Source organism: Camelus ferus, chromosome 1 (assembly GCF_009834535.1).
Source record: "Camelus ferus isolate YT-003-E chromosome 1, BCGSAC_Cfer_1.0, whole genome shotgun sequence".
In the NCBI taxonomy this organism is placed as follows: Eukaryota; Metazoa; Chordata; class Mammalia; order Artiodactyla; family Camelidae; genus Camelus; species Camelus ferus.
In genome coordinates, this window is record NC_045696.1 from 88,176,876 (window position 1) to 88,449,614 (window position 272,739).

General features: G+C 38.0%; 3 protein-coding genes and 1 pseudogene across 10 annotated transcripts; 2 read left to right on the forward strand and 2 right to left on the reverse strand.

Moving 5' to 3' along the window:
* Positions 1-16,212: 16,212 nt before the first annotated feature.
* On the reverse strand, positions 16,213-55,417 carry OTOL1 (otolin 1). 2 transcript variants are annotated; one of them, XM_032485014.1, is made up of 5 exons: positions 55,291-55,417; positions 25,274-25,624; positions 21,137-21,226; positions 18,113-18,184; positions 16,213-17,458 (listed from the first exon to the last, which is right to left on the reverse strand). In XM_032485014.1, the coding sequence occupies exons 2-5, from the start codon at positions 25,614-25,616 to the stop codon at positions 16,569-16,571; spliced, it is 1,395 nt and encodes a 464-aa protein (XP_032340905.1). In that variant the 5' UTR covers positions 25,617-25,624; positions 55,291-55,417; the 3' UTR covers positions 16,213-16,568. The 2 variants fall into 2 exon arrangements, with proteins under 2 accessions (XP_032340905.1, XP_032340898.1); XM_032485007.1 differs by lacking the exon at positions 55,291-55,417 and adding an exon at positions 40,351-40,488.
* NMD3 (NMD3 ribosome export adaptor) lies at positions 41,208-232,460 on the reverse strand. 6 transcript variants are annotated; one of them, XM_032484984.1, is made up of 28 exons: positions 232,313-232,459; positions 231,708-231,763; positions 230,691-230,825; positions 228,431-228,527; positions 224,606-224,686; positions 223,697-223,825; positions 223,329-223,419; positions 217,037-217,115; positions 216,259-216,355; positions 214,140-214,257; positions 212,985-213,130; positions 207,333-207,445; positions 206,445-206,517; positions 204,995-205,101; positions 204,038-204,108; positions 203,479-203,589; positions 157,900-157,977; positions 88,784-88,851; positions 64,933-64,986; positions 60,350-64,461; positions 59,019-59,093; positions 57,900-57,980; positions 55,868-55,953; positions 55,291-55,453; positions 47,890-48,171; positions 43,222-43,379; positions 42,173-42,307; positions 41,208-41,278 (listed from the first exon to the last, which is right to left on the reverse strand). In XM_032484984.1, the coding sequence occupies exons 2-17, from the start codon at positions 231,749-231,751 to the stop codon at positions 157,913-157,915; spliced, it is 1,557 nt and encodes a 518-aa protein (XP_032340875.1). In that variant the 5' UTR covers positions 231,752-231,763; positions 232,313-232,459; the 3' UTR covers positions 41,208-41,278; positions 42,173-42,307; positions 43,222-43,379; positions 47,890-48,171; positions 55,291-55,453; positions 55,868-55,953; positions 57,900-57,980; positions 59,019-59,093; positions 60,350-64,461; positions 64,933-64,986; positions 88,784-88,851; positions 157,900-157,912. The 6 variants fall into 6 exon arrangements, with proteins under 6 accessions (XP_032340875.1, XP_032340885.1, XP_032340890.1 ...); XM_032484994.1 differs by lacking the exons at positions 41,208-41,278; positions 42,173-42,307; positions 43,222-43,379; ... (7 more) ...; positions 88,784-88,851; positions 157,900-157,977 and adding exons at positions 160,527-160,581; positions 172,058-172,124; XM_032484999.1 differs by lacking the exons at positions 41,208-41,278; positions 42,173-42,307; positions 43,222-43,379; ... (7 more) ...; positions 88,784-88,851; positions 157,900-157,977 and adding an exon at positions 178,072-178,202.
* LOC116664749 lies at positions 85,928-105,050 on the forward strand (annotated as a pseudogene).
* On the forward strand, positions 105,016-132,654 carry LOC102521478 (serine palmitoyltransferase small subunit B). Of its 2 annotated transcripts, none has more exons than XM_006194885.2 (3): positions 105,016-105,538; positions 114,438-114,530; positions 131,092-132,654. In XM_006194885.2, exon 3 carries the CDS (start codon positions 131,124-131,126, stop codon positions 131,352-131,354), a length of 231 nt encoding a protein of 76 aa, XP_006194947.1. In that variant the 5' UTR covers positions 105,016-105,538; positions 114,438-114,530; positions 131,092-131,123; the 3' UTR covers positions 131,355-132,654. The 2 variants fall into 2 exon arrangements, with proteins under 2 accessions (XP_006194947.1, XP_014423364.1); XM_014567878.2 differs by having other exon boundaries at positions 105,021-105,538; positions 114,438-114,534; positions 131,092-132,066.
* Positions 232,461-272,739: the final 40,279 nt, after the last annotated feature.

Here is a 272,739-nt window from a genome sequence, read left to right on the forward strand (position 1 = left end):
ACACAACTAGTCAGTGAAGGAGGCAGGATTTTTACACCCTAAGTTGGATTCTAGAGCCCAGTCTCTTCACCTCTGTGCAGTTAGTGGCTTTCTCAGCATCTGGTCACCCATACCATTTCAGAGAACACCTATGCTATCAGTAATCTACTTCAGTCCTTCACTCCTGTCTTTCATAGTTAGGCACAATTTAAGGCCTTGGTCAGGGGCATGTGACATCCAAGACAGTCGCTCAAAATGGTTTCCAACAGCATAGATGGTGCTGACACTGGGTACAATTGCAAAATTCATCTTTTCTTCTCTCCATCTAGATAACACCCTCCACTTTACTCAGATAGAAGACAGGAGTAGTTAGAATAATAGAAGTTGATTGGTTATTGAGTTCTTCCAATATTTATGCTGTTATTGGACTGACAAATTATTGGAGCTGATTTATTTTATATTCCTGAAGCCCAAAGGAAACAATTCTAATTCTCAGAAGACAAACCAAGCAAGCTTTTCTTAGGTGACAAGATCTAGAGAAACCAGAACATTCCCCATGCCCCTCACGGCAACATCGATCACTCCCTCAACACCCAGATGCAAACAAACATTCATTCACGCAGGAGAATACATGAAAATGAAACATGCTAAATCTGAAACAGCATCCATCCTTTAGGCTATACTTGCCGGTCCAGGCAATCTAAGATGCAGAATGGCCCCAGGATTATATCATGAGTGGACTGAATTAGTCAACTTTTATTTTCTCAGACCACAGATTGTTAGCTCTGCCAATGAGGAGAGACAGGTTTCTAATGGTTATTGTTGGATCAACCACTCCTCACAGCCCCCTGATAGAACTTCCAAAGTGACCCAACCCCTACTGATCCCAGTAGGTCCCTGCTCCAGCCGTGAACACTGATAACCTTAACCAATCATTGTAATCTTGTAATCCCATCCCTCTTGCTAGTGATTGGTTCAGCAACCTAGGTTTAAGCCAATTAAAACACTCCATATCCCTTGGAGATGATCTCTGGCCCAATGTTGAGCATGTGACCTAAAGTAATAAAGCCTGAAGAGTGAACTTTGTTCGGAAAACAAACCTAACTCACAAAAACTTGAAGTAAAACTGACAATTTATTATTCTTTAATATAAAATTCAAGCAGGTAAGGTAGCTGTCTTCCACAAAACTGTCAGATGTCCCAGCTACTTCCACCTTATTGCTCTGCCCTTTCCCATACCAGACCATCTCAAGGACTAAGCCCACCAACGAACACTCATCCCATCAAATAAACATAGAGAGAGATTGGAAGAGAAAGAGTTATTATAGGAATTGGCTCACATGATTATAGAAGCCACGAAGTCCCACGATCTGCTGTCTGCAAGCCAGAGAGCAAGGAAAGCCAATGGTTTAATTCAGTGCAAGTCCGGAGGCCTGAGAACCAGGGGGAGTCGATGGTAAGTCCCATTAGGAGTGCAAAAGCCCAAGAAAAGGGGGCGGAGGCATAACTGCGTAAGTTTTGGTCTGAGTTTTGGACCCAAGAAACAGGAGCACTGATGTTCAAGGGCATCTCAGCTCAGGTAGAGAGCTAATGCACCCCTCCTCCTCCTTTTTATTCTGTTCAGGCCCTCAGCAGATTGAGTGATGCCCAATGCATTGGTGAGGCTGCTCTGCTTTACAGTCTACTGATTCAGATGCTCATCTCTTCTAGCAACATCCTCACAGACACATGTTTGACCAGCTACCTGGGCATCCCTTAGCTAGTCAAGTTGGCACCTAAAATTAACCATCACAAGGAAGACTAGATATTGGGTAACAACTGAGGTGTGTGACATATCGAGGAAGAGTTCTTTTCTTCTGGACATGATCAGGGAAGACTGCTCTGTCAGATGTTGCTGGAACCCACGGGAGAAGCCAGCTTGAGAATAAAGATGATGCAGAGGAAAGGGAAGAGCCAAGCGAACAGGAGAGAAACAGAACAAGCATCTTCATGGCCTCATGCCTGGGGCCCACACCACCTCTTAACCACCTGTTAGGGGAAATGAAGAACTTTATTGGTTGAATCAGGTTTGCAATTAATTGAAGCTGAAAAGAATCTAACTACTACAGTGGCCAAAAAGACAACCAAAAGGAGAAACAGCTGGACTCCAATGACCTCATAATAATTTAATGAGGGCTTTAATTTCTCTCTTTAGCTATAAGATGAAACTTCTTTACTGCTTTTCACTCTGTCCCCTGAGTAAATTCTTAGTTTTCTTCAGGAAAGTTTTACATCATCTGTATTTAAAAAACAGAACTAGATGCAACTGACAGGATGGGCTGCCTTGTGCTGAACTGCAGGTCTCTCTAAGTGTGGTACCCTGTGATACGTGTTCATTAGAGAGCTTCATTGTGATCTCTAAGTCAACTGAAATCGCTCAGTGGCTCTGTTGTTAAGTAGTGCTCAGCAAAGCTGCAGAAGTGTGAATAATAATCTAAAATCATCATCATTAGACACAAAGAACACCACATTTTATCAGCAGAAAGTATAAAAGCACAAGAGGGAATGAAAATGTGATATTTTCATCATGCTATGTAATATCCTACAATCACTTAGATATCCACACAAAATACACTGCATTTAAGCTAAGTTTTAATCCATAATTCTATAACCAAGTTCAATGCCTAAGTTCAAACCTCAGCCAGAATCATATTTACAGTCCCATTGCAAGGACTAACTTATACTTTTCCCACATAGGGAAAATGACTATTTCTGTTACCTGTTAGAGGAGAAATCATGGCAATATACCACTTAGTTTTGCAGGGGAAATTAGTTGTAAGGCATATTTTCAACCAAACAAAACATAAAGTCTGTATCAGTAACACAGCAATTATCTGTTGCTTAATCTACACAATAAAACATTCACCATCTGCCTCACTCTATCCCAAACACCCCCCTAAAAAATATGTCCCTATATTTAAAGACCTGTGGGTCATTCTAGTCCTTCCTGGATGATTGGTATCATCATATCAGTTTTAAGTAAATAACTGCATAGATATTTCTCACAAATGGATATCTCCAAATTACTACAGTCTGAATTTGAATTTCTAACCACAGCAATCTCACCCCAAGTTAAGTAGTTCAGATCATGACTATGTATCCCCTTCAAATAACAACTCTTCTATATAGCATGAAAGAAAATCTTAGAACATTCCCTTTGAACTGCAGTGTTTTCTAACAGCTTCTGATCACAACACTTCTGAGAGACTTTAGTTTATCTGCAGAAGTTGTTTTATTAAAAAAAAAAAAGAACATAAATACATACATGCATACATCATGGTAGAATGTGTTTATCAGCAAACATTGACGCTACCTTCTCACATCCTTCCTCTGCGGAAAGAGAATATGTCTCAGCCCACTTATGGGTTTGGTCTGATGATTTTCTTTGCAAATGGAATTGGAGTGAATATGACATATTGTGTCCAAGCAGAAACTTTTCATGGCATTGCAAGTTTCTGTCATTTGTTGAACTTTAGCCTTGAAGCTCATGAAGGAAACTTTCCCTAGATAAGGGCTTTTCCTTCCACTTAGGTTCCAGAATGAAAAGATATATGAAGCAGACTTGAACCCAGTCCACAGCTTAGAGACCAGCCCAGAAGAGCCAAGCAGAGCTGAGCAAAGCTACAACCAACCTGAAAACACATGAGTGAGAAATAAATACAATAAGCAATTGTAATTTGGGGGATGTTTGCTACTGTAGAAAAAGCTGACTAATGCATACCCAATGTTTCTGAAGGGCATTTAAGAGGATATAATAAATGTAACCCCAAACTGACCCCTTTGAATCTGATACTTAAAAGTGATCTGACCAGAACACAATCAACTGGAAATACAAAGGGCCATTTTTCTTCTTGACACTTCAGTAGGCTTATCCTTTGCTCTGACACTTCACTGTAGAGCTGACTAGCCCCAAACTGCTACACAAGTTTTTGAACACCTGAGGGTAAAGGATGAGAAATCCTTATTAAAAAGTTTAAAATTCTATCCATGTTGATTAGGATAAAATGGAGCCAAATCAAATCCTGAGTCTAGCTCCCTCCATTGTAATATACCACTCAGCTTCTCTCACCTTCCTATCACCGGGATATGACATTCCCACATTCTAAGGATAAGATAGGGACCCTGCCCTATTCATTCTGCACAAATTCCCCCAGTGTTTATCAGTACCATCCACAGAGTAGGCCTTACATAGATAAGATGATAAACAGACAGACAGATAGATGGATCTATCCCAGAGTGTGGCAGATTTTGCCGCAACATTTCTGGAAGAATCTTCTTCACTGGATTCTCTACAAGTGCATTCCACAGGATTTCAGCTACGCCCCACTATTTACAGTTCTCCAAACTCACCAACCTCTTTCCAAACTGTACTTCTACCTATGGGAGCCTGTACTAGGAAAGGCCTCCCTCCCTTCTCACCAGAGAAGTACTTCAAGACACAGTTTAATGTCATCTCCTCTGTCTTTCCCATGAAACTGTCAGCTCCGTGGAAACAAAGACGTCTTCCTTCTTCAAAGACACCATCTAGCATGATGCCTGGTATGAGGTAGATGCTCAGTGAGTATTTATTGTATGGAGAAATAAATTAATTCAAAAGCTCCCCTAATCCTCCCAGACTGCTTTTAACCTCACTTCTGTTCTCCTATTATAATTAATAAGTACCTTAAAAAATTTCCAAAGTTGTATGATGATTATCTATCATGGTACCTGACAGTAAGTGGCCAATAAATATTCAAGGCGTGAAATATTTATGGCAGAAACAGACTAGGATTCTCAAATCCATGCCTGTGGGTTTTTTTAGCCCACATAACTGAGAACTGGTTTTATAGTGACAGATAAATAATCCAGTTCACAGAGGTGGGGCATCTCCAAACCACGTTTTCTTTTCTGGCACAGTCTCAGCTTGAGGATGAACAGAGACTGGCCGGGCACACAAAAATCTCTCTTTTTTTTTTTTAATTTTTCACTCTTTTTGGTCCCTCTTTCTCATCACTTAGATTGCCTTCAATTATATTTCTTATTTTTTTTCTAGCTTTTTCATCCTTGTTTTCAAATCATCTTAAATCATTCTCTTGCCTCTAACATGTTAGACTCCACTTCCCAACATAACACCACTGACTAACTTCATAAGCATGCTTTGTAATCTCTGGCAAGTCATTATTGCAACATTCACATTGGTTTCCTAGACAACAAGCCTCCCTGGAACATGATACCATAAAGTCCCCAGGCTGGCATTAGCCACTGATGGTCAGTCTTTGAAAATAATTCTGAAACCAGTGATCCGCTATACTTCTTAATCCTTTCTTTCTTCAATGAAGCAATCATTTTTGATGACTAAGTTTCCTTTGTCCAATATTTAATACGCCCAAATTCAAGGAAAAGTTTAAGAAATGACTACAGTTTTGGATTTTAGAGTTATAAAAACGTGCCTCTCATTGGCCGTTCTCCCAATCGCCCTCAAAAGAGTTTCTCATCATCTTCCTAATTTCTGAAATTCCACCATCAGATATTCTGTTGAATCACTTCATTCCCTTTTAAAATATAAATATCTAGAGGCTAACAGGATTTTCAGTCACTTACATCTAATCATTAATTTGCTTTGGGGGGAGCAATTTTAGTCCTTGAAAGACAGAGAACCATCAGGGGAGCTTACTTGGAGAATTCTGAAAATGTATGAGGAATGAATGAAAGGAGGAGGGGTCTCAAAAAACAACTGACTTACTTGTATAAAAAGAGAAGTGGATTAAAACTCGAGTCTTGAAGGGGAGGAAGGGATAAACTGGGAATTTGGGACTGGCAGATACAAACTACTATATACAGACTAGATAAACAACAAGGTCATACTGTATAGCACAGGGAACTATATTCAATGGCTTGTAGAAAAAAATATGAAAAATTTATGGGAAAGAATATATATCTGAATCACTATGCTGTACACCGGAAACTAATACAACATCATAAATCAACTATACTTCAATTTTAAAAAAGATGGGGGGAAAAAAACCTTAAGAGTCTTGCATGCAAACAGTCTAAAGAACTCCTATGAATCAATATGAAAAAGACTGATGACCCACTAAAATTTGGCCCCAAAATTGAACAAGCACCTCACAAAAGAAGATACACAAATGGCCAGCCATTATATGAAAAGATGTTCACCATTTTAAGTACTGCTGATACACAGCACAGATGAAGTTCTAGACAGATGCTGAGGAAAGAAGCCAGACAGGAAAGACAATAAACTGTATGATTCCAAATATACGAAGTTCAAGAACAAGCAAAATTAATCTATGGTGGTAGACATTAGCGTAGTGGTCATGTTTGTGGGGTGGGGTGATTTGACTGGAGGTGGGCACAAAGAAGTCTTCCAGGTTCTGGAAATTTTCCATATCATGACATGGTGGTGATGTCATGGGCACAGACAAATATTTAAAGTCATCAAGCCGTCCATTCAACATTTCTGCGCTTTTCTACAGGTATGTCATGTATCAGTATTTTTTTTCTTTTTTAAATCAGAAGTCTTTGGTTGGAATATGAATGCTGCAATCTGTGGGTCCTGGGTCACACGTTTTCAGTTACAGAATCCAGGATTTTAGAGATATAAAAAGATGCCTCTCATTGGCCATTCTTCCAATGAGGAACCAGTGATGAGGCAACTAGCTTCTGCCTCCTTTGGTCCTTGACGTTGCCAGGTCACCTTCTGGTTTCCCCATAGAGCTCTTTAGCCCTCTCCTGCTTGTCAATCCAAAGTCTGAGAAACAAGACTTAGGGGCCCAGTCGGTTAACACCCAAATGTGAAACTGTTGTTTTTGGATTTTTGTTTGTTTGTTTAATATTTTTCTCCTGCTGAGACTAAACCTTTTAAAATAAATTGCTTATCTAATGCTCTATGGGGTAGTTAAATAAGAATATCAATCAACCAACTTGCTGGATTCAGTGTTTTCTCAAGCTTTCATATAATAGCCATGGCATCTAGGTCTTTGGTCATTTCTGAGACAAAAAAGATGGAACAACCATTGTCTTGACTTAGTCGCCTCCTCCCTTCGACTGTGACTTCCTTGAAGACAAGAAATTATTTCATTCATCTTTGTATCCCTGGCATCAAGCCCAGTGCCTGGTACATAGTAGGTGCTCATTAATTTTTCTTGAATTAAAATGAATGAGTAAGACCTTCACAAAACCTTTTGCCAGAGGCAATTTTAACTTGCATTCAACATCCAAGTAGTGTGGGTGTTCTGCTTTGGCAATAGCTCTGACATTGAATAATCTGGATGTTCCAAATTTCTTGTTGCTCATTTATCCTCAGGGAGAAAAAAGGGAAGCAGGGGAGGATGGTGTTTGTGGGCCTAGCAGACACATCTCAGACTCATCACCCTGCGCGACAGATCAGTGGAGGCAGCGGCAAGACCAAGGCCACCTGCCCTGCTGTCTTCTGACTGCTGATGTTGCCTTAATCACTGAGCTGATGCAATTTCCTGCCGCTAACCCTCGCTATGGTCCACTGGGAGGTCTCGTTTGTCACTGTCATTACCTTTCAGATCAGCAAAACATCCGTCTTTACTGGGGCCCTCCTTCAGAGCCTTGCTCAGGAGTATCAGAAGCTCACGGGCAGCACAGTGATCCAAGACAATGGTCCTTGTGCCCCAATATGAAGGTGGATTCATGCACTTTGATATATTCACTCTATTAATAGTGATTTTGAGGAAAGACTGAGCCTCAGTCTCATTTCAGAGTGGCACTTTGTTTTTATGTATCCTTTATCAAACACATGTTTTTGTAATTTTTTAATAACTCACATATTCTACGGAAGGGCCTCGATTAAACATATAGCTCCAATTCAACCAACTCTGTCACCTCTGATAATACACTGAGCCCAAATCAGTCCTCCTTCCTGTCTACTCAGCTGAAAAACGAATACACGCCTGACCCCCAAAAGGAGTCTGAACCATAAGCAAAATGCCCCCTCTACATTTGACTCAAGTAGAGCTGGCTTTCTTATTTAACAAACATCTGTCTAGCATATACTCTGTGCCAGACACAATTCTAAGAATTTTACAAACAGAAACTCATTTATAACACCAAAATCTCACTTGCTGGATGAGGAAACTGAGGCACAGGGAGACTTAGTATCTTGACCCAGGTCACATGGCTGGTAAATGAAACTCTAACCCCTTCCTGAGTCCATGCACCTAATCACAACAGTCAGACAACATACGTTCTTTGGACCTAAATGCCAGGTCCAAAGCTTCCCACAGTGTTCTGACCACATTACTTCGTTACCTAATTAATTCTTTCAACTCTGGCCCAGAACAAATTAGAAGGGTATGTGTGTGTGCGTGAGGGTGGGGACGGAGGTGTGCACATGTGTGAGTGCACAATGAACAAGTGGTCCACAAAATTGTACCTCTTCTGCTGTCTCTCACATTTTACAATTCATGGCCACCAGCTGGGTCTCCAGAAACAGATGTTCAGAGGGAATTTGAGGTGCAAGATGTTTATTATGAATCAGCCCCTGTGAAGGGAAGGGAAAGGTGGCTGAGAGCTCTGGACTGAGTAAGGCCCATGCCGGTGACCACAGAGAGCTGAGCGGCTGGGCCTCTGTCCAGCCACCTTGCCCAGGTGCCAGTTTGGGGCTTGCCCGGGAAGGGCATAACCTCAAGTAGGACAGCTCTGCAGCTGAGGCCGAGCCTGGAGGAGCACACTCCCCTCAGCCGGGCATCCAGTCTTTCCTTGAAGGGGATCTGGGCGGCGCACCTCCATGTCTGCCAAACTCAGAGTAAAAGCCTAGGGCTTTACAAAGCCTCCAAGTCCTACGCAATCTGCGACACTGTCACCTCTCTGTTTTTTTTGTTTGTTTGTTTGCTTGTTTGTTTATTAGTGGAGGTACTGGGGATTGAACCCAGGACCTTGTGCATGCTAGGCATGTGCTCTACCACTAAGTTATACCCTCCCCCCGCCATCACCTCTCTGACCTCACTCACCACTTCCCACCGCCCCCCTGTCTCCTTGCCAGGAAAGCCCCTACCTTAAGGATTTTGTCCTTGTGTTCCCTCTGCGTGCTCCAATGTCCACATGATTTGCTCTTCTGCCTTCTTCATGTCTTGGCTCAAATATTACATCTCAGTGAAGCATTTTCGGAACACAACGTTAAATCCCTCCCACCACCCCTCACCCTACTCGGATACTCCCAGTCCTCCTTCCTGCTTCTCTCCATGCCATTTATCGCCTTCTGACATACCATATAGTTAATGGCTTTTTTTTTTTAATTCTTTCTCTTCATAAGCTCTGTGAAGACGCAGGATTTTTTCCCCTTTTGTGCTCACTCATTTATCTTCAGTACCAAGAACAGTGGCTGGCAGGCACTGAACGACTACCCAGAGTAAAAGAAGGCGGTTTCTGCCTCCTCAGCTCCCTCCACAAGCTCAGGACAAGTAAGAAGCATTTCCTACCTCAGAGGAAGGAACCTTGAATATGCAGATCTCTCATGTCATCTCTATCAGATGCAACGTAATTCTTAGACTTCGACCAACAACAAATATGCTTTAAGTCTATTCCTGGAACAATCAAGCAGTCTTACTAGATTTTTCTGCCAAATGTACATGGATTACCCACTAGGATGATCAGAGCACCCAACTGCAGACTCCCTGGTCAGCAAACCCCATTGGTTCCATCTGCAGTTTTACAGGAGACCCACTCCCGCATCCCCTTGCTGAGGTATCAGTGGTTTCTTGTCCCTCTTCTCAATCCCTTTCACACCTGGGGTGACAAACTGGGCTACCACTGCTCTTTTTCCCATTATACCAGGTTTTACCAGCCAAGCTTTTTAGCAAATTCTGCTTTGCTCCATTAGTTAAGAGTGTGGGTTCAAGTCTTGCCCACCTACACGATGGGTATCCTTTGGCACATTGCCCAATTGCCCCATGCTTCAGTCTCCTCGTGTGATCTGTCTCTTACAGCACTTTGGATACATAAAGCTTGAAGCCTGGCACATTGTTGGGACCTAGGAAAGAGTAGTTATCATGACTCCATAATTCCCACGTCTCTCTCCTGCCTGCCCCACCCATGTTTGTCACTGGCAGCTGCTTTGCTCTCAATTTTTCCTTCTCCCTAAGTCCTCCTTCCAAGTTTTACAGCACTCATTAACCTTTAAGTTTCACAGTCTTCTTGCCTCATTCAAAAATCTGTCTGTAAGTGGGTTTACAGTTATAGAATATAGTAATTCCCAGGACTCAGAATGACCCATTTGGGGCTGGAGTGAGAGATAAAAATGGGTTGCCCCACCCCCCGCCACTGCGAAGAAGCATCCTATCAGGAGGCAACAGGAGATACATGCCCCTTTCAGAGTTGTCAGTTTCTCACAGCCACCCAATGGATCTGCCCAGTAGTCCTCCATCCCAACGAGGGGGAAAAAAGTATAGCTCTTTGAAACACAATAAAACATAAAATATATGGTATTTCAAGAAGCCAGTTTCTTAATTATGAAAGCTAAGTCACCGTGTCATCTACTTTGCACTAGACTATTGGTTTGTCATGGTTTTAAATTAAGATGGAAAACTCAAGGCAAAATAATCTGTGAGCACCACCTTGTGGAGAGATCCACAACCATCATGTCAGTTTGGACCCTATCGGACTTTATTCACTGAACACCTACGTAATGTTCTGGCTCTGGGGTTAGAGCAATAAACAGACAAAAATTCTTGGTCTCCTAGAACTTACTTTCTATTGGGGAGACAAAAAATTAACAAGATCAGCAAGCGAAATACATAACACATTAGATGTGGTGAGTGCTACAGGGAAATGTAAAGCAAGGAAGAGCATCTGGGAATGGGACAGCAATTTAAAATTCCGTGGTCCATACATAGTAAACAAACTTACGGTTACCAGGGAGGAAGAGGGTGGAAAGGGATACATTGCAAGTTCAAGATTTGCAAATGTTAACTACTACATATAAAATAGATTAAAAAAAACAAATTTCTTCCATATAGCACAGGGAACTATATTCAGTATCTTATAGTAACCTATAATGAAAAAGAAAATGAATATGTTTGTGTATGTATGACTGAAACAGTATGCTGTACACCAGAAATTGACACACTGTAACTGACAATACTTCAATTAAAGAAATACAATAAATTTCCCCAGATTTGGCCTTAAAAAACTTTTTTTTTAATAAAAAAATAAAATTCAGTGGTCGAAGAAGGCCTTACTGAAAAGGCGATATTTGAATAAAGGCTTAAGAGAGAGGAAGGGGCCAGAAATGCCTTTACCTGGGATAAGAGCCATTTAGGTAGAATGATACCTGCAAAACCTGAAGTGGAAATACGCTTGGTGGATTTGAAGAATGGCATTGAGAGCAATGTCCCAAGTGAGCGCAGAGGAGATGGCAGGAGATGAAGTTGGAGGGAAAGCAAGGGTCAGATCACATGGGGCCTGTCTGGTCACTGTAAGGATTCACCTTCTACTCAGGATGAGATGGGAGCTTCCAGAGCTTCAAGAGGCTTTGAGTAGAGGAGTAAGATGATCAAACTTCATTTTTTTGTTTGTTTGGGTTTTTTTGTTTGTTGGTTTTTCAAGGAACAGAATTTATTTTAGGATCTACCATTAATTATTGAAATAATTTTCCTACTGATGAACACTTGGACTCTTTTTTCAGAATTCTATTTTTTAAATTTTTTTATTGAAGTAGAGTTGATTTACAGTGTTGTGTTAGTTTCTGGTATAAGCATAGTGATTCAGTCATACATATATACATTGTTTTTCATTATAGATTATTAAAAGCTATTGGATATAGTCCCCTGTGACCTTGTTTGTTTATATTTTATATTTTATAATTAGTATCTACAAATCTTAAACTCCCAGTTTATCCCTTCCCACCCCCTTCCCCCTCATAACCATAAGTTTGTTTTCTACGTCTGTGAGTCTGTTTCTGTTTTGTAAATAAGTTCATGTGAGTCATTTTTTAGATTCCACATGTAGGTGATATCATATATTTGTCTTTCTCTGTCTGACTTACTTCACCTAGTATGATAATCTCTAGGTCCACCCATGTTGCTGCTAATAGCATTATTTCATTTGTTTTAATGGCTGAATAATATACTATTTTTATATACATATATATAATGGAGTATATATATATATACACACACATACATATACATACATACATACCACAACTTCTTTATCCAGTCATCTGTCAATGGACATTTAGGTTGCTTCCATGTCTTGGCTGTTGTAAACAGTGCTGCTGTGAACATTGGGGTGCAAGTATCTTTCAAAAGTCCAATTTCCTTTTTAACAGGATTGCTTTGATTGAAGGAGTCAGGGGCAGAAATAGGCAATACTGCCTTTAGACCCAAGCAAGAGGAGCCCCTGCCCTGGGCCCCAGGTTGGACAGGGCCCTGCATAAAACAAATACACAAGATGTACATTTATGATAATACCTTGAGTATCTTTCTTAGCAGTCAGGCTCAATTCTGGCACAGCCCGTCCTACAGTCTTAAATATGTACTTCTTTGCCTACTACCTTTTAGACCCTTTAGACTCTTCATCACACCTCTTGCCTTATGTGCATCAAACAAAAGGTGATAGCTTTCAGTGCCATCAAGGCTAGGGGGTGCACAGCTGTACACATGGGAGATAGTCACTGCCTAGGAGTGGGGGGAGGATTTGAGCAATGTATGTGCCTAATTAAGAGATGTACAACTTAGCTTATTGACTTCCTCTTGGAGCGCATAAATGCCATAGACAGCAAAGTATTATGTCTCAGTTGTGCTGAGCATTCTTTTCCTGCTTCTCTTTGTATTCCAGTTCATCATTCTTGAGATACTCATAAACTGCCCAGGGTTTGCAACAGGCACATACTTAATGCCTAGAAATATTAAACAATGCATACCTCTCTAAATTTCTATTTATACAGGTCCAAACAGAAAATTCATGCTGGATCTAGATTCTAGAATATTGTTTCAAGAGATGCTGAAAATGGCAATATAAGTAATCATAGTTCATAGGATGAAATTTAAATATTTTGAAATATTGTTTACAACAGTGATGATGTATCATATGCAACCCCAATTACAATATTTGATCATGATATGTAAAAGTCACAGCTCATTTCCAAAACTTATTACTAGTTCAGCTGAGTAAATTTTCTCCAAACTGAACTGAAATGAATTTTTAAAATACAATGATTCAACAAAAGTGGTTTGATTTGATAAAAATGGTCAATAGAACATGACTTACATGGAAATCTTGATTATGAAAATATATATTTTGCTGAAACATCTACAGGATAGACACACAGTAATGCAAAAGTTAAAGTCTTTCTTTGCTCATCCAAATATCACTTACCCATTAATAGAGCAACCAGACACACACAATAGTAATCCAGTCATCTTTGATTTTTGCTTACTGTCAGTCGTATAGAAATCATTAATTTTTTAAAACTTTTTCAACATTAAATTATACATTAAAGTGGAAGGACAGAACATATTTTAAATAACTTTGTTAGTGATTCATAAATTTTAAGTATTTAGATAGTTATTATGTTGGGTTGTAGTTTAGCCCTGAATCCCTTAGGGATCTTAGGGAAATCCAATTTGGAGGTTATGCAATAAAAAAAAAAAAATCCAGGCCATATGATGGTGGTTTGATCAGGGTGATGGTAATGGAGATGTGAAAAGTTGTGAAATTCTGGATACTTTCTGAAACACTAAAAGGATTTCCTGACAGACTGGATTTAAGGGTGAAAGGGAAAAATTAAATGACACAAGGTTTTTGGCCTGAGCAACTCCAGAAAAAAAGTTATTATGTAAGTTAGGGCAGGTTGTGGGAGGAGCAGTTTCGGGAGAATTTCAGAAGCGTGTTTTGTCATTATTAACACTCTTCATTTTGGAGCTTTTAACAAGATGAGAGAGTATAGCTGAAAGAAGGGGAACTGTTGTGCCATTTCTCCACCCTTGTAGCAGAAAGCAGCATAAGGAACCTAGAAGCCACCTCCCAAAACCATCCCAAAGGATAAGAACTTCCTTAGTTTGTATACCCTGAGAAAAATTCATAATTAACCACCAATCCTGGATCCTAATCCTAAACTCTTAACTTCAGACTTTCTATATGTTTACCACAAACATACATGTAAGACCCTGTTTGATATCATAAATCCTCCATGTGAATTGTTCCTCCCTTACTGGTCCTCTGCCCAGCTGCTTGTTACATCATATCCTTTGATGTGGTTTCTCTTCCAACTTCCTAGGTTAATTGGGTCTCAGCCTCCCCAAATCCTTCCAACCCAAAGATGGAGAAGGCATAAATAGAAAAATACGTATCTGTAAGAAAGGACGGGAGGGATAAATTAGGAGTTTGGAACTAGCAGAAACTAACTGCTATATACAAAATAGATAAACAAGGAGGACCTACTGTATAGCACAGGACACTATATTCAATAGCTTGTAATAACCAATAATGAAAAAGAATAAATATGTGCATGTATAACTGAATCACTATGCTGTATACCAGAAACTAATACAACATTGTAAATCAACTATATTTCAATTATATATATATATATATATATATATATATATATATATATATACACAGAGAGCCAAAATTCTTAAGTTCCTGGAATCTCTTCACTATCCCACCCTCAAACTGGAAAAGAGAATTCTAAGTACAAGTATCACTACTTTAATCACTTGCGAATTCTTCTCTCCCTCTGACAAATACAAGCAAGGCAACAATTAAAGTAACATTACAATCTAAATAGAGAAGAATTGCTGAAGGAAGGGGGAAATGTCAAGAGTAAACTTTACCCCAGACTGCTGAGCAATCTTCACATGAGAAACTAAAGCAACATTGCCAAAATTGGCATCTTACAGAGCGCTGCTCCACCGGATGTTGCTTGATGAGTTCTATATTCAAAATAAGCATAGGATCCTTGAATAAAACAAAATTAAACAAATTTCTTTCCTGTGGGAATGTTAAGAGACTACACCAACATGCTTTATGACTCTTCAAGAAGGAGATACAGAACATAGCATTTCCAATATTTGTTTGACACAGAAACCACTTTTTTTGCAGTAGTTCATAATAACAACTTCCAGTAATAGTTTTCCTCTGAACGCAATATATATATTAAATATATACATGAAGATAAAAAATGAATTATGTTTTTCAGAGTTTGCTTATCTGGCAGAGCAAGACCATAAAGTTCCCCATCACTCATTCCCTGATTTGATTCATCAAGATTTGCAAATCTGCATAACTATATGCCTTCATTAAACCAAATTCAATTTGGAGTCAATAAATTCATTTTCTCAAAAAAATGAGGCCGCTGAGTTATTATATATTCACAGTTTTAAATATTCACATTGCAAGTGAATTCCCAAGTAGCCACCTGTTCCAGCAGTGTTATCACTGAATAACCAGAATTAATTATTTTAGAGGTGATGATAATGAAGCCAAAGTATTTATCCAAATTAAATGTCCTTTCATGAAGAAAGGGTAAAAATTTTAGATCAGTGATGATTTAATTTTGCTCTTGAATCTTTCGGGGACATTCAGTTCTTCTTAGCACAATAATTAGATGAATGGCTGGATCTTTGCTAAGATGAAGCACTATCTTTATAAATTTTCTTTTTACCTGTTACCCAACACACAAGTCCATATTGTACAGGTTTTTTTATGTGCCAGTTCTGACACATTGATTAATTTTAAAGATATTTTAGCTAGTCTTATTATTCTTTCTCTGTATTCTCCCTGAATTAAACTAAAATGGGAATAGTTCCATTTTGTTGGAAGGTTACCCTCCCAACAGGGAGGAGTTGGGCTTAACAGATACACACTACTGTATATAAAATAGATAAACAACAAGGACTTACTGTATAGCACAGGGAACTATATTCAATTTCTTGTAATAAGCTGTAATGGAAAAGAATCTGAAGACACGTGCGTATATATATGTGTGTTTTATATATATATATATATATATATATATATATATATATATATATATATATATGTGTGTTTTATATATATATATATATATATATATATATATATATATGTAACTGAATCACTTTGCTGTACACCTAAAACTAACACTGTAAATTAACTACACTTTAATAAAAAATAGAACTTCTGAGAAATGCCTGCCCATTATATGCCAGCTCTTGGCCTCACAGTCACACAGAAAAGATTTACACACATTTTTATGAGATATAGAAACCATTTAGTAGGAATATATTTATTTATTACGAATCTCATTCATATTTTTGCATACAAATGTTATTATTTAAAGGGCAAGAGAAATGCTATTAAATGCTAAATGAAAAAGACCTATGAAATTAATAGACGTGTTCTCAAATACATATAAACACTTTTAAAGATGATGTCTCAAAATAGGAATTATTGACTCTAGGTGATACAGTTTTCCTTATTTTTTTCTGTTCTATTCTTATTATGAAAAAAAAATAGTGAAAATTATTTTTTTTCAATAGCACTACGCTGTCACCTGGCTTACTCCACTAAACCCAAATTACAGTGCTGAAGACACACGTTTACGGTGATATTCCAGGATTTTCCTCTGGGTACAAAAGGAATCCGGTAAAAATGCTATCATCCTCAGCACTGACATACACCCCATTCCAATCTTTGGAAACTTCCAGCCAGACTTGGTCCCCTGCTCTTAATTTCAGGATGATGAGGAGAGACGCCTGGTCTATTTCATGACCGTAGAGTGTTTCTCTGGACCTGAACTGCTTCGTATTCCAGGCCACCAGGCTGATTCGAGCCGGGCGACCCCTCACCGTGACGTGATAGGAAAACACATATGCCCCAGGAATACTGCAGTTAAATTTCCCGGTGACGGGACTATAATTCCCTTGCTCGTTATAGAGAACCTTGTCAAACCTGATAGGGGCGTTGGGAGGAGGGAAAGGCTTGGATAAAGTGGCGCTGAAAGCCGACCGTGGGACTCTGGCCACCTCCCCCTTGGAGCCCTTGAGGCCCCGAGAGCCCTTCTTCCCAATCGACCCTCGGGCCCCTTTGCTCCCAAGCTCGCCCTTTGGCCCCGTAAGTCCCACAAGACCCTGCGGACCTAACTCTCCCTTTTCTCCTTTAACCCCGGGATCACCTCGGGCCCCAGGGGGGCCATGCGGGCCGCTTTTGCCCTCCGTTCCAGTATCTCCTTTGCTACCTTTTTCCCCTTTCTTGCCCTCTTCGCCTTTTTCTCCTTTCCCTCCCCTCTCCCCAGAATCTCCACAGTAGCCCTTATCCCCCTTCTCTCCCTTGGCCCCAGGCTCTCCGTTCAAGCCTGGTGCACCCACGGCCCCTCGGTCCCCTTTATCTCCTTTGGTACCATTGGCACATGCGTCCCCCTTCGAGCCTTTTTGTCCTTTCACTCCCTCCAGTCCAATGCCTCCTCTCTCCCCCTTGGGACCAAGTCCACCTGAAATGGAAAATTAAAATAATGGTTAAGGCTCACAGAGAGGCTGAGTGGTACGCTGTTATCAGAGAACTCACAAAATGAAACAAAAGCGCCCGATCGGTCCTGGAAACCTGGTTCTGGCCTCAGCAATGGCGGTGCCGTGAAGACTCTTACACTGAGCCTTTCATATCAAGCTACTGTCTCCCTAAAAGGGAAGAGTTAATGCTACTGAGAAGCCATAGCTTATATTTCCATCTCATATATCTAGTGCTTTTGCTTGTTAGACTTTTAAGATGATAAGAGTAAGAGAACTAGAGTTGCCGGCTGTGGTCTACCACACGGCGCATTTTGGCCCAACCCACCTTCTCCTAAATCTCCACACTGTCCACTTAAACCTAAAATCTTACAGGCACAGAAACTGCAACCCAGAAAGATTTGGGCATCTTTTCCCCAAGGACAGCTAAAGTGAGACGCAGAGCTCAGATATTTTTCCACCTCCAAACTCCTATACCAGTGCTAGTGACACTCCATCTGATCAGTAACCTGAATGATTAGGAAATTATTAGTAATTTATATCTCCATCTTACCTCCCTGAAAACCTTAACTACAAAGGAAGAAAATTAATGGCTATCCTGCACACGAGACTGTACATAATAGATATGTTTTATACCCTACCTGGTTCTCCAGGTTTTCCTGGGTATCCTGGAACTCCACTTGCTCCTTGGTCCCCACGTTCTCCTTTTAGTCCTAAAATGATACCAAGATGAACTTTTCCCCAGTTGTATTAGCCACGACATAACTAACACCCATTTCACAACCGTGTTACATTCCAGTGCTTCCTTTACCAAAATAGGTAAAGGTAAAACAATACTGAAAAAGAATTTCTTGAGCATCATTAGGAATGTTTTATTTTATTTATTTATAGCCTAACCATGTAAAGGCTATTTGGGGTTAGTGCAGAGAATTCAGTGTTTCCCTTAGCATTCTTGCAGCTTTTCAGATCTCTCACAAAACTCTTGACATTCTGCCTTGTGTTATATATGTATGTGTTTATGGTTCTTCTATTATGAATTCTGAATGACAGTTAAAAAGTCGTCTTTTTCTTAATATTCCCAACAATGCTTGAGAAATAGTGCCAAACACCATAAAAATTGACACACAGAGCAGTGTTTTGCAGTTAGCTAAAATTATTCATTTTTGTTTGTTTTGGGGATGGAGGTAATTCGATTTATTTGTTTATTTTTTAATGGAGGTGCTGGGGATTGAACCAGGACCTCGTGCATGCTAAACACACACTCTACCACTGAGCTATACCCTCCTCCTCAAACTATTCATAATACAAACCCACTGAGGAAAAGAAAAATACTGTCCTTGACACACATAGAGCATCCAGGAAATGCTCATTTTCATTTTGTTCGGAAATTTTTTCACATACTCTTTGGACAAATTATAAAACTGTGGAAATTCATCTTTGAAAACAATAAAAATATACGGGCTTTTAGATATTTGCCATATTGCCACCAAATGGACTTCGATACTGGGCCTGCCTAAAGGCCCATCCTGTTACAGTGCAGCCACTTTAGATTTATTTTAATTGTAAGTAAGAATAGCAAAAATAACAGAAATAGCAATAGCTACCTCTTATTGAACATTTACTTTGCACCATTAATGTTCTGAGCTCTTAACATGATTTTTAATTTAATCAACATTTTTAATTTAATACTAATTCTTATTTGATCTTAAAACAGCCTCTCATATAACAGGGAGGCTCACCTAACAGAGCACTTCTCATCAATTGGAACATTTTTCATTTACATAGTTGGTAGCATCTCCCATCAAGAAAAGTAGAGCAGATATTCTTGTCACCACTTTTACCACAGAAGAAACTGAGGTGTGAAGAAGTTTAGAAATTTGTCCAGAGTCAGTCATGACTGCATATAATACTGGTTGGCATTGATTTGTCACCCATATGATTTATAATATAACTAACTTTTTTTTTGTTTCATTTTTGCCAGGGAAAGGAAATCCTAAGTCAAATTAAAAGTCATGAGAAGAGTCAGCCAAATCTCATAAGACCAGCTGAAGAAATCCCACTGTAAGCCACTCAGCAGAGTTTTCTAAGTAGCTAGCTCCACCATTATCATTCCACATAAAATTTTAAATTTGGAAATTAACCCACAGGCCATCAGGAAAACGTCTGTATGCCTTTGAAGAGAACCCAGTATGAATGGAAGTGAAGGATCAATTCTATTCCCGGTCCTTGTCAATATCCATATACCAACTTTCACTGGTCATTTAAAGAATTTTACTGCTTAGAGTGAATTTACTCAGGTAATGATTAGCCAGAGTGCAGTCATTTGACTCTTTTTTTTTTTTTTAACTTTCAGTCTTTTTTTTTTAACCAAGAGTCCAAGCTAAGTCTGGAAGTAAAAGGAAAGTAGAATTGCCACTTTATAGAGACTGGCTAAATGAATTTCTCTTTTTGATCCTCCATCAAAGCATATTCTTAAGAACCTTATCTTATAATACTTCTCTGTTTTTTTTTTCTTCTTCTACTTCCAGAAGTCTAACTTCCAAAATGTATAAATCACTGAGAAGGTTCATCACTCATCTTTATTTCACAGGGCTTTCTGCTAACATAATTCAGCCACAAAAGGATTAAATGTTTCCGAGAATGAAAATCGCCTAACTGACAAGTGTGAAGTAGCTCTCTCACCCTAGCATCTTTTTTGAGTAATTACTTCACTGACTGTTCTATCAGAAATGAGTTAGGCAGTCCCTGAGCCATGCGGAGGGTGATGTATCGATGATACTAGATCTTTTGACATGTGACACTGAGGCTAAAACATTTAACTTGATGAATAGATGGTATTTCTGCAGGCTGGTGGTATTCACTGAGGAATTTCAAATGTCCCAGTGAATCTGTACCTTGAAGCATTTACAGGACCAGGGATTTCCTAGAGCAGAACACACTCTTTGCTGATACATCTATGGAATTATATAGACTTTCTGAGCTGGAAAAGATCTATGAAAGTACACAAACCTACAAATCTTTGATAGTAAACAGAGTATAAATAAATGGCTCATCTATTCCCCTCAATTTCCAGATGAGGTAAAGTGACTGGTCCAAGGTCACTGGAATAAGCTTAATTTCTTCCATTGTAATTCAGTTCTCTTCCCATCATTGACACTGCCCCTGATTTGAGAGTGGCCAGAGGATATGTCATATTCTCATTAGCAGGTAAGCTATCTGCTCAAATGGAATAATCTAGAGGATTGCCTGTTAGTTTTACCTGGTGTGATATTAATCTGCATCATAAGGAAGAACTCAAACAAGAGAATGTAGGAAAGGACCTTTCCTCAGAGTCTATGCCCTGTGGCTCCCAGTTACTGGGTCAGTCAGGTGGCCTATGAGAAATAGAAAAGATGTGTGAAAGCCTCTGCTGTGTATATGTGTATGTGGGGGAGGGGGGGTGGTGATATATTACCAGGCAAATTTTAAATTTCTCAATTGGCTATTTATAAAGTTAACATTTTTATATCAACTATAGCCCACAATATGCTTTACCAAGTTTTTATATTTAAAAATAAAATTGATCCACCTGCAAGAATCTGGTATTTCCTTAGCAAGGTGCTCTTCTTAAAAATAATGCAGAACATCTCTTTGAGTTTTAACATGAAATGAATAAAATTACCTACCTTTCTCTCCTTTCTGACCTTTTGGACCCTGGGGTCCAATAACTCCTGGTGGCCCTGGGACCCCCATATCACCTGCCTTTCCCTTAAGACCTGGAAATGAGATTCAAAAAACATCAGGGTAGAAACATTTTCTTTTGAAATTCATTAGTTCCCCCACACACACACCAAAAAAAGAAAAAAAGAAAGCAGTCATTTTATTGAGACCAATGACTGTCAGTATCTTAATGATACAATCTGAGTGAGAATAAATCATAACAGAGTGCTCAGGACAGCATTTCTGTCTGATTTGCAATTTTGAACTACCTGAATAGATAAATTGAGCTCATTAGTACTTGTCACTGAATTCATGGCAATGATCAAATGATTCAGAGAAGCAGTGCCATGTCCAACAGTAAGAACAAAATGATTACCTGACTCTTAACCTCATGTGGACCACACTTTCAAATTGGAAGTAAAACCACAATCCCTAGCACTGTTAGTTTTCCACACCTTCACTAACGTACTCATTCAGGAACTACTGCTGAGGCCTCCTGTACACCAAACCATCCTGCTCGGAATCAGAAATCACCCATCAGCATTCCAGCAGGCCCCTCCCTCAGGGAGCTGAGAATCCATGAATGATAAACACCGAACAAATAACCACACAAGTAAATATAACTGGCCACACTGTCATTAGTGATGTAAAGCAAAAGAGGGAGTTCCTATTGATTGTTCCGATATATTGTAGTTTAAAAAAAACTATAATGGAAAAGAAGGATATATATATATATATATATATATATATATATATATATATATATATATATATATATATATATATATATAACTAAATCATTTAGCTATACACGTGAAATTAACACAAATTGTAAATCAACTGTATTTCAATTAGGAATTCAAAAATTGCACCTCTTGGGGAGTGATGGAAATGTTAGCTGTCTTGATTGTGGTAGTGGTTTCATTCATGTATACTTCTATCAAAATTCATCAAAGTGCACATCTGAAATATGTGTAATTTACTGTACAGAAACCATACCACAACAAAGGTGTTAAAAAAACTATACTTCAATTTAAAAAAAGGAAAAATCTAAAATATCAACTTTGAAAAAATAAATAATTTATGGGATCAGAGGAAACATCCCAGAAAAAATGGTGTTAAGCTAAGACCCAATGAACAAATTAGAATTTTCTAAGTCCAAAAAATACATAGATGACTATTTGGGGGAAAATAAGAGTAGAAAAGACCATGGTGTTTTTAAGAAACTGAAAGAAGAGCACTGTGGATGGAGCTAGCAATCAGGGTAAAGGAGACTGAGGGGCAGATGAGGGGAAAATGGTGCAGGGCTCAGACCTCACTAGGGGTCCTTGCTCACCCCAGTGGACCACGTCCTTTCCACTTGGCTGGGCCAGACAGAAACCCAAGCCTAGGATAATTATCCTTCCTGCAACCCCAGCCCTGTTCAAACATAGGAATTGATTCACAACCTCTGATGAGAATAATGTATGGCCAGGTTCTTTGAAAGTTACCCATATAGATAGGTGCACTCAATTAAATTGTAGTATTTCGTCTTCATTACTATAATTAAGGCTAATGGAATGGAGAAAATCATATTCAATCTGTTGAATTTCCTCTTTGAAAGAACACTGTGTTTGTTTGGATGAAAAACTTTCATAAATGACTTGCAGTGGGGATGAAGGCTGAAGGCAAGCTTAAGTAGCCAAAACCTCTGTCTAGAAAAGGAAGGAGAACAGAGATGAAAAGAAGGGAGAATGAAGGGATGGAGGGGAGGCAGAAGCAAGCAAAATGGTCAGTTTCAGTTCACTGCGCATGTCCCACCTTCCTCGTGATCCCCAAATGCCTGATGTTGTTACAAGGGAAATCATAAAGGGCAATGCCCAGCTTGGCACACAGAGCACACATCAACCACCTGCGAGGACACCAGGGGCAGGGAGGCTGCCCCTTACATGTAGGCAAGATGTACATCTTGGTTAGTTCAGTGTAAATACTGGCAGGCTGGACTTCATGGAAGAGCAGCGGCTTAAAGGTGCACAAGTGGAGTTTGACTCCAGGTTCTACCCTCTCAGGTGGTACAACCTCTAGAATTACCTAAAACTCTCCGAAACACAATTAAATCATCCAGTGACATGTAGTAACATTTTTGACATTGTCTATTAAAATTAGAAACAACAAAAGTGCTTAACAGTTCTTGGCACATAGTAGGTAGCTATTATTATAACTGAACTAATGAGAGAAGCTGGAGATAAAATTTCAAAAGGAATTTCACCTTTGTGAGCTATTAGAAATGTCTGCAGACTTCAAAACACTTTTATTTAGAAACGATAAAATTAGGCTTGTGGCTTTTCAAGTCTAGATTTATTCTCTACATTACAATACAAATGTGATGTATGCAATGTGTGTGTGTGTTCATAGGGCCAAAAACTAAAAAATAACAAAGAAAAATTTAAATAGTTTGGTTTGAGCAGGTTCATTTGCATTTTCAAGTTTGTTTAGTGTTGCTCTTATGTTAGCTTTTTAATTTAAAACAGTGCTTTTGAAACACTGGTAAAGCCACACCAAATATCTATGAACCACAGAACCAGGATCCTATCAGCTTCAGAGTATCTCATAAGGTAGGAAAAGACTCCTCCTACAGCCAACAGGAAAAACAAACACAGTTTATTAAGCATTTATCCTCTTCCAGGCACCACACTGAGACCACATATGTGTGATCTCATTCAGCTCTCTTGACAATTCCATGAAGCTGGTTTTATTCTTCTCTCGTTTTACTATTTGGGAAACTTAGACTTAGAGAGGGAATGAAGCTTCCTCAAGGTAGGACCATGATAGACTTGATATTTTGAAGTCTCCAACACTCTGCTCCACAGCAGAACCAGTCAGACTAAGACATAGGAGCGCCCCAGGCAGGCTAACAACTTGGCACATCTTCAAAAATATTAGATTAGAGGCTGAGCTCTGAGAACAGCCCAGCTAGCTCCACCAGCGTGTAAAACAAACGCCCTGATGTCCCAGACCCACAGCCTTGGAAGACAATTTAGCAACCAGTTGTTTACTTGACCGCCTCCCGGTACCCCCAAGCAGCCTGCCAGCCAGACATGATACTAAGAGAAATCCTGGTGCATATAATTGTCTCAGTCTCATTAGATTTCCAAAAATGTTTTGGCAACCATGAAATCTTGGTACTCTTTTACCCTTCAGTTTCACCTCTGCATAAACAGTGATCACATTTCCCAAAAGGTTCCTGCCATGAGATGAAATGAATGAAAAACCTTAATAAGGATGCAGAACTCCTGATTTTATAACTTTAAATTCTTCCAGCAAGACAAATATTTGCGTGTAATTTTTTTTTTCAGGGAAGCGTGGATTTGAAATTCACATTCTGATCTCACTTTTACCTTGAATTCTCTGCTGCAGGACATGTGAAAACTGGAATGTATTACAATAAAAGTGAGAGTGTATTCATTAAAGACATCTGAAATGTTGAAATATTTAACCATGATGTTCAATGGAGAAAATTGCTAGGCAAGGATACAGTGTTACCTCAGAATTTCAATGAGAAGCAAACTGAATCCTGCCTTGATTCTCCACCTCACAGACTTCCCATTTCTTATCCTAACTACAAATTGCACTCCCAAAAATCTATCAGTCAGCACCCACCCTTAACAGATCACAGAATTTTCATTTACCCTTTCTACATTAGCCGTTAATGAAAAGACTGTGGAACTGGAAGACCTGCCAACCAGTGTTGGGCCTGGTCTCTGCTCTAATCAGCACCGTCCTGTAGAACTTTCTGCAATGATATCAATGCTCTGTGTCTGCGCTGCCCCATACGGTAGCCACTGGCCATGCGCGGCTACTGGGCACTTGAACTGTGGCTAATGTGACTGAAGAATTGAATTTTTTAATCTCCTTTAATCTTAATATTTATTAATAGTCACACACATAGCTATGGCTACCACACTGGGCAACAGAGCCCATGTGAGTGTGTCACAATGTTATACACAGCTTGTCCTATTCCGACGACAATGTAGAACCCCTGGGGCAATTCCATCACCAGTTCACCACTTCTCAACTCTAAGGATGTACCAGTGAGAAACAGGGTTTTGTGCATTTTCAAATACCTGGCTTTCCGGTCTCTCCATGTTCTCCTTTCTGCCCTGGTACGGATGAACAACAATCACAGCAATTCAGGAAGAAATCAGCCGTCTCAAGAGTGAGGTTTTCAAGGGGGAAGAGCGTGGCAGCACCAAAGGGCTCCGGGCTTGGTTCTGCCATTTCAGCCACTTCTGTGAAGGGCAGTTCTTCTTCCGGAGGCTTCCCACCGGACGGCTTTGGGCCCTTTGGCATCTCTTTTCCCTCGGATTTCTTCGTAAATCTGGTATACGGGGTGGTCTTTGCTATTGTGTCCATACCAGCAATAGCCAAAATAATTAAAATGACGCAAAGCCAAGAAAACACCCACATGTTTGAGGCTGGAAGAAAGATACAATGGGAATATGTGCACATATTACATGAGAACCAGATGAAAAGACTAAGTGATGCAGATATATACTCAGATGAAAGAAATACATATATCTGTATACATATTCATATGAGTATATATCCTTATATATGATTCATAGATTCATACATAAATGAACCATAAGAATGAACAGTATGCATAATATAAAATGATTTTATGTAGTTTATATGTAAATGTATGCTTGAATCACAATAGAATATTTTATTTACTCAAAGTATTTATCGTAAGGAACTTTCTGCTTCAGTTCTCCTTTGTGGTTGCTTTCCTAGTGCTACATGGACTAAAATATTGTTCTCAGTCATTCGTATTATCTTGCCAAATAGCAAACATGATCTATAATAAATGCAACATGACTTAATAGCTCATATACCCAGTGGAAAGAAATATGTATAAAATCTCAACTGACCTCACTCAGATTTATAGGAATCAAATACATTTGTATTAGAGGGAGATGAAAAATATTGAGCTGAATAGTTTATTTCAGCAAACTCAATTATTTCAAGAAAATAAACTGGTAAATAGTCCTTAAATCTACTCAGGATTATGGTCTTGTTGTGAGGGCAATCTTTTAGAATCTGTCGTAATAAATGGAGGGAGAGAGAGAGAATAAGAAATCATAAATTTAAATATATGCTAGGTCTTTATGGCCTTCACATGTCATTTAACTCTCCAATTCTTTGCTTTACAATTTGAGTTTTCTGAAAACTCACATTTATCTTTGTATTATTTTAATGGGGCAAATAGTGGTTATTCCGATTAAGGCTTTTATCAATGTTCAAAGTGATGGGATATAAGGTTCTCGAAGAAGTAAAAGTTTGATACTTCATAGTATTCCATTCCCCAGCAACTCCCAGCAATCCAGTGGCTGCTAACAGATAATATCTGCTAACAGATGCATGATTTCTGATTGGAAAAGGAAGGAATGATTAGGATAAATAGTGACAGAGTAAAGAGAATGGAAATAAGGAAAGTAATAACACTTACTATTTATAGGGCCCCTTTTATGAGTAGCTGTGTTACATTCATCAATCCGATCTGTTCTCTAAACAGCTCTGCCAGGTAGATGACTCACAATCCCTCACCTTCACAGATGAAACAGGCACCAAGTGGTTACGTGCCTTGCTCAAGATCACACAACCAGTAAGTTATTAATTCAGAACTTAAATCCAGGTCTGTTTAATTTTAAATCCTTAATCCTTTCCCACAAATCATGTGGCATTCATAGGGATGAGATTAAAGAACAATAAATCCAAGGGTAGGATCAGTGGAAGAGCTATGAAGGAGACAGACATAAATCAAAGCAGACAAGAAGGGACAAAGGATGCTATATTTCCAAAATCATATAAAGATCCAAAAACACTAACTTTGCTTCAAGTTGCCTTTGCTACCGTATTCATCCATTCAGTCAATATTTACTGAATATCGACAATGTCACAAGCACTGAGAAATTATATGTGGTGACATCTAATAATATATACTAACCCATGGCCTCTGTCCTCAGGGAGCTGACAATCTAGTAGGAAAGATGAGAAACAACAAAAGCTAAGAGGAAAGTGTGAAGGGCAGGTGATTACGTTGCATCCCCCTAAATACAGATCTCGCACCTCAACTCCCTCTACCCCTGCAAGACTGACCACACAAACAGGGTTACTGTGTATCAGTCAGATGACAGAAATACTCTGTTTAAATATAAAATAATATAGCTTTCATTTGTTCATACAACTGCATTCAATGAAACATTCATTTGTTCCACACATATTTATTTGAGTGTCTAAGAAGTGCCAGGTCTGATGCTGGGTCATAGAATATAAAGACAAGTAAAACCCAGCCCCCTCTCTAAGGATCTTGTTGCAGTAAACATCCAAATATGGCAAATATCCAAAGTGCAAAGTAGTCAAAGTGCAACATCGGTAACTTAAGTTTCTCACCACTCTGCTATGAGAATAATTCAAGGTTGCAGAATGGTGAGTATTAATTCTCTAAGACATTGCTTTGTTCTCTTAAACAAATGAAGTCACATGGGAAAATAATCCTTTTTTCCTTGCTAAAACAAATCTGTGTTATTCTTGTATGCATACAAAGTATTTCTGACCCTGGAAACATGTTATGATAGCCCCTTGGTAAACCATTCCTGAGGTGGCAAATAAGAGAGAGCTGTTGGGAGGAACATGATAGGGGAAGGATATAGGTCAGTGGTGGAGCACGTGCTTAGCATGCACGAGGTCCTGGGTTCAATCCCCAGTACCTCCACTAAATAAATAAATAAATAAACCTAATTACCTCCCTCAAATAAATAAATAAATAAATAAATAAATAAATAAATAAATAAATAAATAAAATTAAAGAACATGACAGCCAGAGGGAGGGTATAGCTTAGTGGTAGACTAGCATGCAGGTACTAATCGTTATTGCAATTACATCACAATATCACACATGAACCATGCCGAACCATGCAAGGTTAGATTTACTATAACCACATAATGTATTATAAAACTGAGGCACAGAGAGGTTAAGTAGCCTGCCCGAGATCACAGGGTTAGTTAAGCAGTGGAGCGGGGATTAAAACCTAAATCCATTTGACTCCAGAGTCAGCCCATGCACCTCGCACTGTGACGTGCTGCCTGGGGATTAACCAGTCATCAGAGATGCTGCAGAACAAACTGAGTTGGACCCTTCAAGGAGCTTGACATTAGGCCCTTCAGTGGAAGAACGTGGTTTCCCACAGACAGGAAATGGGAGCTTAATAGGAGACAGGAGGAAAAGGAGAGATGAGAAGTCTGGCTCTGACAGTGGAACATATTAGTGTGGGGCAAACAAAGTTTCAGAGGGGAACATAGCCCATCTGACAAGAGGCTAAAGGACGACAGAAAGGAATGAGCAGAGTTAACCAATATAGGAAGGTGCTCAGTGTCCCTCTTTGAGGATGTGAGTTGTCCTCATGAATGTTTTCCTTGCATCGTGACTTCCTGCTTCCTGATGTTAAAGGATAAGGTAGTCAGTACTTTAAGACTATGAGGAGGCTCCCCAAGAATTTGTAGTTAAGGAAAACATGATGCCCTTTGAAAAACAATGGAGCAAGAGTTGATGGCAACCTGACCAACGGGGCAGAGACAGTATTTCTTTTTAATGGGAATTTCTTCAAGTTTGTGTAAAAACATAAAACCTAGTCAAACAAAACCTCCACAATGAGTCAAGAAAGTCAAGGCTTCTGACCAAATTTTAAGTCACTAAAACAATCAAACATAAGTCAAATGCTAAGTCTGAAGTTTAACAGGCATAAATCTTAACAGAGGGGTTAAAAGTAAAGATCTAAAAGGAGGCTGAGGTCTCCAATCAAACTAAATGCAGTTAAAGCCCTTTTTCTCATCTTGAAGGTTGCCTGGACTTGTAAATATTTCAAGAGCAGAAAGTTAGGTCTCTTTTGCTTCATTCCTAGTACCTAACATAACATCCCCAATGTGCCTAGCGTAATATGTATCGCATAAATGTTTGCTAATTTGAAATGAAGTAAATGTAGTAAACTGCATTATTATCTCTAATTTTCCACCCTTCCCTGAACGCACACTCTTTGATATATGGGTTTTGCACCGTTTCCCACAAGAGAAATGAGGTCTATGCTCTCCCTTGACTTTGAGTTCAGCCATGTGACTTTGGCCAGTAGAACGAGGTGGAAGAGACAGGGTGCCATTTCCAAGCCTAGGTCTCAAGAGCCCTTGTATGTTTCCACCTCCTCTTTTATACTTTGGACATTTCCATCAGAAAGACATGCATGGCCGATCTTGCTGGTCACAGAAGGAGGGTGTGAGACATATGTGGCAGAGCTGCCCCAAGAAAGATGCCCAACCCTATCACAATCTTGATGAAAGTCCCCAACTGATCCACAGAGACATAAGCGAGCCCAGGTGAGACCAGTTGGGGCCAAAAATCTAGATCAGACAACCCTCACCCATCCCACAGACATGTTCCAATTAGCTATTGCTGTGTAACAAAACACCTCAAACTTAGTGACTTAAAATAACCATTTACCATAGCTCATAATTTCATGGGTCAGGAATTTAAGCCTAGATTATTTAGGTGACTCTTCTGCTTCCTGAGGCATAAGCTAAGGTCACACAGAAGTTTTCAGCTGGTGCATGAGCTGGTCTGGAGAGGCTTCACTACAAATCCAGTGGCTCAGTAAAGGTAGAAAAATGCTGAGCTCATCAAGGACAATAGTTTCCCTAACATGCTAGTCTCAAAAGAATCAAATTTCTTCAGTCATCAGTTTTCTTCAATCACAGTTCCCAAAGAGAGTGCTCCAAGAACATGGAAGCTGTCAATCTATTTAGGCTGTGCCTGAGAACTGACACCACAACACTTTTACTGACTTCTACCAGTTACAGGAGTCACAGAGGCTAGCCAGACTCCAAGGGAAAGGGCATAGACCCCATCTCTCAACGGAAGAAGAGTCAAATAATCTTTGGCCATCTTAAATCCACCACAGACACTCAAACTATAATTTGTAAGTCATGGAGTGAGTTTGGGAAAGATTAGGCAGCAAAAGCTAACTATTACCAACAGTTCCAGCCTTTAGCCTAACACTGTATTTGCTACCATCGAGACAATAATGACTGAGCAGCTTCCAGGCAGCACCATCTTACCTCTACCCAGCAGCAGGCATCCTATGTGCTCCTCCCCCTCATCAATTAGCCCCCATAGTCCTGGGAGTTGCACCCATTGAAAGTTCTTAAGCAGGAGCTGGGCCACCCCTTGTTGAAGTGCTCTTAGAAGGGATCTTGAAGATTCTTCAAACTTGAGTGCCCCTTCTAACCTTGAGAGTCTACGACATGGTTTTATAACAGCAGACATTTTTTCAACGTATGAAAATTAGTTCATACCATAAAATTTCATTCTAAATACAGGAGACATTACATTTCTTTTAATGATATACTCTTCTCTCTCATTAAGACAGTGCCTATGCTTAGGAGGACATTCTTTGAAGATTGGTTAGTTCTTTTCTCAAAATAAGTTAGGTATTTATACCAACTAAACAATGTATATTTGTAAGATGACTGGTATGTTTTATGCTGAGGTTAGGACTATGGATTGTAAAGAAATGTAGTAACTGACTAGCAAGTAATTTAGTATAAGTACTAAAAGCCATTGGCTTTGTAGACAGTGAGTCTTGAATACAAGATTCAGATCTTCTATTTACTAGTTGTTTGATTGGGAGCAAGTTACTGTACCTCTCAGAGTCTTGGTTCCTTTTTTCTAAGATGGAGATAATAATAGTAGATACATCTTATACGGCTATGAAACTTAACGAGATAATGCATGAAAAAATCAGTATTTCAGACTGTAATAAGTGCTATGGAAGAAACAAATAGGGGTATTTGATAGAGTGACAAGGAAAGATTGTTTCAAACAGGTGTCTAGAGAAAGCCTATCTGAGGAAGTAGCACTTAATGTGACAGGAAATAGCACTGACGAATCAGAGGAGCCAGTCTCAGGAAGAGCAAGGAGAAGAGATTTCCAGGAAGCGGGTGTGCCTTTGATACAAGGGAGAGAAGGAAGGTCAGGAGGCCCTGACTATATGGAGTGAGAGACTGGCACAGTCACCCGGGACGCACTTTGTAGGGAGCTGTGGACCATCATAAGGATTGGGGGCTTCTTCAATAAGCTATAAGAAGTCTTCAAAAGCTAAAGCAGGGGAGAGACCCTGGCTGTTGTGTGGAGGATAGTTACAGGTGGGACAAAACAGCAGGCAGTAAAAGCAAATGAGAGCTGCTGTCATCCAGGCAATAAGAGATGAGGGTGGCTTACAACAATGTGTTGACATTAATTCACAGCTAAAAGATCAACCCATTCTGGAAAACATCCGTTACTTTAATTTCTCTCTGAGAAGTGCATCTTCAACCTAGTTAAATTAGAATTTATATTTTGACACGAGGAGGTTTCTTAGAATTGTGGTTTTAACACATTACTTTGAGAAAATGAGGATAAGAAGAAAGCAAAGTATGAATCTCTGGGTGGAAAATTCCTGAAGAATATGATTAATAACTATTTTCCTTCAGAAATACAGGGTGAGATTTAGTTATTAGTCAATGTTTTAGTCTAAAACATACAACAAGGTTTTCGTTTAAAATATATATACTTTAGTTCAGACTACACAAAATTTTCAGAGACAGTTTTGCACTAAGCAGCACATAGACACAGAAATGCTTGCATGGAAATAGTGCTTGTTAAATTTTGTCTCCCTGGGACCAAAGTAATTCATCTCTGGCTTCTCTGAGTGGATTTTACAAGTAAAGTGAGATCTCAGCCCCAACTTCAGATATAATAGCTTGAGTCAGATGAACTGAACTGGCCTGAGGGGCTTCCCTGTGTTGAGGAACAGGAGGAAAAGACGCAGTGTTCTAAGGCACTAGAGCCCCAGGCAAGAAGGATGACTTCGGGGCTTGTTCCCAGGATGTCAGCAGCCCTCTGGGATTTTCCCATTTAAACAAGTAAAAGGAAGTAGAGATGAAAGTTAGAAGCAGCAGCCAAGAGGGACCATTAACGTCATACTCATTTCAGGCACGTCCACCCCAAGGAAGAAGGTCCCACAACAGAGCATAATATATAAGGATGTCAGGAAAAAGAAAACAGGCAGAGAGAGTTGCTGCCACCACTTCCTTCTTCCTCGAGAGCTGCATTCATCAAACAATCCTCTTTTCCTTTTTAAGGTACCTGGTGTTGAGCTCTCAGTGCTATGCACCCACGAGGGTGAATTAGGGAGAATTTCCAAGAAGCTGTCTTCTCCTGCCCTGATGCTTCCAGCTGACCTTCTCCTGCTCAGTGTTAGAGTTTGTTTGCACATATAACCCCATGAAAAGGAAGGAGGAGAAACTCTGTAACTACAGAGTCCGATTTCCCACCTTATTTTTTACGGGCAATTCCAGGGTGGCTGTAATCAGTTCTGATAAGTCTTGCTCATTCCTTCCTTTGATAGAGGCAGCAAAACCATCATCATTTCCATTAGCCAGTGGGAGGCTCTTTCTCCCAGAGTGTTGAAATAAGTGAATCCTTTACAATTTTATGAAGCACCTTGAGTATAACATTGCATTCTACCAAGTTAAATGCTTCTTGTACTTAACAAGTGTGCAGTAAATTAAAAACATATTCTCAGCATTTTTCAGTTAGAGAAGAGGGATTAGCTTGGGTTCAAAGTCTCAGACCATTAAAAACAAAAAGAAGTCCATCGGCAAACATGGACCTTTTTCTCCCTCTCTGCAGGCCACCACTGTCCCAGTCACTCCTCTTCTCCTCCCACTCTGTCTTCAATCCAGGGAGTATGACAGGAAGCAGAATGTTCCAAGTGGCAGGCGAGGCCCATGGCACAGCTTTGGGTGCAGAAAAAGAACTGTACTCAGGAGGGCAGGGAGGCAACACGCTAAGGCAGGCAAAGTCATCATGCAGGTAACTGGGTGATGGAAAAGCAAACTCACCCGCACGGACAAGTAGACCGGGAAAAACGTACATTAAATTTAGGCACGAAAATAAACCCTGGCTCTACATCTCCCAAGCCTCAAAGAAACCTTTAAGGATGGTATTAGGCAAAGGCAAGAACGAGATTATTATAACTCTTTTTAATCTTTTTTTATTCCCTTCACAGGGAGCCCGAATCTCTCTGCTGTAGTGGGGTTTTCTTATATTAGGGAGAGAGAGAGAGGAGGTAGGAAACGCCACAGTGTGAATGACTGGGTGGACAAGGAGCCAGAAGCCAGTTTTGCAGGCTGAAACATCCCACTGATTGTAAAAGGCAGCAGGTAACTGCGTGTGACCAGTGGGGGAGATGCGGTACACGGGAACTCTCTGTACTTTCTGCTCAATTGTCTGTAAAACTGAAACGACTCTAAAAGATAAAGTCCATTTACTAAAAAAAAAGAGAAAAAGCACTGGGGTCTGAATATGATTGATCTGTTCACTCATTTGTTTATTCGTTGGTCCTGGTGGCAGTTCATAATCTATCAAAGTTGCTGCTAAAAATCTGAATTTAAAATTTAACTGATGCCCATAATTCATCTTTGTTAAGTTTCGGCAGGTTAACCAAAATCTATGGTAGAGCTAAACTGGGTTCCATGTGAGAAACGTTTTCCATGAAGAAAAGATTTGAATGAGACTTTTCTACTTCCATGACATAAATTATTTAGACACCCATTAAAATAAGTATAACCAAACTTAAGCAAACCGCTTCACTTTTCTGGAGACCAAGCAGAGTGTCTGTTGTGGGATGGTCCCCAGTAGAAATTATCACAGAAAGAAGTAGGAGCCAACTCACTCCTGCTCCATCAGGTCCACCCAAAAATTAGCCAAAGCTTCCCTGTTGGGGAGGCTCTGGAGAAGCTTCAGGATGCAGAATCTAGCAGATTGGAGGGTTTTAAGGAAAAGGAGTTTATCTTTGAAGCAAAAGGTGTTTTTGGATAACATGATAGATACGGAATTTTCATCACTAGCAGCTTATCTTCTGCTGAGAGCCTTGCTTCTCAGGGTTGAAAGATCTGTGTTGATCCTTTTATCAGCTTACTTACATGCTCAGACAAAGGGAACACAAACATGAAGTAAAGCAACTAAAGACATGGCTTTATTATAAAAATATTTCCAATTACCAAACTTCCATTTGTCTTTCATTTCTGCACTGTTAAAATCTTCTTTAAAAATCCATAGTCCCAAACCTATTCCATTGCTCTGAATGTCTTACAAACAAATATTAGGAAAGTCAGAAGTTTGGAGATGTCAACAGACAGTGCATATATCCCCAAAGACATCATGGAATCTAAACTAGTAGCCAAGCTGGTTAGCATATTTGATCAAGGTTACAGCAGGCCCATAGAAACATTTTAATCAGAAGTTACCAGGAGAAATCAATCTAGGCCTATAGGAACTGGAGTGGGTTCTTACCCTGCCTCTAGTCCTCAAAAAGTTCTTGAAAAACCCTTAATCACTCCTAACCACTCATAAAGCTGTGGTCACTGACCCATACCATTGACCAAAAAAGGCAAGAAACAAAGTAAGATACAGGCCACATTGCATTTTTCTGGGTTGTGCTAACATGCTGATCCTAGCACTTTCCTGCTTTGCTCTGACTCCGTAATTTGTCATTTGTTTCCAAGACTTCATCATGGATCTAGATTCTGGTAACTCCATAAAAGTTTGTCAGGAGCCTGGGTCACCAACAGCTTCAAGAGACTCGGGGCAAGTCAATTTACTATGGGGGCTCGGTGTCCTTATATTAAAAACAATGAGTCTGGCCTAGATGAGCCAGCGATAAACCCTTTTCTAATTCTGAAGTGTTAAGACTGTTTTCTCAATAAATCCTGGCTAATCATACCACCTGAGACTTAAATATCATTACATCCTCATTTTGCCACCTGGTCTGGGGCCTATTCTGGGGCTTCAGAGTCAGGTCATGGAAAGCTCTGCCTGTGGCAGTGGCTCTGGAAGCCCCTTTAGAGGTCCACAGCTCTCTGAGGGAGAGCTGAGAATCCCAGAATAACGGGCATCTCTGATAAGCATCAGGTTAGGTATCAGCCCAGAGAAGAACAGAAGGGAGTCTGTCCCTGAAAAAGTGACCAAGAGGTTAATGCTTCCCCTGAAAACCAGCAGTCACTTCCTCTTTGAGGATAGCTGTGCTATTTAATACCCCAGAAGACCAAGGACAAAGGATGGCATTGTGTAAGCACTGTAACTCAAGCAATTAGCCAGGTAATGGTCTGTGGGGTTCATTACAGCAGAAAGTCAATTAAAACACTTGGAAGGAGATTATGCAAAGCCCTCAGATTTCAAATCTTATAAGCTACCCAGTAAGACTAAATTATAGTAAATGTCCTATCTCTACAGTAGATATCACATAAATGAAAATAAAGTTTCTCTTCTAGTATGGACTCATGCTCAATAGCTCATCAATCCTAGAAATTTAAAAAAGCAGCCAAGTGTCTAGCTTTCATTCAACAATAGAGGATATGGGATAAAGGATGTCATGTTTGAATTGAATATCTTCTTTCCTACCTTTGGTCTAAATAATATTTTGTATTCCTCTAGTTAATAATTGTCTTTTAAAGATTAAAAAATACAGCAATTAATTTCATTTTGAATTTCTGCCAGTGGACTTGAGGAAGAATGAATGAAATGTGAATTTCAGAAGGAAAATTATTTCTTAGAAAGATCTTTAGATAAGATTTCTTCTGTTTAATGACTTGTGCCTGACTTCATTCTCACAGAAGCATAGTGTTTCCTTTTTTCTATAATGCAGATATGTTATTTTAAAACTAGACTTCTTTAAACTAGAAAATAAATGAGAGTTCTTTATGAAATTTCAAAAATTCAAATACCATTTAGCATCCAAATAGATGGCCATAATGATTTGCCCTAAACACTGGTAGAAATATAAAAATTAGTTCCTGTCCTAAAAGCCCTCAAGTCAAGTTTAAGCCAGTGGTTAAGTTTTATTCATGAATTATAAATCCCTTACAGAAGGGAGTAAAAATAAAATGACCAATAGATCTAGAAATGTAATGTTCCACTAATTCTATCATAAGAAGCTAAATGCATATTAAACTTTTATTATTATTCATAATTGTTCTGTAAAATACCACAGGCATAACATATTTTTAAAAGCAAAATCTTTTCTCCTTACCAGATAATTATGATAGAAACCACATTTTTGATACCACTACCTAATTCATCTTAACTGAACATATACCTCAGTATTATAATCTAAACAAAACTTGATTGTTAAGACCTTCATCTCTGAAAAGGGGTTAAATATTATGCAGAACCAAAACACATAGCTCTACCCCCGTAATGTCAATCTATTTTAATCTCCCGTTAGAATTTATTTATTCTACTTATCTCACAGATATTCACAAACTTAGTGACTTTTAAATTAAGAATGATTCTATACTTCATCCCACAACCTTTCATATTTCAAAAATCGATTCAAAAAATAGATTTCACACAACAAAGACAGCATTCTCTCAATTGCACACTTGTATCATGTCTATTATATTCTTATTTCCTTGAGGCAAATTATAGCAACACAACTTTTTTAAGCCTAGGATCTTATTGCAAAAGGTCTGATGAAAGATTAAAAAAATCAATATTTGCAATCATCACCTACCTTATGGATATCTCCCTATCAGTAATCCCTCCCTGGATGGCACATTGGAAAATTCAGTCTCCTTCACCATTAGACAGGGGTCTGTTTTATTCCTTTTGAGATTTGCCCCACCCAATGAGAGGTGAGTACCCTATGATGAGGGGAGTGGTGACTTTCTGACTCTGAAGAAAGGCTCTGAAATCTGATGAAATGCAAATATCTTGGGAATATTCAAGTCTTAGCCCTTCACTGTCCTGACCATGTCTGCCATTCCCCTTGGCTCACAGGATTATCTTTCATCCTAATACTTTAAGGCCATGGCACCAATGTGGCATATAACTCCCCTGTTTGGTAAATGCCACAGTTCTCTGGAGGATCTCCACTGGAATCTGTTATTTGGGCAGCATTTGGGTGTTTAGAGGCATCTGCTTCCACTGTTGAGTGAGTCCTCACTGCAGGAAAACGATCACTTGGGTGACATTTCTGAACAAACCCATCCTCCCCACCAACCTTCCTCTTTACTGCATGAGCCTGACACCCACTGAGGATTGTAGACTTGCAGATTCCTGGCCAGGTTCATTTCTAAGAAGATAACTTTGTCATATTATTTGGGACTGCAATAAGATGTTCTCAAGAACTCATAAATTACAAAAGCACTATTGGTCTCTTGATAGAGAATTCATTCAGCAAACAAGCAAGCAAGCTTTCTTGAGAACCTATCAAATGCCAGACCATGTTCTAGATGCTGGGAATAGAACAGGAGAAAGATTGACAAGGTCACTACTTTCATGGAGTTTGTATCCTAATGGAAGAAACAATCAAAAATTAAAACACAAAGATGTAGATAAACAACAAGTTTCTACTATATAGCACAGGCATCTATCGTCAATATCTTGCAGTAACCTAATGAAAAGGAATATATGTATTTACATGTATAACTGAAATATTATGCTGTACACCAGAAATTGATACAACATTGTAAATTGACCATACTTCAATAAAAAAATAATAAAACATAAAGATGTAAACAGTAAATATCATATATTAATAAGCCAGTAAGCATTATGCACAAACTAAAGCAAAGTGAAATGATGGAGAATGAGTGGCTTTTTAGATCGGGGGCTCAGGGAAGGCCTTTCTAACAAGCTGACATTTAAGCTGTTGCAATTTGAATGACCAAGGAACCATGGAGAAGGAGGAAATCAGAGGATAATGCAAGAGAATCCCAAGTGCAGAAACTGAATGAAAACAAGCATTCGACTATAAGTGCAATGCAAAATAGATCAGAACAGAGCTACAAAAGAAAACAAATTAAATCCCAGCAAAATGGTGATATGAGTGAAGATATTAACATATCTGAGACAGCAGCTATAGAAGAAAACCAACAGAAAATAGAAAAAGGAGCCTGTGAGGCACAAACAGAATTAGAACCCATCCAGACAGGCTCAGGGAGCCTCAGCCAATGAAGACTGCAACATTCCAGTCCCATTGGTAACCTGATCCCCATTAAGAGCTGATACAGCCGATTAGCTTAACCAGAAACCATGAAATATTTGATTAATGTAAATCCTCTCCTTCTGATTCCACACTCACCAAGCACTTCCTCATTCTGCCCTCAGGGAGAATGTGCTGATCCTAAGACTTCAAATAATTCCACCTAGTGACTGCTCATGGTAAGTTACAAAGTGGATTTCCAATTATTATTTGGCTTCCCCTGTAGCTTGCTGGCCTGGAGAAAATGTTGTTGCCAGGCTGATACAAATACAGCAGCCCATGTGGTTATATTTCTCATTATAAATTAATTCTGAGAGATACCTGTCTCTTCCTCATTTTAGTGTTTCTGGAGTCCTGCTCACTGCTGAACATTGACAAATGCAAGTTTAATCAAGCCAGCACCTAGAGAATCCCAGCCCAGTGCCAGCTGGCCTTTCCTTGGCAGCCACAGCCTCCTGATGCTGAGGCTGTATGTATCTATGGCTACCACATCTTCACCTAAAATGCCTGATGAGTTCACCTGGACCTGGTAAAGAAAGTGACTGCCCTGAAACAAGCAAACAAGCATGCTGAAGTCCACCTTTGGGTTTACCATGCTATCTGAGATCCTTGGCAAGCAAGTATCAGTTTTCAGTCTATAAAATGGAGAAGATGGTCTACTCTGGGGCTTTTTCCATAAGTTTTTAATTACACAAGTAATATATAAATACATTTGCCCTTAAATGCACAAAAACATTACAGGAAACAACACCCCAACTGCTGTCTGCTGTTCCTCAGATCCCAAGGTAAGCACTGTTATTACATATGAATCCCTTCCAAAAAGCATTTACATCCTATGTCTCCATACATAAACCTCCCCATAAAATATAGTATTGTTTGCTTTATGTCTAATAAATAGTTCCACATGAGTATATCTTGCTCTGTAACTTGCTTTCAATAAGCAATATATCTTGGGATTTGACTCATCTCCATAGGCAGTGTGTGAATAACAGTGGAAGATGGCTTACAGCTGAAGTAATGGTTCCATGACTTCCACAAAGGTCGTTTCTTGGGTTACTTACATATCTTTTACTCTCTAAATACCTAAAACTATAATACTGCTTGGAGTTTAAAACACCTTTACCTAGCAAAACTGTAACAGTTATGTTTAGATCTCCTATATAGAAACGGAAGTAGGTATTTTCCTCACAAATGTAATGCAAGTAAATGTAAACCTAGATTTTTCAACATCAGAACACATAGCTCTCCCTTAGTCTCTATAATTATTGCATAACATTCCATTATATGAATACACCACGCATTTGTACTCTATTCATCAATTGGGAGCTACTTAGACTTACTCCAATTTTTAACTCTACAAAATGTTGCAATAAGTATACACATACATTCTTTTTTTTTTCTGATAGAGGTACTGGGGACTGAACCCAGAACTTCATGCATGCTAAGCATGTGCTCTACCACTGAGCTATACCCTCCCCCTATTTTTCACTGTGCACGTAAAAGAGAATTTCTCTAGAATAGCTCCAGGAAATAGAACTACCAAATGACAGCATCTAAGTCTAGGCTCAAGTTATAGTCTGTAGACGCACAGGAGTGTTTATTTAAAATAAAGAAATACATCAGAAGACTCAAAATTTAAAAAGAAACACATAAGAAGAAAGAAGAAGGAAGCTTTCATGGTTCCACCTCAGATCTTCTGAGCCAGAATCCATAGAAGTAGGAGCCAGGACCTATGTTTTATGCAAACACTTTAGGTGGTTTTCACAGTGAAGTTGGAGAACGACTAGACTAGGTGGCTCTCAGGTGCTGTCTGTCTCTAAAAATGCCCTAAAATATCCATCTAGCAACCACTTCCATGAGCAAGGCCCTGCCTTAGGAGCTTCACACAAGCTCCCTGTTGAGTCATAGCTCCCATACCAGGACCAGAGCTGAATTTCAATCCAGATTTTTGTCTACTGATATATATGAGGGCCCTTGGACACAGAGCTTCACTCCCAAGTGCACCCCCAGAAGAGTCATCTTTCACCCTCCTCCATCCCACCTCTGTGACCATCCTCTCCACCCACCTCTGTTTCCATGGATGTGGCTCTGATGAGTCTGGCTCCCTAATACGTGCTGCCTCCTGCCGGACTGGGACTGGCCTGCTGCTCTGTCTGGGTTTTGGTTTTGTTTTTTTTTCCTTTGTTATCACCAAATCTTCCTGAACAGCCTTTCTCTGTAGAGAGCAGGAGAAGAAGAGAAGGGAAGTAAACAAAGACCCATGTCCATTGTGGTTAGAAGTTTACAGAGAAAGCTGTAAATATTAACATATTCATAACTGTATTTAATTAATAATTGACTAGTAAATTTTATAGATGAGAAAACTGAGCACAGAGAAGTTAAGAAATTTGCCCAAGAAAACTAGCCAGGGAGAGGCAGACCCAGCATTCAAACCCAGGTTTCTCTGGTGCCAAAGCCCAGCTCGTAAGTCTGTTTTATACTACTTTCCATTTCTAGCGCAAGTCTAGTACCTGTGAATTTTATCCTCCCTCTCTTCTAGGCATTTATGCAGGATTTTATAGTTGAAGTGCAAGAAACAACCTTGAGCATGAAGTTAAAGGAATATGGGCCATGGAAATCTTCATCAATTCGTTTGAAAGTGTTCAGCAGGCATCACGCATTATGCTGAGTCACATTAGGAATTCATGCCAGCCTGTAACTCTTTACACTCTCTGGCATGCTGGCTCCGGATGGATTTATGTACCACTAAACTTAGATAGCTTAAAACACTTCATTGCCTAAGCCCTCAGTAATGCTGATAAAATATATGTAGCTGCATTTATGAATAATTACATTTACTTACATTTAAAAAATTGAAAATGTTTTCCAAGAAGTTATTGGACAGTTTCAACTCACTCTGGGCTGGCTGTGATTGTTTTTTTTGCACTGTGTCTCTACATTACTATCACCTTTTATGTAGTTACTATGAGCTGAATTATGCTCCTCCACCTCCCCCTAAAAAAAATTCATATATTGAAGGCATATCCCTCAATGTAATGACATTTGGAGACAGGACCTTTGGGGAGTAATTACGCTTAGATGAGGTCACGGGGATGAGGGTCCTCATGATGGGACTAGTGACCGTATAAGAGACACCAGTGAGCTTAGCTCTCTTTCTGCCACATGAAGACACAGCAAGAAGGCAGCTGTTGGCAAACCAGGAAAAGAGCTCTCACCAGAAACCCACCATACTCTGGCACCTGATTCTCAAACTTTCAACCTCCAGAATTGTGAGAAAATTTATTTCTGTTGTTTAAGCTACTCAGCCCATGATATTTTGTTATGACAGCCCAAGCTAAGACAATAGTATTAGATTACTCTGTTTGGGTCATTTTTATGCATTTCTTTTAAAATAAAATTAACAGAATGTTTTTAGTCATTTATAACCTAGTTCAAATTTAGTTGAATGCAAGAATGTCTTTATTCTTAGAGTTCAATGCTAAAATACTTAGCGTTAGTGAATATTATGACGACTACAACTTATTTTTACAACTTATTTTCAATGATCCCCAAAATCTTCTAGAGAGAAAGAGAAAAATGACAGGATGTTAACATTGGTTGAATCTAAGTGAAGAGCATACAGGTACTCATTCTACTCTTCTTTCATTTTTCTGTAGGTCTCAAATTTTGAAAAATAAAAAATTGAAAGTATATTAGATTCGGCTGTGATATTGTTATACAACAAACACCCTTAAAATCTCAGTAGCTTACAACAAAAAACATTTGTTTATTTCTCATTCACAGGTTCACGAATGGGCTAGGCAGCTCTGCTTCAAGCTGCAGGTCAGGTTTATTTCTGTACTACATATCCCTTATCCTGAGACCAGTAGCTACCTAGTATATGCTCACCTCATAGCAGATGGCAGAGTCCAAGAGGGTAAGAGGAATATACAATGTCTCTTCAGACTGGAATCAGTACCACCATTTTGTCCCATATTCCACCAGCCAAAGCAAGACACGTGGTCAAGCCCAACATCAGTAGGTCTGGAAAGCATATTATACCCACAGTGAACACAGCAAGTGTGGAGGGGGAGGAAGAACTGTTGACAAGTAATACAATCTATCACAGGGGAAGCATTTCATAAATATCAAAAGGGTGAATGGGGATAAACACCAGAGCAAGAGGAAAAGAGTATTTATACTCAATGCAACATAAAGTCAGTTTAAGAAATCAAAGGAAGCCTCACTGAGGAAATCATGTTATGAAGCACATCAAGGCATAAAGGTGTATAAACACTTTTTCATTGTGCTTGAGGATGGGGTATGTCAGTGAAGTAAGTGATTTTAACATGAAGGTGCCTCCTTGAATACCCCCAGCTTTCCAGTCATTCAAAGTCCCAGAGAACATGGGCCCCAGACAGCCACCCTCATCCACTGTCCCTGCAGTCGGATGTCCACGAGGATCTCCACAGTAACAGTCAGCCCTGAGCTGTGCCTTTGACTTCTGATGTATTTCACAATAAACTGCACTTTCCCTGTGACTGAGCATCTTAACCTGAGAATTAGCGTTTTTATACTCACACAATCTCCACATACTAACTTTTCTTTAATAGCCATGACAGTCACTCAAAGGAGTCTTTCCGTGTATTAAATTTTGAAGAAGAAAATGTGTCAAGGTGAAATTCAAATTATAAGCAGTAGAACATCAAATATATAAATATAGTTGTATATTATACAGACATACCTATCTTACATATGATATAATGCATTTTTACAATATATGCATTAGAGATAGGTATATATAAACCCAAATGACTTCATAAAATGTATTGTGTTCCTCTTCAGGGTAGCATTTGTACTCAAAATAATTTACTAGGAGGAAAACAATGAAGGCCCAGAATAAAGCTCCTTTTATGAAATAGCTCCATCACCAAGCAGATTATATATCCGACCCTGACCTGAAGGAGCTTGTCAGGTTCCTTTCTTTCCAAGTAAATCGGCCTTGTAGGGCTTCAGTCCAGAAAGCCTCTCTGCTATAGCTCACCGCACCTCTCACGGACCTTTACTCCTCAGATGTGTACCTCTCGTAATAGGTCTGTACACTTGACCCTGACTCCTTTGATCAAACACAAAAGACAGAAGAATTAAAGGCGAAAGCTTCCCTTAGTAAGTTGACAGCAGAAAATCTTCATATTTTAGAGCCTTTGGTTTTTAACAACATAATATCCCCTTAAACTTACCTATTTAAAAACTAAAGTTTCATCAGTAGCATGGAGCTCTGAAAGTCTCAAATAGTTTGAAATTAATTTCACACTTTGTAAGATTTTCACTGCTATAAAGTTTTGTTTCACCCTCCCTCTTATAGAAAATCTCATTGCAAAAATACTCATTTGTTTTCAACTCTGCTAAAATTATAAGCCTTATAGTGGAAAACTTAAATGGCAGAGAGCTTCCTTCTATTTTGTAATTTAATGTGTAAATAAAGTCAAATTTGAACAGCTAGACATTTCACTACACTTGTTCATCATTCAAATTGACTACCAGAAAAAAAAAAAAAAAAGATTATCTTTTTGGTTGCTTCAAACCTTCTTCTAAAACCATTTAGCTTCTTTCTCATTGATTCAAGCAATAAGAGACCTAATGTTCCTTGAACAACTTACATTTGAAAATGTGTTTTGCTTCCTGAAAATATTCAAGTTTTATAACATTGGGATTTTTTTCAATAAAGTGGAGTTCAAGAAGATAGGCAAATCTCTCCACCAGGGACTTCTGAAATATTGCAATATACCAGCAATTCAATTTAAACACTAAAAATAGTTTCTCTGATATCATACATTTTCTTAGTCTGACAGATTTGTACTTCCCTTCATAAAACCAATTAATTTTTGCTAATATGCATCAGTCACTAATATACATTGATATCTAAGTGTGTATTTTAAATACATGGTAAGGTGCCAATGAAAATGAGGCCCTTTTTCAGTTATTTGAATTCCATCAGGGCCGTGACTCTGTGCATATGGCAACAGTCCTGGTTAGCCACAAAACAACCCCAACAATATATCAACGGATCAAAAATGAAATATGTATATAACCTGATTTTTCTCCAGCTTCCAGCCTGCCTAAAAAGTAATTTACTCCTATTTTACTTACTTTTACATCAATATCTTAAGACCCTTCCCTAAGTATTTCTAAGATTCTTCATGGGTGTCTTGCCAGGTGGCCCCACGGGCCCTCCCTGACCCACTGTGCCCCTCCCTCCCCAGGTCTCTACTGGACTCCACCTCTGCTCCTCCTCCAGTGATGCATGGAGCATTGTATGGCCAAGGAGCTACCACTTGAGTACACCCACTTGGATATTTGTGCATTCTCTTGATGTCTTAGAGAGATTTAAGTGCAAAATGGTTTCTGTTTCTCTCTCCTTCTCCACACAGAACTCAAACACGAGACCAAAGAGGGCTTGCCTGGGGAATAAATCTAAGTAACATGGACAGGTTGCATTAGAATCCCCCTTTCTCAGTGGCAACTTGTATCTCAAGAATTAATTCCTCCCCCAGAAGAGTTCTTGGTCCTTACGCTTATTAGCTTTCCATTCCTTCATGGTAAGTCAACATTTTCCACACAACCCCGGAAATATCTGGATCCCACTTTAAATTTAAGACCCCTGGTCCAGGTGATTATCCACATCTAAAACAATATGTAGCTATTACTAAAATATTATCAAAACTATTTCTATTTGCATATTAAAATAAGAGACTCCAACTCTCATAGCTTAACTCTGGAGGTACATCTTGTAGTGGGTATTTGTGGGTTTTCTGACTAATAAGCTTCTCTTTTTTTCTTTCTCTTTTTTTTTTTTTTTTTTGGGAGGGGGCAATTTTTTAAGATTAAGAGACCTGCATCTTCAAGGTAAAACCCAGGAAACTCAGGCACGTGACCTAGACACTACCAATAAGGAGTACTCAGTGAGGCTTCAGTTTGGAAGTGAGTGGCCTAAGGAAGGAAGCTCTGCACACAATCCAACATGCTGGTGAGACTTACAGCAGAACTGCCTGGCTTTCTCAGAGACTTAATCTATGCAGGGATCTATGGCAAAGTGGGACAGAAACAGCTCTGTGCTGTTTGCCTTTATTAGCAGGATTCCAAAGCGCTCCTGGGACTGGCCTCAATGTTATACGAAGCTTTCACTGAAATTGTGCCTCCTAAGTTTCTCACAGCCTTTCTGAATTACATGGGACTCAAACATGAATCCAATGGCGACTACACTCAATGCAGAGTATGTCCTCCTAAGTTTTTTCCACTGGATGTTTTCAGCAAAACTGGTTCATTCTTTCCCAAATAAGATTCCTCAAGCCTCCTTCAAATAGGTGTCTGGTGGGCCCAACACTCAATTTCACTCTAGGTAAATCCCATTTAGAACCCAGCTGGAGTTCCTACTTTATCAATATCATAGATGATTAAATTACTAAAGATGGAGCATGTTTGAACAAATGTAAACATTTTAAGTAAATATTCAAATAATCAAAATGCTCCATTTCAACATTTTAGAGTAACAAAGAAGATCCCTTAATTAATATAAAGGACAAGGTCCTTTAAATATACTTTATATAAGTAGCATAATTCCAAGTCCTATTTGACAATTGCAGGAGGCCCCATCCTTACGCCAGGGGTCTAACCCTGAGATATTCCTAAGGACCTCCAGCACTGTTTACTTAATCTAGGGTTAATTCCCAACTATCTGGGCCTCCTCAGACAGCCCACCACACCCTGCAGTTTCTGCCAGTGGCAGTGGGGCCACCCAGACGAGGGCCCCATCTGCCGTGGCTATTGTAGCTCTCCTGCAGGTGCTGGGCCAGAGAAGTTTGAGCACGAGCCACACGTTGTGCCCCAAAGCAGACTCTCTCACGATGGCTCCAAGCTTGGCCAGACTACACCCTGTTGACTTCCCAGAAGCACAACTAAAAAGCAAGCGCTATGCTCCTGAAGAGACCATCTCAAATTCTAAGTTATTCAATCCTTAACAAACCCAAACAGAGGGCACTAATAGTCCCGATTGAATATCTTTTAGGAAAACTATTTCTGTTCCGTCTTTTAAAAGTAAAATATGTACATCTAATTGACATTACCAAACGGAACACAATGCATGCATTCTCAGATTCGAAGTAACCTCATACTTCTATCTGAAAGCAAGGGGTGGGTATTTTTTTTCTTACAGACCTGGAATGAAAGAGCCTATTCTGAAGCATTTCCTTAACAAGAGTAGTCGATTCCAAAGGTAAGGACATTTGTCCCTCCATAAAACCAAATTGCCAGCCAGCCTGCAATGAACAGTTTCCTAGTAAATCTTTTAAAAGGTAAAGTCCCTGCCGTGTAAGTAGTTTTTTTTTAATCTAAAAACAATTTGTACTTTCTTACCGAAAACATCATTTAAAAGCTTTTCAAATTGAATTTTATATATATATATTTTTGTATAAGTACTACCTGAAGATGGTACAAAATTCAAAGTATGCAAAGCACATCTCTCTGCCACCCCATTCACCTTCCCAGAAACAACCACTCTTAGTGATAATTTTTTATGCTTTCCAGAGATTGCAGAAGAACTGATGCCAGTGTAATGGAGTAAGACATCTTTGGAAGCTTCCTGAGTCAACTTCTCCTCCTTAACTTTCCACGTATTAGGATCCTATTGTGTTCTAGTTTCAGTATTTTCCTCCGTCCCTATAATTGTTCTGATCTTACCGTCCAGTAGCTCTTTCGCATACTCTTTCCCAATGCAAGATGGTGGCTGTTTTGCCCCTTAATAGGAGCTTTGTTCTGCAAAGTAGGGAAGTTGCATTTTTGGTTAGATCCTGCTGACTTGTTTGTTTTCCTTATCCAATTCAGTTGGCTACTTCTTCGGATTTTTTTGAGCTTTTCTGAGAGTAGGCACTTTAGTGCAAAAAGCGTGTAGAGTGTCAAAAACTGTGAAGGGCCTGAGATTTTAACCTACTTGCAAACTAACCCTTAGCCTCCCACCGTCTAATGGATGTTGATAGAGGACCTAAGACTCCTGGGTCAGAGACAAAGGACAGATTATTGCTCGGTGCAACAGTGATAGCCAGAGTACCATCATGTGTGCCAGTTCCCCAAGCCTCAGGTACCACAATGTGACATCCAGATGGTGAAAAGATACCTGCATGAGAAGCACAGTGCATTACAGGAGAGGAACCCTCAACATAAGGATCTCAAATCTTTCACAATGGGAAGTAAACGTGTCTGACTTGTGCTCCAAAAAGGGACATATTTATTACACTGGACAGTATGCAAATCTGCCCATTGCTCTGGAGGGAGACATTACCTTCCAAGGCTCTTTACTATACAAATACCCTCAAGAAGGTAGTTCATAACAAAGGTAGTCAGTTCCTCTGCTCACAAGATATGCAGACGTGAGATTATGGAGAATTATCTCCAGAAATGCAGTGCCTACAATCTGCTGGACACTGGCAGGAATTTCAATACGTTCATTCAGCAAGCTTTTATTGAGCATTTGCTATGTTCCAGGGACCATGACTGGTGTCCATTAAAGGAAATAATGTAAGTGAGGAATTTTTTAACTGTGGAGAGATAAGCGTTAGCTCTTTTCCTATTACCTTAGCTGATATATCTCTTTAGTGTTTGCCATTAGTCGGTGTTGTGTCCACTGTTGTTGCTGGTTATCCTGCAATGTCTATGTTGGTCTTTTCCTTCCACAGCTGGGGTTTAGGGGAAGAGCCGGAGTACTAAAGCCACAGGGCCTGGCTTCCTCTGTACAGAACAAACTGGCTTCTCTTTGCTCGTGGCCAGCTTTCCTGGGGCTTTCAATCTCCTCCATTCACAAAGGGATGAAGGGAGAATCTGATTAGGCTGGAACTCAGAACTGTAAAAATTCTCAGCTGTGAAATCAGACAATATTTAAGTACATTTAAAAATGTTAAGCCAAAGACTGTTCTATTGAGTTGCTTTCTAAGTTGAGTTAATACATTTTACTTACCCAGAATTAGGCATGGTATATGCCTAATTATGGTATGTTATACAATGAATAAAAAGTACTGGTAACTCTGAATATTTTTAACATATATTCATGTAACAAAATCTCTGAAGTGAAAAAAACCAACTGTTTTGTAAATTTATACATAATACAGAAATTGTTTATGTAATTCCAAACAAACAAACAAACAAAAACTTGAGGTAAGAGAATGTAACTTTCTGGGATTGGGGGCTTTTTATCTTATTTTTATTTATTGTTATTATTTTTTTAAAACAATTCATTGAAATATAATCAAAATGCAGCAAACTGCATATATTTAAATTATATAATTCGAGGGGTTTTTACATATGAATATACCCATAAAACGTCACAACATTCAAGATAATAAACATTCACTCCCCAAAGTTTCCTTGTGCCCTTTTGTAATTCCTCCCTCCAGCAGAGTGAAAAGGCAACTTATGGAATGGGAGAAAATATCTGCAAACTATATATCTGATAAGGGGTTAATATCCAAAATGTATGTCTTAAAACTCAATAGCAAAAATAAATAAATAAATAGCCCAATTAAGAAATGAGCAAAAGACTTGAATAAATGTTTCTCCAAAGAAGACATAGAGATGGTCAACAAACATATAAAAAGATGCTCAACTTCACTAATCATCAGATAAATGCAAATCAAAACCGTGATGAAATATCAACTCATATCCGTTATAATGGCCACTATCCAAAAAAAGTCAGAAAATAACAAGTGATGCAGAGGATGTGGAGAAATTGGAACCCTTGTGCACTATGGATGAGAATGTAAAATGGAGAAACCACTAGGGAAAATAGTATGCAGATTCCAAAAAGAAAATTAAAAAATAGAATTACCACATGATCCAGCAATTCTTCTTCTGGGTATTTATCCAAAAGAATTGAAATCAGGATCTCAAAGAGACACAGGCACACGCATGTTCATGAAAGCACTATTCACAATAGCCAAGAGGTGGAAGCAACCTAAATATGCATCAATGAATGAATAAAGAAAATGTGGTACATACATACAATGACATATTATTCAACCATTAAAAAGAAAGAAATCCTGTCCTTGAGGACATCATGCTAAATGAGATGAGTCAATCACAAAAGGACAAATGCTGTATGATTCCACTTCTTTGAGGTATCTAAAGTAGACAAAATCAGAAACAGAAAATAGAATAATGGTTTCCAGGGCTGAAGGGCGGGAGAAATGGGGAGTTGCTGTCCAATGGGTACAGAATGCAGGTCATGTAAGATGGAAAAGTTCTAGAGAGATACTACAACATTGTGCCTACACTTAACAATACTGTGCTGTACATTTAAAGATGTGTGAGGAAGAGAGATTTCATGTTATATGATTTTTTACCACATAAAAAATTCATTTGGGAGCGACAGATAATTATCAAATAACTATCTGAAATGTCAGACAAGGAAATGAAGAATGAAAAAGCAGGGTAAAAGGATAAGGGGAAAAATCCAGTTGTACATGCATGGGTGGATTTATTTCTGTTCTACTGATCTATGTATCTATCCTTATGCCAATATGACACTGTCTTCTTTTTATCCATTTATTGAGGAATGGTTGACATACAAAAATCTATACATATTTCACTTTAAATATCTTATAATTTATCCATTATACCTCAATAAAGTTGGAGGGAAAAACAGTAATTGGAAAATTCAGTGAAAAATTAAAAAGAATGGTGTTTGGGAAAAACCTGTACATATTTAATGTATACAACTTGATGAATCTGGTGATAAGTATATATCCAGGAAACTATCACCACAATCTATGTTATAAACATATCCATCTATAAATAATTTACAAAACATATCCAGCACCCACAAAAGTTTCTTCCCATCCTCTTAATTTTGTGTGTGTGTCTAATAAGAACACTTCACATAAGATCTATCCTCTCAGCAAAGTTTTAAGTATATAATATTGTTAACTATATGAGGAAGCTGAAACAGTCAAACTCATAGAAGCAGAGAATAGATTGGCTGTTGCTAGGGCTTGGAAGGAGGGGGAAACAAGGGGTATTTGTGAAACAATACAAAGTTGCAGTTATGCAAGTTGAATAAATCCTAGAGATCTGGTGTACAACACAGTTTCATCTCTAGAAATTCAGTTTAGGTGTTATTTCATACCTTTCATTTCTCTCTTCATCATGCTCATGCTTTTCTCTACTTTCCTCAACACATGGAGTATATTTATAATAGCCAATTTATTGTCCTTTCCAACTCTATCATCAATGCCATCTTTTTGTTTCTATTAATTTACTTTTGTCTTCATTATGAGTCATATTTTACTGCCTCCTTGTATACCTGGTAATTTTTTATTAGATGCCAGACATTGTGATTTTTACATTGTTGGATACTGGGTTTTTTGTAATCCTTTAAATATTTTTGAATACTGATGCAGAAATTTTCTTAGAAATGGATACTAATTTTTTCCCATTAAATATTTTTAGGCTCTGTTTTAGGATGTGGTTCATTTACTAGGAAATAGATACTTTTGTTTTTAACCTTTACTAAGCAGGTTTAAAACAGCATTTAGTCTAGGGTAGGTCTCAGCAAACTTTTTTGATAAAGGACCAGATAGTTACTACTTAGATTTGCAGGCCATGTATCTGTTGCGTACTCTTCTTTATTTGCTTTCAACAACCCTTTAAAAATGTAAAAACAATTGCTAGCTTGTCAGCTGTTACAAAAAAGGCCAGACTGGACCTGCATGTCATAGTTTTCTCTTCTTCATCCAGGGCCATTTGACTCTCTTCTCAATGTCCTAGGAATAAATAGGCCTTTCCACTCTGGCTGGTAGAAACCCAAACTGCTCCTGACACCACGTGAGCTCCACGGACGATTCCGTCTGATCCTTTCTATATAAACATTCGAGAGCCAGATGTCCAGAACTCTCTGGCTATGCAGCTCTCCTCTCCAGTACCAGTACTCTGCTCTTTCCATTTTAAGTGTCTTGGCTCCCATGAACTCTGCACTCTGTCTCCTCAGCTGGGAGAGACAGCCAGGTTCTGTATGGACTCCCCGACCCTGCACTGAAGCCTGGAAACTCTCTTTAGCCTGTAGCTTGAGTGACTGTGGGCTTCATCTTGTTTGTTCCCTTCTCTCAGAGATCATTTTCATGTACTGTCCGAGGTTCAATATCTGAAAACCATTGTTCCATATATTTTGTCTGGTTATTTACTTGTTTAAGATAAATCCTGTGCCTGTTAATCCATCCTGGACAGAGATGGCAGTAAAGAATACAATTTTGAAATATTTATTTACATAAAATTAAGTATTGATTCAAGCTCAAGCAGAAGCATCACAGTTTACTTTTTCCAATAACGTATGTAAATTGAATTATGCTCATATATTGTATGAACCACAAGAAGAAAATATTTTCTTAGGGAAAACATTTTTGGAAAAGAAATTCCATATGTAAGTAGAAATAAAGAAATATCTATTAATATTGAAAAGACAAATTTTTACTTAATTGTAATATTTCCTGAGAATGAGAAAGTTGTTTAAAAATATCACTAGCTAAAAAGAAGCTATAGAATTTGCCTCACTTAGACGTTGTAACTAAAACATATTCATATCTGTTTAAAGTTTTTGAAATGTGGGACTGGCATCATATTTGGTAAGTAAGCTTTATATTGAGAACAGCAATAGCTATTTTAAGGATTCCAAACAATTTAGTTATTAGAAAAAATAAAAGAGTTTCACTTATTTAAAAACTAGGACAGCAATTTTAGTATTATATATGCGAAGCCTTTAAATGTATAAAGTAAATAAATTCAACTTATACGGGTCTTTTAAGCACTATCAGCTATTGCTCTAAGTACCTCTAATGACTTCTTTCAGACTTTGTTTAGAATGCCAATTATTCCAAATGACATGTTCACTATAATTTTACGTCTTTCTCTATTTCAAAACTATTTCAACTTGTGGTGATATTGCTTTCCAGCAATTAAGCTAAAAATGTGCATTAAGTAGTCAACATTAGAACCTAAATTATATGAGCAAAACATCTCATCCATGAATTTCCAAGAAAAGTTTTTTTTATAATTTAACTGACTAACCATTCTTCTTCCACTAACTGAAAAAACAATAATACTGCTAAGAGAGTTCCATTAAAATGCCACTTTTAACTTGGAATAAATTCTTAGAAAATCAGTCTACCTTCATTAGAAGATATTAAGGTCATTCTGATGCTATAAACAAATAATACAATTTCATATTCTTATCTATCAGTGAAGCGTATCTTTTTTACAGAAATTAACTTAGCTCATGCTAGACCCTTTAGAAAGCAAGGGAGTATAATATACATGCTTCCTGCCTTCATGGAACTGACAATGTTGTTGTAAAACAGGGGTATAAATATAGGAATTAAATAATAATGCAGAAGATACAATAAACAATTTGTGATTTAGTGTAAAAATGATGCCATTTACTGAAAATCTACAGTGATTTTCTAACTCTACCATTCTTTCTGCATCTTTTAGCTGAACTTCTATAAGGAAGAATCTTCCCTCATCAAGTCTTCAGTTACATAAACATATAATTCACACAGATAAGGCAGAGCAAGCAAGGTTCTTTCCCTTTTTCAGTTTTCCAGAGAAATGACTGGAGCTCTGGCAACCTCCAGTGGTGAATGTGGGATATTTTCTTTGTTTTGTCTTGCTGTCTTTACAAACTCACTAGTTTTTACATATGTGCTGTGTTATAACTCAATGCAGCCAGTCTTTTTGATGCTCAAATTATCTGGTGCACTGGGACCTCCTTTCCCCCAGCTGGCTACTCTGCACTGTTGACATGAGTTCATAAGACTTTTTTTAACAGCTTCATTAAGATATAATTCACATACTATACAACTCACCCATTTAATGTATACAATTCAATTGTTTTTAGTTTGTTCACAGAATTGTGCAATCATCACAATGAATTTTAGAACACTTATTCCCCTACAAAGAAACTCCATATCCATCAGTGGTAACTCCCATGTCTCCTACACCTCAATCCATCCTCTGCCCTAGGTAACTACTAACCCACTGTCTGAATCTATAGATTTGCCCATAAAGGACATTTCATATAAACTGATCATACACTATGAAGTCTTTTCTGTCTGCCTTCTTTCACTTTGCATTTCAAGGCTTATCCCTATTGTAGCACACATCAGAACTTTACTCCTTTTAATGGCTGAATAATATTCCATTGTACAGCTATATCACATTTCCTTTGTCCATTCATTAGCTGATGGACATTTGAGTTGATTCCAGTTTTTGGATATTATGAAATAATGCTGTGATCAACATCTGTGTACAAGTTTGTGCATGGACATGTTTTCAACTCTCTTGGGTATCGCTCTTTTCTCTCTCTCCTCTTTTTGTGCTATAATTGTTATACATATTACATCTATATGTGTGACAAACCCAACAGTATGTTGTTTTCATTATTACTTTATATAGTTCTGTCTCTTAAAGAAGTTGAGAGAATAAAGGAGAGCAAGTATATATCTAGAGTTCGTGAATCTCCTTATTTACGATTTTTGGTTCTCTCCCTTTGTTCCCACACATTCAAGTTACCAGCTCGTGTCATTTCCTTAGTCCAGCATAGCTTTGCTCCCAACCACTTCTTCTGTGCTGTTCAAATATGCTGCATTCCTATGTGTTTTAGGACCAATAATTTGTTTATATACATAATTTAATACAATTACTTTTGTAGTTTAGAGAAGAAATATGCACCTTTTATAATTATCTAATTACCTTTACCACTACTTTTTGGGTTTTGAGTGTGCAATTGAATTAAGGTCTGGGGTCACTTGCTTTTAGCCTGAAGAACTCTTTAGTATTTCAGAAAAGGTGATCGTCTAGCAACTGTCTCCATTGTTGCTTATCTGGAAATGTCTTTATTTCACCCTTTTTCCAGAATTTAAGATTCTTAGTCGATAATTTTTTTCTTTCAGTTCTTTGAATATGTCATCCCACTACCTTCAGCCCATGTCATTTCTGATGAGAAGTCATCTATTAATCTTACAGGAGTTTCCTCGTATGTGAAGGGTCTTTTCTTTCACTCCTTTTGAGATTTTCTCTTTGTCTTTGTCTTTCACTCTTTTTACTACAATATGTCTGGGTGTGGACCTCTTTTTGTTTACCCTACTTGGACTATGTGAGTGGTTTTCTAGGGCACATATATAAATCTGTCCTTAGATACATTCCACTAGGAAGGAACAGTCAAAACACTGCTTTGCTATTACTTTAAATAATTCATTTATGTGTGTGATTATGCTACCAAATTGATACACAGCTAGATTTGCTTATTTCCATTAGCCTTTTTTTTTAATTGAAGTATAGTCAGTTTACAATGTTGTGTCAATCTCTGGTGTACAGCATAATAGTTCAATCATACATATACATACATGTATTCAGGTTTTTTGTTTTTTGTTTTTTAGTGGAGGTACTGGGGATTGAACCCAGGACTTCACACATGCTAAGCATGTACCCTACCAGTGACCTGTACCCTCCCCTCTTTCCAGTAGTCTTTAATGTTTAATAGTTCCTTAGCTATTCTTTCATTTTGTTTTTAATTATGTAAACCAAAGAACCAAAGTCAAGAAATACAACAAGGTATACCCACAAAAGCCTCGCATGAGTCCTATCTCCTCCTCCTTGATCCAGGACTCCCTCTTTAAGTAACCATACTTGTTTATTTTGGTTAGTCACCCCATTGTTTCCTTCTGAAAATAGAAGCACTGGTGTATATATACTCACATTCCCCTTTTCTTATACAAAAGATTGCCCACGAAAACACCATCAACCACCTAGATCTTTTTTTCCCTTTTTACAACTACAAAGGACTCCCTTGTGTGAATATACCATAGTCTATTCAATCTGTCCCGTATTGATGGACATTTTGGTAGTATTTTGTTTGTCAGTGTATTGGTTTTCTAATACTGCATCACAAATTACCGCAAATTTAGTAACTTAAAACAGCACAAATGGATTACCTCACAGTTTCTGTGGGTCAGGAATCTGCACAAGGTTGTCTGGGTCCTCTCTTCAGCATCCCACCAGGCTGAAATCAAAGTTTTGGCCAAGGCTGTGATCTCACGTGCAACTCAGAGTCCTCTTCCAAGTCCGCTAGTGTTGGCAGAATTCAGTTCCTTATCACTGTAAAGAGAAATCCCCAGTTTTTGGCTAGCTGTCATCTGGGATGACTCTCACAACCCAGAAGCCTTCCTCGGGTCCTAACCACAGAACCCCCTCCAGAGGTCCCCTCACATGTGGTAGCCTACTTCTCCAGATCCATCAAGAGAATCTCTGCTTCAAGGACTCATCTGATTAGGTCAGGCCTACTCAGTAGAATCCCCCTTTGATTAACTCAAAGTGAACTGGTTAGGGGCCTGAATTTTACCTGAAAAAGTCCTTTACCTTTGTCATGTAATGTAGCCTACTCCTGAGAGTAAAACCCTATCGTGTTCACAGATTCCGCCTGCGCTCAAGAGGAAGGGGCCATACAAGGCATATGTCGCAGGGGGAAAGGATGGCTCAGAAGGGGTGGGTCTATCTTAGAATTCTACTTACCACACTGAGCATTACAAATAATGCCGCAATGAAAAGCTCTGTGCACATGTTTGTATTTTTTGCCAGTGCATCTTTGAGATGGAGTCCTAGAAGAAAGATTATGCATATATAATTTTGCTCCATATTGCCAAAGCTTCCTCTACAGAGTCAGACAATTTCACATACCCATCAGCAGTGTAAGAAACAGCCAGTTTCCCAAAAGCTTCACTAACAGAATATGATGTCAAACTTTTTGGTTTTTGCCAATGTAACTGGTAATAAATGGTATCTTACTGTCACCTAAATTTGTACTTTTCTTATTATGAGAGAATTTAAGCATCTTTCACATGTTCAAGGGACATTCTGAGCTTTGAGTGTGATGCAGTCAAACTCTCTAGATGAAGATGAGAAAGGAAATTTGGCATTGGGGAAAGAATATGAAGATGGTAAGTTTTTGAAAAGTTTATGTAACCTATGCATCTACTCCCCCCCAAAATTATATCTACAAACACTCATGGGTAATTTTTGTTTTGTTTTTTAATTTTGTTTTTTACTGAAGTGTAGTTGATTTACAATATTAGTTCCAGGTGTACAGCAAAGCAATTCAGTTATACATATATATACATACATATTTTTTTCAGATTCTTTTCCATTATAGCTTATTATAAGAAATTGAATACAATTCCCTGTGCTGTACAGTAGGTCCATGTTGTTTATCTATTTCATATATAGTAATGTGTACTTGTTAATCCCAACTCCTAATTTAGCCCTCCTCCACCCACCATGGACATTTTTATATACATTTTATATTATTGCTTTGAATGTTTATTGCTTTCACATAGGCAACATTAAAAAATTTTTATTTTAAAAATTCTCCCAAAATTGTAAATGACATCATTTCTATCTTTCATTTAACCTCCCTTGTTAGCCTCATTCACTGTTCAAGCTTACTTGCCACCACAAGAGTCACAAAGCCTAGATGCTTGTTCCCTGGCTCCCTGACATTTAGGGCATGGACTACCAGCAAGACTGGGCCAGTTCAATACACCAGCCTGGCATTCTCAATTTGGCCAGAGAGGCAGGAACAGCACAAAATCCATTACAGTGGCCCAGCCAGCAGCAGCTGGGTGCTATGTTTGTGTCTTCGGCAGCAGTGGTGAAACAGGCATCCAGGACCCTTTAGAGGTGGCAAGGTGCCTCCCTGAATTCGGTTCTGTGATGCGATGCTGGCCACGGCTCTGGCTACCTGGTCCACCACTGTTCCTGCTGACTTCACAAGGCTGGTCAGCCAGCTCTCCCGGAAACTCTGGGAGCAGACCCATACTCTCTCATTAAAACCCTTTTCTGCTTTATCGGCCCTGACTGGTACATTTTCTTTCTTTCTTTCTTTTTTTTTTTTTCCCTTGCAGAAATTAGTGGCAACTTCCTGAAAATGTGAAATCAATCCAATTGTTCACATGAAATGAAAATTGGCTTGATGATTGCTTAGAAATGAGAATTCTGAAGTTATCCGGCAAGAATAAGAAGTTAAAATTGCAGAGATCTTTGACATAACACACTTGTCAGCTTTAATAGCCAATTCATTTCCATTTCTGGTTTCTAATAAGCACTTAATCACAAAGATGTGAATCATTATAACCTTCAAGACAGCTGGAGGCCTCGCTGCCCCCTTGATTTTTAGGTAAAATCTCCTTGTACTCAATAATTTCATGGCTCATGAAATGCAAAGCTCCGCCTCAAGGTTTCCACTAATTCTGCACCAACTGGCCTCGGTCTGGCCTCATCTCTAAGCTTTGATGTCCTTACCTCTAGCCTTCCCCTACCCAGCACTAATTCCATCTTAGCCCCTTCTTACACACAAGCTTTTGTGACAATAATAGATTTGATTGAATTTTTTTACTTTTTGGTGAAGAGCACAGACAGGTCGCGTCAAGTAACATTGTACCATTTTACCGACTCCAAATTTTTCTTTCTATTAGACAAAGCAATCGTGTTCACTCTCTGAAGCCTAGGGGCTCACTGACATCCAGACACTGAAAGGGCTCCCCCTTACCTAGTGATGATCTTGTTCCTATTGTCCCTGTACCATTCTTTGTCCTGACCCTCGCCAGTCTACAGGAGGCAGCCACATAGCCTTGAAAAGGATGAGAATTTTAAAAGCAGGCATACAAGAAACAAAAAGCATCACGTAGGGTTTTGGAGGGTTTTGTGGGATTTCTGGTTTTTGTTCAACTTTTGATTCCTGTTTTACATCTACAGTGGGCTGTTAAGTGGGAAACAGGGTGTGGAATTTAATCATAATTCATTTGAAAGAAAAGTGAAGGAGAAGCCAACAATGCCACCCTCAAATCTCCATGGGAACTCAGTGAGGTTTATCTGGGGAAAGACGTGACAGGGAGGAGAGCGGGTACCAGAGCATCACTGAGAGGAGGTCAGAGGAGGAGCTGAATCACAAAGTGGGGTGGGGAGGGGCAGCAAGTGAAAGAACAGAGTCACCATCTCTGCAGGGAGCCTGATGGAAGCTGTACCCATACCAAGCCACCACCCATGGCCATCCCACTGAGGGTCACAGGCAGCTCAGGAACTACACTCAGGGGCTGTGTTGACTTTCCATTGCAGATGCGGGGGGCTTGCCACTCATGGGTCATCCACCACAGGGACATTTATCTGGACTCACTACACCCAAAACTGGTCATATAAACATTTCATTTTTCAAAAGCCCAGGATCTGCACAAGTGCCTCAAAGTGGGAGTTGGAGGTATGGAGGGGCAAATCACCAGTTCTAGCACTTGAGCAAAATCCATCCCAGTTACACACTTGTCAGAGAATAACTTTCAACAAAGATAGTCCTCTCAAAGAGGAATTTGGGGGCTAGTTCTTAAGGTTACAATAATTCTCTGCAGTAAATGAAATAAAAACTACTATCATTTGATTTGCCAGATTAAAATAATCTTGTGTCCAGACACACTAGGGTTCTCCAGGTCTCTGAATTGACTGTAAGTCAAGTCATCTCTTGTGCCCTTACATCAATGATGGTATCTGTAATAGTCAGGGTTCTCCAGAGAATAGACCAAAAGGATATGAATATAGATACAGATAAACATAGAAATAGATATAGATATAGAAATAGATATAGATATCTCTATATAGAGATAATAAGAAATTGACTCACGTGATTATGGAGCCTGGCAAGTCCCAGGAGATCCAATGGTGTAGTTTCACAGTCCAAAGGCTGGCAGTTTGAGACCTAGGAAGCAACAGTGTTTCAATTTGAGTTCAAAGTCAGGAAAAACACCAATATCTCAGTTCCAAGACAGTTAGGCAAGAAGAATTCTGTCTTACTCAGAAGAGGGTCAGCCTTTGTGTTCTATTCAGGCCAACTGATAAGATGAGGCCCACCCACATTAGGGAGGACAATCTGCTTTACTCAGTCTATCCATTTAAATGTTAATTACACCCAACAACACCCTCCTAGAAATACCCAGAATATTTGACCAAATATCTGAGTACCCCATGGTCTAATCAAGTTGGTACAGAAAATTAACCATCACAGTATCTTCAGCAAAGTCTGAATTATTGGTGCTCTTTGTCAGCAAGGAAGGAGTATCAAATCCAAAGTCCTATTTTATCTGAGCAAAATAATTTTCAAACAAATGCTACCACATTGCCAGGGGTCTATATACAATGCTATCTTCTCAGCATCCCCATTTCCAGGCTACAAAAGTATATCCTCATCCGAAAATTCACATACTTGGCCACCTCCAGTAGCAGCCTGATCAAAGGGCTTGTAATTTTTCAATGACACCCATAATTTCACTGCAGAAGCTTGAATCAAAAGATTTACTCAAGTATGTGACCAAAAATATTTGTCAGATAAGTCAGGCCATGAATGAGCTATTCCCATGCCCAAACTGAGTAGATTCATTTTCTTTTTCTCTCAGAAAATGGAAATCTCCATCTGACATCCAACCACTTGTTTCAAGATTTGCTCTTAGGAAACCAGTAAACTGTGTAATAGAGAGGAACTTCGTATCTGGCCCATTTCTTGACAAAACTTCTTGAAAGTTTCTGGTTATGAATTTAACACTTCACATAGCAGTAAGCATGACTTCTTTCAGGACTTTTGACAGGGTTTTGATGTCAACACGCGCTTATATCAAAAACGTGAATTACTCTAACATGCCACCAGGCAGGAAAGCCAAGCACAATGCCAAGTATCCAGGGACCCCATCTGTACACAGGGTAGCACGATTTTTCTTTCAGGCAAAGTTTTGCTTGGCTAAGATACACTGCACCATTCTGAAGCTGCTGACAACCTTTCCAGTTTCCAAAAGAGAAGCTGGACTTTTTCTTTGATGGCATCAGCATGCACATAACAGACGGAAAACAGGAGCTGCCTGTGCTAAAAAACATCATTCAGTTTGTTGGAGAAACTAGTGGCGGTAGCTCCATGATCAGCTGTGAAATATCAGGAGAAATGTCAACAGTTACATAGTGAGTTACCTCATTTAGGACAGATGCTCCTTCAATTATCCTCCCCTGCTCCAAGCTCCTCCCAACTTAACCATTCCCAGGGCACATGGTTTCATCAAGTCTCTGGATATATGCAGCTTCTCTCCTTCTCTGGTGCAATCAGCATTCTAGCAGGATGCAAGGTTCTTGTTTGAGGTCAAATCCAAGTGTATATAAAATCTTAACTTTTTCAAATCAAGACTTTTCCCTGAGATGTTCCAATGAGTTTCAGAATGGACAGGCATGAAGTGTCCCCTGGTTTTGCTGCATTTAGGATCTCATTGGCAAGAATTCAGCCACCTAAGAAGCACACCAGCTTTTGTGTTGGAAATGCAAGGGAAATTTACATCTCATCCTTTTACCCATGTGACCATCTCAGTGACAAAACATGGGCCTCTCCTTCTGACTCCAGCTTGGCCGACGGAGTGAGTCAAATTTTCTGTTATGGAGCAGGTTTCCCTCACAGCGGCTAGAGCAGCACATGTGTCCACCTCCCCATGCACTTTGTGGGGCACCATCCATTCCCCTTCCTCCTCCTTCCTACACGGAGGGGAAGAGAATTAAGGGTTGGTCAGCACTTGATCACACATTTGATCAACAGATGTGGCTTTTTTTTTTTCATGTTAATGATTTTCTGTTTTATTAGCAAACTTGAATCACTATGTTGTATACCTGAAACTAATATAATTTGGAAGTCAACTATACCTCAATTTTAAAAAATCATCATAATGCATGAGAAAGAGCCAGTTCTGAAAAAAAGAAAAAGAAAAAGAAAAAAAGCCAGGGGAAGAGTGTTTGTAGCAGAGAAAACAGCCTGAGCAAAGAAAATTGCATTAGGAAAATTGTAGGAACTGACAGAAGGCCTAGGTGACTGCAGCCTACTTTGTGAGAAAAGATTAATGTAAAAATCTAAATTACTAAAACAATTACCACCATTTCCTTTAAGAATCCTTTGTTTCCATTTATAAAATACTAACAGTTTGATCATCAGTAGCAGATGAAATGTTGATCTTTCTAAAGATTTTCAGAAGACTATGGTTGTGCATAGTCCTGGTCTCTCATGCACTGTCTCACCCTCTTCCCTACTAAAGCTATACAAGAGTTTGCAGTGCCCCTCTGCCCCTCTGGATGTCACTGGGGTTACCAGAAAGTTTGTAGTTAATGACATCGCACATCATCCTCTCCAGATTTCTCCTCCAGCATCATGGGAGGGTCTACCACTGCCTGCTGCAGCTTTAGGATGGGCTCTCCCTAGTTCTTGAAATTCCCTCATCCACGCCCACAAAACTCTGACACAATCCCATTGAAAGGTTGCAGCCCTCACTTCCCTGGAGACTGGGAAGGGTTGGAAGGACAGGCTTCCCTTCTTCTTCACCACTATTAAGTGACCCAGGACTAGTTTAAGGCAGTGCAGGCATGTTCAGACCCTTTTCAGAAAGGGATCACTACCTGGGAGGGGACATGTTACCATCCAGCTGGTATACAGCTTCTTCAAGCCCCTTCATTCTAAAAATCTTCCTTTTCACTGGAAGAATTCTCATCTCCTGGGTCCTCCCCCTGTCTCCTCTTACAAGGTCCCAAGTCAGGGTTTCATAGTCTTAAGTAACTTCTACCTCAGCAAAGAAGATTATTGTGCATGTCACCTCCCAAGATCTTAGAAGAGGATGATGAGATTCAGTGCAGAAGGTAAGAGTATCCATCTTCTAACTCAAGGTCTCTTTTTAAGTCTCACCAGTGAGAGCTGCAGTCCTGCTGGTCCCTTTCAGAGTTGACCTGTTAGGTAGACTGCCCTTTGACTTCTGGCAAGACTGTCATTAAGTACCCTGAGACTTGCTCAGTCCGTATCTAAATACCCCTTAGTGCAGCCTTGCTTCCAGCATACTCATGAGCCTTCCAGTGAAATGTGTGGACTTTGGACTTCCTGGGGCAATGGGAACCATGGTAGAATATCCTTGTTATAGGGCTCTAAGAGGCCACAAATGGAAAAAAGAAAAGGTGTGCTTCATAAAACCCTTCTCAGATGCCTCTTGATAGGTACATAATTCATTTGTATTTAAAAGAAGACAGCATGCCTAGGTGGGGAAATCCATGTGGTTTAGTTATCGATCTTCTTAGAAAAATCACTACAAATTCTATAAAAATTAATCCCTAAATGTACTCCACTCAATATCTTTATGGAATAAACTTGGGGGAAATGATGTGATAATCCCTGTCAACAGAAAACAAAAATGAGATGGATTTTTTTTTTTAAACAACAGAAATTTTTTTCCCCGTAAATCTGGAGGCTAGAAGTCCAAGATCAAGGGGTCAACAGAGTTGGTTTCTTCTGAGGTCTTTCTTGTTGGCTTTTAGATGACTGTCGACTCAGAGGGAAGACCATGTGAAAAGATGATGGATTCTTTTTCAGTAACCCCATGGTGCCTTTTCTCCTGTAGAGGTTGAAGCCTCCCATTAAAAAGATACTGGACTTACCTTCTTTGGCACAGAGGATTCTTTGAGTTAGTTTACCAAAAAACTGTGTTCATGTTCAAGGCTCCTCGGCATAGCTTTTATCTTTAGAAGTAAGAAATTAAGAAATATTTCATAGAGTTAATTTAATCATTTTTACCCCGGTTTTTATTTTTATTGAAGTACACAATTCAGTAATAGCAATCTGCTTTAGTTAAGAAAATTGGGATTTAGGCAATGAATGACAACCATTTAAAGAGAGAACAATCTCGACACTGGTCTCCTCCTGGCTTCTCCGTGTTTTCAGACGCAGCGCAGTTTGGGAAGGCCTGTAAAACACAAGCCGCTTGATAGCCCAATGCCATGCCTTTGTTGGAACCAGTGAGTTGAATCATTAGAAAACAGATTTCTTCTGTTCTATTTCATGTTTCTCTGAAATGGTGCCCCGTCTGTGGTGGTAAATTGTTTTTAAATGATTGGTTCTCTGTGACCAAGAATGCAGGAAAGAATCCTCCCCTTGAAGATTGCTATTATTTTCCACTCCATCAATCTCACTGTGGAAAATGGTGGCAGTGGTGGAAGTTACAGCCGGCTGGGAACACTGGTGACACCCGGCCATCTGCGCTTGGATCGGTTTCAGAGCTCTTTTAAAGCAAGCCTGGATGAACAGAGGAGGTTTGTTTAAAATGCTCTGCGGCACTGCAAGGCCAATAACTTGTTGGGCAGTGCCGAAGTTGGGAACAGGGTTATAGGCCCCTAGACAGCTCATCAGAGAACTTGTGTTAGTGAATCGGAAACCACACACCTGAAAAAAAACAGGGCAGTAAATGCTATTGTAAAAGTGATTTAAAGAAACTCTTTCCTCCCCAAAGAGAAGGCTTTTAATGGCTTCTGATATTTATTCACATATGCTGTTATGTAACAGAAATAAAGGGAAAAAAAAGAAGAAGAAAATAATGCTCAGAAGTCAGGTCTTTGGGGCCAGAATACTTTATAAATCTTTCAAAATAGGTGAAAGACTGTAAGTAAATATACCCTGTTGTGGGGTGTTAACACACAGCAAATTTGCCAGACTGTAATTAATGCAGAAATGACAATTTTTAATGAAGTAACTACCCACAAATAAGGAAAAGGGGCTGATGGGTTGCAAAATTAAATTAGAAAGTATAACAGAAGATGAAAGCAAATGAGATTTCATTTTGTATTTTAAATAACAATGTTTTGCATTTAAATGAAACTCTACCTTAAAATACAGCATATGTTAGAAGAAGAAAAGCAAGTTTTCTCCTATCTTCTAGAAGGGGGCAGATGCGCTCAGATGGAGAACTATTTATTCTACTGCTCAAGACGTTCACTAAGTATTATAATGTATATTTCATTTTCTCACAGTCAAATGTCATATATGGATTCAATTAAATTATAAATTTTAACATTATGTAAGAATTTTGTAAGAAACTGTAGGGTTTCGATTGAATGGCTGTCCTAAAAATTTTAGAAATTTCAAGTAAACTAAAGATTTTGTACAACAAGTGAATGGAAGAGAAAATGATATTTCTTACCCAGGAAGTCTGGACAATTGATAATAAGTTGATTTCAGGTACAAAATCACCAGATGCCACTGAAGCTGTCCTACAGTAGAACTCCGCGCCCCCATCCTTAAAATGATGGAAAATACATTAAACATTTTTGGCCATAGTCTTCAGTCTCATAGAAAACATCAGTTTTGCTTTGTTTTGTTTTGTTTTTAAATGTAGATACTGGGGATTGAACCCAGGATCTCATGCATGCGCTCTATGAGCTACACCCTCCCCCCAACAACATCAGTTTTATTAGGGTCACTTCTCCCTGTTACCACAAGCTCAGACTACCACCATCTACTCTACACACACACACACACACACACACACACACACACAATCTGTAGCCCCTTTGTTGAGGTTCTAGAGACTGGACCACCATTCAACCTGTCCTCAGTGCCATCTTCACCACTCCACATTTTATCTAAAACAATGGGTAAATCCTGCATACTTAACAAAGGTTGGAATAAGCATTTCAAAATTATAGTACATGAACTTACAGTCTAGCAATTCTGAATGCTGGGTCCAAATCTTGAATTCATGACTTACCACTTCTGCTGCCTTGTGATCATCACTTGTTCCTCTGAGGCTCGGTTTCCTTCTCTGCAAAGCAGAAAGAATTACATTAACTTTGCATAGTTGCGAGATTAAAGATAATCTAAGTGAAGACCCCAGCACCAGTTACAGCCCCAGCTGCCCAGTCAGTTACACCTGTTAAGCTCTTGATGCTTTGGGAACTGGATTCTCTCATTTTTGCTGTTTGCACAGTCTTCTTTTACTATTGAAAAAAAAAAGTTATAAATTTTTAAAAGGCCACTCTAGACTGGTCTGCCTTCTCTTTTCCAGGATTATTTTGCTGCTTGGTTTCATTTGGATTAGGTGGTATATTTGTTTGCTAGCGTGGCTTAAACAGAACTTCCTGTTTCCCCAGAACTCACAATTCTGGACGCTAGAAGTTCAAGATCAAGGTGTCGGTGGGGTTCGTTCCTTCCAAGGGCTGGGAGGAAGAATCTGCTTCTTGCCTCTCCCTAGCTTCTGGTGTTTTGCTAGCAATCTTTGGCATTCCTTGGACTGCAGAACCATCACCCCAATCTCTGCAATTATCTTCACATGGTGTTCTTCCTGTGCACATGTCTGTGTCCAATTTCCCCATTTTTATAAGGATACTAGTATTGGGTTAAAGCCCACTCTATTGCAGTATGATCTCATCTAACTAATTACATCTGCAAGGACATGTTTTCCAAATAAGGTCACATTGTTGGAGGTGGGGGATGGTTAGGACTTCAACATATGAATTGGGGCAAAAAGGGTGATCAATTCAACCCATAATAGGCGGTAAGACTCTCACCATTTCCATGAGCCTTCTGGACTTCAAACTCCAAAGGAAACAAGAAGGACCTAATTATAACTGATTGTCAGCCTTTTTATATTACAAGCCATCTGCCCTGGAGCATGAAATGTGTAACTTTATGTGTATAAGAGAAAGGCTCTTATCTTCCCACAGAACAGTGAATCTTTACAGGATTTTATCTAAATTATTTTTTAAAATAGAAACCCCACCATCAATGTCTTAAATGTATTATTTACTTTCATCTATTACATTATTTCATCTATTAATCATTCAGCTTAAAATCATTTAATTGATCAGACGAGATTTCAGAAACCCTGCGACAGGGAATTTTTAAAATGGCACCACTTGACCAAAAGCCTAAGGATGGGTTTCAACTAACTACATAAACATTTTTATGTTGCTCAAAGCAACGGAGCCAAACTCTGAGGCCTGGGAGCATTTTTGCTGTGACAAAATTTTCTTTGGACAGATTTTTTTATTGTGGTTTTCTGTTTCTGTAATTTGATAGTGAACTGTAGGTGGAATTTTTTTTTAATGGTGGAGACCAAGATGCACAAAACTTCACCATAAAAATAAAATCTCCCTCTGTACCTCCAGCCACTCACTTCCCATCCCTGGAGGCTGCCAGGGTTGTTGGTCTCCACAATCAAAAACAAAGACACATGTAAACTCACACCAAATAGCAGGACTGTCCAGCTCCTGCCCTTTTCTTTTCTCTTTACCTTGTGTCTTGAAGATCCTGCCCTATTAGTAGCTGTTTCATTCGTTGTAACTGCTGCACTCACTGTGTTCCAGAGTCACAATTCCTCTTTAGGAGGAATATTATCTCTATAAGCAATGCACTGTTTTCACAATACTATTATGTGCACCCTGCCCACCCCCACCTCTGCTGAGGATCAAGAAGGCAGGTTTCTGCCTAAAACACAATATCAAATCGAAAGAAGGACTTAATCAAGGCTTTCAATGGTGCCATTGTACTGGAGAAATTCTGTTTGGTGACTAGCGTTTAAAAAACTAAAAATCAGGTTCAGGAATTGTTCCTTCCCTTCCCAGCTTGCCTCACTAGTTCCCTTACTAATAAAATTAACTAGTGAGAGAATCACTAATTCTATAGCTAGATTGCTAATAGCCATAGTGACCCCCTCCTAGGGCTGGAAGGTGATTAATTTGAAACTTCCCAATATAGAGCATTTAGGTGGTTTGCAGCTTGAAATGTTACAACAATGATGGAATGAACATACCCGAGAACTTTTTTTTGGCACAGATTGCCAATTCCCGCCCCCAACGCAACCCCAGAAATAATTCAAACGTGTTAACATTTGGGAGTGTGGGCTTTGAGAATCTAATGGAAATTTCACCTCTCCTCAGAAAAAAAGACAAATAGACACAAAGATCTTTATACAATTTTAGGGAACCTCTCCTCAAAAAAGGGATTCCAGATTAAGAACCCAGTAACAATCATGCTCCTACCAACAATGTAAATACCTCTTTGCTCACACCTTCACTTTCCTTTTCAAACTTTTTACTGACTTGATGATAAAAAGGTATACCTCTCTTAATCTATGTTTTTTTGATTGCTTAATATGAACAATTTTTTAAAAAAGTTAATTGGTCATGTATGTTTTTTGCACATTGCTTATTCGAGTCTATTATATAATTAAGATTTTAAATATTAAATTAAAATTTTTAACTCAACACTATAAAAGCAAGTGATAAATTGGAAGTATTCAATCCCTAGACATACCCCGGACTAGAATAATAGTCTTTTATGAGCATCAGATTCCACCATTGCATGTCTCATATTTTCCACTAGAGGGCAACATTAGCTCATCTAATATTCTCTGGCTTCTGCAGCACAGAGACTGCTCAATTTGTGTTCCCTAGGAAGTATTTTTCTGAAAAATACTTGCAAGGAGTAAAGAGTTATAAATACTTCAGTATGTAAAAAACACATTATTATATTAAAATAACTATTTAAAATTGTTCTATGTAATTTGTTTCAACACAAAAAAACGTACAAATGGAATTTCCGTCATCATTACCATAATCAGTACTTCACACAAAATCTATCCCTTTATTAGCGTTCATTATTACATAGATTTACTGAAACTAGCATTACTATAGATTTGTGTTTACAGTATGGTTCATAATTGAAACTTCATAAACCGCTTGTATAAATTGAGGAAAAGCAATTGACTCCTGCAAAGCTTCTTGAAAGGCAACTAGATTAATTCATGATTCCAAATATTTTATCTTATTGGCTGATTGTGTACTAAATGATAAAGCATGATTTTTTTCATTCAATAAATATTTGTTGATCACCTGTATTTGCAGAGCATTCTTCTGGGGCCTACAAATACAGTAATGAAGAAAATACAGATCCCTGACCTCAAGGAGATTACACAGTGGAGAGGTGGGGCAAGGAGCATATACCAACACATCTCATGTTATCTATACACATGAGAAGGTTACAGGTGCTGAGAGGAAGATAAGGCTGGGAAGGGAGACAGAACACACTGGGGCCACAGAGATACTATTTTAAATAGTGGCCATTGGAGACCACACACGCTTTAATGTCTGAGCAGAGAGCTTAAGGAGCTCAGAAGCCTGATCAGAGAGCATCACAGAGATAAAACATGATACAGGAGCCAGCAAGTGTAAACAGTTAATTCAAGGAATTTTGATAGAAAGGGGGACCCAGAAAGGAAGCAATAGCTAGAGAATGATATGAGGTCAAGAGAGGGTTTTCAAAAGATAGGAGAAATGATAGATGGAAACCATAAACAAAAGAAAAAGACAATCCATGGAATGGGAGAAAATGTTTACAAATGACACAACCGACAAGGGACTGATTTCTAAAATATACAAACAGCTCATACAGCTTAATATCAAAAACCCCCAAACAACCCAATTAAAAAATGGGCAGAAGACTTAAATAGATATTTCTTCAAAGAAGACATATGGATGGCCAACAGGCACATGAAAAGATGCTCAGTATTGCTAATTATTAGAGAAATGTGAATCAAAACTACAATGAGGTGGGAAGGGATAAATTGTGAGTTCAAGATTTGCAGATACTAACTAATATATACAAAATAGATAAACAAGTTCATACTGTATAGCACAAGGAACTATATTCAATATCTTGTAGTAACTTACAGTGAAAAAGAATGTAAAAAAGAATATATGTATGTTCATTTATGACTGAAGCATTACTGTACACCAGAAATTGACACAACATTGTAAACCGATGATACTTCAATAAATATCTACATACAAAAAACAAAATAAAAATTTAAAAACTACAATGAGATATCACCTCACACCAGTCAGAATGGCCATCATTAAAAAGTCTATAAATAATAGATGCTGGAGAGGGTATGGAAAAAAGGGAACTCTCCTACACTATTGGTGGGAATGTAATTTGGTGCAGCCACTATGGACAACAGTATGAAGTTTCCTTAAAAAACTAAAAATAGAGTTACCTTATCCAGCAATTCCACTCCTGGGCATACATCTGGAGAAAACTGTAATTCAAAAAGACACATGCACCCCAATGTTCACAGCAGCACTATTTACAACAGCCAAGACATGGAAATAACCTAAATGTCCATCGACAGATGACTAGATAAAGATATGTCATATATATACACTGGAATACTACTCAGCCATAAAAAAGAATGAAATAATGCCATTTGCAGCAACATGGATGGACCTAGAGATTATCATATTGAGTGAAATAAGTCAGAAAGAGAAAGACAACTATCATATGATATCACTTATATGTGGAATCTTTTAAAAAATGATACAAATTCTATTTACAAACCAAAAAATAAGCTCATGGACATAGAAAACAAACTATGATTACCAAAGGGGAAAGGGTGGGGAGGAGTAAATCAGGGGTTGGGGATTAACAGACACGCATTACTATACATAAAATACAGAAACGACAAGGGCCTATTGTATAGCACAGGGAACTATACTTAATTTCTCAGAGTAAAACCTAAACCTTTCTAAATGGTATTAGATTCCCGGCATACTTGCTGTCCTCTCTGATCAGGCAGTTTTGTCCTAGATCTCTATGTGACTCACATTTTTACATCATTGTGTCCTTTAATCACACATCACCATCTCAGAGATGTCTTTCCTGAACACAGACTTAACCATGCAGTCTCCACTGTGTCCACCATCCCTTCATTTCCTTTGCTTTGCTGGGATGCCCTCGCCATTTCTGAAAGTCTGTGAGGTATTTCTTTACCTGATTCACTTCTCCTCCAGGAAGCAAACATCCGTTTTGTCACCTCTTCCCCCCAACACCAGGAAAACAGCACACAGAGAAACTGCCCAATCAAGCATATGCTGAGTGAAGGAACTAATGAGAATGAAGACAGAAAAGAAAGAATGAAGCGCCGGAGCTGGCAGGAACCACATGATAATATTTAAGACACCCTTATACTGAAAAAATGCTTGATGTTTATCTGAAATTGGAATTTAACTGGATATCCTGTATTTCATTTGGCAACTCTACCCCTAGACATTTTCATTGTTGGCAACACACACCAAACCATAATACAGTTGTCCCTTGGCATCTATGGGGGGGACCCCTGCTGACACCAAAATCCACAGATGCTCAAGTTCATTATATAAAATAGTGCTAAATTTGCATATACTCTCCTGTATACTTTACACATCCTCCCATATACTTTAAGTCATCTCTAGACTACTTATAATACCTAATACAACATAAATGCTATGTAAATAGTTGCTGGCTCACAGAAAATTCAAGTTTTGCTTTTTGGAACTTTCTGAAAATTTTTTCCCAATATTTTCAATCTGCTGTTGGTTGAATCAATGGATGTAGAACCTGAGGATGCAGAACCAACAGATACAGAGGGCCACTCATACATCCAATGTACACCCTTGCTTAATCAGGGGAGGTGGCATGCCATAGTGGATACAGCGGAATTGGGGTCAGTTGGGTAGCCCTGGGATCACGTGGCTGTTGAGTGTTGGTTTTAGGAAACTTACTTTCTTGTATGCTATGAACATAATTCAATTATTTGTTCAGTAAATACTATGTGCTAAGCACTGAGTTAGCACATAAAAATTATTTCACAATGAGAGAAAAGGGAACCCTCACATACTATTGGTGGGAATGTAATTTCCACTGAGCAAAACAGTATGGAAGTTTCTCAAAAAACTAAAAATGGAAGTACCATATGACTTAATTCCACTCCTGGGTATATATTGGGGGGAAAAAACCACTAATTTGAAAAGATACATTCACCCCAATGTTTATAGCAGCATTATTTATAATTGCCAAGATATGGAAGCAATCTAAGTGTCTATCAACAGATGAACAGATAAAGAAGATGTGGTATGTATTGTGGTATGTATATACAATGGAATATTACTCGGCCATAAAAAAGAATAAAATCTTGCCATTTGTAGCAACATAGATGGACTTGGAGGACATTATGCTAAGTGAAATAAATCAGACAGAGAAAGACAAATACTGTATGATATCACTCATGTGGATTCTAAAAAATACAACACACTAGTAAAGAATATAACAAAAAAGCAGAAGAATCACAGATATAGAGAACAAATTAGTGGTTACCAATGGGGAGACAGAAGGGAGAGGGGCAACATAGGGGCATGGATTAACAGGTACAAGCTATTAGGCATAAACTAACCTACAAGGATAGAGCATACAACATTGAAAATATAGCCAATATTTTATAATAACTATAAACGGAATTAACCTTCAAAAGTTGTGTATCATTATATTGTACACCTGTTATTTATATAATATTGTACGTCAACTATACTTCATTTTTTTAAAATTTCCACATCAACTACAAGAAAAAAAATTTACACAATGGAACAAACTTTCCTACATCTCATTTCTTTATTGACAACATATTATGAATTGATTAACTTCCTCAAAATTTTATCCACTCCTTGTTGCCTCAAATTATGAAAGAAGTCTGTTCTTGAGTTTTTGCTGAAGGACAGATGATTCTATGGGGAGGAATTACTTACACGCAAAATGAGCCTTTCTGTCTAACTGTGCCTGAAGGAATTTCCTCCACCATCTTCATAGCTCCTTCACACTAACTGAAGATCACAGTCTCAAGAACTTGTATTGTTTCTATGTATTCTATTATCTTCATCCACAACATGTATTGTTAAAAAGGCATATTAAAAATATATCCATTTCCACTGCCATCCGGGCCAGCATCAGTGATTCCTCCCACCATGGGTTTTCAAAGGAGCATTTTTCTTTCTATCTAAATCTCTTTTTTGAATCTGTTCAATTAGCAACATTTAGTTAATAAAATGGGTTACTTTGGGCCTACAAACCACCCACTCCACATCATGTGTCTTTCATGGGAAAATAGAAGGGTGTGGCATCTGAGTAGCACAAATTCATGAATAATCTCCTACAAGATTAATATAACTTGAAATTTCCCAATGGAGGTGTGTACGTTCATTCTCATACTTGACAGTGAAGATCAGATTAGTCAAAATCACTTAAAAGGAGGGAGAAGGGATAGTTTCCTAAAAAAACAAGGAACGTTCCTCTCCAGTGCAGCACTGAGGAATAAACTAAAGTGAACAAAACAAAACTGCTTGGTCAGACTTTGATCACCCTATTGCTTTGACTCTTGGGGCAGGCATTAGGGAAGAAATGTACCCTCCTCGTGGGAAGTGGCTTCATGCTCTCATCTGGGGTGGCTACAGTTATCTGAGTGGTAGAAAGTTCATCTGAGAGGTCCTTGGGATCTGGGGTCCCTGGGCCCAATCTGCCCATCTGGCTGTTCCAACCAGGGATAAAGGACCCACTGAATATGAAAGGAGAGAGGAGAGTCAACCTGGAGGTGGACAACAAGAGCATTGCAGAAGAACGAGATGCCAGAATATGAAAAGGAATATATATATATATATGTGTGTGTGTGTGTGTGTGTGTGTGTAACTGAACCACTGTGCTGTATACCAGAAATTAACACAATATTGAAAACCAACTATATTTCAATTAAAAAAAAAAGAAGACAATGCCCATGCAGCCTTCTCCAGCTCATCTTCTCAAGGCTCATGTAGGAAACACCGAACCCCCTAGCCTCCCTTCTCACCACAGGGGGCTGCACTCCCCAAGGTCACAGAGCAGACCTCCTCATAGCAAAAAGCTCAAACACTGCAATCATACCATTATCAAGGTCTTGTCTACTACCCTAAATTTACTGTATAATTTCACAATTAAAAATTCTTGAAGCTCTGTAAATATTCGAGTTATGTAAATTACATGAATAGGCCCCAGGATTTGGAGCCCAGACTGGATGGCAGCCGTGTAAAGTCCACCATCCTGCACCTGGTTGTGCCCAGAAATCCCACTGCTGATTTACGTTCTGTAGTTGTTGACATTGCTTGTAGGCCCCCACCCCTATAAGAGAGAAAAACACAAATGTAATTCAACTGGTAAACACCATTACATAAATAGCGTCTTTGGGTAACTCAGAAGCCTGAGTATATTAAACTCCCTCCCCCTCCCCTGCTCTTCTTCAAGATGGCAGCTCGCGAATGCTGGTGGGGACCCAGACACCTACTCACCATCCCTGCCTTCCATCTCCTGTTCCTGGTCAGGGGAGCCCCATCTGGCGTCTACTGGGCCAGAGGAACTGTCAGGTCTTTCTCAGCTGGGTCTGACGAGGTCTGACCTTCAACTTCCATTCTACCTCCAGCCCAGGGGGGCCACCCTACCTTGCTAGGTGTCCCTTTGCCCCTATCACTTCAACACCCTCCCATTAAGTTCACCACTGGGGCCTTCAGTAATCCAGACAGTTCTCTATAGCATTCATAGAAAATTCTAGAAAGGGATAGTCTGGAGAACCAGGCCCTCACTCCATGACCTGTCCCTGTAGCTGCCCACACGGTAATGGGAAGAATCACTCTGTGACAGCTCCTTGTCTCAAGGAAAGATTGTGGGGAGGGTATAGCTCAAGTGGTAGAGTGCATACTTTAGCATGCACAAGGTCTTGGGTTCAATCCCCAGGACCTCATCTTAAAGTAAATAAAGAGATAAACCTAATTACCTCCCTCCCCCCTGCAAAAATAAATAAATAAAATAAAAAAGAAGAAATGGGCCAAAAGCTAGTTTTCTTCCACCTCTGCCCTCACTCTACCTAAAATGTCTCCACACTCAGCACTTTGGGTCACACAGACACTTTGTCACCAGGTGCTCCCTCTGCCTCTGGTACATCCTTCCTAGCACGAGGATGGGCTCTCCTCTTTATCTTCTGTTCTGACCAGGATACACCTGGTAGAATATCAGCTTAAGGGTGAAAGACAAAACAAAATCCATCTGTTCAATATTTTACAAAATATGACTCCTTGACATCTATTTTCTCAGAAGCAGAATTTTTGAATTCAAGAGTTTCTTCACTAGCTTTTAGCTTCCTAACTTGCCAGTTCACCTTTGTTCCAAAGAGAAATTTTCATTATCTCATTAAACAAAAAACCCACCTAACCAGTTCTCAAAGATTTGACGTCAAGTCCAAAGCAGCTATGAGAATATGGGAGAGAATGACTGCAGGAAAGTCATGTGTGAAGAAGCAAACACAGGATTCCATTTGCAGAGAAATATGACTCATGACATTCGGGGCAAATAAAAGTATTTTTGGAAAAACCAAGGCCAGCTTATTAACAAAGTAGACTTGTTTTATACGGTGATGAATGCACACCCATAATTACTAGTGATCTTAGTAAAATTAAGATTAATGATCAATACTACATGGTGAGGACACACCTGCCAGTTTCAAAAGATAAGCACCGCCCTATGAAACTTACCATCTACAACCAGTTTTCTCTAACTTTATTTTGAAAATTAACCTTCCCGTGTGATTGCCTAATGGAATGAAGCTTTAGTATGATTCAACATCATTTGATTTACTTTAAGAATTCAGTCCAAATACTGATGTAATTTTTGGCACAAAGAGTCATTTGCAAGGTCGTGGGGTATGGGAGGAAAGACTAACTTTCTCATTTCTTGTTATTTCAGATTGTATATGCTCTTTTCAATATTGATTAGTACCCAGAGAAAAGCTGATCACTTCTAGAACCCCATTATTAAAGTCTGAACTAGATGCCAAGTGAAAAAAATTGCAGTGACTATTATAGGCATTATTTTTAAAAAGTCACTCCTAAGCAAGATGAATTTTATTCAATTAAATTGATGAAAAAGTCCATTACAGATTGTTTTTAGTAGGTTCTCTTCAATATTTACATAATATTTTCATTATCTTCCATGTATGACTTAGGTTCCCAATCAAAAGAATAAGTCTCTGCTTTAGTACAATTGTAGTTTTAAGGGAGGGGGGAGAGTTATGGAGAAATGTTTAAAAATATAGCTATGAAAAAATGGGGGGAGGGAACAGGCATAAATAGGAGCAGTAATTTTCTGAGAATATCAGATCTACTTAAGCTCCTTAGTTAAACTTCCCTGAAACTTAACACAATTGCTAACCAGGATATAAAATGTCACTGAGAAAACAACAGTGCTTAAGGAGCTGGAACATCTTCAGTCATTGTTTTCATTTTTTAATTTCAAAATCCACTTTTTAATAACAGAAACACTAAGCACGCATATTTCTCTATAGACTCCTCCAGCTTTTGGTTGATTTGTGTATTAATATACTTACTGTGAACAAACTTCTGCATATACTTATCCACCCCGTCATGCACATACACACACACACACACACACCAGATTATAAACTAGGGCAGAGATTGTTAATCCTAACTTTTTAATCTTTCATAATTCTTATTCCAGTTCTTGCAAACACTAAGTGCTTAGAAAATGTTTGTCTAGTTGAAGTTTGCTTTAATGGTTTAAATTTTTAGCTCATACTTCCTGGAGAGAAACATGGAGCTAATTGATGGTGAACTTGACAGAGGCAAAAGCTTAAAGGAGAGAGAGAATTTCTAAATAATCTATCTAGAAACCTCCATAATGTTATGGTATGCTGCATGGTATGCAGACTAAATTTTATTTTCCATCAGACCTATTGTTATTCCTAGGTTCAGCAGAAATTTTGCTGATAAGTCACTATAAATTTCCAGAGTTTTAGGTTGTCTATTCAAAACCTAAAGTTGTGTTGACAAAAGGTATATCAAAGAGACTGATTGCACGGGCTTCTGATTAAATTAGTACTGGATAAGCTTTACTGCTTTCCTTTTTAATATCTTACCACCAAAGGCTCAGTGCAGGAAGGTTGAATTTAATTGTGTTATATCAGTTTTCAGAAAGTATGGCTGTCCTTCCAGATTCTACTCATTTCTCCCCTCTAGGCCAATTTTCTTTAATTAAAGAGATAAGTGTCTCCCCCCCTTTTTTTTCCTTTGCATCAAGAGGCTCAAAATTAAAGACCTAGAAAAGGCAGTATACACACATGGGATAAAGACAAATGGATGCATCTTCAGTGAAGCAGAGTAACTAGAAAAAGAAGGAAGAAAGGATAAAAGGAGCAAAGAAATGAATGATACTTAAAGGAAAATGAAAAACAAAAATAGATGGAGAAGTAAGTTTTTGTACATTTAAAGATATTACCTGGACAGAGCCAGGACTCAGTCTCTTCTTGACCTGGTTACCCTGAAGCACCTACCACACTGCCTTGTGCTCTGTGCTTCTCAGAGTGTTAGTCATGCTTCTCAAAATTAAGCATGCATATCACACTACTATATATAAAATAGATAAACAACAAGGACTTAGTTTTTAGCACAGGGAACTGTATTCAATTTCTTGTAATGAGTTGTAATGGAAAAGAAATTAAAATTATATATATATATATATCTATCTCACTGAATCACTTTGCTGTACACCTGAAACTAACATTGTAAATCGACTACACTTCAATAAAAAAAAATTTTAAAAAACTAAACATGCATAGAAACCACCTGGGGATCTGATGAAAGTGCAGATTCTAATCCAGTGTGTCTGGAGTAGATCCTGAGAGTCTGTCTTTCTCACAAACTTCCAAGTGATTCTGATGTCATCTGGGGACCACACTTGGAGTAGTAAGATGTTAGTTGACACAGTTAAGCAAGAAACTGGTTTCCTTGTCTTACAATATAGAATGGGGTTTCTCCATCCTGGCACTCTGGACATCTGGGGGTGGATGATTCTTTGTTGTGAGGGGCTGTCCTGTGTATTGTAGGGTGTACAGCAGCATCCCTGTCCTCTACCTAGTAGATGCCAATAGCAAGTCCCCCAATTATGACTATCAAAAATGTCTCCAGATATGGCTCGATGTCCCATGGGAGGCAAAAGCACCCCAGCTGAGACCACTGAAATAGAAGACATGTTGAGGCTACAAGGGCACTGGATACAATGCATGCATCTTTGTAAAAGTAGCCCCATCTCTCTCAGTTCTGTGCCAGCCCTGACCCTTACACAACCATGACCTTCCTTTAGAAACAGTGGCGGAAGCCTTCATGCCAGTACCTCGGATGAAAACATTACAACACAGCCAACTGCAGCCTGGCCTCCCTCCAGAGAAACCTGCCATCCAAGAACCACCCACTCTGTTTGCTGCAGAGCTGGCAAGATCTGAGAATATTCTTAGCATCTAGAAGGAATAAATTTCTCTGTACCTATTCTTAGGGTTTAGATAAATGTTAAACTAGGAGAAATTTTTACTAATTTCAGCAATGTTAAATCACACACAGAAATGTACTTTCAATGTCACCTACACAATGTATCTCAGAGATTCATTCCTTCCTTGTAATTAAGGAAGCAAATAGCAAATATCTTTTAGAGTATTTCGGAAATATAAGGGAAGTTAGTTTGGCCTTCAGAGTGAATTTCAGTTTCTTCTTCATGTCAAAAAGGGTAATACAGTAATTTCTTTTATCCTTTCAACATTGTCATTTTCTTTTTCTTCTCCACTTAACAGTCAAACTACTCAACTTCTGTTTCAAAGCATTTTTCTTTATCTTCTTGATTTATTCTGTGTGGCTCAATTATATTTAATAAATTCAGTTGACTATTTATTGGGCTCTACTGAATTATATACCATGTGGGAGACAAGAATGAGAGAGTGTCTCTAATCTCAATGAAGCTATTTAGTTAAGGTAAAACTAACCCAACTAAAACAACCAGAGAAAGAAACAATCCGAAGACTCCTAACTCTTGAACCACGCCCAGCATGCAGAAGGCTCCCAACTCATCCTTGTGGAGTGAGTAGACGAACTTCTAAGGCTCTGGTTTCCAAAGGTCCCCAAAGCCGCAGATGGAGACCCGCGAGGGCTTCTATTGGTCAGAGAAGGCCTCGTGGTAAGAATTACACTCCAACCTCTGCACGATGAGAAAGCAAACTCTAGCATGAGGCTAGTCCCTGGGAGACCCCAGCCACCCCCCCACCCCCATGAAGATGTCTGCCTGAGAAAACAGATGAGGCTAGGAAAAATTACTATTTTCCTAGCCAACACCTGAGAATAGGCCCCAACCTCCCTTTCTTAGAGTGTTTTCTTAAAAGAGCTTTCCATCGAGATGCCTCCCTCTGTCCCTGTGAGATGCATGCGGGTCTCCTACAGCACAGGAGTGTCTTTCTCAAGATCCCAGAGCCATACCTTTGAAATGTCACCATCAGATAATAGGGCCTCTGTTCCCCACTGTCTGCAGGAGGATAGAATCCCAACGTCAGGCACTGACGGCTCCACTTCTTACCAATCTTCTGATACCCCACTCTTGCCCCTCCCTACTTTCCCTTTAAAATGCCCAGTTGCCTCTACACAAATCAGAATGGAGCTCAGCTCTTTCCCCACCTCTCAGTAGCTACAGAATCAAGTCTGTTTTCACTGCTTTACCTCGCATCTGGCTCTGTTTATTTTCAACAATGGTGAAGTAGAGACTTGGGGACAACAGGCAGAACTTCCATCATCAGTCTCTTCTGTGTGCCTCCCTCCACTCCCTTGTAGACACCAATGAGTGTCCTACCAACCTCCCCGCAACCGCTGTCACTGCCTACCCTCCACTCCCACTTACCTGCCAGGTCTTTCCTCAATGGGTGATACATCTGAGGAGCATGGTCCTAGGGACAGAGTGGTTTGACCCGCCAGGTGGGGGTCTAGTTTCAGAAGTCACCCCCATTGCACCTAACTCCCTTCAGTGCTCAGAAACAGCAGCCACAGCAGGAGCCCTTCCTGGCCAATTAACTGAAATTCCTGCTCCTCCCAGGCATGGTGGAGAGGGAAGGGCCTTCCCAGATGGGAGGAAAGGAAAACACAGGTCTCAGTGTTTCCTCCTTCCTCATTTACCCTGCATCCCTAGGATCAGAGCTATAAGAACTGGAGAGGACCTCGGAACTCCTGCATGACAATCTCCCCGTGTAATAATTGAGGAGACTAGGACCCAGGGGTTACCACTACTCCAACCACTGCTACTACTTTTACTCCTGCACGGAAACTCTGCACCAGGAATTGTTTCAAATGCTTCACAAATGGTGCCATTCTCCCCATTTTACAGAGAAAAACACTGAGGCTCAGGGAAATTAAGAGTCATGATAAGAAGTTATGCAGTCAACAAGGGGCAGAGCTGGCATTCAAACTCACCTTTAGAAAAAAACTTAAACAAATTTCCAAACATTTCATAAATATGAAACTTAAAATAAGCTGTCTTATCCCCACATTTCATAAAATATTAAGACCACCATCCCATTTTGTTAGATACATTTAAAAAAGATGTGTACAGTGGGGAGGGTATAGTTCATTTGTAGAGTACGGGTTTAGCATGCCCAAGGTCCTGGGTTCAGTCCCCGGTACCTCCATCAAATAAATAAATAAACAAACAAGCCTAATTCCATCCCTCTGAAAATCTTAAAAAATTAAAAACAACACAAATTTAAAACAATAAATTTGAAAAGAATTTTTTTTAAAGATGTATACTAAATGATTAGTCCTGAGGATGTGGGGAAAGAGGCTAAGACATATAGTTAGAAATTTTCACAAAATTTTCTGTAGATTTTCCTATTATCACATTTTCCTTAAATCTGGCAAAATTTCGGTAATGGTTGATTTAATATATGAACGTGGTAAGATAACATGCTACCCTGAGAGAAACTAACGCTTGTAAATCGTGTTTTATTTCTCTCAGTCTAATAAAGACTAATTCAGTAAAGAATTTTGCAAATATCAAAAGTTCCATAAGGGGGCAACATGGGGCCATCACATAGATGAGACATTATTTCCAAAAAACCTCTTTAAGCTAAAAAATTTCCAGAGTCACAGCTTACTCCAAAAATAATATTCCAAGAATTAATTTTAAGAATTATTGCCAGGAATTCCAAGTTCTGTGAAACCTTCCCAGTGGTAATCGGAGCTACATATCAGAAGAATTAAGACGTATTAAGAACTGAAGTTACACCCTGGGCAAGTCCCTTGCTCATGTTTGTAAAATGGGGCTAATACCACCTGTACTGCTTACAGAGGGCACGTGCCCATTCCCAGGGAAGCACTGTGCCTGCACATGTAAGATGTGATTAAGAATGTGGACGGTTGTTTCACCTGTTTGTTTGCATCCAAGATCCTCAAGACAGCAATACGCCCAGAAGCATAAAGCAGGAGATAGCCTAGAACAAGAGTCCCCCAAACGCTGATATAAAGGAGATCAAGGCCTCAGGGAAAACCCTTCCTCAAATGCAGGTTTCCCCTGGCAGGGATTAGGGGCCACATGGAGACATTGCTCAGAACCATTGGTGCCTGAGAGGGCAAGCACCATCAGGGATTGGGGTGGGGGAGCTTCCAGTGGGTCTCAATAGCCTATATCCATTCCTAGGGCCAATGACTGGATACATCACAGATTAAATTTATGCACCTAAAAATGCCTCTTGATGTAATTAACTTTTTTTTAAATTCAAAGAGATACATGCACCCCAATGTTCATAGCAGCACTATTTACAATAGCCAAGACATAGAAACAACCTAAATGTCCATCAACAGATGAATGGATAAAGAAGTTGTGGTATATTTCTACAATGGAATACTACTCAGCCATAAAAAAGAATAAAATAATACAATTTGCAGCAACATGGATGGACCTGGAGATTGTCATTCTAAGTGAAGTACGCCAGAAAAAGAAAGAAAAATACCGTAAGATATCACTTATATGTGGAATCTAAAGAAAAAAATACAAACAAACTTATTTACAAAACAGAAACAGACTTACAGACATAGAAAACAAACTTATGGTTGGGGGGTGGGGAAGGGGGTGGGAAGGGATAAATTGGGAGTTTGAAATTTGCAGATACTAACTACTATATGTAAAATAGATGAACAACAAGTTTATACTGTATAGCACAAGAAACTATTCAATCTCTTGTAGTAACTTATGATGAAAAAGATTATGAAAACGAATATATGTATGTTACTTTATGACTGAAGTATTGTGCTCTACACCAGACATTGACACAGCATTTTAAACTGACTATCCTTCAATAAATATATATATAAATTTTTTTAATTTTAAAAAATTATAAAAATCTTTTTGGGGGGTAATTAGGTTTTCTTTATTTACTATTATTTTTTAATGGAGGTACTGGGGATTGAACTCAGGATCTCATGCACACTAAGCACGCATTCTACCACTGAGCTCTACCCTCCCCCTGTAATCAACTTTTTTGAAGATGACCTTATAGACTTTCATGAAATTGAGGTGTCAGATAGGTTGCCTAATGATTTATTGGTCTGCTCTTCACCTCAAAGGTAGAAACTTGAGGTAGTGTTGAATCACGGTACTCTCTGACAATCTTGGTCGATGTTAATGATTCAACCATGAATACCTTGCTTGGCACATCGTACTTAAGAACAGCTACTTTGTATACTGCCTTACAGTTTGTGATTTTATGTAAGTATACTGCTTTACAGTTTAGTTTACATTTATCTCCAAAACTAATTCTGAAAACTTTTTGGAATTCCATCATTCAAGGTTCTTTGCTTATGTGTTTTTCCACCAGTCTCAAAATAATGAGTCAAACAACTTGGGAATTCCCATCAAATCTACTGGTGACCTGGTGGGAGTCATCAGCTGAGGTCACTAAAGAACTGATGGAGTGAGACCAGGTTATTTAGCCTAAACCATTACCTGAATTGTCAAAGGGGGGCCCCTAGAAGATAAAAACCTGTTTAACATTTCCCATAGATGTTATATTTTCTTGAGAAAGCACCCCATGCTAGAAAATACATCAGGTGGCAAGGAAAAAATGTATAACCCTTAGTCAGAGTCATAATAGGCCCAACCCTTGAGAAAAAAAAACAGAGAGAGCATGGGTTCATCCATCTCCTGAGTCAATGTTTGCACATTCAAAACTTGCAGGTATCAAATGTACATATTTGCTTTGAGAAGAATTTTTGGAGCTGGAAAATATTCTATTCCTGGTGATAACCTTTGACATCTCCTGACCTTTGATCTACTGTACAACTTTAAGGGTCCTTACTCTTGTGCTGAAAAATCCATGGCCAGAAACAAAAGAATTCTCTGCCTGTAGGTCCCACCTTCCTCTGCCGAGCTTCACTTTGGATTTGATTCTGAGGGCTGACCCTCTGGCCAAGCGCAAAAAAGAGTTCTCAAGAAGCAATGAGGCAAAGAGAAAGTGTTCTCTTTGTATTTAAGGAAGTTCTCTGACTGTGGTGTTATGATAGAAAAGAGCTACGCTTTCACCACGAGATATAAAGGCAAAGAGTAGAATGAATATGAATGCTATTTTGGGAAGAGTTAAGAGAATAGTTGAAATCAGAGCTGTCCTAAACCCAGGTTTTATCTCTGCAGTTAACAGACCACAGACATAATAAACATACTTATGGTTACTAGGGTATAAGGGAAAGGGGTGGGAAGGGATAAATTGGAAGTTCGAGATTTGCAAATATTAACTACTATATATAAAATAGATTTAAAAAAATGTCATCTGTATCACACAGGGAACTAGAGTCAATATCTTGTAGTAACCTATAATGAAAAAGAATATGAAAACGAATATATGTATCTTTAAGTATGATTGAAACATTATGCTGTACACCAGAAACTGACGTATTGTAACTGACTAGATTTCAATTGAAAAAAGAAAAAGAAAAAATCAGGCCCTTTCACGAGGCTCTTTGGTGTGTCTTAGCACCACCCACAGCCTTCTACCTACACACACACACACACACACGAAAACAATGGCCAGATTTCCTCAAACACTGGGGTATCTTAATGTGTACCAAAATTTTCAGACCAGTTTTTGCTTTGAGATGAGGCCCTCGCTTCCTACAATCTTTGTGTGGAAAGTTGGCCGTCAGCTTGGTTCCTGCATCCCAGCTTTCAGCCTGGGGGCCTGCGTGCTAGTTTTCACTGGGGTCTCCACCCACCTGGGTCCTCTGTATGACATTAGTTGGAACCCTTCGCAGAATGTTTCTTTCTCATCACCTGCCATTCTGCAAGCCTGATATTTCACCACACCAGAGAATGCCAGGATGGCCCACAGTGAGCAAATGCTTCTAGGAAGTTTTAACAGATAAACCACATCTTCTGCACCAGCTATCCCAATCTTGCCCAAAACTTTCAGTCTTTTGCTCCCCTTTTCCCATCTCCTCACCCCGGCCCCAGCATCAGGGACAGCCCTCTGCATCCAAGTCCCATCTGCTGTACTATTCCTGTCATAGGACCCATGGAGAAGCTGAAATTAGCACCTCTGGTGGGCTTCTCCACAGGGGTATTTGCTAAGTTGGGGAATAAATTCAAAGGTGTATAAGACACATCCCCCATCCTCGAGCTGATAACCATCAAGTGTCAAAGGTAACCTCCCACTTGAACAAAATGTTCTCATATCTCATCCTCAGGCATGAGGAAATGTTGTAAAACAACTAGATTGTCAAGAATGTAGGTTTTATGTCAGTGCCCTTGTAGATAAGCCCCAAAAGGTAGGTCAGGTGAGAGCAGGAAGGTTTTCAATGCCCATGAAAGAAGTTCAGCTGGACTTGATGGGGCACAGGCCGTCAATAAAAGCTTTCAGGCCATGGGTAGCATGAATGATGTGTGAGTTAGTAATACTACCCTACAGACAGCCTACCGGAATATTTGGAGGGAGATGTGTCTGAAAGCAGAGAGACCTAGCTGGAAGGCTAGTATCATTCTCCAGCAGGGAAGGCACTGAGGCCTGAGCCAGAGAAAAGCAGGAAAAACTAATAGGAAGGCTTTGCAAAGGAAGAAGCCACAGGACAGGACACAGAATAGATAAATGCAGTAAAGGTGAAATCTGAGCCCCTGGTTCCAGGGAGAGGAGTGGGACCCTGAGCAGAAATCCTCTTTGAATTAATGTAAATCTGTCTCTAAGTCACTGAGAACCTCTGGTTCTCCCAAACAGAAATCACAGTGGCCTCAGATGTGAATCCTCCTTTCCCCAGTTGTTCATTTGACAAGCATTTATTTAGTGTTTCCTATATGCTGGGCATTAAGTAGTCAAAAATAATTAAATGAGGACCAGACTCCCTAGGAGTTCAGTAACCAGTTCCATGACCTACAGGTAATTATTTTGGTTTCCTCAATCTCTAAAACATAGAACTGCCACTCAATTTTCATTCATGATTTCTCCTATAAGCAATTATTATGCCACTATTATTATTTAAATGCATGTTCTCTTTGAGCGACCACTAGCCATTGCGAGGGCATAATAAGATGTGAATAATTTATTATGTTCCCCTTTTTAGCTGCATTGTCAAGGAGAACACACAGCTTAAGGGCCATCATTTCAAATGGGATTTCAGACATGATAGGGAATCAGAGGCAATGGTCCTTCACCGCTTTTAAAAGAAATGTCCTTCTCCACTATTTCTCAGATGGAATTTTATGCACCATTAGGAGGCTGGCCCGTAGTATTCAGAGTCTCAGGTAGCAGGGCACATTATTCTGGAGCATATGTTTTACTTGAAGATTTGGGGTAACTTGTTGATATGAAATAGTTTATACTAAAACACTTAAATTTTGTGCAAGATTTTCATTTTAAACAGGGACTAAACATAAATTTACTGCTGGGCTGTTCTGGAGTATGTGAAAGAGATGGGGGGAGAAGGGAGAGGAAGGTAAAGATATTGAATCTTGAATGTTCTCCTGGGAAAACTTCGGAACCCTGATGGACACATCCAGGCCAGCCTAATGGCTCATATGCCTTAGGATGAAGACAACAACCCGTGAGACCCAAAACTCAGACTTGCTGGGCATCAGTACATTTTTTAAATTCCCTTCCTTTTTCCCTATATTTACTTTCAGTGGAGTTTATATGTGCTTTATAATTCTGAGCCGATGCTACCAGTTATAGACTCAATAACTCTTTGAAATCAAGGGCAAGCTATGAACAGAATGCTGCGTCAGTGCTGACGATGGGAAATATGCAGTGAGAACAGTTGTGAAGACGGACATCATCATCTGCAAAGCATAGCCAGCCCCTGTCACCGTCCACAAACCAGTGGCATGTCCCAATTAAAACATCAGCAGCTCACATTCAAGGTTTGTCCCTAATGTCTGCTTTTGGTTTCCCTCACCATGAAAGATCTTTAAGGAACCCAGTCGCCCAAATTCTTTGTCTCTCTAAAATGTCTATGTAAAACTTAACACAAAAGAAGCCATCTCCATAGTGACCATAGAAAAATCTAAGATGTAAGAGTGGCTTTGTATCTCCTCAACTGAAATGAGAAAATCTGGTTCAAACTGTATGACTTTTTGATGCCAAAAATGATGGATTCAAAAACATAAAAGTATTCAAATCTGTCCTCTGTGGAGTTTAAGTAAAGTGGGCATATGATTTTCCCAGAGTTGGGCAGCTCTTACAACTGATCTCTGGGACATTCTGTGGCTGGCCCAGCTTGGGTGCAACAGCAATGTGTCTTCAGCAGGCAACAGATGAAGAGTCACCCAGCTTAGAAAGACCCTCTTCATGAGGTCCAGGGCCAAGAAGGCCTCCATCCCCTGGGCAGAAGCAGCGGAGGAGAGACGGAAGAGAGCAACAGCCAGCAGGGCCCACACGGGGGAAGAGCAGAGCACTGACAGAAGGAGGGTCTCAGCCGATTGGTCTCCCCAGACCACTGTGCTCCCTCTCACCCCTCCACTCAGAGGCATCATTTGGAGAGGTGTTTCAACTGCCTGGAAATCCTGAGTTAGAGAAGCAAGGTATGGGGAAGGGCGACCTGCTCCCTCGGCTCCCAGGGGACTTTGACCTTCTGAGTCTCATTCAGGAGCCCCAGCCCCAACCCCTGACTCCACCCTGCTCTTCCCCAGCGGATCCTGGCAATTACTCAGGTACTTCTAGGGTGAGATGACTCCCGGGAACATGAGGCTCCTTCAGCTCCAGGAAAGGGACGATGGGTGGGAATGGCCAGCTGACTTAGTTTATAACTTTAAACTAGTTTTGTCTAGACCTTTAAAATATTGAGATATATGGTATATGACCTACTTTCAAACTGCTGAATCTGATCAAGCAGTCATCAATTTCCAAGAAACATCAAGTCAGAAAAACATGTTAAACCAAAGCCCCGTGATACAATCAGCAAAAATCCAGAATGTGGAAACTGGACAGGACAAATAACAAACAAATTGCCAGGGGAGGGAAAAAGGAGGCTGTAGAAACAGAAACTTCAGAAACCATTCAACCAGCTAGACTGTAAAGCCCCTGCTTGGAATGGAGCAAGCTGAATATAACATCACTCATGACACAGTTGGGGTGTCTGGAAGACTGACTGGCTATTCAGCAAATCTAAGGAATTATTGTTAATTTTTTACATATAGTAATACCGTTGAAGTCACATTTTAAAAATAATCTTTATCTTTTAGAAGTAGACTAATGGATGACATGATATGATGTCTGGGATTTGCTTCAAAATAATCTAGTGTCAAGCGAGAGAAAACCAGATTGGATAGAGATAAAACAAGATTGGCCAGGAGCCAATCTATTGAAGGTAGAACACAGGATACAAGAGTTCATGAGACCATCCTCTCTAGTTTTACCCAGGTTTTCCTCCTTCCTTCCTTTTAGCCATATTTATGCACTAGACCAGAAGAAAAATAGAGGAGTATTTTGAGCCAAATGTTTTTCCCATGTGAAACAGGGATATTACTTATATCAAAACATTTACTATATCAAGGCAATGTATGAGGGAAAGCAAGTCTGAATGTCGAATGAGCTTTAATTTAAATCTCACTTTACCTGCTGGGTGACCTTGAGCAAATCATTAAACCTTCCAGAACCTCACTAGCAGTTCTCTCACTTGTCAAGCCACAATAAAACCACTTTGTTTGCTGTGTTGTAAAGATCAGCAAGAATGTTTGAAAAGTGCCAGGAATAGGAGAGGTTCTCAGTACACAGAAGTTACAACAGTTGATTATAGATACCATTATGCCTCTTGCTTCCACGAATACTTAAATTCTTTAAGCAAAATCAGAAGACACATTTCTTGATTTGAAAACTTTCACATTTTACCATTTTAGTAAAGTTCTTGCTGCACTTAATTTTAGGGCAAATTTCTTCCTTTAATCTGAGATAACAGCTGTAGAAAATAGCAAGCAGTTTAAAGTTCCATATTAAAAGCGGGTCTGATAATGAAATCACCTTTGACTATTAAATTTTACTTTATGCTCACATCAGCTTCTGACTGAATATTTTTTGTGTATATATTTATTCAAAAGAATAAACTTGTATCAGTTGGCATAAGCAAACCCCATCAGCTCTTGAGAGTTTAATAATATGAACGTAAAGGAGGAATGTTATCATCAGCATCATATATTCTGCCTTTGCTCCTGGAATATGGGAGAAGCTCCACTCCTCTATTGGAGCCCTGGTCCCCTCCGCTCTTTGCCTCCTCAAGGACATCACTCCAGTGATTCTCTCCTGCATCTTCAGTTTCTCCCCTACTACTAGATCATTCCCTTGAGCATAAAATATACCTTAATATCACCTATTTTAAAAAAAAAATCTCTCCCTTGACCTTATATCCTCATCCAGCTTCACCCCATCCCTTATCTCCTCTTTACAGCAAAATGCTAAAGGATTGACTAATCCTTGCTTTCCATTCTCTCTCCCACTACTCTAATCATCTTTCATCCCCATGGTGTCCATGAAACAACGCTCATCAAGGACCTTCAACCACACCAAACCCAGTGGTCAGTTCTTTGTCCTCATCCAACTGCATGTGGACATAGCTGTCCACATTCATCTTCCCAAAGCACTTTCTTCTCTTAGCATCCATGGTTCCTCACTCCTCGTTCGTCTGTTCCAACTCACTTTGTCTTCTTCTATGCCCAGCTGCTAATTATGGAAGCCCAGGGCTGAGTCTTCAGTTCTCTTCTCTTCCACCCCAAACCCCAGCCCATCAAAGATCTCATCCAGGCCCGTGATTTTCAGTGCCATCTATTCACTGAAGATAATGATATTTTTGTCTCCAGCTCTGACTTCTCCCTTATGCTCTGGCCCCATAAATATTATTATTTAACCAACATCCACATTTGGGTGTCTAATTGGCATCTCAAAGCTAATCTTTCCAAATGGGATTCCAAATTTTCCCTGAATATCTCCACCTCTTGATTATGTTCATGGTGGGGAAAAGATCTAAGGATGCAAGTAGTTTTGCAAAATTCCCTTTAAAGATGTTTGGGTTCTGTAAATCATTCAACAAACATTGTATTAAAGACATGGAACTGAGTGCTTGAGGTACCAAGGTACCAAGAGGGATGAGATGGGACTTTCACCATCAAGAAATTCAATACAGGGTAAAGTTCAATAAAGTATAAAGCCATAGTCAAATGCTCTGTCTTTGACATCTGCTACTTATAATTGCCTAAACTTGACAACTTCTTGCCTTGGTTTCCTCATCTCTGACATAATAATAATGTAATAATAATAATTACACTATTACTACATTATTACTATTATAATACTTTTCTTATATGATCATTATGAGAGTCAAATAAAACAATATATATAAAAGTAATTATTTCAGTGCCTGGCACATAAAAAAGCACTCAATAAATGTTACCTTTTAAAGAAGTGGCTAAAATTGGATGTCCAGTCATCATCTGAAATTCAGTGTCTTTTTCTTTATGCCTAGAAGGGAGACAGATATATAAATAAATCTGGAAATTATGCAAAACACTTGAAAGTAACACATTAAATAATGTAAACTCTGAAAGAAAATGTTTTCCAGCAAAAAGCCCAAACCAAACAATTGTCACATAAACCTCCACTGCATGGGATGTCTTTTTCGCTACCCTACTCTTAGCCCTTGTAACTTATTTCAACTTTGTCTAATGGTCATCTCTTTCCTCTCAAATGTTCTTCACGTAAAGAGCCACCCCACATTTGAGGCATATTCATTCCTTCTTCCTCCTACACATAAGGGATCTGTTCCATTATAAAGCTGAGTCAGCAGAATGACTGTGTTTAAATGTCAATTATGGAAAGCCATAAAGGAAGCCTAGCATTCAGTTTCCTGCATAAAAACTTCGCAAGTGCTCTGACTTCTAGACTACTTGGATTGTTTTCCCCCCTCTAAGCACATGCAGAGCCTGCAGAAGTGTGTCCTATCCTTGGGAACCTGGGAAACATTAGGGTAAATGCTAGGAAGCAAGGCTGGTGTGCAGAGCAGTGAGTGCTCGGTGAGACACTTGCAATCAGCTTTTTTCAATCTCGGTTGAAGACAAGTTCAATAATGTCATGAACCGTTTGACATTTCCTTCCAAAACTCTTAGTAACCAAGGGAATCATCTAACCCTAGGTTCTTGTAAGAGTCCTCCCAATTTTTGCTTTGACCGCAGTTCAATGTGTCCTACTATTAAGTCATCACGTATCAAATCTTCTCAGAGATTGTGAGGTTTTCTTAGACAGCACACTTGACCTCAAACTACATAGTATTCAGTATGTAAATACTATCTTTTAACCAAAACCTTTATATCCCTGTAAATTATTAGAAAACTGAACTCATCCAATTTCACATCCATCCTGAGGTGTGTGTCAGAGTGCTATTTAAGGGTCACAGATGGAAAGACTGAGGCCCAGAGACATTACTAAATCCCTAACAGGGCAGGAATGGGTGATGGGAGCCTGGTAGTAAAATGCTTTCTCCTTTTGTTTTTCCTACAGGCCTTCTTTACTGGGACAGCCCAATCAGCATCCTGAACAAGGAGTATCCTCCTGAAGAGGCTGCATCCTTCTTGAGAAGAGATGAGAAAAGAGTGTCTTCACAGGACACATTTAGCTGTATTCACTTCCCCAGCTCTCAAGGCAAACAAGTCCCTCGGGGCCCCTCCCTTGCTTTATTTTTGTGAGGACTCCATTGACAAATGAACTCTCTTGTCTCTATTCACACTCTAAAAATTATGAATTAGTGTCTTCAGAGACAAAGGGGAGGGCTAGTTTTCCACACAGTGGAAATCCCACAGCAGGTCAACAGCACATTGTCATGCTCCCTGAAGCCCACTCTTAACACAGCACAGAACGAGCAGGTCGGCGTCAGGAACTTCCTCACTGGAATCCAGGAGGGAAGAATTAAACTACCACTTTCCAGAGGGAGAAACAGACTCAAATGGAGAAATCTTCCAGAGGGAGTTGCCTGAGCTCCCACAGCTCATGTGTGGCTGAGATGGGATGTAACAGAAGCCTGTCCTCCGTGTCCATCCTGTTTCCCTTTGCACTCTGGAAGACAAAGCTTCTCTCCTACAGCATCTTCGGAATATCTGAACAGATCTAAAGATATATGATCTAACCCAGTGTCACCCAGATCCCCGCTCTGGTTCACCCTTGGGCCAGCTTCAGAAATCCATTCACTCCACCTGAGAAACCAAGGCTTTACCAAAAGCTACCTCAGAGTAGGGCTGAATTCCTGAATTTTGCTGTTTTGGGTCTTTCTCAATCAAAGAGAAGGCAGAGTTCAATAGAACCCTGGAGTCAGAGAGGGCAGAACTCCTGGTAAAGGCCAGAAACAAAGTGGCCTCGTACGAATGGAAGGAAAACAGAGGCTCTGAAACTAGCAGACCAGATTCTCCTCTCGAATTCATCATTTGCCAGCAGTGGGACCTTCCATTGTCTCATTTCTCTGAGCTCCAGCTTTCAAGTCTGGAAAATGGAGATAATAGAACCTTCTGCTTCTTTTATATCATTACATTGATGATGAAAAGAACTAATGGAAGCAGCCTAGGTGTTCCTCAACAGGAAAGGGGACAAACAGACTGAGACGCATTCATACAATAGAATGGTATTTAGCAACCAAAAAGAACAAACTATATGTGCAACAACTGAGACAACTCTCAAAAACATTATACTAAGGGGAAAAAAGACAGACATAAAAGACTGCATCATTCAATTTATATGAAGTTTTCTAGCAAGAAAAGCTAACCAACAGTGATAGGAAATAGGATAGTGGTTACATGAGGAGCTGACTGAGAAGGGGCATGGGGAAACTTTCTAGGGTGATGGAAATGCTCTATACCTTGACAGAAGTCTACACATTTGTCAAGAATGATTGAATGCACACTTAAGAGCTATACCTTTCACCATATGTAAACTATACCTCAATAGAAAGGATAATAAAATTTAAAAACCCTTGTAAAAGAAGAGCTTTGTACAAATGTAAAATGCCACAGTTGCTTACCAAAATATTACTCCTTTTTATGTCACTGCTTGGTCAGACACCTTATTTTAGTGACTTGTGGTGGCTTAAAAAAAGCACTAAATTGAGGTTACTTTCCTTTATTATCTAAAGTTTATGATTGATCTGAACATAGGGATTTCTGAGAAAAGCAAATAGCATACAAATAAAGCAACACTAAGTTTAGAAATAATGAGTCATATTCTAATAGCAAAGTGGCATATGGGACATTCCACAGCATATACACATTTCGTCTAAATCAGACTCCCTGGATTTCCATAGGAAAGGGAAGTTGCTATTTAAAATTCAGTTTGAAAAAAGCAAGCAGCAATAAAAAGAATGATACCATTTTGTATTGAGTATACCAGCCTCTTCCAAAACGTTCTTGTTTCTGCTCCCAACTGCCCTGTAAAGCAGAAAGCACTATCTCCATCTTACAGATAAGAAAATCGAGGCTCAGGAGTGGCTAAATTACTTGCCATAAGATGCACGCAAAGAAATCAAACCTGTGTGTGTCTCACTCTTTAGTTTGTCTCTATCTGACAGATTATATATATTTCCCAGTCTCACTTATTGTTCTAATAAGTTATCTTCACAGCTGTAGTCATACAACTACACAATATGTCATATACATACACAATAGTCATAATAGTAATATCTAACATTTATTGAGTATTTATCAAGTGTCAGGAATTCAACATGTATTAACTCATTACATGCTTCAAACTTAGTAAAAGGTAGACATGATTATCAGCCTGATTTACAAACGAAGAAACTGACCAAGAGTAGTAAAGGAACTTTCCTAAGGTCACACACAGAGCAAGTAGCCAAGCCAGCATTTGTACCCAGGTAGCCTAGCTTCAAAGTCCGCATGAGCACCCCAACCACTGCAATGTCTTTTCTCAATGCCTGTCAATGGGTGGCTTCCCTTTGAGAAATCCCAAGTGCAAGGCATTGTACAGTAAGACTAAAGCCTTTATTTCAGAAAAGAGTAGAACATTTTACTTTTCTAGGAAAGGTCTGCAACCAGAAGCTTGCCCAAGATTATAAAACAACGTTCATCTTCTCCTATTTCTGTCTAACTCGTAGTAGTGGTTGGAGCTATCAGTACATCTGTAGTAAATGCAAAGACAACAGAACTTTACAAATATTGATTAACCAGTATCCTAAAAAGGTCACAGGGTCAGGACATGACTCCAACATAACTGACCATCTCCAAGAAAGTTTCACTCATCTAGCCCAGTGATTCACCCCAATGCCTCCAAAGGATGTGTCGGAATCTCAGAATAATAAAATTACTGATCTAAGGCTCATCTTCCTACTACAGGGATCTCAAATTTGAGTATGCATCAGAACCACCGGGAGCAGGGGGAATTTCTAACAAGTCCCTAGGCGAGGCTAATGCTCTTGGTCTCAAGACCACACTTTGAAAACCACTGCCCTATAACGTTCATCCCTACAACCACAGAGGACACTGAAGTGAAATTAACACTGCCCACTCAGCAAAGCAGGAAGTTACAATTATACTTACTGATCATGAGGAAATGTTACCAAATGTGAAGTAGAAAAACACTTTGTAATAATACATTCTAAACGTATTTATTTCTGAAATGCAAATAACACAAGTTGATATATTCACTTTAAAAAAAAAAGGTCATACTTAAGTTTTTAAATAACTACCCAGGTCAAAACTGTCCATGTGCAATGTTTATGCCTGGTCAGAAGAAAACCGCTGCAGACCCAGAGGTAAACGTGCAGGTTCTGCATAAATGTTGACAGCTGGAGTCTCAGTTGAGCTCATTTAGCTTAACAAGTCTCTAGCTTCAGTTCACAGTGAGAAGCAGAGATCAATAAATGATCCATAATGCTTTTCCGTTAGTCTCCAGACTTTCTTTGCTCAAAATGGTAAAGGATGAACGAGGGCCAATAGTGTGATAGACAGAACCCATAGCTGCCTGCTCCTTAGAGCTCAGTACACTTACATAGAATTAAGTGGCACTTTTTTAGGGGGACTTCTGTGTTTTTCCGGGATCATTTTGGAGAGATCCCTCTTCCTTGGTTTATTACCAATTCACCAAATCCTAAGTAAGAAAGACGCCTTAGAAATCTTTTGGTTTAACTTCTTATCAGCCTATGTTTTAAGAATCTCGCCTACAGTCTTTTTAGGAGATGTAAGTATGACAGTCTTCAAAAAGAGGAAGACAGAGATCTTCAAGACGTCTCTCTTTCAGAGCAGCTTCACCTGGCTCCCTTCAATGGCATGACTGTTGTTTAAAATAAATCCTTCAAAACTATGGTACCTAAGACAGGCTTGGAAGGGAGTCAGAATTGCTCAACTAATTTACCATCACAAGAAAAAAAAAAAAAAAAACTCTGTTAAGGGAGGAAGGTAGCCTGTGTTCGTCACTTTGGAATGCCAGAGTGGGTACAGCCATACATAAGTGCTCAATAAATATTAATTGGATAAATTAGCAAGTGAATGAGATCATCATAGGTCTTCATAGCTGTAATAACATTTTGTAACTTTCCAGAATAACCTGAAATGATTTGTTCTATTATGGAGGATCCCACAAGACTGCAAAGACACAGGTTGGTCTTCAGATCAGAAGGAACTGTATTTTATACCTAAAACACTTGCTATTGATACCTAAGGGACATTTTAAAATAGAGAAAATATAAAGTGTGGTAAGCCATGGATGCAAATATGAAACATTAAATTAAATTAGTGTTGCGAAATTTTTTGAATATTTAATTTTAGTTGGATCCTAACTAGGCTATCTGTGTATATGAACATGAAATTTACTCAGAAAGAAACTCAGAGCCTTAGTTAACTCATTTCATTTTAGATTGTAATTTTGCCATTTAACAACACTTCCATTTCAACTTCACTATTAAGGAAGAAAACAAATAACCACTGAGCACCTGCCATGTGCAAGACAATGAGAAAGACTCTTACAAGCATCATCTTACTCAGCATATCAATAGGACTAACTCTCCAATAGCCAGGTAATCTAGATAACCAGGTATCTCCTGAAACCAGCAGTAAGCCAACCAGGCAGCTTTTGTGTTAAATTTAAATTAAATGATCCAACAGCTAAGTTGAAAAGTATATTTCTAATACCTAACACATGCCTTGCATAGGTGTTAAGCGACCAGAATTGGAGAAAATAAACAAAAACTTTATTAGATAAGAAAAGGAAAAATATTTCCCAGTCAAGTTATGAATACTATTTGAGATAGCTAGAGAGGACAGACATTTCTTCAAAGATTAGTCACTTTCTCATGGACAAAAAAAAAAAAAAAAAAGTCAACCAAAAGGGCAGCAAGTGATATTTTAAAAGGATGCAGGGAGGGTGGGTAGAATGGTCATCCCATCCTTCACAAGAGGTACAGGTAAAAGAAACCTTCCCTCATACTGTATTGTTTATTAGGATGGTTAAAAAGCACAGTAACACTTGAGCACATTTCTGCTAAATCCTCCCTCCCATCTCTCATTCTCTCCTGTCTCTCCCTAGATGAGCCTTTTTTTTTTTATCCTTCTCTTCATTTTAGGGGAGAACAGTCTGCTTGCATCTCTCCCCATCTTCATTTTCCCTCTCTCTTCCTCCTTCTCTTCTCTGGTGGCCATAATATAGAACTGAAGTCTTCAATCTTATAGTCCTTGGTTGGGAAATTTTATCATTCTCCCTTAAGAATGTCTCAGCTTTTTTAAATGAGCTTCAGTCTTGTTTAAAAATTCAAGGCTTTGAAATTGTCTTGAAATCTACCAAGATCAGAAAACTTTGTTCTATGTCTCCATAGAAGATCATTTTTAAATTATCTGTAGCTTTATTGTAATAAGTTTTGAAATGAGGAAGTGTTGGTTTTCCAATTTTGTGCTTTTTAAAAGATTGTTTTGACTTTTCTGGGTCCCTTGTATCTTCATATGACTTTTAGAATCAGCTTGTCAACGTCTGTGAAAAAGGCAGCTAAAATTTCGCTAAGGATTGCTATCCCTTTCTACAGATTGAATCTGTACAGACATTTGGGTAGTATGCCATCTTAATATTAAGGCTTCTGATCCATTTATTTAAATCTTTGAATCAGGAAAAGCATGATTTTTGCAGACTCGGAGGAGTACACACTGCAAGACGGTCTATACCTAGGAATGCCTGACCACTTGTAAAGCCAATCATTGAATTCAAAAAATCAAAAATAAGATACAATGAAAGAAAAATCCCACTATAGAAGATTTAGAGCAAAGAAAATGTAGTATAACTGAGATACAGTGACTCAAACTCCTACCTTGTTTCAGTGTAAACGATAAAAACCCAAAGCAGAAAAGGAAAAAACAGTTTGTCTTAATGTAAGACATTTTTCCAAGGTAAAGAGAAATTCGTTTCAGCTATTCTCATTTCGTTTCAGCTATTGATCTACCTCTTAATTGCTCCTTCCTTTACCATTATTGATTCAGAAGGAGGGTTTCACATTTATTCATTTGTCTATCCCTCAAATGCCTGCGGAGAGTGGGGCAAACGGGGAAAGGATAGTATCCTCTCGTCTCTGCAGCTTCTAAACTTAGAGACGGCCTCAGTGCCAGATGCCTCAAATGGAGGACACAAATGCTGATATACTGCTGAATGAAAAGACTTGTCCTGCTTATAGACATCAAAGAACACAAATCTGTGCTCCAGGATTCCTTGCAGCTTCAGAGCCACCATTAGGCGCTACCATGGGTCCAAATTCACAGTTCTGGTCTTTGTTTCCCAAAACCAGGTCCTTTCTTGCTAACTTCAATGAGTCCCACTCTGGGACCTGTAATGTCCTTAGTTTTTAGAAGGATTTAAATTTAGGTTTGCAGTTTCCAAAGCTCTCAAAGAGACTTTTGAGTATACCCTCTGCAAAACTGTGTGACATCCAAACTGCCACTGCAGTAAAAATAACTTTCACCCTGATGACCTGGAATTGATCATTCTCACACAACAGTTTGAGGAAAATTCCTAGATAACCTGTTACTTAAAATTGTATCTTAACTTTCTTCAGCAACAAAAATAATCTGATTCTTTTCTTTTTAAGAAACAGTGAGCTTTCTTGAAACTAAGAGGACAAAATAAACTCATGCAATTTTCTTTAATTCTCTCCTGAACTAAACTTTGATACTTACTATGGAAATGCAGCTTCATGACAAAAGTCTTCCCCTTCCTACTAGTTGTCATCTCTAAGAAATGCCTAAATAGAAAGGTGGAATCATTCTATCCCCTCCAACTAAATGCAATTATCTATGTTAATGAAAGATAAGATTAACATGAAATAAAACTCAAGTAATTCACATATTCTACTTCAAATATTTATGTTACTTCCTGCCTATTTTCACCAGGGCTACTGGCAAATTAAAAATAAAAACAATGGAGATGATATCAGAATACTCATATTGCTGATGAAAATACAGAGTGATGCAATCTCTTTGGAAAATAGTTTAACAGTTTCTCAAAATGCTAAACATAGAGTTACCACATTACCCAACAATTTTACTAAATATCTCCTCAAGAGAAATGAAAACAAATATCCATACAAAACTTTCACGCAAATGTTCAAAGCAGCATTATTCATAATAGTCAAAGAGTGAAAACAACCCAAAATGTTCATCGACTAATGAATGGGTAAGCAAAATGGGGTAGTTCCATTCAATGGAATATTATTCAGCAAAAGAAGGGAATGAAATACTAATGCAAGCTACAGGAGGAATGAATCTTAAAAACATTATGATAAGAAAAAGAAGCCAATCACAAAAGACTACATAATGTGTGATTCCATTTACGTCCAAAGTCCAAAAGTAGTAAATGCTTAGAGACATTTCTGGGGTGAATGGTTACTGTTGGACAACTCTGCTAATACACTAGAAACACTGAAATGTAACTTTGAAGGCATGACTTTTATGGTATGTGAATTATTTCTCAATAAAGATAATGTAAGTAAAAAAAGGAAAACAAACAAACAAAAATGAAAACAAAACAAAACAAGAACTTTTTAAAGATTACCTCTTATTTACTGGATAGATCACTTCCTAATTAAGCAACTTGCTCTTTCATTCCAACCTCAAATTCAGAAATCAAGCTTGTGGCTCAGCAAAATTATAAATTTCATAGGCCAGTAGAATGATCTGAATATAGTAGAACTAAAAATGTTACATTCACGTACGCTGAGGGTCTATTTCATGGCCTTGATTAAATGTTTATAATCAGTGGTTTGACTCTTAAACAATTGATAGATAACATGTATGCTGTTAAGAGCAATTCAACACTCGTCTTCATTAGCAAGTTCTCTTGTGTTTAATTCCCATTTCAGAACTCCCATCCCTCTACTTACATTTTCCTACAGAGAAAAATAGCCTATTATTTTTACCTGTCTTCTTCAGGAAACACTTCCTGGAGTATAAAATTACTTCTTTTTTAATCATTTATAATTAAAATTTCTTCATCAGGGGGTCCAGGCAGCCATCATTTTCCATCCACTTCAGACTTGAAAAGCATCAGTCAATCACAGTAGTTTCTTTTAGGCCACAGCGTCTGATACTCTGGATAACAGGCATTTCTCTTAATGCACCTCCTATTTTCATCATCAAGAAGCTCTTAGTGGGCCTCCTTTCCCCTTTCTAATGAGAGTTGAGTAATCAGTAGCAGGTGGCCAAGTCTAGCCTAGTCTTCTCTTGGTCCTTTTGGTTGTCTGACCTTGACAGTGTCTTCCTAGTTGGTAAGCATTCCCAATAAATGCTAGATACCCGTACCCTGCTCTCCTTTCACTCACAGTAATTTAACACCTGTTTCATTTCATCACAAGCTTTTCTATCAGATGCTCAACCAAGTGCTTAACAGGACACTCAGTTCTAAAGCCTGAATTAGAGACCATTCTAGGAAATGTCAACTCATAAAACACAAGTAGAAGAGAGAGTCTCCAAGTTTTGCTACATCTTTAACTCCATCTCTGGTAGTCAGACTTTAATTCTCTTTCTTTCTCTCTCTCTCTCTGTCTCTTTTCCTTCCTTCTCTTTCTTCCCTTCCTTCCTCCCTCCCTTTCTTCCCTTCCTTCCTCCCTTTCTTTCTTTCTTTCTTTCTTTCTTTCTTTCTTTCTTTTCTTTTCTTTTCTTTTCTTTTCTTTTCTTTTCTTTTCTTTTCTTTCTTCTAGTGGTCATTTGATTCTGTCCAATTAACTTTCATTTTTAAGTCAAGATTCTTGTATTCTCACATCCATGGGTCACTGAAATGTGGCATGGAGATAACTATAAGCTTTTTTTGCAAACACTTTGCTAATTTAAAAGTTCAAGAAAGAAATACATCCCCAGAGTGAAATCCTTATTTTAGCCCTAAAGAAGCTAGATGATATGACAATATACATTTTTAATGTAATTCAATAAAAATCACTTAGTGCCCTCCCCCATTTTCCCCTGATCTTCTCAATGTGTTTCTTGGCTTAAAAGCTTTCAGAATTAATACAATACTAGGGGGAAATGAGGAATTTTGATCTAGTTTGATATCTGACAGGGACAGAGTATCTATAGCCATGCCAATTAACTTTCTTGACCTTAATACATTACCAGTTAACTTTCTTATTCAATGGGGTTGATACTTTTTCTGTCTTCTTAACGGGTTGCTATAATTTTAAAAAATGATATTGTGAACTTTCTATAAATATAAATGATGTCTTCTCAATTTACTTCAATAAGCACGGGGATTGCCAATCACAATTCAGGACACTAAGCCAAGTAGGAAGGATGCTGGGTTGACTAAGACATAATTCCTAGACATTGCTAAGTTTTATTCATATTGGGGGTTTAGAATAAGAGTTTAACAGAAGTGCAAGGCTTGTGCACTGAAAATTACCAGACAATGTTGAAAAAATTAAAGAAAATTTAAATAAATGGAAAGACACCCTATGTTTGTGGATTGGAAGCCTTAATATTATTAAGATGGCATACTCCTCAAACGGATCTACAGGTTTCATCTGTAGAAGGGGACAGCAATCCTTAGCGAAATTTCCGCTGCCTTTTTCACAGAAGTTGACAAGTTGATTCTAAAACTCACATGAAAATGCAAGGGATCCAGAAAAGTTAAAACAATCTTAAAAGAGAAGCACAAAACTGGAAAACCAACACTTCCCAATTTCAAAACTTATTACAATAAAGCTACAGTAATCAAAACAATATGATACAGCATAAGGCTAGAAATATTGATCAAAGGAATAGGATTGAGTATCCAGAAATAATTCCTTACATTTATGGTTGTCAGCTTTGGCTACTACAACAGAAATATCATAAACTAGATGGCTTATAAACAACAGAAATTTATTTCTCACAGTTCTGGAGGCTGGAAGTCTAGGAACAGGGTGTCTGTGTGGTCGAGTTGTGGAAAGGGCCCTCATCCAGGTTGCAGACTGCAGATTTCTTCCTGTGTTCTATAGGGTGAAAGGAGCACTTTCTAGCTCTCTGGCCTCTTATAAGGGTCCTCTTACATGGACCCTATTCATGAGGGTTCCACCCTCTTGGCTTAATCACCTCCCAAAGGCCTCAATTCCAAATACCATCACACTGGGGATAAGATTTCAAAGTATAAATGTTGGGGAACACAAGCATTCAGTTCATAACAGTGGTCAACTAATGTTGGCAAGGGTGCTAAGACAATTCAACAGGAAAAATACAGTCTTTTCAACAAGTAGTGCTGGGACAACTTGATATCCACCTGCAAAAGAATGAATTTGGATACCTACTTCACATTACGCACAAAAATTAATACAAAATGGATCATACACCTAAATGTAAAACCTAAAACTCTAAAAATCTCAAAAGAAAATAGAAGAGTAACTCTTCATAAGCTTGAGTTAGCCATGGTTTCTTACATACGACACCAAAAGGCTGAAAGATCAAAGAAGAAAAGATAAATTGGACTTTGTCAAACTATTAAAAACTTGTATGCTTCAAAGAACAGCATCAAGAAAGTGAAAAAACAACTCATAAGATGAGAGAAAATGTTTTCAAATCATATTCTGACAAAGGACTTGTATCCAAAATATTTAAAGAGCTCTCACAATTCAACAATAAAAAGATCCAATTAAATTACCCAATTTTTAAAATGGGCAAAAAATTCAATCCACATTTGTCCAAAGATGTACAAATAATGAATACATTATGAAAAATGCTCAGTATCATGATTCATTAGGGAAATGCAAACCAAAACCACAATGCAACACCATTTCACACCCACCAGAATGGCTAAAATCACAAAGACAAACAATAACAAGTGTTGCTCAGGATATGAAAAAATTGGAACCCTCATTCATTACTGGTGGGAACATAAGATTGTGCACCCACCTTAGAAAATCATTTGGCAGTACTTGAAAAATTAAATAGAGTTATCTTGTGACCCAGACCTTCCACCCCTGGGTACATACAGAAGAGAAATAAAACATGTCTTCACAAAGATATGTACACAAATGTTCACAGCAGCGTCATTCATAATAGCCCCAAAGTAGAAACAACTCAAATGCCCATTAAATGATGAGTGAATAAATAAAATGTGGTATAGTCACACAATAGAATACTATTCAGCAATAAAAATGAATGGATAGCTGATACAGAGTACAATACGAAAGAACCTTAAAAATGTTATGCTAAGTAAAAAAAAACCAGTCACAAAAGACTATACACTATATGACCCCATTTATATGAAATGTCCAGAATAAGCACATCCACAGACAGAAAGTTGTGCTGGGGATGCCTAGGGCTGGGGGCGTGGAGGGGGAAGGTAAGGAAATGAGAAGTGACTAATAAATATGAAATTCCTTCTTGGGGTCATGAAAATATTCTGGAATTAGATAGTGAGGATGGTTGCACAACTCTGTGAACACATTAAAAACCACTGACCTATACCTTATAAATGAGTAAATTAAATGGTATGTGAATTATATTTCAATAATGCTGTTAAAAAAATAATAGCTAGCAGAAAATGACAACCATTTAAAAAAATGAAAAGATGAAGATCAATATCAACTTTGGTGGCTAGTTGTGGTCAGAGTCTGTTTTAACTTATACAGGCAATGGCATGTTTGGACCTGCCTGATATTTAAAAGTCTGGTCCTGTTGGGAAAAGTTTCTTAGGTGACTAGTATGTGGTTTCTAAGAGGCTTCACCAAATTCCCCTGAAGCCTCTCACAAAACTGTCTCATAAATTTCAAATACAGATCACTAGATCAGATATTAAAGACTGGGACAGACTACCCCAAAATGACCATGGCTTCATTCCCAGTTGCCATGTGTTTCTATGAGCTTCTTTTCCTGTTGTTTACTCTTGACCTCTGCATCTTCTTGTTGCCTGCTTTTCTTATGTCTTATTTTCACTCTGGGTTTGTTCAGTTTATGCCTAATGCAACCCTGGCCCAAATGTTTAATTTGACAGTAATTAAAAATAATAACTTCACAATAAATGCCAAATTCTCCATAGGAAAATGTCATGACACTAGAGCAACAATGAATTTCCATAGTGCAGAATAGTCAGAGAAGGATGTTTTGTTGAAGACGGGACAACTCACTCAATGAAGAACAGGCAAGGATGGGGCTGGAGTCCTCCTTTTCTCATTATACAGCTATTCATTATAGCTGAAGAGTCTTACTCCAAGTAATTAAGGATAAAAAAAGAAGTCAGAGAAGACTGTTGTTCAAACAAAAGCCTTAAAAGAAGCAATAAATTGCCTAGCAAAGAATATGCAAAGTAAGTTTATACTGGGAGAGATGCAGTCATGTCAAAATCCAAAGCAAAATGGATAGATCAATCAAAATTTTTGGCCACTTTGATGATCAATTTTATGTATCAACTTGACCGGGCCATGGGGTGTTCAGACATTGTCATGAGTGTGTCTGTGAGGGTGTTTCTGAATGAGATGAATCTTAGACTCAGCAAAGCAGACTGCCCTCCCTGTTGTGGCTTCTCTTGAAACCCCATCCAATCAGCTGAAGACCTAAATAGAACAAAAAGCCTGAGTAAGAGGTAACTCCTCCTGCCTGACAGCTTGAGCAGCATGTTGGTCTTTTCTTGCTTTCAGTCTTGAGCTAAAAAGTCAACTCTTCTTGAGTCTTAAGCCCACCAGCTTTTAGACTGGAATTTACACCATCAGCTCTCCTGGGTCTCCAGTTTCCAACCATGCATTTGGGGACTCCTTAGCCTCCATAATCGTGCGTAAGCGTTTCTTATAATAAATCTCTCTTGGTAGGTACGTAGGTAGATAATTGGTTCTGTTTTTTAGAGAACCCTGACTAATACAGCTACTTTAGACCAATCTATATTTCAGATATTGAGAGTTCTGTCATTATTATCCTTAATCAAACTTTCTCTCATAAAATAGGAGGGCTTTATTTTTAAGATAATTTCTACTTTCAAAACCTGAACATTCTTTTTTTTTTTTTTTTTTTTTAACCAACTACTGCTTAGCAAAAGTCTTTTAAAAGGATGCTGGAAGCTTTATGGATCAATTCGCCTTGATGCTTTTTTTTTTTTTAACTTTTCCATTTCATTAATTTTTGCTTTTATCTTTAGCATTAGTTCACATCATTCTTTTGCAGTTTCTTAGTTTGTACATTGTTCTGCAATAAATGCATTTAATGTTGTATGGCTTTTCTGTTCTCTCCTGATTTTATGTAGGATTTTTGTTTTTCTTCTGTTTCTAAAGAGTCTTTAGTTTCCTATTTGTCATTCCTTTAATCTAGATTTCAAGCATGTTTAAATGTCCAATTTTACAATATCAATGAGGGGGAAATGTGGTGTGTATGATTTCTGCCATTTAATATGTGTCCATCTAAAAAAAAGTGTTCATCTTTATTTTGTGATCTAGTTAAGTTTTGAGAATGTTCTATGTTTGTATGAAAAAACACCTACTCTCCATCTGGGGGTACAAAGATATACATAAAGGTGTTTGTGGTTTTATTACATATGTCATTTAAGATTATTTTTAATAGTCTTGGTGCTTCTCCCAGCTATACTAGTTTCTCCCCACATCCAGATGGAATAATTGCAAGGCCTCATATCCACTTCACAAACCTTTAGTAGGAGGAAGAGAGACCTGTTTCTATGTTTCTACAAATGTACAATCATAGGGGAGGGGAGGAGGCATGTCATAACCTAGTGAGAGAACTAGATAATGAAAAATGAGTCAGTAAATAGTACTGGCCCCACCACAAAACGGGCTTGGCGAGCCTGGAGAGTCACTCCTCAGGGTTTCTCCTTCCTCATCTCTTAGAGGGGGTGGTCATACTTGAGCTGCCAATATGACAAGGTTTGTCAGGAGAAGCCAAGAGGCAAGAAGTGTAAAGGACATACAGTGATGAATAAACACTAGCAGTGGTTGCTAATGTTTAGATACAAGATAAAGAAAAGAAGCACAACACAGGCTTCAAGGTGCTCAGTTTCTATTGGTTCCCTTCCCTGGCCCAGAGCATCTTCAGCCTTCTTTGGGGATTTCCTCCCTCCTGCTTGGAGAAACCGCCACCCAGTGACGTGAGTCTCTGTCTTCGTGGCACCATCAGCTTGGAACCTGCTGGAAGCGCGCTGTGAAATGAGAAGAAACCTGGCCGCAACTAAAATTCGCGCTTCAGCACTATCAGGCCGAGCATGTGCAGTGCCTCCTCCTTAGGCGGTGGGGGCTGACTGGCAGATGTTGCCCAAATACACATTAAGAGGCTTTCGCGCCGGACGCCCCTGGGACTCGGGCAGAGTCTCGGCTGCGGAGATGTCAGGGCCGGGAGCCTCAAGGGCCTCTGCGCTCTCAGCGAGCAGCCGCGGCGTTAAATCTAAGCACTCCGTCCTCCGCAGAGAACGGATCGAAGGTGTTCTGGATGCGGGTTTTCAGGGAAGATGCTTTTCGCGATCATTCTGCGCCTCCTCGGAAAGATAACTGAGCGCCGAGTGCAAGCGCTGGGTTCACTTGCCCCGGAGCCTCCGCAGCCGGCGCCGCGAGTGTCGGCACCGAGCCTCCTCCCAGCCCTTTCCCCAGTTTGCCTTCCTGCCGCAGTCCGGGCCCAATTAATTCTCTTCACTTGTGAGTGAGCACACACAAGTTCCCCGGGCACGATCCTTCCGTTTCCCTGAGGTGGTTCAGCTTTTCAACCATTAACCTCCCGGCCACGGGGAGGAGGGAAGGTGGCTGGATGGAGGGTGTGGGGGCGGGGAGAGGCATTTTGCACGTTCAAAGGCACCAAAATTAACTGCCAAAGCTAAAAGGGTTTGCTTTCTTCCATTTTTTGACAGACGAAGGCAGTGGGACGCCTGCTGGGCCGACTGCTGCCCGGGTCCGGAGCCCTGGGCTCACTTCGCAGCCTGCTGCTGAGTTTCAGACCGCAGAGCTCGGCGTCCGCTCGGCTTCGCCCCCTTGCCGAAGTCTGCAGATCGATGGGTGCTGGGCATAGGCTTTCCCTGGGCGGGTTAACGTTGGCTTAGGCTAAAGCCCCAAAGCGCCCATCTTTGAGCCTCCTGTTTATCTGCCCGCCTCACCGCCCCCACTCCCCACCGAAGTACGTGCCCCTCTTGTAGTGTCGGGGCTCCCAGCCCGAGCCAGGGGGAGGGCGCCTCCCCATCCCCTCCTCCCCATCCCCGCCGCGACTCGGGGTTTACTGCAGCAGCCGGAGGTGACAGCGACGCCTTAGCCTCCTCCGTTGCTCTCGGAGCCCGGGCTTCCCCTGCACCCGGAAAGCGCCCCCTCCTGAGAGGCTGGTGCCTGAGAAGTGCTAACGAGCTGCAGGAAACCAAAATTTAAAATGTGGAAGTCGCTGGGCTGCATTCCTCCGAGGACGAGCCTGATCGCCCAGGACTGAGTGGCAGGGTGTGGGAAGTTGGGACCGTAGAGCAAGGGGGGAGGGGAGTGGTGCAGCCGGAATTCTCTTCTGGAAGGAGTCGTTGGGAGCAGTGCAGTTGGACACAAGTTTGCCTGGGAGTGTTCTCCTTTTGTCAATAATTAATCACCGGAATCAAGTCTAGCAGAATTGGAGTTTTAGCAATAGTGCAAAGGGCGGGGCCGAACACCTAACTCCGGGAGGCTCCAGGCTCCCAGCGCAGTGGGAAGCTCGCCGCAACTGGGGAGGAGCCAAAGCGCTGGTGCTCACCTAAGCCGCAGGGAAATACACCCAACCGGGAGGTAAGCATCTTCCAAATATCCGCCTGAGCCGTAAAGTAGCTTTAGACGGAGAGAATTCCTGTCTTTACAGGGAAAAATTAATACCGAGCCATAATGCAATGTATCAGTTTATTATTTAACTGCATTAAAATTTTTAAGAATTGACTGAGTTTTTCCATTTGCCTTTAACCATGTTAGAAAGTAAGATGTTTCACTCAACAGAAGCCAAACTTTATTACTGAAACTTTTCCAGCCAAAAGAAAATTACTTTGCTCATTACTTTAATTATTTGTCTTTGTGTAGTTCAGTAATAACTATTCAGAGAAATGTCACTGGAAGGTGCTTGAGTTTACTCTTAAATATTCATCTTTATCTAGTTTCATGCTCTTATACAATACTTTCTTTTGCCGGTAAGCTACTTGAGGCAGTAATACACACAAGTCAACTGCTCAAAAGTGAAGAATTTCCAACAAGGAATACATTTTAACATTTTCTCATAGTTATTAAACAGTATGTATTTTCTCAAAGATAGTGAAGCGATTACTTATAAGGAACCCAAGGAGAAAAGATCATATAGTAAACTTTGCCATCGGGGTGGAGAGGTGGTATAGTGGATTGAGAAGGGTTTAGATATGAGCAGAGATTCTAGATCTGTTTCAACTAAAGTGACATTCAACTGGTTGGCAATTAACATATGAGCTCAACCCTTAATCAAATAAGATTTTGAAGAATTGTTAAATGTAAATCTAAGCCCTAAAACTACAAATAAATGCACCAGGGACGTTGGGAAAGTTGTTTTTCCACAAGACTTTGTGGCCCACTAGTTCTTTTGAATTAAACAAAAATTAAGAAATACACGATCATTTTTGCTTGTGAACTTTTGAGATTAGTGCATAAAACTAAAGAGGTTTTAATAACTTGATTTCCTCATCTGAATTATTCCTGTGCTTTTTTAAATGGCATTAATTTGATGACAGTTTCAACGTCTGTGATAGCTTTGCACATAGATTACTAGAGCAGCAACAACATATGAAATGTACTCTCACACACATTATCGAAATATTTCTATACAACTATTTAATAACCATAAATTAACAATGGTTTGCCAAACCAAATACATGGGTACTCTCAAAATTGACCAGATGTAAAGTTGAAAGTCAACAAGTCCTCAACTTCAATTGGGTTTCTTAATCCACTGTTTGTGAATTTGCAAAAACTTTTATAAAAACTGTCCTTTGTAATTTTATATCTACTATGTCAGCATAAATTATTTTACCACCAATTATATGAGGTGCAAAATCTTCGTTAAAAATTATCCAAATGGGACTCAACTTCCAGAATGGTGGTTGAGGAGCTCTGTGAACCTTTCCCTCCATTGGCAAAACAACAATAACTTCAAAATTATTGTTGAAAATTGTAGGTAAATAGCTATTTAGTCTCTGGAAATTGTCCTGAGGAAATGAAGCAAAACTTGTTCAAGACAATCTACTAAGTTTCAGTAAGGGCACCAAGAATTTGGTTTTTCAGCCACAACCCACTTCCCCGCCAGCTCCTGCTAGGTATGATGATGCTCCACTGCGGGAAGGGGAGCCAAAAACACAGGGCTCTCTCTCAACCTAGAGCCCAGTATAGAGCAGTGATATATTCCTGGGAAAGCAGGCCACCAGCATCTCCTCCACCCAGCTTTGTGTTGCCTAGAAGCCCTACTCTAGGCAAGAGCAGGTGAAAGATCTGAGGCTTTCTTCTTCCAACCATCCCCCAATCTTAAGGTAAAAGAGGAAAAAGTCAACAACTAAAAGACAACCCATTCAAAAATGGGCAAGAGATTTTAGACATTTCTCTAAAGAAGATGTACAAATGGCCAATCAACACATAGTTATCTATCATTAGTTATTAGGGAAATGAAGATTAAAAACACAAGCCACTTCACACCAACCAAAATGGCTACAATCAAAATGAAAGATAATAACAATTGTTGGAGGGGAGGTGGAGAAATTCAAACCATCTTACATTGCTGGTGGGAATGTAAAACGGTGAGTTACTGTGGAAGATAGGTTGGTAGTTCCTCCAAAAGCTGAACATAGAGTTACCATATAATCCATACAATTCTACTCCTAGGAATTATCCAAGAGAATTGAAAATCTATGTCCATGGAAGAACTTGTGCACAAAGGTTCACAGCTGCATTACTCATACTAGCTAAAAAGTAAAAATAACCCAAGTATCCATTGACTGATGAATGGATAGATAAAATGTAATATGGAATGGGACAATGAAATATTCATCAATAAAAAGGAATCAAGTATTGATCATGCTACAACATGGATGAACAATGAGCAGATTATGCTAAGTGGAAAACTATATATTGTATGGTTCAATTTATATAACATCTCCACAATAAGCAAACTTATAGAGACAGAAAGTAGATTAGTGGTTGCATGTGGCTGGAGTAGGAGGGTGGAGTTGAGCAGGAAAGGGGAGTTACTGCTAAAGGGTACATGTGTCTTCTGGTGGTGACAAAAAAAGTTCTAAAATCAATTAGTAATGGTTGCAAAACTGTGAGTATACTAAAAACTATTGAATTCTGTGCTTTGGCTGAATTTTCTGGTACTTGAATTATAACTCAATAAAGCCGTCTTTAATAAATAATCCAAGGTCTTAAAAGAACATGTGGGTTCAGAACGGGTGGCACAGGTATTACACAGCTATATGATATGCATATTTTTAGAGACCTACCAAGTTTTCCTCTGTTTAGAAATAAGTCAAATGTCATTCTGCAGTCCTACTAGAGAATCTGTTTGCAATACCCTATCTTTTGGACTCTTCCAAGCTCAGTGAGGCTAATCATTCCTCCTGCTTTTCGGTAAGTCTAGTCCTTTATCCATTCTTCAGGCCAGTTGTTGAGAGAGGCTACATGGGTGAGAGAGAGGGAGGGTACCTGAATCTCAGCCAAAAGTGTACTTGTCTGCCACTCAGATTAGCCTGGTTTCACTTCCACTAGACTGGCCTGGAAGTTGGAGTCTTGGGGGGAAAGGAAGAGCTGGAGTGGCCACTGTAGGGCTGAGAGCACACTGACATGTCACTGCTGGGAAGCATCTCTGGTGATTAAACAATCTCAAATGTAGGAGAAGCTCCCAAATAATTAATAGCCTCCTCTATTCATCTTTTATATTTTAAGTTCCCATAAACTGCCAGATCCTGTACTCAGAACCATGGAATTGGATGATCATGGAATTGGATGTCCGGAAATGGGGATACAAAATTAGTGAGTCTCTCAGTTTCATGGGGGTAGTGAGCAACTGAACTTGTTGCCAGGAACAGTTATGAGTATGCTGAGCCAAACATACCCATAGCTTTAGGGGTTCAAGTAAGTCTACCTGCATTGGGAAACCTCAAGATTTTTCATTCTTACCAGCCCAAGCTCATCATTCCATGTCTAGGTTTAGAAGAGCATACCATGCTGGTGAAAATGGGTTCCATGCAGTTTATTTGACCACTGAAGCTTTTGTAGAGGTCCTACTGTCATATTTTCTCAGATTTCTATAGTTTTAAATATCCAACCAGTTATCTATAAATTAAATACATGGAAGAAAAATCTGATCATGGTTATTATTTATTAATATTGAATTGATCAGAATCAATAATTCTTTTATTCAACATATTTATTGTGCATCTACCCTGTACTAGGACACTTCTAGGTCCTGGATGAGTAATAAACAAAACAGATAAAAATTCCTACCCTTGAGAAGCTTAAATTCAAGAGGGGCTGCCAGACATATATATATATATATTTTTTTTTTAAGTGAATTATGTAGTGTATGAGTAGGAAATAAGGGTTCTGGAGAAAAATTAAGCAGGGAAGGGCAAGAGGTACAATTTTAAATTGTGGCATCAGACTAGGTAGTAAAAGTATGTAATTAGCTAATGTAAAGATCATGTGTGGGATAGGCGATAAGGATTACCTGCTCCAGGTGGACTTCTCCCCTTGGGAGCTTTCGTTTCCCCTTTTGCATCAGCATTGTTTTACTACCTTGGATTTACTGGTGCTTCACCAAAGAAAATATTACATTACCCACAACACATTCCAAGCAACCACAAGGAAGACATAACTTCATACCTTTTCTAAAGAACTACAACCTAAATAAAACACTGCCTTAGAACAACAAGAATTCTTGCTAAGAGAAATCATTATTAGCCTGGGCTTTTAAGTTTTCTTTTGGCCTTTCTCTCTAGCTTTGCCCTGAATTCTTGCAGTCTGCTGGAGGATTATGTGGTCAATAATTAAGAACCACTTTCCCAAGCTTAACACCTTTTGAAAGAGTAAAGAGGGTATGGGAGAAGTTGAGAGGAAGAAAAAATTCTAGGCCACTCTAGAAAGGTGAAGGGAGAACAGATCCTTCAGAACCAGCACAGAGCATGGAACCCCACAGATCAACTGGAAACTAGAGGGGAAAAGCCACCAGACAGCTGCTTCTTTCCGGAACTGTCCCAGAATCTCTACTCAGGGCACCTGGCTTAAAAGATACCTGAGGACACATTGTTCTAGTAAAATATAATGGGTGTAGCAGCTCTCCTGAAATAGAACTTTTAGAAAATGGCTTAAAAGGGAGCGGGGATTTGATTTTCTCTAAGTCAAAAGGGAATGTTTATTACAGGCTTAGAGGAGAAGCGTTTAACAATGTTCAGACTCAGGTTAGAAATAAATCAAAAGCCTCCCTGTTATAGTGGAGCTATTACGGAGCATTAGAATTCTCATTCATTCATTCATTCAACAGATTGTAATTAAGCAGTCACTATGTGCCAAGTGCTGAGGGAACAACATAGACCTTACTTCAAAGACCTTCCTTTCTAGAGATTACATTATATGCCTTTTGCTACAGTCAATGCACACAGTAATGAGGACAAGAACTTTTTGAACTGCCTGTCCTGACACCCCCTTTGAGACTAGGTTAGTTCTTTCTACTTCCCTGTCATAGCACTTATCACACTGTAGGATGCTTGTGCAACTGTCTCTCCTCCTCTCTAGAAAGTGGCCTGAGGAGCGTGAGTATGTCAATCCTACTCATAGTTTATATCTCTAGTACCTGCTTACTGAATATTTGATTGGATGGATGGAGGGATGGAGGGATGGATGATTTGCCAAGTTGTGACCAGAGGTCTTGCATAGAGAGGCAGTCTGGGAGAGTAGTTAAAAGAGTGTGTGCTCTGCATTAGCTGTGAGACTTTGGGTCAATATTTAAATTTCCCAATGCCTCAGTTTTCTCATTTGTAAAATAGGTATAGAAATAGTGCCTCTGTTATAGTGTTGTTACGTGAATTGCATAAGGTAATACTTATTAAGTGGTTAGCAAAGTTCTGGGACATAAGCTGCTCAGTAAATAGCCACTATTAGTACCAATCCAGAATGGCAGCGTCCTGGGTGACAGTTTGCTATTCAAATATTGCAGCCCTGCTCTTTCAGCTCCATTGTAAGATCAGAGGATGTCCATTAGGAATTCCAAGCTAAGGTTTTCACTTTGAGGTCAAGATCTCTGAGAAGATTAAAAAGAGATTTGGGGAATAAATATAAGTAGGATATTGAACAAGAAAATTTAAAGGACTAGAAACAGAAAGAAAGAAAAAAGCTCAAGATGGCATCCCCAAAGCAATTTTTCTGGGGCAATAATACCTCTACTGCTCTCACACCCACCAGCCAGAGTGCCAGTTCATCTCTGTTCTTCTGGAACATACTTGTTTTGCATAGAATGTCATGCCCAATAAACATCAATAAATGTTCACTGATGCAGAAGAAAGAAGAAAAGTGGAAAAAAAATTTATTTGAAGTCAAGTCTTATCTGAACTTAAAAGTGTTATGTTTTCTTTTTTATTTCTTTTGAAAATCTAATTATCCTCTTTTTTGTGTAAGACTTTTGGTCAGATTTATCATAGTGCCTCCTCACATGCAGTTTTCTGTTATCTTCTAAATAAGAAGAAAAACCAACAAGTGACTGACCTATGGAAACCTAGTAACTTCAATGAGTCCCTCTATGGCTGTTAAGAAGTATTCTCTTAATCTCTTCCCCAACCATGGGGGAATCTCATGTATTTTTATCTTCTCCTAAGAATAGTAAACTGCTTCCTCTTTATTAACTCATCCACTGGAGACTAATTTTTAGGTAAAAGTAGCTTAGAATCGTTTGACTGATAGAAAAAATTAGGGATAGGAATATGTAACTGACCTCAGTACTTCAGTTACCAACTCTTTTTATTCCTTGAGACTCCACAGGGAGAGCTTGGTCCTTAAATTTTTAATAGGATATTTTATTGCCTAAAACTTTAAACAAAGAAAAAAATCAATCAGGTTGGCCTGGTTCTGGTTTTGATGGGCGGGAAAATCAGGCTATAATTCAGGACAAAAATGTTGTCCCACAGGTTTCCTCCCCTTAGGAGGAAACAAAAACTGATGCAACACTAAACAGATGATATGGTACTCATCCCTAACCTACAGGGTGAATATTTTTTCTCCCAAACTCATAGGAATCACCATTTTACCCACTCACATCACCCGTGCTTCTCAGGCCACTTTCTAGAGAGGAGAGACAGTAACACAAGCATCCTACAGTGTGATAAGTGCTATGACAGGGAAGTAGAAAGAAGCTCTAACCCAGTCTTGAAGGAGATGTCAGGACAGGCAGCTCAATAGAGTCACCAGAAAGGAATCTCTTAGGAAAAGAAATAGAATCATGTAGAAAATAAGAGGAACAAATAAAAATTGTGATAAAAGTTACCATCCTTGAGCTATTATTAAGACCAGGCACCATTAACCATCCATTACCAGTGTTGTGCAATCTTCACAGTAACACAGAATTAACTATCTCCGTGTTACTCAGGACATAACTGATGCTTACAGTGATTATGCAACATCCTGAATATCACACAATGGCAAACTGGAGCTTGCCAATTTCCAAACCCAAACTCTTATTATGACAAAAAAAAAAAAAATTAATGAAGCAAATCATTCTCCAGTGGGACACTGAATTCTATTATAGAAATAGTATCTTAGACTTGATGAAAGCTTAGAAATCTCTTATTAAACCCTTCCTCCTGGTTGATAGCAACCCTCAGAAGGTTTTGTCTGGACTCTGCTTGAACAGTTTCCCTAATGGAATTCTTACTACTTCAATCAGCCCACCCCTTTCCCTTTAGATTGCTCTTATTATTTAAAGTTTTTCCTGAGATTCACCTCTGAAAACAATAAAAACAATTTCAAACTTACCCCTCCATAATATCTTGTAACACCATTTAAAATCTTTTAGATCTTTTAAGACCTCCGTGACCACATTCCTCCCCCCAGATCTGCTCTCAATACTTCCCATTGGAAACCTCCCAGATTTTCTCCATCTAGCTTCCTGTGGATGTGCTCAACTTGCTGGAGTGACCATTTTTAACAGCTGGAAGAAGGATGGTAATCAAACCAAGAGCTGTAGCTCCCTTTCCTTATCTATGGCGCAGTACTTCTATAAATGTATCAGAATATTGGTGCTACAGTCTGAATGTGTCCCCCCAGATTCATATGTTGACTCCTAACTCCCAAAGGAGATGGTATTAGGAGGAAGTGCTTAGGTCTTGAGAATGGAACCTTCATGATGAGATTAGTGTTCTTGTAAGAGGCTCCAGAGAGATCCCTTGTCCCTTCCACCATGTGAAGACACAGTGAGAAGGTGGCACTAGGAACAGGAAGGGTGCCTTTTCCAGAATGCAGCTGTGCTGGTTCCTTGACCTTGGGCTACCCAGTCTCCAGAACTGTAAGAAATGAATTTCTGTTGTTTATACGCAGTCTGTGGTATTTTGTTATAAGGGTTCAAATGGACTAAGACAATTGGATCACTTATTTATTTGCCAACCATTTCCCAACACTATTGGCTCAAAAAGAACTTGAAGGCAAGGATAATTCCCTAGTCTGTTTTGTTTTAACTGATCATGGGCCACATTTTCCCTATCTTACCCCTGGACAATTGACTTTTTGAACTGAAGAACAAGACTTTGTATTTTCCTAAGTTTTACCCTCAGTCATTTTTGGAACTTTGTAATCTGCTAAGTCTTTTACAACTCTACCCCATAACTTTGGCTCATCAGAAAATTGAATCAGGCATATTTTCTATGACATAAATCAGATACACAAAAATGCTACAACAGTGAGGACAAAATGCAGAGCTCTGGGGCTCACCACTCAAGACCCACTCACCATCTTTGTGATGCTTCACTAATTACAAAACACTTTCACAAACATTATTTCATTTAATTCTTACAACTACCCTGTGGAAAAGATATTATTATCATTCTACATGTGAGAACAAAGATTCAGAAAGACTATCTGACTTGCCTGATGTGACAGAGTAATAAATAAATAAAATAGGAAATAAGTCTTAAGGCTTCTGACTCTGTTTCCTGGGCTTTTTCAGAGACAGAGGTTTAAATACAGTGATTAAGCTAATCTCTTTTTCCTTTTTTTCTCCCCCACATGGATATCAACAAAGACTAGTTAAAACCAAGAAATATTTTCTACAAACAAAATCTTTCCCAGAAACCCAGTGTATAAAGCAGACTAAAAGCAGGCTACTCTGCTAAAAGCGAGATGGGAGGGTCTTAGCTTCTGTCTCTTTGTCCCACCTGGGGCCTCCCTGCAACCCTTCTATGGATGGTAATGTGCACCTTATAGTCCTCAGAGTCCATTAAGGACAATGACATGTCCTCAATACTACAACCTTCTCTAAAAATAAATTTTCAAATGAGGCTAACTTGTCATGCTTTGTTTTTATACTACATGCAAGAATTTTGTGAGAGATTATCCATCTAAGAGGTTTAATCATCTTTAACATGGAATAGAGTTGTTCTCAAGTTTGAAGGCATCTTTGGATTTAATTGAAATCTTAATTTCACAGATGAAGAAACTGCAACCCAGAGAGGAGAAGTAACGCACACGGAATCATTTCTCGAAGGAGCAAGGACAAGAACCCAGACCTGGACCCTCCTAGGCAGGTAGATTCTTCTCATTATATCAAGGAATCTCACTTTTAGAAATCTGCCCCTTTCTGATTACAAGATGACATCTTTAATAAGAGGGAGCTTCTGGTTGTTGCTTAAGCAACCAAGAAACATTTATGATAGACTCGATATTATCATGGCATTTAAGATGATACAAAGGAGTAAAATGTGGCAATTAACTTTAGTAACAAGGCCTCAAAACAGTGGTTCTTAGTTTACAGACATGACAGTCTCCTTTGAAGTGTATACTGAAAATGTTTATGCAAAATTTGCAAACATTTCAAGTAGTTCACAGATTCATTCTCCCCCCCCCCCCCCCAAGTTCTTGGCCTCCTGGTTAGGAACTTCTGGCCAATCCCAGTACAAGTGCCAGTGTCAGGATTACATAGCACCAGCTGCTATCTGATTTGTGGGTCTGCTGGTTAAAGTTGCTTCTGTTTTGGCATCCTTCATTTTTTATTTAAATGGAGCAGCATCTTACTCTGGAAGACCTTTGATATAAGACAGGAGTAAATTTTTCAGTAAGTATTTAGTTAACCAGAGAGGACAAATTAAGAGAGAAATAGGATAAAATAAAAACATTTTCTTAAAAAATGTTAATAAGAGTAAGGCTGGTCAGTGTTCATATGGGACATTTGTTTTCTTTCTGCTTATTTTATTTTTAAGAAAGAAAGAAAGAGAAATAGAATGAAAAAAAGAAAAACACCTAGATTACCACTAGCCACCAACCCACTTTTATTAAATCTATAGTAAATGGAAAAAATTTAAAAAGAGGAGAGGGTGTGGACAAAAAGAAACAGATTTATCTTCTGAATGATTGTTTCTTAATCCATCCTTTTTGCTGTAATGTTTTAAGAGATTTATGGTTCTGAAACAGTTGGCAACAATTTCTTCATTTCAAAAGAGTTCAGGAAGCTTCACTTACTCTAAAGTTACTGACAATGAAGCCTGATTTTACTAATTCAAAAAATACCCTGTTGGGCACAGCATTTGTAAAGGCATTTGGTGTGATAGAAAGACCACTTTGGAGTGAGAGAACCCTAAGACTATATCCCAGTGTTCCTTCCTCCTTGGCTACTGACAGTAGGTGAGGTATGAATACACAGTGAGTCTCAGTGTTCTCATCTTTGAAATGAGGAAATGTATTTTTTTTTCTCTCCTTTCTGATGGCAACACCAGAACTGAATAAACGTTCTGAAGACTGATCTCTCTAAAAGTAGCTTCTATCTTAATAACTGGTAAAGTCCACCCATTCTGCCTTAAAAAATGATCTCATTCTTTTTTTTTTTCTTTGCCTGGTATTCATAGCCTTAGCAATAATATATCAGTATAGTATATAATAATCATAACAATTACCATTCCTTGAAGGCCTTCCCATGTATGATTCTAAATACTTTCCAACTCCTAATCTTCCCAGAAACTGTATGAATGAAGTTCTATTATCATTCCTTTTTTTTTTTTTCCAGTAGAGGAAGTGGAGTCAAATGGGTTGAGCAACTCAGCCAGGGCCAAATCCAGACAGCACCCAGAGCCAGAGCTCATGACTACTTAGCACACTGCCTCTTGGCAGGATTAACACCCAGCTCCCCATGTGGTCACAGTGAGACTCTGGGCCTCAATTTCTTCATTTTTAAAATAGGAATCATTTAAGTTTAGCATTTAGTCAGTGCTTCCCATAGTGGTACTTAATAAATGCTGTTTCTGTTTTCTGGAGAGAACTCCACATTGTAAGAGTCCAGTATTTTTAAGGAAGAGATCTGAATTCATTCCCTGGGTCTGCTGAAACAAAGTACCACAAAGTTGGTAGCTTAAAACAGGAGAAAATTGTTCTCTGATAGTTCTGGAAGCTAGAAGTCTGAAATCAAGATGTCAGCAGGGCTGCGCTCCCTCCAAAGGCTCTAGGGGAAAATTCTCCTTTGCCTCTTCCAGCTTCTAATGGTGTCTTGGCTTATGGCTACATAATTCCAATCTGCCTCTGTCTTTGCTAACCTTCTCCTCTGTGTCTGTCTTCTGAGGACACTTATCATGGGATGTAGGATTGACATGGGTAATCCAGGATGAGCTCTTGCCAAGATCTGTAACTTAATTACATCTACAAAGACACTTGTCCCAAATAAGGTCACATTCACAAGTTCCAGGATATGGACCTATCTTTTGGAGGCCCATCATTCAACCTATTACAGAATTTAACTCCAAATATTTTTCTGACTTGGCAGATTTCCTCTTGTATTCTTGACAAACAAGTCCACATTTATTCCAATAGATAAAAGAACATTTCCTTTCACCCAGTTTAAGCCTATAGTTAAATTGGTTTCAAAATCTATTGGTTGAAAATATTTTTCTTAATACTCCCAGTGCCATTAGCCTTCTTCACATTTACTTGAGAATCAACAAAGTTCTTAGGAAACAAAACAATTGTTTTGAAAAGAACAAGCTTGGAGCTAGGCCCTTTTCCACTTTTCCCGAGGCTCATGCAGGTACCCATGTACTTGGGAGCAGGTGAAACTGAATGAAGCAAACATAGTTTGTCTACACCGTTCTGTGCAGAAGAATGAGAAATCCACTTGGCTAAATTGTCATTGAGATGTTTTTCTTCTAGTGTATCATTTAAGAAACTCACTTCTGTAAACTGACTATAACTCAATAAAAAAAATTAATAAATTAAATAATAAATAAATAAACCTTTAAAAAAAGACATTCACTTCTAAGTACCAGATTATAAAATTTAATTAATTTAATTGCCTGAAAGCAACAACATGTTTTAACATAACTCTAACTCCTGCCTTTCCCTCCTCACCTCACCCTACCACCCCCCAATAAACTAGCTGACCTAGAATGTTAACCAGCCCAGTAGGGAAATGTCCCATGATCTGGGGGTTGGCAGAGAGAACACCTCAACAATGCTGTGTCTATTTCCATGGCCCTTGGAGTCAGCCTAGCTCTCCACTTATTTTCCTAAAAGCAATAATAACTCAGATACAGAAGCAGGTCAGCTGAGGGCAGGAGAAAAAAAAAAAAAAAAGCAACAGACTATGTTACTATTGTCACACACATACAAAATCACATCTATGAAAGTTTCAGTGTTGCTGCTCATCAAAATAAGAAAAATACCAAAATCTTCACTGGAAGATTTCCAGACAGTATAATAAAAAATAAAGAATAAACCAGAAGTGGGGGAGGGAGCTCTCAAGTGGTAGAGTGCATGCTTAACATACACGAGGTCCTGAGTTCAATCCCCAGTACTTCCTCTATAAATAAATAAATAAACCTAATTACCTCACCCCATAAATAAATAAATAAATAAATAAATAAATAAATAAATAAATAAATAAATAAATAAATAAGAATAAACCAGAAGAATGAGACAGAAGAGGAGAAGACAAAGGACAGAAAAATAAACAAAAGCAAAGACATTTTATGAGCAAGTCTATTCAATGCTACTCAAAAAATTACAAGGAAAACAGAAAATTAGTACTAGAAAATACTACTGGAAGAGTCTTGGTTGACCAGCTGCCTATGAAACTAGATTTCCTTTAGCAGAACACTGGGAGTAAGTGCTCAGCAAGTAGAAATCAGCATGGCAGTAACTCACCCTCCCTGCTCAAGTTTTTCCCTGGGGAAAAAAGTCCTCTATTTCTGAAGACATATCAAATATAATGATGATAGGCAGGGATGAGACAATGGCTTGACTTTTGTGTGTGTGTGTGTGTGTGTGTGTGGTCAGGCTTCTAGCTCCTGAGAAAATCAGGCCTTTAGAAACACTGTTCAGACTATTTTAAAGTATATTTTAAAATTTTAGTCCCTCTTATTGTTTTGCTGTACACCTGAAATTAACATTGTAAATCAACTACAATTCAACAAAAAAAAATAAGATTTAAAAAACATTCAGTTCCTTCTTAGTTTTTAGAGTTATTCATTATCAATGAATATTTAATTTAAAAATTGTAAATTGCAGGAAGATATCGTAACATTAAAATTTACCATCTTAGCCATTTTTACACATACCACTCAGTAATATTAAGTATATTCACATTGTTGTGCAACCAGTCTTCAGAATGTTTTCATCTTGCAAAACTGAAACTTCATACCCATTGAAAAACAACTCTCAATTTCTCCCTTTCTCCAATCCCTGGTAGCCACTATTCTACTTTGTTTCTATGAGCTTGACTCCTCTAGATGTCTCAGATAAGGGAAATCATACAGCGCTTGTCTTTTTGGTTTATTTCACTTGGCACAATGTCCTCAAGGTTCATCTATGTTGTAGCCTGCATTAGAATTTCCTTATTTTTAAAATATAAATAATATTCCATTGTATGTATATACTACATTTTGTTTACCCATTCATCTGCCAATGGACTTTTGGGTTGCTTTTGGCTATTGTAAATAATGCGCTTTAACACGTGTGTACATTTAATGACTTTTTAAAAATGATTGTTAATGACTTTAAGGCCACTGTTAGTGTGGTAGCTCTGTTCACTTTCTACTTCTAAAAACAAATTGGCAGTCCTGGGGAACAAAATCTTCAGAAGGAAAAAGCCACCTGGAAGCTATACTCTTTCCTCTTTCCTTCTTTTTGGGATAACAGGGTTTCTTTTCTTTCTTTCCTTTTTAAAATAAAATAGTAATAAAGAGGCTTATCCTGGGAAATGGCATTAAAGTTTAAAACTTAGTCCAGAAGCCCTACTCTCCACTCCAAACTGGGCAGAACTAAAGAAGGATACTTGCCCTGCTTCTGTATGAGTCAATGAAAGCACACCAGGAGCAAGGCAAGATATATCATTCCTGTTACTAATTTCTCTTCTTATTCATAACATCTACTCAGCAGTGTACTTGCTGCTCTTTTCTAGTTTCACTATGTATATCTCTCCTTTTTAATGGCCAACGTGACATTGCAATTGATCTAATCAGAACTTAGTGTTTCCTAAATTATTGTGAAATTTTCTGTTAAAGTGAAATTCCAAATTTTCTTTCCCAGCTAGAAGTCTTTCATTCATAAATCTCTTTAGAGTCTTTCATAAGATGCCACACAACAAGGACTGCTTTGAAAATACAGTTACACAATGGATAGTTGGACTGGAAATACATGTTTTCTATTGTTCTGCTTTTATTGGAAGCAGTAAGTCTGGATCAGATACAAAAACACTACTCTTGTCTGTAAGTCAAACCAACACAGTACCAACAACAACTTGGCTAAATTGTTATAAGATTATAAAACTTAGAGTAACTTAGTTGCCTAAAAGCAGAAACATGCTTTGACTTGCAACTATTTGTTTATTCCTCTCTGAGAAGTCTATAAAATTGTCCAGCTAATTAATGAATGTGTAAAGAAAGTTCCTTAATTGCCCTATGGCTGTTTGATTTTCTTCTCTGGCTTTGATTTATCAGACTTTTAAGTTGACTTTTTTTTTTAGCTCCCTTTAAAGACTTGGACTTCAGATCCATTATTTCTGGCCTGATTTCCAATATTTACCTCGGTATCAGCATGAGAAATTGCTTGCCAGAGGATGACTAGAAAGTATTCTAAGATGAAAAGAAAATCCTTGGAAAATGCTAAGCAAGAATAGAACCTTCTGATAAACAAGATTATACTGTATAGCACAGGGAAATATATACAAGATCTTGTGGTGGCTCATAGCGAAAAAAAAAATGTGACAATGAATATATGTATGTTCATGTATAACTGAAAAATTGTGCTCTACACTGGAATTTGACATAACATTGTAAAATCACTATAACTCAATAAAAAAAAGTTTAAAAGAAAAGAAAAGAAAAGAAATTACACAATAAAGTAAAAAAAAAAAAAGAATAGAACTTTCTGTGGGACACAGAAAATGGAGTCACCCACAGAAAACTTAGAGCAAAATATATGGAAACTGGGAAGTCAATAAACTACTATTGTGTCTGATTCTTACACAGACACAATATGAGGTTTTGCCTTTAATCATACAAACTTTGTATCTTTGTGAATCAAACTGTGTTCACATAAAGAAGCAGTTTGTGATTAGGACCCGAATATAAGAACCATGACATAAGGTTACACAGCGCTCAGCCCACACAATGGTATGTGGTGGCCCTACCTAGCACAATTGTTTAAAAATTTGTGTAAAGATTGCAATGCCTTTCAAATAGCGGTTTGTGGTAATGGCTATATACAAATATTGTTTTATTATTTTTTAATGTACTAGGCAATTCAATTAGCAAACCTAAATCAGGGGTGGTATTTTTTTCCCTGTAAAATATACAAGGCACACCATTGTTGAGGTAACCGTTATAGAATATTCCATGAAGACTTTCTGACTCCACAATTTAATAAAATCTTGCAAGCAGTTTAAAGTTGTACCAGTCCACGAGGAACAACAGTAAACACTACTATTACTGTTACTATGACACTTACAATTATTTCTGAAGAGCTCACAAACTATTCCTACATTTCTTATCACATCACTGAGACAGACTTAGAGGCAATTATCAATTATCATCTTCATTTTACACAGAGAAGCTGTGACACAGAAAGATTTTGGAACTTGCCCAAGGACACAAAGTAAAATGAAACTATGAATCAACAAATGAAGAGAAATAAAGAGAAAGGAAAAGGATAAAGAGAAGAGAAAAGAAAAAAGCCACAGTAGAATTTAGAACTTCAGATGTTCTCATCCTGGGATTTTTTTTTTTTTTCTTCTTCATTAGAACCACTTTTCTACCTACCAGTCTTAAATTCCAACTCACCTGGAGTAAACCCCTGTAAAAGCCATTTTAATGGGATTTAAAACCACTTCACAAGTGTTTTTCATGCCCCCCCCAGAGTTCATGAACTTTTAATAGTATGAGAAAATGAAAAAGTATTTGTTATAATAAAAAAATTAGTACAACTCCCTTGTATCCTACAAAAGGCAGATTGCACTGAAATTTCAGAAAACAGTCTGTATAAAACTCATCGCTTGAAAATAGACCATGAGAATTCATAAGTACCTTCAATGTGCCCCACATTGTGCTATGGAGATATTATTTAAGTACAAGTCTGCTCCCTGCCTTCAACATCCTTACAATTCAATCAGTCAGCCAGCCAACCAGTTCATCGGTGCATAAGTATCCCATTCCAGGCACTGGGGACAAAGAGATGATGATGGCATCTTCCCAGTATTTAAACCTCTCATAGTCTAGTGGGGAAACACTGTACGTGGCTAATTATAATACAGTATAAATGCTACAATAGTAACCCATAAAAGAAAATAATACACTTTCCTTAGGAAGAGTGGTCTCCTGAGAATATTTCATAGAAGAGAGAAGATAGGAGTTATGCCTTGAAAGTAAATAGGATTTTTATCTAACAGAAAAGGGCAAGGGAGGGTATTGTGGCAGAGTACATGCCTAGCATGCACAAGGTCCTGGTTTCAATCCCCAGTACCTTTACTAAAATAACTAAATAAATAAACCTACTTACCTCCCCCTTCAAAACCAAACCAAAAAAAAAAAAAAAAAAAAAAACCAAAAACCCCACAAACAAAATAAATAAAATATTTTTTTTTAAAAAGAAAAGAGAAACAAAAATATTTCTAGAAAAGAAAAGAGGATGAACTAAAACATGGAAGATTAAGAGTGAGTAGCAGGCATACAGCATGGGTGGACTTGGAGGGCATTGTGCTAAGAGAAATAAGTCAGACAAAGACAAATACTGTAAGATATCACTTACACGTGGAGTCTAAAAAAATACAACAAACTAGTGAGTATAACAGAAAAGAAACAGACTCACAGATGTAGAGAAGGAACTAGTGGTTACCAGTGGGGAGAGGAAAGGGGGAGGAGCAAGATGGAGGTAGAGGATTATGAAGTACAAACTATCAGGTATAAAATAAGCAACAAGGATATATTGTACCATGAGGAATAGAGCCAATATTTTATAATAACTATAAATGGAGTATAACCTTTAAAAATTATGAATTACTATATTGTATACCTATAACATATAATATTATATATTAACTATAATTCCATTTTAATATATGATATTGTAAACTAAATACACAAATAAATTTTAAAATGAAAAAAAAGTGAATGGCATTTAGCAGGAGAGTTCAGAGATGATGTAGGAGAGGTGGAGGAATCCAGCTGTGAAGGGCCTCAAATGAATGATTCATTTCATAGGACATGGAGCACCACTGAAGGGCTTCAAGCAGAAAAATAAATCCATAATTTTAGAAAGTTAATTCCAGCAGAGGCATGGAAGATTATAAGGTGAAAAGGAGACAAGCTGTAGGCCATTTCATTAGTCCAAGCAAGAGATGGAGAGAGCCCAAAAGCACTGCCCAATAACATTTTCTGCAGATGGAAATATTCTGTTTGTGCTGTCCAATATGGTAGCCATAAGCCACATGTGGCTCTTGAGCACTAAAAATTTTAATTGCCACATGTGGCTAGTGTCTACCAACCTGGACCATGCAGAGACTTCTTGAAGAAGTTAGCATTTGAGTTAAGCATTAAAGGAGGGTTTTTCCAACTGCAGGTTGCAATTGGCATGTTAAGAAATCAATGCGGTAGCTCATAATTGGGGTATTTTGTAATGAATGATGAGAATAACATAGAACACAGCAGAATAGAATCAAATCAAATGGAATAGAACAGAATGGAAATAAAACATCAGCGTGAACTGCAGCATATTATTTTGAGAGATGTCTATCTCAGTTACATAGCTATGTGTATGTGTGCGTACCCTGGATCACAAGGTAAAATGTACTTTTCCTCTCTGCTGGGTTTGAAGATGTTTGAAATCCAGTCCTTTAGGGAAGGCTATTATTTAACTACATTCAGAGTTAATAGGAAGTATCTTCCAGAAGGGAAGAACAGCATAAGCAAAGTTCACTGGAGCTTGGAATGGGGATAACTCTGGACTTTTCAAGACTTTTCTAATTATTTTTTTACCTTCAAAAAAAAAACTAACAGACTTTATTGCTTAGAACATTTTTAGACTTACAGAAAACTGAGGCACGAATAAAGAGAATTACCACGTAGCCTGTGCCCAGTTTCTGCTATTAACAGCTTACATTAGTATGCCATGTGTTACAATTAATGAGCCAATATTGATACACTATCATTAAAGCCAATACATTACTCAGATTTACTTAGTTTTTACCTAAAATCCTTCATCAGCTGCAGGATTCCATCCAGCCTAACACATTACATTTAGTTGTCTTGTTTCCTTAGGCAGCTCCTTTGGGCTGTGAGTGTTTTTCACACTTTGCTTGTTTCTGATGACCTTGAGAGTTTCAAGCAGTACTAAGCGAATTTTAAGGCCAGGTATTTTCTAAGAGGCTTCTCTGTTGAAATTTGTCTGATGTTTTTTTCTCATGATTAGACTGAAGCTGTGGGCTTGGGGGAGGAAGACCACAGAAGCAAAGTGCCATTTTCATACCATGATATCCTGGAAACATACTGTCAACATCATTGCTGATGCTGGCTTTGATGAGCGGGCTGAGGAAGCGCCTATCAGTTTCCTCCTCTGTGAATTTACTCGTTTTTATCACCCTTTTCCACACTGCACTCTTTGGAAGGAAATCACTCTGCTCCTTCTTTAAATGAATTACTTCATTAAAGGAAGGCTTGAATTTGAGTAAGTCATATTGAGCTCTTTCCAAAGAAAGCTACTTCTGAGCACAGACACATTCTCTTTTTAGATACAGCCTCTCTCTGCAGCAGCAGGCAGGACACTTTTTCCATTTCTCAGATTTTTAGGTTTCAAAGATGAAACACAACAAAAGCTGAGTAATTGAGGTAGAATTCCAAAACAAGTTGGGAAGGAGTTAACCTCAAATCGATTGGAGGTCCTGCTGACTTTTCTCTTTAGCCCCAGCTTCTGACATTTTAGAAGGAAATTTAGACCAAAATGTGTTAGGGTTTTTTTTCCCGCCTCAGAAGGAAAGATTCATTTTTAGCTAATGTTTAGAAAGAGAAATCCCTTACTTAGAAAATCCAGTAATTTGGAGGACTTTCTTTAGGCAGAGGAGGGCTGCAGAATCGGGTCCTTTGCAGGATTCCCAAGGTATCAAAAAACCCACTACCTATCTTTCGTTGCACTTGCCTGACTTTTTACCATTCCTGTTCCCGTGAACAGAAACCAAAAACAAAGGGCCTCCTGAGCAAGCTCAGCCTCTAATGTTGTCACTGCCCTGCACATTCCCCCTACAGTGCTCTCCTCTTGTGACTCCTACACACGGGTTCACGCAAACACGTGGGGTTTTTTGTTTGTTTGTTTGTTTTTTGCTGTTTATTCAAACTTTCCTCTCTGTTCAGGCCAGAACAAAGCCTTGCCCCTGAGTAATGTGGATCACAATTCCAGGACTTCTCTCTCTTATTCTGGGAGAGGAGATGAAACTTTATCTTTCCCCACTGTATACAAATCTAGTGAGAGAAAAAAAAAAAAAAACAAAAAAAAAACTTGGTGCCAAAATTCAGAAGTAAAAAATTGCGGCTTACTCTCCAATCAATTATGAGATCACTTCCTAGAGGAATTCCAAGTCCTTCCTGTTTTCTCCTGTCATTAGGTCCCCATTTAATCATTAGGTTCCCTTTAGAAATCATTCTCTCTCTGGTTCCCAAGACTCTCATAATCTTTCTCTAATAATCTCTTCCTTCTCCCTCTTTCTCCCCTCAACCTGGCAAAACTCTGCTTTGGGTCATTTACCCACGCTGTTGTACATCACGCACAAGAACCTTGGCTTTTGCCAGTTCCTGGTAATATTTACAGTCAATAGGCATTCAGACCTTCATTTGCCTAGAAGATAGTCTGAACTGTGGGATTTCAGGGAAGAAGCTTGAGTGAGAGAAGAGAAGAGTCTGAAGAACCTGAGGGAGGGTGGCACTGAGGTCTTTCAGACACCCACACATTGATTCCAATGTCCTGCTCAACTCTGAGTCTTTGAAGACCACGGAAAACCTCCACTGGAATTTCTGTTTCTTCCATCCAGTGTCAATTCACAAAACACAGGGTATTCACCACCTGGAATTGTCCAGTCACTTTAATTCAGTTTGACAAACAAATTTAATGTCAGTTTAATTTTAGTCCCATAGTCTTGGTCCTTTTCTTTAAAACGAGTGATTGGGTATAGGGGATTCTACAGTCTACACAGCCACTAACATTCTAGGACTCCACTGTAGCTAACTAATACACGTGGTAAATATTGTCTAAAATGTGTATTTGTAGAATATACTCAGCTGGATTATAATCCTGGGGGCAATAGCCATGACTGTCTCAATCACCATGGAATCTCCAGTTCTTAGCGCAATTGCCAGCAGGTTAATAATTATTTTCAATAAATAAAAGAAAACGAGGGAGGAAAGGTTTTTCTCCAGTGAGATTCCATCTTCCTACCTATGGACTTCCTCCATGTACAAATCCCTTAAATTGATGCTTTGCTTGCATTTCTGCTAATCCTCACAGCAACCTTAAGAAGAGGGGATTATTATTTCCATTTACAGGTGACGAACCTGAGGCCCACCCAGAACAATTAAGTTAAGTGGGCCAAGGTCACACAGCCAGTAAGTGGAGAAGTCAGAACTTGAACCAGTGCCTATCCTTATTCCCAAACCCATTATGCAAATGCAGTAAAAGCCTTCTCTAAACTACAGATAATCCTATGAAAATATAATTTGTTTTGTTATTATTACTAGAGAAACTCTGATAAATCAAATCCATTAGGTATCTGAGAATATGATACTGCACAGATCCTCCTGGAGAGGAAGACATTATCCTGTTTTCAAAACAATGGACCAAAGAAAGCCTTTCTTCAGGCTCATAACCCATTCCTCCAGGTACCAGTGCTGGCCTGTGCCCCACCCCTACTTCTTATAGAGAGCTTCACCTGCTTTGTGTTCCACAGGGGCTCCCTGCCCTCCCCACTCACCTGAGGGGTGTCACCACACAGCCTCAGCTGTTAGAGTCATACCCATCTAGGCCCCTGTACCACTGAAGACATCCCACAGTGCAGGTAGGCAGTGCTGCCTTTGAATGCACAACTTCATTAAAGATTTAAGAGGGTTTTAAAAGTCATCAAGTTTAAAGGGAAAATTAAAAGAAGAAGGAAGAAAAGAAACAAACATACTTCCTTCCTCCTTTTGGTATAGGGAAATCATCTTCTGAAAACACACAATTAAAGACAAGGAGATTCATGGTGTACTTGAATGAAGTAACCATTTTAAGTTCTTTGTTTAGCTTTCCTGAAATATGCCATCAGCTCTCTAAGGGCGTATTAATTCCACATTTCATTGTGAAAAATTGAGACACTGAGATTTTGTTGTCATCTAGTTCCAGGTTCCTTGTGAGTAATTCATTTCATGGTGTTTCTGTCATCCTATTTCCCAAATTCAGCCTCTTTTCCTAGCTTCCTTCTTAGCATTTTCCCAGGCCCTTTCCTCCCATTCAGTGCTCATTCCTGGCCCCTTGTCACTGCATGTTTGTTACATGATCCAGTTTGCTGCTGCCTAGAAGAGCTTCCCCCCGTCTGCAGTGCCACTTTGGAGCAGACTGCTTCTGAAGCCATTCCTACTCAGAAGAGACCATGTAGTAGTACTCAGAATGCATTTGTCTAATGATTGAATGAATTCTCCTTCCCACATGACTCATCTTAAATTATCTTAAGTGGTTTTCTTAAATCTTGCATGTTGTCCCATAGGAGATTTAAAAATGAACTCAAAAGGAAGTAAGATTATATTACCTAAGCCAATCTAGAACCTAAATATAGCACATATTCTAACAATAGTTTGCAGCAGATGGTTTGCCAATAATAACCAACTCTCTTCTCACCTTTTCATAAGAAACAATAAATAACTAATCTTTTAGATTGCTTTTCATTAATTAGGAAGAAAAGAATCAAAGAAAAGGGGGAGATCGATGCTTTTTATCACTCAGATTTCATGAGACTGAAGTGAGAAGTGATAATAAAAGCCTTTTTACACATCAGAGCTGGCTACTGAGAGGGCTGGGAAGTGATCCAGGGCACGGTAGAAACTGGCAAGGAAAAAAAAAATGTTTTTAATCTTAATTCTGTAAATTGTTAGCAATATGTGACCACAGTCTTACCAGGTATCCAGCTTTGGTGTAAGACATGTTGGTATGCTTTAGATCTGTCCCTTCCTTGATTGATTGACTTTTACAGCTTAAAACAACGAACACTAGGGCTGCTCAAGGAAGAAATTTAATTTTTGAAAAGAAAGTAATGGCCAGGCAATTAATTAGGATATTTTTTAAAATTTGGGGGGGGGGGGGTTGTAGGTAATTAAGTTTACTTATTTATTTTTAGAGGAGGTACTGGGGATTGAACCCAGGACCCTGTGTATGCTAAGCATGCTCTCTACCACTTGAGCTACACCCTTCCCTCTAATTAGGACATTTTTAAAAGCTAAAATGTACAGAGAAAAAGTCAGTGATATTTCTAAATGAGTCATTTATCTCATTTATAAAAGTGAAGAGTATTAATAATATTTTAAACAGCTTTTCAGTACCTGGTTGATTTTGAATGAGGAATGCCAATGGGAGAGCAGAGGCACAGATTTACTGAAACAATGTATTCAAAATTATTTCATAGCAGGTACACACTACTATATATAAAATAGATCAACAACAAGATCCTACTGTATAGCACAGGGAACTATATTCAATAACTTGTAATAACCTATGACAAAAAAGAATATATATATATATGTGTGTGTGTGTGTGTGTGTGTACATATACATATATATATTATATCTGAATCACTATGCTCTACACCAGAAACTAACACAATACTGTAAATCAACTATACTTCAACAAGTAAATTTTTTTAAAACTAAAATTAAATCATTTCAACTTGGCTTTAGAATGCAGAGAAGGCAGCATGTCCATACAAGCTTTAAAGGCTCAGGCTCTCAAGCCCACGATAGCATTCCCCTGTTAAAACCCCTAGATCCCTGCCCTTGTAGAATAAAGACAAAACACTAGGCCCTAGAGTGCTTGGCCTCACTCTGGTCATCCCCTCCTCTTCAGGCTTCTCATACTCCCAGCCTCCCTCCCCAGGTCACTGGGCTCCATTCCCCACCGCTTATCAGGCTCCTTCGCACCGCTGAACTCTGCACAAACACAGGGGAACCCCTCTGTATTGGCTCTTCTCCTCACCTGACTACCCAATTTATTTGTTTGACTCAAAGTCATCTCTTGGATTTTATCTCGAAATATCTCTTCCTTGGAGACATATTCAGACTGGATTAGGTTTCCTACAGCTCCCTTTACGTTGCTCTTATCCCTTATGGAGTAAGGTGGTTGACAATTATTTATTTGTATGTATTATTCGATGGCTACCTGTCTTCCCATCTGGACCAAGCTTCCTAGGGGGAGGGTCTGTATCTATCGGAGCCATCACCCTCCCATCTTCACCCAGCACAGTCTGGAAGTTTCTGCCTGATGAATAGACTCTCACATTCCTGATCAGTTACCTAGTGCCACCCTAAATTCTGTCTAGGTAATGAAAAGGAACCAAGTGTGGGTATCCATGAATGACATTTTTAAAAATTAAATTTAGTTTGAAATATACAGTTGCCTAATGGGACAGCCTAAAAGCTCAAATAGTGATACCTCCCAATCTCTCTTTGGCCTATCAGTGGAAAGTCTTGGTTGCTTGGATAATATTATTCACTGAAATTACCACTCCTTCTGCCACTCATTTTCTCTAAGACCTAACCCTATTCACCTTCACTCTTTCTCTGCAACTAGGAATGAAAAAGAACACTGAGGTAATTTCTCACCAAAGTCCACCTGCTAGGACAAGACATTTATATCCAATTACTTAGTCCCCATTTTGGCTTCTAGGAAAGATGGGAGGCTCACTTTTCTTTTCATAGGAAAGTAAAGCGACTCCAGTATATATTATCTACTTATCTGGATCATCCTGGCCATTGTTACAAATAATCACAACCTGGTAACCCATTTTAAGTTTTTGTGGAAATTATCCTTATCAGAAAGAGTTACTCATTATCAAAGTCAAGCTGTTAAAAGTCAGCAACAGCCAACCTTATCCCACTTAAACGGGAACTGAGTCATTTATAATTATTTTGTTAAGTTGGTTACTTGTCATTCATTCATTTACTCATTTGTTCAGCAAGTATTTGCTGATGACTGTCTTTGTGCCAGGCATTAGGATCATGAGAGTCTCCCCATAGCCGAGGAGTCCATAGTCTTATGGAGCAAAGACATCTTGCTTTTCCTCAAAAGAGAATAAAAGAAAAGAGAGATTTTCAAATAAGAATATAGAAATGATCTTCAAAAAAATTTAACTTTGATTTGAATATTAAAAGTCATCAAAGTGGGCTCAGTGATGTGGCACTGTTGTATTTTTAGGAGTAAGCAGAACAGGCACAAGTCAGCTTGTAGATCCAAGGACACCCACCATGTTTATGAAAGTCTGCAAAAGCATGCCAAGAATCTTTTAAAGAAATGATAGATGCCCTTCTTCCTAGGAAGTTTTACATGTGGTTTTAACTGTGGTCCTATCTGAAGGCCAATAAAACATTTTTATACGGTTTTTCGTAAGTTCTTTCCTTGAAAGCCAAATGACTACCCAAAGGTGCACTTTGGGCTTCCCCTTTGTTTTGGAGGTCCCCAAGTCCACCCACATGTCCAGTGCCTCACTAGAAAGATTCACAGGACTCAGCATATATTCGTGCTCAAAGCTGAGGTTTCTAACAGCAGAAAGATATACAACAGGATCAGCAAGGAAGAAAGACACAGGTGGAGTCTGAAGAAATCCACTTACAGGCTAACAATGCTCTCTCCCTCCCATGAATGGACACAACAAGTGTGCTTATCCTTTATCAACAGAAAGTGCAGTGATACATGTGTAATGTTTCTGCCCAGGGAAACCCATTACAGACTCAGCACCAAAGTTTTTAATTGGGGCTGGTCACATGGACACTCTTTGCCTAGCAATTACAAAAATTCTGGACTCCCAAAATAAAGCAGGTGTTTGCCATAAATTACAGTGTTTGCACAGCCTAGGCATAGTGAATCATCCTTATCCATTAGGGAATGGAGAGAACATTCCAAAAGCCAAGTTCCCAGATGCCAGCCAAGGGCCCTTCTAAAGATAGCAGCCTCTGGCTTGCTATAGTGACTCTTTTCTGCACACCAGTCTTTACTCTTTTTCCAGAATATATGTTGTAGGAAATGGAAAATTCACATTTATCTCCCTAGATATACAGGGCTACATAAAATGTGCTTGGTCTCAATTGGTAAATATTATTCTCACTAGAGTTATTACTAGCAACTATATCTTTAGATACATATTACTGTTATTAATAATATTGCTATTAATTCTAGTAGTAATTATTGTATAGTAACAGTGGCAATATTTTTATTTCTATGATTAATGTGTTGTGTATTATTTCCATACAATATTTCTATTCATAATTTACTCAATGATCATTAACAGTCTTTGAAAAATTTTAACAGTCTGAGGTTGTGAAAATCTAAGGAGATTCTGTGTTTGGTACCTTATTTTATGTTTCTTCTAATCTGGTACTTTTTTTTAACAGGACAGACTTTCTGCAGCTTGAAGGAGCCAACCATGGATTTCAAGCGTGTGAAGGACTATTTCTCCTGGCTCTACTATCAATATCAAATCATTAGCTGCTGTGCTGTCTTGGAGCCCTGGGAACAATCCATGTTCAATACCATCTTACTAACTATTTTTGCTATGGTGGTGTATACTGCCTATGTTTTTATCCCAATCCACATTCGCCTGGCTTGGGAATTTTTCTCCAAAATATGTGGCTATCACAGTACAATTTCTAATTGATCTTCTTTGCATTCTGTGAACTGGCACTGCATATGTGTGTGTTGCTTACAACATATTGATTTAGGTGAATGCTATGGCTTCTTTTGCTGCCTGACCTGAAAATCTCTCTCTTCTCTATGCACTCTTATATCCTGCCTGAAACTTGAGACAGATGTCTCTTTAGGTTCTTTGGTACATGCTACATTGTGCATCAGACCATAGATAACACAGTGACCTTACCTCACATACCATATTCTCTCAACTTAAATCTATGACTTCTGATTTTGTTTTTAATCAGGAAATTTCATATAAACTTTTCCTGGAAAGTAGGCTTATAAGAGACCTACCAGAATCATTTAAAATGCTCCCTTGATACTGATTCTACAGTGAAGGATATATTTTTTTTAAATTTGTTTATAGGCTACTGTCAAAAGTATCCTATCCTTGTTTACAATACACAAAAATGTCAGAATAAATTATATAGACCCCCGAAAGTCTTATTTTCTCATAACCTGCTGATACCTAGAATTTTTTTGCTCCCAAGTGCAAAAGTCTAGGTTGAAGGCAATTATCTCCTCACAGACATGGTTCATGAATTGCTTCAAATGTCTCTAAAAGTCTGGCTTTATAACAGTTTAACATCAACAATGTTGACTGTAGATAACCCAGTAAGTATTCTAATATGAAATAATTTAAAGTGTATGAAACAAAATATAATCAAAGTAAACACAGATATTGTGACTTGTGATGCTGCCTTGCCTTGCATGATGCTAGGGGGGAAAGAGACAAGAAATTGCTTCCTTTCTGTGCTTTCACTCAGCAGAATAGGGGGAAAAATCATGTATTGGGCTACAGGAAGAAAAGCTAATAAATAGGCTGGAAGTAATATTCTACCAGCAGGAACTCTACAGCTCCAGTTAAATGCTTTGATATAGTGGCTCCTTTGCAGAGCAAAAACAAGACTTATTAAATTTCCTTCAAAGTGTTTATCTTAAAAACAAATACAAAATTTTAATTATACTGCTGAATCAAATGTGAATGTCAAAAACCAAGCCTTGCAGTTTTTCTTTTCTCTCAATAAATATTAATGTTAGTAATTCTGGAGGATAAAAATGTAAATAGTTTTTGACAACATTTGCACCTTTGTTTATGTGATGAAAAAAAAAATTTCCAAGGAGATCTAGAGAGAAAGATGTTTGGCATGCCAAATTAACTTGCATGTTTGTTGGAAAACGAACACACGTTTTGAAGATAAACCAGATCTGAATGTGTATTTGTTGATTTTAGCAAAATAAAATTAGGTTTAATTTTATAAATAAAATATCCATCTCCATATTTGCTTTTTCCTCATACTGTACTAAATATCCAGGTGCTTACCTCCATATTTCTCCCCTAATTTATCATTTCTTATTGATCCAATGGGGCAACTGATCTTAAAATGGTAGGGTAAACCTTAACAATTATCAAGGGTCTTCTCCAAGGTGGACACATTTTACAAGTTGAATTTGGTATTAAGGTCTCTTAGTTACAGGTAAGGAACCTAGAACTTGGAAAAGGTACATTTCTCATTCAAGATCCTTTAACCATTAGTGACAAAGCCAGGAAACAAATCCAGGTCAGGAACACACTGGGCCCTGAAACACTTGCCGCATTGAAGCCCATGGGAGGACATCATGAGCAAATGAAAGTTAATGGGATGGGGGTCATCAACACGTAAGGAAGCAGGACCCCATCGGTAAAAGAGGTGAGGAGCTGAGGATATAGCCAAGGTCGGAGGAACAAGACCAGGTCCCAACAACTGCCTTTGCTGTTTATATAGTGCTGTGTTTACCCATTTCTGTGCTGTCCAGGCCCATATGCCTGTTTTGAAAGATTGCTTTCACTTTTAAATATTTAACAGAGAAGTCTCAGTTAAGCATGAACTTGGATGCATTCCCAGTTCACAATGATTCAACACCCTTATATACACAGACCCCTACTAAGTACTCTTGGAATTCAATCACAAAGATACTGCATTGACCTTCTTATAATCCTCCTTCTAAAAATAAGAATTAAGATAAATGTGAATAGACACAGTAAAACTTAATAAAGGATATTGCAAAGCACTGCCCCAGGATGTCACTTCAAAGGGAAGCATTTCCTCTGAGAAATCAAAATAATAAATATAGGCTCCAAAAACATAATCAAACATAGTTTGGAAAAAACCTATCTGCATGCAGAAGGGAATAAACTCTACCTGTCCTGCCAGCTCTGTCAATTTCTAGACCAGGCAGAGATGCTCTCTACCTTGACCATAGTTGGCCTAGATTAGGAACATTTTTTACATGCTTTTCTTTTGCTTCTATTATTTGTATATTTCAATGGTAGGTACAGAACATTCAAAAAAAAAAAAAAGAAAAAAAAAAAGAACGAAAGAAAAGAAAAGCTAAGATTTTCATGGTTCAAATGTGTTTGAATATGTCTCTCCCTAAACTAGAAATCATAAAATGTTCTTTCACTGGTATTAGCCAAGTCAATAACTGCTTTTATCTACTTGTGCAACAAAAAAATACAAAATGCCAAGAAATCAGACAGTTTTAACATCAAGAGAACACTAGTCAGTTTTTATTCATATGTTTTGTGTGAAAAAAAAATCACTAGTCCACATTTCTACTTCTTTCTTCTTCTATCATTAATATACTTGGGTCCTCCAACTTGTAGAGCACGTGCCCCTGGAAGGCATGAAATTTGTTCTTATTTCTGAATCCCCAGTAAATGGCCCAGTGCCTGAAACAGAGCTGAGGAGATAGATACACATCCTAGGGAACATGGCATAGTTCCCCATACCCTGTGTCCACATGGAAACAAGGAAGCTAAGTATCAAGGAAGCTCAGTATTGGGCCAATCTCAGGATGAACAACTTCTGGGTATTGACCAAAATAACATTTTCATTTACCCATTCACTCAACAAATTTGTTAAAAGCCAACCATGTGTCAATGAGTAGAGAGAGAAATAGAGACGTGCAGATATGTAATAAAGTACAGTTAAAACTAGGGTGTAGGTTTTCAGGTATTTGTTGTAAAACTCTCTTAAATTTACTGTATGTTTGAAATTTTTTATTTAAAAAAATGCTGGGGAAAAAGTTCACCATGTGCTAGCGACTGAGCTTGCCACTAGGAAACAAAGATGAACGAGACAGAAACGGAAACATCCCTGCATCTATGAATCATACAATCTGGTAGGCAAGATGACACAAGAAAAAAATAAGCAAATGAACTATTTACAAATAGTGCTAAGGTCTTATGGAAGAAATAAAAGAGTGCCGGAGAGAATGTAACAGAGGGTTGGGGATGGTAGGAAACATGGGGACTGCATTAGGGGAAAATTCAAACTTCTCCCATCGCAAGTCTTTAAGCAGGGGGGTGATGTCATTTACACTGTAAGATGAGGACACTGGCTGTTGTGTGAGAAGGGATAGGATGGGGGCATGAGTCTGAGTAGGGGGACCCAATGCAGATAAGAGCTGGACTAAGGTGGCAGCAACAGAGACAGAGATATGCAGTCTGATGTGACATATATTTGGAGCTAGAAAGTCAACACATCTTGCTTATGGGTTGGATCAAAGGGGTAATTCCATTAAATATATAAAAATACATGAAGTCTTTTTTTAAAACACATCTAACTCACCTAAAGGAAATTTTCTCCTCATTTTGGGAAAGTTGTTTCCAGAGCTGATTGGCTGCCCTCTTTTTGAGAGGTTGATGGAAACAAACTTTATATATTTTTACTGTTTTCTCCAGCTTTTAAAGCTTCACTATATCTCATCAAGAGTCTTTATACTTCTGATGGGAAGAAAGGACTCTAATTTTCCACCAAGAAACAGAATGTTATTCTCTAGGTACTTTGCACCATCAAAGCTGACTAACCAAAACATCAGTAGTAGGGCTGTTCCTAGGGATTAAGATAGCCCAACACTAATTCTAGAGCTTGAAAAGGCTTTGATGGTACTAAGTGAAGTAAGTCAGAAAGAGAAAGACAAATACCATAGGATATCACAATCTAAAATATGACACAAATGAGCTTATTTACGAAACAGAAACAGACTCACAGACATAGAAAACAAATTTACGGTTACCAAAGGGGAAAGGGGGTGGGGGAGGGACAGATTAGGAGTTCAGGATTAGCAGATATACACTACTATATATAAAACAGATAAACAACAAGGTCTTACTGTATAGCACAGGGAACTATATTCAGTATCCTGTAATAAACCATAGTAAAAAAAGAATACAGAAAAGAATATATGTGTATGTGTATGTGTGTGTGTGTGTGTGTGTGTGTGTGTGTGTATGAAGAACTTTGCTGTACACCAGAAACTAACAGAGCATCTGTGGCTAGACATCAGAATCATCTGGGAGCTTTAAAAACCACCAATGTCTGACCTCACCCAGAAAAATTAAATCACAGTCCCTGGAGGGGGCCCCAGTCATGGTAGTTTAAAAGCTCCCCAGGTGACTGATTCTAATATTCAGGCAAGACTGAGAACCACTTTACTAGGGCTTCAACAATGTTAATTAAGTCACTCAGATCCAGCTTACAGCTGGACACTTGCTCTCTCCCATTTGCCAGGTTCCCTGAACATGTCATTGATATGGTCAAGGCTCCACTGCTTTTCTAGATACAGTTCAATTGTAACAAACACCACTTCCCTGCAGTTCTTCAGTAAAGGTACTTAACACTCCCAGAAGAGCTCGAAGTGCTAAATCGTTAAGAACATCACACTCCCTGCTGGATATCGTTTCACGTAATGATGTCCTCAATCATTTCATCATGCATCATTTAAAAGCAGCAAAATATCACAATTTATGCTTATAGGCATGAAGCTTTAAGTATACTCAATCTGCTGCTGATGAGCCTAGTGGAGCTTTTTTATTTGCAACTTGAGTACAAGATCATGTCACAGTAATTTGGTTAAGCCAGATAGATAGTGCCATCAGCCTGCTGCAGAGCAAGCAAGGCTGGTGAATTTCACTATAATGTTGTAGGGCATCACCTGGATGAATGATTGTACTTGTTTCCTTTTGTTTTTTATTACTTGCAGCTATAGGTCTTTAATGTTATATATATATATATATATATATATATATATATATATATATATATATATATATATATATATACACACACACACATACACACACATATAACATTATATATATACACACATACATATATATGACACAACATTGTTAAAATCAAAAACAAATGGAGACCAACCTTGAAAACTTCCTGAGCAGACAGAACCAGTTTAATCATACAAGCAAAGATTAATTTAGCTTATTTTGCAACACTAATTTACCTGGGTTATTTCTTACTTATGCCTCTGAAAATCATTAGCAAAACTTAAAAAACTTTTCCCAAAACTGATGTGGGTAGCCACTAACCAATTTCCTATTATTTAAGAAAATTCTAATACCATAGCCAATCTTGATGAATAATAGTCACTGCCTTCCTACTATAAAAATTGCTGTATAACAATGTACCCTGAGCCTCATTCTATGTTTGGTTTGAGTGCTTTTGGTTCGTAAACTGTCTCTGAAGTGTGTGCACAATGAACTTTTACTGATTACTACTTCAATGATTCATTGGTTTTACTTCTGTTATATATGAACTTTAGACAATATATACCCACATACGCATACACACACACACATATATTTATATACATATACATATATATATATATTGAACCATCTAAAACCTACACCAATGTAATTAAAAACTAAGCTAACCAAGTGATATGTTAGGAAAATAAATACCAGTCATATATGATGGAAAGACAAATACAAACCAGAGAATAGAAAAACCCAAGTTTTATTTCTTGCTCTGGCTAGCTATATGGCACCTTGGGCAAGTCACGATGCATTCTGAGGCTGCATCTGCTCACTGGAATGAATACCATTATCAACATATCAGTGTCCGTCATGAGAGCAGGAGAAGGAAAATGGAGTTTAAATTCCACTGGGCCAAACACCAGAGAATTACTTTCCAAAGCCAATGTAGTGAATGGAGACCAGTAGAAGTAAAATGAGAACAACTATTTACACCACCTTAACTGCTAACCTCTACAGCCTTAAAAAAGAGTGTACCCACATACTGGCATATGGCTGTCTTTACCCAGCACACTTACCCTTTAGCTCTATTTCAAATTCCCCTTCTTCTACTTGACCAACCACATGCCATAATAATAATTGGTAATATTTAGGTAGCATATACTATGTGTCAGGCACTGTTGTAAGCATTCTGCATATGTAACTCATTTAATCCTCACAGCAACCCTGTTAGGTAGATACTATTAATATCCCCATTCTACAGATGCAGAAAGCTGAGGCACAGATTGTTTAAGTGACTTGCTCAAGGTTACAGTCAGTGAGAGAAGTGGAATTTGAACCAAGGCAGTCTGCTCCAGAGGAAATGTATTTAACCAGTGGATAAAAAGATACCTTCTTCTGAATATCCATATCAGCTATCCTCTACACCATATTTTTTTTTCATTATATCATATACTGATTGTGTGATTACAGGAGATCAATGTGGTAAACATGTTGAGATTTAGAAATAACTTTATACAGGATGAGCATGCATCCTGGTTTGCTCACTCAGTCTATTTGGATGGGGGTGGGGAAACTCAGAGAAGGCTTCCTACATGAAGTGATGCCTGAGTTACTGAATTATTAAAGGATAAATACCAATTAACCACATTAAAATCAGCAATTAAGAGCAGTCTGTTCTCTAATACAAACATTCTCCCTTGCCAATTGGTTATATTTGCTTGGACCCCAAAATACATCCTTTTACAAACGGAATTGACTATCCCTCCCTAAAACTCAAAGAAAACATTAAATTGCCTGCAAGAATAAAGTTCAGTACTCGGGTTATGATGGCAGCCCTGGAGCGGAAAGTGCAGTCCCCGGCCGCAGTGCCTGGCAGAGGGAGTGGAGGAGAAGAAACCTTGGGCCACTGCTGAGGGAAGCAGCAGGAAATGCGAATCACCCCTGGTGGAACTGGAAAGTGTCCTCAGCCACTAGAAGGTCTCTTTGCCTGGACACTAGTACCACAAGGGCTGATCCTCCTTGGGGGCAATGCCGTAAGTCCCAAGGAGATCTGTGACAGACTCCGGTTCTTTGGACTCTTTAATCAACAGAAATTGTTAAGAGACCAGACAAGAAATTCAGGCAAGCCTTTACTGGGACTCGTGCTGGCTGCAGCACGAGGAAGCAAACACGAGGAACAGGTGCCGTTGTTCGCTTTCCGAGGAGGGCAGGCTGGATCCTTAAATGGGGCAAGGGTAAGGGTGGATGGGTGGGTTGGGCAGGAGCCGTAGCTTAGGTGGTCTGCCTGCCCCTTGGTGGTGCTGTGTGCAGGGATCATATGCAGTACCCCCACCTTTGCTCTCAGCATCTCAGGAATGGCAGTGGGCTTGTGGCCTTTTAGTGTCTTACGGTTTAAAACTGCCCCAACTGGGCATGGGTGTAGCTACTTTTAGTCTCTTACAGTTTCTTTCTTTCTGTGGCTGGAGGAGACTCTTGCTGAGGTGCAGGTGCAAGCGCTGCAGTAAAGAGCCCCAGGTCCTGGCCTGTCTCAGTTCGACAAGCTCGACTTGTCCCGCTTGGCCCCCAACAGCACAGGCCGAGCCTGAGCACAGCAGCTTCTTTGCACTGCCTCTTCCAAGTCACGTTCATGGCCTTGAGAGAGCTGCAGGACATGGACCTCCACCCATGGACACCACCCTCACAGCACAGGGCCATCGTGACTGTGGAGACTGGTTTGGACCCAAGCTCAACTACAGAGTGCCTAGCCAAGGCCACAGACTGACTGTGACCCTGTCCTGCGGGCTGACCCTGCATCCCACCCACAGCCTGGGGGGATTACATTTGGCTCCAGGCCCTAGTGACACTGAAAGTCTTCCATGAACACAACGGCTAAATTATCTTTCCCCCTGTGGCACCAAATGACCCATCTCTTGCTTGGAGCTAGTCATCTTCCTGGTGAAAGGAATGTCTTACCCTTCTGGTGTCCCTTCCTCAGATTTCCTGGGGGGCTGGTGGTATGGCTGGGGAAGGTAATAACCATCACTGAACAACATCTTTTTGAATCAAAGGCTGACTTTCCCAGAGGGTGCTGAGTCAGGCCTTTCTGTTTGGGGTTGGAAAGCAAGCCTAGGCCCATAGACAGACAATCCTATGGAGGTGGGCTCTTTCTGCTTTTTGCTGTGGCAGCTCAGAATTTTTACCAGGGACATAATGTGGGTGTGACTCATGAACTTAAATATAAAGTGAATGGATTCAGATTAAATTTTCCTGAAACTCAAAAAAAAAAAAAAAATTCAGTCCTGTCATAATTATGGTAACTTGCTTTATGTATGAAAGGCTTAAAATGTTACTTCTAGGTGATATCTTGGGTTGTTAGAAAGGGAGAGAAAGATTTAATAAAACTCATATGACTAGGAAAGGAGAAAGTATTTCAGGGCAAGAGAGTGAGGGAAGTAGTTTCCTCTTACAGTCAAGAGCTTAAGACTCTCCAATAAATCAAAGGCAATGAGCCAGTAACTCTATGAGGATGTGAGGGAAAAGATGCTACATTTTGGTGAGTTCCAGACAAATAAAAATTGGTTCCACTTATATACTCTGAGACTTCGTTTAGGGATGATTGGGCTAACAGAAAAGCATGTTGGTCAGAGAGAGAATAAAAAGGGACCACTTTGGAACCCTATTTGTATTTCTGGTTTGCTGACCATGACTTTTATTTAACAGTCACATTTTTCAAATTTACTGTAATAAGGAATAATTTTCAACGTGACCTTAGTGGTGACTTTTTTCCACAGACACACAAAGACACAAGCCTTGTAAGACACATTCACTCATTAGAGCTGCAAGCACTGAGAAGCTCAGACAAGAAATGCAAGGAGGACACAATTGCTCTCATTTCTTCAAAGCCACACCAGAATGCCTCTGAGTTAATTACCAAAGTAGGACACTCAAACCAAGCTCAAAGGTCGATCTGATATCCTGGAAACTTGAAGTTGCCTGCCCCCCAGATGATGAAAAAATGATGAGACCTATCAGGAGGGTGGGAGCCTGACTCTTCCAGAGACGGAAACCAACTCAGAAACAAGAAACCAGTCAGAGGTGATTTCAGTTTACGGAGCAGGAGTTAAAAATTGAGGTCAGCACCATTCTAAGTGAAGTAAGCCAGAAAGAGAAAGAAAAATACTGTATGATATGACTCATATGTAGAATCTAAGAAAAAAAAGAAAAGACACAGATGAACTTATTTACAAAACAGAAACAGACTCACAGACATAGGAAACAAACTTAGGGTTACCAGGGAGGAAAGAGGGTGGGAAGAGATAAATTGGGAGGTCTAGATTTGCAGATATTGATACTATATATAAAATAGATAAATAGCAAGTTCCTTCTGTATAGCACAGAGAACTATATTCAATATTTTGTAGTAACCTGTAATGAAAAAGAATATGAAAACAAATATATGTTTGTATATGTATGACTGAAACATGCTGTACATCAGAAATTGACACAATATTGCAAACTAACTACACTTCAATAAAAAATGAAAAAAAGGAATTGGCTAAACCTGAAAAAAAAAAAAAAAAAACCTGAGATCAGGATCTGGACAAAAAGGAAAATAATCAGGAGCTAGGAGAATAGAAAGAGGCGGTCAAAACCAAGTGAGAAACTCCAGAGGCTGGAGTGGGAATGCTGCCTGGAAACTCCATGGTCCCCACCGCAGTAAGGAGGGTCTGAAAGTTCTAAATTCCAGGCTGCCCCTGAGAGGTTGGGATGGAAGGGACATTTGGTCAGCCTGATCCAGCTTCCCAGGTTCACTGCTAAACACCAGCTGCATCCCTTTTGGAGCACACTCTTAGGGAACCATTCTTGACTTTGAAAAGGTACTTTTGCTGAATTAAAAAATTCAGGAGGGCAACAGAACAAGTCTCCACTCGAAGTCATCTAACATCAGTACCCACAATCATAGTGGCCCTAAAAGTCACAGCAAACCCAGTGTACCCATTTGCACACTTCTCTGCAAAATGGACTATTTCTCATAAAGATGTCATGGCCTTTCCCCCGTTAATTTGTTTAGCAAAACTTTTGTTCACAGGACAAAGGTGAATCTGGGCACAGCCCTATCTGAATGATCACTAGTCCCGTAATACACTTTCTTTGTTGTAATTTTCCATAATGTGACATAATTTATGTAATGTCAATTCTCCCTTTGGAAAATAAGGTCCAAGAGGGCAAGGAACCGTGTCTATTTTTGTCCACTATGGTATCCTCATCACCTGGAATACCACCTGGCACCAAGCAGACCTCAGTAAATGTTTGCTGAAGAGATAATACCCACTCAAAAAACTGTGAGGACTGAAAGAGAAAATGTATATGAAGTACCCATCCCAGTGCCTGGCAAATGAATCAACATTAAACATTATTTTTCTTTTTTAAAAAATTATTTCTTGGGGGGATGGAGGTAATTAGATTTGTTTGTTTGTTTGTTATTTTAATGGAGGTTCTGGGGACTGAACCAAGAACCTTGTGCATCCTAAGCATGTGCTCTACCACTGAGCTGTACCCAACCCCCAATCAACATTTTTGAGTGGAGTGAATGAGTGGAGATTTTATTGCACTCACTCTTGGTGCCCGTTCTGGTTACCTTCCTATTTGGTAGCTTTCTTTAATTACCTACTTTTCAAATGAGTGCTCAATGCTTTTATTTCCTCTCTAGTTACTCTCCAACTTCTGCCCTTTCTACTTCACTGAAATGATCCCCTCAAAGCTGTTTCAAAATCCAAACAATTGTCAAATCTCTCTTCCTTGAAACGCTCTCTTCAGTGTCTGTGACACCACTACAAATTCTCCTGCAGCTTTTCCAGTACTTTCTCCATTTCTGTCACTGACTCAACTTTCTCCTCTTCTCTCAGTGAGAGTATCAGCAGGACTCACACCTTGACTGTCTGCCCTTTTTCCTTCATTGAAATGGGACTCAGCCATTCTAGGATACTACTTACCACTTCTGGCTAATGACTCCGAAATTTTCAGATCTTCCATATTTTGCCTGACCTGTAGTCCCATATTCCCAAAACCTTGGGGAAACTGTCCCTCCTTTGTGCCCCTAGAAACATTTTAGTCTCCCTACAAACACAGCCTGTATACCTGTCTCTACCAGACTCCCTTAAACCCCATATCATAGGTTTTTGTATCTCCAGAACCTAGCCTCATGTTCTGGCACAAAGCAGGTGATCGTCTGCTGAATGAATGAATGAGTTTATAAAACTATTATTAAAACACTTTAAAACACTTTCATTTGAATCTCTTGCAATATCTCAAACTTGACACCAAAATGATATCCGTTTTCCCTAAATTCCTTTGCCTCCTGAACTTCCTGCTGTCAGTGGTAATGGCATCCACCTACATGAGCCTAAAATCTTCAAGTCCTCTGTGACTCCTCTCCATATTCCTCACAGTCATCAAATCATGAATATTTCCTATGATATTGTATGTCATATCCATTCTGCATCCCCACTGTCAACGTGCAAACATGGCAAGGCCTCAGGTCCTATCTGGATTATTACAATAGCCTCCCTATTTCCAAACATGCAAAGGCTCTCTGTTATCTGCAAAAGGCTGGTACTCTAATATCCTTGACCTAGTGTTCAGGAATCTCCATAATCCAGTCTCTCCTCTTCCCCTACTGCTGGCTACTAATTCAGCCTCAGGTCAACATGCACTGCCCACTCCAGGCAGGCTGATTCTCTCATTGGCCACTCGAGTGGTGGCTTCTTCTCTCCCTATCTGGAATCCTTTCCTTCCTCACCATCTATGAAATTGTGCCCACAGTTCAACTGAGATCAAATACTTTCTTTTTTAGAAAACAGCTTTATTGAGATATCTTTGACACACAAAAATTGTGTATGTTTAAGATACACAACTTGATGTACTGACAGTTAAAGAATTTCTTACGCAAGAAATTAGTGTGGCCATTCCAGCCCCCTAACCTCCTCTCCCCAACAGCACTTTAATGCTGCACCATGAGCTCATTCAGGGCTTCATTTAGGGTTTTGCCCTGGCTGCTCTATGTTCACTTAGTTTCTGCAAAGAGATTGTGGAGCTTATTAAGGACTATGGCTATGTTCTGAGTCCTCAGAAAGCAGTAAGTAGACATTTGCTGATTGATTAATTTGATCAGATTTAAATACAACTGTAACTCATTTAAAAGATGAGATACAGTCCCTAAAAGCAGACTACCACAGATAACTGAGGGAACCCAAACTCATTTTATCTCCCTGTAAAGCTGGAAATGAGTTCTTAACAGGAAAAACTGTATGCTCAGAATTTTATAATAACATTTAAAATACAACACAATTTTCTAATCACACTTGTCAAGGAAAAGTAAACTATTTTGATGGAGAATGGGAAAGGGAAGACAAAATAAAATCAAGACAACTCCTCACTCGAACTACAATGTACAAATATTCTCAAAGAACTTTACCCTGCCAACTTGCCTGACCCTCTAAAGGTGGCCCTAAAGATTTCCAACTTTTTTCCCTTCTCAAGAGGAGAGAACCTCTGTCCTGAGTAATTTTTTCTTTACTTTTTTTAACTTTCTATTTTGAAATAACTTTAGACTTGCCAGAAAGTTGCGAAAATAGCAGTTTCCATACATTTTACTCAGCTTCTTCGAATGTTAACATGTTGTATAACCTTAGCACAATGATCAAAACCAGGAAATTAATACACCAATATTCAGCCAATACTATTGACTGAACTACAGATCTTATTTGAATTTCTCTAGTCTTTCCCTTATCGTCCTTTTGCTGTTCCAGGATCAACTCAGTATCCCACATTGCATTTGGTTGCGCCCTTAGTCTCCTGCAATTTTATCATTCATGATATTGATAGTTTCTTTTTTTTAATTGAAGTATAGTCCGTTTACAATGTTGTGTCAATTTCTGGTGTACAGTATAATGTTTCAGTCATACACATACATATATATACTCCTTTTCATATTTTTCATTAAAGGTTACTACAAGATATTGAATATGGTTCTTTATGCTAAATTGAACACAAGATATTGAATATGGTTCTTTGTTTATCTATTTTGTATATAGTAATTAGTATCTGCAAATCTCGAACTCCCAATTTATCCCTTCCCATCCCCTTTCCCTCCTGGACAGGTATGTTGCAGAATGTCCCTCAATTTGGGATTATGAGATATTTTCTCATGATTAAAGGGAGGTTTTTACCTTTTTTGGCAAGATTACAGCAAAAGTGATGCTGTGTCCTTCTCAGTACATCGTATCAAGAGGTACATGATATTAATATGTCTCAATACCAGAGACACTGACCTCGACCACTTGGCTACTGTGGCACCTTTTGCATTTCTTCACTGCAAATTACCATTGCAAGTTACCATTTTCCCTAGGGGGTGATAATTTGGAGATTTTCCTCATATTCCATTTCTACCTCAATTTTCACCCACTGATTTTATCCATCAGTGGCTCTTACCTGCAACAATTATTACTGTGGTATTTGCCTAATGGTGATTCTAAATTTCCCTCATTTCTTCTATATTTGTTAATTGGAATTCTGTAAGGCTGAATGATTCTAAATATAATTTTGATTTATGATATCAGATGTCTAGTATGGAGAACACAGTCTTGGGAGTCTTAGAGATCCTAGTCTAATAACAACTCTGCCCCTAAAAGCTTTATTAACTTGAGAATATTTCTGTTTTATACTTCAAAGTGAAAAAAGGCAGTCTAAAGGATATTTTTCAGAAAAAAAGAAGAAGGAAGAGGATGAGTAGGAGAAGGAAGAGGAGGAGAGGAGAAAGGGAAAGAAGGAAAGGAGGGAGAGAGAGATAAAAGGGAAAATTAAGCTTTTGTATCTTTCTTAACTCTCAGTAATTTTGTAAACAAGAAGCATTTTAAGGGGACACTTTCCTTTCAATAAGATACTCCCATACTGAATCTCAAGGAATGATCTAGAAACAAAACACATTTCTGGCACTCATGCCACCTGCATGGCATGGATACTACATTTCTGAGGCCATTACCTATCAATACAACCACCGTTATGTCTTTCCCTCTTATCTTTTATAGTAACTGAGTATATCCTGAAACAGGAAAAAAGGGCCTCAAGCTACAGTACAAACTAGCAGAGTGATAACTGCTTTCCTGATGGCCTTGGTACCCCATGCAGGAAAGTAGAACCTAGTGCACAGTGATTCTCAAAGTGGGAAATGCTCACTTACACGGAGGCAGCAGGGGCGGTATCCACAAATACCTTGAGATTATTATCATCATTCTCATATGATTGAAACTCTTGAAAAAAATAACATAGGTATTTTCTGGGTCAATCTGGATGACCACTCAACACCCACAAACAGCTGCTAATCCCAGTGCCGCATTTTTGCACCGTAGTTTATAATCAGGTTATTATCAATTGATCATTAGAAGGGATAACATTTAACTTCTATGTGCTAATAGGCATCACTGAATGCATTTGAGCCGGCATGTCCTAACATCCAAGTGACAACATTCTGTATCTGCTATTGCACTGAGGTGTTTTATTTTAACCAATGATAAAGATAAATCTTGAGATTTGCAGTGATACTCAAAATTGTAAGACATTTTCATGTATTAAAACAACATAAAAATGACAGTATGCAGTAATATCCTCTAATGGAGCAACCTAATAAGGAAAGAATTGAGGCATACTTAGAATGGAAATGAGGCACCGAGGTCAACTGGAGGCTGAATTACCTCATTTTGTGCTATGCAGTCACTTAACAATAGTTTGAGGAGGGAAACATTTTCTGGAGAATTGTGTCATACTATACACATCGCTCCATATATAGTGGTATAATTGTTAGTACCATTCAGGAAAAAAGTGGATTCTTTCTACATGTCTCCCTTTGTACTAATCAGCTTGCAAAAAGTCCATTACTGGAACATGTAACTGTAGAGAGACTTGGAAAATATTTTTGTTAAATGGCCCTTTGCAAATGTTTCAGTATGTTTGGGCATTCACTATTACACTGACCCCACACAGGATCAAAAGAGAGTGTGTTGTTTACTGTTTAAAAGGAAAAATAATAAAATGATAATGATGATGACATAAATTATGGTCTATCATATTCAAAATCAACAGGATCAAGTCAAGTAAAAAATACACATCTTCTGAAAAAGAATATCTATATATATATATACATATATAAATAAATCACTTTTCTGTACACCAGAAATTCACACAACATAGTGAATCAACTGTACTTCAGTTAAAATATATATATATACACCAGGCAGGAAAAAAATAAAATAAAATAAAATAAAATAAGATAAAATAAAATAAAATAAAACATCTTCCTATTATTAAACCAAACCACTGATAATTTTATTTTAATTATGTTAAACTGTATTATATTAACATTGATAATTTAATTTTTTATTTTGAAATTTTGTTGGTCCCTCATTTATTTGGGTTTTATAGTTGTATACTACCTTGAAGCACAAGGGATTTTATAACTAATTTTATAACTGCATGTATTTAAGCCACAGGATAATAACATAATTCAAGTCATTATGCCAGGGAAGGGTCCAAAGAGGGGGGAGAAAGGCCAGAGTAAAAAGGAGTTGAGCAAGTTATAAACAAGATGATCCTATTTATGTACAATAGAATAGCTATATATGTGCTTATGAATATGCAAATTTATAAACATGTAGGGAAAAAGAGTCTGGAAGAAGACCTATCCCACCGTTAACAGTGATAACTCCTGAGGAGGGACGTGTTTTGAGAGACAAAGATGAAATTGAACTTTTCACTATAATTTCTGTATTCTTTCAATTTTTATAAAAATAAATTCATCTGAGTGGAAAACACTAAGCGAATGCATAAACCAAAAGGATCAGTAGATTATTGAAGCTGGTAAAAAGGGCATGGACTTTGGCTTCAGAAAACATGGTATTAAACTTTGATTCTCGTGCTTCTTATGAGCTATAGGATTTGGGGAAGTTACTTAATTTCTCTAAACCTCAATTTTCCCAATCTGCAAGATAGGAATGATTCTAGCTACGGAAATATTGTGAAAATTAAACAAAGTATGCAACATGCCAAGTACATGGCCTAGCCCATACAGGATGCCCAACAGATAAAGACCATATTTTTACTGTACCAATTATTACTATAAATATTAATTGCAGTTGTCTTGTGAGGTTAGGTTGACCCTGGAAGTAGCCAAATGGGCTGTCTGGCCCACATCCTGGTTCCCTGTTTCTGCTGGACATTTGTTATTTGCTCCTTCAGGTCCATGCCTCTGCCTTCTCCACCTGCTCTGTGCCTAAGGAAGGCTGACCCTTATGAACTGCATCCACAGACCCCCACACCTTGCAACCTCCAGACAGGTTCAGCCAAGTGGCATGCTGGCAGGAGACTGGAGGGTGGGGTAAGAGGCAGTCCGGTATTCATTCTCACAGCTCCCTCCTTAGCAGGGAGCCGTTGGTTAGATGCCCCCTCTACCAAAGCCCACAGCTTCTGTCCTCAGCCCTCTTTGGGTTCTGGTAAGCCCTCCCTCCCACGGCCCCTTCAGTCTAAGGTGGTCAAGTCTTCCTAAGGTTTCTAGTCTAAGGTTCTGCACTATTCTTGGTTGTTTTTCCTAACTTCATAAATCGTCCTTTTCTTCCACCCTTTTCAAATCATGCTATTGGAGTGTAGCACCTGTTTCTTCCCAGACTCCTTTAAATTTACTGTTTCATAGTTTGGCCACAGTGGGATAACCTAGCACAACACAACTTCACTGCAGGAAACTTCCAGTGGAAATTCCTGCAAATCTCAACAGACCAGCCTTATGCATAGGCAGCAAAGGGAGATTTTTACATTGTGCCATTTCAGCGGGATGGAAAGAAATCCCTCTCCTGCTGATCTGAAATTCCACTGCTATAATAACTACAGATTACTCACTAACTGGTGGTTATAAAGGATGAAAGTTTACTAATTACAGGTTATAATGCCAAACCACCTACTCACAATTTGTCTATGGATGCAAAGAACGGAATCTGTGAACTGTAAAGTTCTCATTCTAATTTACAAGTTTTTTCTCTGCATGTGAGTTGCTCACCAGTGTTTCTTATGCAGGCAATACACCTTGGGTCAATGAGAATCAGCCTAACTAAAGCAGTAGCTATAGCTGCACCACTGGTCCTGTCTTTTATTATACCTTTCACCCTGCTTCAAAAATGCCACCTTCCCATTCAAAAAGCTACAGTGGACCCTCATTTTATTAAACAATTACTGCTGTAGAATTTACTATGCACTGAGTGCTAGTCTAAGCAATTTATAAATATTAACTCATTTAATTTTCAGAATCACTCTATTATACCATTTGTTTTTGACATGGAAACAAGCAGAGAGACTAGGTAAGTTGCCCCAAGTTACATAGCTAATAATTGCTAGTAAATACAACTGGCTGTCAAACGCAAAAAGTCTGGCTCCATAGTCCATAGTTTTAACCTCTTCTTCCTGAGGCTTGTTTGCCAAAGGAGTTAGTGCACACTTCCTACAGATACATTATTCCACAATATGGCCCCAACTAGTTCTCCAGCATTACCTCATACCACCTACTAAGTATCCATTTATCCAACAAAAATCTATTGAATTTTGAGAGAGTCAGCATAGAGGAATGACAGATGTTTAAGAAAATAATAACTCATCAGCATTAAAATGGATCAATAAATTGTGGCGGACTCAAACAATGGAATGTTATATGGCAAAGAAAATGAACAAGCTACAACCACAGGCAACAGCATGACCCACCTAAGGCTGAGGCAGCCAATGCTGGTGCAGGGCCAGCAATTTCAACAAAAGGTAAAGATGCTCCAGAAAAGTGCTAGAGAATATGGCCTGCATTGGAAAGGTGGCTTCCAGTGTATCCTAAGCCATCCCAGCCCCTGAAAGTTGACAGTGTCAGAATGGCTTTCTTAATTGCCTTGCCTTGGTTATTGCCTGTCCTGGTAATTAATTGCACTATTTGTCTACCTTGCAGCTCATCCATTCCTACTGAAGCCCCAGAAGGGTAACATGATCCAGCTCAGAAGAAAAGGATACACCTAGTAAATGAAATCAACATTGAAGCCCTGTGTCTTACTAAAGCAGTCCATGGCAGATGTTGCACTCAAGACCTATCCCACATACGTGCATGCTTTATGGTTCACTTAATAAATCTATGAATTGACAGAAGATGACATAGGTCCAACACTACTGAAGAAGACAGGAGTATTAACAATGATAAATTAGAATCAAATGCTTTTGTATGCTGCAAAATCTTATGACAGTATTTTCCCATTCTTTGTGTATCCAAAATTCTTTAAAAAGAATTTTTAAAAAGAAAAAATTATTGCTATTGGTTAAATAATTATTTTTTCTTTTTTTCCAGTTTCATTAAGATATAATTGATATTGTTCACTGTATATGTTTAAGGTGTACAGTGTAATGGTTTGACTTACATATACTATGAAATGAATGTCACAATAAATTTAGTTAGCATCATAACATTATACAGATACAATTTTTTTAATAAGAAAAAAATTTTCCTGGTGATGAGAACGCTTAGGATTTACTCTGTTAATATTTACTCTGTTTCAGATTTGTTAGGCAGCAGTGTTAACACTATGGTCACTATATTGTACATCATATCCCTAGTACTTACGTATCTTATAACTGGAAGTTTGTACCCTTTGACCACCTTCTTTCAATTCCACCTCCCCTGGAACCCCACCTCTATGAGCTTGTTTTGTTTTAAGATTCCACATATGAGTGAAATCACATGGTATTTGTCTTTCTCCATCTGATTTATTTCATTTAACATAATGCCTCAAGGTCCAACTACGTTGTTGCAAATGGCAGGATTTCCTTGTTTTTTATGGCAGAATAATATTCTACTCTGTGTGTGTGTGTGTGTGTGTGTGTGTACAAATTTTTAAATCTATTTTTCCACTGATGGACACTTAGGTTGTTTTCATATCTTGGCTATTGTAAATAATGCTGCTATGAACGTAGGGGTGCAGAAATCTTTTTGGCGTAGTGTTTTTGTTTCCTTTGAATATATTCCCCAAAGTGAAATTGCTCAATTATACAGTAGTTTTATTTTTAATTTTTTGAGGCACCTCCATATAGTTTTCCACAGTGGTTGCACCAGTTCACAACCCTACCAACAGTGCAAAAAGGTTCCCCGTTCTCCTCATTGTCCCAAGAACTTATTAGCTCTTGTCTTTTTGATGATGACCACTCTAACAGGCATGCAGTAATATCTCATCTGTGATTTTGATTTGCATTTCCCTAGTGACTAGAGATGTTGAACATCTTTTCATACATCTGTTGGTCATTCATATATCTTATGTGAAAAAAAGTCGATTCAGGTCTTTTGCCCATTTTTTAGTTGGATTGTTTGTTTTGCTATTGAGTTATATGAACTCTTTATATATTTGGGATATTAACTTCTTATCAAATATATACAGTTTGCAAACATTTTTTCCATTCCATAAGTTGTCTTTTCATTTTGTTGATTGTTTTGATATGTAAATAATTATTTATGCCCATTTATTTTCTTTCTACACTACTATGTATATTTGATACTTTGTTTAGCAAACAATCATTTATGTAGAAACTGTCAAGTCTTACAAGAATGAATATTTCCTTTAACAATAAAATCAACACTTCTGATTTTAATTAATTTAGAAACCAAAATTTTTAGAATAGATCCAAAACTACTTTTTTTGAATATCAAGATTTTCAACAGAATCTACACATTAAAAAAAAATCCCACATGGGGGAGGGCTCAAGATGGCAACATAGAAGGACCCTGACTCACTTCTTCCCATAAGTACAACAAATTTACAACTGCATATGGAATAATTCCCTGTAAAAGGAACCAGAAAACTGGACAAACAGAGCCTCCACAACAAAAGGTCAAAGGACAGCACTGAGACAGGTAGGAGAGGCAGAGATACGGTCTTACCAAGAAAAATGTACACCCCAGCCACAGTGATCCACAACCAAGAAGGATAACAAAAGTATGGGTCTTTCCCCTGCAGAGTGAGAGATCTGAGCTCCACATCAGGCACCCCAATCACTAGATCTTGGATAAGAAAAATAAGCCCTAAAAACATCTGACTTTGGAAACCAATGATAAATACACCCAGAAATAAAGGACTGCAGGGAACAAAAAAACCTGCTCTTAAAGGGCTCATGTCTAAAAACTGCCAACCAAGATTACTTGCATCTGTCAAAGTTATGTTTCAAAATGAAGGAGGATAAAGACTTTCCCAGATAAACAAAAGCTGAGGAAGTTCATCATCACTAGACTTGCCTTACTGAAACAGCAGAAAGAAATGCTGAAAGGAGTTCTTTCAGCTGAAATAAAAAGATGCTAATTAGTAACACTAAAATACACAATCCACTCTTGAACCATGTATAAAAACAAAATCAAAATGTATTAAAGACTTAAATGTAAGACCTGAAGAAAAGAAAATAGGCAGTATGCTCTTTGACATCAGTTTTAGCAGTATTTTTTTTGGTATGTCCCCTCAGGCAAGGGCAACAAAAGGAAAAATAAACAAGTGGGACCACATCAAACTAAAAAGCTTTTGCAAAGCAAAGGAAACCATCAACAAAATGAAAAGGCAACCTAATGAATGGGAGAGATATATGCAAATCATATATTCAGTAAGGAGTTGATATCCAAAATACATAAAGAATTCATATAACTCAATATAAAAAAAATAAACAACCTGATTAAAAAATGTGCAGAGGATCTGAACAGACATTTTTCCAAAGAAGACATACAGGTGGCCAACAGACACACAAAAAGATGCTGAAAATCACTAATTATCAAGGAAATGCAAATCAAAACCATAATGACATATCACATTCTACCTGTTAGAATGGCTATTATCAAAAAGACAAGAAAAAATAAGTGTCAGAGAGGATGCAGAGAAGAGAGAACCCTTGTGCACTATTGGTAGGACTGCAAATCGGTACAGCCACTTTGGGAAAGCAGTATGGAGTTTCCTCAAAAAAATTGGGAATAGAACTACCATATGACCCAGCTATTCCATTTCTGGGTTTATCTGAAGAACAGAAAAACATTAATTTGAAAAGACATATGCACCCCTATGTTCACTGCAGCATCATTTACAATAGCCAAGATATGGAAATAACCAAAGTATCCATCAATGGATGAATGGGTAAAGAAGTGATATATATACATATATATACACACACACACACACCATATACACTATATATACAGTGGAATATATACTCAGCCATAAAAGAATGAAATCCTGTCATTTGGGACAAAATGAATGAATCTTGAAGGTATTATGCTAAGTGAAATAAGTCAGACGGCAAAAGACAAACATCATAAGATTTCACTCATATGTGAAATCTGAAAAAAAGAAAAGAAACAATTTAAAAAAAAACACCCAGATATATTGAGAATAGATTAGTGGTTACCAGAAGGGAATGAGGTTGGAAGGACAGTGAAATAAGGGGGTCAACTATATGATGAGGGATGGTAACTAGACTTGTGGTGCTGATCACTTTTGTAATGTCAAATTATAATGCTGTACACCTAAAATTTATATAATTTTAAAAAATTCTCACACTCTTAAATACATCATTTTTAGATGGAAAGAAACCCAAGCCCAAAGGGGTACATACTTCATGGTGTCACTTACAAAAAGTTCAAAAAGCAGGCAAAATCACCCTATGCTATTAGAAGTCAAAATAATAATTACCCTTCTGGCTTGAAACATGATGGGGCTTTGAGGGTCCCAGTCATACTCTGTTTCTTGATCTGGGGCTGGTTACATGTGTATGTTTCATTTATTCATGAAGTTGTAATTTTGATATGTGCTCTTTCCTGTATATGTATTTCAATAAAAAGTTTACTAGAAACACACACAAATTTATAATTACTAAAGGAACCCAGTGCCTGAAATATAACACATCTTCAACAAATATTAACAATTGCTAAACAAATGAATGTATAAATTTTTGTAAAGGCAAAGAATACAGTACAAGAGAGAGACAGCAGGTGGGACTTCTTGAGTTTGGCTACTCAGAGATGTTCTTCCTAAGGAAACAGTATTCCCAGGATAGCCAGTGGACTGGAGGAGAGCGGAGACCCATGAGCAGGAAGAGGAGCATGTGTGAGGATGCAGGGCTGGAACGGGATTGCTCACTGGGAGGATGACAGAGGCCCACGGTCCTGGAGTGTGGAAGCAGAGAGCTGTAGAACATAAGCTCCCTAAGATTTTCTGCATGTTTCTGCCTCTATGACTCTCCTTCTAATAGGCTCTCTTCCCAGAAGGCAATCTTCTTAAAATTTAGTCCAACATTCAAGACTCATCTCAACTTCTTTAAGAAATCTCTCCTGATGACTCCAGCCAGGAATTAGATGCAATAGTGTTGAGGGAGGTCATCCAAAAGACGTGACGCGGAAGCTGAACCAGGGCAATCAGAGGCTCTTTACCATGTCTCCTGTCCTTGGAATATACACCCCACCTACCATTCCCACCGTGGAACTGTTCCAAGGACATTACCTTGAGAAAGCAGGATATTGTTGAGACCATCTGGACAGTATATGTGACTAAACCCAGTGAAGGCCTCTATATAAACTTTTCAAAATCTGGCAGGTGGGTGCAGCTACCCAAGACAAGCATGGTAAGTAAGTTCCCTTGCTTATTAAACCTGCCACCAACCAATCTGGAGTGATCTGCCTCTTTCTTGGGGTCTCTTCCTGCCCTCCGTGTATAGACATCAGTTTCAGATTACAGCCGGGAAACCCCCAAGAAAGCTGCAAATCTACAATCAGCAAGCCAGGCAGGAGACTGAATATATGTGCACTGGGAAAGAGGCATCCAGAGGGGAAATCCCGACTTGGCCAGCAACCTGTCTGCAGGGAACAGTGGCCTGTATGTTAGATGCCTGTGGTCTGCTGCATGTATATGGGGATGCCCCCAAAACGCCAGCTGGCATTTTTGTTTGAGGAACTGCACATAGTGCCTTGCAGCAAAGAAGGGAAATGAATGGCTGCTGCAGTGGGCTGGCCTTCACTGTAAACTGGTGCAGCCAGGCTGGAGATTGAGTTAGAGAGCTGGAAGAAAAGCTGAGGCTAAAGAAAGACATGCAATTGTCCGCTACTCTGCTAGCTTTGGGGCTGGCAGACAAGGTGAGAGAGCAGGATAATAAGTTGGAGAGCTTAGCGTAGTATTTTGCAAAGCTAGGAGGGAGAAAGTTGCCATGGATTAAGGTCCAAGCACTTGTGACAAAGCCTGATTTCGTGCTAAGATGTGGAATCCCTGGGAAAGTGATGAGATTAAAGAGGAGGATGCTACAGTAATTGATGAGGAAACAGGTGAACTGGCTGTATGCCATCCTACTACAAAGGAAAATTTAAATAGCAATTTCTTTCTCTGTCTTTTGAAGTTGTAAATCTTATTATGTCTTTGAAATATAAACACCCTGGGAGACAACCAAAACATTGCCTACAGAGACTAAAGAAAAAGCGAGGTGGGATGGGTGGGTAGGGAAAGGCTTTTTAAAACACAGACTGCTGTAGAAGTTCCTTTGCCCCAAAATCTAGTCCACAGCCTCCAAAAGATCACAAATACCAGTAAAAAGCTTTAGCTATATGAGTGTGTATCTGATTCAGGGCTAAAGTTTTAGAGTGGAAGTCATGGAGTTTCTGTTTGTGTCTGTCTGCGTGTTTACGTATGCCTTTAAGATGTAAGTTGTGCAGTCGTTACACGTTTCTACTTACAGAGTATATTACCAAAACTGATTTGTAAAAGAGTCGAGGTTTTTTACAAAACTACTAGAAAAAGAGTGAAAGAAAATGACTGTATACGAAAAATAGATAAGAAAAATAGAATGTGTTTCTTTTTAGACAAAGAATATGAAGGACATTGTATGAAATCCCTAAAAATCTGATATGCCCTGGTGTTAGAGTGGGCAGATAGCTAGATGTGAGCAGAGAAAGGGGAACACAGACCAAATGGCAGGAATTGGGCAGAATGGAGGGGCATAAGCCAAATGCAGGAAACCATACATCATGTAAGCACCAGGGGTCCCTGGGCAGAGAAAGAAAAGCAGGAATCTTTGGGCTGATAAGTGGTCATACCTGTAGGGGTGATGAGTAGCCTGGAGACTGACAAAGAAAGGTGAGGAAAGGCAGGAATTTCCAGTGTCCGAATGTAACCTTTTGCTCATTATACCCTCATTTCAATAAAATTAGCCTTGTAGATTAGAAGTACCCATCGTGTAACAATCCCATGGCACTTCCAATCCAGACTAAATAAAGACAAAAATCCCTCCTCCCTTTGGGAAGGTGGAGTTGGGATGATAATCAGGGAATACGACCCCAAACACTTCCCTCCCCAATGAATATTCTGTCCATTCATTTTTACACCCTATGTAACTAACTTGCCAAAGAAACACAGGGCAGCCGCTCACCTGAGCCTGCCTGCTCTCCCCTTGAGAGTGTACTATCCATCTTTTAATAAAATTTTACTTTACTTTTTTAACCACTATGTCTCGTCTCTGAATTCTTTCTGGGACGGGACAAGAACCTGGAATACCGGTTGCATCCACCGGCAACACTGGTATAATGTTTTATCAGTCACAATTTTAAAATGTATGTCACAGAAATAACCAAATTCACTTAACAATTGCATTATAAAGATCTCATCAGAACTTTAACCATGGCCATATTTTTACATCTTTTGTCATTTGCAAATAGTTATTATTTTACTCTGATGCCTTGACAAAAAGGGTTCCTGCAAAAGTGCTTTATATTCAAGGAGATTCACAGAAAATATTTTCACAAGAACAGGTTTCTGATAACTGAGATAAATTTGCCTTTATATGGGAGGAGCAACAATGGACCTCTCAAGTGCTTCCCTGAGGCTACCTGCATAGCCCCACAACATGTCATGGGATGGTAGCCAAGACCTGTCCCTGTTCTACTTCCCCACATCAGTAAAATGGGCCCATTACACTGCTGATACAATGTTAACATGTGAAGACTTGCTAGAAATCTGTGAGGTAGAAAATGGGCAGTGAACTCACAGAAAATTCAAGGCACAGTCACCACCACCATGTTTCTGGGAGTCGTTTGGTCAGATAAAATGTGTGTTGTCTTAGAAGCTGTGTTTAATAAGTTGCAAGCCTATCCAACCCCTAAGAATGCAAAAGAAATGCAAAGCTTTGTAGAAATTTTAGGGTTTTAGAGGACTTTTATTCCTTAGTTGGCACAGTATGTTCACCCAGTAAAGAAATCAGAAGAGCAAGCCACCTTTGAGAAGGCAAAAATACTGATGATGCAGATTAAAGCTCTGGGCACCTCCCAAGCAGGGCTATCATTTGAGTTAGATGTGTTTGTGACCCCAGAAGGTGTGGATCAGGACCTGGGGCAGAACAACAGAGGAGGAGAATGCCCCTCGGATTTTGGTCCCAGGTCTGGACAATGGGAAGCAAGGGTGGATGATTCATGAGTTGGTCTTTGTGGGGTCAGGATGTATGAAGGGACATCTGGGTTTGGCCCCGAAAGCCTGAGGCAGTCTTCACTGTTTTCCACATCCTGGGTCATTAGGCACTGACACCCCCTGGCAATCAGGAACCTGATGCTCCAGCTCAGAAATGAGCCCATGCAACTGACCCTTCAGTAGCTACAGCAGATTGGGTACATAAAAGCAGCAGCCACCGCACTGCTTGGGTGGGATGGCATATTGCCAAGGATGCCTAATTGCCCTGGAAACACAGTGACTTGGTTAATGCGGTAACAGCATGTCCTGTGTATTCTAAACAGTGCCCAAGGCAACATTGTGATCTGACACATCCACTGCAGTTCCCAACTGGGGAGGGATCGGCAAATTGGTTACATTAGCCCCCTCCCTGTGAGTGAGGGCTCTACATATGCCTTGGTTTGTGTGGACACTGTGTCTGGTTTAACTTAAGCTTTCACCTGTTGCCATGCAAACCAGCCTGCTACTATTAGGGGATTACAGAAGCCGAGTACCATGTATGGATACCCTGTTCGAATAGACAGTGATCAGAGGATCACATTACAAAGATAATGATGGGCAAAAGAACATGACATTAAATAGAGTTTCCATCTCCCCTATAATCTGCAAGCAACAGGGCTGGTAGAAAGGAAAAATGGAATATTCAGCAGTAGATTAAATTTCTAACAAGTAAAATCACCTTAGCTGGGTGAACTAAAGTACTTCCTCAGGCTTTAATACATGTGAATAACCAACCAGTACTGCCTGTTGCCGCATATGCCAGATGCGGGACCCCTGACAAGGCACCCAATACTGTAAAGGTATGAGAATGGTAGGAAAAAGCCATTGCCTGACTCTCACAATAGGTCAACATGCTATGCTGCTGAGAACACCAAGCCCCATCATGCCTGGGGAAAAAAACTGGAATATGCAGTGGGATGTCTCACCTGGATAAGTGAGTTACTTTGTCTCCTCTGGGAGTCCGTCATCCCACGGCAAGCCAGACCCATTGAAACACATTGTACCTGGAATAGAATACACACAATTTAAAGAGCGGAGAAGGTAGGGGACCTAGTCTGGCATATCGCACCCCCAGTCCACCTCCTCATGTCTGACAGTGCTGCCTCCCCAAGCAACATGTATGGTATGTACAATCAGGTCAAGTTTCTAAAGCTGCCAACCTCCTTTTCTTGAAGGTTAGGTGGACATACTCTGTGTTCCACCGGTACAATCATTTGGTCACTGTTTGTTCTCTCCATTGGCCTGGAGGACATTATAGCACACATAGAAGCCCTAACTAAATTCACCCAGCAAGCCTTAAATAATAGTCAGCAATGCCTGTCTTTACGGAACACTGAAATGTCTCTAATGAGAAAAGCTGTCCTCCATTTGAAGATTCTGGTGGGCGGGCACGAAAATCCACTCATCTTGTGGCTGCCCAAGACAAGCCTTATAAGTAAGTTCTCTTCCTTATTAAACCTGCCACCTACCAATCTGGAGTGATCTGCATCTTTTCTTGGGTCTTTCTTTGCCCTTTGTGTATGGGTGCCAGTTTCAGGTTACACTCAGGAAATTCCTGAGGAAGTTGTGAACCAAAAAACACACCTATGTCACACCCCTCTGAAAACCCCATGACAACCCGCACTTCTTCCATAACACTGTCCTACTCTGTGTTGCATTGTGTGTACATGTATCTAGTTCTCCCTTCTAGATAACAAGCTACTTAAAGACAAGGAATTTGTCTTAGTCATCTTTGTAGAACCCCCATTCCAGTGCTAGTGCCATGCTTTGCAAATATTGTCCAATAGGAACTGAATTGGGGTGTTGGCATAATTCAGCTGATGTGGGATGAACAGAAACAGTGGGAAGCACTGTGCATATAGGAGTGTATCAAGTAGGAATACCTTTGTCTGCAAGGACCAGAAAAGCTGAACAACCATGACTTAAACAATGAAGAATTTATTTTTCTCATATAACCAAAGCTAGGCAGCTATTGGCAATTGGTTTAGCTACTAAGCCACACCCAAGGGCCAAGATTCTTGCTTATTTCTGCTCAGTATTCTTCACAGACTGGCTTTTGCCCCCGTGGCTATCTCCCTGTGATGAAAAGATGGTTTTTGCCTCTTCAGAGAACTTCTCCATTTCAAAGCAGGAAAAGAGGGGGAATGGTCCAGAGCCAAACCAACTGCTCCTGTCCTCTTTTATAGGCAAATAAAAAATTCCCCAGCTTGTGAGCATGTTCTGCCCACATCTTGTTGGTCAGAACTGGGTTACATGGCTAGCAACAAGAGAAGCTAAAAAATACAAGAATGTGATTTAAAAATTTGGCATAGACCCAGCTGTAGGCACTTTGCCACCATTAAAAAAAAAAAACAACCAAGCATTTCATTGAAAAGAAAGAAAAGGGGACTGTCTCTTGGAATAATAAACATGTGATTTCAGCCTATGGGGTGATGTAGGCCCGAAGATGAGATCACAGGTACAGAAGCTAAACCAGGCACCTTAAACCCAAAGTCTACAAGGGAGTAAATGAGTAAAACAGGCAGGTGATTTCTGTACAGATCTATATTATATGCATTTTATTCCCCAGGATCATTAGCTTTCTCAAGGAAATATACTTTCTCCCATTGTTCTTGAATTACGTGGCATCTTGGTCTGTATCACACTTTTGATACAGATGAGATTATAGGACATATTCCAATATTCCATTAATTCTACCCATAAGACAAAACTGCAATCACATGAATGGATGGATGACAACTGATATTCAGCCTCCATGTCTGAAGAAATAGAGGCATAGGAAGGGGCTGGAACATGAACAGCTGCTATTCAGTCCCACTCAGTGATAGTTGCTATGGTGGAATGCTATCAGATTTTCCAAGAGAAATCAGAAATGTGGATTTGCATGTGAAATCTCATGGTTAAATGTTAGTAATGAATGTAGGAGGTTTCAAACACAAGGGCTAAATGATCTGTGCCCTCTTGGGAGCAGCTGTCAAGGAAGAGAGCTCTCACCATGGGCCAAGCTCAGCCAACCCTCTCGGAGCTTCCTTTCCCACTACAGATCCCAGCATTTTCCATAGGCACATTCCTTTCCCACCTCCTACTGTTTAGATAGTCCCATCAACTTTGACAAACAAAAATGTTTTAAATAAGAACATTTTAAATTCTAAAACTGGAGTTTACTTGTAAGAGGAAATCTCTCCTACTGTTAGAAAGTTCTTTCCAATTTTTTATTAAAAGTTGAACTTATGTACCTTTTTTAACCTTTAGTAAGAATTTCTAAAATTTTACACAATCAGATTTAAAAACCAAAACCAGATACTTCTGGTCACCATAAAGAGCAAATATTGACTCACTTGCTGGTGAGATAACTGCTTCTTTGCTAACTCTTTCATTTATTTGTTTCCATTTAGAAAGTGCTGTTTGCTTTATAAATAAGACCAATGGTCTGTTTTCAGCTCAAGAAAATGCTGGACTTCCTTACTTTCTCAAATTTTCCAAGTTTTCCAAAGTAAAACTTTAAATAAGTAAAGCTCTGCTTTGTCTTCAAGCATTTTGATTTTTCTTCTCTCTCCGGTTGTTTTCTGTTTTCCCATTTCACTCTGGCCCTAGGCCTTTTGGTAAGCCTGTAACAAAACGAAGAGTAATCTGACAAAGAAAATCCTCCTCACTTCACAAAGTAATATTCTTGATGATTAGTGTCACTAGCCAAGGCAACCATTCCCCAATCTCAAATCTAATACTGCTTTTCTCTCATTGTGATAGAGGTGCAGCTCTCAGACTCTGCTGTCTGACTCCAGTACTTAGTATCTGTCTTAGTACTTAGGCTTTCTCATAATTGGACCACTGTGCAGTTTTTTCACCAGGTTTATAATATTCCTTTTCCTCTGAGAAGTCCTTGGGATTTTCTATGTCTTTTTTCTCCTTCTCCTAGATATAAAAAATAATAAAAACTATTAAATAACTAAAGGTAAAGTACATTTTTTCAAAACATGGTCCTTCCAGGTACCTAATATCTACCCACACCAAATCAACTTCAGCAACTCTCCCCATGTAAGTATAAGTATTTGTAGTTTATACATCAGCAGTCAATTCTTTGAATGATCCCCATTTTTCTTTCTTATATAAGCATAATACATACCACCTTCCCATGTTTATCTAATAGTTATTGCTCCTTGATTTTTCTTAATGTTACCATCATGGTGATTAGGTTCACTATGGTGAAGGCATTGCTTTTCCTTAAATATAAATCAGAGTGAACCAAAATTTCCCAATTTTATTTTTTTATTTTAATTTTTTTATTGAGGTATAGTCAGTTTACAATGTTGTATCAATTTCTAGTGTACAGCACAATTCTTCAGTCATATGTGAATATACATATATTCATATTCATATTCTTTTTCACCATAAGTTACTACAAGATATTGAATATATTTTCCTGTGCTATACAGTATAAACTTGTTTATCTATTTTATATATACCAGTCAGTATCTGCAAATCCTGAACTCCCAGTTTATCCCTTCCCATTCTCCATCCCTCTGGCAACCACAAGTCTGTATTCTATGTCTGCGAGTCTGTTTCTGTTTTATATGTAAGTTCATTTGTCTTTTTTTTTTTAGATTCCACATGTGAGTGATAACACATGGTATTTTTCTTTCTCTTTCTGGCTTATTTCACTTAGAATGACATTCTCCAGGGCCATCCATGTTGCTGCAAATGGCATTGTTTTATCATTTTTAATGGCTGAATAGTATTCCATTGTATAAATATGCCACAACTTCTTTATCCAGTCATCTGTCTATGGACATTTAGGTTGTTTCCATGTCTTGGCTATTGTAAATAGTGTTGCCATGAACACTGGGGTGCAGGTGGCCTTTTGAATTAGGGTTCCCTCTGGATATATGCCCAGGAGTGGGATTGCTGGGTCATAAATATGTTTATTTTTAATTTATGTTATTTGTAGTTCTAAAAAGCATTTGGCATCACTTATAATAAAAATATGTGGCCAGGTTAATTTAAAGAAAAATAAAAATAGAAGTCAAAAATCTTTCAGAATTGGAGTAAGATAGTTACTGTCACAGAGCATAAAATCTGGCTTGAAGTTTCCTGGCATGCAAGGAAAAAGAAAACCAGAAAGTGATGCAAAGCTCTCATCATGTTATCAAATAAGGTGCATGAGTTCTTCCTTCAATAAACAAATCCATTTAATTTGCAGAGGACTCACAATGCCTCAGATGCCAAGATTGCTATGTGGATATACAGACAGATGATATTAAAATGACCTGAAGAGTCCAGCATCCAGTGGGGTTGACAGACATAATGATGACAATGGAATGAATTAAATTTAGCAATTTAAATATGTACAGGACGTTACAGGAACACTTACTGGACTTAGGAGTGTTCCCTCTCCTGAAGGAGAAGCAAGTGACTGCCTAGGACTGAATTCACAGACAAGGGTTTCCATGTACTAGATGCCCACGCTAGAGGACAGCACACACACAAAGAATATCTGGAGTTTCAGGTGAGAAAGCCAGTGCAGTTTGTATGAAGTAAACACAATCAATTTGTGAAAAATTTTGTTTCGTCTTTGGGGAGTGATATTGTATTTGAGGTGTCTCAAGTTCAAAATCCATCAAATTAAAAATGGCTGGATATGACCTAGAAAAATAAAAACATATTCTGGGCTACATAAAATATAATGTCCATTGACAGATGACTGGATAAAGAAGATGTGATATGTGTATATATGTGTATACACACACACACACACACACACACACACACACACACACACAAATGGAATAGTACTCAGCCATAAAAAATGAAATAATGCCATTTACAGCAACATGGATTAACCTAGAGATTATAATATTAAATGAAGTAAGTCAGAGAAAGACAAATACCATATAATATCACTTATATGTGGAATCTTAAAAATGATACAAACAAACTTCTTTACAAATTAGGAATAGACTCACAGACATTAAAAAACAAGTTATGGTTATCAAAGGGGAAAGAGGTGGAGGAGAAGGATAAATTAGGAGTTTGGGATTAATATATACACACTACTACATATGAAATACATAAACAACAAGGACCTACTGTATAGCACAAAGAGCTATATTTAATATCTTGTAATAACCTATAATGGAAAAGAATCTGAACCAGAATATATATGTATATGTTTAAGTGAATCACTTTGCTGTACGCCTGAAACTAATACAACATAGTAAATCAACTATACTACAATTAAAATAAAATAAAATATAAAACATGAGCCATGCAGTTCTATTCAAAAACAGTTCACAAAACCTGCAGTTTTAAGGCTGTGCATCACTAATTGACATTTGGATCAATTTGACCAAGAGGGAATTTGATCATTAAGAATTCAGCCATGCCCAGTAGGGGCCCTTCATGATGGACGGTGACAAGCCCATGCACGCACAGCCTCTCCCTCAGCGTGACGGTTAATTTTATGTGTCAATCTCAGTGATCATGCGTGCCTAGATTAAGCATTATTTCTAGGTGTGTCTGTGAAAGTGTTTCTGGATAAGATCAGCATTTGAATTGGTGGACTCAATAAAGCACGCCGTCCTCCCCAATACGGGTAAGCATCATCCCATTCTTTGAAAGTCTGAAAAGAACAAAAGGTAGAAGAAGGAAGGAGGAATTTGCCCCTTTTTCCCCTGCCTCACTGCTTGAGCTGGGATGACTCATCTTACCTTCTCCAGCCCTTGGATTGGGATTTACATCATCAGCTCCCTGGTTCTTAGACCTTTGGACTTGGACTAAATTATACCACTGGCTTTCCTGGGTCTCCAGTTTGCAGACAACAGATCCTGGGACTTCTCAGTTTCCATAGTTGTGTGAACCAATTTCTCATCATATATATATATAGATATAGTTAGATATAGATAGATAGATAGATAGATAGATAGATAGATAGATAGATAGATAGACAGACAGACAGATAGATAGATATCCTACTGATTATATCTATATCTATATCTATATAGTTATCCTACTGGTCTGTTTCTCTGGTGAACCCTGACTACTGCACTTGGGAAGGGTGAATGTGAACACACTAGAGGAAGCAGCAGTGGGGAGCAGCACTGCTCGACTCTGAAGGGAAGATAAGATGATCAGGTTCGTCAAGCTGTTGTTGCATCACAGATTACTATGGGTAGTAGGACTGCTGGGAGTTCCTGAACAACACTGAACAGTGTTCTCACTGAGAGAGGACTGCTGAACATCTCAGCCATGGATGTACTGGGGGCTGGAGGGAGCCCCCTCTCCCCCAGTTTGCCAGGTTTACTATTAACCTTTGTGGTAAGCTGAATAATGGTCCTGCAAATATGTCCATATGCTAATTCCCAGACCCTATGAATATGTTACCTTACATGGCAAAAGGGACTTTACAGATATAATTAAATTAAGGATCTTGAAGTAAGATGATTCTGGATTATCCAGATTGACCCAATATAATCACAGTGGTACTTACAAGAGGCAGGCAGGAGGAGTCAGAGTCAGAGAGAAGGCAATGTGATATCAGAAACAGGAACTAGAGTGATAAACTTGAAAGATGAAGAAGAGGCCACAAGCCAAGAAAGCCAAGCAAGGTAACCAGCCGTAGAAGCTGCAAAAAGCAAGGAAATGGACTCTCCCTGCAGAACTGCCAGAGGAACCAGCCCTGCTGACACCTGACTTTAGCCCAGTGAAACTGATGTGGCACTTCTGACCTCCAGGACTGTACAGGATAAACTTCTGTTGTTTTAAGGCACTCAGTTGGAGGTAATTCGTTACAACAGCAATAGGAAACTAGTACAAACATTTTTGTCCCCACTCCCCTTTAACACTGCAGGCCACCTTATGCCTTAGGCTCATTTAGGAACAGACAAGGCAGTGTGATGCAAGTTTCTGCATGAGCACACACGAGGAAGAGCAAGACATCCACTCAGTACCTGGGATAAGAGCTGAAGTGGGAAGACAGAAAATTGAAACTCACTGGTCGCCTAAGTGGAGTGAGTGCTGAGAGCAGAAAGCCTAGTTTTAAAGGGCTGATTCACGAGCAGGGGATGAGGAACTCAAGACAGCCAGTGAGTATGGACTATGCGGGCACACTGCCTGTCATCAAAGGAAACCAATTTGTCTGTCCATAAATTCTGGAAAGAACAAAGCACTGGATTCTTATATAAAGGGAAATTCATAATAAAACAGATAATGTCTTCAAGCAGCAAAGAAGACAAATAGAGTCAGAATATATTACTTATGGTAATTTAAATTAATTTTTTTAAAAAAAGAGTTTAGACCCCCTGAATAAATTACCAAAAGTTATTCAAGGGAAATGGCCTCACACCTTAGAAAAGCTGGCTTTAAAAACCAATGCAATAGCAGTGACTTCTAATTTTGTCTTTAAACAGAGAGAAACTGAACAATCTTCCCTGTGTGGACAGGGCCTGCATCTGTTTATGCAACTACTAAATCTCTGGATTATGACAGGTAGGGTAGACTGGAAAATTTATTTTCTCAGTGTAAGTAGCTGACAGCACTGACAGCAGAGAGTTCAGTTCTAAACTTTACTACAGATCCTGGTTTGTGTTTTGTGAGACAACCAAATAATCTGATATATTTGTACTGATTAGAGACTAATTATACTGCATATTGTTCATTTTTTTTAATAGAATGTTGATAGACACAGAGAGTAGACCACATCCATGTAGAATTCTAACAACTCATTTTTCTGAAAAAATGAGTGGATATTCTGACTGATTAGGTTTCCATCTTTAGGAATCATGAGATCCTAGGTCTTCCTTTCACAAGGCCCCAATACCAGGGGCAAAATGTAGGGAAGAGATTCAGACTTTCAACTCCTCCCACTGACAACGCATAGCACTTTCTAATCCCACACTTCCCAGAATATTCCTTAGCCCAGGAACTCAGGATTAAAAAAATATTTATTCTCCTTCTCTCATTATTTTTGTCATTCTTTGTATTTTATTACTTTTATTCTCTTAACTCAGCTTAATTATTGTTTTGGGCTTCCCTACTGCTGGGCATCAGGCCAGGGCCCCTACCCTCTGTTCATGCTGGAATCCTAGAATCTTGGACAGTGGAAGGCAGTCAGGGAAAGACCGACTCAGAGACATCCAACCTCGAGGTGGCATTTCAGAGTCTTCCCACTGCTGTCCTAAACTTCCAGGGTACTGCGTGCCTCTGTGAAACTGCCCCAAGCAGCTTTCTCAACTCTAGAATCTTGCCACCCGCCCAACACCCTGCCTAGAAATTAAGCAAGCATTTAAGAGAAATGTAACCAGCTTTCTGGGTTCAATATTCAGCTCTGATACCTACTAACTATGAGATCAGCAAATTATGTAACCTCTCTGTCTCAATTTTATTTGTTAGCTGGGAACATGGTATCTAACACAACCCGTTGTAAGAACTGAATACATGCCGTGCGCTTAGAACAGGGTATGGTATACCAGAATCTCATACATTTTGCTGTGTACTAAAATGAAAGCTCCATGAGGGCAAGGATCTTTATGTATCTGTTCACTGCTCTTAGAACAGCTCATGGTGTATACAGAAGTGAATGAATGAATGAATGAATGAATGTTGAGAGAGTCAGGGCATGTTTCTTCTCTGCCCCTTCAGAGGGGAGAACTGCAGAGTTCTGTTTTCCTTATGTTCCCTCTGCAGCCCTGGGAAATCTCTCTTTAGTCTCAGAGAAATCTTTATTCTTTGGGGTTTCTGGCAAACATGTTATTTATGTGTTTTCTGCCCCACACCTTCCCCATCTCTGCTCCCAAAGCTTGCTTTTCTCCCTACCGTATCCCTCCAGGGAAGCAAAGAACATACTTAACTACCCTGCTTCAAGGGAAGGAACGGAGAGGAAGAAACATAGAAGAAAACCAAATGTTAAAAATCTCAGAAGTATCCCATCCCAAGAGCTTTAACTCATTTTCTTTTTAAACTTTTAGTTTCTGATGAATGAGTTCAAGGGTTGTGCAAAATTTTAAGGCTTTTTCTTGTAATCATTATATGAAATGCACACATGCCTGCTCACACCAGCTGAATCCAATTTGTGTGTGACTGACTCATGGCCTCATTACCACGTTGCCTTCCTAGTCAGAACAGAGTTTCTTCCTGGCTCCCTTGGACAGGATGGGGCTGGCTCTTGGGTAACCAAGTCATTGAAGTCGTATGAGTGAGCAATTTGCCTTCTTTGATAACAGCTCTACTCTGGCTGTTAACAGCCCACACCTACACGTACCACATGTACTTTCTAAACAGAGGTGGGGCAAGCACAGTAATGGCAGCTTCCTGCCAAGTCCGACGTCACAGTAATGCTCTCCTCCTCCACCTCCCTCCCACCTGGTTTGCCATCTTCAGCTCTAGGCAGTGTGGACAGCTACCAGTCTCCTATTTATTAGCCAAAGCAGTCTGGGTTCCTTTGCCACAAGACACACCCAGGAAGGTTCGTCTGCCCATATCCAGTTACACCAGCTTTGCTGCCAGCTGGAAGCCTCCCAGCCCTCATGTTCGTGAAGAGCCCTAAAGTCTGGGCCCAAAGTTAACTTGGCTTCGTCTGGGACAGCAGCACCAGAGCCAACAATTTTTCACTAACATATAATGAGATTGTTAAACACTCCATTTCAAAACAGACCTGAAGTTGGTTTAGGGTTTTCTTTTTGAAGCAAGATGTACTTTCTGGATCTTAGTTTGCCTAGGTATGGCTGACATTAGAGTCTAGTCTAAGCGGTGCTGCCTGTTGCTGAAGATGGTGAACCGTCTTACTGATGATAAAGACACCTCTCCTTCAGCCTAAGTGTTTTCCAGGGTTCACTATTATACCGTATTTACATGGTAGATATTGGTAAGGATTGGAAATGACATAAAATGGAGGTAAGAGCCCTGGACTGAAGTCCCAATCATGGCCTAGTCACTATTAGCCCTTGGAAAATTAAGTGGCCTTGTCTGGATCCAATTTCCCCATCTGTACATTATGAGACATTTTTGAAATATTTTCATATTGTACCATTATCTTTGCCTATGGCAGCCCACTCACTGACTCTGTAGCATCCATCCCTTTGGTAGGACAGATACCATCTAGAACAAAGCATCAGCTTCCATGCCCAAATTTGTTTATTAAGATTCTTATCAAAAAATAGTAATGCACTAATTCTAAAATCTCTAAATCCGTTCAGCTTCTTTTATATAACATAAGCAAACCTTGGAGTAGGGTGGCCAACTCATTTTGATTTGCCCAGGACTTTCCCAGTTTTAGCACTGAAAGTCCCACATCCCAGAACTGCCCCCCTCCCCCTTAGTCCAAATCAGGGTCACTGGTCACTCCACTTAGAGGTCTGGACCCACAGTTTAATTATGAGCTATAGTGTAGAGATTATTTAAGAAAGAAGAGAAAGACTGGTGAGAACGTGAGCTCCAGGAGGAGTGGGTGCTTCAGTCATCTATGAACAAACCACTCCAAAAGAGTAACTTAAAATAAGAGCAGTTGTTTACTTTGCTCATGAATTTGAGCATTGAATGAGCTTAGGTAGGTGCTTCTCACTCAGGGTGCAGTCAGATAGTGGCTGAAACTGACACTTCTTAACTTGCATGTTGGCCCCTGGGTCGGGCACACATGCACACCTAACAGCTCAAGCTCCTCAGATCTCTCTCTCTCCCCTGCTCCCTCTCTCTCTTCCTCTCATCTCTCCCCACAGTCTCCCCAAATGGTGGCCTCAGGGTAGCTGGACTTCTCACATGGTGGCTGAAGGCTCCCACAGCAAGTCCCAAGAGAAACTGGCAGAAATGGAATGGCCTTTTCTCATCCAGCCTTAGGTCACACTGCATCACTTCTGCCATGTTCTTTTCGTCAAGGAAGTCACAAATGTCCACCCAGGTTCATGAAAAGTAACACAGACTCCATCTCTTGTTGGAAAGAGCATCGAGGAATTTGCAGACACACTTTAAAACCACCATAAGGAAGAAGGACACCTACTTCTTCCAGCTCAGAGAATTTACCAGAAATAGAAGAGAGGTCGGGGAAGCAAGTTGTCAGGTGCATATATGTTAGGGATCACCAGCACACCTCCCTAGACCGTAAGATCTGAGGGGCTAGTGTCAGACAGGACAAGAGTCAAGAAGAAAGCCAAAAGTAGAGAAGCCTCTACCACTTCCCATTCACAACTCTGGGAAGATTTCACCATGTAGGGCACCAACAGTGAATGATGCAACAAAGTGAAAATGGCAGCAGAGCCGGGTAGGTAATGAGAGCATTAGTTACCCGGAGCCTTCCTTGTGGCACAGAGGAAACTTAGAGGTTCCTGCCTGCCTCTTGAAGGATGTGGGAAGATGATGTTGCTGCTGGCAAAGATGCCATAGAGGAATGATGAGGTCATGCTGAAGTGCTTTATACTGGGAATCAAAGGAGTCCTCAGACCTTAGGGAGAAGAAACTGTGGAATCAGAGAAAATGGAAGTAGGGTGACTGCAGGAAAGACCTCTGGGCCAACTGAACCCAGAGAACAGACTAAGAGTTCTCCAGAGACAGGTAAGTAAAGTGTCCCCCAACCTTGTCACCTGACCAGATGCACAAGGACGAGACAAGAGCTCCGGCTCCATCTGTCATAATGGAGGCAGGAGGAGCCAGAGGGCAGCAGACAACTGCTGTGGTGTGTGGACCTACGGCTTCTCTTCCCTGACATCTTGCAAATACTATGGAGTCAACTGAAAGTGATGAATATACCACAAATAGGCAGGTTTAAATTCCTGGTCCCTTCTTTCAGTCTCAACTCCTATTCAGAGTGGCATCTGTGAGAAAAATCAGGTCAGCTATAGAGAGAGAAAAAGCAGTATTTCTTTTTGCACATCCAAGATACAGTGTTAAACCTGTTCCTGAGCGATATGAAAAATAGAAACCACTCTTTTGATTGCCTCGCTCCCTGTCCTGCAGCCACAATAGCTCCTGTTGCTCACCTCTGACCTTCCAAGCTGTTTCCCCTCTTTGTGCCTCTGTACCTATGGTTCCCTCTATCTGGAATGTTCTCTCTGCTGGCTCTTCGTACCTTTCATATCTCACCTTAAATGTCAACTTCTGAGTGAGGCCTTCACACACTGCTCTACCAAAATGGGCTTACTCCTGTTTTTCCCGATCTCAATACCTACTTATTTTTTCTAATGAATGACTCTTCACCCCACCCACACTGCTCCCAACCTGCTCCTCACCAGACCTGCCCATCTCAGGAAATGGTCCTACTCAATCGCTTAAGCCAGAAACCTCAGTCCTTCTGAGTCCTTCTCATTTGGCCTCAAACCCAGATCCAGTGGAACTGTAGTCCTAACAGTCCTGTCTCCAAATCTGTATCCTACATCCATTCACTTGTTTGCCTCACCTCTGCCACCACCTTCCATTTAGGCCAGAACCTTCTTGCCTGGCCTGACTGCAGTGCTAGTCTCTCTGCTTCTGCTCCTGCCTCTCTACCATTCCACATCACACCCGACAAAATATCTTTAAAATATAAATCAGATCCTGCAACTCCTGTGTTTAAACCTTCAAGGGCCTCAAAAGCCTTTCCCTGGGCCCACAAGGCCTGCAGAGTCAGCCCTCAAGCTCTTCAGCAACAATCACATCTCCTTCCCTAGGCACTGGTCTGCTTTGGACTCTGAACCTGCCAGTCACCTTCCTGCCTTTGGGGCCTCGGCTATTCCTCTACCATGACAATTTTCCCCAGTGCCTTCACATAGATGGTGTAATGGAACAGGACCCTAGGGGGCCTTCCTGGGACAGATGCCTTCCCCATATCCTCTGCTTTAGCCACTCTCTGATGTACCTAGATAATAGTATCTGATGCACATTTCCTGAGTTATTTTACAGATGTGAAAACCCCCACCAAATGGAAGACACCAAATGGAAGACAAATTAGCTGCTTGATAACCTTGAGCACACAGCCCCCAGACCGACTGGAGCCTAAGGATTGATGATGTTAACCCCTGTGACACTGCCCTGTACCTCACCATCAACCAGAGGACTGTGCACAGCTGATCACATACCCTGCAACCCTCTTCCCTCACCTGGGCTTTAAAAATGCTTTGCTGAAACCCATCCAGGAGTTTGGGCTTTTTCAACACTAGCTGTCTCAGACTCCTTGGAAGGCACCTTACAATAAACACTGTCTTTCACCATAATCCAGTGTCGGTACATTGGTATTGAGCTGGGGCAAGTGGACCCCAGTTTGGTTCAGTAACGATTCTCCTTTTCATCATTCAGGCTTCAGCTTAAATGTCATCTCCTTGAAAGGCTTAAATGTCATCTCCTTGGAAGGCTCTCCCTGAGCTCTTCCACCCCCATCAGACAGTTCCTCTCCCTGGGCTTCTTTTCTTTACAACACTTGACACTGTGATGAAATAGGCAGTACCTTTGTTTCCTCTTTAATTATCTAGTCCCTCCTTCACAAACACACTTAGGTAAGCTCCCTGGTGCAGGTCCCTATATCCCCAACACCCAGAACAATATCTACTGCCAAAATAGAGCACTTACTAATAGGTACTCAGAAGGTATTGAATAAACAACCAAATGAATGAATGAATATCTTGAAAACAAGTTATTCTCCGAGGAAGAGGAACATTTTCTTCTAATTGTTTCCTAACCTGGTGAAACAAGGCTACTGAATAAGGTGATTGTCAGGGCTCATTTCAGCCAAGTGTCTGAGAGTTTTTTCTGTAATTGCACGTGCATTCTAATGGTTGGCTCTGTAAGGGCATCTTTTCTATACAGAGAGTTTAAGGGCTCTTTCTATCTTCTCCTAAAGTACAAATTGTGTCTGCCAAAATAAAGTAAAACTTCACAAGGTAAATAATACAATTAACACTGAATAAGATAAGGTAGGCCCAAGTAAAATGCAAACCCCTCATTTCAACAAATGATGAATTAAATTGCCTGAGCACCAGGTCTGTTTACATCTGACATTTAGCTTTCCTTTGGAATTTGGCTCCTCTGGACTGGAGCGTGAATTTAAGTAAACTGAAAAAAAAACCAAACAAACAAACAAAAAAAACCAGAATCAAAACTCTGTTAACTACAAATGGTTCGTTGTGTCCCTACCTGGGGCAATATTCTTTATTGTCAGCAGTACTTGGTTTTCAACTCTGATTCATTTTTCAAGTTCTTCCTGATTGAAAAAAAAAAAAAGAAAAAGAAAAAGAAAACTTTGAGGGTAGAAGAAATACTCTTTTATTTTGGCAGAGTTTCCAGCTACATGACCGCAAGTTGGTACTTCTAGGCAAATGGCAATAGGACCCAGGACTTCAAGTTTTCTCTCAAAGCATTTCTCTTTGAAGAACTACAAAGTGACTCTAAATGCTCTTTAAGCTTCAAAAATAAAAGCACATTTTAAGCCAGTCCCCACGGTGAATTTTTACCATATATAAATACATCTAACTTCATAGGCTAAAGGCATGAAAGAATAAGTTCAGAGAAAAAGAAATTTGATTAAGAAAATACTAACAAAAAGAATCTAGGATATACATTAAAAAAAAACTTCCTTACTCTCTTCTGTACCTTCAGAATCAGATCCATTCTTCAAGGTTCACTTCAGAAATCACCTTCTCCAAGAAATTTTCCCCCAGACTCTCAGGCCACTTTAAAATCTCCTTCCTCTCAATTTCTGCCACACTCTCTTGTAATGATTCAATTTATTTAACTCAGAGATTATAGATGGTTGTTTACATGCTCACCTCTTAGTAGACAATGTATCATTCACAGAACTATCTACCCTACTGCCCATAAGCGCCTAGACGGTAAGGACTCCCTCTAAGCCACCGAGAATGTTCAGCAAAGCCTAAATTCACATTCATTTTTATGTTCAAAATCATTATTGCCTTTAATCAAATTATTAATAAATACAGATACTTCCAAGTGTTTTATAAGCGTTTTACTCACTACCTAGGTTTTTTTAACTTTTTATTTTGAAACATATATAGTACCCTTCACCCAGCTTCCCCCAATGTGACATCTTGAATACAATATCAAAACAGGAAACTGACATCGGTATGATACTGTTAACAAGACTACTGACTGTGTTCAATTTTCATCAGTTTTTACATGCACTCATTTGTATGTGTTTCTATGCAGTATATGCATGTGCAATCCCATGTATATATACTTAGGTAGCTACCACCACAATCAAGATATGGATCTGTTCCATCATCACAAGGGATCCCTCTCATACTTTGTTAATATTCACATCCCCTCCCAACCATATCCCTGCCCCATGGCAACCACTAGTCTGTTCCCCATGTATAGTTTTGTCATTTTGAGAATGTTAATATAAATGGAATTATAAAGTATATGTAAGACCTTCAAAGGTTTTAAAGTAATAAACCTCTTAATAGTGATTTTTTCCCCTTGAGCATAATGCCCTTGAGATCCATCCAGGTTATTGTGTGTGAAGTTCATTACTTTTTATTGCTGAGTAGTACTCCATGGTATGAATGTATCAGAGTTTGACTTTTCCCAGTTTGGAGCTACTACAAATAAAGCCACTATAAACATTCATGTATAGATGTTTGTGTGAGTATCAGTTTTCCTTTATCTGGGATGAATGCCCAAGAGTGCCACTGCTGGGTCATTATGGTAAATGCATGTTCTGTTTTATAAAAAAAACTGCCATACTATCTTCCAGAGAGGCTATGCCACTCCCATCAGTGATATATGAGAAATACAGTTTTTCTGCATTCTCTCCAGCTTTTGATATTATCACTATTTTTAACTCATCTTATAGGTGGGATATCTTGTTGTCGTTTTAATTTGCATTTTCCTGATGGCTAATAATGTTGAATATATTCATGTGTTTATTTTCCATCTGTATCTCCTTTTTGGTGAAATATTTCTTAGTCTTTTGCCCGTTTCTTTCTTCTTTGTGTGTGTGTGTGTGTGTGTGTGTATATAATTGAAGTATAGTCAGTTTACAATGTTGTGTCAATTTCTGATGTACAGCACAATGCATCAGTCATACATGAACATATATTCATTTTCATATTCTTTTTCACCATAAGTTACTACAAGATATTGAATATAGTTCCCTACACTATACACTATGAACTTGATGTTTATCCATTTTATATATATTAGTTATTATCTGCAAATCTCAAACTCCCAATTTATCCCTTCTCACCCCTATCCCTCCTGGTAACCAAAAGTTTGTTTTTTATGTCTGTGAGTCTGTTTCTATTCTGTAAATAAGTTCGTTTGTATTTTTTTCTTTAGATTCCACATGTAAGTGATGTCATGTAATATTTGTCTTTCTCTGTCTGACTTACTTCACTTCGTGTGATAATCTCTAGGTCCATCTATGTTGCTACAAATGACAATATTTCATTTTTATGTCTGAATAATATTCCATTATATACATACATACATACATACATACATACACTTACACATACACACACTACAACTTTTTATCCAGTCATCTGTTGATGGACACTTAGGTTGCTTCCATGTCTTGGCTATTGTAAATAGTGTTTCCAGCACAAAAGTTTTTAATTTTGATGCTGTCCAATTTATCAGCTTTTCCTTTTATGGATAGTGCTTTTGGTGTAATTTCTAAGAACTGTTTACTTAGCCCTAGGTCTAAAAGATTTTCTCCTATGCTTTCTTTTAGAAGTGTTTATCGGTTTACATTTTACATTGAAATTTGATTCATTTTGGATTAATTTTTGTATAAGATATGGGGAGAAGGTCATAGTTTATTTTTTTGCCTATGGATGCCCAACTGCTACAGTGCCATTTGTTGAAAAGACTATCTTTCCTCCATTGAATTGCTTTGACTCTTTGCAGTAAGGTCTTTCTTGGTTCACGAGGCAGAACATAAGAGGCAAATAATAATGGTGCCCACCACACACCAGGCCCTGCCTGTGCTGGGCCCCTCAAAACATCTCCAAAACTATAATTTGAAAAGACACATGCACCCCAATGTTCACAGCAGCACTATTTACAATAGCCAAGACATAGAAACAACCTATATGTCCATTGACAGGTGATTGGATAAATGGATATATATGTGGTATACATATATAATGGAATATGACTCAGCCATAAAAAAGAATAAAATAATGCCATTTGCAGCAACATGGATGGACCTGGAGATCATCACTCTAAGTGAAATAAGCCAGAAAGAGAAAGAAAAATACCATATGATATCACTCACATGATACGTGGAATCTGAAAAAAAAAAGAGAGAGAGAGACACACACACAAATGAATATATTTACAAAACAGAAATTGATTCACAGACATAGAGAAAAATACATGGTTACCAGGGGATAAAAGGAGTGGGAAGAGATAAATTGGGAGTTGGAGATTTGTAGATACTAACTACTATATACAAAATAGATAAACAACAAGCTTATACTATATAGCACTGGGAACCATATTCAATACCTTGTAGTAACCTATATTGAAAAAGAATATGAAAACAAATATATGTATGTTTATGTGTGACTGAAACATGCTGTTCACCAGAAATTGACACAATATTGTAAACTGACTATACTTCAATAAAAAAGAATGCAAATTTAAAAAACAAAAACAAAACAAAGACATCTTCTCCAGGCCTCACAGATGTTACTGGAGAGTAGGTTCTTGTTTCATCACAGAAAGAATTCAGAGAGGAGACATGGAGGACAAAAAAGCAAAGCAAGGATTTAGTAAGCAACAGTACACTCTCAGAAGGAAGAGCAGGCAGGCTCAGGTGAGCAGATGCTCTGAGTTCCTTTGGCAAGCTGGTTATATGGGGTGTGAAAATGACTGGGCAGAATATTCATTGGGGAGGGAGGGGTTTGGGTCATCTTTCCTGGTTTTCGTCCCAGTCCGCCTTCCTGAGGGGTGGGGGAGTTTTTGTCCTTATTTGGTCTTGCCTGGAACTGTCATGGCATTGGTGCGTGATGGGTACTTCTCATTTGCAATGCTAATTTTATTATAATGAGGGCATAATGAGTAAAAAGGCTATATTTGGATGCTGGAGATTCCTACCTTTCTTTGTTTGCCTCTAGGATGCCTGTCACCACAAGATGTACCTGATGCCTCCCTTCTCTGCTCGTATCTAGCTAACTGTCTGCTCTGACAACAGCATATCTGCTCTTATTCCCATTTTACAGTTAAGAAAACTGAGGGTCAGAGAGGTTAAGGGGCCTGCCCACCAGACAGCTAAAAGGATAAAGAGAAAATTAAGCGATGATGACACAGCTTTGTTCCTCCATTTCTGTCCCAATAAAATTATTTAAAATCACTTTTGTTTCAGTCCCTTGAAAATAAAGATAATTAATAACTCATGTTATTTCCTAGATTCCTCCTGACATGTTAGATGAGTAAAATTGACACAGATCCTAAATATTTTATTGTAATATAGAAATCAACATTTTGAGACCAATGTATGGCTACAACTCTTATGAAAATCATGTGAATTTCATAGGAAATAGTTTTGTCTATTTTCTTCTCAATTAAGAGGGAACAGTTTTGTATTTTTAACTGAGACAAATGAAAGGAATGTTTATAACAAATATGACCCAATCTGAATGTCAGTAATAAATAAACAACTCATGTAATCCTGTGGGTTTAACACAAACAAATTGCCCAGACAATGCACAAAGGAAAAAATACAAATTTTTACCAAACATATGGAAGCTCATCAATAATAAAGCAAATTCAAAGTAAAACAATGATATCCCACATTTTACATATTGAATAAGTAGAAATTTTTAAATTTAAATACTTGATGTTGGTTAAGTGTGACAATGAGCATTCTCATCCACTGCTGGTAGAACTGCATATCAGCATAACCTTTCTAGAAAGTGATTTGGTGAGGTGAATAAAGATCCTTCAACAATATGCTCTTTGACTATGGCAGATTAAATATGTCACCGAATTCTCTGTCATTTTCCTGACAAAGAAATGTAGTCTATTTTACCACCCTCTGGAACGTGGCCTGTGACCAGTCTGACCAAGAGAGAGTGGCGGGAGAGACTCCGTGCCAGTTTCAGACCTGGCCTTTAAGAGGAATGCCAGTTTCCACCTCCTCCCTCTTGGAACCCACTGGAAAAGCCCACGTTGGAGGAGAACTGAGGCTCCAGTCAACAGCCATCACCAAATTGTCAGTCATGTGAAAGTTACCTAGGAAATGGATCTCTAGCCCCCGTCAAGTCACCCCAGCCGGCTAACATCATGTGGAGCAGAGACAAATTGTCCCCAAATTGCAAAACTGTGAGCAAATGAATGATTGCTATTGTTTTAAGTGACTAGGTTGTAAGTTTGGAAGACATGCTACAAAGCAATAGATACTTGATATTAACCCCAAAATTTTACTTCTGGAAATTTATCCTCCGGCACTAATCAGGAATGCAGACAAAGGCTTACATCCAAGACATTTTTTACAGAGAAGCTTCAGAAAACCTTGATGTCTAAATTAGGAAAATGTTTATATGGGTTGTGGTATAACCATTATGAAAGTAATTTAAATGTTAGCAATACGGTAGAGTACTTATGGTAAACTTCTAGTTGGAAAAAGTCATATAAAACAGGAAAAAAATTAAAAGCTAATAGTGGTTATTTCTAGGCAATAGATTATGAGTGATTTTATTCTGACTTTCACATTTTTGTGATAATTGAATAAAACAGGAAAAAATAAACCTTAAAAATGAAAAAAAAAAAACCCTACCAACTTATAAAATCTGTCCACAGATTTTTTTTTTAAAAAGCTTCATTTTAACTATAGTTTCAAACTTTTTCATATAACCATTTTACCAAGGCATTCAGCAATATTGATGTAGAAACATCTGTTATATCTCATAACTGACAGGCTGACAGGTAGTTATACTGCAATTTTAAAAATTAGCAAGAGACAGACTTATTAGCAACAGGCTTTGATAATCCATAAACTGGATGTAAAAATCTTGAATAATAAAGCAGTTCTAATGATGTGGCAGAAAATAAAATAACTGAAGAAAAATCTCCAAGAAATCAGACTAACATTATTTTAAATATTTACCTTCTAGGAGCTTTCCTAGAGCCATGCCACAATCTTCACAATAGCCTTTGTGAGGTAGGTGTTACTCCCATTGTACAGGTGAAGAGCCTGTGGCCTTGACAGAACTTTCTACAGCCCTCACCTGCAGAGCTGGGAGTTGTGCTCAATGAACATGTTTTTTCCACAGTACCAGGCCACTCCTCTCCAAGGTCAGGGTTCAACATTCTTATGGGATGAAAAGAAAAAAATTATTAGAACTGTAGGCTTTTTGAAAAAAATGTGTTATTCTAACACAATTCATTAAAATATATTTAATTGAACTTCTTAAGCTTCTTTTGTGGGATAATTTTCTTCTTGAACTTCAAACAATCCTAAAAAAGTCAATGCCAGTTTCATAAGAAGCCTAGAGTATTCTTGAGCAGTTGTAAACGGTTTGAGGGGAGGAGGACCAGCTGACAAAGCACAGGTACCTAGGACACATCTCCCCACCTTGTCCTCTCACTCATGGCATCTCTGCAAAGCTCTATCTTTAGCATGACTGAAGCTTTTAGTCAGAAACTAGCTGTGCTCTTTTGCTTTATTCACTATTCGTATTTGTTTTATTTTGTTTCCAATAGGCTGTATCCATTTTAGGAGCCAAGATGTAAGGGATTGGTACCACAGAGAGGCACCACAGGGCATTTGATGGATAAGATGGAGAGCCAGATTTCAACCAAGTGCACTGGGTTTTTGTTTTTAAAGACAGTGGTTTGTTTTATTTGTTGTTAGTTAAAGAAGAGTAACTAGTAACAGCCAAGATTTCCATAGTGTTTATATGCATCAGCTCTGCGCTGTGCACTGTGTGTGAACATCATCCTACTTAATCCTCAAGACTCTAGGAGGTAGGCACTATTTCTATCTTCATTTTATAGATGGAGATGTGAGGTCTGAGACTCCAGATAGATGGTGTCAGGGTATGAATTGTTTGATCTCAGGCCATGCTCCTTACTGGCACATGGACTGCAGGAGTCAGGGCTGGAATTTCAAAGAGAAGCCTGCTTCTTTCCCCTTCTGTCAGCTCCAGTGGGAACCCTGAGTATGAACAACAGGAGAAGGGCCACGGCTGTGGGAATGGAGAAGTGGGAATCCTAGCTGTGCAAGGCCGAGCTGGAGGGTCGCTCTTCCCAGAGCCAGGGCTGCTTGCTTCCTGGTTCCAAACTGCTAAGTATTCTGAGTCTTCTGTTAAAATGTATTTCTATTCATCCATTATTCCCTGTTATCTAAAAGGATGTAAGATAGTTTATAATGATAGACAGAATATAACAACATGAAGTATGAAAGAAAAAGACATGAGTGGACCTTGAAATATTCAATGGCCAATGTAAAATCACGATCAGCAGTCGTCACAGATCAGTGTCCATTAGATTGAAATAAACCAGTGGCTCAAGATAGGCACGACTAGTGTCAATATTAAGATTAGGAAAATATTTTCTCCTGAAAGCGAAGTGACACAGTGCAAAGTGGTAAGTAGTGCCTTCCGCGTCTCCAAAGGATTCAACACCAGGCAGCAGAGCAGAGTGGTTTGGCATACAGAGTCTGGAGCCAGACAGCCTGGGTTCTGTCACTTTCCAGGTGAGTAATCTTGGGCAAGTTATTTAAGCTGTCTGTACCTTGGTTTCTTCATCTATAAGCAGGGTCTGGGGAAATACAGAGGACTAAATAAGATAAAGGCTGTAAAGCCTTTAGAACAGAGTCAGGCACGTGCCGTGTCTGTGTGCTAATGTTATCATCAGTCTGCTTTGGAACGTCACAGACATTTCCTACCTCAGGGCCCTTGCACTCACTGCTCCCCCTGCCTGACCCAGTTCTTCCCCCCATTGTACATGTGGCTCACTCCTTTCTCCCCTTGTTCTATTGTCACTTTCTCAGTGAGGCCTTTCCAGACAATATTTAAAACTGAAATGCTTTCCCTACTTGACTCCACCAAACCAGCAGCCTATATACTTCCTGCCCCAATGCAGGTTTCTCCTTCTCATGAGCACTTCTCATGCTCAAATAACCAATCACTTTATTTCCTTTGTTTTTCTGTCTTATCTTCCTCCACTAAATGAGGGCAAGTTTCTGTTTTATTCACTGCACTATTCCCAACTCCTACAACAGAACATGACAGAGAGCAGACACCCAACAAACATGTGTTGAATGAATTAACCAACATACTCATCACTGTACAACCAACAGCAGGGTCACTCTGAAACACCTGCAAGGGCAAGTCAGTCAGTCAAAAAAATGAACCTGCAAATTGTGGGAACTTTTCAATCTTCTGGTAATGATTTGAGAAAGACTTTGAAAATCTTATGTTACGTTATGGAGACAAAGGTAACTCCAGTGAGATTTGAGGTGACATGTACCGTTTTATACTCTTGGAGTGAGTTTAGAATTAGTGACTAAGAGTCACTTCCAGCTGGGGCACAGCTAGATGGAACTGTCAAAATACAGAGTAAGAACAAAGCATTACTGGAATCAAATCATCACTCTGTCAGTTCTTAAAAGAGCCAGTCCAACAAATCATAGGTTCTATTATCCAGTTCTCTCTTGACAGCAAAGCAAGGACAGGAAAGCCAGTTATTAATGAGAACATCTTATTTTAATGCCTCAGAGGAACTCAAAACTCCATGCTTCCTAACACAAAGGCAAGTGTTAAGCGCGGAACTTGGTGAGAGACATCAGGACACATGGGGCTCCCACTTAGAACCAAGAGTTACGTGACTGCACAGGCCTAAGCGGTGAGTGGCTGTCTTTTCAGTCAGTGAAAGGCAATCTAGCAGAACAGAAAACATGCCACAGAAAGGGCAACAGAAGCCAACAAGGTGAGTCAAGCTCCAGGTGAATATGGGAAACTCTCCCAGTCCCAAAGACAGACTGACATGTGTCGTCCACATGTGGTAATATGCCAACCTCACAGTAGCAGCCATTTCTGTACACCACTCTTTGGCCAAACAGATGAGTTGGGGAGCTCTTAGCTTTCCCATGGCCGAAGTGTGAGAGCCAGGAATATTTCCAGGAGATATTCTTCATAAGGGATTCAGAAGAAAAAAGTTGACTTGGCTATGGTTGCATTCTGAGCATTCTGTTCATGTAAAATGTGGCCTGAGCATGGTTCCCAATTAAGAGAGAACTGTGTGGTGTAGATTGCTGCCTGGGAATGAGCCTGAGTGCTTCTTTGTCTCTCGGTACCATTTTTGGCTGAAAGTCAATTTTGTCTGATATGAGAATAATATACCCCTGCTCTCTTCTGTTTTCCACTTGCATGAAATATCTTTTTCCATCACTTCACTTTGAGCTTACACGTGTCCTTAAGGCTGAAATAAGCCTTCTTATAGACAGTATGTAGACGGGTCTTATTTGTTTATCCATCCAGCCACTCTGCGCCTTTTGATTGCTGAATTCAATCCATTTACTTTTGGAGTAATTATTCACAGTTAAAGACATACTAATGCCATCTTATTAATTGCTTTCCGGCTGTTCTGTAGTGCCGGTTTCCTTTTTCCTCTCTTTCTGTCTACCTTTGTGAATTGGTGATTTTCCATAATGGTACACTCTGATTCTCCTCTCTTTATTTTCTGTGAATTTACTAAAGGTTTTTGCTTTTGTGGTTACCATGAGGCTTACACAAAACATCTTGTAACAGTCTATTTTAAGCTGATAGCATCTTAACTCCAATCACACACAAAATCTCTACCCTTTTACTCCTCCCTTTTTTTGTTTTTGATGTCACAATTACCTCTTTTATATTGTGTTTTTGTTAACAAACTAGGGTAGCCATGGTTATTTTTAATATTCTTGTCCTTTAATCTTTACACTAGACTTAAGTGGTTAACACACCACTCTATTGCAGTATTCTGAATTCAATTATATGCTTATCTTTACCAATATGTTCTACACTTTCCTTTTTTTTTATTAAATTATAATTGACATACAGTATTATGTTAGTTTCAGGTGTACAACATAGTGAGTTGATATTTAAATGATCACTATGATAAATCTGGTTACCAAGTGTTACCATAATTACAGTATTATTGACTATATTCCCTATGTTGTACATTACATCCTCATGATTTATTTACTTTATAGGTGGAAGTTTGTACCTCTTAATCCCCTTCACCTTTTTCACCCCTTTGCCCTCTCCTCTCCCTTCTGGCAAACACCAGTTTGTTCTCTGTATTTGAGTCTTTTCTGTTTTGTTTGTTTTGTTTTTTAGATTCTACATATTAGTGAAATTATATGGTATTTGTCTTTCTTATTTTGTCGACTGACTTCACTTAGCATAATACCTGCTACGTCCAACTATGCTGTTACAAATGGCAAGATTTCATTCCTTTTTATGGCTGAATAATGTTCCATTGTGTGTGTGTAAATATATATAATACATCTTTATCCATTTGTCTATCAGTGAGCACTTAGGTTGCTTCCATGTCTAGGCTATTGTAAATAGTGCTGCAATGAACACAGAAGTGCATGTAACTTTTCAAATTAGTGTTTTCACTTTCTTCAGATAATATTCAGGAGTGGAATTGCTGGATCGTATGGTAGTTGTATTGTTAATTTTTTGAGGAACCTCCAAAGTTTCCCATAGTGGTTCCACCAATTTACATTAACACCTACATTACATGAGGGTTCCCTTTTCTCCAGATCCTTGTCAAAACTTGTAATTTGCTGTCTTTTTGATAATAGCTATTTTGACAGGTGTGAGGTGATATCTCATTGTGGTTTTGATTTGCACTTCCCAGGTGATTAGTGATGCTGAGCATCTTTTCACATGTCTGATGGTCATCTGTATGTCTTCTTTGGAAAAATATTCAGATTCTCTACCCATTTTTTAATGAGGTTTCTTTTTTTGATATTGAGTTGTATTGTTCTTTATATATTTTGGATATCAACCTCTTACCAGATATATCATTGAGAAGTATCTTCTCCCATTCAGTAGGTTGCCTTATCGTTTTGTTGATGGTTTCCTTCACTGTGCAAAAGTTTTTTTAGTTTGATGTAGTCCCATTTGTTTATTTTTGCTTTTGTTGCCCTTGGCTGAGGAGACAAATCCAAAAAAAAAAAAAAAAATCTTTAAAACTGATGTCAAAGAGCTTATTGTCTATGTTTCCTTCTAGGATTTTTATGGTTTCAGGTCTTACATTTAATCCATTTTGAGTTTATCTTTCATATGGCTTACAAGTGTGTTGTACATTTTTTATGTTACTAATTAGCATCCTTACATTTCAACTGGAAAAACTCCTGCCAGTATTTCTTGTAAGGCATTGTTAGTGGTGTTGAACTCCCTCAGCTTTTGTTTTTCTGGGAAAGTCATATTTCTTCTTCATTTCTGAAGGATAACTTTGCCAGCTACAGTATTGTTGGTTGGCAGTGTTTTTTCTTTTGGCATGTTAAATATTATCATCCCACTCTCTCCTGATGTAAGCTTTATTCTGAGAAACTCACTGATAGCATTATGGGGGTTTCTTTGTAAGTTTCAAGCTTCTTTTCTCTTGCTGCTTTTAAGATTCTCCATTTGTCTTTAATCATGTGTCTCGGAAGAATCTTTACAAGTTTGGTGACCTATGAGATTCATGAACTTGAATATCCAAATCTCTGTCCAGATTTGAGAAGTTCTCAGTCATTATTTCTTTAAATAAGCTTTCTGCCCCTTTCTCTCCCTCTTCTTCTATTGGAACTCCAATAATTCACAAAGTACTTTTTTTTTCATGGTATCGTAAATCACATGGGCTTCTGTCATTCTTTTTTCTTTATTTTTGACTGAATAATTTCAAAGTTCCTGTCTTCTAACTCAGATTTTTTTTTTTTCTTCAGCTTGATCCATTCTGATGTTGATGCTTTCCACTGCATTTTTCATTTCACTCATTGTATTCCTCAGCTACAGAATTTTTGTTTGGTTCTCTCTCTTTTTTAAACTTTTCATTTTATTCACGTACTGTTTTCCTGATTTTGCTGAAATGTCTTGTGTATTTTCTTGTGACTCATTAAATTTCCTTAAAACAGATATTTTGAAATCTTTATCATGTAAATTATAGATTTCACGTTTTTGAGATCAGTTACTGGAAGATAATTATAATCCTTTGGTGGAGTCATTTTTCTTTGATTTTTCATGTCCTTGAAGTTTTGTGTTGCTGTCTTCTCATTTGAAGTAGCAGTATCCTCCTCTAGTCTTTACTAACTTCCTTTGAGGAAGAAATACCTTTCATTAGCCCTGCTAGTGATTCTGAGGCTTTCTATGGGTACACCTGCTCCATTCTTCTTGCTCCCTCTTGCAGAAGAATTCTTAAGTTTATTGGCATATCTTGAAGATATTATGGATTTGGTTCCAAACAACTGCAATAAAGTGAGTACTGCAATAAAGCAAGACATATGAATTTTTTGTTTTCCTGGTGCAAATAAAAGTCATGTTTACACTATACTGTAGTCAAGTAAGTGTCCAATAGCATTATGTCTAAAAAAATGTATATACTTTGATCTAAAAATAATTTATTGCTGAAAAATACTGTCATCTGAGCCTTCAGCAAGTTGTAATCTTTTTGCTGGTGGAGGGTCTTGCCTCAGTGTTGATGGCTGTTGAGTTATCAGGGTGGTGGTTACTGAAAGTAAGGGTGGCTGTGGCAATTTCTTAAAATTAGATAACAATAAATTTTGCCACATTGTTGACTTTTTTTCACAAATGATTCTCTGAAGCATGCAATGCTGTTTGACAGCATTTTACCCACAAATAGAACTTGTTTCAAAATTAGAATCAATCCTCTCAAACCCTACTGTTGCTTTTTTAACTAAGTTTATATAATATATGTAATATTTAAATCCTTTGTTGTCATTTCAACATGTGATTAAGTTTGCCATCTTATATGGGCACAGTTTGTGGAGCCCCAAAACAATTACAAAGGTAACATCAAAGATGACTGATCACAGATCACCCTAACAAATATAATAATGAAAAAGCTGAAATATTTTGTGAATTATCAAAATAAGCAGAGACACAAAGTGAGCAAATGTTGGAAAAATGGTGCCAACAGACTTGCTTGACACAGGGTTGCCACAAACCTTCAATTTGTAAAAAACACAATATCTGCAAAGTATAGTAAAGCAACACACAACAAAACAAAATATGCCTGTATGCCTTCCCTTAATCCTGCAACAGGCCAGGCTGGGTGCCTACAGCCTCCCTTTGTTTTTACAAAGATGGCTAGCACGAAACCTCAAGTTTGTGGGATCTCCCTCAACCGCAGATTCAGGTTGGCTTTTCTCATGTGCTCACTAGCCATCTGCCAAAGCTCACTCTTGCTGCCACCGTGGGAGCATGCACAGGGAGCCACCATGGTGTAAGAGAGGGGGACAAAGCACACAGAGCACTGGGGTGCCCATAGGTCATTTGGGGGATCTGCTGGCAAGGTGCCCCCAATGGTTCATAGGCAAGCTTCTTTTTTTTTAAATTGAAGTATAATTGATTTATAATGTTGTGTTAGTTTCTGGTGTACAGCATAGTGATTCAGTCATGTGTGTGTGTATACACACACACACACATACATATATACATATTCTATTTCATTATAGGTTAATACAAGATATTGAATATAGTTCCCTGTGCTATACTGTAGGACCTTGCTGTCTACCTGTTTTATATACAGTAGTGTATACCTGTTAATTTGAAACTACTAATTTATCCCTCCCCTCCCCTTTCCCCTTTAGTAACCATAAGTTTACTTTCTATGTCTGAGTCTGCTTCTGTCTTATAAATAAATTCATTGTCTCTTTTTTTTTTAGATTCCACATATGAGTGATATCATATGGTATTTTTCTCTTTCTGGCTTACTTCACTTAGAATGACAATCCCCAGGTCCCCAGTGCTGCAAATGGCATTGTTTTACTTTTTATGGCTTAGTAGTATTACACACACACACACACACACACCACATCTTCTCTATTCAATCATCTGTTGATGGATATTTAGGTTGCTTCCATGTCTTGGCTGCTGTGAATAGTGCTGTTGTGAATACTGGGGTGCATGTATCTTTCTGAATTGGAATTTTCTCTGGATATATGCCCAGGAGTGGGATCACTGGATCACATGGTTAACACTATTTTCAGGTTTTTGAGGAATCTCCATACTGTTTTCCACAGTGGCTGCACCAAATTACATTCCCACCAACAGTGTAGGAGGGTTCCCTTTTCTCCACACCCTCTCCAGCATTTGTCACTTGTGGTCTTCTTAATGATGGCCATTCTGACCAGTATGAAGTGATACCTCATTGTAGTTTTTATTTCCATTTCTCTGATAACTAGTGATATTGAGCATCTTTTCATGTGCCTATTGGCCATCTGTATGTTTTCGTTGGAGAAATGTCTGTTTAGATCTTCTGCACATCTTTTGATTGGGTTGTTCACTTTTCTCTTATTGAGTTGTATGAGCTGTTTGTATATTCTGAAAGTTAAGCCCTTGTTGGTCTCATTGTTTGCAAGTATTTTCTCCCATTCCATAGGTTATCTTTTCATTTTGTTTATGGTTTCCTTTGTTGTGCAAAACTTAAGTTTAACTAGGTCCCGCTTATTTTTGCTTTTATTTTTGTTGCCTTGGTAGACTGACCTAGGAAAACATTGCTATGATTTACATCAGAGAATGTTTTATCTATATTCTCTTCTAGGAGGTTTATGGTGTCCTGTCTTATGTTTAAGCCTTTAAGCCATTTTGAGTTTACTTCTGTGTATGGTGTGAGGGAGTGTTCTAACCTCATTGATTTACATGCAGCTGTCCAGCTTTCCCAACACCACTTGATGGGCAAGCTTCTTGATGGAGTCTGAGACCCAGTTAGTGGGATTCATGTCCCTTTGATGATCTCCAAGAGTCCAATCTGCTGCCCTCCCAGTCTTTCCCCTCACCTACCTAGTCAGGAAGCTCACAACTCAGTATTCCCGATGGGGTGAGAGCAATGAGCCTGTTTGACAGTGTCTCACACAACTGGGGAAGCAAGATGCTCATTCACACACTCTTTTTTTCCCTTACAGAAGAAATCTGTGAAGATCTCTCTTGGCCCTAAGCAGTGCCATCTTGCGTATGTGGTGATGCAGGTAAAGACTTTTCTTCTTACCCACTCCAATGCATCCAAACTCATGTTTTTCTTACACTCGTGTGCTAGAACTTCTCCACTGGAAACTCTTGACTTCCACAAAGGCTCTCTTGCTCATGGGTCATTGTCTAAGACAGTGTTTTCCAGGGGCTCCTGGACTGCAGCCGAGAGGGGCAGGAGCCAGATTACAGACCACTGCAGGATCCACAGCCAGGACCAACGTCCATATTCCTATTACTTGATGCACAGGTGGGCAGACTCCTCCAGGATTCCTTGGCATATGGGACTGGATCCCACAGCTCCCACAAAGGCACTTTTGTCCCTGGATGGATGCCAGACTGTTGTTGCGGGAAGGACACAAACGAGGGACGTCTTAGTCAGCTACATGGCTGACATCACTCCCTAAACAACCTAGCCCTGTATCTTTCAGCAAGCTGAGCAATTCAAGAATGGTAAAATCTAGACATTCCAGCATTCTGTACCACAAAATTCTTGGCTCCATCAACTACCTAAATCTTTTTTTATTCTTATTTTTTATTGAAGTGTAGTTGATTTACAATGTTAGTTTCAGGTGTTCAGCAAAGCAATTCAGTTATACACATACACACATACATTTATATTTTTCAGTTTCTTTTCCATTATGTGTTATTACAAGAAGTTGAATACAGTTCCCTGTGCTATACAGTAGGTGCTTGTTGCTTATTTCCTTCACATATAGTAATGTGTATTCATCAATCCCAAACTCCCAATCTGTCCCTCCTCAGTCCCGTACGCCCATCATGTTTCCCCAAGGTAACCACAATTTGTTTTCTGTATCCATGTCAACTATCTCTTAACCACCAGCTCCATTCCTTCAATTCCCAGTTTCATCTCTGTACAATATTGCCTCTAAACTTTGAACACTGTCCCCCATTATCCATCCCATGCTTGTCCTTTCGATCTGAAATGGACTTGACTTCTCTGATTCAATCCCCTCCTTATTCCTGGCTCAATCCATCCTCAGTATCTACTCCAGGAAATGAAGCCTAGGCTCCCAGGACCAAACTAATCATTAGCCAGATGCACAAGACTGCCACTGAGCTTATCTAGAGCCCCCCTTGGGAAGAAACTGGGTAACAGTACATGATGGCTGGACATGCTATAATTACCATGAGTACCATTAGAAGGAGGGCACAATTCTGCCACACTGTCTGCTGCTTCTACCACCACCAGCAGCAGCACCTTTCCATGTCCTGGGTGTGTGAAGAGTGGTCTGGTTCAACCCACCACCACCAGAGCAACAAGTGATTTATTGGGGACAACAAAAATAAACTGAGAGACCCAAAGTATGAAAGTAGAGAAGACTATAAGCTCCCTTGAGGTGAAAATTATGTATGTCTTATTTATAATTGCCTCTTCAGGGCATGCTAGTATCTAACATGTTACTAGTTTCTCAATAAATCTGTTGAAATAATTAATTAGGAAAAGAGTGGTACTGTCTTTGATCTCCATCTTACTGTCCTTTAAAGGAAATTAAATCAATAAATATGTTGTTCCAATCATGGTGTAAGGCTTTGCAAATGTATAAATAGATGAAATGAGTTACACATAATCTTTACTCACGAGAACTTCTCAAGAAGTTATCTACCTCATAAAGTTTTGTAAGGATAACATGAATGTACATAAGGCACTTAGAACAATGCCTGACATAGTAAGCACTGTTTGCCATTACTATTTCCTCTTAAGAACAAAGACATCCTATAGGCCTGTAATCTCAATTGACTTGGTTATGCAAATCTCAACCACAAATCTTAAGCAGAACAGAAGATAATGGGAAAACAAAGTAATACAAAGCAATGCTAAATCACACATTCCACATTCCATCTGGCAGTTTTAACCAGTGAGCTGCAGTTTCATATTCTCTCCCTTCCTTGATCACCCTTTTGATCTAGACATACAAGAAAGGTGATGAACTCAAAAATGCAAGCAACAAGAAGTTGGAAAATAAGAAACTGGTGCATTTCAGATTAGACGGTCAGCCCCTTACTGGGGGAATGCTTCACCTGCCCCAGTGCTACTCTGACGCAGGGTTCAAATTCTTCCCTGCCTACTCCCTGGCTACAGAAGGATGGAGGAGTGGGGAGAAGCCTGTGCTAGGATTAGCAAACTTTCAGATGTAGAAGGGCATGGTTCTGGGAATCAAGCCTCTCATCCGAGCTCTGCACAGACCTCTCAGTGATCCATGGTGAATCACCTCAATTCTTTCTTCTTCTGTTTCATCTACAGAATGAGAATATGCCTATGCTCTGCCCCTCATAAATGTTGTGAAAATAAGTTGAAATAACACAGGGGAAGGCATTTTGAGAGTATAAAGTACTATAAAAAGTCTTACTAGTGACAGAGTTAGTATTAGTATAGCATTAATATAGCTTTCCCTAAAGTTAACAGATACACAAAATAAAGGCTCTATTATCAAATTAATTTAGCAAATGATTCGTTAAGAAAATTCTCCAGATTTCTCCGCTTAGGATAGTGGTTTCCAACCCTCTCAAATCCAATGTTCTCTCGTTGTAAACAGGTATCTCTGTAACACCTCCTTTACCATCCTGAAACAAAATTCATAGGTATGTCCTACATAAAAGTAATTTTTCGAAAGACCAACAATAGCATAATATGTATTTTAATATGTAAATCTTGGAAATGACTAAACCAAAAGACATAGGTAGTCAGCCCCCTGCCTTCACATGGAAAATTATGGTGAATGTGCCAGCTGCACACACAGGCTACACAGTCACACTGTATCGGGGATTCAAACACAACCAGTGCTGTTTGCTCATGATGCCCTTTTCTGAAATGGTAAAAAATTCTTGGTAAAGCTCCAAACAAAACAGAATACAATCTCCCCTTAATTTACATGGTCATTGTATTCCAAAGGCATATCAGTGACTACTCTTATGAAATCATGATTTTGTGTTTATATGTAAAAGAATTAGTTTCTAAGCTTAATTATAAATAGATTTTAAAGCTACCTGACCGTAAGGACAACAGTAAGTCCCAGGAAGCAAGGGACAACTCTTGCTTTTACGGGACAGATTGTGCCCTGCAGGCTATCCATGACCTCTGGGCCAACTGGTGTGACAACAAAAACACTCCCACAGATTTATAATTTATAAAATGTCCCCTCGGGGATAGTACTGCTCCACTGAAAATCACCACTATAGGCTTCAGGGTGTCTCTAACCTGATAGTATGAGCTGTACCTAAGACAACAGTTTGCCATTGCTTAACCACAGAACACTTCCCGAGCAGCTTCAAGAAAGACTATCATTTCACTCATCACACTTTTGGAAATACTGGTATTGATCATTTTGAAAAAGTGAATTCAATAGTGAAAACATACTGAGTACTTGCCACAAGTAACCAGCAGTAACAAGGTTCTGAAGATATGTTTTCCAGGGGTAGAAAACCTGATACTTGGCTGGTCCTCTTATCAATAATCCAGAAAAGGTATCATGTCTCCAAAGACAAGAGAGAAGGAGCTCATAGAAAATTTTCTAGGATAATCAGACTCACAGAGCCATCAGTACCATTCAGGATAAATGGTATGAAAGTTTCACACTTGGAGTACAAGCTGCTGCTTGGAAATCACTTTTATGGTCCTTGAACATATTAATTCATACTCATTTTTCAAGGGCTGTAAATTTCTCTATGCGCATTTCTCAAAAGGAAACTGGATTTGTAGATCAGTCCAGGGAATGAGGTGGATAATCTTGGCTATTTTTTCCTTATCAATTCAATACACAAAATTAAAGCAATGAAATGTTTATTTCCACTATTTTCCCAAAGCTGCAGGTTTTATAAGCATTGAAAGATACATAAAATTGGAAAGTTCACATTTTAATACTTCTCCCAAACCTGGCTGGCTTTAACTCATAACCTAACGATTACTAGAAAAATAAATAAAAGCCCCACTATCAATGGCCTAGTGAGACTAAAACTATCCCAATTCTCTATCTCAAATGAAAGGAATGGACTCTAGCAAATAATTACAGGGCAATCAGGTGAGTGCTATTAGCTACAGGATCACAGAGAAAGACACCTCTCTCCACCTGGAGCCCCAGGAAGGGTTTCTTGAAGACTAATTAATAGAAAGCCAAAATTATCTCCTTAATTACACTGTCAATACATTTTATTTTAACAGATTTTAAGATAAGTGTGAGAGTAAGACTTCTGATTTTCTAAGTACTTATCACGCATTGGTGCCATCTGGTGGACATTTTTAGCTAAAGCTAAAATTACTGTTTAAAAGAATTTGGGGCTTTCTCCTCTTTAAAAAAAAAAAAGGAAAGAGAAGAACACATTTTTATTATTTTGCAATATATTTTATATTACAGTTTCTGTAACTGGGTGACCAATTCAATCCTATGGGGTTCTCTACCAACCTAAGTCAGTTCTCTTACCACATGGCCACATCTCACCTTTATTCAGATTTATGAATGGGTTAAGTTAACCACATTATATGTAAAATTTGCAAAGCAAATTCAAGTGAAATGATCAATAAGAGAGCACAGTGTTTGTCAATATTTTTAAAACTACTTCCATTCATCCAATAGTTTTTAGAGAGACTTTTATTTATTCAAAAAATCTAAATTATGGATATCAGTTGCCCTGCCTAAGCAAGATCCAGAGAAGCACATACCTTAATAAGAAGAAAGAATTTATGGCTATAACTACATCAAAGTTAAGTATTTCTGTTTAGTGACAGACATTATTTGCAAATTTAACAACTACTAAAATGAGTAAAGATATCTGCAATGTCTGAAACCAATAAGGACTATTTATACAAGACATTTCATCAAGTCAACATAAGACAGAAAAATCGAAGAAAGAAGAGCAGAAGTAAATAAGCACTGGCTAAAAATGGAAATGATAGTCAGCATGTTATCAAATAAATATTAAAATGAGGTATCACTTTACACCTATCAGGTTGACAAAAAAAAATTCATAAAGTCTGATACTAGCAAGTGCTAGTGAAAGTGTAAGGAAACAGAAGCCATCAAGTATCGCTGTTAAGAAAGAAATCTGACAGTACTTAGTTAAGTATGCATATATCCCACAACCCAACAATGACATTCCTGGGTATATTAGTTACCTGGCGGTGTAACAAGTTACCCAAGATTTAGAGGCTTAAAATGACAAACATTAGCTCAAAATTTCTGTAGGTCTGGAATCTAGATGCAGTTTAGCTGGGGCCCTCTGAGGTGTCTCTCAAAAGATTACAATCAAGGGTCAGCTGGGGCTGCAGTTACCTCAGGAGTAACTGGGGAAGCATCTGCTTCCAAGCTCACTCACAAAGCTGTTGTCATGCCTCAGAGACTAACTGACTGTTGGTCAGAGACATGGACCTCTCCACAGGTCAGTCCACAACATAGCAGCTGGCTTCCCCCAAAGAAGAAAGAATGAGAAATGGCAAGTATGATAGAAGTCACAGATCTTTAAAGGAAAAAAAAAAAAAACTGATCTTGGAAGTGACATCTCATCACAGCTGTCAGCTTCTATTCACCAGAAGAGAATCACGAACCCCAGCCCATGTTAAACGGGAGGAGACTCAACAAGGGCATGGGTATGAGGAGACAGGGATCACTGGGAGCCATGTTAGAGGCTGCCTGTTACCATACAGGATATATACCCTAGAAACTCAACAGACCAACAATAAAACAGGCATGAGGCTGTTCACTGTAATATGTATGCAAGATAATTGCAGGAAACCTGAATGTCCATCAATGGGAAACAGATGAGAAGAGAAAGGGAGAGTATCATGCAACAAAAAACAGTGAACCAATTTACAAGATGGATCCATTTCAAAATCCTAATGTTAAGTGTAAAAAGGTAATAAAAAGTAAAAATTTCAGCACAACAGCATTTATTTAAATTTAACCCATGAAAAACATTACATATCTTTCAAGAATTTCCATGTATCTATGTAAAAGCATGAGAGGTAGACATATACATGGCATGGGTGACAACGGGAAGAAGGAATGGGCATGATGATTTGCATGAACCAAAATCAATGTGCCATGAAATGAGTATAATCAATTCAATTCCGTGGATGTAAAAGCATTAAAAACAAAGTCCGGGGGAGGATATAGCTCAAGTCGTAGAGTGTGTGCTTAGCATGCAAGAGGTCCTGGGATGAATCCCCAGTACCCTCCATCAAAAAACTACATAAATAAACCTAATGACCTCCCTCTGCAAAAAAAAAAAAAAATAGAAAGAAAGAAAAAAAGCCCAAAACACAAGGAGTAAAATGAATGCATCCCTTTACTACTGTGGCTCAAGTCCCCGAATTCTCCTTCCTAGACACACAGTTTCTGGTTATGGAAGATAAGTGCATATGCATAAGAAGGGACTGCACAGGTTAGTTACTTGTTATTTTTTACCCCACATACCCTTCAATATGCTGCTCTGAACATCTGGGAAACATCAAACTATATTCCTAAGCTCTCTTGCCAGGTAGCTTTCTATGAGGCACTGAAAGGAACCAAGGAAGCTGAAGAAAAAAGACCCCAGCTTCCATTGTGTGCCAGTTGCTGGCAGACACTCTTGCTGCTATGGAAATGGAGTGATTCCAGATGAGAAGCCGGCACAGGAACAGCACTCTTTGGTTAAGTGACACCTCTTCAGCAGATCCAGGCTGGCCTCTAACAGTGCCTTCAAGAGTACAGCCACAGGTCAACTTAAGGGTGGCAGCATCTGCACCTCTGATCTCTGAGCATCACCCCTTCATCTTCATTTTTACTGTTCCAGGCCCATTTGTCTTCCTTTTCGCACTTCCAGACCCTTTATGTCAGTACAGAGAGTACAGACCATCTGAAAAATACTGCTTTTCTATTACCTTGACAATAATGGGACCCCACAGTTTTAAACAACCGAATTTCCATTTTACAGATAAGGAGATTGAGTTATTTGCCTGAGGATCACAGCTGCGATGTGAACCCTGGACATCTGGCTCCTAAGCCTATGCACTCCACTATGTTCTTCCTTTCATACACAAGTCCAGTAAAACTGTATTTCCACGTGATGCCATTTTAAAAAAGAAATGTGACTGTATGATAAAGATAGCCGAGTAACACCTGTGGGCCTTTTAAGTAAGCATTTATTTTGTATCCTCATGCCTTAGAAAAAGGAAAATACAAAATAAGTTACACAATAAAGGATATGACTGACCTCCCTTCCTTTCTGATAGATTCATTCATATGCTTGGGGTAAATATGGCTCCATGTGTCATAGTACAGGTCTGATGCTAAACTTGCCATGGTTCAGTCAGTGAGAAGCACCAGATCGGGCAAATATATTGTCAGACCTGTAATCCATGTTAGATTTGCATCATAAACTATTTTTTAAAATAATTAAAAGAGGTACTAAGACAAATCATAACACAATCCTTAAAATTCTTTTTTTTAAAAAAAGCATTTGTATTTTCTTGCTTACACTAGAAATTCTCAAATCACAGAACACTGGGGAAAATAGTATAGGACATTGGTGATGTTATCATCACTGAATTAGGTTAGAGTCCAAAGCTAGGGGCTGTTAGATGATTTTACACCCCAAATCAGTAAGCCTCAACCCAACTCCTGTGAGCTTCAGTTTATCCCCAAATATCTGACAACAAAGGAGCATGTTACTGTAAACAATTACGCTTTGAACATTCTTAATGGAAAGAAAACTGCTTTTAATTTGCTAACACAAAGGTCTCCTGATTGCCGAAACTAAAAATCGCTAGTCCTCTGTTAGTTGCCTTCTGCCTAATAATAACCTAATAATCATAAAAGAAGACCCTCTGATCTCTCTTCCCTTTATCCAACATCAGCAATAATAATGATCCCCTTTTGTGGGACTCCTATAAATTCCATTAGACAGAACCAAATAAACACATACATACACACATGTACCCTCTTACGTCACATTAACTTTTCTCTAAAGAACATTTCAGATTATCAGGAATGAATTGTCCAATAAAATGTCTCAATAGTCACTTAAATTTCTTTCAAATAAATCACTCGATTATTTATTAGTATTTATTACTGTGATTTATTATTTATTTGATTATTAAAGGAAGAATTATTTCTTTTCCTCTAATACTAGCTCTTATACATGGCAATGCTTTTAATTCTTAACTTTTAATTCTGAAATAATTATACACTCACAGAACATAACAAAAAAAAGTACAGGGAGGCCCTGTGCATTCTGCACCTATGCTCCCAGCATGGAAACATCTTGCATAACTACAGCACGTGATCAAGCCCAGGAAACTAACACTGAGACAATCCACAGAGTTTATTCAGATTTTATCAGTTTTACAAGCACATGTGTATGTGTATCTGCCTGTCTGCACATTTTATCACCTGCATAGTTTCATGTGATCATCACCACAATCAAAACATGGAACTATTCCATCACCAAAAAGCTCCCTTTATAGCCACACACAACCTCCACATACAAGCCCATCCCTAAACCCTGGCAATCACTAAGCTGTTCTCCATCTATAAAACTGTTGCTTCAAGTTTGTTACATTAATGGAACCACATAGTATATAACCTTTTGAAATTGGATCTTTTGACTCAGCATAATTCCCTTGAGATCCATCCAAGTTGTGTGTATCAAAAGTTCATTTCTTTTTACTGATGAATAATATTCCATGGCATGAATGTACAAGTTTGTTTATAAGCAACAAACTTTCAATTTTCTAAAAAACAGCTTTTTTTCCCTAACAAAATCTTACCTGAAAACCAAATATCTAAAAAAAGTAAAGCTGCGAGCCTGACGCAGGGTTGGGAGCAACTGGAGCTAGGTCTTCTTGGCCTCCCCAGTCTGCCCAAGGCACCTATATTTAAATCAGTAAAACTTGTAATACTGGCAAAAGGGAGAGAGCATGGGAATGTACCCAATGTAACTGTTGTATCTGCTCACAACAACAGTGAAAGCAGCAGTGAAAGCCAGGCTGCTTTAAGGGAATCTGTAGAAGTACATCCACTACCATGTAGGTTAAGTTTAACCCTATCAGATAAGTGGGGGAAAGGGAGGTTGCCTATTTCTACAATCAGAGAAGGTATTATCCATCAAGAACCACTTAATGAAATAAATTTTAAAGATGCAGAGACTATTAGTTAGCTATTGCCAGTAATACTACATGAAAAACTACCCCAAAACTCAATGGTGTAACCGTAATTATTTAGTCTTAAACTCAGGGGTTCAGCAGATGTACAGGGTGACACTGCTTCAAATGTTCCATTCTGAGCCCAGCTAGGGAGGAAGTGACTACTCAGGTTACTTCTCATGGTGAAGGCAGAAGGACAAAAACACAAGTGCAAACAAGCAAAGGTATTTTAATCTTACCTTCTTACCATATCCACTAACATCCCACTGCCAAAGCAAGTCACACAGCCAAATCCAAAGGGGCAAAGAAACACACTCCACCACCACGAGGATGGGGAAATAGAAAGTTATATATTACTTACAAAGGAATTAAGAATTGTTACCAACAATTCAATCTACCACACTCAGAAGACTTGCTATCTCCCAAAATATTTCCTCCATCTGAATGAGCCTTTGCTTAAGCCTTTGATCTCTAACAAATATGAAAATACTCTCAAGAATAACATTTTATTCCGTAACTATTTATTTATCCCTTACTTATAAATATCAGACCATTTCCTATGAAAAGAGAGAAAGGGAAAACAAAGAGTAAGGGATTGGGAGAACAACCCCAAACAGACTTTTTGCAATATTACAAATTTACCTACCATCAGAGTCTGTGTATTCTCACACAGACACAAAAGGTAAAATGCTAAAATGGAACTCTACATTCAGAACACAGATATTTTTAAGATTCTCTTTGAAACACAGAATTCCACATGCCAGACTATTCAGAGCGTCACCACTCCCAGGAATCTATCTTGTAACACTCCACAGAGACTTCTACACCTTCCTTTATGCTGACTCTAGAATCCAGATGAATGCTAATTTATCTCAGCCCCTGTCTAGTAGTCAGTGGTTCAACATTATTCTGATCCAAATGTATAAACACAGAAAAACTACCAGAGGTATTTTATATTTCTTGAATACTGCCCAACAGTTTATCCTTCTGATTATAGGTTACGGGTTTCTCTGTGCAAATCATTTGCACTTCTCTGTCCAAATGACTATTTTCAAATAGTATTTTGTGCTATTATATACAATAAAGTTCCCTGGAGGAAGAAAACAATTTACTGTGTGTTAAACAGTTTGTCTTAACACTACTTCAGACTTCTGTGGCTAACTAGCACTACTCACATAAAATTTACCAAGTTTAGAATTAAATACAGGTTTTGTTCCTATAAGTAAAATGAAGTCTACATGAACAACTCTCCCTACAAATCCCAATTACTGCCTCTCTAATGCTATTAAGATTGGCTTGATTTCTAGTTTATGGACAGACTCGTAAGGAAATTATTTAAAGTAAAACTATACCCAACAAAAATTTCTACCCATTTTTCAAAATACTGACTTCAACCAGATCATACTACTAATTATGTATTTGAGAACCTATACATTGTATTTGTATTGCCTTAAAGAAATATAGTCTAGTTAGAAAGACAAACACATTTAAAAATAGTAGTAACTCCAGAGGCATATAAAAACTAACCAAGTAGGACAGACTAACTGCAACAGAAGTTCAAAAAAACGATCACTATGGACCAGGCCTCACCTACTTAAGTCTAGAAAGCATTAAGTGAAAAAAAGAAAACACGTCAATCACCTACAACATTAAGACTGTAAAAGAGACACTCTCAGAAACTACCACATGATAAGTGTCTTTCTGGAAAGGATTTTTCTAAAGTGTCCTGAGATCCTTACATGCTCTTTGACAGTAATTTTATTCCAAAGAAAATAATGAGCAAAATGGACAGATTCTTACAGGAAAAGGAAAAAGGAAAAAGGAAAAAACCTGGCAATGATCAACTTTAGAGACAGGGTAATTAAATGTTGGTTTATCAGTCTACCAACTGTCTAATGCCACAATGCTGTGCAACAACCACAAACCCTCAGTGGCATTTAAGTTTACTGTTCACGTGTCCAGGGTTAGCTGGGAGTTGGCTTGGCACCTCTGATGATCTTAGCTGGGCTTGCTCAACGTCTGAGGGCTGACTGGCTTCATACAAGGCAACTGGGGCAACCTGGTCTGTACTATTTGTATCTCTTCCTCCAACACTCAACCAGGCATGTTTTCATAGTTATGACAAAGGCCTAACTCCTCCTAAGACCTAAGCTCAGAATCTGTACTTCATTCTAATTACCAAAACACAGACAAGAGTAGAAGGGCACTATAAAGTTATGTCAGGGGTCAGTAAACTGTAGGCTACAGGCAAAACCTGACCCACTGCCTGTTTTTTAAATAAAGTTTTATTAGAATATAGTCTCTTCCTTTCCTGTACATACTGTCCATGGCTCTTTCACGCTACAACAGCAGAGTAGTTGTGACAGAGACCAAATGACCTGCAAAGCCTTAAATGTTTATCATTTGGTCCTATTGTGAGTTATAGGATAAAGGGAATGGACACAAGGAAGAATGAAAAATTGGAGCTATTTCTGCAATCTACCAGTGGAATATTATTTTATTATTAAATATGTTTAAGAATAGTTAATGGCTTAGAGAAGGCTAATAAGATAATGTCAAAGAAAAAAGAAGGTACAAAAATATACAGACAGTATGATCCCATCTCTACACAATCATGTTTAATTACATACATTACATACAAATAGCTCACATACATATTTATTTTCACATATATTTTTAAAGGCAAGCCACAAAGAAAATATTTTCAAAACACATATCTGATAAAGGACCTGTCTCCAGAGTATACAAAGAACTCTTAAAACTCAACAATAAGAATATAATCAACACTGTTGCATATTATACACTTAAGTTGTTAAGGGTAAATCCTAAGAGTTCTCATCACAAGGAAACTTCTTTTTTCTTTTTCAATTTAATTTTGTACCTATTTGAGACGATGGATGTTCACTAAATTTACTGTGATAATCATTTTTCTCATGATGTATGTAAGTCATATCGTTATACTGTATACCTTGAACTCATAAAGTGCTGTATGTCAATTAGATATCAATAAAACAGGAAGGGAAAAAAACAACTCAATAAGAAAACCATATAATTTAAAAATGGGCCAAAGATCTGAACAGATACTTCATTATAGAAGATATACAGGTAGCAAATAAGCACAGGAAAAGATACTAATCATCATTTATCATCAGGAAACTGCAAATTAAGACAACAGTGAAATACCAGTGTACACCTATTAGAATGGCTAAAATAAAAAAAAACCCAAAAAACTAGTAATACCAAGTACTGTCAAGAACACAAAGCAACAGAAACTCTTACACATTGCTGGTGGGAATGTAGAACAGCACAGCCACTTTGGAAGCCAGTCTCTTCCAAAGTTAAATGTAGTGTTACCGTAAAAGCCGGCAATCATGCTTTTAGGTATTTATTCAGTTGATCTGAAAACTTTTATCCACACAAAAACCTGCATGTGGAAGTTTATAGTAGATTTACTCATAATCACCAAAAGCTGGAATTAATCAAGGTATCTTTTGATAGGTGACAGGATAAAGAAAGTATGGCACATCTATACTATGGAATATTGTTCAACAATAAAATTAAATGCACTAACAAGCCACAAAAGACAGGGTAACAGTAAAGGCATATCACTAAATGAAAGAAGCCAGTATGAAAGACTATGTATTATATGATTCCAATTATATGACCCTCTGGGAAAGGGTAAACTATAGAGACAGTGAAATGATCAGTGGTTGCCAAAGGTATGGGGTTCAGAATGAACAGGTGAAGTACAGGAGACTCTGAGCGCAGTAAAACTATTCTGTATGATACTGTAATGGTGGACTCATACAAGACATTATGCATTTGTCGAAACCCATATAACTTTACAGCACAAAGAATGAACCTTAATGTATGCAACTTTTAAAAAATCATTTATGAGGTCAGGGGATTAAATGCAGAATGTGACAACAGAGTCTAACTAATACAAATATATGAAAACAACTTCACTGAAGGAGGTGGGAGAAGTTATTTAGGTCACTAAATAACTGAAAATGAGTGCAGTCTGTAAAACTCAAGGCAAAAGGAACTGTGAACACGCACTTACTGCAATAATGTTTTTCACAGAGCATAAGTTAACAGTTCTGATACCACTATAAATGTAGAGTGGAATTAAATAATGAAGTAAATGGATGGCAGGCTATGGGGACCAGGTTTTTTTTAACATCCATACAATTCAGTATTATTCAAAATAAAAAGTACTCTTGACATATACCATACTTAGACGAATCTCAAGTGCACCATGCTAAGTGAATAAAACCAGACTCAGCTACATACTGTATGGTTTCATTTACATATTTTGGAAAAAGCAAACCATAAGATTAGAAAAAAGATAAGAAGCTGATGGAGGTTAAGGATGAGTGAAAGGTTTGAAAACAAAGGGGTAGCAAAGGGAATTCAGGGAGGTTGGGGGGGATAAGAGAATTTTCTTGTATTTTGATTATAGTGATAATTACATGAATCTATACATGTTAAAATTCAAAGAACTGTAAATCAAAGCATAAACTTGACCATCTATAAATTAATGAATTTCAAAAGAAAAATCAAGTTAAAATAAAAGCTGCAAAGGATTAAATCCTTTAATTCCTTCAAAGAGAAAACCAACAAATAAACCAAGAAAGTTTCGGAACATCTAGACTAACCGAAAGCCCATGTTCCCTAATGCAGTGCATTGAGAATTTAGCATTATGTCTGGGGTAGTCCTGCTACTAAAAGGGCTTAACCTAAATTTAATCATGAGAAAACTTCAGAGAAGCTTAAACTGAGGTCAATCTATAAAACAACTGATTTGGACGCTTCAAAAATGTCAATTACATTAAAAAAAAAAAAAAAAAAAAAAAACCTCAGGAACTGGTCCAGATGAAAGAAGTCTAAACAGATATGAGAACTCAATGCAACACATAATCCTAGATTTTTTTTTTCCTATAAAGGACTTTATAGTTGGAACAATTGACAAAAATCTCAATTTGGTCCACAATTAAGTAACAGTATTGTATCAATGTTTTCTTATTTTGATCACTGTACTGTGATTATTTAAGAAAATTCCCTGATTTGAAAGGGAAAAAGCAAATATTTAGGAAGTTACTCTTAAATGGTTCAGGAAAAAAAATGAGAAGGAAAGCAGTAAATGAGGTTAAGTATTCATATTTGGCATATGTGAGTGAAAGGTATCCAGGAATTCTCTGTACTAATCTGCAACTTTTGTCTGAAATGACATCAAAATTTTAAATAAATTATTTTTAAAAGTAAACATCCTTTGGGCTAAAAATAACAGATCAAGTTATCTAAAGGATGGGAATCAACATGAACATATTTAATAAATTAAGAGTCATGGGAAAACTCTTGGCACTTACTCAGTACTGACCAGAGAAGTGTGTTTCAGCACATTGCCTGGAATTCTGGGTTCTTGCTTAAATGAACCGGATCTTAAGCAAGGAATTAGCTCAATGCTGTTAAACATCTGAACTATACAAGCAACTCTCTCCCCTCAACTATTTCCTTGCTCATTAGTGATCTTAACTTATAAAACAGCAGCTTCACGAAGATCTGGCTACAAAAAATAATGAATCATACTGACTTTGAAATTATTTATATTTATAAATCAGGTGCCTGTGATTTTGATTAATTCCCAAATTGTATCAACTCTGGGACATCGAGTTTATTTTGGGACCCAGAAGCCTAGGAGCTACACTCTAAAATGGTGGTTTTATCAAGGCTCTGTAACTGTGCACACTCTTGGCTAACAGCTTTTAACTATATTCCCTCACCTTGGCACAGCCTTCTTTTAACAGGTTTCATTACTCACAAAGACACATCATCAAAATGAGTACGACTAAATATGGCTAGTGGGAAACTGTATTTTTCAGTGGGAAAATCATATGACAAGTACTTAAAGATTAGTTCTACTTTGAAAAACTGCATGAGATAGACACTGATGTAACCACTTCAAGGACACAAAAATGGGGAGAACATTTTTATTTTCATGCTTTTTAAACTCTTCACATAGAAGAGGTAAACACATACCACATATAAAAACTTTAAATATGAAGACAGAAAAGGAGCCACCTCAGAAAGCATACGGTTTTATTCAGAACTTCTCAATTAGGGAGTCGAATCTTATAAAGGGAAGTGGTCCCATTCAGCACTTACTCAATTCCCTTATTTAGTGGTGTATACAGAATTTATGAATTAGCTCTTAGTTCTGGCATGCTTAGTAAGTCCAATCTTGCTTATAGGAATAGGATCTTAATACTTCATTTTCAGAACACTTTAAAACCCAAGCCAAGGCTTCTCCTTCAAGGATGTGGAAGGCATTCCTCATTCATATCTGATTTGCAGTTTTATAAAGCATGAAGATCATTTTTGTTACTTCTTCATCTATCTGCTGGATTCTAATATTCTTTTTGATGATGATACATTCATTCAATGATAGAAACTTACAGAAAAAGAATTCCTTCTCAATTTGTAAATCAAAATTTTAAAAGCAAAACCTTTGAAGTGATAGGAAGACATTTTTATGACATAAGCAGCTACTGCACTAAGCTGCTGGCACAGACCAAAACAACAAAGGTATAAACTGCTCTTTAACCTTTAAATAGTCTACGTTTGCTACAAATCCACAAATATTTTAAATATACTTTCTTCTGCATTAAAAATTAAGATAACCTCCGGCTTTCAAAGAAGTAAATATTGTGAATTGAAAAAGATTAACTTTCCTATCGAATGTCCAATGATAAACTGAACTCCAACTTCCCTATTCCAAGGATATAAAAATGATCTAAAGTGGATCAACGTGCGTGGCAAATTCATATTAAAAATTATTTCTCATATACTCTTTTACTAAAGCAATTAATACAAAAAGAATGTAAAAGCTTGTTATATGCTTGAGGATTTAGGTAACCTCCAAGGAATCACAACTTGTCAGCTTTTAAACCCAGAGTTATAGTATGTGAAAATACTATCGTCTCATAAAAAAGCAAGCCCATAAAACTCCATACATAAAATGGCCTAAATATCAGCAATAATTACATTCTCCATAATCTTTTATCTAAAGCTTCAAAGCCATCAATCTTTTTCCAGTCTTCAAGTGAGCAATCAAAATAGTCATATTTAGTCAGGTTTAAAACTAAATTTCTCCTTCTCAATATGAAAGCATAGACAGAAAAAACAAAAAGTTATTCCATCTAACATCCTGAGCCTAAGGATGTGGAAACCATCTACAACATTATCTCATTATGTCATCATTGATTCACCTTCTTCACCAGTAGCATCCTGGGAAATGTGAAGGTCTTCAAGCATCTCCGCCAGACTAATACGAGGTGCTCCTTCATCATCTGTGTCACTTTCCACCGGAATGGTTGAATCTAAGGAAAAATACAAAGAGGATTTCAAATAAATATAAATAAGGAAATATGCAAATACTGCCGCCATCATCATTGATGTATTATTTAATCATATTATATCCACAGCTCTTATACCATATCTAGAACAGGCATTTAAATATGCATTGAATGACTAAACTTCCATAAATGTATTATGAGTAACTATCTACTAGTAAAGGGATCAGCAAATTTGAGGGCTCATGCTAGGATGCAAATGATTTCTAATGTGGTATAGTAAACAACATTTTAATAACTATTACTGTTCAAGTTTTGGGGGGTTATTTGGGGGAAGAGGGAGTAAATGTTTAGTTGTTTTAAAAACATGTAATAGGTCATTTATGGAATCAAAGTTTAAGATAACAAAATACTCACACTGGTATAATATATCTATACACAGAAGACACAACTTAAACACTCCTAAAACACCAACCTCTGTAAATGTTTACATTTTTTCTAATTGCCTCATCTTCTTCAAGATCTTCAAGGAAATCTTGGTATTGCCTAAGAAGGATAAAGAAACATTCAAATATTTCATCTTTACCAAGAAAGTATGAAATTATGTTTTCTTCACTTTCAGCACTATAAGATAAATGTGTTCCAAGTATTAAAATCCTTAAAATAATAACTGAAGGTCAGATATGGATGTCAATACTCTGACAGGTTTTTAAAAAATCTTTTCTTTCAAAATTACATGATAAAAAAAATACACACTGAATATAAGGTGACATTAAATACACGACAATGAGAAGACCCCTTCAAACTTCATCCTCCCCTGCAAAAATTTATGGCCAAGTTGAAATACACATTTTAAGACTATAAATGAAATAGTCAAATATATACTTATAATATCTAATTAAGTTAACATGATATACTTATACATACTTATTTTAAATTATACTATGAGATTATATTTTAGAAACACTGCTATTTTCCACTCACATTTCACGACACAATTTTATCCTAACAGTGTCTTCACCATCATTAAGGCCATTTTTCCAATCATCCAATACACTTCTCTAGAACACAATATCTTCATTTCTCATTGTTATTTGACAAACAGAATATCTCATATCAATGAGCTGTTTTCTTTTTATACCGTCTGAAGTACTCATTTGCTATTTGTGATATCCACAAGGTGCTCATTATATTTTAACTTTTCAAATGAATCATCTACAATCATAACTCAGCCAATAATAACTAAAACTTTGTTAAATGTCATTATGTCCGCTTATACCGATCCAAACAACACATTGATAAGAATACAAAATTAATACTGAGTACAAGGACCAACTGTGTGACAACTATTTCTTTACAATATAAAAACCATAAAGATTTATCACAAGGATTTCCTTTGAGAAAACATATGAAGTTTAAAGAAAAGTGGAACCTTTCATTATCTGCATCCATGTTTTCTCTCTCTTTTGCAAGCTCTTTCAGTTTCCAGTTTCTACGACGTTGACGTTTGGTACGGTCATAGCTCTTCTTGATTAATACCTAAAAGTAATAGAAATATTTGCAAATATTTCTACAAAATATTTGTATTTGAACAAAAAAAGGGAACTAGGTAACAGTACCTCAAAATCCAATAAAATTAAAAAATGAAAGGTTATGGGAATGCCAGGAAGTCACCAAACTGATGATAGTGGTTGTACCTCATACCTGATAGTAGTCAGGGAAAAGAGTAGGGCTCAAGAAGCAGTGTCAAGAGACCATTTAACATTTTTCTTAACATACTTAGTATTTTATGAGAATGCATTTAACCCTTATTTGTATAATTATTAAAATTATTAATAAATTGTATAATTATTAAAATGAAAACTGAAATCTTCCAATGATTGAAAATTGAAATATTTTACACCAAAAACTTCATGTTTTTGGTGACTGTTTTTTTCTTTATACCAAAGTATAGTAGCTTTCAGCTATCATTCACATAAATCATTCTGAAACATTATCACAGGCAGACATTTTTTTCTCCCTTTTACTCCTAATAAGCACTTATAGAACGATACATATTTCTCACAACTGTATGTCCTACAACAGTTTAATAAAGTGTGGACTGTTTAAATGAAAATAACTTTACAATACAAAATTTTGTAAGACCATCTTGATCTTCTCTTACAACTTTGTGAGAAATACCTATTTAGACTTACCTAAACCATGCTTCTATTTACTAATTTATTAATTAATAAAAGTACAACTGGGTGGTAAGAAAGAGAGCCTTTCTTATGCCATGACTTTATTTCTGTTATTTTTGACCACAGCTAAAGCAATCAATGTTTATTTTAAAAGAATAAGCAAGCAGGAGATATAGTCTTTTTCACACTTCACATTCACTGTTGCTCATGATTCATATAAACTCATGTTAGAATTTAACAGATTTTTTTTCAAAAGTAACATTTTTTTCTCTAAGACTTGATACTGTGAGATTATTTTCAACTACAATTAAATTTCAAACCTGAAAAATGGTTTTAACTCTAAATGCCTTAACTAAACAATACATAATATACTGAGCCTAAAAGAATGAACAGCAATAAATTCTAAAGGTCATCATTTTTCGTTGCAAATTTATTTTTGTTCTACAGATACCATCAAACATTTTGACAGAATGAAAATCTGATTATAAGAGCAACCAAAACACTCAATAAATCCTGAATTTTACCTACCAAGAATAATTATTTTAAAGGAAGGTTTTGCTATTACACTTTAACTGCAATATCAAAAGGAATCTCTAAATTGATTTGTTATTTCCAAAAATGTGAATTTATGCATCTTACCCATAAGAGTTACATCAATCCTTTGTTAACACAGGAAAAAAGGGGAAAAATCTAAAGCCTTACCACATCTGGGATTCTATCTGATTTCATTTTATTGACATGCTCATCATTTAAGTTACAGTTGGCCAAATCAAACCTAAAATGAAAACATAAGACACTTAATTACAAAAACATTTATTCTTTCCATGTAACTTTTTATTTCATAGATGATCACCTAAAAGTTCCTTCTAAGATCAAACATTTAATATGCTTTCTCACTTTAAAAGTTTTGCAGTGTACTACACAGTGAACATGTTTCTACAGATTCCAGTAAATAAAATAATGTACTCTATCTCTGAGTTTCACATGTCATCCATTATTGTCCACCTCACCATATACTTGTAAAAGAAGCAAAACAATTATATTTGGTCTAACATTAGGATTCAGTGAGATGGTCCCATTTAGATTATAAATAACAAAAACAAAACACCTTTCATTGTCTAGTAAAAGGAACTGAAACCCTAAGAGCAAAAGTAATGTTTAATGCATGCTTATAAGTTCTGCATCAGAATGGACTGTCCTATACCTGTAAAGAGCTCTTACACATACAGCTGCCATATTTTAAAAGGGAAATATTTTAACAGCAGCATATGCATAATAAAAAACTACCTGCTTCCTCCAAAAGGCTATAAATATAATCTAATCATATAACTTCAGGGTTCAATTTCTCAAAATCTTGTAACAAATGACTCTTTAAGATGATGGCCAAAATGGAATAACTATGGGCTTCTATCCTCTATCCAATAAATAGTTTAATTTATTTATCAAAAATAAAATGAGCTAAAAGGTTCCTAAGAACTCTTAAATTCTTTTTAGAATAAACAACTCTAGTATTTTAGATTGCTCCACTGGCTCCCAGAGAAAATCTGCAGTGCTAACTGACAGTTTAAAATACTGCAAGATAATACAAACCCCAACACCAGGTCTCCAGGATTTAGAAGATGTCCCAAATGAGTGCGGCAAAAATACTGTTTATCTGTATTCATTTCAGATGTTTTCTGTACCCAGACTTCTCCGAGGGTATGCTTAACAGGAAAGAAAATGTACTCTTCAATAATCTAAGCATAACTTAAAAAGCACCTCATGGAAAAGTTAAATACAATGTTGATTTTGGTTTTCTGATTTTCATTTTAAAGACAGAAATTGTATTATTTTCCAGACTTCTGACATACTGTCAAAGTTCACAAATTACAGAATTATGAGTACAGAAAAAGATTCATAAGTAACTCATAAGATAATATTTTATTAAGATTTTATTCAAAGCTTTTATAAGACATTAACATTGTCACCTAAAAACAGACACATATGTAGAATTCTCAAAAGATATGTTTCACAACGAGATGGGCCAACACAGACTGAGCAAAAAGAAAAACTTTTTTTAAACGTAGGGGAGTCTAAAATTCAGGTAACATTTTAAGCAACCCTGTTTTACGTAAGTTTAAAAAAACAGGACTCACAGAAAATAATCTAGCAATCCCAGTGGCACCACTACCACAAGAGAACCCAAATCTTTAAATCTATTTTTTGAATGCCTACTATTTTGAGGTTTAACTTTTTTCTTCTAAACTATTTGTCATAGAAATAACATCCCAAATTTGAACTTTTAAAGTAGAAAACCATTAAAGCCCCATTCCAACATGGAATTTTACAATTTAACTGACATTTCAAACTTCCAGGCTGAATTAAGTATAGTACATGCCAGTACCTTTTACTAACAAAAACAGACCCAAGTAAAAAAGTTATACACAGAATTAAGGAAACTCAAAGAGGTGAAATGAAGAGGTAGCAATAGAGGAAGAAACTAAAATAACAGACATCAGATTCAGGAAAAAATCCAGATTTAGGGGAAAAAACTGGAAAAAAAAAAATGAATCGGGGAGAGGTATACCTCAAGCAGTAGAGCTCATGCTTAGCATGTGCTAAGTCCTGGGTTCAATCCCCAGTAACTCCTCTGTAAATAGGTAAGTAAGTAAGTAAGTAAGTAAGTAAGTAAATAAATAAATAAATAAATAAATAAATGTGAATCACCAGGGAAAGACTAAATTCTAGCTAAATGCATTTTCTGAAAGCAAAGAAAGTATAATATCTCATTTTATATATGCCTGAGAAGAGATGCTTAAAAGATAAGAAGTTTGCTCTTAATCATATTATTAAATTTTTTAAATAAAAATATGAAAAGTAATTAATTTTTCCATTTCCATTGATTTCCCCCAAATTATCAGAGGTTAGTTTTGTCTCAAGACAAAATTACCTCAAAAGAAATGAGCACTGTTAGTATCCAGTTTGGGGGGACCTCAAAATACTATTTCACAGCAGAAAAGAAATCAGACTTAACATCCTTGAAGAAATACCTAATTTCAGATACGGGGTAAGAACTATACAATGTGATTTTGGAACACGTAAATGATGTGGTGGTGTGCCACAAAGAACGCTTTCAAAGACTAGAGAAGTTATGTCAAAAGAACAACATAGGTAGCAGATAAACAACGAAATCTTACTGTATAGCACAGGTAACTATATTCAATACCTTGTAATGGCCTATAATGAAAATTGTAAATTGACTATACTTCAATTTTTAAAAAAGGACACAGGAATAGACTGATATCTATCAAAGAAACTTGAGTCAATAATTAATAATTTTTCAAAACAGAAAGCACTGGGCCCAGATGGATTCAATGGTGAACTGTATCAAACATTTAAGGCAGAAATTATACCATTCCTCTACAGTCTTTTCCAGAAGATGGAAGCAGAGGGAATACTTCCTAACTTTTTTACAAAACCAGCATTACCCTAAAACCAAAACGGAAGACATTACAAGGAAAACAATCTACAGACCAATTTCTCATGAACACAGATTCAAAAATCCTCAACAAAATATAAAAGAATTGTACACCATGACCAAGTGGGATTTAACCTATGTGTGCAAGGCTAGTTCAACATTTGAAAAACCCATCGACCACATCAACACGCTAAAAAGGAAAACAAACAAAATCACATGATGGTATCAACACATAAAGACAAAGCATGTAACAAAATCCAACCCTCATTCATGATAAAAACTCTCAGTAAACTAGGAATTGAGAGAAACTTCCTTCACTTGATAAAGAATATCTACTTAAGAAAAAAAAAAAACTTAACCAGCATTACACTTAAAGGTGAGAAACTTGGAGATTTCCCACTAAGATCCTACAAGTCAAGAATGTTCCCTCTCACTGCACATTTTCAATATCCTACTGGAAAATCTAGCTAATGTAAAAGACAAGAAAAGGAAATGACAGGTATATAGATTGAGAAGAAAAAAATAAAATTATCGCTGCAGATGACATGATCATCTACAAAGACTATCTGACTGGACAAAAACACTCGTGGAACATAGCAAGATTACAGGACACAAGGTTATAAACCAAAGTCAGTCACTCCCCTATATACCAACATGAAAACAGTGGAATTTGAAATTTAAAAATATAATTTACATTAGCACCCAAAAAAATGAAATACTAAGGTGTAAATCTGACAAAATATGTGTAAGACCTCTATGAGGAAAACTACAAAAGTCTGATGAACAAAATCAAATAACTCAAACAGAGAGATGTTCCATGTTCATTGACAGGAAAACTCAATATTGTCAAGATGTAAGTTCTGCACAACTTGATCTTAAGATTCATGCAGTTCTGATCAAAATCCTAACAAGTTAAGCCATGAAGGTGTAACATACAGCACAAGGAATATGGTCAATAATACTGTAATAACTCTGTAATGATTACTAGTCCTTACCATGGTGATCATTTCATAATAGATGCAAAACTCATATCACTTGTGTAGTACACCTGAAAATAAAATACTATTGTACATCAACTTTATTTCAATTTAAAAAAATCTCAACAAGTTATTTTGTGGATATTGACAACTGATTTTAAAGTTTGTACACAGAGGCAAAAGATACAGGATAGTCAACACAATTCTGAAGAAAAGGTTGTAGGATTGACACTACCCAACTTTCTCAACTGAAGAAAAGGTTGTAGGATTGACACTACCCAAGCATTACTATAATGCTACAGTAAGCAAGACAGTATGGTACTGACTAAAGAACAAATAGATCAATGGAACAAAACAGAGAGCCCAGAAATACACCCACATAAATACAGTTAACTGATCTTTGACAAGGGAGCAAAAGCAATACAATGAAGCAAAGACAGTGTTTTCAACTAATGGTGCTGGAATAACTGGACATCAGCAAGCCAAAAAAAAAAAAAAAAAGTCAATCTAGACACAAACCTTACATTCATCACAAAAACTAACTCAAAATGGATCACAGACCTAAGTGTAAAATACACAACTATAAAACCCCTAGAAGATAACAAAGGAGAAATCTAGCTGACCTTGGGTTTGGCAATGACTATTTAGATACAACACCAAAAGCAGGATCCATGAAAGAATAGTTGATAAACTGGACTTCAATAAAATTAGAAATTTCTGCTCTGTGACAATGTCAAGAGAGTAAGAAGATAAACGAGCCTGAAAGGAAATATGTGCAAAAAAACACATCTAACAAAGGACTATTATCCAAAATTGACAAATAACTCTTATAACTCAGCAGTAAGAAAACAAACAACCTGATTAAGAAATGAGCCAAAGATCTTAACAGACACCTCACCAAAGACATTCAGATGGCAAAAAGCATATGGAAAATACCCCACATCGTGTCATCAGGGAAATATAAATTAAAATGACAGTAAGATACTAACACAGACTATTAGAATGGCCAAAATCCTAAACACTGACAACACCAAATGTGAAGATGTGGAACAAGAGGAACATTGCTGGTGGGAATGCAAAATGATACTGCCACTTTGGAAGACAGTTTGGCACTTTCTTACAAAGTAAACATACTCTTACCAAACAATGCAACAAACATGCTCTTTGGTATTTACCCAAAGAAGCTGAAAACACATGTCCACACAAAAACATGCAAAAGGATGTTCACAGCAACTTTATTCATAAATTGTCAAAAATTGGAAGCAACCAAGATGTCCTTCAGTAGGTGAATGAGTAAACTGGTACACTGAAACAATAAAACACTGTTTGGCATTAAAGAAAAAAACAAAAACAAAAAAGAGCTATTAAACCATGAAAAGACATGTAGGAATCTTAAATGCACATTACTAAGTGAAAGAGGCAATTTGTAAAGACTGTATGAGTCCAACTGTATGACATTCTGGAAAAGGCAAAATTGGAGAGACAGTATTAAAAAAAAAAAAATCAGTGATTGTCAGTGGTTAGGAGGGAGGGAAGATGAATAGGCAAAGCACAGAGGATTTTCAGGGCAGTTAAAATATCCTGCATGACACTATAATGATGGGATTCATGTCATTATACATTTGTCCAAACCCACAGAAAATACCAAGACTGAAACTTAAGGTAAAATATGGACTTTGGGTGATTACAATGTGTCAGTGCAGATTCATCAACTGGAACAAATGTACCACTCTGGTGGGAGAAGGGCATTAAAAACGGAAGCTATGCATGTGTAGAGGCAAGGGATATGTAGGAAATCTTTTACCTCTTAATTTTGCTGTGAATCTAAAACTGCTCAAAAGAAGGAAAAGTCATTTAAACAAAATTTTTTTAAAGGGCATAGAAACTATTCTGAAGGGGCTCCTACTGGCTGCATTTCAGGCAATCTGAGTGGAAGGAAGGAAGGAAAAAGGCAGGCAGGCAGGCTAGTAACAAAGGGGGAAAAAAATCATAATTTACAATGGAGAGATCTGGCTATAAGTCAAACAGCCAACCATTGCTTGCCTCTTGATATATCACAAAAAGTACACAGCATCACCTCTGAAATGTTCTGCCTAAATTAACCTAAATTCAAGCAAGACTTTAGACCCACTTTCCAGCTTAATGAAAATACAAAAGATTCAGAAGTAAGTTAAATGATATCATGAGGAAACAATAAGATAAAGCCACAAGATAAAGGCCCTAATTGCTTTAGGAAGTTAGTATCATAAATATTTAAGAAGTACAACATTCACATTCAATGAATAGTCCCTAACTAAATACTGGTTTGAATAAACCATAAAAGGCACTTTGGGACAAGTAAGGAAATTCAACAAACTATATAGTTTATATGTATGATAATACTTTGATTATGTAGAAAATATACCTATGTTTTAGAGATGCATATTGAAATATTCAGTGTTTAGTGATAATATATATTTAATTCAAAATGTTTGAAATTTTTTAGAAGTAAAAAAAGGTTAGCTTGTCATGTGGTCCTTCTGTACAAAAGTAAAAGAAATGTTTTTTCATAATAATATTTCCTATATGAAAGAGAAAACATTTAACATATCAGATAGTATAAATCTGATAGTTTTTACCACAATGACCACATTTTAAAAGCAAATGGCATACAAACACATTTTTTTAACCTAATGTGGTGTTAGCTTTATCTGGAACATTCTGGAATGACGAACAACAACAACAAAAAAACCAAAGATACAAAAGAGAGAGAGAGAGACTTGAAGAGTAAGTCGGGGGTTAGGAGGAAGTGAGCAGGATGTAAATTACCTTTTTGGATATCATTCCAGCACCTGCACTGCGTTTTAGATCTCGTACTATGCTGCAATCCATAACAATAAACTCCTCTAGCTGTCTGGGATGGCATAAACTATTAAAAAGATGACTCCAAAAAGTGTTCCCATCAATATCTGCAACTAAGAATAAGCATAGAACGTTATGGAACAAAAGAACTTAAATATTTCAAAAGACATCAACTGTGTTAACTAGGAAGTAGTTGGTATATACAAACTGGGAAGCATCAGGTCAAAGGAACCACAGTGGTTCACTCACACTCTAGTGGATATCATTTATTCCTATAAATCAGCCCCAAATTCTCAGAGCACAAGAGAAATACCAGTTGTCAAACATATCGTAAGTAGTTACTATGATCTGAACACCACAATGTAAGTGCCTTTAAAATAAGGTCAGATCCAATCAGTTGTACAGTTGTTTCATGTGCTGGTGTTTTATTTCAGATACATTATCAATCATCTTAGGTGCTTAATTTATGGGAAATAAAGTTCTTCTACCTGACAGATGTTCATCACAATGTTGCAAACAGATCTTTGATGAATAATTCTAATTGACATGGATTATGAATGACTTTCAACAAAATATAATGTTTTATAACAGAAAATTCATATTACAGGAAACATGTGAAAAAGATCAAGTAGGAGATACAACCAAATACTAATAAGACAGCTATCAACATGGGGGTCTCTTTTAAAAATAGTTTTTTTTATAAAGAGAATGTTAAAAATTAGGTATAAAAATGATGAAATTAGTTAAAATTCATATTTAAAATAAATATTCTACCAGATTACAAAGTGTCTAAAGTTCCAAACTTTAAAACACTTGCTATACACTAAAATTTGGCAATGAACTTAGTCACAAAAATTAAATGAGGTAAATAAGTAAGTCGATTTCAGTAAAAATAAATAGAATAAAATTAATAAAATTTTAAAAGTTCTCAGAAATCTTTCTCCAAATAAAATATACAAGGGTAACTTATCAAAAGCTTTAAAAAGTCCAGTGCTTTTAAACACTGCACAGTAGTTTTTCAAAATGGTTATTACTGAGAATGCTTGATAAAATTACCAACAACTACAAGTTATTACTGCTCGTTGCACTGAACTGTCAAGGCAAATAGTTCCCAAAACTTACCTTGTAGGGTATTTGGATCTATGAGGTGGATAACGCTGGTTACTCGAATACACACACAAATCTGGTTCATGTTTCCCAGGCTTTGTGCCAGTTTCGAAGACAGACAAACAACATTATCCTAGGCATAAGAGCTAACATTTAATGTGAAGGAAATCCTAAATAACAGTCTCCAATAAACACTCATCAATGCAAATCTGATCCAGGTGCATTTTCCCAAATCAAAATGTTATTTTTAATTCTCCATAACAACAAATGGCCTAAAAAAAGAATCAGACCTTAGAGAAACAGAAAATAAGTTATACCTTCTTAAGATGGGGATATAGGTCTTAATAAAATGCTTTTAAAAATATATTCCAGATCCTAATCACCAAGCTGTTAAGTTTATTTCAATTTTACTGAAGGGTGAATGCTTGCTTATCACTCTATGTTAATACAGTGTACATTCTAAACAAAGTATTATAAATACCAGGAGCGTGATTGGCTAAATTGATTTGTGACTTCGTTCAATATCTATAAAAATTAATTTCAGAGAAGCCACATGTTTCTCTTTCTTGTCTATATGTACCAATATGTAATCAAAGATTTAATGCCCCGCAGAAAGCACATATGTCTATGTGTGCATTAGGAGAGATTACCAGCAATGTGGTTATCTGTTTTTAAGCTGATATTAAAACATGAAAAAGACCTGAGATATATTTTAAGTTGTATCTATTCACAATCATAGGCTCCCCCACTGAAGGGACAGTCTTGTGCATCCCTCATGGCCTAGTCCAGACTTTTTCGTTTAAACTTAATAAAAAAGAGTCTCCAAAGATTAATTAAAATACTCCTTTATATTATGTATTCATTCAGATACCTGTATGAATTACTCAAAGGAATTAATACACAAGGCCTAAATATGCCCTTACACCTGAATTCTTATTTCCCCGGTTTTGTACCAGGAAAATGTTCCTTGTTTTAAACCAGAGGTCTGCAAAATAAGACCCTTAGGCCAAATTTTCGTAAATAAAGTTTTGCTGGAACACAGCCTCAACCCTTCATTTATCTATTATCAATGGTTACTTTTGTGCAACAGCAGCACAGCTGAGTGATTGCAAAACAGACTCCATAGTTTAAAAGCTGAAAATACTTACTCTCTGGTCCTTTCCAGAAAAAAATCTGCTGACTGTTTTACGCCATCATTTCATCCCTGATACTGTACTACACCATAGATTAGTGATGACAGCTTTAAAGCCTTAGAGTCACAAACCTAGACACAAATCCTGGTTTGATCATTCTGTAGTTACGTAACTTTGGGCAAGTCATCTAACCTCCTCAAGCTTCAATTTCCTCATCTTCAAAATGATGATATGATGATACACCAGTTGTTGTGAGACATGAAGAGGTGAAATATACTTAAGTACTCGGATAAAAACTTTATGTAGAATGCTCACTACAAATTATGGCATTTATCATTACTAATGATTTAAATACGGACACATTTCTACTTGGCAGAGACCTCTAGTATATAATCCTTAACAAACAGCCTTCTGTACAATAGATCCTCAATAACTATTCATTGTATTTTAATTCATTTCTATTTTTTGAAGCAGGGTTTTTACCTGAGTAAAATTAATGAAATGACAATCTACATTTTAAGTGTTACTCAGATTATATTTTTAAAATCACAAAAATTATTCTATGATCTCATTTTCACAATACTGTTTAATTTTATTAAGCCAAAATCCAGTTTGAACACATTCCACAAAGTGTTAAAAGATATTTATCTTAAAGTCATTTCCTGTATTCACAGTTTCATAGAACTGTATGTGTCCACTAGGATCACAAATTTTAAGGAATGTACATGGTAAAGAATTGCACACCAAAGATTCATAATTACAAGTTATATTTATAGTTAAAGAACTGTACACCAAAAATTTATAATTTTAAGCATGGTTACTTTCAAACATCTTTTTAACATGCCTAAAAATGTGTCAGAAATCATTTAAGAAAGAGGTTACTATAAATGCTTAACCAATCCCAGAAGGAAATCAGGAGCTAATAATTACATATAAACCAATTAATTTTACTTGTACTCTTTCATAAGAAAGACATGGTTTAATTAAATGAGAAAAATTACCTTGCATATTGGAACAATTTCCACAGAAAAAGTGCTTTTGTAATTGTATGTGTTACTGTGGATATCCTGAGAGATGAGTCTCTGTGAAGCTTTGTATCTGTTAAGAGAAAAAGTTAGCCATAATAAAAGACAAAGGTCCTTACTTGTGTAGTCTCGGGAATATAAACTTTCATTAAATCAAATCATCACTGCCTGAGGTCTGAAATAGCTTCCTGATGCCTGCTATGTATGATAAAGCTAATTTTATCTATTTCATTTAAAAACCCTCACCAATCTACTGCACTCTACCGATTTTCAACTTTATCTACTAAAAACCTACAAAACACTCCCTTGGCTTAGATCAATCTAGTCCATATATAGCATCCATTAAAAGCAACACTAATGCCCACCCCGTCTTCATTTACACTAATCTCATGTTCCAATATAAACTCTACTTTTGAAAATTTCCCATTTTAAGATCTTAAGTCCTTCACCCTCCATGAAGTTTCTTCCCATAGTCCTCTACCCCCATTTTCTTTTCTCTTATTTAAATATGTTCAATCAGCGGTTCAGAACTACAGGGCTTACTATCACAGTCTAGCTTCCCAAAGAGATTCTTAATGCTGTTTGGCTAATGTTTCCCTTAAAGTGGCTAATCCAATAAATGCTTCTAACTGTGTAAGTATTCTTAGTATAATTTTAAATATCTTGAGATAAGTTGCTTAAGCCTGGAGAATGGATGTGACCTAAATTCACTCCGAGCTCCCTGGATTTAATCACATGAAGTTTCAGAACATACCTAGTGGGAACCGTACACTGGAGAAATTCTACCATCTTCTGAGCATGTTGTTTTGAGGAATAATAGAAATCCAGACCATCTTTAAAAAAAAAAAAAAGCTATATTAAAATAATTCTGCAAAGTAAGATTTTCCTCTACTAAGATGACTATATCACGATTTAAATGTGTATTATACAGTTAAATTATAATATTCTAGCCATAGCAATTAGGGATATCATATCACTTAAAACTTGTCTGACAAAAGGATAGATAAATCAGACAAATGATAAGGAAAAGAAACAAGATTCACAATTTAAATTCCAGACAAAATAAAATTCAAAGTCAAAAGGGAAGAGAAAAACATTAAACAGAACAAAGGATAATTTCTATTTAAAGTGGAACAATCTACTAAGAAAACAATAGGAATGCATTTAATAACATAGCACTGAGATGCAGAAAACAAAAACTATTAAAAAGAAAAGAGGAAATTAACAAATGCTAACACATGCACAATCACTGTGGGAGACTTGTATAAGAACATCAAAACCAAAATTACCAAACTGACCAAAAATAGGAAGGATGCATAGAACCTGAACAACGAACTGTATCAAGGCTGATTTAATCGAAATGACAAAACGTGGTCCCAAGAAAGAATATATATTATTTTCAAAAATTCATAAAACATTCATAAAATAATCATATACTAAGATTAAAAAAAGAACTTCAATAAATTCCAAAAGGTAGAAATTAATACAGTGTTATCTGATCACAATGCAGTAGCATTAAAAATCAGCAGCAAATGGGTAACCACAAGCAAACTACTTGCTGAGTAATGTTTGTAGAGATATTCTTCCAAACAACTCAGTACACTACAGGAGAGAATATTAAATAGTGCAGCGACTATGGAAACTAGTACAGATGTTCTTCAAAAAAATTAAAAATAGAACTACCACATGATCTCACTTCCAGGCATTCACCCAAAAGAACTGAAATCAGTATCTCCCATGTTTATTGCAGTACTATTCACAATAGCCAAAATGATGGACATTTAGGTTGTTTCCACAACAGCTGAATGGATAAAATGTGATATATACAAACAATGGAATGTTATTCAGCCTTAAAAAGGGAGGAAATTCTGCGATGTGCAACGTCATGGATGAATCTTGAGTACATTATGATAAGTGAAATAAGCCAGTCACAGAAAGACAAATACTGTATGATTCCACTTATATGATATACCTAAAATAGTCAAATTCATAAAATTAAAGAGTGGAATGGTGGTTGCCAGAAAGGAGGGAGAAATGAGGAGCAACTAATTAATGGGCATTAAGCAAGATGATTAACTTCTAGAGATCTGCTGTACAACATTGTACTTATAGACAACCATAATGTATTATACACTTAAAAATTTAAGAGGGCAGCTCTTAAGTGTTCTTATCACAATTTTTTTTAAAAAGACCCCATTTAAAAAATAAAAATATAGGGGAGTGATGGAAATGTTAGGTATTCTTGATTGTGGTGGTGGTTTCATATATACGTGTATCAAAATCCAACAAATTATACATCTGAAAAATGCGCAGTTTACCATACAGAAATTATACCACAATACATTTGTTCATAAAAATTTTTTAAAAAGAAAAGAAAATGAAAATACAAACTAAGAGAAAGTATTTACAAATCATATGTGATAAGGGACATGTATCCACAGTATATTTTAAGAAAACTCTTACAACTTAGTAAGACAAATGACCCAATTAAAAAATGGGCAAAATATTTAAATAGCTATTTCACCAAGAACGATTCAGGAATGGCTAATAAGCTCATGAAAAGATAATTAACATCATTAGTCATTAAAGAAATGCAAATTAAAACCACAATGTAAACTAACATAACACTGTAAACTGATCATACTTTAATATAAATATATATATATATACATACACAAAAAAAACCCAAAATGAGATACAACTTCACACCATCCTCTAGAATGGCTATTTACAAAAAAAGAAACAACAGCAAAGGTTGGTGAGTAAATGTAGAAACTTGAACCCTCAAACACTGCTGATGGGACTATAAAATGGTATAGCCACTCAGGAAAGAGTTTGGCAGTTTCTTAAAAAGATAAGTTTACCACATGACTCAGCAACTCTTACAGTGAGGCACGAACCCAAGAAAATAAAATAGATGAGATGCTTGCTCAGAAAAAAAAAGAAATATGCAATGGGTAGAGGAAAAAGGTAGCTACAAGTACCAGCTACAGTCAATATAATACACAGAAGAAAATTTGTAACTTTAAGTCTATATATCAGAAATTGAAAATAAACTAAGCTCAATTAATTCAAACAAAAGAAAACTGAGAAAAACTAAATAGAAGAGGAAATACTGTAAAACTGTGTGGTAATGTTTGTTAACTAGATTCAATAGGGTGAACATTTAGCAATATACACAAATAGTCAATCAATATGCTGTACACCTGAAACTAATACAATGTTACATGTCAATTCTACAATTCTATCTCAATAAAAAAAAATTTTAAACATCAGTAATAAAAGCAAAAATTAAGAAAAAGGAAAAATAAGGCTCTTTTGATAAAATTAAAGCTAACTCTCTGAAAAAACTAACATAATTGACAACTTTGGCAAATATGACAGGGAAGGGAGGAATTGAGGGGAGAGGAGAAAAGACAACAATAGCGACAATAAAGACATAGCGATAGTTACGAACGAGACTTAACACCATGATATATATAGTTCAATTTTATGCCAAGAGTGTAAAAAGCTAGATGAAAAGGTTTATTTCCTCGGAAAACGCTATTAAAATTGATTCAAGAAGCAGCAGAATACCTGAAAGAAACTAATGCTCTAACAAAGCAGTTGAAAAGCCTTTATTCCCTTTCCTCATACCAAACTGGATGGCTTAATGGGCAGGTTCTTACAAAACTTCAAGAGGTTAATTAACAAACACTATGCAGGAAGGGGGAAAACTTTCGAATTCTTTCAATATCAAACATTAACTGATAGCAAGATTGGACAGAACAGTTTAAATATGTATGTAACTGTGTATGCATATGTCAAGCAGAAATCTCAACAAATACTCTACTTAAGGGTAAAACACAGAAAGATAATAATGCCTGATACATTACCACTCAATGCTATTCTCCACTCCTAGCCAAAGAGAAAAAAAAAAGAGGAAAAATACTGCAAAAGAAGAAATAATATTATTGTGTACATATAATAATTTACCTAGTAAATCAAGAGTATCATGTATAATGTAATGATACATGAGTATAATGTATAAACTATTACTGATATTAAGAAATTTCAGAAAGATCAATATATAAAATCAAGAGCTTTCCATAATATTAGCAATAATCACTTAGAAAAATGTAATGAAAAAAGTTGCTATCCATAATAACAAAAAGTATAGAATAGTCCAAAAAAAACAAGAAACATTCAAAATCTTGAGGAAAACTGTATGTCACTAAGTATAGAAAAGAACTAAATACACGTGATTACACACCAAGCACGGTTCTAAGGGCTTTACACAAAATTATTTAACCCTCACTATAATTCTATGAGGTAGGTGTTATCATCCTCTCTAGTTTACTGATGGAGAAACTGAGGCTGAAAGAAGTTAAAAAACTTGCCTTAGGTCACAAAGCAAAAAACTGGTGGGACAGAGATTCAAACTCAAAAAATCTCGTTCAAGAATCCGTGCTCTTACTATCAATCAAATTTTGCAAAAGAAAGGGGCACATATTATAAACTATAATTTACATACTGTGATAGAAGCAGTGAGATACAATAAATTAGAACTGAGCCATGTGCATAAAGGAATTTAGTATATACAGAAAAGGAGATACTTCAGATTAGTGAGGAGAAGACAGACTAGTTGGTAGGTAGATACTGCAACAATGCAAGGTAACCTTCTGGGAAAAAGTCTTAAAAGGTAAGATTAAAGATCCAAAAGTAAAACAAAAATTTACTTTTTAAAAAATAATCTTGGGAGTATAAAAAACTTTCCTATGTAAGACAAAATTATAAGCCATAAATGTATCATTAAAAAATGAAAAATTTAAATGATAAAAGACATGAGACATTGTAAGACAAGTATCTGCTCTCTCAGGTTCACACTCAGGAGCATGAGCTACATGCTCCTCTTTATACAGACATACACATACATAATGAGATTAATATCCTGAATAACAGACACAAAATAAATAAGGAAAAAATAGATACATGAAGAACAGAAAATTCACATTAGATAAACAAATGGCTAAAACACATGAAAATGTTAACCTTTGCTAATAATAAAGGAAATGCAAATAAAAACAAGATTCCTTTATTTTCTTCATTAGCACGGGAAAATTAGTAAGTCCAATAAATCATATGCAGCACTGGAAAGTGTCCGGAAAAATGGAAACTCTCACAAGAGATGACACTGTAAACTGGCACTATTTTGGAAGACATTCTAGCAGCACATATAAAAATCTAACATTCACATACTCTTGTCTAGTAATTTCAATTCTTGAACTCAGTCCCACAGAAAAAACACTAACTATGCACAAACATAAGGATGTTTCTTACAATACTGTCTGTTGCAGCAAAAACCTAGAATATCTTATAAGCAAATTAATAGGAAACAACTAAATAATTAAAAAATATTGATTAACAAATACACACAGTGGTCAAAAATGATGAAATAGGATTATCTTCAATGATATAGGAAGGTTCCCAAGTATTTTAAGATGGCAAGTCACAGAATATTACAGAAAAGTCTCATACATGAGAAACAAATATTATCAAATTTCATATATAAAGAGCACATACTGTATTATCTTGTTTTAAAGGGCTACATCTGGGAATAACAAGTGGATAGATGGACAGAGTTCCTTTATTTACATATACTTCTATTTTAATTTTCACTATTATTATGATTTTAAAATCAAAGTTACAAACAAGCAAACAAAAGATTCATTTACATCATACCAAGAACAAGTAGGGGGAAAAAAGCAGATTAATTCCTCTGGATGAAAAAAAGTTTTTTGGCTCTGAAAGTGACTGCAAAAGCATGTCCTAAAATGCTTTATCCAAGTCTTTTGCTACAAAAAATTCTGTGTGAGGATATTTCAGCATGGTAATGAATAAAGCTCAGGGGTTTTTTTCTGCTTCCTTTGCTAGAATATTAGTCTCTCCTAATCCCCAAGAGTTAATCAACACATTGTTACTCAGAACAAAGGTAAAAATTTCTGCCTGATGGCTAGCCACAAATAGACAGACACCATGTTAAGCAGGCAGCAAAATATCTTACCCACAATAAGAATTCAGTAAACTCTATCTCACCAATTTAGACTGTTAACTTTCTGTCTACAGGTAATGCACTCAAGTCAGATAGAAAGCTTAAAAGATTTTCTCCAGATGACACACTAATACTCAGTTTTCCCTGTTTAAGGACCCAACACCACATTTCTAAGTACTTTTCTCAAGACACGAGATAATGAGTAACAGATTAGCAAGTAACAGAGGAACTCACACTTTTAAAATAAGTAGTACAAGAATCTGATCATTTCTTCAAGAATAACCATCTCTAAACCTGTACTTTAGAGACTAGGAAAATAATGTACACGTCCAGCAACTAAAAATATTAACTTTTATCAAGAGACTTAAGAGTTTGCTAAAGAATATCTGTATTTTCTATGATTAATTGAAGAAATACTCATCCATCAACTAGTATATATAAGTATCCTACAACAGAAAGTGCTAAGCCATTATGAAATTACACAAAAAGTTTTAAATTCTAGCTTCAAGGAATCTATATTATTTGTATATCACTATTTATTATTACTGAGTTTAGCCTTCTGATTTAAGGTATCCATTACAAATGCCTACAGGTACACGAAAAATAAAAATATTACAACTTACAGATCTCAAAAATAATTTTCTTCCAATCAGAAACTGATCTCTGCATAAAATAAGTTTTCGATGAATTTCTATCATACCACTTTAAATCCTATTAATTTAGTTACTGGTTTACTCATCTGGTAGCTATTTAGTAGAAATTTAAATTAAAATAGAAAAAAATTAAAATTTAGTTCCTCAGTTGCACCAACCACATTTCAAAATATCCAAAAGCCATATATGGCTAGTGGCTCCCATACTGGTTGCAGCTAAAGTACTAAGATTTTTTTCTTCCTAACAGAAAGTTCTTTTTGGACAGTACTATTCCAGATATTATCAGCAAAGATAAAAGACTCCTTGGGATAGTTGAAATAAAACTCTGACATTGTTTCAAATGCTTTTAAATTTTAACTCACCATGAATCTCTTTGATACGAAGTGTATTCTGGTGCATCCCATATTTCAAAATCAACTGTTCCAGGTAGTAGAAAGTTTTTTTGTGCAAAGTCTAAACATAAATGTATTATTAGATTAATAAACAAAATGAAAAAAAAAAGCCATCTATAGATATAGCACATTGATTTTTAAAACAAAAACAATCTTTAAAGATTATCTAAAGTACAGTAGTGATATGTTTCTAAAGGTGAATGCCCCAGGGACCTGGAATATCCCTGGTGCCTGAAGGATTTGGATAGAAGAGAAAGGAGGAAGTTTTACTCTCTATTTGTAACTGACAAAGATAAAATACAACATGAAAGATTCACGCATGATCTTCCTCTTATTACCTTTTGCCTCACTTGAACCACAGCCTTCCAGAAATCCTTAGCTTCTACTCTATGGCAGTCTCCACACATTTGGGGTTGAACAACATAATCCACCACAAACACTTGCTGAAGGATAGCACCATTCATCACCTGATAAAGAAAACATCACACTCCTTCATTCTTTCCTTTCTATTTAATAACAAACACTTTCCTTAAAAGATGATCCTTTAACACTGAACTTAAAGACTTTTTCCATAATAGCTTTGAGGACATCAACAATAAAAGTTATACTTAAAGCCATAAATTATACTATTTCAGGAAAGATACGTAGGTTTAATTCATAGGATTTATTAGATTAACATTTCAAATTTACCTTTAGGTCAAGTGGTTGCAAGAATATTCCTTGAAGAATTTTTATAGCTATATATATGTGTGTTTGCATGTGTGTGTATAAAATTTATCCTTAGAAGACACGAAAACTCTCAAAAAAAGAAAACATTCCTTAATTTAACTGTTCTCAAACACAGTCAATCATCAGAAATCACCAGGAAAGCTTTACAGATTCCTGGATCTTACATCTAGTTGAATCCAGTTTGATTCAGGCACCCTGAGTCATGATAATCAGCCAAGTTTGAGAAGCACTGCCTTAGCTCATGTTTTTACTTCAATCTTATTCCAAATAAAAATAACTTTAAGAAGAGTATCTCAGCCTACTACTCATGAACAATGGTTTCTTTCACTTGTGACATGATAATCTGTGCAGATGATCCAAAAGAAAACAAAAGGCTAAAATTAAGAGTGTATCTGTTAAAAAAAAAAAAAAAAAAAGAGTATATCTGTTTCCTTTTTAGCTATTCAAGCCACAATGTAACTTCCCAACAGGCCCTCATTTACACTTTAACCATGCTGAGAAAATTATGCATAGCTTACCTCTTTCTGAATAGTTAGTTTAACTTTAAGTCTCTTGGAATGGGGTTCAGTCCAAACAAAACTTGCATCTACAAGCCGCACCTTCAATAAAACACAAAAAAACATAAGTTCCCAAATGAGGAGAAAAAAGATGAAAGAATAATTCAGTAATTAACAGATTTCAAAAGATTCTCAAGCAATCTGTCATTAATCTACCCAACATTATCAGTTAAAAAAAAAGATTCAAGATTTATCATCAGAGGTATGGCAACAAAAACAGCAAATAAAAGGAAAATCTCATGATATATTAATGCAACTGGTATAATACAAGCAAAAACTATAATACTTGCATAGAAAACTCCTTTCCCCTAAAAACAATGTACTGTTTTTGGAGTATAAATTACAGTCTTGAATAGAAAACAAAGACCTGATGACATCATCATCTACTAGAAATCTCATGAACAAAAGTTTCTACCTCTATTATTCTCTCTATATGAAGTATGTGAGTTTAAAAAAAAAAAGAATCAACTTTCATTAGAGGGAGTCTCATGCACTGAATACTGAATCCATAACAATAACTCACTGCTAAATCAGAAGAGTCAGCAGAGGCCAAAAACAGTTTGCCGTAAGTGAGGAACAGAATGTAGCTCAATGATTAAAATGGGTGTTTTGAGGAAAGAAGCAGAACAAAACTGGAGGTTGTTTCAGTAATTTGGGCAGGAGTTGTAGATGAGCTGAACTGAGAGGGGCTGCAAGTAACAGAAGCAGAAAGATCCAAGACCTATTTAGGATATAAAATCTAGAGGATTTAATAATAACCAGATGTGGGAAGGAGAAAAAGATTCTAGAATGACACTCAAGTATTCAACTTGGGCATCTAGGTAACACTATTTTTCTGACACAAATAAAAAACAGATTAAATGGGAAGAACATGTCATATTTGATTTCACACATTTAGTTTAAGAGGATTTATCTGAGATATCCAAGTGAGGTTGTTCAGTGGATAGTAAGATATATGTTTGATCTGGAGCTCTATGGAGAAATCTGAGCTACAGATAACAGATTTAGGGGACAACAGCAGGCAGATGATAATTTTCTTAAGACCTGTCTGGTGAGAACCTGTCTGAGTGCAGATCCGGCTCAGCAGAGTAAAACCCTCCTCATACGTCTGGCTCCGCTAAAGCAAAGCCTAGTAATCAACAAGCCACACAGGTACAGAGGGTAACTGACAGCTTTTTATTCCCTCAGCCTCCACCTGCAGGCAGGGGTCAAAAGGAAACTCCATGGGCACTGTCTAAGACTGCCCTTCCCTCAACCTCCAACTTCCATCTGCAGGAATAGAGGGAGGACTCTTGTCATCTACTTCACCATCCCCCAACACAGCCTCACCACACCATCCGTCCTCAGACAACAGGACTTATCCACCTTATTGAGCATTTATCCTTCACTACTGTCTCAGACACTTCAGTCACCCCCTCATCTCTCACTCTGATCTCCATGTGGTTCCACATATTCCCTTTTCTGTCCACCTAACACTGTTCCCCAAATCCTGAAACTCTTTTACTACGGCCTCTGGAGCTCCACACTCACTAACAAATCTCCTAAACCCTCAGTCTCTTTGCTGAACATTCCCTTCACCTTCTAGATCTCCTGATTATATCAATTGCTCTCCCTACAGCTAATAAGAAGTAATGACTGATTTTTTTCCTCACCAAAACTTCACCCAAACTTTTATCATTAAAGGATCCCAGGATTCAGTACTCAAATTCCTCCCCTTCTCTATATAAAAACCCCTAGAAAATCTCTTCCAATTTCATAGCTTTAAATACCATCTATATCCCAAATTCATTATCTCCAGTCTGGGCCACTCCCTTACTTATCCAGCTCCTCACTCAGTATTTCTACTTCCATGTCTAACAGACACCTAAGTACCACTCTGAGATGAGCTTTTCTCTCTCCCACCTGACCTGCTCCTCTTGAAGCCTTTCCTACTTCGCTAACAGCAACTCCCTCTTTCTGGTTGCTCAAGTTAAGAACCATGGAAGTCATCCTTGACTCTTCCAACTCATAAACATACGTCCAGCTTCATCAGTAATTCTAATGACTGTCTATAAAACATCCAGAATCTGTCTGCTTCTCACCACCTCCACTACTGATCCAAATATCATCATTTCTCACAATTATTTCAATCGCTTCCTAAATGTGCCCACCCCCATCACATCTATTCTAAACACAGCCAGGGGGAACCGGATAAACTGTAAATCATTCATTTTACTATTCTGCCTATACCCTCTATACCTATTATACTCAGAGTAAAAACCAGTCTTCAAAGGGTCTACAAGGCCTGACCTACTCTGACTTTCCATCGTTTCTCTGGCCTCATCCCCAATTACTTTTCCTTCCCCACTCCACTCTAACCACATAGGTATGCTCCTGCCTCTGGCCACTATATTTGTTTTCTCCATAATGTTCTCCTCCAGATTGCAGCTCCCTCCCTTACTGCCTTTAATGTTTACTCAAATGTCACCCTATCAATGAGGCCTCCCCTAACCACTGTATTTCAAATTCCAACTTTTCCCTGTACAGTTCTTATCCCCTTCCTGGTTTTTTCCTCCACAGAATTTACACTTTTTAATATACCTACTTATTTTGTTCATTGCCTACTCCACACCCTCCCCTCCAACTAAAATAAAAGTTCCCTAAGACTGAGATTTTTCTCTCTTATTCACTGTACTATTCCTAATCACCAAAAACAGACTGGCACAGAGCTGACATTTAATGAACATCTGCTGAATGCTAGTGAATTATTAATAACATTTAACAATAGCCTGAAGTATGGAAGCAAAATACCAAGTTACATAAAAAACTGAATCCAAAAAACTGAGAAAAATCAGTTAACAGAAAGAAAGTAAAAAACAGTAACAATCCATTATCAAACTTTTAGAAAAATTCAATAGACTGCATCAAAGACATTAAAAACTCTAAACTTAAAATGTTACTACTTAAAAAAAAAAAAAAAGGAAGACAAAAATTGGAAAATAAAGTAAATTGCCAGGAATACAGGAAAAAGACAGAAAGATTAAAAACAATACAAGTGCAAAAAGGCAAAGTTTTAAGCCAGTAGGGCCAACGACTGATACAAATTCCAGGGAGGTAAAAAAAAGGAAAATAAAGGGAGAAACTTCGAAGAACTATTACTATCAGTATTTAAGAGAATCTGAAGGCCTTCAAATCAAGAGTCCATCAAGAGCCCACCAAGTTTAACATAAAGAGAACAGTGGGGGAGGGTAATAGCTCAATGGTAAAGTACATGTTCAGCATGCACGAGGTCCTAGGTTCTATCCCCAGTACCTCTATTAAAGAAAAAAGAAATAAAATTGAAAGTGTTATGTAGAGAGGTTAACTAGACTAACAAACCCTATTTTTGGGGGGAGACATTTGTGCACCAACTTTAAGTAATAGGCATAAATTTTTTTTTTCCAGAGCAGTAATGAAAATTTTTAAAAAACAGAATATCACAGTCCTAATACTATAACCTCTTAAATTACATTGAGCAATGGCTTTATATATTTTCAGACAAAACTACTGCACGTAAGAGGTTCTCATTAAATAATGAATGAAAAAATTTGATTCTAAACTAAATCTTTTAAAGCAAAAAGATTTTCATTTCCGTAAGAAGAGAATATATATAACTTTAAAAATGAAAACAGCATTTGTAGTAGCATGCTTACCAATAGTAGCATTTAAGTTATTTTGGAAAATCTACTCAAACAACGGTTTTCTGAAAATGAGAGATTAAAACACACACAAACCCCAACAAAAACTGATTTTAGCTATTTGACCTACCTTACTCAGAGGGGCTTTGATTTTTTTCAAACACAAAGCAAGAAGTTCCCTGGATTCTAACGCACACTGTATCCAAGTTCCTGGTGGCTGGAAATATCTGAGAGAAAAGATAATATATTGAAACCCAGTATCTCTCAGAAAAAAAAAAATTCCATCTGAATATATAGACATAACAATGATTATAAACCAGATATAATAATATTCAAGGTTGATCTGAAGCATTTAACCCAAATATATTTTAATAGTTCTAGAAAACTTTCAGTTAAACCAATAGCTTTAATTAAAAAGGTAAAATCTGAGTATTTGAGAAAGTCAATTTGAAACAACTCATTAAAAGGTCTTATTACTTCAAGCACCAATAAGAATTTCAGTGAGGATGACAAAATGCCCAACACTTCCTTGAAAATAGCATTAAAATGGTTTATAATGTACATGTAAAATACTTATAAACTGCTTATTTCTCACACACAAAGGAGGTAAATTAGTACCTAATACTATGTGTCAATATAGTTCAAACTATTTATCTACTTCAAGTCCCTTTCCAAATTTTAAATTATAAAACTGAAGTTTTAAAATCTTATATAAACACAACATTGTAAAATGACTATTACTCAATAAAAAAAGTAAAATAAAATAAAATCTTACATAAAACTTGACTAAAATCAAAATTTAAATTCCTAATGCATGTACTGTAAGTTTTTTAGCCCAGCCAGCCCAGGACTTAAATCAGTGTCTAACACACAGTAAGTGCTCAACAAGTTTGTTAAATAATAATACTTCTAATGTGTTTTGATACATTTGTGAATGCTTTTTTTTTCCTTTTGGCCTACCTATTAATTAAATATTCTGATTTTCATTTTTAAAGGTTCACTGAAAAACCTTATACAGATTTCTTTGTTACAAGCATGTATTTGGAGTTAGAAAGGACTTCATATATTATCTAATAAAGCCCCTTCACTCTGATGAAGAAATAAAAGCTTAGAAAAGGTAAGTGGCCAAGAGTCTCAAAGAGCTAGTTTGTGAGAAATTCAAGACGATCTAGGTCTCCAGATTCTTTGTCCAATGTTTTTTTCACTCTATTACACTTGTAAATATTTGTTAAAGATTAAGCCTCACACCTGCCAAACTTGAATAAGCATATATAAGCTTGTATATGATATATAAACTCCCTGAAACAATACACAAGTTTCTTGTGTTTGTACGTATGTACGTTTCATGCATTTTTCTGGGGAGGTGCAGTTTTCAAATTCTTAAAGGGATTCACAAACCTTTCCAAAAAAGTTAAGAACCACTACAGTCCTAACCCATTTGGGAAATCACAGGAATACAATTTTCTGGGAAGTTACACTGGGAAGTTCCGTATTACTCAAAGGCCTAGGGAGGCAGTGACTGCAGTACCAGCAGCAACAGTGGTGACTACAGCGCAGGCTGCAGTGTGTATCCTGTGAGAGTGATGTCTGTGTGATTTTTGACTGGATGAGTTGTCTCTGCTGTGTAATTCTGGGTGGTGTTCCTGGCTATATGGCCCTGACTCTTGTCCTCCACTTTCCTGTGGATTTTGGGTCCTACCAAAAGCATGTCACAAATTCCTTTCTCCTAACTAAGCTTGAGCCAGTTTCTCATGCTGGTAACTAAGAATATCACACAATAAAGCAATTCATTCCATTCTTTAAAAAGGCTTCTGTTAGACTGTCAACTAAAGAAAATGAAGAAGAAATAAAACATTAACTTTCAGAAGAAATCTGCCTTCAAATCCAGTCTTTATTTCAGATCATCCTAGATATGATACACTGACCTTTTTTTCCATTAACTATAGTCATTTTAGTTACATGGGAACATCAATAGATACAATTTTTAAAACACATTGGTAACTTACTTTAAAAATAAGGTGCCTTTTATCATACATGGCTTCTTGTGATTGAAGGGAAAAATAAAAGCATCATGGTAATTAACAGTAATGTCTTTAAAATCTGCTGTCACCTTTAAAAACATCAACTTGTATCAATTAACTGTATACATCAAACCTATTAATCCCTTAACAGAGAAAGAACAGATACAAATACCTTTGTAGCAGGGCAAACTACTAGAGTATGCTACAAAATTGCAAATTCTAAAATCTCTAGCTATGCCAACATAAATAAAATGTAAATCTCAATTACATGCACTTTATTCCATGTATCTTAGTGTAATCTCAGCATATCCTAGTGGTTCTCCTAAATATAAATCTCAACTTTAAACAGGATAAAATAGTACTACATACCTTTGGCATTGTTTGCAGAAAGATATAGACACTTGTTTTGGAATGCCTTGGCTGATATCTACTTTACTTCGCAGACAGGCCACACAAATATTGGCAGGATTTGGACTAATTGGGACACCACAATCGCAGCACAAGCTAAAATAAATAAAGCATACGTTTTTCAAATGAGATTTCATAAGTGTACTAGCTAAATTAAAAAACTATCAAACAAACAAAAGCCTTCAAGTTAGGCTATAATATCTCTGCCTTTTTAAAAAAACTAACTTAGAGCAACCTTCAAAGATACAGTAGATTAAAAAATAACCTTGGAATAGTGAGGCAAAAAACAAGGATGGCCACAATTTCAAAAATCCCCAAAATATAATTGAGTACAAAGGATCTAAAGAGTCTAAATCATTTCTAACAGTAATCATTAGACTGCTTCATAGTCCAAAGGCAATTCTTTTAAGGCCTCAGTGTAGCACAGGGACTGCCAAAATGTAACACATTTACCCAGAGCAGAAAAAATTTTAAAGGATGGAAAGGTAACATGTTTAGTGATTCAGTACAAAAGATGGGAGTTTCATAAACCTAAGTGCACTGGGGACAGAAAATGTTTAAGAATAACTGATGTTACCCAGAAGAAATGTTCTAAGGTCTATGTTGTCCAATATAGCAGCCACCAGGCATATGTACTATCGAGGACTTGATACGTGGGTAGTAGACCAGGGAATTGAATGTTTAATTTTATTTTCATTTTAATTAAATTTAAAAAGCTACATATGGCCAATGGCTATTACAGCAATCTAGAATTATGTATAGTGAAGATTTTAATACTCTTAAAGCAGTATTTACTACAACAAACTTTCCAGGGGAAAATGAATTCGATTTTCTCAGGAAATAAGGCTTTCCATTTTTCCCATTTAAGACAAAAGAATCTGCCCATCAAAAGAAACGATTTTCCCCACAGCAAGTTTCAAAGACTCACGTTAACATTTTTAAATTTAAGGGGAATGGGGTAAAAGGGACGCAACTTACATGTGTCCAGGTGTGCAGGTGACAGATTCTGTCATATACTCCATTTTTCTGTATACCTTGATTTAAAAATGAGAGAGAATACTGAGATTTAAGACATTTGTCTAGTCACCTCTTTATACAAATCTTTCTTCTGCCTCTCTGAATGAGGCAGCCAAGCCCCGTAAAGCAGCAAACAAGAAAAACCAATTCGATGTGGTACCTTGTGACGAACTGACTCCGTTAATAGCAGAACCAAGCGCATTCCGGAGTTTGCAACTACAAGACCTTAGAGCCAATAACCTGACCGCCAACCAGGGCGAACTCCAGGTGGGCCAGACGGGACTGAGGCCGCCCCGCACACCCCCACCCTCACCCCGGCGTCTGGAGTACCTCAAACCCGCACTGCAGGAGCCCACGGGCAGTCTCAACACGCCTGCGGATCACCCACCCCGACCCGGCGCCCCGCACCCCTCACCCCGCCCGTGAGACCTCACGCCGGCTGCTGGCCCGCGGCGCACACGCTGCACGCACGCGGCCCGAAGTCGGCCCGAGACCGAGAGTCCGGCTCCCTCTCTCCTTGGGGACCCCGCGCGACTGCAGCCCGAGTCTTAGACCCCAGAACCTACTTAACGCCTCTGAGCTTGGCGCAGACTTTCTGGAAAACCGCGACAGAACCACCTCCTCTCACCCCGCAAGCAGCCACCACAGCTGACTCCGGTACTGCAAAAACCTCGCGAGAGAAAGGCTCGAAATCCCGCGGGCTGAGAGACGCGACTTAAAGCGGCGGGTGGGGACGGAAGAAGGGGAGGGCATTGTTGAGCGGTGGGGGTGGGACGGGGCTGGGCGAGGGGCGGGGCTGAGCCGCGTGAGGGGCGGGGCGGGGGGGCCTGGGCGGGGGGCCTGGCCGGTGGGAGGGATGCGGAGAGAAGGCCGGGGCTCTCGTACTATGGTTTACATCGTGCCGATTTTCCCTGGCCAGAATTCACTGCAAGCCTGCCTCGCACATGTATATAACACCACTTTTCAGCTGTCCCTATTGGGAGCTTGCTTATTGGTTAAATTATATAAAAGTTATCTGTAAACAATTCCACACTGCACAAAGAAATTAAACTCCATCGAGAGCAGTGCCTTTGTCCCTTTTGCTCACCATCATATGCTTAATGATAACTGCTCAAATGAATATTTTTTGGATAGATGAAAGAAAGAAATGTAAGAAATAATTATTTGTGGAGTCATTTTTTGATCACTCTAATTAGAATGTGCTTTCTCATAGTGCACTTAATATTTTTTTTAAGACTTTACACTTTGATCTTAGAGCAACTCAGACCATGTCTAATCACCCTGATTGGCAGAATTTCAAATATTTGAAGATCATGACCATATTTTTTATGTCTTCTCCAAATTTCAAGAAATAAGCAAGGTCATCTTACAGAAGGTGATCAAAGAAGGCCTCCCATTTCTTGCCTAGGGTACTTAGTCTCCAATTCCTTCTTCTTACTTCAGGATTCCAACCCATCCTTCTAAAATGCAAATGTAATTTTGTCACACTCCCCTGTTTTAATCCTTCAGTGGTCTCTGATCTTCTGGATTATTTCCAATTTCTCTGAATAGAAAGATCTTTCAGGATCTGACCTTGGCATATCCTGTCACACTCCTAAGCACACAGCCACACAAACAACTGTCAGGTCCTGCAGGAACTAATCTGCCTTTGCTTACACCTGGGACACTCCCCCTTAAAGATTAAGCTCAAGCATGCTGTATGAGTTTCCTATTGCTGCTGTAATGAATTATCACAAAATGTGTGCCTTAAAACAATGCAAATTTATCATCTTACAGTTATGAAGGTTGCAAGTCTAAAAACAAATGTTCCTCCTTCAGGTATGATCTGACAGTATTTTTACAGGAGGTGTATGCCTCTATAATAATGCTAGCCACATTAAATTGGATCACAAATTTGCTCTTTGCATTGTCCACAGGTTTAAGCTCCGGGAGAGCCGTCCAGGTCTTGTTCTTCTCAGTATTCCTTTCACCTCGCACAAAACAGACCCTCAATATATGTTGGTAAATTAATTATCGATTTGACACAACCACTCTGAAGAGACAGTGTATATCTCCTCATTTTTTCCATTCACATTATCATTTCTGGTGAGCCAAATACCACTAGGAATACAACTGTAGTTAAACAGATTGTGTTTGTTATTCATTAAGTGAATGCAAACACACCATGAGGAATCATGGAGTATCTCAGTAAGAGGGTGCTAGAAAAAAGCCCATCATAGAATATGGGCTTTGGTTGGGTAACTTGGGGATGGATGGTCTAAGAAGCAGAGGTTTGCTCTAAATTGGATGCCATCAAAAGCAGAGGCAAGTCTATGACTGGATAGCTCCATAAATCTTATGTATAGGAAGAGAGGCAAAAGAATGTAGCAGCAATTAGTAAAGAAGTATCCATCACTCATTTTTGGCTGAGAGGGAGTGTTTGGTATTTTGTGGGTGGCACAGTGACCTTGTATTTATCTACACTTAGAAAAAAAATCATGCAGTGGCTTTGCTTTGGCTCATTTTATCATGGTCTCAGAGAAACCTTGTCTGGGGTTGATATTCTGTTAAATTGTTTATGTCTAACAGGAGAATGATGTGGGCTACCTGTGAGTCTAGGCCAGCTTCTGAATGTCGGGGGCTGCTCTGTTTTTCTTTCTCAGTACACTCTTCCCATACCCTGTTTGATTTGGCACCAAGTGCCTCAATGCCAGGCTTGTTAGGCACTGGATATGTAACAGTGATCAACACAAACATGGTCCCTGCCCTCACAGACCTTATATTTTACAGATGAGGCTGATATTGCAGAAGATTAGATAATCTGCTGGGATTTCTACAGCAAGTAAGTGGCAGAACAAGACCCGAACTACAATTTGTCTAACTCTGTACCTGTGCCCTTAACACCATACCAAGCTGCCTGCTCTTCTGAGGCTCAGGCCAACTATTTTTATTCACAGGTATTTGTTTCTTTTTTAAGAAATTTTATTTTCCATCAACCGTATTTCCATTTTCTGTTTAAGAGTACGTGAAGGATCAGCGTGAGACCACTCAGTGGCTGTTCCTCCCCATCCAGTGGCCTGAGCAGTGGGGGCTGCAGTCAGGTCTCAGGTGGGCAGGTCGTAGCCATCTTCAGCAGGAGCGGCTGGAGGGCACGGAGGCCACGGCACCTCCAGACCCATCTGCAACTTCTAGTTGAGTGGCAGTAAATCTGGGACCTAGAGCAGTGCACTTACCCCGATATTTCTCCTGGGTCACAGCCTCTTCAGCAGCCGCCTGCTCTTCCTTCTCAGTCCCGTCAGGATCTCCGTGGAAGCAGAGATCAGGCCTGACCTCCCGGGGGCGCTCCCGGGGATGCGGCTGTGCGTGCGCAGAACCCCCAGGCCAGCATCATGAGTCCCGACCCGCTGGGTGAGCTCCCTTCTGGCTGCAGGGATGGCGGTGTCCACACAGCGCAGAGTCCATGTTACAGGTCAACATCAGGCGCCTCTGTGAGAGGCTGGGGGCAGCCCTGGGATCTGTAACCACCCGCAGACACGGCTGAAGGCTGCCTGGAGCCGGTCAGTGAAGTTTCCAGAGGTGGAGCTGTACCAACGGGAGCGGCTCTGGTGGCAGCAGCAAACTTCAACACAGCTCACTGGCCAGCGTTCCTGGAGGACAGGACACTGGCATCAGCTGGGTTCTCAGTGTCAACAATGGCACCAGCTGCCAGCAGAAGCCTTTCCCACATTCTCTTCAGATTTATGAGTTAATGCCATCACTTTTCCTTTTGTGGACGTGCTGTTCCCTTTGGAAATGACAGTTGGTGCCACCTAAGCGGGTTCTACTGCAAGGATTTGAGGACATTCTCCTCCTTCATTTGCAGGACATCGCAGGCTCCAGACATTGTGAAAATTCCCCTTCAAGTCACAAGGGGTCCTTAAAAAACTAAAAATAGACTTACCATATGATCCAGCAATTCCACTCCTGGGCATATATCCAGAGAAAACTGTAACTTAAAAAGACATACGCACTCCATTGTTCACAGCAGCACTATTTACAATAGCCAAGGCATGGAAACAACCTAAATGTCCACTGACAGATGAATGGATAAAGAAGATGTATACACACACACATATATACATACACACACAATGGAATACTACTCAGCCATAAAAAATTAATGCCATTTGCAGCAACATGCATGGACCTGAAGATCATCATTCTAAGCGAAGTAAGCCAGAAAGAGAAAGAAAAATACCAGATGATATTGCTTATATGTGGAATCTAAAAAAAGACACAAACTTATTTACAGAACAAAAACAGAACACACTTAAAGTTACCAGGGGGTAAAGGAGGTGGGAAGGGATAAACTGAACGTTCAAAATTTGCAGATCCTAACTACTATATATAAAAAAGATAAGCAACAAATTTCTACTGTATAGCACAGGGAACTATATTCATATCTTGTAGTAATCTATAATGAAAAAGAATATGAAATGGAATATATGTATGTATATGCATGACTGAAACATTATGCTGCACACCAGAAATTGACACAACATTGTAAACTGACTATAAATCAATTAAAAAAAAAAAGGAAAAGAAAAAAAGTTGTGAATACCAGGAGGGAAAGTGGGAGGTGGGGGGATAAATTGAGAGTTCGGCATTTGCAGATACTAACTACTGTATATAAAATAGATAAACAGCAAGTTCCTACTATATAACACAGGGAACTATATGCAATACCTTGTAATAGCCTATAATGAAGAAGAGTATGAAAATATATATATGTGTGTGTGTGTGTGTGTGTGTGTAACTGAATCACTATGCTGTACACCAGAAATTAACACAATGTTGTAAACCGATTAAACTTCAAAAAAATGTTTTAATTTAATTTTTTTAAAGTTACAAGGGGGAGCCCAGAACAACGCCGCCATATGAACCTCAGTCTGGTTAGCGTGGAAAGGCCACAGGCTTTTGACAAATGAAATATGTTTATGGTAGGAAGAACCTATATTTCTCCACCTACTTCTCACCCATCAGTACTAAGATCTCCAGATGTCAGAAGTAAGTGCTTGGTGTCGAATGTCTCTGCCAGAAACCTGGATGAGCTTGTTAGGACTGGTTGGACAGACACATAATATTGGCAAATTATACCAGAGAGAAACTCATTTTGCACTTTGTATTTAATTCTCAAATCTCACTTTGAAAAAAATGGGTTCTCTTGTCCCATAGTCCTTACATTTGGGGTATCTGTCCTTATTCAAATCTTAGCTTTAGTTTGTTTTTACAAACTTAAATTGTGTGTTTGACCTCAGTTTTTAAATGGAATTCCTAAAAGGACTAGATGGCTTTGACCTCCTAGCAAGTTACAGGTTCAGCGAATTCATCATCCACTAACTCGTCAAAAAAAATTTTTTTATAACAGAATGCATAAAATCTCTTTCAAGACCAATTACGGTAAATATAAATATTGATTTTTATCTCTTGTTTTAGATTATAATATACCTTTCTTAGAGACAGGCTGAATAAGTGTTTTAAAAGAAGTAGAGTTTTTTTAATTTTAAGTAACTTCTAGACCTAGCAAGTAGTAAATGCTCACTTAATATAGGTTAATCAATGAAATTCTACACAGAACTTTCCAATGCATAGTGTAACTTTTTTTTTCACACCATCAAATGTGATAGCACTTGTGGGATATCAATATCTCATTGATTGGAGAGAGCTCAGGAAAGGTTTATTAGGGAGGACTCTAAGAATCAACACCTGAAGAAGGGAAGGACAGAACCACAGTTGGATAGAGGGAGAACTAGTGCTCCCTTGCCGTCTGATGGAGGTCTCACCACCCATAATGCTGGAAGCTCTGAAGCTGAGATGACTGTTCAGTTTTCCAGAGGGGGCTGGGCCATTGTTTATTGGTGAGTCATTGGATGTGACTGCTCAAGGGAGGAGGTGTAACCTTGGGTGAGGTTTCTCTCTTTAGCCAAGGCAGTCCCAGAAGTGGGTGGAACTCAGAGCTTTCTGTCAGCAGAAGGAATAGGGGAACAAGTCGTTCAGAGGAATTAATCCTTCACTCCTGCATGGGGATCTGGGAAACACTTCACAGCATGCACCACATAAAAAGTTTGTCTACTAGAACTGATACAAGACCTGGGCTCTAAGAGCCTTGCTTCAAGTCCAAGATTTGCAGTTTATTGACCCCGTGCCCCTAAGGGGTTGTTCACCTCTCTGAGCCTCAGTTTCCTTCTTTCTATAAAACTATGTAATAATCTGTCCCACATAAAGTTGTTGTGAGAATTGATAGAGATAAGGTATGTTGAAATGTTAGTAAGCTGGAAAAAGATGAGCTTAGTAACTGCAAAAAGCTCTTAAGGACGGAGGTATGCTATTCTCCCATGAAGCTCATTACCAGCAACTGAATTAAGTGGCAAGGAATGGTTTGTATTTGGTACACCAATATATAGAATTTGAAACATCACACTTGTGATCTTGCTTCACTATTAACTTACAAGATAAATAAATTATAAACAAAATAAAAGTTGAGTGCTCATTTTGTGAAATTCATTCAGCTATTACATCTATGCATATGTCTACATGTGATTATATTTAGACAAAAAGTTTAAAAAATACAAATGAAATCTCACATAGAATCCCAGTAAATAAAACAGACAAAAAAAATTACAATACTAATACTTGATAAATGTCCCCATTTTTTCAAACTGCAAAATATCAGAGATTAAATTTGTAATGTTCTACTGTAGTTTTTCAAAGATGTAATCACTGACCTCTAGGTTTAGATGCTAGTGACGGCAGAGAACTACTACTATAGTAGTAGATGAGGGAATATTTTATAAAGATAAATTTATTAGGTATGATAAAAGACAAGATGAACAAAGGAAAAACAGAAATGAACAAATTTAGATGCACCATAATAACTTTCAACAATGAAAGTTTACATGCACTGGGTCTCAAAAAACCAAGAATTTGAGGATATGAAACTGACATTTTGCTCTGACCCTTCTTTTCAGTAATTGCTACCATATCAGTGTCTCATTTTTCTTAAAAGCCTCCTCACCTTTTGCTCTTAGAACATCTCAAAGATGCTTTGTGCTCTGTTTTTTTTTTTTTTTTTTTAATTTCACTGTAGCAGGAATGGAAAAGACATCAAAATTGTACTTGTAATGATGAGCCAATCTGGAGGTGATGGGGAGAATTTTCCTGCCAAGACTGTTTAGAATTAAACTTCCTTTGACTATATGGACATTTTATATAATCTGAAGTTTAGTTTCAGGGAAGAGTCCAGGGATGTACAGGTAGTGTAAGTAAGCAAATTTAGATGTCAGAAAAAAGTACTTTCTAAAATGTCTGACTAGGGGTTGCAGGGTATAGCACAGTGGTTGAGCACACACTTGGTGTGCATGAGGTCCTAGGTTCAATTCTCAGTGCCTCCATTAAGGGGGGAAAATGTTAAAAAACAAACGAACAAAAAATTGGATTCTCAAAAATACTTTGAAAAATTGTCTGGCTATGTAATTTCTACAAGGAACGAAAAATTGATGATGTATACAATGTTTCTGAATAGCTTGAAGATTTAGACAACTGGCAAATAGTTGGATACTGATTAGGGAATACTATGAAAACATGTACGTGCAAAATTTGAAAACTTAAGATGAAATAGACCAGTTCCTCAAGAAGCACAAAATACCACAACTCCCCCAAAATGAAGTGGGTAATTTGAATAACTCAATAACTACTAAGGAAATCAAATTTGCAATTTAAAAAACCCCACCTCCCCCCACCAAAGAGTCTGCAGGTCTAGATATTTCAATGGAGAATTCTACCAAATGTTTAAAGAAGAATTAACATCAACTCTATACAATCTTTTCCAAAAAATAGAGAAAGGAACACTTCCTAATTCATTTTTATGAACCTATTTATTACCTGTATACCAAAACTAGACAAAAACAGTACCAAAAGACTGGGGAACAATAGCCTCATAAATATAAACTCAAAAATTTTTAACAAAATGTTAGCAAGTAGAATTCAATATATACTTAGAATTATACACCATTGGACTAAGCGGAGTTTATTCCAGGGATGCAAGCCTGGTGCAATACTAAATAATCAATGTAATCCACCATATTAACAGGCTAAAAAAGAAAAATCACATAACTGTATCAGTTGACACAGAAGTATTAGACAAAATTTAACACTCATTCATAATGAAAATTCTTAGAAAAATAGGAATAGAGGGAAACTTCCTCAACTTGATAAAGAGCATCAACAAAAAAACCTTAGCTAACATGCTCAGTGGTAAAAGATGGAATGCTTTACCCCTAAAACTGCAAACAGGGGAAGATGTTCACTCTCACAACTCTTATTCAACATGGTGCTGGAAGTTTTATCCAGTGCAACATGGCAAGGAAATGAAATAAGCAGATCAGAAAAGGAAGAAAAACCATATGATTCCATTTATATGACATGCTTGACACGACAAAATTAGAGAGCTGGAGAACAGATTAGTCATTGCCAGAAATTAAGAATGAGGCAAAGGGCAGGAGGGAAGTAGGTGTAGCTATAAAAGGACAGCATGAAGGATTCCTGTGGTGATGGAAATGTCCTGTATTTTGACTGTATCCATGTCAATATCCCAGTTGTTATTGTATTGTTTTTTATTTATTGTTTATTTATTGTTTTGTTGTTATTAATACAGTTTTACAAGATGTTACCATTAGAGGGAGAACAGGTTAAAGGATCCAGGAGATCTTTCTGCATTGTTTCTTACAACTGCATATGAATCTATAATTAGCACAAAATTTTTAAAGTTTGATTTCTTTAAAAATAGGGTAAATTTTTCTGTTTAAGGAAAACAACTCCTTGGCTTTATCTTTCATAGAATTTTTTTTTTTCAGAAGGCTTCAACACTTTTTTTTTTCATCATTGGTTGGCTACTAACCCCTCCACATCCCCCTTCTCCCCAGTCTCTTTACCCACTTGGAGTAATCACAAGACACAATTTTGGCCAGCAGGTTACAAGGGGAAGTCTATTGGGCTTTCTTCTAGAAAAACTTCAGCTTTCTTAATAAAAAGGCACAAACTCAGTGGGTATGCCCTTTCACCCTCACTTTTTGCTCCTTTGCCCTTTTGTCTGCTTCCTGTCTGGAACGCAGCTGTGACGCCTGGAGGCACAGCAGCCATCTCTGGAGCATAAGGCAAAGAGCAATAAAGGCAGATGCCCATCAAACCAAGGATGGTGAGGGAGAAGAGAGCTAGAAAGAGCCTGTGTCTTGGCTGTGTTATTATGTGGTGACACCAACCCTGGGCTGTCCACCTATAAAGTTCTTTCTCTTTAAGGAAGAGAAAAAAAAACACCACTTTGTGTAAGCCGCCACTGGCCAGGTTTTCTGTTATTTGTAACCAAACAGATTTCTAAAAGATCCTTCACTCACAGGCGATTCTCAGCAGGGCTGATACACCTTGCCTACCATGAAAGAGTATTATAGGGATGAAAAGAATGATAGCTGCTTAATATTCTCTGTGTGTTTCAGGAACCAGATTGCTGATACTGCCTTTTCCTTTCTTCTTTCTCTACAATATTTTATGTTTCTTACTCTTCTCAGCTCGGCCTGCATTTGTATTATAATCAGACTCTTGCCAGTCACTCTCCTAATTGAATTGGGCTTTTGTTCAAGCTCAGACAGCTCAGAATTTTTTAATGGTCTTCCTAAACCATTTCAGCCCAGGGCAGTCGTTCCCTTCTTCGACCTCACAGCACTTACTGTCTGCACCTCCCAATTGCCAATTCATCATGCACTGCCCCACGACACTTCTCATACAGCTGTCCTTGAAAAATCGATGTTTAGAGCTGAAAGGGACATTAAAGATCATCCTCTCCAGCCACCTTAGTGCATGTGAACTGTGGCTTAACCCTTGGATATTTTTTTTTTTACCTCTCCATGGGTTTATAGCTTATCATCCCAACTAGATCTTAAAGTCTTAAAGAAAAATGAAGAATAAATATTTGTTAATTTGTCTGCTACAAACCAGACACCTTACACTTACCATTTTAATTTAATTTTCACAACAGTCCTATGAAATGGGTATTAATCCCCATTTGCCAGGTGAAGGAACTGAAGCTCAGAAAGGTTGTTACTTAGCAAAGGTAACTGTTAACCAAAGGTAAAGGTAAAGGTACTTTTAACCAAAATTTTAGAAATGGAGACCTGATCGAAATAAAAAGATGTTTATTTAGGGTTTGTTAGGACTGCAGCCCAGGAGACACAGATCCAAAGAAGCACTTGAAAGATATTCTGCCAGACCACAAACTCCAGGAGGCTCGTAAAGGCAAAAACAGCAAAGTTACAGTTAATTACATGAGTTGTTTATCAAGCATTAAATACAAACTACTATATATAAAATAGGTAAACAAGGTTCTACTGTATACCACAAGGAATTATATTCAATATCTTATAATGACCTATAATGAAAAAGAGTACGAAAAAATATATATATATGTATAACTAAATCACTAGGCTGTACACCATAAAATAACACAACATTGTAAATCAACTATGTTTCAATAAAAAATAAAATAAAATAGAAAAAAGAATTATAATTGGAACTGGAAAAAAGTACGGGTGTTTAATAAGTAAGGATTTGTTGGGGTCCAAAAAGTCTGCATAGGTCTAAGGAGAGAACTTGAGCCCATCAGATTGCAGTTGGCAAGTTTTGTTCTGAATACAGCTGGTGGTGTCCTTGGACCTGGCACAGTTTAAAGAATGTACAGGTTCTCAGTGGTGCAGGGACATGTCTGGGACCAGATCCTCAATGGCCACCCAACCCTGCTTTTGTGTGCCTGAACTGTGATTCCTCCACTATAATTTCATCTGGTCACCTGTACAATAACTAGAAAGAGAGGAAGCCCATTCTGACTCAGGTCTTAAGATATTTAAGTATCTTTAAACTCCTTCTAGGCTGCTAAACTGCTTTATTGGATTTTGCCTTTAGGGGCTCTTCAACCTTTAAACTTCAAGAAATCTTGCATTCTCTTTGTAAGCTATCTCTAGTAAGAGATTTAAAATATATCTGTGATACTGTGATTTATAATAAGAGATACAGATTCGGTCTTTGTCTCCTATCCCTGACACAGGGCTCTGAAAACCCTGGTAAATTCCTAAGTGGTAACAGCACTAGGAGCATCTTTTGCTCTATTGAGGAGGCTTCTGGATGGCTCCTGCATGAGGTCTGGTCACCAGAAACATCAAGCCATGGTTAGAACTTTGGAATTTTTAGCCCTACTACCCATCCTCCAGACAGGGGAGAGAGGCTGGAAATGAAGTTAATAATTGATCATTCCTACATGAGGAAGCCTCCATGAAATCCCAATGGTGAGGTGTTGGGAGAGCTTCCAGGTGGGTGAACACCCATGTACCGAGAGGGTGACACACCTCCTTCATGGGGACAGAAGCTCCTGTGCTCAGGACCCTCCTAAGCCTCACCCTATGTATCTCTTCATCTGGCTGTTCATCTATATCCTTCATCAAATGCTTTAATAAACTGGTAAATGTGTTTCCCTGAGTTCTGTGAGCCACTTTAGCAAATTAGTAGAACCCAAGGTGTTGTGAGAACCTCCTACTGGTAGCCAAGTTGGATAGAAGTTGTGGGTAACCTGGGGACCTACCAATGGAGACCAACCGGCATCTGAAGTGAGGTGGAGCAGTCTTGTTGGACTGAGACGTTAGCCTGTGGGATCTGACACTATCTCCAGGTAGACGGTGCCAGAATTGAGTTAAAGCATAAATCCAGCAGGTTTCCTGGTGCATTGCTTGGTGTGGGGAAAAAAAGCCAACACATTTGGTGATCAGAAGTGTGAGAAGTGTTAAGAGTGTGGCAGCAGTGTGAAAATAAAGAAGAAACACAGGAAAACCATAGGTTTTTTCCAACTCAGTATCTAATAGCCAAATAAAATAATGGTTCTTTGTATTTAATGTTAACATTTTTAAGACACAGTCCTGCTAGAACAAAAATATTTTATTGTTTTTAGTGCAAAAATTGTTCAATCTCTGTTGTAATAAAATTTTATAACAAAAATACATACATTGTTAAGTTAATGCAGTCCCTGCCTCCCTAGGAACTCGAATATGTGGCTACCACATGGCTTCCTGAAGTCTTTGATTTTTTGCATCATTAACTCAGAAGTTCAGGGAAGGCACCTGTAATCAGCAGAGCCTAGATCACATGAGCAGATGAAGGAGATTGGGCAATAACTAGAGATGGAGGGAGAGTTTGAGCCACCGACGGACAGCTGCAGACCTGTCCCTTTCTTGCTAATTTTCAAAGAACTCCCTCCTACCCCCCCAGCGTCTGCCCCTTCCAAGTGTAGAATCCCTACACAGGCTTAGTAATTTGCACATTCATTGCCAAAATTAACATGGTTGGATGCATTAAGAAGTCTAATAGGTGGATGTTCTTGGTAAATATTTATTGGGCTATTTTTAGACACTGGTGATGTAGTCAATTAATATTTATGAATGTAAAATAGAAATCCCTAAGTGGTCATGACTGCACTCTTCAAATATTCTTTTAAAATTCAGAATTAGCTCCTGAATAGAGTCTGTAAGTGCCTTGAGAAACCAATTAAAATCTTAATCCCTGTATAGAGTGATTTTCCTTGTCTGCATTACCATGTAGGCAGTCTGCTTCCTGGTCCATCAGGAGCAGTGTCAACGACGGCCCCTCTCCAATAACCTTTAATCCTTCTAACAGACTGAGCAATCAAACAGCTCAGTGAAAATTTACTTGAGTTCAACAAATTCTTGGTTACAGTTATTAGTTTTCTCAAAAAGCTTCCAAGAGGGTAATTGGTGGCCCAGAATATGATATTTATTCATGAGTTGCTTGGCATGTGGTTGCAAGCCTTAATTTCACATACAAGGAAATGCTTTTAGCTGAAGCACTTTTATGTCTGTTCAAAACACAATAAACTCATCCTCTAAAACCCTAGCAATTAATTTATTGCTGAAATTTAGAGGCTTTTCAATAAAACCCATCCATGGCAGTAAAAATTATAGACAATAGTTTTTGCACATGCTATGTTTCAAGAGACGAAACTGTCAGATTTAGCCTCAATTTATATTTACTGAGCATAGACTCTGTCAAGCACTGTTCTAGGCAAGGTTACAAGCACTCTCTGAACTGTCACTACAAACCCATGAGGTAGGGTAAATCCCACTTCACTGATGAAGAAAGCAAAGCTTGAGTCTGTGGGACTTACTAGAGATCACAAAGCTAGCAGCTGGTAAAGCCAGGATTTGAGCTTTGCTTGTGATAAGAATCAACTCTTTGTCTCAGCAGAATGACCCAAGATGAGTAAGTGTTTCAGCATGAAAGATCAGTGCAGGTAGATTAAGCTTTAGGCAGAGGTGTGTAACATCTAACAATTCTTCCCTGATTAAAATGTCATGGATTGAGCCAAATGATGAGCCCCAGTTGCTGGGATTTCATTGAGACACTGCAATTTGGCATCCTATCACTCAGAACTGAGTGGAAAGGAAGGACACCATCCAAAGCAAATGCATGTTTCACCTGATGAAAGGATGCCCCCAGATGATGAAGGATGACTACATATAAACCTCCTCATACCTCAGTACATAAGTTTAAAGGGCAAAAACAAATAAGCAAAATAAAACCACATATAAAATAATGATGTAGAAAAATTGTCTTGCAATGCCTTGTGACTACATAATTGGACAGTCTACGTCTGGAGCAGATATTTTGCAGTCTCTTTTTCCTTTTTCAATCTCATGACTCCTTTTCAACATAATTAAGTCTGGACTTGTAGATTAGGTCCTAGAACTAGTCCAAGGCTGCATTAGCATGACTCCAAGGGCCATATGCATAACAGATCCTTACTCTAGCTCCACAGCATGGAATTTAGGATTATATGCAGCCCAAGATGTCTTAGCTTGGAGGGGTTAAGAGTAATGAACAAGGAGTTTCTTTAGGAGTATGAGTACTATGTACTCTACTTCTGCAAACCTGGTGTGTGTCATGCAACCCTGTGATAGCTGAGGTACACTTGGCCAGGGTGTAGTTCTCTCCAGCACGTACCCAAGCAAGACCAAGACCACATCCTGGGCTGCTTTAGCACCTTGTATGCAAGACGAGGTCTGAAGGAGGCAGCTGAGCTTTGAAAGGTCTGATATGAGAGTCGTTTGCTCAGACTTACCATCCCCAACTGGGTATCTGCCAGTGAGGTCCTTTTGAGGGATCCTTAGTGGATATACTACTGTCAATAGGAAATGAGAGCTGATTTCTCTACCGCATGCCCTACCTGCTCCGACTTCATGCTGCACCTTTAAATAGGTAAACCGTGTTTGATTTACCCAAGTGATGTCTTCTTCTGGTTATTTAGTCCATCTGTGCTTATTATTGACATTTGTCAAGTTGGTGTGGTGTGCAGAGCCAAATGTCTAAAATAGTTCCAAGATCTCTGATGGCTGATTAAAGATCCTTTTCATAGGAGATGGGTAGATTTATGGTGAAACTGATGCTCAGTGATGGTTCTCATCCTTGAACAAAATGTAAGGCTCACAAGAACCTTTAAGAAAGGGCTCTTTCTATTACATCCATCTAAAATGATTACTCTTTTACACATATCACAAATTCTTAAACTAAGTTCTGCTAAGTAACTCAGATAGAAAGAAAAGTCTAGGGCAAAACAGGCATAAAAATTTATGAAATGTGAAATGTGCTGTAGCAGTAAAGCTTCCAGAAGGAAGGTCCTTATGTAGCAAGAGTCTAATGTCTTTTTGTATGTAATATTTTGATATGCTATATATGGAAGGAGAAAACCTTCAAAAGTGTAATAATTTGAAGATTTAGGTGTAGATGGATAGGAATTAATAATCTCCAGCAAACACTTTTATCTGCAACATATAATATTGAATTAACTTCTACTCAGCAGAAAGCAAAATCATTCGACTTGCCGTCTGTGTTTATGACTGATGGAGCCCTCACTCCATTTCCAACAGCCATTTAGCCATTTACCCATATCTTTTACTGAGAAGTACTCCTTTCTTTTTTATTTTATTAGCTTGTAGCTGCTTTCCCTCTGTGGATCCAGGCCAAAGGGAAAAAATGAACAAGGTTATTATGTCCCTGAAAACTTTTTAAAAGGCTACTTCACTCAACATTAGAGTCATGTTTTTAAGGACAATGTAGAAGTTTTCAAATATATTAATTTCTAACAGAATTCAGCTTCATAAAAAATTTAAGGTTAATATAGAGATTTGATAAGTTTTGTCTTTCAGTAATTTCCTGGTTTGTATAATTCACCAATACAGCTGTTTTGTAGTAGAAAGGATTGAGTCACAAAAGAAATAAAATGCCTTTCAGAGAGTCTCATGGTAAGACAATGGGACCCCATTATTTAACCTTCTGGTTTCTAATCCCCTGCTCCTTCAGGTATAATTAAACTAGCCAATTCACTTTGTCTTTTACTTTGGGACTATCAGTTAGATCAGGTTTTTTCTTCCCTCCATTAAGGCAGTGGGTTTTTTTAAATGTTTTAAGGTAAATTCTTTTTGAAATGCAACACAGAAAAGCACACAGATCTTAAGCTGTACACTTTATGAATTCTCACAACCTGGACACACCTGATTAGAAAAAGACCAGGACCCCAGATGCCCCGTTGTGCCCTGACCCCAAAAGGTTGCCAGCCTCCTGACTTTTATACAGTCAATGACTTTTGCTTGTTTTTGAACTTTATATAAATGGAAACATACAGTATGGATACCTCTGGGCCTGGCTTATTTCACTCAACATTACATTTATGAGATTCATCCATGTCGGTACATGTAAAAATAGTTTGTTCATCCTCACTGAATATAGTATGATTTATTTATCTACACTCTATTATCGATGGACTTTGAGGTTGCTTTTAGTTCAGCACTATTATGAATAATGCTGCCATGAACATTCTTATACATGTCTTCGGTGAACATGTGTTCATTTCTGTTGGGGCTTTATCTAGGAATTAATTGTCAGATCATAGAGCTTCACGTGGTATTGGCTAACTTTTCATTCTGTTAGGTTCAAAGGTGTATTAGACTTGGCTCAGACAGGCTCTCAGAGGCCAAAGGTTGAGAGCTGGTTGTTAAACACAATCATTATAAAAAATTAACTTATAAATAAAGGTATTCAAAATTCATCACCTCCTAATTATTTTACTATATCTGACTATCATTTACGCTATTAAGATTATTTACGTTAATTGTACCTGTATGGTGGTAATAACTATAATAATGGGGTTTCCTCTGCATGTCTTCAGCAATATCCTGTGTGTAGTTTGAAATTAACCACAGTGAAGTATTTACACTATGAAAACTGGAAAATGCTACTAATCAGGGCTTGATTTATTGTTCTGTTGACTTCTACTGACTTAAGAAAGTGGTAGGGAAAATGCTAATAAACAGATTAAACTCAAAAGTGTTAAGTTTGTAGCTGATATGTTGTGAATAGCTAAAAAATGTATCAAAGCATGGTGGAATTACAACTTTAGAAATGGACACAAGAGTTTAGCAAAAATCAGCAAAAGCGTTCTGTAAGAATCAGTTGGCTATATGGAATTTACAATAAAGAGTGTATGTTATTTTGCATATTTTATTATTACTAGTCAATTTGTGATACACACACAAATACACACTGTTTTTTTCCCCTCTGGAAAGCCAGTTGTCAAACATTTACCAGCACACTGCTGGTTATAGTGCTATCTGTCATACTGTGATTTGAATTTACCTTCCTTGATGGTTTAGGAAGTTGAACAGGTTCATAAGTTTATTGATCAATAGAATATCTTTTGTTTTTGTAAAGTCCCTATTAAATTTTTTATTCCTTTTTCTACTGTGTTCTTTTTCTTATTGATTTTTGAGAACTTTTATATATTCTTGACAAAAGTCCATTATGAACTATATGTATTGCAAATGTCTTCTCCCAACGTGTGACTTGACTTTGTACATTCTTAGTGGTGGTTTTGGGGGTTTTTTTTGGTGTAGAGAAGTTCTTCGTTTTCATTTAGTACAATTTATCAAACTTCTCCTCAGTAGTTAGTGCAGTTTGCATCCAGCTGGAGAAATATTTGCTATCCCTGAGGTGCCTATGTTCTCTTCTAGAAGATTTGCTATTTTACCTTTCACATTTAGATCTGCAACACACCTGGAATTTATTTTTTTTTCTGGTGCAAAGTAGAAGCTAAGATTCATTTTTTGTCCAGATGGATATCCAGTTGGCCCAGAACCATTTGCTGAAAAGACCATCTTTCCACCATTGTACTTCAGTATTCTTTTTGTCATATCCAAGGAACCACCTATATGTGAATCTTACAAGACAGTTTTTTTCTTTTTCTACATCTGTGAGTCTGTTACAAGACAGATTTAAATCAATGAAGCAATGGATTTTTGCATTTTACAGATACTTTAGTACCTCAATCATCTTACTAATTCATTCAGAAAACATTTTATTTCAGATGGTTAGGGAACAACTTGTATCACCTCAACAATGTTTATTTTGGGGGGTGGGGGGTAATTAGGTTTATTTACTTATTTATTTTTTAATGGAGGTACTGGAGATTGAACCCAGGACCTCCTGCACACTAAGCATGCACTCTACCACTGAGCAAAACCCTCCACCAACAATGTTTATTGATTTCCACTGTGAACAAGACCCTGGGCTAGCCTCCGAGGGTGTAACTCTCACCCCTCATCAACTCTACACACTCAAGTCCTTTATCCTTTTATCTCTTTTTCAAGCACCTTAAAAGTCATAAAATAAAATTTCTTTCAACATCTTACTTTTCTAGATATTTATCACTAGAACCATTGATAACTTTACAAACTATTTTCTTTCACAATATTAAGGCAATTTCTTTCATAAAATTAAGGCAAATTCTGATAACATATTCAGATTATCTATTGAACAAGTCAATATTTACTTGTGTAAACTTGTGAGAAAAAAACAAACAAACAGATTTCCTTGTCAATAAAGAGTGACAAACTCTTTTTTTCAAAACAGAAAATAACCAGGACAATTTGTTCATTCCTATTTACTGGATGATGATGCACCTTAGAAGTAATTAAAAAATGTTTTAAATCCATTCAGGAAGAACATATAGATGGGAGTATATTTCTTATATAAGGTAATTAATTTCTTAATTCTGTTATTGATTCTATTATTCATAGCTGCACATCCCAAGTGCCTTATAATTGTAGTTTTCTGTTCTTCAGTTTGTGTGTAAAAAGGACCTAGCTTCCACTAGAGGGCATCTTTACCCCATTTGATCTTTTTTAAAAATAAAAAACAGCAAGTAATATTTTGCTTGATGTTGTCATATTACTTTTTAAATACTCCTGACCCTAAGGAGAAAGTTGTGAATGATCCTGATATTAAAAGAACTCTTCGCGTTGAGCCAAGATGGCAGAGTAGAGACACTCTCAGCTCACCCTCTCCCACAAATACACGAAGAATTACATCTATAAACCCATTGAATTGCACAGAACACCTACTGAACTCTGGCAGAGTGTCTCTCATTTCAAAATACAGGATTCTCACAAAATCTGATATACAACAAGTTCATACTGTATAGCACAAGGAACTATATTCAGTATCTTCTAATAACTAATGGTTAAAACGAATATGAAAATGAATATATGTATGTTACTATACGATTGAAATATTGTGCTATACACCAGAAATTGACACAACATTGTGAACTGACTATACTTCAATAAATATATATATATAAAGAACTCTTAGAAACACACACTATCTTTTTCATTAAAAGTTCTAGCATTAATAACTATTATTATATATATATATCTTTGGAACTAATTGTCATTCTTCCTTATCCCTCTCTTCCACACATACAAAAAGCCCTTTTCAATGTGGGCAGTATGACTATAACCAACACTAAAATATTTATTATAGAATTTATTATATACTCTATAAAATAGACTTCCTAAGTATTTTATCAATAGGAAAAAATCACAAAAGAAAAGATGGATACATTTGACTCAGAACAAAAATTAAATGGTTGAATGTAAGGCAAAAGTATGAACAGAATTGAAATGCAAACAACAAACTAGGAAAATAATTGTCACAAATATGAGAATGGGTTAACAGCATTTAATATATATAAACATCTCATGCAGATACATAAAACACTGAACTCTTGATAAAAACAGATACAATATAAGTGGATAATTTAATGAACACAGTTTAAAATTAATAAATTTTATTAATAATCTAGGAAACACAAAAAATATGATACACTTTCTAACCTATAAAGTTAGGGAAAAGACAATAAATGTTAATGAGGGTAGATGAATTGTTAATTTCATGCACTGCAGGTGTAAGAAAGTGCTGACTTTAAATGTAAAAAAGAGTGTTTTCGAATTGGAAAGCCTTTATTTTTTTCAGCCAAACACTAAAGATTGGTTTAGTCAATAATCATCAATAAATGCCAGATCTAGAAGGAAATTTTTGATGAAAAGTGGGATATTTTCAGTCTTCCAACTATAGGGGAGGAAAAATAATTTTCCCTTTACCCTTTTAGGTTTTGTGATAAGATCCCCCCCCCCCAATAATAAAAGACAGATTAATAAGAGAAAAGCAAACAAACTTTTTTTTAACTCATCCATCTCATGTATACATGAGCCATACCCAGGAAAACTGAGTAAAACTTCCTGAAATGGCCCAAAGCACCATCATCTTCAGCTAAAGACAGAAGAATAAGTGGAGTGGGGGCAGTTATGAGGGGTTATCAGGAAAAACAGTAAATAGAGTAAAGTTGTTATGCAGATTTAAGCCAGCACCTTCTCCACTGATAAGAATTCCCTGTGATTTAGGATCATTCTTCTCTTCCTGGTACAGAGAGGGAGATACCCTAATCAATGGAGATTTCATTTAAAAAAGGGTAAATTCAATTGTTTGTAGATTTTCTCCTGCATCTGCTGTTTCTTAAAAAACAACCAGCTGATAATAATCCTTATACCAAAGAGGTATATTTTGGGATGGCATATTCTGCTACTTTTCACTCCCATCTTTCATACATCCCCAATACAAGTCAGAGTCCTTGTGAAGTTGGTGGCTCCTCCGTCTCACTGAACTAGTGTCTTAGTTCTGAGAGAAGGTCCATTCAGTTAAGAGTTGTGTCTCTTTCAGGAGATGGTATAGGGGAGGAAAAATAATTTCCTCTATTCCCTTCTAGGTTCTTGGCTGAGACCCCCTCTGTAATAAAAAGACAGATAAACAGGAGATAAATTTAATTATGTGCGGAAATATGAGAGCCCCACAAAGACATGAGACTCAAAGAAGTGACCAAAGCAGGCAGCTTTCACAGAGTTTAGACAAACAATAAATTTGTGAAGAATTGACAAGACAAGGGCGTTTGGGCTTGGGGTAGTAAAATGGGGAAGAAGTAGCAAGGTTTGTTTATACAGGCTTCTTGGCCCTAAATTCCCTATCTGATAAGGATGATGAGGATGCATTCTATCTCCTACCCTCCTGGTACAAGGAAGTTACCTTTCACAAGGGAGATTTATCTCCTACTTTTAGGGGAACAAGGAGGGTCAGAGTGCCCTCCTTGCAACAGCTATTTCTCAAGTAACTTTAACTCAAAATAATCAAAATGCCAACATGGCATATTTTGGGGTGAAATATTCTGAACCCATAAAGCAGTGATACAGGTGGGCTCCCAAACGTAGGTCTATCTGGTTCAAGCAATCAGGTATTTAATGAGGTATTTCTATGGAAACAAAAGAAAAATAAAGGTTAATTATTGGAGCAGACTATAAATCCAGTTTCTGTGTCCTGAGGGCAGCCAGTGATTTCCAGGAAACTTTATGAGTGGCTCACACAAGAACAGGCATAGAGGTTGTCCATACGTGGACTGTTGCAGTGATTTCTCTGAAGTTTGTATCACACTGTCCAGCTTCAGTCTGCAAGGAAAAGGGCAGCCTTTGTTCTTAATGACGTCAAGTCAGAGGGTGGAAGAAAATGAGAAATGTTAGTTTGGAGAGTTTCATAGCCAGATGGTTGAGGAAATCAGAAGAATTCAGAATACAGTCCAGTTTACAGGTAGACAACAAAACCTCCAAGACAATTAACAAGACTAGGTTCTGATATCCACCAAAGGTGCGCTACTGAACTAACTCTGCACAGAAGTAGAGAATAACCTTTGTTTTGTTGGAGGTTTACAGGGACACCATGACCTGGCCCACGGATGGCTGCAAGGACAAAGAATGCCTGCAGCAAGAAGATTACAACAATCAACCACACCCCCTCCCTTATTTTTTGTATAAAAGGAGCCTATATTCTGACTAGAGCAGGATGGTTCTCCAAGACATTAGTCTGCCATCCTCTCGGTCTGCTGGCTTTCCAAATAAAGTCGCTATTCCTTGCCCCAACACCTCATCTCCCGATTTACTGGCCTGTTGTGTGGCGAGCAGAACGAGTTGGACTCGGCAACAAACCCAGCTAACTATGTGAACAACACCTTGACCAGAGATCAGAATGAACATCACAAATGAAGGACAGAAGGCACACAGATTGTGTGCCTCCAGGTGTGGTCTTCTGAGGACACACATCACTAATGTACCATTCTAGGAACTATTAGACAAACTCAAAGTATATTTGAACTTTTCTTTAAAGGGATTTTTTTCCCAAAAATGTCAATGTCATAAAAGACAATGAAAAGCCAAGGAAATGTCCGATATTAAAGGAGACTGTAGAGATGTGACAACTAAATAGAGATGACCCTCCAACAACTCGAGGGTTAGAGGCACCGACCTTCTGTGCAGTTGAAAATCTGCCCATAACTTCACAGTGGGACCTCCGTGTCTGTAGTTCCACATCCTCGGATTCAGCCAACTGAGGACGCGGTAGTCCTGCAGCATGTATTTAGTAGAGATCCCCGTATAAATGGACTTGCACAGTTCAAACCCATGTTGTTCAAGGGTCCACGGTTTAAAATCTGATCATAAATTGGATCCTATTATCAACTGAAATAAATGCAGTCGACAATGCCTAAAAGTTGAGAGTTATGTTTTATTTGGTGGACATTTCTGAGGACTCGAACCCCTTCAAGCCTGGAATGACAGTCTCTCAGATGGCTCTGAGGGACTGCTCCAAAGCGGTAGGGGAGGAGCTAGGATATGTAGGAGCTTTACAACAAAGACCAGGTAGTTGGAACATTTAAAGATTACTTGTTAATTAAAGAAAACCAGGCATCTCAAGTTAAAGAATTTAGTGCTTTTCTAAGTATGGGAGGAAGCAAACATTTGGGCTCACTGAATTCTTTCCTTTGACAAGCACCTAGCTATCTAGGGCCAGTATCCTGTCCTTTCTTATTCTGAGTTTCCTCAGGGTGCACCACTGTGAGTGGCTGCAGAGGCTGGGCTGCAGGCTTGTCTTCACTAGGGGGGTGGCAGCGGCTGATGATTTGATGGCTTCAGCATTTCTTGTTTACTGATATGGTTTGCAGTATTTTTCATTCACACTATAATGGAGAAGGAAAAAATTGCTATAAATAAATTATTGGGTCAATTGACAAAACTGGAATGTGGATGGTAGATTAGGAAATATAATTATATCACTGTTAACTGTACTAAAGTTGATAACTGCACTGCGGTTATGTAAGAGGCATATCCTATTCTTTGTAAGGCTAAAGTAATTAAACAAGGCGGTCATTAGACCAAGATGGTTTGACTACATAAGCAAACCAAAACCTAAGGCTGTAAATGCCTCAAGGTTAAGAAATCAAAACCAAAGGACAACAAACAACCAGCAGCAAATTAGGCTTTTCCAAATAAGGTGAACTAAAGTTATAGCCAATCAAGTAATTCCTTTGCTTTGTTTTTGCCTTTTCTCTATAAAATTTCTCCTTGAGCTCCTGTCGGGTGGAGCATTCGTAACCACTTCCAGTTTGGCACTGCCTGATTGGAATTGATTTTTGCTCAAATAAAGTCTTAAAAATTTTAATATGTCTCAGTTTGTCTTTTAACAATTCATTCAGACTGAAGTATTAGGGATAAATACAATGGGAAAAAATGGTTCAGAAAAATGGACATAATCTGTGAGTTTAAACCTATATATGTATCTATATATTATATCTATCTACATGTAGTGTGAATGAAAACTGTTGCCTGCCATACCAGCAAACAAAAGATGTTGAAGCCATCAAGCCTCTACAGCCACCCACAACAGTGCACCCAGAGGAGACTCAGGGTGGGATAGAAGAGGACACTGGCCCTAGGTAGCTAAGGTGTATATCAAAGGAATGATTTCATTGAGCCCAGACTCTTGCATCTTCCCAAACATAGAAAAGCACTAAATTCCTTAACTTGAGATGTCGGGGTTTTTTGGTTTTTTTGTTTGTTTGTTTTTTTAATGAACAGTAATCTTTTGATGTTCTGACTATCCAGTCTTTGTTGCAAAAACTCCTATATATCCTGGCTCCTCCCTTACCTCCTCAGAGCAGTCCCTTAGAGAGATCTGAGAGGTTGTCTCCAGGGCTTGAGGTCCTCAGAGTGGCTGCAGAATAAAATGTAATTCTCAACTTTTAGGTTGTGCATTTTTCCCAGTTGACAACAGAGATATAGACAGAGCAATGAAGGAACTAACAGCCCACTAGAATGGCATAAAGATGACTTTATTTATCTATTTATTTATTATTGAGTTACAGTCAGTTTACAATGTTGTGTCAATTTCTGGTGTACAAAAAGTTTTGGGGTTTTTTTTTTGTGTAGGGGGGAGGTAATAAGATGACTTTAAATGAGAAACATTTGAACAAAAGACGCATAAAGAAATCTTATCTGAACTTCCCTTATCTCACTAATGCAGACCACCCCCCACCCCCCAAATACAACTGCCATTAACCCTTCTCCAAGGGAGTTTCATGTTTGGGGGAAAATTGAATCTCAGCACCAGGAGATGACAATTCAGCTGCCATAAATTCCCCTCCAGGGGTTTTCCAGCCAGGAATGAGGCTGCTCATTTGTATCAGGTGACAAAGCCCAGTACTTTCCCACTGAAGCCTTTAACACCTCCCCCTCACTCTTCTCTATTAAGCTGCTATATATGACTGTTAGGAGTGGTCTCACAGGTATGTAAATTAGCCTTGTCTTTTCTCCTGTGAATCTGGCTATTGTCAGTTAACTCACACCACCCTACTCTGACCTAAGCTGGTAAAGGAAAAGTTTCTCCCCTCAGCAACAAAGAGCAAATGATAAAGCAAATGGGATGCGACGCGAATGAGAGGTTAATCTAGGTGGAAGGTATATGGGTTTTCTTTGTACTATTCTTGCAAATGTTCTGTGAGTTTAAAATCATATCCAAATAGAAAGTTAAAAAATAAAAACAAAAACCAGAGCTGCTCATTAAAATATTATCTATAATGGCCAAAAAAGAAGAAAAAATGATTAAATAAGTTTTTATGAATCCATTTAGTGTTATTCAGTGTATCAAACTGATGTTTTTAAAAACATTCCTTAACATGGGAGGATATTACATAAATGTTCCTTTTATAAAATTGGTAGAAATAAAAACCATTTATACAGGATGATCCCAGTTAGATCAAACATTAAATAGTTAATGTATTTAACCCAATGTCAACTAAAGTAAGAAGATCCTAATAAAATTGATTCCAGCTTCATAACTAGAAAACCAGAGTTGCTCTGAACAGCTCTAGGAGTTAAGACATGTCACAGGTAGGGGGAAAGGGAAGGCGGTGGAGTGAGTACTGCATTTCTCCATATCTTCTCTGGCTCTAAACTTTCCCGTTTGATAAATTACTTCTGTGTAAGAACCCCTTGTCTACTCTCTAGAGCACAGTCCGCAATATAGGTCACATCTCCTTTTTCTTGACTTACATCTAAAACATAAGTCATTTGCATGTATTGGTGAAATAAAAGTCCTACCAACAAAGAGAGACCCCTCCACATCAATGCAGAAAACTGATTTAGTACAGCAGATATTGTGCTTTATAAGGCATATATATTGGTCAATAAGATGACCAAAATATATTTCTCATATATATTTGGTCTTCATCTACATCCTGGCTCACAGCTCCCAAAACTCTTGGAATTTCATAAGTGTGGAGAATGATAAAGGTGTCTTACATATACATACATATATTCCTTTTCATATACTTTTTCATTATAGGTTACTACAAGATACAGAATACAGTTCCCTGTGCTATACAGATAAACTTGTTCCATCTGGGTGTTTCTGAGTTATATCTTTTTATAAAAAACCAGTAATCTAGTAACTAAAATGTTTCTCTGAGTTCTATGAGTCACTCTAGAAAATTAATTGAACCCAAGAAGGATGTCATGGGAACCTCTAATTTATAGCCAGTTGGTCAGAAGCACAGGTAACAGCCTGGGCTTTCGGCTGGCATCTGAAGTGCGCGCGCGCGCGTGTGTGTGTGTGTGTGTGTGTGTGTGTGTGTGTGTGTGTGTGTGTGTGTGTGTGTGTGTGTGTGTGTGTGTGTGTGTGTGTGTGTGTGTGTGTGTGTGTTTGGTGGTGGGGGTGGGAAGCGGTTCTTGTAGCACTTGTTAAAACACAAAACTCACTGAGTAAATTTAAAAGTCTACTTGGCTTTATTCAGTGATTCATAAATCGGCATCCCTTCTAGCAGAGAAAAAGGAACTCCAAGGAGCAGTACAAAATGAAAGGCTTTTATAGGCAGAAGGAGGTGGGAAGAGGATGTCTCTAGCAAAGGATGGATTATCTCAGGCAAGGTCACCTTCCTTTGTGGGAAGGTGGGGTCTATAAGGCAGTTTACCTGGTGCTGACCAAGTATAGGCATACTTCGGATATATTGCGGGTTCAGTTCCAGACCACGGCAATACACAGAATGTCACAATAAAACGAGTCACACAATTTTTTGGTTTCCCAGTGCATATACAAGTTCTGTTTACACTATACTGTAATTTATTAAGTGTGCAATAGCTTTATGTCTAACAAACAATGTACATACCTTAATTAAAAAATACTTTATTACTAAAAAACAGTCATCTGAGCCTTCAGTGAGTCAATATTTTCGTTGATTGAGGGTTTGAAATATTGCGAGAATTACCAGAAGGTGACACACAGACACAAGTGAGCAAATGCTGTTGGAAAAATGGCATCAATAGCCTTGCTTGATGTAGGGTTGCCACAAACCTTCAATTAAAAGAAAAACAAAACACAATATCTGTGAAACACAAAGAAGTGAAGCACAATAAAATGGAGTATCCTATAATTCCAGGTTGTTCGATGTCACATTCCTAGGAGAGGCTGAAACTGCAATTAGGTTACATATTAAGTCTTCGTTTGCTGACATGAGGCTTAGCACTAGTGACCTCATTTGGGGCCCGTTTCTTTCATTAATGGACTGAACCCTTAACCTGTGGAATCTGATGGTATCTCTGGGTAGGTAGTGTCAGAACTGAGTTGAATTCTCAGATACCCTATTGGTGTCTGAGAATTGCTTGGTGTTGTGTGGGAAACCCTCCCCCTCCATGTTAGAACTGGGTCCAGGAATCTAATTCAGTACTGAGTAAGCACAGCAGAGTGGTCCAAGCATGTAGGTAGCCTATGAGTAACTATGAAGTCAGGATGAAGTTCACATGGTTGAGTAAAGCAGAAGAAAAGAAAAAACTTCTTTGATCTCCTTCAGAGACATATAGTTACTCAAGACAGCTGGCTAGGTTAACTCGCAAGCTGTGTGCAGACATTTCACGGGGGTCGGAAGCCCAGACCTTGGAGATAACTCTGTGTGGAGCAACAGGACAAGGGGCTTATTGAACCCTGGAGAGATCTGCCTACATTCCAAAAAGTGAAAGTAGGACTCAAGGACCATTATGTTTCTAAAGAGACCCTTTCAAAGTGAAGGAAGAGGAATGTGCTTCTTTACAAGCAGAGAAAAATCATTCTTATTTCTCCTCATGCATGTGCAGCAGCTTTTTAGACTTTGAGGATGTTGTGTATGAAGTGTGGGACTACAGGATAGCAACATCTGGTGAACAGCTGAAAGTTGAGCTTTGTATTTCCATATCCTGGGCGTTAGTCTTCTGGTCACTGTGGTTACTGGAATTTTTCCCAGAGCACCTCCATCTCAGCAGGGTCTGGCCTCCTGCCTTGCTTTCTTATTCCTTTTCTGACCCCACACTCCCTGCTTCTCCTCTTTGGACACCTTCCTCCCCTAAGTTTCCCCAAGAAACTCTATTTCCCTTGTATTAGTCTGCAAAGCAATTTCACTTTCCACCCACTGCTAGAGCATCAAACACATTTCTACTCCCCAGTGCTTTAACAACTCAGGCATCGACTCCAGATCCAACTCTTTATCTGCAGAGAAAAATGGGCAGAGGTTTGGCAACTTCAGTCTTTTCCCTTCTTTCTTGAAGAGAGAGGGAGAGATGCATTGTTCAACTGCTGATATGAATTATGCCCTCCTTCCCTTCCATACCCCTCCCAGAAGACAGAAATGGCTATACTCAGGTTTTGTTTTAAATTACTATTATTCTCTGATTTTTCATATTTCTCTGCACTGATATCTATTTTTTCATGTCAAAGCTATTCAGTTATATATACATATATATATATGTATGTATATATATACACACATATATGTATTTTTTTAATTCTTTTCCATTACAACTCACTACAAGAAATTGAACATAGTTCCCTGTGCTACCCAGTAGGTCCTTGTTGTTTATCTATTTTATATATAGTCATGTGGAGATACCACTTTTATAGATGAGATTTTTTGGTTTTGTAGGACCAGGGGAGTTAAAAAATATAGTCAATAGCAAGATGAGTAGTAAGTAGGCATTCAAGGTTCAGTTTTAACCTAAGTTTGGAGTCCTAACGTTCTTAAATTGTCTTCAAAAGTTGCGCACCAAGAGAGCATGGAGACACAGCTAGAGAAAGTGTACATCATTTGAAGTAAATATTAGCCACTGAGGAATGACCATATACAGACAAAGCTGCCTTTGTCGTTGTCACTAATACAAGTGCAAAATGACTCAAATGCCAGGAAATGTTGTCAAAGACTAGAGAAATTGTCAGAGCTTTGGGACTAGATAATAGAATGTTCAAGTCTAGGGAAGGCTGGTGTGGCTCATCCATGCTTCATGAAGGACCCTCACTAAGATGCTGACCATCAGTTTGTTGAAAGTCACTTTAGGAAAAGCTATTTATCTTTCATCAAAACAGAATCCACAGAATGCAACACAACCTGTAAGTTTAACCAAATAGGTTATCAGTCAAAACAATGAAATTCCTTGATGAGCCTCAAAATACGACGGTCTGCAACAGTTTGCCTGAAGGTTTCTGGAGAAATCACGATCAGGAGATCAGGAGCACCTGTTCTGGGCATTACCATGTCTCTACGATGCTCTGCAGGGAATCTTCATATTCACAGTGAGGGAAAGTCCTGGACTTAGATTTCAACTGCAATACTGAAAAGCGGTGATTAGATAGATGTATTATCTTAGTCTGCTGGGGCTGCCATAACAAAATACCACAGACTGGGTGCCTTAAACAATAGAAGTTTATTTTTTCACAATTCTGGAGGCTGGAAGTCCAAGGTCAAGGCATTGTTTGATTTCTCCTGAAGCCTCTCAGCTTGGTTGCAAATGGTTGCCTTCCTGCTGTGTCCTCAAATGGCCTTTACTCTGTGTGTGCTCGCTCTCTGTGTCCAAATGTCCTCTTCAAAAGGACACCAGCCATATTGGATTAGGGTCCTCACTCTTAATTATTCCCTTTCAATTTAAGCACCTCTTTACAGGCCCTATCTTCAAATGCATTACAAAGTCCACCATAGACCAGATCTTAAGAAACCTCATAAATAATCCTGCCTTTGCCCTCCCCACTCTAAAATACTGCTAAGACTTTTCAAGGTAGTCTTCTCCTTTACCACTGTAAGCAATAAACTCAGCTTTTTTTAACCAACGTGTCTATTTTGATTATTTATTTATGTTGGTGGTATTTTCAGGGAGCCAGCTCACAACATTTAGAAGACTTCTGAGAAGTTGCCCATCATACTTGAGTCCTGCATACATTATCCTTAACAAGTGACATTCTGCTTTCTACTTGAATATTTCTAGGGCTTGGGAGCTCACTGTCTCCTGAGTTACTGTCCTTTAGACAGTGACATCTTTGGAGCTGTCTAAGTGTTTAACAGGAGGTAATAATCTGATGGTAATATCATTTGAGTGAGTGAAAGGATGGATGGTGAAATCAAGCAGGACCCCATGGGGCCCTCTCAGGTTCAAAAATTCCTCTGTGTCCCCCCATTTTTTGTTTGTAGAAAAAGGCTTTGGTTTCCTAGGCCTTCCTTGTTCCAAAGGGCAGACTTGAGGAGTTACTAATTAGGGAATCAAGAGAATGCAGAAACAAAGGAAAAGCAGCCAAGAAACAATAGTTCAGCAATAAAACAGAGTCCTAGCTCCTCCTCAGGGGATATGCACAACAATCTGATGAATATCTTTGAGTTATTCTGCAGGAACTAGGACCCCCTCTCCCAGCTGCCCCCTCCCCCACCCTACCAGGTGGAGGATGGTGACTACCTGCTGAACACAAGCATGTAGACCCCAGACTGGTTGGAACCAGAAGGTTGATGATGAAGATTCCTGAAACACCACTCTGTCATCTCACCACCACCCCATCAAAAGAAACTCATGCTTCCTGCAGCCCTTCATTTCCAGATGTTGCCTTTAAAAACCCCTCCCTGAAAACCAGTGGGGAGTTCGGGTCTTTTGAGCATGAGCCACTGACTTCGGGAGATTCCCCTGCTTTCAATACCATACCTTAACCCTCAGTATCCCTGATATGTGAATCTTTCAGGGATTCTGCAGGGCAAACTGGCTCATTTCTTGACTCTCAGCTGGTCTGTAGTTTGTTTTGACCAATAGAATATCGTTTAAGTGATGCTATGTGACTTTTGAGCCTCAACCTCAAGAGATATTGCAGCTTCTGCTCTCATCCTCCTGGAACCCTGCCTGACACTGCCAGGGAAGAGGCCTGGTATGACCTCCTGGAGAATGAGAGGTCACGTGGAGAACTGAAGTCCCAGTCAGCTGCCAGACATGTGAATGAGGCCATGGAGAACCAGCTATTCCTCAGCCAACCTCCCAACTGATCACAAATGTATGACTGAGCCCAGACAAACCTACACAGAGCAGAGAAAAACCACCACAGCCAGGCCCTACTCAAAGTACCAACCCACAGAATCATAAACAAATAAATGGTTATTTTAAAACACTAGACGGTTTTTTTAATAGCCAAAGTTAAACTGATACAGTGGTAAAGTATAATGATGTTTGCAACTTACTTTCAAATGTTTCAGAAAAAAAGTATATATATACATATATACACATATACATACAAATATATATACACATATACATACACATACACATATATATATATGTATTTGAGAAAGGTAAAGCCAATATGTCAACATATTAGCAATTGTTAAATCTAGGTGAAAGGTATTTGACTATACCTTGCACTGTCCTCTCCATCTTTATATACATTTGAAATTATTCAAATTAAAGGTTGAAGGGAAGTAAAATTTAAAATATAGAAGAATCTGCCTCCTTAGTGCAGTAGGCAGTGTGTCAGTCTCATATAAAATACAGAAGAGAACAATATTGGCAAAATGCTGATAATTGTTGAAGGCAAGTAATGAATATGCAGGGAGTCATATTATCAATTTTTGTTCATGATTGACATGTTCACAATAATAAGTTTTAAAGTATACAGCAGGAATGATTATCAGACAGGGAGTTAAAATTTGGTTCCTAGTCGACCTCAGACATGCTTCTGTTGCCCCAACTAAGCTTCATCAATTTGCCTAGTTACTGACTCTCTAGGTTACCTACCTACTTTCCAACCTTGTTCTTCCTGTCTGGCAGAATCTGTTTCCCACTAAAGTAACTGAAAATGGCAAACTATCACCTCCCCAGCTCAGCTGCACTTAGGACACAGGCATGTGACCCCACTGTGGTCCCATTTCTCTGAAAAAAGTGTTGATTTTTGTTGTTGTTTTAGTAGGCAGTTTACTTGGGTGGAACCAAACCCCAAACTTTGTCTTCCCTATGGTGGGTGTCCATCTGAAATCACTATCACTACGCGATTTTTCAATCCTTAATTGGGCTGCTTAGGGCCTCCCCCATTCCCCATCCATGCATGGGTTAGGGCCCAAACAGAGATTTGGGCAGAGTTTATATGCAGAATTTGGGGTGCCCCTCTCTGACCCTGTCCTTTCCAGGATGTTCCCTTTTAGTTTCCTGCTGTTGTAGTCCCTCTGAACTGTCCCCTGGTCCTTTAAGCCAGTAAAATTGTGGATTTCTGTGCGCAAGGGTTTAGCAACCCCTGCTAGGGCTTGTCCTCAAGCTAAAAGTCTTTAAAAATGGGGAAACTCACCCAGTGCATATTTCTTCTTCCAACTGCAGACCCAGTTTCTACCTGCTTTTAGTCTCCATTGCCTTCAGGGAGTTGCTTATTTTTGCCCAGTTTACAGTTGGCATATGCAGGAGGACTGGACTAACAGAAGCTATACTCACTTCACAATTCCCTTTCAGAAGACAAAAGAAATGTGACAATGGACTCACCATTTTTAGGTATTCAATCTTATTGAATACATTGTATGAAGTGGATCAAAATCTGTGTAGAAATTGCTTATTTTCACTTTTTACAAAATATTCCAATTCTCTTAAGAATTGCTAATATTCAATGTTCATTTTCTTAATTAGGCTAATGAAAAATATCCACTGTCTTAATATTTAAAAGAAATAAAGCTATTGATTTTTCTTACATATAAAAGGAAATATTGTTAGTGATCAGTTGTCTTCCACTTGGATTGATTTGACTAATTTAGGGTCTTGTTCAACATTTTATCGTCAATAGCAGTCTGGGAAAGTATGGCCACTTAATCAGTTGTTACAACAAAATTTATGCAATGAGTAATGTATATAATTAATGGAGTCATTCGCTTTGCTATTTTAATTGGGAAAGTGTATTTTACAGCTCAAAATTTAGAATGCAATAAATTTTACCTAACAGACCTATCAGAAAAACAAAGTAATCTGTATTATTTTTTTTTCAATAGCCAGAAATCAATAGAATCCAAAATAGTAGCTGTAAGAACAATACATAGGATATAAATAGCAGAATGTGAACCAATCTGGAAGAGGCTAAAGATGCCATCTTCTCTCATTTTCTAACAATTCAAAAGGTATCTCCTGCTATGTAATTATGCATTGACAATATTCCTGAGATTGTGATTAAGGACAACGGACTCACATTTTACACGTGCAGTAGTGATAAACATTGTGAAAGTGGAAAGAGTAAAAGTTACACAGAACACCCTTATTTTGGACCCTCCAAATTGTTGACATAGCTGAGGTGATTGGGATAGAATCCCAGCTTTCCTGACCCTTATAATGATGAATCAGAGTTAGCCAACTGACAGATGACCTTTTTAGATTGGCTTCTATTTATTGTTTTTGCGGCTGGTTAAACAAGTGTCATGCTGTAGACCACTGTGAATCCACAGGAGAGTGATTATAAACACATGGGAAATGTCTTCCTTGGAAATTTTAACTAGTTTGTCTGTATGAATGAGAACCCTTGATAAGAAGACTTTAAACTCTACATTTTTCTTTTTTTATTCTTACTTTTTATTTAAGTGTAGTCGATTTACTATGGGTTAGTTTCAGGTGTACAGCAAAGCAATTCAGTTATACATATACATACTTTTTTTTTTCAGTTTCTTTTTCATTATGGCTCTTTACAAGAAATTGAATATAGTTCCCTGTGCTATATAGTAGGTCCTTGTTGTTTATCTGTTTTACATAGAGTAATGTTTATCTGTTAATCCCAAATTCCTAATCTATCCCTCCCCTCCTCCTTTTCCCCCTGGTAACCACAGTTTGTTTTCTATGTTTGTGAGTCTATTTCTGGTTTGTAAATAAAATTTGTATCTTTTTTTGTTTTAGATCCAACACATAAGCAACACTGTATGATATTTGTCTTTCTCTGACTTCACTTAATATGATAATCTCTGGGTTCATCCATGTAGCTGTAAAAGGCATTATTTCATTTTTATGGCTGAGTAATATTTCATTGTGTATATATATATATATACACACATGTGTATATATATATACACATACCACATCTTCTCTATCCATTCATCTGTTGATGGACATTTAGGTTACTTTCATGTCTTGGCTGTTATGAATACTGTTGCTGTGAACATTGGGGTACACATGTCTCTTCTAATTATAGTTTTCTCTGGATACATGCCCAGAAGTGGGATTGCTGGATCATACAGTAAATCTGTCTTTATAAACTCTACATTTTTCTGATGATGCAGTGTCAGTCCTCTCGGGATATTCTACATGAATTAGAAAATAAAATGTATCCTATTTTTATAGCAACATTTTGGAGGAAATTAAAACCACACTATAAGAGAAAAAAAAACTAATACATTGCTATTATAGGCTCTTCCATAATGCAAATTAAATAGTTGACTGCAGTACACACAGAACATCTGCTAACCCAAATTAAAATGAATGGGGAACTAAATTAGAATTGCCTTTTCCATCTAATCATATAGAAGACTAAATGTATTATAAGCCAGATATTCTCAGTGTTTTAAGGCATGGCCTATTAGTGAGCTCAGTACAGTAAATTGAAGCAATAACTAAATAGTATCCTGGAGATGGGAAGGAGTTAATGACTGTGGCTGCCTATGTGCTTAATTAACAGCTAGGTAGAGCCACCAGGCAACTCCTTCCGTAATAATAACAAAAGGTACAAATTTGTTCTAAATTCCAAGTCAAGCTTGGTAATAGTCCTTTTTCTTGAGTTGAACTATTTTATACTTTCTTGCTTTAACTAATTGCTAAAATTTATTATCTCAATATGTATATTACAAAAGAGTAGAAAACAGAAACAGTAGAAAACAGAAAATAAATGTTAAAAATATCTCATTGTCAAAATTTTTTAAATGGTAATCTGAAAACCTGGCAGAAAGAGACAAAATATAATGCCCATTTCTCCAATAGCCCATTGCCAGTCTCTCTCCTTTTCTGTAATTCTCCCCACTGACTCATGTAATTATCACTGAGGATGACAAGATTTGCTTGATCTTGGTAACCTGACTTCTTTCCTTTCAAACTTTTTTTCACTATTAAAGAAAAAACAATATACTACTCCTTTCAGTAGCATATATATCAAAATTGGAGCAAATACTCAAAACGGGATTAACATAACCTCAACTCAAAATGACATGAAACCTACTAAAAGCACTCCTCTTTTTTGACTTCGCTAAATATTAAATGCATGGTCTGTAACAGTAGGAATTATTTTCAATTATATGTAACAAGAAACTTAACTTAACACTTGTTTAAATAAATTATGGAAGTTGTTTTCATTGTTTCTTCGAAGGAGCTGTCAAAGACCCAATCAGCTTTCTGCTCTAGCATCTCTAGTGTTTGGCTTTCATCCTTATGGTCACCTCCTGATACCAAGATAGCACTTCTTCCACCCTGCATCTATACTACAAGATGGAATAATGGGAAGGAAGAAAGACAAAAGACATGTGCCTGCTTAGACCCCTTTTAGAGCGCTTTTCTAAATATCCCACATGGTAGATATATCTCCTTGGCCAGAACTGTATCGTACATCGTATGTCCACCCCTAGTTTCAAGAAAGCCCAGTACATCAGGTTTTTAAGCTATATATATTGTCGTCATAAACAAAATAGAGTTCTGTTAGTGAGGAAGAAGAGAGAAAGTTCTATTAGGTAGGCACCTACCACTGTCTGCTAGATGGCATGAAAGGCTTGAGGATACCATGAATGCAGAGGAGAAAGGTGAAGAGATTAAAGCAATTTCAGAGAACATGATAAAATGAAGAGCAGAGAAAGATGGCCTGCCCAATAATTGATGTCCCTGAGGTGAAACTCAACAAACAGAAAACGTATAAAAATTAAAATACAGAAAAATTTCATTGAAATATAAGAACTGAATCTGGAGTTAGAACACACTGTACATAAGAGGAAACTGATAAAGATCAAGATATGATGCAGTTAAGTTACTGAACTTTAAGAATATTAATTCTTTGAAAAGACCTAAAAATATTATTCAGACATTCAGGCAAAACAAGCCCTTTATGAGAGAAAAGGAAAAGTCAAGCTGAGGCTTAGACTTTGGTATGGCAAATGTCAATGCCAGAAAGGAATCGAGCATTTTCTTCTAAGAGCCGAAAGAGTCTTAATAACATTATATTCAGCCAAGATATCACTCAGTCATTACGCAAAGCAACAGACATTTTCAAAGACCAACGGACTCAGAAAATACAGCACCTATGAGCTTCTTGTAAAAAAATCTACTTGATCATGAAACCCAGCCAACCAAGAATTGAATCAATTTTAAAAACAAAACTAAACAAAATAAACCTCAGGATTGGACAAGCCATGGTAAAAGGATTGATGGTGATCTATGAATCTAGTTACATGTAAAATAAAGGGTCAACAACTGGGGAAGTAAAGAGATACAAGAATATAATCAGGAAAAGGGGACAGGGCGCCCAAATAGCAGGCAAATCTCTAAGTGCTTACTAAACTCGAGGTACTGTTGCGATGCTTTCCACATAGTAACTGCTTTTACAGAGGAGAAAACAGAGGTACAAAAATAAGTAATTTGCCCATGATAAGTAGGTAGTGAGTTGAAGAGCCAAGTCTTAGATGTAGCTGTAGGAATCTACAATCTTAGTGCTTATGCCACAATGCCTCCCACTAGGGTGACCAGCAGTACCAGATTTAGCACTGCGTGTTTCCAGTTCTAGGATACTCCCTAGTCTCAGGCAAACTGGGATAGTTGGTCACACTCTTTCCAGTGTTAATCTTGTTATCCTTCATAGTAGGAAACCATCAGTGTGAAAATGAAAGCAGTTTTTAAAAAAATAACAACATGAAGACTACAAATCCTTAATGGTATTCATAATCTTTCGTCATAACCTTAGGGGATTTAAGACACAATGGTGAATGGTGAAGAAACATTTATCCAAAGTCAAAATTCTTTAAGTTTCACTTCAGATTCTTTTTCTTCTTGCATGAATGTGAGTTTCTTTATGATCACGAAAAAGGCAACTTAGAGAGGTTAGTTTGGTTTTTAAAGTTAATAATTAATTTATTAATTCACAGATCCTAATTTAATTCTTCCTTAAGCATTTAGGTTCAGTTTACAAATTTTGTTATTCCATTACAAGCCTAGAAAACTTCAACTGTCGCTTTTAATTGTCTCAATTATATTTGGTTACATTTTCAAATTTAGTTAATTAAACTCTTTTAAAATGTTTTAAACTGGGCTTATAAATTTAATGTAGTGTCTTTTTTTAAGTCTTTCCATTGTCTGAATGACAAGCCTTCCAAAGCATTTAAGTCATTCTTATGAATTAAATTAGTTAAATTCAAAAATATAGTGAACTTTAAGGTCTATTAAATGTTCTAATACTATATATAATGGCAATCTGTCTACTTAAAGTCATAAATTTAAGTAGACATATTACTCAATTCTACATTTAAAGTAGGAATCACAAAACTACCCTGTTAATCTAATAAGTCAAATTCTTGTTAATATTACCCATCTATTATGCTAAATATGCAGATTCTTTAGAAAAAGAAAATATTAATATGACATATTTTGGCTTCTTTGCTGTTTCTATTATTAATTCTGTAACTCCTATGGGTACTATAATGATATATAGTTTGAATTTTGGAGCTCTCTCTTTGTCTTTCTATAACTATTTTATTCATAAATTTCAAAAACATTCTACCAGTTCTTTTGTTCAATTCAAGTAAAATTAAACAATTTAAATTAAGTAAATTAAGTAAAATTAACATATTAAAAATTTTAATAGGTTCCAATTTTGTGAGATGACTTCTCTCTTCCTCTTCCACGTGATAATTGTGTGTATTTGTGTGTGCGTGTGATTGTATGCTGTGTATTTGTGAGTATACCTGGGTATATTTGTGTGTATGTACTTTTGTGTGCATATGTGTGTGTGCACGTATGTGAGTACATAAACACGTGTGCGTGCAGGTGGTAGCGGGAGAGAATGACTCCCAGTATGTTCAAAGAGAGCTAACAGGAATAATGCTCACCAATAATAATACTGGTTATTTCAGGATAGTAGGATTCAGGGACATTTGCTGCTTTTCACTTTAAATTCTTCTCTGTTGCTTGAACAATCAAGTGTCAACTTTAAGAGAAAAAAGAAAATCTCTTTTCTTTAAAATAGTATCTTTTAAAAGGATAATTCTTCTTGTACTGACACGGAAATATGTCTAGATCATATTAAGTCAAAAAAGGAGGTTCAGAATAATACATATAGCATTATCCCACTTTGGGGGAAAATTTGGGGTAAAAATTTAATGTACGAATATAGGTAGGCCTCAAGAGATACATACTAAACGTTAAGAATGTTCATCTCCTGGGGTAGGGCTGGAATTTGTGGTTGGAAGTATGTAATACGTAGCTGCCTAGAACACAGATATAAACAAGAAAGGGAGTTATTTTTGCTCACATAAGTCCAGAGGCAAGCTGCCTGGGGTGGGGGGTGGGGTGGGGGGAGGAGGGTACATGGAACACCTCAAGGCTCTAGGTGTTTTCTAGCTTTGGTCCCACCATCTTTCAGGGGCATCTTCCATACTCAGAGTCACAGGATTGTCATGCCATCATTAGGCACTGCCTCCAAATTCCAATCAGGAAGAAGACGGGAATATAGAAAAAAATGTGCGTCAGGTGAGTTTACCTCTTTTTCTCAGGGGAAAAAAACAGCTTTTCCAGAAATCTTTCCCAATAGACTTAAACTTACATCTCATTAGTCAGAACTATGTCATGTGGCCGCATGTGGCTGGCTGCAAGGAAGTCTGGGAAGTCTAGCTTTTCAGCTGTCACACTGATACCCCAAACATAATCAGAACTTTTTTTTACATTAAGGGAGAAAAGATATTTTCTATATATACTTCTGTATTGTTTTTACTTTTATAATTACAATGTATTTATGTAGCATATGTGTTTCTGTGTGTGTGTATTTTTAATTTAGGAAGAATCTGTAGACAACGAGTGAAATGAGGCCATTCCAGATAGAAAAAAATCTAAATAAGTGGGAAATATTTCTAATATGATTCATGTAATTGGGTATGCTTTTCATTAAAAAGATGAATTGCTAAAATGATCTAAACTGTTATTACAAATTTCTTATGCAACATAATTCACTGTGTTCAAGATACAATGTTTAGTAATAAGCTAAGAGCTGGGGAGAATCCTCCACCAGTGCAACTGAAAAAAAATCCAGATTTTTACTTTATATTCAAATTACATTAAAAAATTATTTGTAAGTCAAAGCTTGAAAACAGCAAAAATTTACCTTCAATTACTCTAGGACTATTTTTAATTTTAAGAGTCCTGTCTTTTCATTCCTTGTCCTTCTGTGTACATGTTTTGTTTCTAATCTCAAATGATTTTCTACTTTGTAAACTGGAAACCAATTATTACAGAGAAGAATTAATGCAAACATTTTTCTTATTTCCATAAACAAATAAAGAGATGAGATACAAAGCAGTGAGGTCTGAGAGAATAAATGTGCAATGTATTATCTTCTCAGTGTGCTTTTTTGTTTGTTTGTTTTCCAAAATTCTATGTTTGAGAGTAGGCGATTGAGGTTTTTTGTATTTTTGAAAATTATAGTCTTTTTGATAAAGAGTTCTTCCCAGGCATTAGAAGGAAGGTTTCAGAACATGAAGCTCCCGGAATAGACTGTGGACTCTGGTTAGAAGGAAGCAGCTCCCCGAGGAGGAGAAACAGCAGCAGCTCAGGATGAGCCAGAGCGCCCTGGGGAAGGGCACGAGCCCAGCGCTGACAGGATGACAGGTACTGAGGGGATGAAGGATGAGTCAGAAGCCCAGGCTGGGTGAAACCCAGATGATGTGGAGACAAGCCAAGTTCCTCATCCCAAGCACTGACTTCTGGAGGGAAGCAGTTTCCCCCCAACCTTGCGTGTTTGGGGAGAAGTAATTGATTCTAGAGCATGGCACAAAGAAAAGCAAGGAGACTGGACAGAGAAAAAGTCCTACTAATTGCAATAACAATTTCAAAGGTCTAGAAGTTAAAAAAAATTAAATTAAACAGCATCTGCTATTTCACAAATGAACTTGTTTACAAAACTGAAACAGATTTCACATAGAAAACAAACTTATAGGTTATGGGGGTGGATGGGGGTAGGAAGGAGTAGGGAGGGATAAGTCAGGAGTTCCGGATTTGCAGATGCTAACTACTATACGTAAAACAGATAAACAACAAGGTCATACTATACAGTACAGGGAACTACATTCAATATCTTGTAGTAGCTTATAATGAAAAAGAATATGAAAAGGAATATATATATATACACACACATATGTAAAAATAAATGAATTTTAAAAATCTATTTCAATAAATAAATAGCATTTGCAAAGCCTCCAGTAACGTAAGGTCCTCAAAGTGTTAGCCCCGCCACCCCTCAAAAAGTTGCAGGCCCCTTGGTGCCTCTACAGTGCTTTGCATTTTTTAAGTGCTTACTGAGAACACACTGCGTGACTCAGGGTGGGGCTGACGGCCACTGCTTATTCATCCTAGGAGATAACATTTGTACAAGATTGATATGATTTCATATTTATAAGCTTGGTTTTCTCTATATCGTAATCCTCTCTCAGCATCCTCTGAGTCCAGTTTCTCTGTCTAGACCATCCTCCAGAGAACTGGGATCTTATGGTTTATGGAGCTCTCCAACCTCTAGCCCTTGGGACCTCTATCCTTGTCAGCATTTTAATCCAGGATTTAAGGTTTGTCTCTCCCACACTGGTGGCTGCATCGCGCCTCTTTTCCTTGCCCCAACTCTTCACTAACTCTGCTGCTCCCTCTCCCCAACTGAGACACCAGCCATGGCCCCCCATCACACCAGGCTTGGACTAGGCAGAACACATCCCCACCACTGGCCTGTGGGCCATCAGTCCTCCAGGGGTGACAAAAAGCTATTTTTTTTTTTTAAATAAAAACAATCAGCTTAACGGTTTCCCATTTTCATATTCTTCTTTCTTACACTTACAAATTAACTATTTAAAAATCATGCCAGATTTTACTAGGAATATCTAACATCTTGCCAATATTTCAAACTCCAATTATTGCTCATACATCCCACAGCAAGGTTACATCATCTTTGTTAAATATAATGATTATTCATGAGCACTCTCTTCCATGGCTTTTCCTCTAATTCAGACCATTAATACACCTCACACAGATTCACTGACCTGCCCAATTCCTGTTGGAGAAAGGACCTCCAGGCCTTATGTCACATCCTGTTTATCTAATGACCACATCCTGAGTCATCTTTGTGAAACACAGACTTGATCATACGATATGCCTGATCAAAAACCTCTGATGATTTCTTGTTGCAGGAGAACAAACACCAGCCACTTCTCAATCAAACCTGCGTAACGCCACATCTCCTTGGGCTTCATTCCACACTCCTCGTCACCAGGCTGTCATTTTGATATTACCAAAATACTGAGTGTCTGTCAACCACAGAAGGCTTCCTAGACCCTTGTTGTCTCAATCTTTCCCTCCTCCATACTCCGAGAGCTTTCTGAACCTCTTACACAATCTGCCTTGTGCTATAATGATGTATGTACTGGGCTCTTCCATAAGACTGAGACCAACGGACCAAAACTGGTGTTTTACTCATCCTCCTCATTCCCATTTATCTGTGGGCTCCAGTGTATCAGCAGCTTCACTAAATATACATGATCTTGGAACCCTCCTTCCTATGTCAGTATCTGATTGGAGCAGGATGGATACCTAACTTAGGCTAGGCTAATCAGATTCTCTCCTTCTGAATTTGGAAACAGAACACGCACAAAGTCACTTATACACACAAAATC

Excerpts from the sequence above, each read along its gene's own strand:
- OTOL1 (XM_032485014.1), bottom strand. The coding sequence starts at position 25,616 with ATGTGGGTGTTTTCTTGGCTTTGCGTCATTTTAATTATTTTGGCTATT. Across the intron at positions 21,227-25,273 it reads TGGAGAGACCGGAAAGCCAG|GTCTTAAGGGAAAGGCAGGT; the intron begins GTATTTGAAAAT and ends TCTCATTTCCAG. Across the intron at positions 17,459-18,112 it reads AGGAAAACCTGGAGAACCAG|GTGGACTTGGTCCCAAGGGG; the intron begins GTAGGGTATAAA and ends TTTCCATTTCAG.
- LOC102521478 (XM_006194885.2), top strand. The coding sequence starts at position 131,124 with ATGGATTTCAAGCGTGTGAAGGACTATTTCTCCTGGCTCTACTATCAA.
- NMD3 (XM_032484974.1), bottom strand. The coding sequence starts at position 231,751 with ATGGAGTATATGACAGAATCTGTCACCTGCACACCTGGACACAT. Across the intron at positions 224,687-228,430 it reads TCAAAGCCCCTCTGAGTAAG|GTGCGGCTTGTAGATGCAAG; the intron begins GTAGGTCAAATA and ends GTTTTATTGAAG. Across the intron at positions 206,518-207,332 it reads CCTGGAGACCTGGTGTTGGG|GTTTGATTTGGCCAACTGTA; the intron begins GTTTGTATTATC and ends TTTTCATTTTAG.